This window comes from Corvus hawaiiensis, chromosome 35, assembly GCF_020740725.1.
Source record: "Corvus hawaiiensis isolate bCorHaw1 chromosome 35, bCorHaw1.pri.cur, whole genome shotgun sequence".
Taxonomy (NCBI): domain Eukaryota; kingdom Metazoa; phylum Chordata; class Aves; order Passeriformes; family Corvidae; genus Corvus; species Corvus hawaiiensis.
In genome coordinates this window covers 1-236722 of record NC_063247.1, presented here as the reverse complement: position 1 = coordinate 236722, position 236722 = coordinate 1, and the positions used below count along the sequence as shown (strand labels likewise).

Below are 236722 nucleotides of genomic sequence, written 5' to 3'. Positions count from 1 at the left end.
ATTTCCGGCTCTGGGGCAGGTGGCTGCGGGGCCCGAGCGGGGCCCAGTGGGCCAGGCCCAGGCCCTGCTTGGGCCAGGCCAGGCCGGGCCACGGCTCCAGGATGACCCCCCCCAGCAGGGCTGTGGGCAGCCAGAGTGGCTTGGAACCACCCCCCTCCACTGTGGCCAAGATTTCAGCAGAGCGGCACCACTGTCCGGCAGAGGTCAGGTGACCAACAGCAATAAGCCACATTCCAGCTGCAAGGCCAAGGTGAGAGTAACACTTTTATTGCTGTGAAGAGCTGAAAACCTGAGGGAAGAGAGAGAGGAGATGTTTAAAGCTGAAATTCTGTTGTGAAGCTCTGATATATCAGAGTATCCCATCGTAATTTCAGAAAGATATGGGGGGTGGAGTGCTGAACTTGTAAGCGAAAGCACCTGCGCTGAGATAGGCAGATGCTGATGCAGCTGTAATTTCATGAGAAGTTTGGACAGGGAGAGATGGACTTTTGCTCCAAATGGGAAAGGAGAAAACCTCAGTCCCTAGAGATGCTCCCAGAGATAGTCTTAACGATGAAGATGAGGAAGACCCTTTGCTCCCAGGGAGGGAGAAGGGCCTCTGTTTTTTGTTTCTGAACGGCTCAACCTTAAAATTGTACCCCAAAAAACTTCAAGAGTGGACCCTTGAAAGCAGTTGTGGGAAAAGCTGCAAGTCGGGGGAAGGGGCTCACATGCAGGCAGAGAGACTCCTCTTCCTAAATGGACTGAACAATATTTGCAAGTGGGCGGCTGTCTCGTTGTGATACTGTTTTCATGGCACGAGCAAGAAGAGACTTTCTAAATGGCCTGACCAAGGTTATTATGGAAGTGGTAAACAGACTGAACATCTTAAGGGTTGTCTTTTTACATTGTCAGTGGGAGAAGGGAGGAAGGTGGGCAGAGGAGGAGAGTTCTAAAGGTATGGTATAATTTTTTTTTTTTTCGCCTCTTTTAGGTCTGTTCATAAACTTCTTTATATTCTTTCAAGTTTGGTGCCTGCTTTGCATTTCTCCTAATTCTTATCTCTCAGCAGATAAACAGTAATGAGTATTTTGGACCAAACCACTACATTATGGCAATGGGCAAAAAGCCCTTCCTGACAACGTTTCAGCCGTGAACCACAACATTTCAGTCTCTCAGCAGCCCCCAGAGCATCCCCCGTGTTGCCAGATGGAAAATCCTCTGTGCCGGGTGGGCTGCCACAAGGCTCATTCCTCAAACCTGTCTTGGGGCTGAGTATCCCATGATGGTTTGTGCTTAGCGGGTGGGAAACTACTGTTCCTGTGGTGGGGTTTGTTCTGTTCTGCTCTCTCTATATTTTATAGTAAAGAGCTGTTCGTCCTTTTCCTGCATTTTTGCTTAGGAGCCCTGTAATTTTAGAATTGGATCCATGGGGATCATCGGGGCACTGCTGGGCCCCATGGAAGCAAGGGGCCGGTGTGCTTCTGAGTGGCCCCATGGATCCAAGGAGACCATGGTGCTCCTGCAGGTCCTCATGGAGTCGCAGAGTCCATTGTGACACTGCTGGGCCCCGTGGAGCCAAGGACACCTTTGTGACACTGAGGGGCTCCATGGAGCCAAGGACACCTTTGTGACACTGAGGGGCCCCGTGGAGCCAAGGACACCTTTGTGACACTGAGGGGCCCCGTGGAGCCAAGGGAACATGGAACAGCTCTGGCTGGCTTGGCCTCCTGGGGGCCACGGGACAGCTCCAGCTGATCTTGGAATGTTGAGAGTCACTTCTCATCTGCCCCTGGAGCTCTGGGGCTCCGTGCTTTCCTTCCTATGGAACAGATCCGTCCTTCTCCTCCAGGGGCCATGGCCAAAACTGAGATTCCTCTTCCAAATTTCTGTGTATCCAAGGACTGTTCCCAGATGAAACGTGCCAGGACAATCAGATCTGCCTGCCTTGGCCTCCCAGGGACCCCCTCTCCTCTGCCTTCATGACATTGAAGTCTGTTTGGTGTCAGGCTGTTCCGCACGCAATCCCGCTTCCTTCGGGGCTGCTGTTGCCCCTGTGCCCCCTGTCCCCCAAAAGAACAGGCTGCCCTGCGGGGGAACATGCAGCATCTCCTGGGGAAAGCCTCAGCGAGGGCTCAGTTTGCCGTTGGTCATTGCGGTGACTGCAGGAAAGGGACACCCCACCATGGGGCATTTCTTGGTCAGCTCCAGACATAAAGAGTGGGAAACTGTCTGAGACTCGGGTTGTGGCCTCGAAGCCGCCACTGTGGTTTGCAGGGAGCTGCAGGGCGGCATGGCCCTGGCTGTGCCCGGGAGCGCTCACTTTGGAGGTGGTGTCGGATCTGATGGGGACAAGGGGTACCCTGTGGGGCTGGGGGTGGCCTTGAGAGTCTCCATGGCACTGAGGGGGAGCTCCATTGATGGGGGTTGGTGTCCTGGGCTGAGGGGCTGTAGCGGGTTAGGTTTGCTCCCGGGCGGAAACACCAATTTACTGTAGTGGTTTGGTCCAAAATACTCATTACTGTTTACCCTCTGTGAGATAAGAATTAGGAGAAATGCAAAGTAGGCACCAAACTTGAAAGAATATAAACAAGTTTATGAACAGACCTAAAAGAAGAAAAAAGTCATACCACACCTTCAGAATACTTCTCCTCCCCCCCCCACCACCTTTCTCCCTTCTCCCACTGACAATGTAAAAAGACAACCCTTGAGATGTTCAGTCTGTTTACCACTTCCATAATAACCTTGTTCAGTCCATTTAGGAAGTGGAGTCTCTCTTGCCCATGCTATGAAAACATTATCACAACGAGACAGCCGCCCGGGTTGGTTCTCTGCTCGCATCATGTGAGAGTCCCCTCCCACGACCTGCAGCTTTTCCCACAACTGCTTTCGAGGGTCCAATCTTGAGCTACTGGGGTGCAATTTTAAGGTTGAGCCGTCCAGAAACAGAAGTTCTCTTCACCCATCTCTGGGAGCATTTCATCTCTAAGAACAGAGGACCTTCTCCTTCCCTGGGAGCAAAGGGTCTTCCTCATCTTCATCTCTAGGACTATCTCTGGGAGCATCTCTAGGAACTGAGGTCTTCTCCTTTTCCATTTGGAGCAAAAGTCCTCATCGCTTCCATCTCTCCCTATTCAAACTTCTCATGAAATTACAGCTGCTTCAGCATCTGCCTATCTCAGCGCAGGTGCTTTTGCTCTCAAGCACAAGTTGAATGCTCCACCCCCCATGCCTTCATGAAATTACAACGGGTACTCTGATACATCATAGCTTTCCAACAGAATTTCAGCTTTAAGCATCTCCTCTTTCTCTTCCCTCAGGTTTTCAGCTCTTCACAGCACTAAAAGGGTTAATGTCACCCAGGCCTTGCGGCAGGAATGTTGCTTATCGCTGTTGCTCACATGATCTTTTGCTGGGCAGCAGGGCAGCTTCAGCTGAATCTTGGCCACACTGGAGAGGGGGAGCGCGTCTGCACATAGCAGGGCCCTGGGGGGGTTCCGCGGGTGGACCAGGGCCCATCGGCTCCAGGATGGCCGTGGCCCAGCCTGGCCTGGCCCAGCAGGGGCCCGCAGCATCCTGCGGTCCCAGCTCCGGAAAGGAGAGAGGGCTCTTCCCGGGCTTTGTCTATTCTTACTTGTGGATCTCAGAGGCGGTCACAGAGCTAAATGTGGGACTGGAGTGTGGACTGGGGCTGGTGTTGAGGCTGGAGTTAGGGCTAAATTTGGCACTGGGGTTGGGGTTTGGGTTAGATTTGGAATTGGGGCTGGGTTTGGAGTAAGGGCTGAACGTGGGATTTGAGATAACGCTGGAGGCTGGGGCAGGGGCTGGAATTGCAGCCGGGATTGCAGCTCGGGCTAAACGTGGGATTTGGTTTGGGGCTGAGGGTTTAGGAAGGGGCTGGGATTGGGGCTGGGGTTGGAGTTAGGGCTGAGATTTGGATTACAGCTGGGATTGGGGTTAAGGCTAAATGTAGGATTGGCTTTAGGGCTGGGGTTGGGATTGGGTCTGGGGCTAGACGAGTCTGGGACTGGGATGAGATTAAACACAGGACGGTGAGTTTGTCTAAACGTGGTGTGAGATTGAGATCAGGATCAGGGTGAGGTTTGGGACTGAGCACACGCAGCGCGGGACAGCTGAGATGTCACTGCAGGATGTCCCTGGCACCGTCCCAGCCCTCCTCAGGCACCTCCAAACATGGGGGGCAGCTGGGTGGTCCAAGATCCAGGTGCTGCCACGCTGCCCCTCCATTCCACGTGAGCATTGTGGGAAGGCAGCCCTGAATGTGACCCTTGGGGGTCTGGGATCAGCCTTCACATCCCTGTGGGAGCAGCGACAGAGAGGACGAGAGACTTTCCCCCTCTTATTCCTGTGGAAGGGTGAAGCCCAGCTGCCCTTTTCTTCTGGCGCCTCCTCATCTGCTCAGGTGAGGATGTCAAACTCCCCAGGAGCAGGAAGAAGCCCATTCCGGGTTTCCTTGTGTCTGCAGCCTGGAACATCCACTCAGAGCAGAGCACTTTATGAAAGCCCTGCAGAATGACAGCAGGAGGAGGTTTGTGAGAAAGGCAGGAAATGGTATTTTGATAGGAAATCAAAATTCCAAATTATTTCTTTCTGTAACATTCATTTTCAGTCAGTTCTGGTCTGGTTTCCAGAGTGCCACCTTCTCAGCTGACTGTATTTGTGTCCTCCTTCCTCTTCTGCCTTTCTTTGCCTGCTCTGTTTGTCTCTCAGTGTCTCTCTGGACCCAGGGCAGCTCCCACCAAAGGCCCTCCTCTGATTTTGTTCCCAATCCACCAGCTAAAACAACCATGGGTGAGGTGATGAAGGCTGGCAGTGAAATGTCATTGTAAGATCTTGCAGTACTTGGCTTTTGAATCCTTCCTGAGAGCTTTGCCTTCAAGGGCAGGAACATCTTCTCCTTGCTGGGAACTGGAATTCCAGATCCCTGGAGGGTGTGCCGTGGATCCCAGAGGGGCATTGCCGAGGCTCGCAGGGTGCTGGTCCTGCCGTGCCTCCCACGGGAGCTGTGCAGGGCCAGGGGACAAGGTCCAGCAGCTGGGTGGGCTCCCAGAGCAGACAGCAAAGGCTGCTTTGCTGGACATTTCCCAGCACATTCCCAGCTGGAAGCAGAGGGAGGAAGGAAAGGGAAGCGAGTCCCTGCCAGAAGCCCCGGCAGGACTGGGGTGGGAAGGGACCCTGCCCGTGGGTTACTGGGCTGAAAGCCAAGTGGAGCAAGACCTTACAATGCCATCTGCCTGCCAGCCTGTGCTGCTGACAGGAGCAGGGGGCCACTTTAGCCCTCTGTGGGTGGGACCAAACTGTGCATTCCACTCCCCTTATCTCATTTCTGATGAGCTGTTCATGATGGGTCGTTTGCAGGAGCTGCCCAGTGCACCCCCGACCCCTCAGGCTATGAGGAGCTGGCTGTTAAATGAGATAAGGAAGGAGAGGCAAACCCTGGGAGGCAGGGCAGTGTTTCTTTTTCTGCACACCAATGACTCAGCTGTGATAACTCCCTCCGGGGTAGCAGCAGCACAGTCCCACCCAGCCTGAGGGCTCACCTCTGCTGATGGGCCATCATGGACTGAATGGCCCCAGCACAATGGGCAGCTGCAAGGACTGAGACCATCAAGGCTCCCAAAATATCCCATGACTCCCAGGATGACATCATTCCATTGTGAAACTGCCCGCCCTGGGGGAGGGGCTGAGCATTCCCACCGGAACCTGAGCATATAAAATCTGGGTTTGGGGCCTTCTGGCAACACTTAACAGATCCAGGGCAGGAGCAGAACTCCAAGAGGACTGTGACCACTGCTGTTGACAAGACTGCTCCCATCACTTGGACAGGACTGTGTCCACCACTCTGACCAACAGGTTTTGTTTTCTTTCCTTTTGCTTTGCATGCAGCGGGACCAGGTGGTGCTCAGCACAGGAACTAACCAGCACCGTTCTGCTCTTGTCCCAGGGTGCCTGGTTATACTCAGCCTTTGTGGGTTACAGCTGTATCATGGTATTTCTTGTTATCTCTTTGGTGAATTGTAACTCCCACCTTAATCTCTCTTGGGGCAGATCAGTGGGGTTCATTCCTCATGCCAGGTAAAACCAGCACGGTGTTTGAGAGGATTTTACAGTCATGATACAGCCGGTGACTTCTAGAGAAGGACTTGGGCAGGAGGAACCCCTAAACCTTCACACTCACGCCTTGTTTTTCCCTCCACACCAGGATTTCCTACTCCCAAACCTCGGCCAGATGGAGGAGGAGGCTGTGAGGAAGAGGAAGATGCCCCGGAACACCCAGGCAGGTGAGGAGGAAGTCCCTGCCCGTTTCCCCCTCTCTCCTGCTCCATCTCCCAGCCCAGCATCGCCCCCGGCTGCAGGACAACCCCGCTGCCGATGCCGTCCTGCCGGGGACGGACTGGGGGGATCTCCTTCCCCTTCCCTGTGGCACGGAGGCAAATGCCATCCTCTCCTTGTCCTTCCTCCCCCAGACAAAGAGCTGAGGACAGAGCCCAGGGAGGACAAATCCCCGTGGCAGAACCTGGTGGAAGAGGCCGTTTTGAGCAGCTCCATGGCGCAGGAATCCAGCGGGGAGGAAAACCACCGGAGATCCCACAGGAGGAGGGGCTGCAAACGCAGCCCAGGGAGCTGTGAGGAGGAAAGACCCACCCTGTGCCGGGATGGCGGCCGGAGATCCAGCCAGAGCTCAAACCTGGTGGTCCACGAGCAGTGTCATGCTAGGGAGAAACGCTTCAAGTGCTTGGAATGTGGGAAGAGCTTCAGTAACTGCTCCCACCTGATTCCCCACCAGATGATCCACACAGATGAGAGGCCCTTCGGCTGCCTCGACTGTGGGAAGGGCTTCAGGTACAACTCCGACCTCACCAGGCACAAATGCATCCACACCGGGGAGAGGCCCTACGAGTGTCCCGAGTGCGAGAAGAGCTTCTCCAGGAGCTCTCACTTGACCACACACCAACAGTGCCACCAGTAAGGGAAGCCCTGCGAGTGCCCTGAGTGCAGGAAGAGCTCCAACTTCATCTCGCAGCAGAGGATTCATGTGGGGTGATGCACAGTGACCCCCACTGGGCAGAGACCTGGTGACCCCTGTTCCAGATGATCCCCATGGTTGGGGGGAATGTTTGAGAGATTTATTTCACTTCTCATTCTCGTGCTCTGATTTCATTGCTAATAAATGCAAAACCTGTCCCCAGACTGGGTCTGTGTTTCCATGCTGGTGATCGGGGCAGGAGCTCTCCTGGTCCTTAGCTCAGCTCCTGGGCCTTTCCTCAGCCAATCAAAGAAGTCACTAAACAATTTTTAGCCACTCTGAGCTTTTCTCGCTGATGACTGCCCAGGTGCCAGGTGGATCTGCCAATTCAGAGCTCCCCACCTGGGCCCCTCCTCACCCCCAGTGCCCCCCGGGAGCAGAATTAAGGGAGAGGGGAGGTTTCAGCACCTGCCCAGTGCTGGGGATGGGGCAGCTGGGGCCATACTGGTGGCACTGGTGGTGCTGGGAGCCCCCCTGGCCACAGGCATGGAGCTCTCAGGTGAGCCGAGGGGGTGGAAGAGGACTCGGGTATGGTGGGGAAGGTGGGGAGAGGAGGGAAAATGGGTGGGTGGGACCCATAAAATGAGTTGGAGGGGGAGTGGGACCCCCGAAAGCAAGAATGGGAAGGGGGCTGAGGACTGGGGGATGATGGGAGAGGTGTGGGAAAGCTTAGAAATTAGGGAATGGGAAGGGTGGGATCCCAAAACTGAGCAGGAGGGGGCTGGGGATTGGGAGGATTGTGTGAAAAGGTTTGGGAAAGGGTCAAAAGTGGGGACTGGGACCCCCAAACTGATGGGGGCAGGGGCTGGCAGCTGGGGATTGATGGGAAAGGAGGGGAGTAAATGGAAAAAGGGTGGAAATGAGGGTGGGACTGTGGGAAGGAAGGTCCCATGGCGGCCGTGGAGCAAGGGCTTATGGAGTGGGGATCCAGGGTGGCTCCCTGAGCTCTTGGCTTGCTGTAGCGTGCTGGGGGCTGCTGGGGGAGCACCCCCTGACCTGTGTCCTGCTTACACAGGGCTCTTCCAGCACACGGTAAAGTCCGAGTGTCGCTTCATTAATGGTACCAAACAGGCGAGGTTGGTGGTGAGGTTCAGCTACAGCCTGGAGCAGCTCCTGCACTTGGACAGCAAGGTGGGGCACTGCGTGGGGGACACACGGTATGGGGAGAAACAGGCCCGCTACTGGAACACTGTCCTGGGGTGATGTTATGAGGCTGCTTTATTCCTTAACCCTCCGCTCAATGCCCAAGGACGCTGTGTCTTTAGGATGGACCCAGGGCTGGGGCTGGATCCACGGGGCCCGGGTGCCGGTCGGTTCAACAGCTAGAGCCCAACGGCTCGGGGGCTCCGGGGTCTCGGCAGGGCCTGGGAGGGAGTGCGCCGGGAGCGCTGTGTGGCTCCTTGGGTTTTTGGTGTTCTGGCTAGCTGGAAAATGGTTCTGTTGGTTTTTCTTGTTCTTTTTCTCTTCCCTCCCCTTGCCTCACTGCCTCCCTTCCCTTCCCTACGATCCAGGGAGCCTGCGAGTTGGCACTGGTGGGCCCGCGGGGTGGCCCTGGCTGGTCCGAGCCCATGTGTCTTTTGCTTCTCCAGGAATTTGTTGTACTTCGGGGGTTTTTTTTTCCCCCTGTTCTACCCTGCTTTGTTTGGTGTTAATAAACAGTTTGGGGTTTATTTCCCACTTCCAGTTCTTGTGACCCACTTGTCTTACTGGTGGAGGAAAAGGGGAGGCCCTTTTCCCTTTGGAGGAGACACTCATTCCAGAGTGTTTCCTCCTGAGGTCTTGTCTCCAAAACCAAGACATAAATTTGGCACCCAACTTAAGGGGCACGTGGAAGCGGAAAAAAAATTAAAATCATTTTGGTTTGAATCACTTTTGTATTGAGGTACAGCAGTAAGACTGTCCAGAGACTGAGAGCTTCAGGGCCCCTTGTCATCCCTTGGTCAATACTTAGATCACATGACAGGGACCCCAAATGCCTCGCTTCAGTGCCATCCAGAATTGTACCATCGCCTTCAGCGTTCCAGATTCGGACCATCCAACTTCATATAGTTTCATCAGGCCGCTGGGTGTAATCCTTCCTCAGGGTACGAGGGCCCTCTATGGACAGGACTCGGTAATGATTTCAGGTTCCACTTCCTCTGCTGGCTGTGAAGGTCCTGGCTGCTCATCATCATCCACCGGGCAAATGGATTTGGCTTTGTGTTTCTTTCTCTGGACAGGGGCAATTGTTGTTGGTTTAGGCTCCCCATCTGCTTTAGCTGCAGCTGGAGTGATTGGGGCGTCTGCTGGCTTATTCTCCTGCCCCTCTGGCTGTATCTTCTGCCCTACAGAATCCAGCAGTGTGCGGTAAGCGTTAGCCAGGACCCAGCACATGACAATGAGCTTTTCCTTTTCATCAGTGTTGTTATTGCAGTTTTCCTTCAGCTACTTCCCCACCTCAGCTGGATTCTGAATTCGTTCAGGGGGGAAGTTCCAGGCTACTGGCTCAGAACAGTGCTTCAGGGTCAGGCCTATGTCCTCCCATATCCCACAGCACTTTGGATTTTCTGCAACTGGGGCAGGTGTCTGGGCAACTCCTCTGGAGATCTCAGCCCTTTTTTTAGACAAGCTGGAGACCACATAGAGAAACCCTGCTAGATAACATAACAAGAAGGTGGCATCTTTGACGTCCAGGGGAAACTGGACACTTTCAAAAGGTGACGTGCCAGATCTGAAGGGGAAGAAGGAGATGAAGGGCTGGGAGTTATCATCCCCTGCTTTTCCCCTAACAAACTGGGTGTGTAATTGCTAATACATTCCAAAAGGAAACTACCAAGGCCAGAATGGGAAAACAACATGACATACACCTTCTCCATGGCTTCCATTACTTCAGCCAAACTTCGATGAATCACTACCACCAGGCATATTAAAATGGCAGTGCTGATTCTTCATCCTGACTTATAAAAGTGTAAGCCAGGGACCCGACTGCCCATAGCTGTGGACGTGTACTTATGGCTAGCTTCCACAGAAAAATTATTAAATCAAGCAGCATGGTCTTACTGCTGTACCTCAATACAAAAGTGATTCAAACCAAAATGGTTTTGATTATTTTTTCCACTTCCACGTGCCCCTTAAGTTGGGCGCCAAATTTATGTCTTGGTTTTGGAGACGAGACTTCAGCAGGAAACACTCTGGAATGAGTGTCTCCTCCAAAGGGAAAAGGCCCTCCCCTTTCCTCCACCAGTAAGACAAGTGGGTCACAAGAACTGGAAGTGGGAAATAAACCTCAAACTGTTTATTAGAAAAAAACAAAGCAGGGTAGAACAGGGGAAAAAAAACCCCGAAATACAACAAATTCCCAGAGAAGGAACAGACACATGGGCTCAGACCAGCCAGGGCCACCCCGCGGGCCCACCAGGGCCAACTCACAGGCTCCCTGGACCGTAGGGAAGGGAAGGGAGGCAGTGAGGCAAGGGGAGGGAAGAGAAAAAGAACAAGAAAAACCAACAGAACCATTTTCCAGCTAGCCAGAACACCAAAAACCCAAGGAGCCACACAGCGCTCCCGGCGCACTCCCTCCCAGGCCCTGCCGAGACCCCGGAGCCCCCGAGCCATTGGGCTCTAGCTGTTGAACCGACCCGCACCCGGGCCCCGTGGATCCAGCCCCAGCCCTGGGTCCATCCTAAAGACACAGCGTCCTTGGGCATTGAGCGGAGGGTTAAGGAATAAAGCAGCCTCATAACATCACCCCAGGACAGTGTTCCAGTAGCGGGCCTGTTTCTCCCCATACCGTGTGTCCCCCACACAGTGCCCCACCTTGCTGTCCAAGTGCAGGAGCTGCTCCAGGCTGTAGCTGAACCTCACCACCAACCTCGCCTGTTTGGTACCATTAATGAAGCGACACTCGGACTTTACCATGTGCTGGAAGAGCCCTGTCTATGCAGGACACAGGTCAGGGGGTGCTCCCCCAGCAGCCCCCAGCACCCCATAGCAAGCCAAGAGCTCAGGGGGCCACCCTGGATCCCCACTCCACAGCCCCTTGCTCCACAGCCACCATGGGACCTTCCTTCCCACAGTCCCACCCTCATTTCCACCCTTTTTCCATTTTCTCCCCTCCTTTCCCATCAATCCCCATTTGCCAGACCCTGCCCCCACCAGTTTAGGGGTCCCAGTCCCCCCTTTTTCCCCTTTCCCAACCCTTTTCACACAATCCTCCCAATCCCCAGCCCCCTCCCGCTCAGTTTTGGGATCCCACCCTTCCCATTCCTCTCCCATCATCCCCCAGTCCTCAGCCCCTTTCCCATTCTTGCTTTAGGGGGTCCCACTCCCCCTCCAACTCATTTTATGGGTCCCACCAACCCATTTTCCCTCCTCTCCCCACCTTTCCCACCATGCCCGGACTCCTCTTCCCACCCCCTCGGCTCACCTGAGAACTCCATGCCTGTGGCCAGGGGGGCTCCCAGCACCACCAGTGCCACCAGTATGGCCCCAGCTGCCCCATCCCCAGCTCTGGGCAGATGCTGAAACCTCCCCTCTCCCTTAATTCTGCTCCCAGGGGGCACTGGGGGTGAGGAGGGGCCCAGGTGGGGAGCTCTGAATTGGCAGATCCACCTGGCACCTGGGCAGTCATCAGCGAGAAAAGCTCAGAGTGGCTAAAAATTGTTTAGTGACTTCTTTGATTGGCTGAGGAAAGGCCCAGGAGCTGAGCTAAGGACCAGGAGAGCTCCTGCCCCGATCACCAGCATGGAAACACAGACCCAGTCTGGGGACAGGTTTTGCATTTATTAGCAATGAAATCAGAGCACGAGAATGAGAAGTGAAATAAATCTCTCAAACATTCCCCGCAACCATGGGGATCATCTGGAACAGGGGTCACCAGGTCTCTGCCCAACGGGGGTCACTGTGCATCACCCCACATGGATCCTCTGCTGCGAGATGAAGTTGGAGCTCTTCCTGCACTCAGGGCACTCGCAGGGCCTCTCCCCGGTGTGGATGCGTTTGTGCCTGGTGAGGTCAAAGTTGTACCTGAAGCCCTTCCCGCAGTCGGGGCAGCGGAAGGGCCTCTAATCTGTGTGAATCCGTTGGTGCAGGAGGAGACTGAAGCTGGTCTGAAACCTCTTCCCACACTCCCCACACTCCTAGGGCCGTTTCCTAGTGTGGATCATCTGGTGGCGAATCAGGTAGGCGCTCGTACTGAAGCTCTTCCCACATTCCCCACACACATAGAGCCTCTCCCCTGTGTGGACCTGGCGGTGGCGGATCAGGTTGGAGCTTGTGCTGAAGCTCTTCCCACATTCCCCACACACATAGGGCCGTTCCCCGGTGTGGATCATCCGGTGGTAGATCAGGTTGGTGCTCTGGCTGAAGCTCTTCCCACATTCCAAGCACTTGAAGCGTTTCTCCCTAGCATGACACTGCTCGTGGACCACCAGGTTTGAGCTCTGGCTGGATCTCCGGCCGCCATCCCAGCACAGGGCGGGTCTTTCCTCCTCACAGCTCCCTGGGCTGCGTTTGCAGCCCCTCCTCCTGTGGGATCTCCGGTGGTATTCCTCCCAGCTGGATTCCTGCGATGTGGAGCTACTCAAAACGGCCTCTTCCACCAGGTTCTGCCGCGGGGATTTGTCCTCCCTGGGCTCTGTCCTCAGCTCCTTGTCTGGGGGAGGAAGGACAAGGAGAGGATGGCATTTGCCTCCGTGCCACAGGGAAGGGGAAGGAGATCCCCCCAGTCCGTCCCCGGCAGGACGGTGTCGGCAGCGGGGTTGTCCTGCAGCCGGGGGCGATGCTGGGCTGGGAGATGGAGCAGGAGAGAGGGGGAAACGGGCAGGGACTTCCTCCTCACCTGCCTGGGTGTCCTGGGGCATCTTCCTCTTCCTCACAGCCTCCTCCTCCATCTGGCCAAGTTTTGGGAGTGGGAAATCCTGGTGTGGAGGGAAAAACAAGGTGTGAGTGTGATGGTTTAGGGGTTCCTCCTGCCCAAGTCCTTCTCTAGAAGTCACCGCCCGTATCATGACTGTAAAATCCTCTCAAACACCGTGCTGGTTTTACCTGGCATGAGAAATGAACCCCACTGATCTGCCCCAAGAGAGATTAAGGTGGGAGTTACAATTCACCAAAGAGATAACAAGAAATACCATGACACAGCTGTAACCCACAAAGGCTGAGTATAACCAGGCACCCTGGGACAAGAGCAGAACGGTGGTGGTTAGTTCCTGTGCTGAGCACCACCTGGTGCCGCTGCATGCAAAGCAAAAGGAAAGAAAACAAAACCTGTTGGGCAGAGTGGTGGACACAGTCCTGTCCAAGTGATGGCAGCAGTCTTGTCAACAGCGGTGGTCACAGTCCTCTTGGAGTTCTGCTCCTGCCCTGGATCTGTTAAGTGTAGCCAGAAGGCCCCAAACCCAGATTTTATATGCTCAGGTTCAGGTGGGAATGCTCAGCCCCTCCCCCAGGGCGGGCAGTTTCACAATGGAATGATGTCATCCTGGGAGTCATGGGGTATTTTGGGAGCCTTGATGGTCTCAGTCCTTGCAGCTGCCCATTGTGCTGGGGCCATTCAGTCCATGATGGCCCATCAGCAGAGGTGAGCCCTCAGGCTGGGTGGGACTGTGCTGCTGCTACCCTGGAGGGAGTTATCACAGCTGAGTCATTGGTGTGCAGAAAAAGAAACACTGCCCTGCCTCCCAGGGTTTGCCTCTCCTTCCTTATCTCATTTAACAGCCAGCTCCTCATAGCCTGAGGGGTCGGGGGTGCACTGGGCAGCTCCTGCAAACGACCCATCATGAACAGCTCATCAGAAATGAGATAAGGGGAGTGGAATGCACAGTTTGGTCCCACCCACAGAGGGCTAAAGTGGCCCCCTGCTCCTGTCAGCAGCACAGGCTGGCAGGCAGATGGCATTGTAAGGTCTTGCTCCACTTGGCTTTCAGCCCAGTAACCCACGGGCAGGGTCCCTTCCCACCCCAATCCTTCTGGGCTTCTGGCAGGGACTCGCTTCCCTTTCCTTCCTCCCTCTGCTTCCAGCTGGGAATGTGCTGGGAAATGGCCAGCAAAGCAGCCTTTGCTGTCTGCTCTGGGAGCCCACCCAGCTGCTGGACCTTGTCCCCTGGCCCTGCACAGCTCCCGTGGGAGGCACGGCAGGACCAGCACCCTGCGAGCCTCGGCAATGCCCCTCTGGGATCCACGGCACACCCTCCAGGGATCTGGAATTCCAGTTCCCAGCAAGGAGAAGATGTTCCAGCCCTTGAAGGCAAAGCTCTCAGGAAGGAGCCAGAAGCCAAGTGCAGCAAGATCTTACAGTGACATTTCACTGCCAGCCTTCATCACCTCACCCATGGTTGTTTTAGCTGGTGGATTGGGAACAAAATCAGAGGAGGGCCTTTGGTGGGAGCTGCCCTGGGTCCAGAGAGACACTGAGAGACAAACAGAGCAGGCAAAGAAAGGCAGAAGAGGAAGGAGGACACAAATACAGTCAGCTGAGAAGGTGGCACTCTGGAAACCAGACCAGAACTGACTGAAAATGAATGTTACAGAAAGAAATAATTTGGAATTTTGATTTCCTATCAAAATACCATTTCCTGCCTTTCTCACAAACCTCCTCCTGCTGTCATTCAGCAGTGCTTTCATAAAGTGCTCTGCTCTGAGTGGATGTTCCAGGCTGCAGACACAAGGAAACCCGGAATGGGCTTCTTCCTGCTCCTGGGGAGTTTGACATCCTCACCTGAGGAGATGAGGAGGCGCCAGAAGAAAAGGGCAGCTGGGGTTCACCCTTCCACAGGAATAAGAGGGGGAAAGTCTCTCGTCCTCTCTGTCGCTGCTCCCACAGGGATGTGAAGGCTGATCCCAGACCCCCAAGGGTCACATTCAGGGCTGCCTTCCCACAATGCTCACGTGGAATGGAGGGGCAGCGTGGCAGCACCTGGATCTTGGACCACCCAGCTGCCCCCCATGTTTGGAGGTGCCTAAGGAGGGCTGGGACGGTGACAGGGACATCCTGCAGTGACACCTCAGCTGTCCCGCTCTGCGTGTGCTCAGTCCCATACCTCACCCTGATCCTGATCTCAGTCTCACTCCACGTTTAGACAAACTCACCGTCCCGTGTTTAATCTCATCCCATTCCCAGAATCATCTAGTCCCAGACCCAATCCCAACCCCAGCCCTAAAGCCAATCCTACATTTAGCCTTAACCCCAATCCCAGCTCTAATCCAAATCTCAATCCTAACTCCAACCCCAGCCCCAATCCCAGCCCCTTCCTAAACCCTCAGCCCCAAACCAAATCCCACGTTTAGCCCGAGCTGCAATCCTGGCTGCAATTCCAGCCCCTGCCCCAGCCTCCAGCCTTATCCCAAGTCCCACGTTCAGCTCTAACTCCAAACCCAGCCCCAATTCCAACTCTAACCCCAACCCCAGGGCCAAATTTAGCCCTAACTCCAGCCTCAACACCAGCCCCGGCCCACACTCCAGTCCCACATTTAGCTCTAAATCCAAACCCAGCCCCAGCGGCAGCCCACATCCCATACCATTATTAGAGCTAATCCCAATCCCAGTCCCAGTTCCAGCCCCAATCCCAGCCCCAGCCCTCACCCCAATCCCACCTGTCGTGGGTGTCTCGGTTTTGAAAGACAGGTGTCTGCTAAGGAAGGCAGAAGCCCCCCCTTGAAGTGGCAGATATAACCCCTTTTCCCTCTAAGTTATTATATTTTGAAATCAAGGGCCTTTAGGCGAAGATGTGGGAAATAGGAATAACAGTTCTTTACTATATATATATATATATATATACATATATATATATATATGTATATAACCAGTCAAACAAAACAACAACTCTGGCAGTAACAGCAATCACAAACCCAGTGCCAGCCTTCTCGGCTGTCGGGCCCTTTCCCCTCGGGTGCAGTTCCGCTCGCAGCCGGCAGGGGCGCTGGCGGCTCCCGGTGAGCAGGGCAGGTGCGATGGTTCCCCCGCGGCTGCAGGGGGTGCTCCGGAGCGAGCTCGGGAAACCCGCGGCACCGGTGCCCTGGGATCCCGGGAAGGGATGGAACAAAGGCTTCACAAACCCCTGGGCAGCCGATCCCGGACTCTCAGGAACAGCAGGCTGGAAAGGCAGGCTGGAACGGCAGGCTAGAACGGCAGGCTGGAGCGGCGGGGACGAACGCAAATCCCGGGTGGCAGGCGAGATGTATCCAGATGGGAGAACCCCACGGAAGCCCAGGCAGGCAGGGCGAGCAGGGCTACAGCGTAGCGAAAGCTCGAAGCAGCAGCGGGGCAGGGCAGCCACAGCCCGGTCTCCAGCAGGGCAGGGAAAGCAGCTTTTGGGGTCCCGGCATTGTTTCCAGCAGGAAGAAAGAACGGCCAAAAAGAAAGAAACAGCAGCTCTTTTCTCTGCAGCTTCTCTCTCCGGACGCTCAGAGCGAACTGCCCCCACACCCAGGTGTAGACAAAGGAGTAGCCAGGCCCGCCCCACCCCCCTTTTTGTCTTTCTAAAGTACAGCTATTTGTCCCCTAGCAACATGCATATGGGAAAAAATTCCTTTAACAGGAAAAAAACTAAGACTAAACTGAAACCCCAACATTATCCACCCCGAATTTTTTCCCATACTAACATGTTACATGAAACGTAACTTTTTTTAACCATGTAAATCTATGCATCACCCAGATTATATACAAATATACATGCTGATACTGATACAAGTACAGAGCCATGGGTAGTTCACCCTAAAACAAGGTCCCCTTGAGGTAAGCATCGGGTCTCTCCATCCTTTTGCATCACCCACCAGGTGCAACCTGGTCCCTGAGCAAAAACGACCCCACGGATGGGTTTGTCTTTGCTCAAGGCAGACTTTACCCAAACAGTTTTTCCAAGCATACCTCTCATGTGCACCACTGGAACCTTATCCCCGTCTGTTGTTTGTAGGGGTTCGGATTGGGCAGGGCCTGCTCGGCTGGTGGAGCCTCGGGTGTTAACTAACCAGGTGGCTCTTGCTAAATGCACCTCCCAGTTTTTGAAAGTCCCCCCACCCAGTGCCTTCAAGGTGGTTTTAAGCAGTCCATTACACCGCTCAACCTTCCCAGCTGCTGGTGTGTTGCTGCCTGTTCTGATCTTCCCTTCCCCCCTCCCAAAGACATGTACTCTGAGCTCCTTTGTTCCAAGCGCGGGCAAAGCCAAATGTAACTCAGACTCTTCAGCAGTGTCTGATTGGCCGCTCGCCCCGGGTCCGCCCCCAGTCCTCCCCTTTTCCCTTCTCCGAATAAAAGATGGTCGAGGGGAGGCAAACGCCCTCTCTCAGCTCAGCTACTTTCCTGTAAACATCTCTGGTCGTCCGTCTCATTTTGAAAGCTTCTAACTGCAGGGAATTGAGCGAGCAGGGAGCTATATTTCTCCCTCTTTTGCTTCTGCTGATGGTATTTGCTCTGCAGCTGATTCAGGTACCGATTCTAGAGCTACTAAAGTGCTAGATCGCCCCTGCTACCTCTCAAGGCTGCTCGAGGCTTTCTAAGGCATTGAAATACAAGCGCTAGCCGGTATAAAGCTGAAAAGATACCTTCCACATTTGGCGCCCAACGTGCTATCTCTGAACTCCGGTTCTGAGAGACACTCAGGGTGTCCCGGCAGCTGCGTGTCTGCTGGAGTTAGCTCTGCACGTCCTGCTGTGCCAGCTCTGTGTGGCGAGGTGTTACTTTTTGTGTAACATCGAGCCCAGAGCCTCAGCCTGTACCCTCCCCCACGCCACGTGGCGAGGGAACGGCTGGAAAGCAGAAGACCCTTCTCGCGTTTTTTTTTTTCTCCGGACCTGCTTTCCTGTGATAAATCCAGAATTCTGGTGAGTATTTCCCTGCTGGTTTAGGGGCTCCTGTCTTAAGCTGGTGCCAGTGTAAACTTTCTCTTTTTTTTTTTTCCTCCTTTTTGGCGAGTAAGGGGTTGAGGTTTGCTGTGCATTCATAATGGCATCTGAAGTTTCTGCACACCATAGAGAAATATACCACCAAGTTCAAAGTTACCTTTCTTTAACTGGGCATAAATACCCTAAAAATCTACTTCAATCTTTTGTACAATGGCTTTTTCAGTACTTTCCTAATCTGACCTCCGAAGACATAAGATCTGCTGAATTTTGGGATAAGGTGGGGAGAAAACTCTCCTCTTTGAGGCGTGCAGGAGATGAAACAGTTTCAAAATTCTTTCCTCTCCTGTTACTAAGTTATACTTTGCCAGAGAAAAAGGCAGTACATGAAAAGCCACTGCAAAACCCCCCTGTTAATTCCCTTATACCCTCTTCCAACCCCTGTGTCCCGGACCCCTCTTCCCCTACGCTGGAAAACACAGCTAGAGCAGACTGCTTCTCAGCACAGGAGAGCTATCGTCCTCCTGGCTCACCCGTGTTTCCTCAGCACCCTGCCTTGGATGGGAATCCGGAGCCCATCCCAGGACCTTCCCAACCCCTCTTCTCCACTGCCTTTTCCCCAGTTTCTAGCCCTCATGTTTCAAGCGCGCGTAAAAACCCCTTCTCCCCTGATCTCTTTGTTCCCAGGGACAGCCATTGCCATGTGCTGGCAGCCCGGGAAAAATCCCCTCCCCCCAACCCCTTTTCTCCGAGTTTGTTTGTCTCCAGTAATGGCGGACGCAATGTTCCTTCCTCTCCAAACTACACCTCCCACAATCCCTTTCTCCCCCATCCCACAAATCCCTTCTTGTCCCCATCCCCTCCTACTCCTGTGTCACAACCTGACCCCGCCCCCACAGTGTTGTGTTTCACCCCTCCCTCTGTTCCCGCCCACGGCTCAAGTGCCGCCCCTGCCTCCCACAACCCCGCCCCCGACCCCTCCCCTCCTCCAGCCGTGTCCCCGCCTCCACTCCCCGCCCCTGCCCCTCCACTCCCCGCCCCTGCTTCCCATTGTCCCGCCCCAGGTTCCCACAGTCCTGTGACTGCCCCTCTGAATCCGGGAACCCATGGCTACCAGGAAGTAACTCCAACTGCTTCTACTACACTCTCTTGTACTAGCAATGGAGCTTACCCTGACTGGAAACCCCTTACTTATTCTGATATTAAGGATTTGTGCAAGGCAATTAAGGAGTTTGGAATGCATAGTAATTATTTTAAGAGCCTTTTGAGTGCTACTTTTGCAACTCACTTACTTGTACCTCATGATTTACTTACATTAATGCAAACTCTTCTCACACCTGGTGATTTTATGGTGTGGAAAAAGCAATGGAAAATAATTTTATCTGATTTATTAAAAATTTTATGGCAAACTCCAGATAATTACCTGGATTTTGAAAACAATTATATCACATTAGACCTTTTATCTGGTGACAATAATATGGCAAATCCTCAAAAACAAGCAATGCTTATCCCTCATCCAGTTCTTACTGAAATCACACGTGCTGCTGAAAAGGCCTTAACATTATTACCATCTCAAACTCCTAATTCTCATTATACCACCATCAAGCAATTGCCAAATGAAAATATTATTCACTTTTATAACCGTTTGTACGAAGCTGTCTCTTCCCAGGTCCCTAATCCTGACCTCCAACAAGCGCTCCTACTCGAACTTCTCCAAGTTAATACGAATGATGCTTGCAAACAAGTCATTCTCACTCTCCTGCTGTATCCTCCTCCTACTGTTGAATCCATCCTCGAAGTCTGTACGAAGAAGGTGCAGCTGAACACAGCTGCTCCCTTTTTGAAAAAAGTGGGGATGCTTGGGGAGGTTGTGGAGAATGTTACAGGTACAGGAGAAACTCAATCGCGCGGTAACTTTGTATGCTATCGTTGTCAGAAAAAGGGACATGTAGCTCGCAATTGCAGAGCAATTATAACTGCTGATAAAAACTCTCCAAAGACTGTTTCCCCAGGTCAACAGCAGGGAAACTAGCGACTCAACGCGTCCTAACAGCTCCGCGTTCAGACATAAATAGGGCTGCAGATAAAGCAACTTGGACTTCTGGACTCAGGTTTAAGGTAACCTGTGATAAAGCACACCATTTCAACAACAACAAACAGACTGTAATACCCATTTCATTCCAGAATGTGGACCACATGCCAGAATTTACATACCTTTTTGTTATTGGGGACACTCGGGAAACACCTGCTGGGATAGAGGTTACACCCACACTCATGAAAGTGGATCAGAACGGGTGTTCTAACCTAATGGTACAATGTATATATCCACCGTACTTTATGCCTAAAGGTCAAGTCATTGCACAGGCCTTTCCACTGCCCTATAAATACCTGCCCACAGATGGTCATATCCCAGCCATCTGTTGGACTGAGGTTTTGGGAAACGACAAACCTGTAATAGAATGTAAGCTCCGTTACAAATCACATAAAATCAGTATAATGGGAATGATAGACACAGGTGCTGATGTGTCTGTCATTCCATTTGATAAGTGGCCTACGCAATGGGAATTGCAATCTCAGGGCATCATACAAGGGATTGGAGGCACCCAAATTGCAAAGCAGTCCAAACACACCATCCAAATTGAAGGTCCTGAAGGACAAATAGCGACACTTCGTCCGTATGTCCTAGACACCAAATTCACCCTGTGGGGAAGGGATGCCATGTCTCAGTGGGGAACAAAAATTGATATCACGCCTAGACATCAAAATTTTCCCTTGCAGGCCACTGAAGCAGAGTGCCATCCACAGAAATTAACTTGGAAAACAGATGAACCCGTGTGGGTTAACCAGTGGTCGTTAAAAAAAGAAAACTTAGAGGCACTCAAAACATTAGTAGCTGAACAATTGGCTAAAGGAAATATAGTTCCAACTAACAGCCCATGGAACACACCCGTGTTTGTAATCCAAAAACCGGGAAAGAACAAATATAGGCTACTCCAAGATCTTAGAGAAGTTAATAAGGTTATTGAAGACATGGGACCCCTTCAACCAGGTATGCCATCACCTTCAATGCTCCCACAACATTGGCATTTAGCTGTTCTTGACATTAAAGATTGCTTCTTTCATATTCCACTCCACCCTGCAGATGCCCCCCGATTTGCATTTTCTGTACCATCTCTTCATCGTGAAACTCCCATGGAACGTTATCATTGGCTTGTGCTTCCCCAAGGTATGAAAAATTCCCCAACTCTCTGCCAAGAGTATATTGCTAAAATTCTATCTCCCATCCGTGCCAAAGCAGAGAAAGCCATCATCCTGCATTACATGGATGATGTGCTGGTGTGTGCTCCCAATAATCAGTATCTCGAGCAGACACTTAACATGGTGGTTGAGGCCCTAGAGGCCAAGGGCTTTGAATTACAACCTGAAAAAATGCAGAGAACAAGCCCTTGGAAATACCTCGGACTCAAAATCACAGAAACCTCTATCACCCCAACACCTGTCACCATTAATAATAACCCAAAAACACTAGAGGAAGTGCAACAGATCTGTGGGACACTGAAGTATTTAAGGTCCTGGTTAGGACTCACCACAGAGGATGTAGCTCCTCTTGCAAACCTAGTAAAAGGGGAAGGCGGTCCAGCATCCCCTAGATCCCTGACAGAAGAGGCAAGGCAGTCTCTCAAAAAGATACAAGAGCTCATTTCCACCAGACAAGCGCACAGGTATCAGCCCTCCCTACCCTTTAAGCTTGTCATTCTAGGGAAGGTACCACGCTTTCATGGCCCCATATTTCAGTGGGACAAAGAGCAGAAGGAACCCCTCATCATAATTGAATGGGTATTCCTTCCACTCCAACCTCCTAAAACCATCACACAGCCACAAGAACTAATGGCAAAAATTATCATGAAGGGTAGAGCAAGGCTCCGCACCCTGGCAGGATGTGACTTTGCATGCATCTATTTACCTGTAACAACTGACACATTAGATCACCTACTCCAAAATAATATAAATTTACAATTTGCATTAGATAGTTACTCAGGCCAAATCTCAAATCATTACCCAAAACATGACATGTTTAATCTGCCATTCTCTTTCATCCCTCGAGAGATTCAAAGTAGAAAACCCCTCGATGCGATTACCGTTTTTACTGATGCCTCAGGAAAACGTAAAAAGTCCGTGGTCACATGGAAAAATCCAAAGACACAAAAGTGGGAATCTGACATCGAGGTAATCCAGGGATCACCACAAGTAGCTGAATTAGAAGCTGTTGTTAGAGCATTTGAGAGGTTCAAAGAACCCTTTAATTTGGTCACAGACTCAGCATATGTAGCTGGAGTAACTGTTAGAGCTGAGCATGCTCTCCTAAAAGAAATCTCAAACAAGAAAATTTATGATTTACTCTCAAAATTAATTTATCTGGTTTCCCACAGAGAGCATCCCTATTTTGTCATGCATGTGAAATCACATACAAACCTGCCAGGATTTATTGCAGAGGGTAATCGTAGATCTGATGCTCTGGCTATGCCAGCAGACATAGTTCTATCAGCCGACTTACCAAAGCTCCCCCAAGTTTTTGAACAAGCAAAATTGAGCCATGCCATGTACCATCAAAATATTCCTGCTCTTATCCGCATGTTCCATCTGTCGCGGACACAGGCAAAAGCAATAGTGGCAACGTGTCCCAACTGCCAGAAGCTACAGCTTCCATCACTGGGCATGGGGGTCAATCCCAGAGGCATTAATAGCGGTGAAGTGTGGCAAATGGACGTCACACATTTCCCCGAATTTGGGAGATTAAAATACGTTCATGTTTCTATTGATACCTTCTCTGGTGCTATGTATGCCTCTGCACATGCAGGTGAAAAGGCTAAGGATGTTGAAAAACATCTTGTCCAAGCTTTTGCTGTGCTCGGTATACCTGAGGAGATAAAAACTGATAATGGACCTGCCTACACCTCCCAGGAGTTTAAAAACTTTCGTCAGCAGTGGGGATTTTGACATGTTACAGGTATTCCTCACTCCCCAACTGGACAAGGCATTGTTGAACGTGCCCATCAAACCCTCAAGCGAATGCTGCTACAACAATCAGGGACCACCAAACTCAACTCACCTGTCCTCAGACTCAGCAAAGCACTGTTTACCATAAACTTCCTGAATGGCACCTTTGAGGATCCAAACCCTCCCATCTATCGTCATTTCCAGAACACCAGGAGGCAGAAACTGAAGGAAAATCCAGAAGTCCTGATCCGGGACCCAGAGACTCAAAAAATCCAAGGACCGTACAAACTTGTAACTTGGGGACGTGGGTATGCCAGTGTATCTACCCCTCAAGGACTGAGATGGATCCCAGGGAAGTGGGTAAAACCTTATGTCACTTCCTCAAAAGTTAAGGAGGTTAAAACTGCCTCCTGGAAGAGACGCCGTAAAAAGAATCCTAATTTTGCACCTTCATGTAAACCCCCTACTGCAGATCTTCATGTTAATCCCTTAAGTTAAGTTGCACTGTTTTGCACTCAGGTTTTTGCACTGTATTTTGTAAATCTTCATCCTGATACTCCATACCATAGATGTCCTGACTAAACCCCTGAGTTTTGACTGGGGAACTAGTTTAAAGGCATCCTAGGTACTGTCGAGTTGTAGGGACGATAGATTACAATTATATTTTGCACTGTTGTTTTGTTACTGTTCTATGCACTTTTAAGTTACTAAGAGTTACAACCCAGCTTTAAAGAAAAAAAAATAGGGAATTGTTGCTGCCTGTTCTGAGCTTCCCCTCCCCCCTCCCAAAGACATGTGCTCTGAGCTCCTTTGTTCCAAGCGCGGGCAAAGCCAAATGTAACTCAGACTCTTCAGCAGTGTCTGATTGGCCGCTCGCCCCGGGTCCGCCCCCAGTCCTCCCCTTTCCCCTTCTCCTAATAAAAGATGGTCGAGGGGAGGCAAACGCTCTCTCTCAGCTCAGCTACTTTCCTGTAAACATCTCTGGTTGTCTGTCTCATTTGAAAGCTTCTAACTGCAGGGAATTGAGCGAGCAGGGAGCTATATTTCTCCCTCTTTGCTTCTGCTGATGGTATTTGCTCTGCAGCTGATTCAGGTACCGATTTTAGAGCTACTAAAGTGCTAGATCGCCCTTGCTACCTCTCAAGGCTGCTCGAGGCTTTCTAAGGCATTGAAATACAAGCGCTAGCCGGTATAAAAGCTGAAAAGATACCTTCCACATCTCTGGACCCAGGGCAGCTCCCACCAAAGGCCCTCCTCTGATTTTGTTCCCAATCCACCAGCTAAAACAACCATGGGTGAGGTGATGAAGGCTGGCAGTGAAATGTCACTGTAAGATCTTGCTGCACTTGGCTTCTGGCTCCTTCCTGAGAGCTTTGCCATCAAGGGCAGAACATCTTCTCCTTGCTGGGAACTGGAATTCCAGATCCCTGGAGGGTGTGCCGTGGATCCCAGAGGGCCATTGCCGAGGCTCACAGGGTTCTGGTCCTACCGTGCCTCCCACGGGAGCTGTGCAGGGCCAGGGGACAAGGTCCAGCAGCTGGGTGGGCTCCCAGAGCAGACAGCAAAGGCTGCTTTGCTGGCCATTTCCCAGCACATTCCCAGCTGGAAGCAGAGGGAGGAAGGAAAGGGAAGCGAGTCCCTGCCAGAAGCCCGGAAGGACTGGGGTGGGAAGGGACCCTGCCCGTGGGTTACTGGGCTGAAAGCCAAGTGGAGCAAGACCTTACAATGCCATCTCCCTGCCAGCCTGTGCTGCTGACAGGAGCAGGGGGCCACTTTAGCCCTCTGTGGGTGGGACCAAACTGTGCATTCCACTCCCCTTATCTCATTTCTGAAGAGCTGTTCATGATGGGTCGTTTGCAGGAGCTGCCCAGTGCACCCCCGACCCCTCAGGCTATGAGGAGCTGGCTGTTAAATGAGATAAGGAAGGAGAGGCAAACCCTGGGAGGCAGGGCAGTGTTTCTTTTTCTGCACACCAATGACTCTACTGTGATAACTCCCTCCGGGGTAGCAGCAGCACAGTCCCACCCAGCCTGAGGGCTCACCTCTGCTGATGGGCCATCATGGACTGAATGGCCCCAGCACAATGGGCAGCTGCAAGGACTGAGACCATCAAGGCTCCCAAAATATCCCATGACTCCCAGGATGACATCATTCCATTGTGAAACTGCCTGCCCTGGGGGAGGGGCTGAGCATTCCCACCTGAACCTGAGCATATAAAATCTGGGTTTGGGGCCTTCTGGCAACACTTAACAGATCCAGGGCAGGAGCAGAACTCCAAGAGGACTGTGACCACCGCTGTTGACAAGACTGCTCCCATCACTTGGACAGGACTGTGTCCACCACTCTGACCAACAGGTTTTGTTTTCTTTCCTTTTGCTTTGCATGCAGCGGGACCAGGTGGTGCTCGGCACAGGAACTAACCACCACTGTTCTGCTCTTGTCCCAGGGTGCCTGGTTATACTCAGCCTTTGTGGGTTACAGCTGTATCATGGTATTTCTTGTCATCTCTTTGGTGAATTGTAACTCCCACCTTAATCTCTCTTGGGGCAGATCAGTGGGGTTCATTTCTCATGCCAGTTAAAACCAGCACGGTGTTTGAGAGGATTTTACAGTCATGATACAGCCGGTGACTTCTAGAGAAGGACTTGGGCAGGAGGAACCCCTAAACCATCACACTCACACCTTGTTTTTCCCTCCAAACCAGGATTTCCTACTTCCAAACCTTGGCCAGATGGAGGAGGAGGCTGTGAGGAAGAGGAAGATGCCCCGGAACACCCAGGCAGGTGAGGTGGAAGTCCCTGCCCCTTTCCCCCTCTCTCCTGCTCCATCTCCCAGCCCAGCATCGCCCCCGGCTGCAGGACAACCCCGCTGCCGATGCCGTCCTGCCAGGGACGGACTGGGGGGATCTCCTTCCCCTTCCCTGTGGCACGCAGGCAAATGCCATCCTCTCCTTGTCCTTCCTCCCCCAGACAAGGAGCTGAGGACAGAGCCCTGGGAGGACAAATCCCCGCGGCAGAACCTGGTGGAAGAGGCCGTTTTGAGCAGCTCCACATCGCAGGAATCCAGCGGGGAGGAAAACCACCGGAGATCCCACAGGAGGAGGGGCTGCAAACGCAGCCCAGGGAGCTGCGAGGAGGAAAGACCCACCCTGTGCCGGGATGGCGGCCGGAGATCCAGCCAGAGCTCAAACCTGGTGGTCCACGAGCAGTGTCATGCTAGGGAGAAACGCTTCAAGTGCTTGGAATGTGGGAAGAGCTTCAGTAACCGCTCCCACCTGATTCCCCACCAGATGATCCACACAGATGAGAGGCCCTTCGGCTGCCTCGACTGTGGGAAGGGCTTCAGGTACAACTCCGACCTCACCAGGCACAAACGCATCCACACCGGGGAGAGGCCCTACGAGTGTCCCGAGTGCGGGAAGAGCTTCTCCAGGAGCTCTCACTTGACCACACACCAACAGTGCCACCAGTAAGGGAAGCCCTGCGAGTGCCCTGAGTGCAGGAAGAGCTCCAACTTCATCTCGCAGCAGAGGATCCATGTGGGGTGATGCACAGTGACCCCCGTTGGGCAGAGACCTGGTGACCCCTGTTCCAGATGATCCCCATGGTTGCGGGGAATGTTTGAGAGATTTATTTCACTTCTCATTCTCGTGCTCTGATTTCATTGCTAATAAATGCAATCCCTGTCCCCAGACTGGGTCTGTGTTTCCATGCTGGTGATCGGGGCAGGAGCTCTCCTGGTCCTTATCTCAGCTCCTGGGCCTTTCCTCAGCCAATCAAAGAAGTCACTGAACAATTTTTAGCCACTCTGAGCTTTTCTCGCTGATGACTGCCCAGGTGCCAGGTGGATCTGCCGCACCCAGAGCTCCCCACCTGGGCCCCCCTCACCCCCAGTGCCCCCCGGGAGCAGAATTAAGGGAGAGGGGAGGTTTCAGCACCTGCCAAGTGCTGGGGATGGGGCAGCTGGGGCCATAGTGGTGGCACTGGTGGTGCTGGGAGCCCCCCTGGCCACAGGCATGGAGCTCTCAGGTGAGCCGAGGGGGTGGAAGAGGACGCGGGTATGGTGGGGAAGGTGGGGAGAGGAGGGAAAATGGGTGTGTGGGACCCATAAAATGAGTTGGAGGGGGAGTGGGACCCCCGAAAGCAAGAATGGGAAGGGGGCTGAGGACTGGGGGATGATGGGAGAGGTGTGGGAAAGCTTAGAAATTAGGGAATGGGAAGGGTGGGATCCCAAAACTGAGCAGGAGGGGGCTGGGGATTGGGAGGATTGTGTGAAAAGGTTTGGGAAAGGGTCAAAAGTGGGGACTGGGACCCCCAAACTGATGGGGGCAGGGGCTGGCAGCTGGGGATTGATGGGAAAGGAGGGGAGTAAATGGAAAAAGGGTGGAAATGAGGGTGGGACTGCGGGAAGGAAGGTCCCATGGCGGCCGTGGAGCAAGGGCTTATGGAGTGGGGATCCAGGGTGGCTCCCTGAGCTCTTGGCTTGCTGTAGCGTGCTGGGGGCTGCTGGGGGAGCACCCCCTGACCTGTGTCTTGCTTACACAGGGCTCTTCCCCACATGGTAAAGTCCGAGTGTCGCTTCATTAATGGTACCAAACAGGCGAGGTTGGTGGTGAGGTTCAGCTACAGCCTGGAGCAGCTCCTGCACTTGGACAGCAAGGTGGGGCACTGCGTGGGGGACACACTGTATGGGGAGAAACAGGCCCGCTACTGGAACACTGTCCTGGGGTGATGTTATGAGGCTGCTTTATTCCTTAACCCTCCGCTCAATGCCCAAGGACGCTGTGTCTTTAGGATGGACCCAGGGCTGGGGCTGGATCCACGGGGCCCGGGTGCGGGTCGGTTCAACAGCTAGAGCCCAACGGCTCGGGGGCTCCGGGGTCTCGGCAGGGCCTGGGACGGAGTGCGCCGGGAGCGTTGTGTGGCTCCTTGGGTTTTTGGTGTTCTGGCTAGCTGGAAAAAGGTTCTGTTGGTTTTTCTTGTTCTTTTTCTCTTCCCTCCCCTTGCCTCACTGCCTCCCTTCCCTACGATCCAGGGAGCCTGCGAGTTGGCACTGGTGGGCCCGCGGGGTGGCCCTGGCTGGTCCGAGCCCATGTGTCTTTTGCTTCTCCAGGAATTTGTTGTACTTCGGGGGTTTTTTTTTCCCCCTGTTCTACCCTGCTTTGTTTGGTGTTAATAAACAGTTTGGGGTTTATTTCCCACTTCCAGTTCTTGTGACCCACTTGTCTTACTGGTGGAGGAAAAGGGGAGGCCCTTTTCCCTTTGGAGGAGACACTGATTCCAGAGTGTTTCCTCCTGAGGTCTTGTCTCCAAAACCAAGACATAAATTTGGCGCCCAACTTAAGGGGCACGTGGAAGCGGAAAAAAAATTAAAATCATTTTGGTTTGAATCACTTTTGTATTGAGGTACAGCAGTAAGACTGTCCAGAGACTGAGAGCTTCAGGGCCCCTTGTCATCCCTTGGTCGATACTTAGATCACATGACAGGGACCCCAAATGCCTCGCTTCAGTGCCATCCAGAATTGTACCATCGCCTTCAGCGTTCCAGATTCGGACCATCCAACTTCATATAGTTTCATCAGGCCGCTGGGTGTAATCCTTCCTCAGGGTACGATGGCCCTCTGTGGACAGGACTCGGTAATGATTTCAGGTTCCACTTCCTCTTCTGGCTGTGAAGGTCCTGGCTGCTCATCATCATCCACCGGGCAAATGGATTTGGCTTTGTGTTTCTTTCTCTGGACAGGGGCAATTGTTGTTGGTTTAGGCTCCCCATCTGCTTTAGCTGCAGCTGGAGTGATTGGGGCGTCTGCTGGCTTATTCTCCTGCCCCTCTGGCTGTATCTTCTGCCCTACAGAATCCAGCAGTGTGCGGTAAGCGTTAGCCAGGACCCAGCACATGACAATGAGCTTTTCCTTTTCATCAGTGTTGTTATTGCAGTTTTCCTTCAGCTACTTCCCCACCTCAGCTGGATTCTGAATTCGTTCAGGAGGGAAGTTCCAGGCTACTGGCTCAGAACAGTGCTTCAGGGTCAGGCCTATGTCCTCCCATACCCCACAGCACTTTGGATTTTCTGCAACTGGGGCAGGTGTCTGGGCAACTCCTCTGGAGATCTCAGCCCTTTTTTTAGACAAGCTGGAGACCACATAGAGAAACCCTGCTAGATAACATAACAAGGAGGTGGCATCTTTGACATCCAGGGGAAACTGGACACTTTCAAAAGGTGACGTGCCAGATCTGAAGGGGAAGAAGGAGATGAAGGGCTGGGAGTTATCATCCCCTGCTTTTCCCCTAACAAACTGGGTGTGTAATTGCTAATACATTCCAAAAGGAAACTACCAAGGCCAGAATGGGAAAACAACATGACATACACCTTCTCCATGGCTTCCATTACTTCAGCCAAACTTCGATGAATCACTACCACCAGGCATATTAAAATGGCAGTGCTGATTCTTCATCCTGACTTATAAAAGTGTAAGCCAGGGACCCGACTGCCCATAGCTGTGGACGTGTACTTATGGCTAGCTTCCACAGAAAAATTATTAAATCAAGCAGCATGGTCTTACTGCTGTACCTCAATACAAAAGTGATTCAAACCAAAATGGTTTTGATTATTTTTTCCACTTCCACGTGCCCCTTAAGTTGGGCGCCAAATTTATGTCTTGGTTTTGGAGACGAGACTTCAGCAGGAAACACTCTGGAATGAGTGTCTCCTCCAAAGGGAAAAGGCCCTCCCCTTTCCTCCACCAGTAAGACAAGTGGGTCACAAGAACTGGAAGTGGGAAATAAACCTCAAACTGTTTATTAGAAAAAAACAAATCAGGGTAGAACAGGGGGAAAAAAACCCCGAAATACAACAAATTCCCAGAGAGGGAACAGACACATGGGCTCAGACCAGCCGGGGCCACCCCGCGGGCCCACCAGGGCCAACTCGCAGGCTCCCTGGACCGTAGGGAAGGGAAGGGGGGCAGTGAGGCAAGGGGAGGGAAGAGAAAAAGAACAGGAAAAACCAACAGAACCATTTTCCAGCTAGCCAGAACACCAAAAACCCAAGGAGCCACACAGCGCTCCCGGCGCACTCCCTCCCAGGCCCTGCCGAGACCCCGGAGCCCCCGAGCCGTTGGGCTCTAGCTGTTGAACCGACCCGCACCCGGGCCCCGTGGATCCAGCCCCAGCCCTGGGTCCATCCTAAAGACACAGCGTCCTTGGGCATTGAGCGGAGGGTTAAGGAATAAAGCAGCCTCATAACATCACCCCAGGACAGTGTTCCAGTAGCGGGCCTGTTTCTCCCCATACCGTGTGTCCCCCACGCAGTGCCCCACCTTGCTGTCCAAGTGCAGGAGCTGCTCCAGGCTTTAGCTGAACCTCACCACCAACCTCGCCTGTTTGGTACCATTAATGAAGCGACACTCGGACTTTACCATGTGGGGAAGAGCCCTGTCTATGCAGGACACAGGTCAGGGGGTGCTCCCCCAGCAGCCCCCAGCACGCTACAGCAAGCCAAGAGCTCAGGGAGCCACCCTGGATCCCCACTCCACAGCCCCTTGCTCCACAGCCACCATGGGACCTTCCTTCCCACAGTCCCACCCTCATTTCCACCCTTTTTCCATTTACTCCCCTCCTTTCCCATCAATCCCCATTTGCCAGACCCTGCCGCCATCAGTTTGGGGGTCCCAGTCCCCCCTTTTGACCCTTTCCAAACCCTTTTCACACAATCCTCCCAATCCCCAGCCCCCTCCTGCTCAGTTTTCAGATCCCACCCTTCCCATTCCTCTCCCATCATCCCCCAGTCCTCAGCCCCTTTCCCATTCTTGCTTTAGGGGGTCCCACTCCCCCTCCAACTCATTTTATAGGTCCCACACACCCATTTTCCCTCCTCTCCCCACCTTTCCCACCATGCCCGGACTCCTCTTCCCACCCCCTCGGCTCACCTGAGAACTCCATGCCTGTGGCCAGGGGGGCTCCCTGCACCACCAGTGCCACCAGTATGGCCCCAGCTGCCCCATCCCCAGCTCTGGGCAGATGCTGAAACCTCCCCTCTCCCTTAATTCTGCTCCCGGGGGGCACTGGGGGTGAGGAGGGGCCCAGGTGGGGAGCTCTGGGTGGGGCAGATCCACCTGGCACCTGGGCAGTCATCAGCGAGAAAAGCTCAGAGTGGCTAAAAATTGTTTAGTGACTTCTTTGATTGGCTGAGGAAAGGCCCAGGAGCTGAGATAAGGACCAGGAGAGCTCCTGCCCCGATCAGCAGCACGGAAACACAGACCCAGTCTGGGGACAGGGATTGCATTTATTAGCAATGAAATCAGAGTACGAGAATGAGAAGTGAAATAAATCTCTCAAACATTCCCCGCAACCATGGGGATCATCTGGAACAGGGGTCACCAGGTCTCTGCCCAACGGGGGTCACTGTGCATCGCCCCACATGGATCCTCTGCTGCGAGATGAAGTTGGAGCTCTTCCTGCACTCAGGGCACTCGCAGGGCCTCTCCCCAGTGTGGATGCGTTTGTGCCTGGTGAGGTCGGAGCTGTACCTGAAGCCCTTCCCGCAGTCGGGGCAGCGGAAGGGCCTCTCATCTGTGTGAATCCGCTGGTGCAGGAGGAGACTGAAGCTGGTCTGAAACCTCTTCCCACACTCCCCACACTCGTAGGGCCGTTTCCTAGTGTGGATCATCTGGTGGCGAATCAGGTAGGCGCTCGTACTGAAGCTCTTCCCACATTCCCCACACATATAGAGCCTCTCCCCTGTGTGGACCTGGCGGTGGCGGATCAGGTGGGAGCTTGTGCTGAAGCTCTTCCCACATTCCCCACACACATAGAGCCTCTCCCCTGTGTGGACCTGGCGGTGGCGGATCAGGTGGGAGCTTGTGCTGAAGCTCTTCCCACATTCCCCACACACATAGGGCCGTTCCCCAGTGTGGATCAACCGGTGGTGGATCAGGTCGGTGCTCTGGCTGAAGCTCTTCCCACATTCCAAGCACTTGAAGCGTTTCTCCCTAGCATGACACTGCTCGTGGACCACCAGGTTTGAGCTCTGGCTGGATCTCCGGCCGCCATCCCGGCACAGGGTGGGTCTTTCCTCCTCACAGCTGCCTGGGCTGCGTTTGCAGCCCCTCCTCCTGTGGGATCTCCGGTGGTATTCCTCCCCATTGGATTCCTGCGATGTGGAGCTGCTCAAAATGGCCTCTTCCACCAGGTGCTGCCGCGGGGATTTGTCCTCCCTGGGCTCTGTCCTCAGCTCCTTGTCTGGGGGAGGAAGGACAAGGAGAGGATGGCATTTGCCTCCGTGCCACAGGGAAGGGGAAGGAGATCCCCCCAGTCCGTCCCAAGCAGGACGGCGTCGGCAGCGGGGTTGTCCTGCAGCCGGGGGCGATGCTGGGCTGGGAGATGGAGCAGGAGAGAGGGGGAAACGGGCAGGGACTTCCTCCTCACCTGCCTGGGTGTCCTGGGGCATCTTCCTCTTCCTCACAGCCTCCTCCTCCATCTGGCCAAGTTTTGGGAGTGGGAAATCCTGGTGTGGAGGGAAAAACAAGGCGTGAGTGTGATGGTTTAGGGGTTACTCCTGCCCAAGTTCTTCTCTAGAAGTCACCGGCTGTATCATGACTGTAAAATCCTCTCAAACACCGTGCTAGTTTTACCTGGCATGAGAAATGAACCCCACTGATCTGCCCCAAGAGAGATTAAGGTGGGAGTTACAATTCACCAAAGAGATGACAAGAAATACCATGACACAGCTGTAACCCACAAAGGCTGAGTATAACCAGGCACCCTGGGACAAGAGCAGAACGGTGCTGGTTAGTTCCTGTGCCGAGCACCACCTGGTCCCGCTGCATGCAAAGCAAAAGGAAAGAAAACAAAACCTGTTGGTCAGAGTGGTGGACACAGTCCTGTCCAAGTGATGGGAGCAGTCTTGTCAACAGCGGTGGTCACAGTCCTCTTGGAGTCCTGCTCCTGCCCTGGATCTGTTGAGTGTAGCCAGAAGGCCCCAAACCCAGATTTTATATGCTCAGGTTCAGGTGGGAATGCTCAGCCCCTCCCCCAGGGCGGGCAGTTTCACAATGGAATGATGTCATCCTGGGAGTCATGGGATATTTTGGGAGCCTTGATGGTCTCAGTCCTTGCAGCTGCCCATTGTGCTGGGGCCATTCAGTCCATGATGGCCCATCAGCAGAGGTGAGCCCTCAGGCTGGGTGGGACTGTGCTGCTGCTACCCCGGAGGGAGTTATCACAGCTGAGTCATTGGTGTGCAGAAAAAGAAACACTGCCCTGCCTCCCAGGGTTTGCCTCTCCTTCCTTATCTCATTTAACAGCCAGCTCCTCATAGCCTGAGGGGTCGGGGGTGCACTGGGCAGCTCCTGCAAATGACCCATCATGAACAGCTCATCAGAAATGAGATAAGGGGAGTGGAAAGCACAGTTTGGTCCCACCCACAGAGGGCTAAAGTGGCCCCCTGCTCCTGTCAGCAGCACAGGCTGGCAGGCAGATGGCATTGTAAGGTCTTGCTCCACTTGGCTTTCAGCCCAGTAACCCACGGGCAGGGTCCCTTCCCACCCCAGTCCTGCCGGGCTTCTGGCAGGGACTCGCTTCCCTTTCCTTCCTCCCTCTGCTTCCAGCTGGGAATGTGCTGGGAAATGGCCAGCAAAGCAGCCTTTGCTGTCTGCTCTGGGAGCCCACCCAGCTGCTGGACCTTGTCCCCTGGCCCTGCACAGCTCCCGTGGGAGGCACGGCAGGACCAGCACCCTGCGAGCCTCGGCAATGCCCCTCTGGGATCCACGGCACACCCTCCAGGGATCTGGAATTCCAGTTCCCAGCAAGGAGAAGATGTTCCTGCCCTTGAAGGCAAAGCTCTCAGGAAGGAGCCAGAAGCCAAGTACTGCAAGATCTTACAGTGACATTTCACTGCCAGCCTTCATCACCTCACCCATGGTTGTTTTAGCTGGTGGATTGGGAACAAAATCAGAGGAGGGCCTTTGGTGGGAGCTGCCCTGGGTCCAGAGAGACACTGAGAGACAAACAGAGCAGGCAAAGAAAGGCAGAAGAGGAAGGAGGACACAAATACAGCCAGCTGAGAAGGTGGCACTCTGGAAACCAGACCAGAACTGACTGAAAATGAATGTGACAGAAAGAAATAATTTGGAATTTTGATTTCCTATCAAAATACCATTTCCTGCCTTTCTCACAAACCTCCTCCTGCTGTCATTCTGCAGGGCTTTCACAAAGTGCTCTGCTCTGAGTGGATGTTCCAGGCTGCAGACACAAGGAAACCCGGAATGGGCTTCTTCCTGCTCCTGGGGAGTTTGACATCCTCACCTGAGCAGATGAGGAGGCGCCAGAAGAAAAGGGCAGCTGGGCTTCACCCTTCCACAGGAATAAGAGGGGGAAAGTCTCTCGTCCTCTCTGTCGCTGCTCCCACAGGGATGTGAAGGCTGATCCCAGACCCCCAAGGGTCACATTCAGGGCTGCCTTCCCACAATGCTCCCGTGGAATGGAGGGGCAGTGTGGCAGCACCTGGATCTTGGACCACCCAGCTGCCCCCCATGTTTGGAGGTGCCTGAGGAGGGCTGGGACGGTGCCAGGGACATCCTGCAGTGACACCTCAGCTGTCCCGCTCTGCGTGTGCTCAGTCCCAAACCTCACCCTGATCCTGATCTCAGTCTCACTCCACGTTTAGACAAACTCACCGTCCCGTGTTTAATCTCATCCCATTCCCAGAATCATCTAGTCCCAGACCCAATCCCAACCCCAGCCCTAAAGCCAATCCTACATTTAGCCTTAACCCCAATCCCAGCTCTAATCCAAATCTCAACCCTAACTCCAACCCCAGCCCCAATCCCAGCCCCTTCCTAAACCCTCAGCCCCAAACCAAATCCCACGTTTAGCCCGAGCTGCAATCCTGGCTGCAATTCCAGCCCCTGCCCCAGCCTCCAGCCTTATCCCAAGTCCCACGTTCAGCTCTAACTCCAAACCCAGCCCCAATTCCAACTCTAACCCCAACCCCAGGGCCAAATTTAGCCCTAACTCCAGCCTCAACACCAGCCCCGGCCCACACTCCAGTCCCACATTTAGCTCTAAATCCAAACCCAGCCCCAGCGGCAGCCCACATCCCATACCATTATTAGAGCTAATCCCAATCCCAGTCCCAGTTCCAGCCCCAATCCCAGCCCCAGCCCTCACCCCAATCCCACCTGTCGTGGGTGTCTCGGTTTTGAAAGACAGGTGTCTGCTAAGGAAGGCAGAAGCCCCCCCTTGAAGTGGCAGATATAACCCCTTTTCCCTCTAAGTTATTATATTTTGAAATCAAGGGCCTTTAGGCGAAGATGTGGGAAATAGGAATAACAGTTCTTTACTATATATATATATATAACCAGTCAAACAAAACAACAACAACTCTGGCAGTAACAGCAATCACAAACCCAGTGCCAGCCTTCTCGGCTGTCGGGCCCTTTCCCCTCGGGTGCAGTTCCGCTCGCAGCCGGCAGGGGCGCTGGCGGCTCCCGGTGAGCAGGGCAGGTGCGATGGTTCCCCCGCGGCTGCAGGGGGCGCTCCGGAGCGAGCTCGGGGAGCACGCGGCACCGGTGCCCTGGGATCCCGGGAAGGGATGGAACAAAGGCTTCACAAACCCCTGGGCAGCCGATCCCGGACTCTCAGGAACAGCAGGCTGGAACGGCAGGCTGGAACGGCAGGCTAGAACGGCAGGCTGGAGCGGCGGGGACGAACGCAAATCCCGGGTGGCAGGCGAGATGTATCCAGATGGGAGAACCCCACGGAGGCCCAGGCAGGCAGGGCGAGCAGGGCCCGAAAGCTCGAAGCAGCAGCGGGGCAGGGCAGCCACAGCCCGGTCTCCAGCAGGGCAGGGAAAGCGGCTTTTGGGGTCCCGGCGTTGTTTCCAGCAGGAAGAAAGAACGGCCAAAAAGAAAGAAACAGCAGCTCCTTTCTCTGCAGCTTCTCTCTCCGGACGCTCAGAGCGAACTGCCCCCACACCCAGGTGTAGACAAAGGAGTAGCCAGGCCCGCCCCACCCCCCTTTTTGTCTTTCTAAAGTACAGCTATTTGTCCCCTAGCATCATGCATATGGGAAAAAATTCCTTTAACAGGAAAAAAACTAAGACTAAACTGAAACCCCAACATTATCCACCCCGAATTTTTTCCCATACTAACATGTTACATGAAACTTAACTTTTTTTAACCATGTAAATCTATGCATCACCCAGATTATATACAAATATACATGCTGATACTGATACAAGTACAGAGCCATGGGTAGTTCACTCTAAAACAAGGTCCCCTTGAGGTAAGCATCGGGTCTCTCCATCCTTTTGCATCACCCACCAGGTGCAACCTGGTCCCTGAGCAAAAACGACCCCACGGATGGGTTTGTCTTTGCTCAAGGCAGACTTTACCCAAACAGTTTTTCCAAGCATACCTCTCATGTGCACCACTGGAACCTTATCCCCGTCTGTTGTTTGTAGGGGTTCGGATTGGGCAGGGCCTGCTCGGCTGGTGGAGCCTCGGGTGTTAACTAACCAGGTGGCTCTTGCTAAATGCGCCTCCCAGTTTTTGAAAGTCCCCCCACCCAGTGCCTTCAAGGTGGTTTTAAGCAGTCCATTACACCGCTCAACCTTCCCAGCTGCTGGTGTGTTGCTGCCTGTTCTGAGCTTCCCCTCCCCCCTCCCAAAGACATGTGCTCTGAGCTCCTTTGTTCCAAGCGCGGGCAAAGCCAAATGTAACTCAGACTCTTCAGCAGTGTCTGATTGGCCGCTCACCCCGGGTCCGCCCCCAGTCCTCCCCTTTCCCCTTCTCCGAATAAAAGATGGTCGAGGGGAGGCAAACGCCCTCTCTCAGCTCAGCTACTTTCCTGCAAACATCTCTGGTCGTCTGTCTCATTTTGAAAGCTTCTAACTGCAGGGAATTGAGCGAGCAGGGAGCTGTATTTCTCCCTCTTTTGCTTCTGCTGATGGTATTTGCTCTGCAGCTGATTCAGGTACCGATTCTAGAGCTACTAAAGTGCTAGATCGCCCTTGCTACCTCTCAAGGCTGCTCGAGGCTTTCTAAGGCATTGAAATACAAGCGCTAGCCGGTATAAAAGCTGAAAAGATACCTTCCACATTTGGCGCCCAACGTGCTATCTCTGAACTCCGGTTCTGAGAGACTTTCAGGGTGTCCCGGCAGCTGCGTGTCTGCTGGAGTTAGCTCTGCACGTCCTGCTGTGCCAGCTCTGTGTGGCGAGGTGTTACTTTTTGTGTAACATCGAGCCCAGAGCCTCAGCCTGTACCCTCCCCCACGCCACGTGGCGAGGGAACGGCTGGAAAGCAGAAGACCCTTCTCGCGTTTTTTTTTTTCTCCGGACCTGCTTTCCTGTGATAAATCCAGAATTCTGGTGAGTATTTCCCTGCTGGTTTAGGGGCTCCTGTCTTAAGCTGGTGCCAGTGTAAACTTTCTCTTTTTTTTTTTCCTCCTTTTTGGTGAGTAAGGGGTTGAGGTTTGCTGTGCATTCATAATGGCATCTGAAGTTTCTGCACACCATAGAGAAATATACCACCAAGTTCAAAGTTACCTTTCTTTAACTGGGCATAAATACCCTAAAAATCTACTTCAATCTTTTGTACAATGGCTTTTTCAGTACTTTCCTAATCTGACCTCCGAAGACATAAGATCTGCTGAATTTTGGGATAAGGTGGGGAGAAAACTCTCCTCTTTGAGGCGTGCAGGAGATGAAACAGTTTCAAAATTCTTTCCTCTCCTGTTACTAAGTTATACTTTGCCAGAGAAAAAGGCAGTACATGAAAAGCCACTGCAAAACCCCCGTTAATTCCCTTATACCCTCTTCCAACCCCTGTGTCCCGGACCCCTCTTCCCCTACGCTGGAAAACACAGCTAGAGCAGACTGCTTCTCAGCACAGGAGAGCTATCGTCCTCCTGGCTCACCCGTGTTTCCTCAGCACCCTGCCTTGGATGGGAATCCGGAGCCCATCCCAGGACCTTCCCAACCCCTCTTCTCCACTGCCTTTTCCCCAGTTTCTAGCCCTCATGTTTCAAGCGTGCGTAAAAACCCCTTCTCCCCTGATCTCTTTGTTCCCAGGGACAGCCATTGCCATGTGCTGGCAGCCCGGGAAAAATCCCCTCCCCCCAACCCCTTTTCTCCGAGTTTGTTTGTCTCCAGTAATGGCAGACGCAATGTTCCTTCCTCTCCAAACTACACCTCCCACAATCCCTTTCTCCCCCATCCCACAAATCCCTTCTTGTCCCCATCCCCTCCTACTCCTGTGTCACAACCTGACCCCGCCCCCGACCCCGCCCCCACAGCGTCGTGTTTCACCCCTCCCTCTGTTCCCGCCCACGGCTCAAGTGCCGCCCCTGCCTCCCACAACCCCGCCCCCGACCCCTCCCCTCCTCCAGCCGTGTCCCCGCCTCCACTCCCCGCCCCTGCCCCTCCACTCCCCGCCCCTGCTTCCCATTGTCCCGCCCCAGGTTCCCACAGTCCTGTGACCGCCCCTCTGAATCCGGGAACCCATGGCTACCAGGAAGTAACTCCAACTGCTTCTACTACACTCTCTTGTACTAGCAATGGAGCTTACCCTGACTGGAAACCCCTTACTTATTCTGATATTAAGGATTTGTGCAAGGCAATTAAGGAGTTTGGAATGCATAGTAATTATTTTAAGAGCCTTTTGAGTGCTACTTTTGCAACTCACTTACTTGTACCTCATGATTTACTTACATTAATGCAAACTCTTCTCACACCTGGTGATTTTATGGTGTGGAAAAAGCAATGGAAAATAATTTTATCTGATTTATTAAAAATTTTATGGCAAACTCCAGATAATTACCTGGATTTTGAAAACAATTATATCACATTAGACCTTTTATCTGGTGACAATAATATGGCAAATCCTCAAAAACAAGCAATGCTTATCCCTCATCCAGTTCTTACTGAAATCACACGTGCTGCTGAAAAGGCCTTAACATTATTACCATCTCAAACTCCTAATTCTCATTATACCACCATCAAGCAATCGCCAAATGAAAATATTATTCACTTTTATAACCGTTTGTACGAAGCTGTCTCTTCCCAGGTCCCTAATCCTGACCTCCAACAAGCGCTCCTACTCGAACTTCTCCAAGTTAATACGAATGATGCTTGCAAACAAGTCATTCTCACTCTCCCGCTGTATCCTCCTCCTACTGTTGAATCCATCCTCGAAGTCTGTACGAAGAAGGTGCAGCTGAACACAGCTGCTCCCCTTTTGAAAAAAGTGGGGATGGTTGGGGAGGTTGTGGAGAATGTTACAGGTACAGGAGAAACTCAATCGCACGGTAACTTTGTATGCTATCGTTGTCAGAAAAAGGGACATGTAGCTCGCAATTGCAGAGCAATTATAACTGCTGATAAAAACTCTCCAAAGACTGTTTCCCCAGGTCAACAGCAGGGAAACTCGCGACTCAACGCGTCCTAACAGCTCCGCGTTCAGACATAAATAGGGCTGCAGACAAAGCAACTTGGACTTCTGGACTCAGGTTTAAGGTAACCTGTGATAAAGCACACCATTTCAACAACAACAAACAGACTGTAATACCCATTTCATTCCAGAATGTGGACCACATGCCAGAATTTACATACCTTTTTGTTATTGGGGACACTCGGGAAACACCTGCTGGGATAGAGGTTACACCCACACTCATGAAAGTGGATCAGAACGGGTGTTCTAACCTAATGGTACAATGTATATATCCACCGTACTTTATGCCTAAAGGTCAAGTCATTGCACAGGCCTTTCCACTGCCCTATAAATACCTGCCCACAGATGGTCATATCCCAGCCATCTGTTGGACTGAGGTTTTGGGAAACAACAAACCTGTAATAGAATGTAAGCTCCGTTACAAATCACATAAAATCAGTACAATGGGAATGATAGACACAGGTGCTGATGTGTCTGTCATTCCATTTGATAAGTGGCCTACGCAATGGGAATTGCAATCTCAGGGCATCATACAAGGGATTGGAGGCACCCAAATTGCAAAGCAGTCCAAACACACCATCCAAATTGAAGGTCCTGAAGGACAAATAGCGACACTTCGTCCGTATGTCCTAGACACCAAATTCACCCTGTGGGGAAGGGATGCCATGTCTCAGTGGGGAACAAAAATTGATATCACGCCTAGACATCAAAATTTTCCCTTGCAGGCCACTGAAGCAGAGTGCCATCCACAGAAATTAACTTGGAAAACAGATGAACCCGTGTGGGTTAACCAGTGGTCGTTAAAAAAAGAAAACTTAGAGGCACTCAAAACATTAGTAGCTGAACAATTGGCTAAAGGAAATATAGTTCCAACTAACAGCCCATGGAACACACCTGTGTTTGTAATCCAAAAACCGGGAAAGAACAAATATAGGCTACTCCAAGATCTTAGAGAAGTTAATAAGGTTATTGAAGACATGGGACCCCTTCAACCAGGTATGCCATCACCTTCAATGCTCCCACAACATTGGCATTTAGCTGTTCTTGACATTAAAGATTGCTTCTTTCATATTCCACTCCACCCTGCAGATGCCCCCCGATTTGCATTTTCTGTACCATCTCTTCATCGTGAAACTCCCATGGAACGTTATCATTGGCTTGTGCTTCCCCAAGGTATGAAAAATTCCCCAACTCTCTGCCAAGAGTATATTGCTAAAATTCTATCTCCCATCCGTGCCAAAGCAGAGAAAGCCATCATCCTGCATTACATGGATGATGTGCTGGTGTGTGCTCCCAATAATCAGTATCTCGAGCAGACACTTAACATGGTGGTTGAGGCCCTAGAGGCCAAGGGCTTTGAATTACAACCTGAAAAAATGCAGAGAACAAGCCCTTGGAAATACCTCGGACTCAAAATCACAGAAACCTCTATCACCCCAACACCTGTCACCATTAATAATAACCCAAAAACACTAGAGGAAGTGCAACAGATCTGTGGGACACTGAAGTATTTAAGGTCCTGGTTAGGACTCACCACAGAGGATGTAGCTCCTCTTGCAAACCTAGTAAAAGGGGAAGGCGGTCCAGCATCCCCTAGATCCCTGACAGAAGAGGCAAGGCAGTCTCTCAAAAAGATACAAGAGCTCATTTCCACCAGACAAGCGCACAGGTATCAGCCCTCCCTACCCTTTAAGCTTGTCATTCTAGGGAAGGTACCACGCTTTCATGGCCCCATATTTCAGTGGGACAAAGAGCAGAAGGAACCCCTCATCATAATTGAATGGGTATTCCTTCCACTCCAACCTCCTAAAACCATCACACAGCCACAAGAACTAATGGCAAAAATTATCATGAAGGGTAGAGCAAGGCTCCGCACCCTGGCAGGATGTGACTTTGCATGCATCTATTTACCTGTAACAACTGACACATTAGATCACCTACTCCAAAATAATATAAATTTACAATTTGCATTAGATAGTTACTCAGGCCAAATCTCAAATCATTACCCAAAACATGACATGTTTAATCTGCCATTCTCTTTCATCCCTCGAGAGATTCAAAGTAGAAAACCCCTCGATGCGATTACCGTTTTTACTGATGCCTCAGGAAAACGTAAAAAGTCCGTGGTCACATGGAAAAATCCAAAGACACAAAAGTGGGAATCTGACATCGAGGTAATCCAGGGATCACCACAAGTAGCTGAATTAGCAGCTGTTGTTAGAGCATTTGAGAGGTTCAAAGAACCCTTTAATTTGGTCACAGACTCAGCATATGTAGCTGGAGTAACTGTTAGAGCTGAGCATGCTCTCCTAAAAGAAATCTCAAACAAGAAAATTTATGATTTACTCTCAAAATTAATTTATCTGGTTTCCCACAGAGAGCATCCCTATTTTGTCATGCATGTGAAATCACATACAAACCTGCCAGGATTCATTGCAGAGGGTAATCGTAGAGCTGATGCTCTGGCTATGCCAGCAGACATAGTTCTATCAGCCGACTTACCAAAGCTCCCCCAAGTTTTTGAACAAGCAAAATTGAGCCATGCCATGTACCATCAAAATATTCCTGCTCTTATCCGCATGTTCCATCTGTCGCGGACACAGGCAAAAGCAATAGTGGCAACGTGTCCCAACTGCCAGAAGCTACAGCTTCCATCACTGGGCATGGGGGTCAATCCCAGAGGCATTAATAGCGGTGAAGTGTGGCAAATGGACGTCACACATTTCCCCGAATTTAGGAGATTAAAATACGTTCATGTTTCTATTGATACCTTCTCTGGTGCTATGTATGCCTCTGCACATGCAGGTGAAAAGGCTAAGGATGTTGAAAAACATCTCGTCCAAGCTTTTGCTGTGCTCGGTATACCTGAGGAGATAAAAACTGATAATGGACCTGCCTACACCTCCCAGGAGTTTAAAAACTTTCGTCAGCAGTGGGGATTTTGACATGTTACAGGTATTCCTCACTCCCCAACTGGACAAGGCATTGTTGAACGTGCCCATCAAACCCTCAAGCGAATGCTGCTACAACAATCAGGGACCACCAAACTCAACTCACCTGTCCTCAGACTCAGCAAAGCACTGTTTACCATAAACTTCCTGAATGGCACCTTTGAGGATCCAAACCCTCCCATCTATCGTCATTTCCAGAACACCAGGAGACAGAAACTGAAGGAAAATCCAGAAGTCCTGATCCGGGACCCAGAGACTCAAAAAATCCAAGGACCGTACAAACTTGTAACTTGGGGATGTGGGTATGCCAGTGTATCTACCCCTCAAGGACTGAGATGGATCCCAGGGAAGTGGGGAAAACCTTATGTCACTTCCTCAAAAGTTAAGGAGGTTAAAACTGCCTCCTGGAAGAGACGCCGTAAAAAGAATCCTAATTTTGCACCTTCATGTAAACCCCCTACTGCAGATCTTTATGTTAATCCCTTAAGTTAAGTTGCACTGTTTTGCACTCAGGTTTTTGCACTGTATTTTGTAAATCTTCATCCTGATACTCCATACCATAGATGTCCTGACTAAACCCCTGAGTTTTGACTGGGGAACTAGTTTAAAGGCATCCTAGGTACTGTCGAGTTGTAGGGACGATAGATTACAATTATATTTTGCACTGTTGTTTTGTTACTGTTCTATGCACTTTTAAGTTACTAAGAGTTACAACCCAGCTTTAAAGAAAAAAAAATAGGGAATTGTTGCTGCCTGTTCTGAGCTTCCCCTCCCCCCTCCCAAAGACATGTGCTCTGAGCTCCTTTGTTCCAAGCGCGGGCAAAGCCAAATGTAACTCAGACTCTTCAGCAGTGTCTGATTGGCCGCTCGCCCCGGGTCCGCCCCCAGTCCTCCCCTTTCCCCTTCTCCTAATAAAAGATGGTCGAGGGGAGGCAAACGCTCTCTCTCAGCTCAGCTACTTTCCTGTAAACATCTCTGGTTGTCTGTCTCATTTGAAAGCTTCTAACTGCAGGGAATTGAGCGAGCAGGGAGCTATATTTCTCCCTCTTTGCTTCTGCTGATGGTATTTGCTCTGCAGCTGATTCAGGTACCGATTCTAGAGCTACTAAAGTGCTAGATCGCCCTTGCTACCTCTCAAGGCTGCTCGAGGCTTTCTAAGGCATTGAAATACAAGCGCTAGCCGGTATAAAAGCTGAAAAGATACCTTCCACATCTCTGGACCCAGGGCAGCTCCCACCAAAGGCCCTCCTCTGATTTTGTTCCCAATCCACCAGCTAAAACAACCATGGGTGAGGTGATGAAGGCTGGCAGTGAAATGTCACTGTAAGATCTTGCTGCACTTGGCTTCTGGCTCCTTCCTGAGAGCTTTGCCATCAAGGGCAGAACATCTTCTCCTTGCTGGGAACTGGAATTCCAGATCCCTGGAGGGTGTGCCGTGGATCCCAGAGGGGCATTCCCGAGGCTCACAGGGTTCTGGTCCTACCGTGCCTCCCACGGGAGCTGTGCAGGGCCAGGGGACAAGGTCCAGCAGCTGGGTGGGCTCCCAGAGCAGACAGCAAAGGCTGCTTTGCTGGACATTTCCCAGCACATTCCCAGCTGGAAGCAGAGGGAGGAAGGAAAGGGAAGCGAGTCCCTGCCAGAAGCCCGGAAGGACTGGGGTGGGAAGGGACCCTGCCCGTGGGTTACTGGGCTGAAAGCCAAGTGGAGCAAGACCTTACAATGCCATCTGCCTGCCAGCCTGTGCTGCTGACAGGAGCAGGGTGCCACTTTAGCCCTCTGTGGGTGGGACCAAACTGTGCATTCCACTCCCCTTATCTCATTTCTGATGAGCTGTTCATGATGGGTCGTTTGCAGGAGCTGCCCAGTGCACCCCCGACCCCTCAGGCTATGAGGAGCTGGCTGTTAAATGAGATAAGGAAGGAGAGGCAAACCCTGGGAGGCAGGGCAGTGTTTCTTTTTCTGCACACCAATGACTCAGCTGTGATAACTCCCTCCGGGGTAGCAGCAGCACAGTCCCACCCAGCCTGAGGGCTCACCTCTGCTGATGGGCCATCATGGACTGAATGGCCCCAGCACAATGGGCAGCTGCAAGGACTGAGACCATCAAGGCTCCCAAAATATCCCATGACTCCCAGGATGACATCATTCCATTGTGAAACTGCCCGCCCTGGGGGAGGGGCTGAGCATTCCCACCTGAACCTGAGCATATAAAATCTGGGTTTGGGGCCTTCTGGCAACACTTAACAGATCCAGGGCAGGAGCAGAACTCCAACAGGACTGTGACCACCGCTGTTGACAAGACTGCTCCCATCACTTGGACAGGACTGTGTCCACCACTCTGACCAACAGGTTTTGTTTTCTTTCCTTTTGCTTTGCATGCAGCGGGACCAGGTGGTGCTCGGCACAGGAACTAACCACCACTGTTCTGCTCTTGTCCCAGGGTGCCTGGTTATACTCAGCCTTTGTGGGTTACAGCTGTATCATGGTATTTCTTGTCATCTCTTTGGTGAATTGTAACTCCCACCTTAATCTCTCTTGGGGCAGATCAGTGGGGTTCATTTCTCATGCCAGTTAAAACCAGCATGGTGTTTGAGAGGATTTTACAGTCATGATACAGCCGGTGACTTCTAGAGAAGGACTTGGGCAGGAGGAACCCCTAAACCATCACACTCACACCTTGTTTTTCCCTCCACACCAGGATTTCCTACTTCCAAACCTTGGCCAGATGGAGGAGGAGGCTGTGAGGAAGAGGAAGATGCCCCGGAACACCCAGGCAGGTGAGGTGGAAGTCCCTGCCCGTTTCCCCCTCTCTCCTGCTCCATCTCCCAGCCCAGCATCGCCCCCGGCTGCAGGACAACCCCGCTGCCGATGCCGTCCTGCCGGGGACGGACTGGGGGGATCTCCTTCCCCTTCCCTGTGGCACGCAGGCAAATGCCATCCTCTCCTTGTCCTTCCTCCCCCAGACAAGGAGCTGAGGACAGAGCCCTGGGAGGACAAATCCCCGCGGCAGAACCTGGTGGAAGAGGCCGTTTTGAGCAGCTCCACATCGCAGGAATCCAGCGGGGAGGAAAACCACCGGAGATCCCACAGGAGGAGGGGCTGCAAACGCAGCCCAGGGAGCTGCGAGGAGGAAAGACCCACCCTGTGCCGGGATGGCGGCCGGAGATCCAGCCAGAGCTCAAACCTGGTGGTCCACGAGCAGTGTCATGCTAGGGAGAAACGCTTCAAGTGCTTGGAATGTGGGAAGAGCTTCAGTAACCGCTCCCACCTGATTCCCCACCAGATGATCCACACAGATGAGAGGCCCTTCCGCTGCCTCGACTGTGGGAAGGGCTTCAGGTACAACTCCGACCTCACCAGGCACAAACGCATCCACACCGGGGAGAGGCCCTACGAGTGTCCCGAGTGCGGGAAGAGCTTCTCCAGGAGCTCTCACTTGACCACACACCAACAGTGCCACCAGTAAGGGAAGCCCTGCGAGTGCCCTGAGTGCAGGAAGAGCTCCAACTTCATCTCGCAGCAGAGGATCCATGTGGGGTGATGCACAGTGACCCCCGTTGGGCAGAGACCTGGTGACCCCTGTTCCAGATGATCCCCATGGTTGCGGGGAATGTTTGAGAGATTTATTTCACTTCTCATTCTCGTGCTCTGATTTCATTGCTAATAAATGCAAAACCTGTCCCCAGACTGGGTCTGTGTTTCCATGCTGGTGATCGGGGCAGGAGCTCTCCTGGTCCTTATCTCAGCTTCTGGGCCTTTCCTCAGCCAATCAAAGAAGTCACTGAACAATTTTTAGCCACTCTGAGCTTTTCTCGCTGATGACTGCCCAGGTGCCAGGCAGATCTGCCGCACCCAGAGCTCCCCACCTGGGCCCCCCTCACCCCCAGTGCCCCCCGGGAGCAGAATTAAGGGAGAGGGGAGGTTTCAGCACCTGCCAAGTGCTGGGGATGGGGCAGCTGGGGCCATAGTGGTGGCACTGGTGGTGCTGGGAGCCCCCCTGGCCACAGGCATGGAGCTCTCAGGTGAGCCGAGGGGGTGGAAGAGGACGCGGGTATGGTGGGGAAGGTGGGGAGAGGAGGGAAAATGGGTGTGTGGGACCCATAAAATGAGTTGGAGGGGGAGTGGGACCCCCGAAAGCAAGATAGGGAAGGCGGCTGAGGACTGGGGGATGATGGGAGAGGTGTGGGAAAGCTTAGAAATTAGGGAATGGGAAGGGTGGGATCCCAAAACTGAGCAGGAGGGGGCTGGGGATTGGGAGGATTGTGTGAAAAGGTTTGGGAAAGGGTCAAAAGTGGGGACTGGGACCCCCAAACTGATGGGGGCAGGGGCTGGCAGCTGGGGATTGATGGGAAAGGAGGGGAGTAAATGGAAAAAGGGTGGAAATGAGGGTGGGACTGTGGGAAGGAAGGTCCCATGGCGGCCGTGGAGCAAGGGCTTATGGAGTGGGGATCCAGGGTGGCTCCCTGAGCTCTTGGCTTGCTGTAGCGTGCTGGGGGCTGCTGGGGGAGCACCCCCTGACCTGTGTCCTGCTTACACAGGGCTCTTCCAGCACACGGTAAAGTCCGAGTGTCGCTTCATTAATGGTACCAAACAGGCAAGGTTGGTGGTGAGGTTCAGCTACAGCCTGGAGCAGCTCCTGCACTTGGACAGCAAGGTGGGGCACTGCGTGGGGGACACACGGTATGGGGAGAAACAGGCCCGCTACTGGAACACTGTCCTGGGGTGATGTTATGAGGCTGCTTTATTCCTTAACCCTCCGCTCAATGCCCAAGGACGCTGTGTCTTTAGGATGGACCCAGGGGTGGGGCTGGATCCACGGGGCCCGGGTGCCGGTCGGTTCAACAGCTAGAGCCCAACGGCTCGGGGGCTCCGGGGTCTCGGCAGGGCCTGGGAGGGAGTGCGCCGGGAGCGCTGTGTGGCTCCTTGGGTTTTTGGTGTTCTGGCTAGCTGGAAAATGGTTCTGTTGGTTTTTCTTGTTCTTTTTCTCTTCCCTCCCCTTGCCTCACTGCCTCCCTTCCCTTCCCTACGATCCAGGGAGCCTGCGAGTTGGCACTGGTGGGCCCGCGGGGTGGCCCTGGCTGGTCCGAGCCCATGTGTCTTTTGCTTCTTCAGGAATTTGTTGTAATTCGGGGTTTTTTTTCCCCTGTTCTACCCTGCTTTGTTTGGTGTTAATAAACAGTTTGGGGTTTATTTCCCACTTCCAGTTCTTGTGACCCACTTGTCTTACTGGTGGAGGAAAAGGGGAGGCCCTTTTCCCTTTGGAGGAGACACTGATTCCAGAGTGTTTCCTCCTGAGGTCTTGTCTCCAAAACCAAGACATAAATTTGGCGCCCAACTTAAGGGGCACCTGGAAGCGGAAAAAAAATTAAAATCATTTTGGTTTGAATCACTTTTGTATTGAGGTACAGCAGTAAGACTGTCCAGAGACTGAGAGCTTCAGGGCCCCTTGTCATCCCTTGGTCGATACTTAGATCACATGACAGGGACCCCAAATGCCTCGCTTCAGTGCCATCCAGAATTGTACCATCGCCTTCAGCGTTCCAGATTCGGACCATCCAACTTCATATAGTTTCATCAGGCCGCTGGGTGTAATCCTTCCTCAGGGTACGAGGGCCCTCTATGGACAGGACTCGGTAATGATTTCAGGTTCCACTTCCTCTGCTGGCTGTGAAGGTCCTGGCTGCTCATCATCATCCACCGGGCAAATGGATTTGGCTTTGTGTTTCTTTCTCTGGACAGGGGCAATTGTTGTTGGTTTAGGCTCCCCATCTGCTTTAGCTGCAGCTGGAGTGATTGGGGCGTCTGCTGGCTTATTCTCCTGCCCCTCTGGCTGTATCTTCTGCCCTACAGAATCCAGCAGTGTGCGGTAAGCGTTAGCCAGGACCCAGCACATGACAATGAGCTTTTCCTTTTCATCAGTGTTGTTATTGCAGTTTTCCTTCAGCTCCTTCCCCACCTCAGCTGGATTCTGAATTCGTTCAGGGGGGAAGTTCCAGGCTACTGGCTCAGAACAGTGCTTCAGGGTCAGGCCTATGTCCTCCCATATCCCACAGCACTTTGGATTTTCTGCAACTGGGGCAGGTGTCTGGGCAACTCCTCTGGAGATCTCAGCCCTTTTTTTAGACAAGCTGGAGACCACATAGAGAAACCCTGCTAGATAACATAACAAGGAGGTGGCATCTTTGACATCCAGGGGAAACTGGACACTTTCAAAAGGTGACGTGCCAGATCTGAAGGGGAAGAAGGAGATGAAGGGCTGGGAGTTATCATCCCCTGCTTTTCCCCTAACAAACTGGGTGTGTAATTGCTAATACATTCCAAAAGGAAACTACCAAGGCCAGAATGGGAAAACAACATGACATACACCTTCTCCATGGCTTCCATTACTTCAGCCAAACTTCGATGAATCACTACCACCAGGCATATTAAAATGGCAGTGCTGATTCTTCATCCTGACTTACAAAAGTGTAAGCCCGGGACCCGACTGCCCATAGCTGTGGACGTGTACTTATGGCTAGCTTCCACAGAAAAATTATTAAATCAAGCAGCATGGTCTTACTGCTGTACCTCAATACAAAAGTGATTCAAACCAAAATGGTTTTGATTATTTTTTCCACTTCCACGTGCCCCTTAAGTTGGGCGCCAAATTTATGTCTTGGTTTTGGAGACGAGACTTCAGCAGGAAACACTCTGGAATGAGTGTCTCCTCCAAAGGGAAAAGGCCCTCCCCTTTCCTCCACCAGTAAGACAAGTGGGTCACAAGAACTGGAAGTGAGAAATAAACCTCAAACTGTTTATTAGAAAAAAACAAAGCAGGGTAGAACAGGGGAAAAAAAACCCCGAAATACAACAAATTCCCAGAGAGGGAACAGACACATGGGCTCAGACCAGCCAGGGCCACCCCGCGGGCCCACCAGGGCCAACTCACAGGCTCCCTGGACCGTAGGGAAGGGAAGGGAGGCAGTGAGGCAAGGGGAGGGAAGAGAAAAAGAACAAGAAAAACCAACAGAACCATTTTCCAGCTAGCCAGAACACCAAAAACCCAAGGAGCCACACAGCGCTCTCGGCGCACTCCCTCCCAGGCCCTGCCGAGACCCCGGAGCCCCCGAGCCGTTGGGCTCTAGCTGTTGAACCGACCCGCACCCGGGCCCCGTGGATCCAGCCCCACCCCTGGGTCCATCCTAAAGACACAGCGTCCTTGGGCATTGAGCGGAGAGTTAAGGAATAAAGCAGCCTCATAACATCACCCCAGGACAGTGTTCCAGTAGCGGGCCTGTTTCTCCCCATACCGTGTGTCCCCCACGCAGTGCCCCACCTTGCTGTCCAAGTGCAGGAGCTGCTCCAGGCTGTAGCTGAACCTCACCACCAACCTTGCCTGTTTGGTACCATTAATGAAGTGACACTCGGACTTTACCATGTGCTGGAAGAGCCCTGTGTAAGCAGGACACAGGTCAGGGGGTGCTCCCCCAGCAGCCCCCAGCACGCTACAGCAAGCCAAGAGCTCAGGGAGCCACCCTGGATCCCCACTCCATAAGCCCTTGCTCCATGGCGGCCATGGGACCTTCCTTCCCGCAGTCCCACCCTCATTTCCACCCTTTTGCCATTTACTCCCCTCCTTTCCCATCAATCCCCAGCTGCCAGCCCCTGCCCCCATCAGTTTGGGGATCCCAGTCCCCACTTTTGACCCTTTCCCAAACCTTTTCACACAATCCTCCCAATCCCCAGCCCCCCCCGCTCAGTTTTGGGATCCCACCCTTCCCATTCCTCTCCCATCATCCCCCAGTCCTCAGCCCCTTTCCCATTCTTGCTTTAGGGGGTCCCACTCCCCCTCCAACTCATTTTATGGGTCCCACACACCCATTTTCCCTCCTCTCCCCACCTTCCCCACCATACCCGAGTCCTCTTCCACCCCCTCGGCTCACCTGAGAGCTCCATGCCTGTGGCCAGGGGGGCTCCCAGCACCACCAGTGCCACCAGTATGGCCCTAGCTGCCCCATCCCCAGCTCTGGGCAGGTGCTGAAACCTCCCCTCTCCCTTAATTCTGCTCCCGGGGGGCACTGGGGGTGAGGGGGCCCCAGGTGGGGAGCTCTGAATTGGCAGATCCACCTGGCACCTGGGCAGTCATCAGCGAGAAAAGCTCAGAGTGGCTAAAAATTGTTTAGTGACTTCTTTGATTGGCTGAGGAAAGGCCCAGGAGCTGAGATAAGGACCAGGAGAGCTCCTGCCCCGATCACCAGCATGGAAAAACAGACCCAGTCTGGGGGCAGGGATTGCATTTATTAGCAATGAAATCAGAGCACGAGAATGAGAAGTGAAATAAATCTCTCAAAAATTCCCCGCAACCATGGGGATCATCTGGAACAGGGGTCACCAGGTCTCTGCCCAACGGGGGTCACTGTGCATCACCCCACATGGATCCTCTGCTGCGAGATGAAGTTGGAGCTCTTCCTGCACTCAGGGCACTCGCAGGGCCTCTCCCCGGTGTGGATGCGTTTGTGCCTGGTGAGGTCAAAGTTGTACCTGAAGCCCTTCCCGCAGTCGGGGCAGCGGAAGGGCCTCTAATCTGTGTGAATCCGCTGGTGCAGGAGGAGACTGAAGCTGGTCTGAAACCTCTTCCCACACTCCCCACACTCGTAGGGCCGTTTCCTAGTGTGGATCATCTGGTGGCGAATAAGGTAGGCGCTCGTAGTGAAGCTCTTCCCACATTCCCCACACACATAGAGCCTCTCCCCTGTGTGGACCTGGCGGTGGCGGATCAGGTTGGAGCTTGTGCTGAAGCTCTTCCCACATTCCCCACACACATAGGGCCGTTCCCCGGTGTGGATCATCCGGTGGTAGATCAGGTTGGTGCTCTGGCTGAAGCTCTTCCCACATTCCAAGCACTTGAAGCGTTTCTCCCTAGCATGACACTGCTCGTGGACCACCAGGTTTGAGCTCTGGCTGGATCTCCGGCCGCCATCCCAGCACAGGGTGGGTCTTTCCTCCTCGCAGCTGCCTGGGCTGCGTTTGCAGCCCCTCCTCCTGTGGGATCTCCGGTGGTATTCCTCCCAGCTAGATTCCTGCGATGTGGAGCTACTCAAAACGGCCTCTTCCACCAGGTTCTGCCGCGGGGATTTGTCCTCCCTGGGCTCTGTCCTCAGCTCCTTGTCTGGGGGAGGAAGGACAAGGAGAGGATGGCATTTGCCTCCGTGCCACAGGGAAGGGGAAGGAGATCCCCCCAGTCCGTCCCCGGCAGGACGGTGTCGGCAGCGGGGTTGTCCTGCAGCCGGGGGCGATGCTGGGCTGGGAGATGGAGCAGGAGAGAGGGGGAAACGGGCAGGGACTTCCTCCTCACCTGCCTGGGTGTCCTGGGGCATCTTCCTCTTCCTCACAGCGTCCTCCTCCATCTGGACAAAGGTTTGGGAGTGGGAAATCCTGGTTTGGAGGGAAAAACAAGGCGTGAGCGTGATGGTTTAGGGGTTCCTCCTGCCCAAGTCCTTCTCTAGAAGTCACCGCCCGTATCATGACTGTAAAATCCTCTCAAACACCATGCTAGTTTTACCTGGCATGAGAAATGAACCCCACTGATCTGCCCCAAGAGAGATTAAGGTGGGAGTTACAATTCACCAAAGAGATGACAAGAAATACCATGATACAACTGAAACCCACAAAGGCTGAGTATAACCAGGCACCCTGGGACAAGAGCAGAACGGTGCTGGTTAGTTCCTGTGCTGAGCACCACCTGGTCCCGCTGCATGCAAAGCAAAAGGAAAGAAAACAAAACCTGTTGGTCAGAGTGGTGGACACAGTCCTGTCCAAGTGATGGCAGCAGTCTTGTCAACAGCGGTGGTCACAGTCCTCTTGGAGTTCTGCTCCTGCCCTGGATCTGTTAAGTGTAGCCAGAAGGCCCCAAACCCAGATTTTATATGCTCAGGCTCAGGTGGGAATGCTCAGCCCCTCCCCCAGGGCGGGCAGTTTCACAATGGAATGATGTCATCCTGGGAGTCATGGGGTATTTTGGGAGCCTTGATGGTCTCAGTCCTTGCAGCTGCCCATTGTGCTGGGGCCATTCAGTCCATGATGGCCCATCAGCAGAGGTGAGCCCTCAGGCTGGGTGGGACTGTGCTGCTGCTACCCCGGAGGGAGTTATCACAGCTGAGTCATTGGTGTGCAGAAAAAGAAACACTGCCCTGCCTCCCAGGGTTTGCCTCTCCTTCCTTATCTCATTTAACAGCCAGCTCCTCATAGCCTGAGGGGTCGGGGGTGCACTGGGCAGCTCCTGCAAACGACCCATCATGAACAGCTCATCAGAAATGAGATAAGGGGAGTGGAATGCACAGTTTGGTCCCACCCACAGAGGGCTAAAGTGGCCCCCTGCTCCTGTCAGCAGCACAGGCTGGCAGGCAGATGGCATTGTAAGGTCTTGCTCCACTTGGCTTTCAGCCCAGTAACCCACGGGCAGGGTCCCTTCCCACCCCAGTCCTGCTGGGCTTCTGGCAGGGACTCGCTTCCCTTTCCTTCCTCCCTCTGCTTCCAGCTGGGAATGTGCTGGGAAATGTCCAGCAAAGCAGCCTTTGCTGTCTGCTCTGGGAGCCCACCCAGCTGCTGGACCTTGTCCCCTGGCCCTGCACAGCTCCCGTGGGAGGCACGGCAGGACCAGAACCCTGTGAGCCTCGGCAATGCCCCTCTGGGATCCACGGCACACCCTCCAGGGATCTGGAATTCCAGTTCCCAGCAAGGGGAAGATGTTCCTGCCCTTGAAGGCAAAGCTCTCAGGAAGGATTCAAAAGCCAAGTGCAGCAAGATCTTACAGTGACATTTCACTGCCAGCCTTCATCACCTCACCCATGGTTGTTTTAGCTGGTGGATTGGGAACAAAATCAGAGGAGGGCCTTTGGTGGGAGCTGCCCTGGGTCCAGAGAGACACTGAGAGACAAACAGAGCAGGCAAAGAAAGGCAGAAGAGGAAGGAGGACACAAATACAGTCAGCTGAGAAGGTGGCACTCTGGAAACCAGACCGGAACTGACTGAAAATGAATGTTACAGAAAGAAATAATTTGGAATTTTGATTTCCTATCAAAATACCATTTCCTGCCTTTCTCACAAACCTCCTGCTGCTGTCATTCAGCAGTGCTTTCATAAAGTGCTCTGCTCTGAGTGGATGTTCCAGGCTGCAGACACAAGGAAACCCGGAATGGGCTTCTTCCTGCTCCTGGGGAGTTTGACATCCTCACCTGAGGAGATGAGGAGGCAGCAGAAGAAAAGGGCAGCTGGGCTTCACCCTTCCACAGGAATAAGAGGGGGAAAGTCTCTCGTCCTCTCTGTCGCTGCTCCCACAGGGATGTGAAGGCTGATCCCAGACCCCCAAGGGTCACATTCAGGGCTGCCTTCCCGCAATGCTCGCGTGGAATGGAGGGGCAGCGTGGCAGCACCTGGATCTTGGACCACCCAGCTGCCCCCCATGTTTGGAGGTGCCTGAGGAGGGCTGGGACGGTGCCAGGGACATCCTGCAGTGACACCTCAGCTGTCCCGCTCTGCGTGTGCTCAGTCCCAAACCTCACCCTGATCCTGATCTCAGTCTCACTCCACGTTTAGACTAACTCACCGTCCCGTGTTTAATCTCATCCCATTCCCAGAATCATCTAGTCCCAGACCCAATCCCAACCCCAGCCCTAAAGCCAATCCTACATTTAGCCTTGACTCCAATCCCAGCTCTAATCCAAATCTCAGCCCTAACTCCAACCCCAGCCCCAATCCCAGCCCCTTCCTAAACCCTCAGCCCCAAACCAAATCCCACGTTTAGCCCGAGCTGCAATCCTGGCTGCAATTCCAGCCCCTGCCCCAGCCTCCAGCCTTATCCCAAGTCCCACGTTCAGCTCTAACTCCAAACCCAGCCCCAATTCCAACTCTAACCCCAACCCCAGGGCCAAATTTAGCCCTAACTCCAGCCTCAACACCAGCCCCGGCCCACACTCCAGTCCCACATTTAGCTCTAAATCCAAACCCAGCCCCAGCGGCAGCCCACATCCCATACCATTATTAGAGCTAATCCCAATCCCAGTCCCAGTTCCAGCCCCAATCCCAGCCCCAGCCCTCACCCCAATCCCACCTGTCGTGGGTGTCTCGGTTTTGAAAGACAGGTGTCTGCTAAGGAAGGCAGAAGCCCCCCCTTGAAGTGGCAGATATAACCCCTTTTCCCTCTAAGTTATTATATTTTGAAATCAAGGGCCTTTAGGCGAAGATGTGGGAAATAGGAATAACAGTTCTTTACTATATATATATATATATATATGTATATATATATATATATATATATATATGTATATAACCAGTCAAACAAAACAACAACAACTCTGGCAGTAACAGCAATCACAAACCCAGTGCCAGCCTTCTCGGCTGTCGGGCCCTTTCCCCTCGGGTGCAGTTCCGCTCGCAGCCGGCAGGGGCGCTGGCGGCTCCCGGTGAGCAGGGCAGGTGCGATGGTTCCCCCGCGGCTGCAGGGGGCGCTCCGGAGCGAGCTCGGGAAACACGCGGCACCGGTGCCCTGGGATCCCGGGAAGGGATGGAACAAAGGCTTCACAAACCCCTGGGCAGCCGATCCCGGACTCTCAGGAACAGCAGGCTGGAACGGCAGGCTGGAACGGCAGGCTAGAACGGCAGGCTGGAGCGGCGGGGACGAACGCAAATCCCGGGTGGCAGGCGAGATGTATCCAGATGGGAGAACCCCACGGAAGCCCAGGCAGGCAGGGCGAGCAGGGCTACAGCGTAGCGAAAGCTCGAAGCAGCAGCGGGGCAGGGCAGCCACAGCCCGGTCTCCAGCAGGGCAGGGAAAGCGGCTTTTGGGGTCCCGGCGTTGTTTCCAGCAGGAAGAAAGAACGGCCAAAAAGAAAGAAACAGCAGCTCCTTTCTCTGCAGCTTCTCTCTCCGGACGCTCAGAGCGAACTGCCCCCACACCCAGGTGTAGACAAAGGAGTAGCCAGGCCCGCCCCACCCCCCTTTTTGTCTTTCTAAACTACAGCTATTTGTCCCCTAGCATCATGCATATGGGAAAAAATTCCTTTAACAGGAAAAAAACTAAGACTAAACTGAAACCCCAACATTATCCACCCCGAATTTTTTCCCATACTAACATGTTACATGAAACGTAACTTTTTTTAACCATGTAAATCTATGCATCACCCAGATTATATACAAATATACATGCTGATACTGATACAAGTACAGAGCCGTGGGTAGTTCACCCTAAAACAAGGTCCCCTTGAGGTAAGCATCGGGTCTCTCCATCCTTTTGCATCACCCACCAGGTGCAACCTGGTCCCTGAGCAAAAACGACCCCACGGATGGGTTTGTCTTTGCTCAAGGCAGACTTTACCCAAACAGTTTTTCCAAGCATACCTCTCATGTGCACCACTGGAACCTTATCCCCGTCTGTTGTTTGTAGGGGTTCGGATTGGGCAGGGCCTGCTCGGCTGGTGGAGCCTCGGGTGTTAACTAACCAGGTGGCTCTTGCTAAATGCACCTCCCAGTTTTTGAAAGTCCCCCCACCCAGTGCCTTCAAGGTGGTTTTAAGCAGTCCATTACACCGCTCAACCTTCCCAGCTGCTGGTGTGTTGCTGCCTGTTCTGATCTTCCCTTCCCCCCTCCCAAAGACATGTGCTCTGAGCTCCTTTGTTCCAAGCGCGGGCAAAGCCAAATGTAACTCAGACTCTTCAGCAGTGTCTGATTGGCCGCTCGCCCCGGGTCCGCCCCCAGTCCTCCCCTTTTCCCTTCTCCGAATAAAAGATGGTCGAGGGGAGGCAAACGCCCTCTCTCAGCTCAGCTACTTTCCTGTAAACATCTCTGGTCGTCCGTCTCATTTTGAAAGCTTCTAACTGCAGGGAGTTGAGCGAGCAGGGAGCTGTATTTCTCCCTCTTTTGCTTCTGCTGATGGTATTTGCTCTGCAGCTGATTCAGGTACCGATTCTAGAGCTACTAAAGTGCTAGATCGCCCCTGCTACCTCTCAAGGCTGCTCGAGGCTTTCTAAGGCATTGAAATACAAGCGCTAGCCGGTATAAAGCTGAAAAGATACCTTCCACATTTGGCGCCCAACGTGCTATCTCTGAACTCCGGTTCTGAGAGACACTCAGGGTGTCCCGGCAGCTGCGTGTCTGCTGGAGTTAGCTCTGCACGTCCTGCTGTGCCAGCTCTGTGTGGCGAGGTGTTACTTTTTGTGTAACATCGAGCCCAGAGCCTCAGCCTGTACCCTCCCCCACGCCACGTGGCGAGGGAACGGCTGGAAAGCAGAAGACCCTTCTCGCGTTTTTTTTTTTCTCCGGACCTGCTTTCCTGTGATAAATCCAGAATTCTGGTGAGTATTTCCCTGCTGGTTTAGGGGCTCCTGTCTTAAGCTGGTGCCAGTGTAAACTTTCTCTTTTTTTTTTTCCTCCTTTTTGGCGAGTAAGGGGTTGAGGTTTGCTGTGCATTCATAATGGCATCTGAAGTTTCTGCACACCATAGAGAAATATACCACCAAGTTCAAAGTTACCTTTCTTTAACTGGGCATAAATACCCTAAAAATCTACTTCAATCTTTTGTACAATGGCTTTTTCAGTACTTTCCTAATCTGACCTCCGAAGACATAAGATCTGCTGAATTTTGGGATAAGGTGGGGAGAAAACTCTCCTCTTTGAGGCGTGCAGGAGATGAAACAGTTTCAAAATTCTTTCCTCTCCTGTTACTAAGTTATACTTTGCCAGAGAAAAAGGCAGTACATGAAAAGCCACTGCAAAACCCCCCTGTTAATTCCCTTATACCCTCTTCCAACCCCTGTGTCCCGGACCCCTCTTCCCCTACGCTGGAAAACACAGCTAGAGCAGACTGCTTCTCAGCACAGGAGAGCTATCGTCCTCCTGGCTCACCCGTGTTTCCTCAGCACCCTGCCTTGGATGGGAATCCGGAGCCCATCCCAGGACCTTCCCAACCCCTCTTCTCCACTGCCTTTTCCCCAGTTTCTAGCCCTCATGTTTCAAGCACGCGTAAAAACCCCTTCTCCCCTGATCTCTTTGTTCCCAGGGACAGCCATTGCCATGTGCTGGCAGCCCGGGAAAAATCCCCTCCCCCCAACCCCTTTTCTCCGAGTTTGTTTGTCTCCAGTAATGGCGGACGCAATGTTCCTTCCTCTCCAAACTACACCTCCCACAATCCCTTTCTCCCCCATCCCACAAATCCCTTCTTGTCCCCATCCCCTCCCACTCCTGTGTCACAACCTGACCCCGCCCCCACAGTGTCGTGTTTCACCCCTCCCTCTGTTCCCGCCCACGGCTCAAGTGCCGCCCCTGCCTCCCACAACCCCACCCCTGACCCCTCCTCTCCTCCAGCCGTGTCCCCGCCTCCACTCCCCGCCCCTGCCCCTCCACTCCCCGCCCCTGCTTCCCATTGTCCCGCCCCAGGTTCCCACAGTCCTGTGACCGCCCCTCTGAATCCGGGAACCCATGGCTACCAGGAAGTAACTCCAACTGCTTCTACTACACTCTCTTGTACTAGCAATGGAGCTTACCCTGACTGGAAACCCCTTACTTATTCTGATATTAAGGATTTGTGCAAGGCAATTAAGGAGTTTGGAATGCATAGTAATTATTTTAAGAGCCTTTTGAGTGCTACTTTTGCAACTCACTTACTTGTACCTCATGATTTACTTACATTAATGCAAACTCTTCTCACACCTGGTGATTTTATGGTGTGGAAAAAGCAATGGAAAATAATTTTATCTGATTTATTAAAAATTTTATGGCAAACTCCAGATAATTACCTGGATTTTGAAAACAATTATATCACATTAGACCTTTTATCTGGTGACAATAATATGGCAAATCCTCAAAAACAAGCAATGCTTATCCCTCATCCAGTTCTTACTGAAATCACACGTGCTGCTGAAAAGGCCTTAACATTATTACCATCTCAAACTCCTAATTCTCATTATACCACCATCAAGCAATCGCCAAATGAAAATATTATTCACTTTTATAACCGTTTGTACGAAGCTGTCTCTTCCCAGGTCCCTAATCCTGACCTCCAACAAGCGCTCCTACTCGAACTTCTCCAAGTTAATACGAATGATGCTTGCAAACAAGTCATTCTCACTCTCCCGCTGTATCCTCCTCCTACTGTTGAATCCATCCTCGAAGTCTGTACGAAGAAGGTGCAGCTGAACACAGCTGCTCCCCTTTTGAAAAAAGTGGGGATGGTTGGGGAGGTTGTGGAGAATGTTACAGGTACAGGAGAAACTCAATCGCGCGGTAACTTTGTATGCTATCGTTGTCAGAAAAAGGGACATGTAGCTCGCAATTGCAGAGCAATTATAACTGCTGATAAAAACTCTCCAAAGACTGTTTCCCCAGGTCAACAGCAGGGAAACTCGCGACTCAACGCGTCCTAACAGCTCCGCGTTCAGACATAAATAGGGCTGCAGACAAAGCAACTTGGACTTCTGGACTCAGGTTTAAGGTAACCTGTGATAAAGCACACCATTTCAACAACAACAAACAGACTGTAATACCCATTTCATTCCAGAATGTGGACCACATGCCAGAATTTACATACCTTTTTGTTATTGGGGACACTCGGGAAACACCTGCTGGGATAGAGGTTACACCCACACTCATGAAAGTGGATCAGAACGGGTGTTCTAACCTAATGGTACAATGTATATATCCACCGTACTTTATGCCTAAAGGTCAAGTCATTGCACAGGCCTTTCCACTGCCCTATAAATACCTGCCCACAGATGGTCATATCCCAGCCATCTGTTGGACTGAGGTTTTGGGAAACAACAAACCTGTAATAGAATGTAAGCTCCGTTACAAATCACATAAAATCAGTACAATGGGAATGATAGACACAGGTGCTGATGTGTCTGTCATTCCATTTGATAAGTGGCCTACGCAATGGGAATTGCAATCTCAGGGCATCATACAAGGGATTGGAGGCACCCAAATTGCAAAGCAGTCCAAACACACCATCCAAATTGAAGGTCCTGAAGGACAAATAGCGACACTTCGTCCGTATGTCCTAGACACCAAATTCACCCTGTGGGGAAGGGATGCCATGTCTCAGTGGGGAACAAAAATTGATATCACGCCTAGACATCAAAATTTTCCCTTGCAGGCCACTGAAGCAGAGTGCCATCCACAGAAATTAACTTGGAAAACAGATGAACCCGTGTGGGTTAACCAGTGGTCGTTAAAAAAAGAAAACTTAGAGGCACTCAAAACATTAGTAGCTGAACAATTGGCTAAAGGAAATATAGTTCCAACTAACAGCCCATGGAACACACCCGTGTTTGTAATCCAAAAACCGGGAAAGAACAAATATAGGCTACTCCAAGATCTTAGAGAAGTTAATAAGGTTATTGAAGACATGGGACCCCTTCAACCAGGTATGCCATCACCTTCAATGCTCCCACAACATTGGCATTTAGCTGTTCTTGACATTAAAGATTGCTTCTTTCATATTCCACTCCACCCTGCAGATGCCCCCCGATTTGCATTTTCTGTACCATCTCTTCATCGTGAAACTCCCATGGAACGTTATCATTGGCTTGTGCTTCCCCAAGGTATGAAAAATTCCCCAACTCTCTGCCAAGAGTATATTGCTAAAATTCTATCTCCCATCCGTGCCAAAGCAGAGAAAGCCATCATCCTGCATTACATGGATGATGTGCTGGTGTGTGCTCCCAATAATCAGTATCTCGAGCAGACACTTAACATGGTGGTTGAGGCCCTAGAGGCCAAGGGCTTTGAATTACAACCTGAAAAAATGCAGAGAACAAGCCCTTGGAAATACCTCGGACTCAAAATCACAGAAACCTCTATCACCCCAACACCTGTCACCATTAATAATAACCCAAAACACTAGAGGAAGTGCAACAGATCTGTGGGACACTGAAGTATTTAAGGTCCTGGTTAGGACTCACCACAGAGGATGTAGCTCCTCTTGCAAACCTAGTAAAAGGGGAAGGCGGTCCAGCATCCCCTAGATCCCTGACAGAAGAGGCAAGGCAGTCTCTCAAAAAGATACAAGAGCTCATTTCCACCAGACAAGCGCACAGGTATCAGCCCTCCCTACCCTTTAAGCTTGTCATTCTAGGGAAGGTACCACGCTTTCATGGCCCCATATTTCAGTGGGACAAAGAGCAGAAGGAACCCCTCATCATAATTGAATGGGTATTCCTTCCACTCCAACCTCCTAAAACCATCACACAGCCACAAGAACTAATGGCAAAAATTATCATGAAGGGTAGAGCAAGGCTCCGCACCCTGGCAGGATGTGACTTTGCATGCATCTATTTACCTGTAACAACTGACACATTAGATCACCTACTCCAAAATAATATAAATTTACAATTTGCATTAGATAGTTACTCAGGCCAAATCTCAAATCATTACCCAAAACATGACATGTTTAATCTGCCATTCTCTTTCATCCCTCGAGAGATTCAAAGTAGAAAACCCCTCGATGCGATTACCGTTTTTACTGATGCCTCAGGAAAACGTAAAAAGTCCGTGGTCACATGGAAAAATCCAAAGACACAAAAGTGGGAATCTGACATCGAGGTAATCCAGGGATCACCACAAGTAGCTGAATTAGCAGCTGTTGTTAGAGCATTTGAGAGGTTCAAAGAACCCTTTAATTTGGTCACAGACTCAGCATATGTAGCTGGAGTAACTGTTAGAGCTGAGCATGCTCTCCTAAAAGAAATCTCAAACAAGAAAATTTATGATTTACTCTCAAAATTAATTTATCTGGTTTCCCACAGAGAGCATCCCTATTTTGTCATGCATGTGAAATCACATACAAACCTGCCAGGATTTATTGCAGAGGGTAATCGTAGAGCTGATGCTCTGGCTATGCCAGCAGACATAGTTCTATCAGCCGACTTACCAAAGCTCCCCCAAGTTTTTGAACAAGCAAAATTGAGCCATGCCATGTACCATCAAAATATTCCTGCTCTTATCCGCATGTTCCATCTGTCGCGGACACAGGCAAAAGCAATAGTGGCAACGTGTCCCAACTGCCAGAAGCTACAGCTTCCATCACTGGGCATGGGGGTCAATCCCAGAGGCATTAATAGCGGTGAAGTGTGGCAAATGGACGTCACACATTTCCCCGAATTTAGGAGATTAAAATACGTTCATGTTTCTATTGATACCTTCTCTGGTGCTATGTATGCCTCTGCACATGCAGGTGAAAAGGCTAAGGATGTTGAAAAACATCTTGTCCAAGCTTTTGCTGTGCTCGGTATACCTGAGGAGATAAAAACTGATAATGGACCTGCCTACACCTCCCAGGAGTTTAAAAACTTTCGTCAGCAGTGGGGATTTTGACATGTTACAGGTATTCCTCACTCCCCAACTGGACAAGGCATTGTTGAACGTGCCCATCAAACCCTCAAGCGAATGCTGCTACAACAATCAGGGACCACCAAACTCAACTCACCTGTCCTCAGACTCAGCAAAGCACTGTTTACCATAAACTTCCTGAATGGCACCTTTGAGGATCCAAACCCTCCCATCTATCGTCATTTCCAGAACACCAGGAGGCAGAAACTGAAGGAAAATCCAGAAGTCCTGATCCGGGACCCAGAGACTCAAAAAATCCAAGGACCGTACAAACTTGTAACTTGGGGACGTGGGTATGCCAGTGTATCTACCCCTCAAGGACTGAGATGGATCCCAGGGAAGTGGGTAAAACCTTATGTCACTTCCTCAAAAGTTAAGGAGGTTAAAACTGCCTCCTGGAAGAGACGCCGTAAAAAGAATCCTAATTTTGCACCTTCATGTAAACCCCCTACTGCAGATCTTCATGTTAATCCCTTAAGTTAAGTTGCACTGTTTTGCACTCAGGTTTTTGCACTGTATTTTGTAAATCTTCATCCTGATACTCCATACCATAGATGTCCTGACTAAACCCCTGAGTTTTGACTGGGGAACTAGTTTAAAGGCATCCTAGGTACTGTCGAGTTGTAGGGACGATAGATTACAATTATATTTTGCACTGTTGTTTTGTTACTGTTCTATGCACTTTTAAGTTACTAAGAGTTACAACCCAGCTTTAAAGAAAAAAAAATAGGGAATTGTTGCTGCCTGTTCTGAGCTTCCCCTCCCCCCTCCCAAAGACATGTGCTCTGAGCTCCTTTGTTCCAAGCGCGGGCAAAGCCAAATGTAACTCAGACTCTTCAGCAGTGTCTGATTGGCCGCTCGCCCCGGGTCCGCCCCCAGTCCTCCCCTTTCCCCTTCTCCGAATAAAAGATGGTCGAGGGGAGGCAAACGCTCTCTCTCAGCTCAGCTACTTTCCTGTAAACATCTCTGGTTGTCTGTCTCATTTGAAAGCTTCTAACTGCAGGGAATTGAGCGAGCAGGGAGCTATATTTCTCCCTCTTTGCTTCTGCTGATGGTATTTGCTCTGCAGCTGATTCAGGTACCGATTCTAGAGCTACTAAAGTGCTAGATCGCCCTTGCTACCTCTCAAGGCTGCTCGAGGCTTTCTAAGGCATTGAAATACAAGCGCTAGCCGGTATAAAAGCTGAAAAGATACCTTCCACATCTCTGGACCCAGGGCAGCTCCCACCAAAGGCCCTCCTCTGATTTTGTTCCCAATCCACCAGCTAAAACAACCATGGGTGAGGTGATGAAGGCTGGCAGTGAAATGTCACTGTAAGATCTTGCTGCACTTGGCTTCTGGCTCCTTCCTGAGAGCTTTGCCTTCAAGGGCAGAACATCTTCTCCTTGCTGGGAACTGGAATTCCAGATCCCTGGAGGGTGTGCCGTGGATCCCAGAGGGGCATTGCCGAGGCTCGCAGGGTGCTGGTCCTGCCGTGCCTCCCACGGGAGCTGTGCAGGGCCAGGGGACAAGGTCCAGCAGCTGGGTGGGCTCCCAGAGCAGACAGCAAAGGCTGCTTTGCTGGCCATTTCCCAGCACATTCCCAGCTGGAAGCAGAGGGAGGAAGGAAAGGGAAGCGAGTCCCTGCCAGAAGCCCCAGAAGGACTGGGGTGGGAAGGGACCCTGCCCGTGGGTTACTGGGCTGAAAGCCAAGTGGAGCAAGACCTTACAATGCCATCTGCCTGCCAGCCTGTGCTGCTGACAGGAGCAGGGGGCCACTTTAGCCCTCTGTGGGTGGGACCAAACTGTGCATTCCACTCCCCTTATCTCATGTTTGATGAGCTGTTCATGATGGGTCGTTTGCAGGAGCTGCCCAGTGCACCCCCGACCCCTCAGGCTATGAGGAGCTGGCTGTTACATGAGATAAGGAAGGAGAGGCAAACCCTGGGAGGCAGGGCAGTGTTTCTTTTTCTGCACACCAATGACTCAGCTGTGATAACTCCCTCCGGGGTAGCAGCAGCACAGTCCCACCCAGCCTGAGGGCTCACCTCTGCTGATGGGCCATCATGGACTGAATGGCCCCAGCACAATGGGCAGCTGCAAGGACTGAGACCATCAAGGCTCCCAAAATATCCCATGACTCCCAGGATGACATGGTTCCATTGTGAAACTGCCCGCCCTGGGGGAGGGGCTGAGCATTCCCACCTGAACCTGAGCATATAAAATCTGGGTTTGGGGCCTTCTGGCAACACTTAACAGATCCAGGGCAGGAGCAGAACTCCAAGAGGACTGTGACCACCGCTGTTGACGAGACTGCTCCCATCACTTGGACAGGACTGTGTCCACCACTCTGACCAACAGGTTTTGTTTTCTTTCCTTTTGCTTTGCATGCAGCGGGACCAGGTGGTGCTCGGCACAGGAACTAACCAGCACCGTTCTGCTCTTGTCCCAGGGTGCCTGGTTATACTCAGCCTTTGTGGGTTACAGCTGTATCATGGTATTTCTTGTCATCTCTTTGGTGAATTGTAACTCCCACCTTAATCTCTCTTGAGGCAGATCAGTGGGGTTCATTTCTCATGCCAGGTAAAACCAGCACGGTGTTTGAGAGGATTTTACAGTCATGATACAGCCGGTGACTTCTAGAGAAGAACTTGGGCAGGAGGAACCCATAAGCCAACACACTCACACCTTGTTTTTCCCTCCACACCAGGATTTCCTACTCCCAAACCTTGGCCAGATGGAGGAGGAGGCTGTGAGGAAGAGGAAGATGCCCCGGAACACCCAGGCAGGTGAGGTGGAAGTCCCTGCCCGTTTCCCCCTCTCTCCTGCTCCATCTCCCAGCCCAGCATCGCCCCCGGCTGCAGGACAACCCCGCTGCCGACGCCGTCCTGCCGGGGACGGACTGGGGGGATCTCCTTCCCCTTCCCTGTGGCACGGAGGCAAATGCCATCCTCTCCTTGTCCTTCCTCCCCCAGACAAGGAGCTGAGGACAGAGCCCAGGGAGGACAAATCCCCGCGGCAGAACCTGGTGGAAGAGGCCGTTTTGAGCAGCTCCACATCACAGGAATCCAGCTGGGAGGAAAACCACCGGAGATCCCACAGGAGGAGGGGCTGCAAACGCAGCCCAGGGAGCTGTGAGGACGAAAGACCCACCCTGTGCTGGGATGGCGGCCGGAGATCCAGCCAGAGCTCAAACCTGGTGGTCCACGAGCAGTGTCATGCTAGGGAGAAACGCTTCAAGTGCTTGGAATGTGGGAAGAGCTTCAGCCAGAGCACCAACCTGATCTACCACCGGTTGATCCACACCAGGGAACGGCCCTATGTGTGTGGGGAATGTGGGAAGAGCTTCAGCACAAGCTCCCACCTGATCCGCCACCGCCAGGTCCACACAGGGGAGAGGCTCTATGTGTGTGGGGAATGTGGGAAGAGCTTCAGCACAAGGTCCAACCTGATCCGCCACCGCCAGGTCCACACAGGGGAACGGCCCTATGTGTGTGGGGAATGTGGGAAGAGCTTCAGCCACCGCTCCCACCTGATTCGCCACCAGATGATCCACACAGGGGAACGGCCCTACGAGTGTGGGGAGTGTGGGAAGAGGTTTCAGACCAGCTCCAGTCTCCTCCAGCACCAGCGGATTCACACAGATGAGAGGCCCTTCCGCTGCCCCGACTGCGGGGAGGGCTTCAGGTACAACTTTGACCTCACCAGGCACAAACGCATCCACACCGGGGAGAGGCCCTACGAGTGTCCCGAGTGTGGGAAGAGCTTCTCCAGGAGCTCTCACTTGACCACACACCAACAGTGCCACCAGTAAGGGAAGCCCTGCGAGTGCCCTGAGTGCAGGAAGAGCTCCAACTTCATCTCGCAGCAGAGGATCCATGTGGGGTGATGCACAGTGACCCCCACTGGGCAGAGACCTGGTGACCCCTGTTCCAGATGATCCCCATGGTTGCGGGGAATGTTTGAGAGATTTATTTCACTTCTCATTCTCGTGCTCTGATTTCATTGCTAATAAATGCAATCCCTGTCCCCAGACTGGGTCTGTGTTTCCGTGCTGCTGATCGGGGCAGGAGCTCTCCTGGTCCTTATCTCAGCTCCTGGGCCTTTCCTCAGCCAATCAAAGAAGTCACTAAACAATTTTTAGCCACTCTGAGCTTTTCTCGCTGATGATTGCCCAGGTGCCAGGCAGATCTGCCGCACCCAGAGCTCCCCACCTGGGGCCCCCTCACCCCCAGTGCCTCCTGGGAGCAGAATTAAGGGAGAGGGGAGGTTTCAGCACCTGCCCAGTGCTGGCGATGGGGCAGCTGGGGCCATACTGGTGGCACTGGTGGTGCTGGGAGCCCCCCTGGCCACAGGCATGGAGCTCTCAGGTGAGCCGAGGGGGTGGAAGAGGACGCGGGTATGGTGGGGAAGGTGGGGAGAGGAGGGAAAATGGGTGTGTGGGAGCCATAAAATGAGTTGGAGGGGGAGTGGGACCCCCTAAAGCAAGAATGGGAAGGGGGCTGAGGACTGGGGGATGATGGGAGAGGTGTGGGAAAGCTTAGAAATTAGGGAATGGGAAGGGTGGGATCCCAAAACTGAGCAGGAGGGGGCTGGGGATTGGGAGGATTGTGTGAAAAGGGTTGGGAAAGGGTCAAAAGTGGGGACTGGGACCCCCAAACTGATGGGGGCAGGGGCTGGCAGCTGGGGATTGATGGGAAAGGAGGGGAGTAAATGGAAAAAGGGTGGAAATGAGGGTGGGACTGTGGGAAGGAAGGTCCCATGGCGGCCGTGGAGCAAGGACTTATGGAGTGGGGATCCAGGGTGGCTCCCTGAGCTCTTGGCTTGCTGTAGCGTGCTGGGGGCTGCTGGGGGAGCACCCCCTGACCTGTGTCCTGCTTACACAGGGCTCTTCCAGCACATGGTAAAGTCCGAGTGTCGCTTCATTAATGGTACCAAACAGGCAAGGTTGGTGGTGAGGTTCAGCTACAGCCTGGAGCAGCTCCTGCACTTGGACAGCAAGGTGGGGCACTGCGTGGGGGACACACGGTATGGGGAGAAACAGGCCCGCTACTGGAACACTGTCCTGGGGTGATGTTATGAGGCTGCTTTATTCCTTAACCCTCCGCTCAATGCCCAAGGACGCTGTGTCTTTAGGATGGACCCAGGGCTGGGGCTGGATCCACGGGGCCCGGGTGCGGGTCAGTTCAACAGCTAGAGCCCAACGGCTCGGGGGCTCCGGGGTCTCGGCAGGGCCTGGGAGGGAGTGCGCCGGGAGCGCTGTGTGGCTCCTTGGGTTTTTGGTGTTCTGGCTAGCTGGAAAATGGTTCTGTTGGTTTTTCTTGTTCTTTTTCTCTTCCCTCCCCTTGCCTCACTGCCTCCCTTCCCTACGATCCAGGGAGCCTGCGAGTTGGCACTGGTGGGCCCGCGGGGTGGCCCTGGCTGGTCTGAGCCCATGTGTCTTTTGCTTCTCCAGGAATTTGTTGTACTTCGGGGGTTTTTTTTTCCCCCTGTTCTACCCTGCTTTGTTTGGTGTTAATAAACAGTTTGGGGTTTATTTCCCACTTCCAGTTCTTGTGACCCACTTGTCTTACTGGTGGAGGAAAAGGGGAGGCCCTTTTCCCTTTGGAGGAGACACTGATTCCAGAGTGTTTCCTCCTGAGGTCTTGTCTCCAAAACCAAGACATAAATTTGGCGCCCAACTTAAGGGGCACGTGGAAGCGGAAAAAAAATTAAAATCATTTTGGTTTGAATCACTTTTGTATTGAGGTACAGCAGTAAGACTGTCCAGAGACTGAGAGCTTCAGGGCCCCTTGTCATCCCTTGGTCGATACTTAGATCACATGACAGGGACCCCAAATGCCTCGCTTCAGTGCCATCCAGAATTGTACCATCGCCTTCAGCGTTCCAGATTCGGACCATCCAACTTCATATAGTTTCATCAGGCCGCTGGGTGTAATCCTTCCTCAGGGTACGAGGGCCCTCTATGGACAGGACTCGGTAATGATTTCAGGTTCCACTTCCTCTGCTGGCTGTGAAGGTCCTGGCTGCTCATCATCATCCACCGGGCAAATGGATTTGGCTTTGTGTTTCTTTCTCTGGACAGGGGCAATTGTTGTTGGTTTAGGCTCCCCATCTGCTTTAGCTGCAGCTGGAGTGATTGGGGCGTCTGCTGGCTTATTCTCCTGCCCCTCTGGCTGTATCTTCTGCCCTACAGAATCCAGCAGTGTGCGGTAAGCGTTAGCCAGGACCCAGCACATGACAATGAGCTTTTCCTTTTCATCAGTGTTGTTATTGCAGTTTTCCTTCAGCTACTTCCCCACCTCAGCTGGATTCTGAATTCGTTCAGGGGGGAAGTTCCAGGCTACTGGCTCAGAACAGTGCTTCAGGGTCAGGCCTATGTCCTCCCATATCCCACAGCACTTTGGATTTTCTGCAACTGGGGCAGGTGTCTGGGCAACTCCTCTGGAGATCTCAGCCCTTTTTTTAGACAAGCTGGAGACCACATAGAGAAACCCTGCTAGATAACATAACAAGGAGGTGGCATCTTTGACATCCAGGGGAAACTGGACACTTTCAAAAGGTGACGTGCCAGATCTGAAGGGGAAGAAGGAGATGAAGGGCTGGGAGTTATCATCCCCTGCTTTTCCCCTAACAAACTGGGTGTGTAATTGCTAATACATTCCAAAAGGAAACTACCAAGGCCAGAATGGGAAAACAACATGACATACACCTTCTCCATGGCTTCCATTACTTCAGCCAAACTTCGATGAATCACTACCACCAGGCATATTAAAATGGCAGTGCTGATTCTTCATCCTGACTTACAAAAGTGTAAGCCCGGGACCCGACTGCCCATAGCTGTGGACGTGTACTTATGGCTAGCTTCCACAGAAAAATTATTAAATCAAGCAGCATGGTCTTACTGCTGTACCTCAATACAAAAGTGATTCAAACCAAAATGGTTTTGATTATTTTTTCCACTTCCACGTGCCCCTTAAGTTGGGCGCCAAATTTATGTCTTGGTTTTGGAGACGAGACTTCAGCAGGAAACACTCTGGAATGAGTGTCTCCTCCAAAGGGAAAAGGCCCTCCCCTTTCCTCCACCAGTAAGACAAGTGGGTCACAAGAACTGGAAGTGGGAAATAAACCTCAAACTGTTTATTAGAAAAAAACAAAGCAGGGTAGAACAGGGGAAAAAAACCCCCGAAATACAACAAATTCCCAGAGAGGGAACAGACACATGGGCTCAGACCAGCCAGGGCCACCCCGCGGGCCCACCAGGGCCAACTCACAGGCTCCCTGGACCGTAGGGAAGGGAAGGGAGGCAGTGAGGCAAGGGGAGGGAAGAGAAAAAGAACAAGAAAAACCAACAGAACCATTTTCCAGCTAGCCAGAACACCAAAAACCCAAGGAGCCACACAGCGCTCTCGGCGCACTCCCTCCCAGGCCCTGCCGAGACCCCGGAGCCCCCGAGCCGTTGGGCTCTAGCTGTTGAACCGACCCGCACCCGGGCCCCGTGGATCCAGCCCCAGCCCTGGGTCCATCCTAAAGACACAGCGTCCTTGGGCATTGAGCGGAGGGTTAAGGAATAAAGCAGCCTCATAACATCACCCCAGGACAGTGTTCCAGTAGCGGGCCTGTTTCTCCCCATACCGTGTGTCCCCCACGCAGTGCCCCACCTTGCTGTCCAAGTGCAGGAGCTGCTCCAGGCTGTAGCTGAACCTCACCACCAACCTCGCCTGTTTGGTACCATTAATGAAGTGACACTCGGACTTTACCATGTGCTGGAAGAGCCCTGTGTAAGCAGGACACAGGTCAGGGGGTGCTCCCCCAGCAGCCCCCAGCACGCTACAGCAAGCCAAGAGCTCAGGGAGCCACCCTGGATCCCCACTCCATAAGCCCTTGCTCCACGGCGGCCATGGGACCTTCCTTCCCGCAGTCCCACCCTCATTTCCACCCTTTTGCCATTTACTCCCCTCCTTTCCCATCAATCCCCAGCTGCCAGCCCCTGCCCCCATCAGTTTGGGGGTCCCAGTCCCCACTTTTGACCCTTTCCCAAACCTTTTCACACAATCCTCCCAATCCCCAGCCCCCCCCGCTCAGTTTTGGGATCCCACCCTTCCCATTCCTCTCCCATCATCCCCCAGTCCTCAGCCCCTTTCCCATTCTTGCTTTAGGGGGTCCCACTCCCCCTCCAACTCATTTTATGGGTCCCACACACCCATTTTCCCTCCTCTCCCCACCTTCCCCACCATACCCGAGTCCTCTTCCACCCCCTCGGCTCACCTGAGAGCTCCATGCCTGTGGCCAGGGGGGCTCCCAGCACCACCAGTGCCACCAGTATGGCCCTAGCTGCCCCATCCCCAGCTCTGGGCAGGTGCTGAAACCTCCCCTCTCTTTTAATTCTGCTCCCGGGGGGCACTGGGGGTGAGGGGGCCCAAGGTGGGGAGCTCTGAATTGGCAGATCCACCTGGCACCTGGGCAGTCATCAGCGAGAAAAGCTCAGAGTGGCTAAAAATTGTTTAGTGACTTCTTTGATTGGCTGAGGAAAGGCCCAGGAGCTGAGATAAGGACCAGGAGAGCTCCTGCCCCGATCACCAGCATGGAAAAACAGACCCAGTCTGGGGACAGGGATTGCATTTATTAGCAATGAAATCAGAGCACGAGAATGAGAAGTGAAATAAATCTCTCAAAAATTCCCCGCAACCATGGGGATCATCTGGAACAGGGGTCACCAGGTCTCTGCCCAACGGGGGTCACTGTGCATCACCCCACATGGATCCTCTGCTGCGAGATGAAGTTGGAGCTCTTCCTGCACTCAGGGCACTCGCAGGGCCTCTCCCCGGTGTGGATGCGTTTGTGCCTGGTGAGGTCAAAGTTGTACCTGAAGCCCTTCCCGCAGTCGGGGCAGCGGAAGGGCCTCTAATCTGTGTGAATCTGCTGGTGCAGGAGGAGACTGAAGCTGGTCTGAAACCTCTTCCCACACTCCCCACACTCGTAGGGCCGTTTCCTAGTGTGGATCATCTGGTGGCGAATCAGGTAGGCGCTCGTACTGAAGCTCTTCCCACATTCCCCACACACATAGAGCCTCTCCCCTGTGTGGACCTGGCGGTGGCGGATCAGGTTGGAGCTTGTGCTGAAGCTCTTCCCACATTCCCCACACACATAGGGCCGTTCCCCGGTGTGGATCATCCGGTGGTAGATCAGGTTGGTGCTCTGGCTGAAGCTCTTCCCACATTCCAAGCACTTGAAGCGTTTCTCCCTAGCATGACACTGCTCGTGGACCACCAGGTTTGAGCTCTGGCTGGATCTCCGGCCGCCATCCCAGCACAGGGTGGGTCTTTCCTCCTCACAGCTGCCTGGGCTGCGTTTGCAGCCCCTCCTCCTGTGGGATCTCCGGTGGTATTCCTCCCAGCTGGATTCCTGCGATGTGGAGCTACTCAAAACGGCCTCTTCCACCAGGTTCTGCCGCGGGGATTTGTCCTCCCTGGGCTCTGTCCTCAGCTCCTTGTCTGGGGGAGGAAGGACAAGGAGAGGATGGCATTTGCCTCCGTGCCACAGGGAAGGGGAAGGAGATCCCCCCAGTCCGTCCCCGGCAGGACGGTGTCGGCAACGGGGTTGTCCTGCAGCCGGGGGCGATGCTGGGCTGGGAGATGGAGCAGGAGAGAGGGGGAAACGGGCAGGGACTTCCTCCTCACCTGCCTGGGTGTCCTGGGGCATCTTCCTCTTCCTCACAGCGTCCTCCTCCATCTGGACAAAGGTTTGGGAGTGGGAAATCCTGGTTTGGAGGGAAAAACAAGGCGTGAGCGTGATGGTTTAGGGGTTCCTCCTGCCCAAGTCCTTCACTAGAAGTCACCGCCCGTATCATGACTGTAAAATCCTCTCAAACACCATGCTAGTTTTACCTGGCATGAGAAATGAACCCCACTGATCTGCCCCAAGAGAGATTAAGGTGGGAGTTACAATTCACCAAAGAGATAACAAGAAATACCATGACACAGCTGTAACCCACAAAGGCTGAGTATAACCAGGCACCCTGGGACAAGAGCAGAATGGTGGTGGTTAGTTCCTGTGCTGAGCACCACCTGGTCCCGCTGCATGCAAAGCAAAAGGAAAGAAAACAAAACCTGTTGGTCAGAGTGGTGGACACAGTCCTGTCCAAGTGATGGGAGCAGTCTTGTCAACAGCGGTGGTCACAGTCCTCTTGGAGTTCTGCTCCTGCCCTGGATCTGTTAAGTGTAGCCAGAAGGCCCCAAACCCAGATTTTATATGCTCAGGTTCAGGTGGGAATGCTCAGCCCCTCCCCCAGGGCGGGCAGTTTCACAATGGAATGATGTCATCCTGGGAGTCATGGGGTATTTTGGGAGCCTTGATGGTCTCAGTCCTTGCAGCTGCCCATTGTGCTGGGGCCATTCAGTCCATGATGGCCCATCAGCAGAGGTGAGCCCTCAGGCTGGGTGGGACTGTGCTGCTGCTACCCCGGAGGGAGTTATCACAGCTGAGTCATTGGTGTGCAGAAAAAGAAACACTGCCCTGCCTCCCAGGGTTTGCCTCTCCTTCCTTATCTCATTTAACAGCCAGCTCCTCATAGCCTGAGGGGTCGGGGGTGCACTGGGCAGCTCCTGCAAACGACCCATCATGAACAGCTCATCAGAAATGAGATAAGGGGAGTGGAATGCACAGTTTGGTCCCACCCACAGAGGGCTAAAGTGGCCCCCTGCTCCTGTCAGCAGCACAGGCTGGCAGGCAGATGGCATTGTAAGGTCTTGCTCCACTTGGCTTTCAGCCCAGTAACCCACGGGCAGGGTCCCTTCCCACCCCAATCCTTCCGGGCTTCTGGCAGGGACTCGCTTCCCTTTCCTTCCTCCCTCTGCTTCCAGCTGGGAATGTGCTGGGAAATGTCCAGCAAAGCAGCCTTTGCTGTCTGCTCTGGGAGCCCACCCAGCTGCTGGACCTTGTCCCCTGGCCCTGCACAGCTCCCGTGGGAGGCACGGCAGGACCAGCACCCTGAGAGCCTTGGGAATGCCCCTCTGGGATCCACGGCACACCCTCCAGGGATCTGGAATTCCAGTTCCCAGCAAGGAGAAGATGTTCCTGCCCTTGAAGGCAAAGCTCTCAGGAAGGATTCAAAAGCCAAGTGCTGCAAGATCTTACAGTGACATTTCACTGCCAGCCTTCATCACCTCACCCATGGTTGTTTTAGCTGGTGGATTGGGAACAAAATCAGAGGAGGGCCTTTGGTGGGAGCTGCCCTGGGTCCAGAGAGACACTGAGAGACAAACAGAGCAGGCAAAGAAAGGCAGAAGAGGAAGGAGGACACAAATACAGTCAGCTGAGAAGGTGGCACTCTGGAAACCAGACCAGAACTGACTGAAAATGAATGTTACAGAAAGAAATAATTTGGAATTTTGATTTCCTATCAAAATACCATTTCCTGCCTTTCTCACAAACCTCCTCCTGCTGTCATTCAGCAGGGCTTTCATAAAGTGCTCTGCTCTGAGTGGATGTTCCAGGCTGCAGACACAAGGAAACCCGGAATGGGCTTCTTCCTGCTCCTGGGGAGTTTGACATCCTCACCTGAGGAGATGAGGAGGCGCCAGAAGAAAAGGGCAGCTGGGCTTCACCCTTCCACAGGAATAAGAGGGGGAAAGTCTCTCGTCCTCTCTGTCGCTGCTCCCACAGGGATGTGAAGGCTGATCCCAGACCCCCAAGGGTCACATTCAGGGCTGCCTTCCCACAATGCTCCCGTGGAATGGAGGGGCAGCGTGGCAGCACCTGGATCTTGGACCACCCAGCTGCCCCCCATGTTTGGAGGTGCCTGAGGAGGGCTGGGACGGTGCCAGGGACATCCTGCAGTGACACCTCAGCTGTCCCGCTCTGCGTGTGCTCAGTCCCAAACCTCATCCTGATCCTGATCTCAATCTCACTCCACGTTTAGACAAACTCACCGTCCCGTGTTTAATCTCATCCCATTCCCAGAATCATCTAGTCCCAGACCCAATCCCAACCCCAGCCCTAAAGCCAATCCTACATTTAGCCTTGACTCCAATCCCAGCTGTAATCCAAATCTCAACCCTAACTCCAACCCCAGCCCCAATCCCAGCCCCTTCCTAAACCCTCAGCCCCAAACCAAATCCCACGTTTAGCCCGAGCTGCAATCCTGGCTGCAATTCCAGCCCCTGCCCCAGCCTCCAGCCTTATCCCAAGTCCCACGTTCAGCTCTAACTCCAAACCCAGCCCCAATTCCAACTCTAACCCCAACCCCAGGGCCAAATTTAGCCCTAACTCCAGCCTCAACACCAGCCCCGGCCCACACTCCAGTCCCACATTTAGCTCTAAATCCAAACCCAGCCCCAGCGGCAGCCCACATCCCATACCATTATTAGAGCTAATCCCAATCCCAGTCCCAGTTCCAGCCCCAATCCCAGCCCCAGCCCTCACCCCAATCCCACCTGTCGTGGGTGTCTCGGTTTTGAAAGACAGGTGTCTGCTAAGGAAGGCAGAAGCCCCCCCTTGAAGTGGCAGATATAACCCCTTTTCCCTCTAAGTTATTATATTTTGAAATCAAGGGCCTTTAGGCGAAGATGTGGGAAATAGGAATAACAGTTCTTTACTATATATATATATATATATATGTATATATATATATATATATATATATATGTATATAACCAGTCAAACAAAACAACAACAACTCTGGCAGTAACAGCAATCACAAACCCAGTGCCAGCCTTCTCGGCTGTCGGGCCCTTTCCCCTCGGGTGCAGTTCCGCTCGCAGCCGGCAGGGGCGCTGGCGGCTCCCGGTGAGCAGGGCAGGTGCGATGGTTCCCCCGCGGCTGCAGGGGGCGCTCCGGAGCGAGCTCGGGAAACACGCGGCACCGGTGCCCTGGGATCCCGGGAAGGGATGGAACAAAGGCTTCACAAACCCCTGGGCAGCCGATCCCGGACTCTCAGGAACAGCAGGCTGGAACGGCAGGCTGGAACGGCAGGCTAGAACGGCAGGCTGGAGCGGCGGGGACGAACGCAAATCCCGGGTGGCAGGCGAGATGTATCCAGATGGGAGAACCCCACGGAAGCCCAGGCAGGCAGGGCGAGCAGGGCTACAGCGTAGCGAAAGCTCGAAGCAGCAGCGGGGCAGGGCAGCCACAGCCCGGTCTCCAGCAGGGCAGGGAAAGCAGCTTTTGGGGTCCCGGCATTGTTTCCAGCAGGAAGAAAGAACGGCCAAAAAGAAAGAAACAGCAGCTCTTTTCTCTGCAGCTTCTCTCTCCGGACGCTCAGAGCGAACTGCCCCCACACCCAGGTGTAGACAAAGGAGTAGCCAGGCCCGCCCCACCCCCCTTTTTGTCTTTCTAAACTACAGCTATTTGTCCCCTAGCATCATGCATATGGGAAAAAATTCCTTTAACAGGAAAAAAACTAAGACTAAACTGAAACCCCAACATTATCCACCCCGAATTTTTTCCCATACTAACATGTTACATGAAACGTAACTTTTTTTAACCATGTAAATCTATGCATCACCCAGATTATATACAAATATACATGCTGATACTGATACAAGTACAGAGCCATGGGTAGTTCACCCTAAAACAAGGTCCCCTTGAGGTAAGCATCGGGTCTCTCCATCCTTTTGCATCACCCACCAGGTGCAACCTGGTCCCTGAGCAAAAACGACCCCACGGATGGGTTTGTCTTTGCTCAAGGCAGACTTTACCCAAACAGTTTTTCCAAGCATACCTCTCATGTGCACCACTGGAACCTTATCCCCGTCTGTTGTTTGTAGGGGTTCGGATTGGGCAGGGCCTGCTCGGCTGGTGGAGCCTCGGGTGTTAACTAACCAGGTGGCTCTTGCTAAATGCACCTCCCAGTTTTTGAAAGTCCCCCCACCCAGTGCCTTCAAGGTGGTTTTAAGCAGTCCATTACACCGCTCAACCTTCCCAGCTGCTGGTGTGTTGCTGCCTGTTCTGATCTTCCCTTCCCCCCTCCCAAAGACATGTGCTCTGAGCTCCTTTGTTCCAAGCGCGGGCAAAGCCAAATGTAACTCAGACTCTTCAGCAGTGTCTGATTGGCCGCTCGCCCCGGGTCCGCCCCCAGTCCTCCCCTTTTCCCTTCTCCGAATAAAAGATGGTCGAGGGGAGGCAAACGCCCTCTCTCAGCTCAGCTACTTTCCTGTAAACATCTCTGGTCGTCCGTCTCATTTTGAAAGCTTCTAACTGCAGGGAGTTGAGCGAGCAGGGAGCTGTATTTCTCCCTCTTTTGCTTCTGCTGATGGTATTTGCTCTGCAGCTGATTCAGGTACCGATTCTAGAGCTACTAAAGTGCTAGATCGCCCCTGCTACCTCTCAAGGCTGCTCGAGGCTTTCTAAGGCATTGAAATACAAGCGCTAGCCGGTATAAAGCTGAAAAGATACCTTCCACATTTGGCGCCCAACGTGCTATCTCTGAACTCCGGTTCTGAGAGACACTCAGGGTGTCCCGGCAGCTGCGTGTCTGCTGGAGTTAGCTCTGCACGTCCTGCTGTGCCAGCTCTGTGTGGCGAGGTGTTACTTTTTGTGTAACATCGAGCCCAGAGCCTCAGCCTGTACCCTCCCCCACGCCACGTGGCGAGGGAACGGCTGGAAAGCAGAAGACCCTTCTCGCGTTTTTTTTTTTCTCCGGACCTGCTTTCCTGTGATAAATCCAGAATTCTGGTGAGTATTTCCCTGCTGGTTTAGGGGCTCCTGTCTTAAGCTGGTGCCAGTGTAAACTTTCTCTTTTTTTTTTTCCTCCTTTTTGGCGAGTAAGGGGTTGAGGTTTGCTGTGCATTCATAATGGCATCTGAAGTTTCTGCACACCATAGAGAAATATACCACCAAGTTCAAAGTTACCTTTCTTTAACTGGGCATAAATACCCTAAAAATCTACTTCAATCTTTTGTACAATGGCTTTTTCAGTACTTTCCTAATCTGACCTCCGAAGACATAAGATCTGCTGAATTTTGGGATAAGGTGGGGAGAAAACTCTCCTCTTTGAGGCGTGCAGGAGATGAAACAGTTTCAAAATTCTTTCCTCTCCTGTTACTAAGTTATACTTTGCCAGAGAAAAAGGCAGTACATGAAAAGCCACTGCAAAACCCCCCTGTTAATTCCCTTATACCCTCTTCCAACCCCTGTGTCCCGGACCCCTCTTCCCCTACGCTGGAAAACACAGCTAGAGCAGACTGCTTCTCAGCACAGGAGAGCTATCGTCCTCCTGGCTCACCCGTGTTTCCTCAGCACCCTGCCTTGGATGGGAATCCGGAGCCCATCCCAGGACCTTCCCAACCCCTCTTCTCCACTGCCTTTTCCCCAGTTTCTAGCCCTCATGTTTCAAGCGTGCGTAAAAACCCCTTCTCCCCTGATCTCTTTGTTCCCAGGGACAGCCATTGCCATGTGCTGGCAGCCCGGGAAAAATCCCCTCCCCCCAACCCCTTTTCTCCGAGTTTGTTTGTCTCCAGTAATGGCGGACGCAATGTTCCTTCCTCTCCAAACTACACCTCCCACAATCCCTTTCTCCCCCATCCCACAAATCCCTTCTTGTCCCCATCCCCTCCCACTCCTGTGTCACAACCTGACCCCGCCCCCACAGTGTCGTGTTTCACCCCTCCCTCTGTTCCCGCCCACGGCTCAAGTGCCGCCCCTGCCTCCCACAACCCCACCCCCGACCCCTCCTCTCCTCCAGCCGTGTCCCCGCCTCCACTCCCCGCCCCTGCCCCTCCACTCCCCGCCCCTGCTTCCCATTGTCCCGCCCCAGGTTCCCACAGTCCTGTGACTGCCCCTCTGAATCCGGGAACCCATGGCTACCAGGAAGTAACTCCAACTGCTTCTACTACACTCTCTTGTACTAGCAATGGAGCTTACCCTGACTGGAAACCCCTTACTTATTCTGATATTAAGGATTTGTGCAAGGCAATTAAGGAGTTTGGAATGCATAGTAATTATTTTAAGAGCCTTTTGAGTGCTACTTTTGCAACTCACTTACTTGTACCTCATGATTTACTTACATTAATGCAAACTCTTCTCACACCTGGTGATTTTATGGTGTGGAAAAAGCAATGGAAAATAATTTTATCTGATTTATTAAAAATTTTATGGCAAACTCCAGATAATTACCTGGATTTTGAAAACAATTATATCACATTAGACCTTTTATCTGGTGACAATAATATGGCAAATCCTCAAAAACAAGCAATGCTTATCCCTCATCCAGTTCTTACTGAAATCACACGTGCTGCTGAAAAGGCCTTAACATTATTACCATCTCAAACTCCTAATTCTCATTATACCACCATCAAGCAATCGCCAAATGAAAATATTATTCACTTTTATAACCGTTTGTACGAAGCTGTCTCTTCCCAGGTCCCTAATCCTGACCTCCAACAAGCGCTCCTACTCGAACTTCTCCAAGTTAATACGAATGATGCTTGCAAACAAGTCATTCTCACTCTCCCGCTGTATCCTCCTCCTACTGTTGAATCCATCCTCGAAGTCTGTACGAAGAAGGTGCAGCTGAACACAGCTGCTCCCCTTTTGAAAAAAGTGGGGATGGTTGGGGAGGTTGTGGAGAATGTTACAGGTACAGGAGAAACTCAATCGCGCGGTAACTTTGTATGCTATCGTTGTCAGAAAAAGGGACATGTAGCTCGCAATTGCAGAGCAATTATAACTGCTGATAAAAACTCTCCAAAGACTGTTTCCCCAGGTCAACAGCAGGGAAACTCGCGACTCAACGCGTCCTAACAGCTCCGCGTTCAGACATAAATAGGGCTGCAGACAAAGCAACTTGGACTTCTGGACTCAGGTTTAAGGTAACCTGTGATAAAGCACACCATTTCAACAACAACAAACAGACTGTAATACCCATTTCATTCCAGAATGTGGACCACATGCCAGAATTTACATACCTTTTTGTTATTGGGGACACTCGGGAAACACCTGCTGGGATAGAGGTTACACCCACACTCATGAAAGTGGATCAGAACGGGTGTTCTAACCTAATGGTACAATGTATATATCCACCGTACTTTATGCCTAAAGGTCAAGTCATTGCACAGGCCTTTCCACTGCCCTATAAATACCTGCCCACAGATGGTCATATCCCAGCCATCTGTTGGACTGAGGTTTTGGGAAACAACAAACCTGTAATAGAATGTAAGCTCCGTTACAAATCACATAAAATCAGTACAATGGGAATGATAGACACAGGTGCTGATGTGTCTGTCATTCCATTTGATAAGTGGCCTACGCAATGGGAATTGCAATCTCAGGGCATCATACAAGGGATTGGAGGCACCCAAATTGCAAAGCAGTCCAAACACACCATCCAAATTGAAGGTCCTGAAGGACAAATAGCGACACTTCGTCCGTATGTCCTAGACACCAAATTCACCCTGTGGGGAAGGGATGCCATGTCTCAGTGGGGAACAAAAATTGATATCACGCCTAGACATCAAAATTTTCCCTTGCAGGCCACTGAAGCAGAGTGCCATCCACAGAAATTAACTTGGAAAACAGATGAACCCGTGTGGGTTAACCAGTGGTCGTTAAAAAAAGAAAACTTAGAGGCACTCAAAACATTAGTAGCTGAACAATTGGCTAAAGGAAATATAGTTCCAACTAACAGCCCATGGAACACACCCGTGTTTGTAATCCAAAAACCGGGAAAGAACAAATATAGGCTACTCCAAGATCTTAGAGAAGTTAATAAGGTTATTGAAGACATGGGACCCCTTCAACCAGGTATGCCATCACCTTCAATGCTCCCACAACATTGGCATTTAGCTGTTCTTGACATTAAAGATTGCTTCTTTCATATTCCACTCCACCCTGCAGATGCCCCCCGATTTGCATTTTCTGTACCATCTCTTCATCGTGAAACTCCCATGGAACGTTATCATTGGCTTGTGCTTCCCCAAGGTATGAAAAATTCCCCAACTCTCTGCCAAGAGTATATTGCTAAAATTCTATCTCCCATCCGTGCCAAAGCAGAGAAAGCCATCATCCTGCATTACATGGATGATGTGCTGGTGTGTGCTCCCAATAATCAGTATCTCGAGCAGACACTTAACATGGTGGTTGAGGCCCTAGAGGCCAAGGGCTTTGAATTACAACCTGAAAAAATGCAGAGAACAAGCCCTTGGAAATACCTCGGACTCAAAATCACAGAAACCTCTATCACCCCAACACCTGTCACCATTAATAATAACCCAAAAACACTAGAGGAAGTGCAACAGATCTGTGGGACACTGAAGTATTTAAGGTCCTGGTTAGGACTCACCACAGAGGATGTAGCTCCTCTTGCAAACCTAGTAAAAGGGGAAGGCGGTCCAGCATCCCCTAGATCCCTGACAGAAGAGGCAAGGCAGTCTCTCAAAAAGATACAAGAGCTCATTTCCACCAGACAAGCGCACAGGTATCAGCCCTCCCTACCCTTTAAGCTTGTCATTCTAGGGAAGGTACCACGCTTTCATGGCCCCATATTTCAGTGGGACAAAGAGCAGAAGGAACCCCTCATCATAATTGAATGGGTATTCCTTCCACTCCAACCTCCTAAAACCATCACACAGCCACAAGAACTAATGGCAAAAATTATCATGAAGGGTAGAGCAAGGCTCCGCACCCTGGCAGGATGTGACTTTGCATGCATCTATTTACCTGTAACAACTGACACATTAGATCACCTACTCCAAAATAATATAAATTTACAATTTGCATTAGATAGTTACTCAGGCCAAATCTCAAATCATTACCCAAAACATGACATGTTTAATCTGCCATTCTCTTTCATCCCTCGAGAGATTCAAAGTAGAAAACCCCTCGATGCGATTACCGTTTTTACTGATGCCTCAGGAAAACGTAAAAAGTCCGTGGTCACATGGAAAAATCCAAAGACACAAAAGTGGGAATCTGACATCGAGGTAATCCAGGGATCACCACAAGTAGCTGAATTAGCAGCTGTTGTTAGAGCATTTGAGAGGTTCAAAGAACCCTTTAATTTGGTCACAGACTCAGCATATGTAGCTGGAGTAACTGTTAGAGCTGAGCATGCTCTCCTAAAAGAAATCTCAAACAAGAAAATTTATGATTTACTCTCAAAATTAATTTATCTGGTTTCCCACAGAGAGCATCCCTATTTTGTCATGCATGTGAAATCACATACAAACCTGCCAGGATTCATTGCAGAGGGTAATCGTAGAGCTGATGCTCTGGCTATGCCAGCAGACATAGTTCTATCAGCCGACTTACCAAAGCTCCCCCAAGTTTTTGAACAAGCAAAATTGAGCCATGCCATGTACCATCAAAATATTCCTGCTCTTATCCGCATGTTCCATCTGTCGCGGACACAGGCAAAAGCAATAGTGGCAACGTGTCCCAACTGCCAGAAGCTACAGCTTCCATCACTGGGCATGGGGGTCAATCCCAGAGGCATTAATAGCGGTGAAGTGTGGCAAATGGACGTCACACATTTCCCCGAATTTAGGAGATTAAAATACGTTCATGTTTCTATTGATACCTTCTCTGGTGCTATGTATGCCTCTGCACATGCAGGTGAAAAGGCTAAGGATGTTGAAAAACATCTTGTCCAAGCTTTTGCTGTGCTCGGTATACCTGAGGAGATAAAAACTGATAATGGACCTGCCTACACCTCCCAGGAGTTTAAAAACTTTCGTCAGCAGTGGGGATTTTGACATGTTACAGGTATTCCTCACTCCCCAACTGGACAAGGCATTGTTGAACGTGCCCATCAAACCCTCAAGCGAATGCTGCTACAACAGTCAGGGACCACCAAACTCAACTCACCTGTCCTCAGACTCAGCAAAGCACTGTTTACCATAAACTTCCTGAATGGCACCTTTGAGGATCCAAACCCTCCCATCTATCGTCATTTCCAGAACACCAGGAGACAGAAACTGAAGGAAAATCCAGAAGTCCTGATCCGGGACCCAGAGACTCAAAAAATCCAAGGACCGTACAAACTTGTAACTTGGGGATGTGGGTATGCCAGTGTATCTACCCCTCAAGGACTGAGATGGATCCCAGGGAAGTGGGTAAAACCTTATGTCACTTCCTCAAAAGTTAAGGAGGTTAAAACTGCCTCCTGGAAGAGACGCCGTAAAAAGAATCCTAATTTTGCACCTTCATGTAAACCCCCTACTGCAGATCTTCATGTTAATCCCTTAAGTTAAGTTGCACTGTTTTGCACTCAGGTTTTTGCACTGTATTTTGTAAATCTTCATCCTGATACTCCATACCATAGATGTCCTGACTAAACCCCTGAGTTTTGACTGGGGAACTAGTTTAAAGGCATCCTAGGTACTGTCGAGTTGTAGGGACGATAGATTACAATTATATTTTGCACTGTTGTTTTGTTACTGTTCTATGCACTTTTAAGTTACTAAGAGTTACAACCCAGCTTTAAAGAAAAAAAAATAGGGAATTGTTGCTGCCTGTTCTGAGCTTCCCCTCCCCCCTCCCAAAGACATGTGCTCTGAGCTCCTTTGTTCCAAGCGCGGGCAAAGCCAAATGTAACTCAGACTCTTCAGCAGTGTCTGATTGGCCACTCGCCCCGGGTCCGCCCCCAGTCCTCCCCTTTCCCCTTCTCCTAATAAAAGATGGTCGAGGGGAGGCAAACGCTCTCTCTCAGCTCAGCTACTTTCCTGTAAACATCTCTGGTTGTCTGTCTCATTTGAAAGCTTCTAACTGCAGGGAATTGAGCGAGCAGGGAGCTATATTTCTCCCTCTTTGCTTCTGCTGATGGTATTTGCTCTGCAGCTGATTCAGGTACCGATTCTAGAGCTACTAAAGTGCTAGATCGCCCTTGCTACCTCTCAAGGCTGCTCGAGGCTTTCTAAGGCATTGAAATACAAGCGCTAGCCGGTATAAAAGCTGAAAAGATACCTTCCACATCTCTGGACCCAGGGCAGCTCCCACCAAAGGCCCTCCTCTGATTTTGTTCCCAATCCACCAGCTAAAACAACCATGGGTGAGGTGATGAAGGCTGGCAGTGAAATGTCACTGTAAGATCTTGCTGCACTTGGCTTCTGGCTCCTTCCTGAGAGCTTTGCCATCAAGGGCAGAACATCTTCTCCTTGCTGGGAACTGGAATTCCAGATCCCTGGAGGGTGTGCCGTGGATCCCAGAGGGGCATTCCCGAGGCTCACAGGGTTCTGGTCCTACCGTGCCTCCCACGGGAGCTGTGCAGGGCCAGGGGACAAGGTCCAGCAGCTGGGTGGGCTCCCAGAGCAGACAGCAAAGGCTGCTTTGCTGGCCATTTCCCAGCACATTCCCAGCTGGAAGCAGAGGGAGGAAGGAAAGGGAAGCGAGTCCCTGCCAGAAGCCCGGAAGGACTGGGGTGGGAAGGGACCCTGCCCGTGGGTTACTGGGCTGAAAGCCAAGTGGAGCAAGACCTTACAATGCCATCTGCCTGCCAGCCTGTGCTGCTGACAGGAGCAGGGGGCCACTTTAGCCCTCTGTGGGTGGGACCAAACTGTGCATTCCACTCCCCTTATCTCATTTCTGATGAGCTGTTCATGATGGGTCGTTTGCAGGAGCTGCCCAGTGCACCCCCGACCCCTCAGGCTATGAGGAGCTGGCTGTTAAATGAGATAAGGAAGGAGAGGCAAACCCTGGGAGGCAGGGCAGTGTTTCTTTTTCTGCACACCAATGACTCAGCTGTGATAACTCCCTCCGGGGTAGCAGCAGCACAGTCCCACCCAGCCTGAGGGCTCACCTCTGCTGATGGGCCATCATGGACTGAATGGCCCCAGCACAATGGGCAGCTGCAAGGACTGAGACCATCAAGGCTCCCAAAATATCCCATGACTCCCAGGATGACATCATTCCATTGTGAAACTGCCCGCCCTGGGGGAGGGGCTGAGCATTCCCACCTGAACCTGAGCATATAAAATCTGGGTTTGGGGCCTTCTGGCAACACTTAACAGATCCAGGGCAGGAGCAGAACTCCAACAGGACTGTGACCACCGCTGTTGACAAGACTGCTCCCATCACTTGGACAGGACTGTGTCCACCACTCTGACCAACAGGTTTTGTTTTCTTTCCTTTTGCTTTGCATGCAGCGGGACCAGGTGGTGCTCGGCACAGGAACTAACCACCACTGTTCTGCTCTTGTCCCAGGGTGCCTGGTTATACTCAGCCTTTGTGGGTTACAGCTGTATCATGGTATTTCTTGTCATCTCTTTGGTGAATTGTAACTCCCACCTTAATCTCTCTTGGGGCAGATCAGTGGGGTTCATTTCTCATGCCAGTTAAAACCAGCATGGTGTTTGAGAGGATTTTACAGTCATGATACAGCCGGTGACTTCTAGAGAAGGACTTGGGCAGGAGGAACCCCTAAACCATCACACTCACACCTTGTTTTTCCCTCCACACCAGGATTTCCTACTTCCAAACCTTGGCCAGATGGAGGAGGAGGCTGTGAGGAAGAGGAAGATGCCCCAGGACACCCAGGCAGGTGAGGTGGAAGTCCCTGCCCGTTTCCCCCTCTCTCCTGCTCCATCTCCCAGCCCAGCATCGCCCCCGGCTGCAGGACAACCCCGCTGCCGATGCCGTCCTGCCGGGGACGGACTGGGGGGATCTCCTTCCCCTTCCCTGTGGCACGCAGGCAAATGCCATCCTCTCCTTGTCCTTCCTCCCCCAGACAAGGAGCTGAGGACAGAGCCCAGGGAGGACAAATCCCCGCGGCAGAACCTGGTGGAAGAGGCCGTTTTGAGCAGCTCCACATCGCAGGAATCCAGCGGGGAGGAAAACCACCGGAGATCCCACAGGAGGAGGGGCTGCAAACGCAGCCCAGGGAGCTGCGAGGAGGAAAGACCCACCCTGTGCCGGGATGGCGGCCGGAGATCCAGCCAGAGCTCAAACCTGGTGGTCCACGAGCAGTGTCATGCTAGGGAGAAACGCTTCAAGTGCTTGGAATGTGGGAAGAGCTTCAGTAACCGCTCCCACCTGATTCCCCACCAGATGATCCACACAGATGAGAGGCCCTTCCGCTGCCTCGACTGTGGGAAGGGCTTCAGGTACAACTCCGACCTCACCAGGCACAAACGCATCCACACCGGGGAGAGGCCCTACGAGTGTCCCGAGTGCGGGAAGAGCTTCTCCAGGAGCTCTCACTTGACCACACACCAACAGTGCCACCAGTAAGGGAAGCCCTGCGAGTGCCCTGAGTGCAGGAAGAGCTCCAACTTCATCTCGCAGCAGAGGATCCATGTGGGGTGATGCACAGTGACCCCCGTTGGGCAGAGACCTGGTGACCCCTGTTCCAGATGATCCCCATGGTTGCGGGGAATGTTTGAGAGATTTATTTCACTTCTCATTCTCGTGCTCTGATTTCATTGCTAATAAATGCAATCCCTGTCCCCAGACTGGGTCTGTTTTTCCATGCTGGTGATCGGGGCAGGAGCTCTCCTGGTCCTTATCTCAGCTCCTGGGCCTTTCCTCAGCCAATCAAAGAAGTCACTAAACAATTTTTAGCCACTCTGAGCTTTTCTCGCTGATGACTGCCCAGGTGCCAGGTGGATCTGCCCCACCCAGAGCTCCCCACCTGGGCCCCTCCTCACCCCCAGTGCCCCCCGGGAGCAGAATTAAGGGAGAGGGGAGGTTTCAGCATCTGCCCAGAGCTGGGGATGGGGCAGCTGGGGCCATACTGGTGGCACTGGTGGTGCTGGGAGCCCCCCTGGCCACAGGCATGGAGCTCTCAGGTGAGCCGAGGGGGTGGAAGAGGACGCGGGTATGGTGGGAAAGGTGGGGAGAGGAGGGAAAATGAGTGTGTGGGACCCATAAAATGAGTTGGAGGGGGAGTGGGACCCCCGAAAGCAAGAATGGGAAGGGGGCTGAGGACTGGGGGATGATGGGAGAGGTGTGGGAAAGCTTAGAAATTAGGGAATGGGAAGGGTGGGATCCCAAAACTGAGCAGGAGGGGGCTGGGGATTGGGAGGATTGTGTGAAAAGGTTTGGGAAAGGGGCAAAAGGGGGGACTGGGACCCCCAAACTGATGGGGGCAGGGGCTGGCAGCTGGGGATTGATGGGAAAGGAGGGGAGTAAATGGAAAAAGGGTGGAAATGAGGGTGGGACTGCGGGAAGGAAGGTCCCATGGCGGCCGTGGAGCAAGGGCTTATGGAGTGGGGATCCAGGGTGGCTCCCTGAGCTCTTGGCTTGCTGTAGCGTGCTGGGGGCTGCTGGGGGAGCACCCCCTGACCTGTGTCCTGCTTACACAGGGCTCTTCCAGCACATGGTAAAGTCCGAGTGTCGCTTCATTAATGGTACCAAACAGGTGAGGTTGGTGGTGAGGTTCAGCTACAGCCTGGAGCAGCTCCTGCACTTGGACAGCAAGGTGGGGCACTGCGTGGGGGACACACGGTATGGGGAGAAACAGGCCCGCTACTGGAACACTGTCCTGGGGTGATGTTATGAGGCTGCTTTATTCCTTAACCCTCCGCTCAATGCCCAAGGACGCTGTGTCTTTAGGATGGACCCAGGGCTGGGGCCGGATCCACAGGGCCCGGGTGCGGGTTGGTTCAACAGCTAGAGCCCAACGGCTCGGGGGCTCCGGGGTCTCGGCAGGGCCTGGGACGGAGTGCGCCGGGAGCGCTGTGTGGCTCCTTGGGTTTTTGGTGTTCTGGCTAGCTGGAAAATGGTTCTGTTGGTTTTTCTTGTTCTTTTTCTCTTCCCTCCCCTTGCCTCACTGCCTCCCTTCCCTTCCCTACGATCCAGGGAGCCTGTGAGTTGGCCCTGGTGGGCCCGCGGGGTGGCCCTGGCTGGTCCGAGCCCATGTGTCTGTTCCCTCTCTGGGAATTTGTTGTACTTCGGGGTTTTTTTTCCCCCTGTTCTACCCTGCTTTGTTTGGTGTTAATAAACAGTTTGGGGTTTATTTCCCACTTCCAGTTCTTGTGACCCACTTGTCTTACTGGTGGAGGAAAAGGGGAGGCCCTTTTCCGTTTGGAGGAGACACTCATTCCAGAGTGTTTCCTCCTGAGGTCTTGTCTCCAAAACCAAGACATAAATTTGGCGCCCAACTTAAGGGGCACGTGGAAGCGGAAAAAAAAATTAAAATCATTTTGGTTCTTCTCTAGAAGTCACCGGCTGTATCATGACTGTAAAATCCTCTCAAACACCGTGCTGGTTTTACCTGGCATGAGAAATGAACCCCACTGATCTGCCCCAAGAGAGATTAAGGTGGGAGTTACAATTCACCAAAGAGATGACAAGAAATACCATGATACAGCTGTAACCCACAAAGGCTGAGTATAACCAGGCACCCTGGGACAAGAGCAGAACGGTGCTGGTTAGTTCCTGTGCCGAGCACCACCTGGTCCCGCTGCATGCAAAGCAAAAGGAAAGAAAACAAAACCTGTTGGTCAGAGTGGTGGACACAGTCCTGTCCAAGTGATGGGAGCAGTCTTGTCAACAGCGGTGGTCACAGTCCTCTTGGAGTCCTGCTCCTGCCCTGGATCTGTTAAGTGTTGCCAGAAGGCCCCAAACCCAGATTTTATATGCTCAGGTTCAGGTGGGAATGCTCAGCCCCTCCCCCAGGGCGGGCAGTTTCACAATGGAACCATGTCATCCTGGGAGTCATGGGATATTTTGGGAGCCTTGATGGTCTCAGTCCTTGCAGCTGCCCATTGTGCTGGGGCCATTCAGTCCATGATGGCCCATCAGCAGAGGTGAGCCCTCAGGCTGGGTGGGACTGTGCTGCTGCTACCCCAGAGGGAGTTATCACAGCTGAGTCATTGGTGTGCAGAAAAAGAAACACTGCCCTGCCTCCCAGGGTTTGCCTCTCCTTCCTTATCTCATTTAACAGCCAGCTCCTCATAGCCTGAGGGGTCGGGGGTGCACTGGGCAGCTCCTGCAAATGACCCATCATGAACAGCTCATCAGAAATGAGATAAGGGGAGTGGAATGCACCGTTTGGTCCCACCCACAGAGGGCTAAAGTGGCCCCCTGCTCCTGTCAGCAGCACAGGCTGGCAGGCAGATGGCATTGTAAGGTCTTGCTCCACTTGGCTTTCAGCCCAGTAACCCACGGGCAGGGTCCCTTCCCACCCCAGTCCTTCCGGGCTTCTGGCAGGGACTCGCTTCCCTTTCCTTCCTCCCTCTGCTTCCAGCTGGGAATGTGCTGGGAAATGGCCAGCAAAGCAGCCTTTGCTGTCTGCTCTGGGAGCCCACCCAGCTGCTGGACCTTGTCCCCTGGCCCTGCACAGCTCCCGTGGGAGGCACGGCAGGACCAGAACCCTGCGAGCCTCGGGAATGCCCCTCTGGGATCCACGGCACACCCTCCAGGGATCTGGAATTCCAGTTCCCAGCAAGGAGAAGATGTTCTGCCCTTGAAGGCAAAGCTCTCAGGAAGGATTCAAAAGCAAAGTACTGCAAGATCTTATAGTGACATTTCACTGCCAGCCTTCATCACCTCACCCATGGTTGTTTTAGCTGGTGGATTGGGAACAAAATCGGAGGAGGGCCTTTGGTGGGAGCTGCCCTGGGTCCAGAGAGACACTGAGAGACAAACAGAGCAGGCAAAGAAAGGCAGAAGAGGAAGGAGGACACAAATACAGTCAGCTGAGAAGGTGGCACTCTGGAAACCAGACCAGAACTGACTGAAAATAAACGTGACAGAAAGAAATAATTTGGAATTTTGATTTCCTATCAAAATACCATTTCCTGCCTTTCTCACAAACCTCCTCCTGCTGTCATTCAGCAGGGCTTTCACAAAGTGCTCTGCTCTGAGTGGATGTTCCAGGCTGCAGACACAAGGAAACCCGGAATGGGCTTCTTCCTGCTCCTGGGGAGTTTGACATCCTCACCTGAGGAGATGAGGAGGCAGCAGAAGAAAAGGGCAGCTGGGCTTCACCCTTCCACAGGAATAAGAGGGGGAAAGTCTCTCGTCCTCTCTGTCGCTGCTCCCACAGGGATGTGAAGGCTGATCCCAGACCCCCAAGGGTCACATTCAGGGCTGCCTTCCCGCAATGCTCGCGTGGAATGGAGGGGCAGCGTGGCAGCACCTGGATCTTGGACCACCCAGCTGCCCCCCATGTTTGGAGGTGCCTGAGGAGGGCTGGGACGGTGCCAGGGACATCCTGCAGTGACGCCTCAGCTGTCCCGCTCTGCGTGTGCTCTGTCCCAAACCTCACCCTGATCCTGATCTCAGTCTCACATCACGTTTAGACAAACTCACCGTCCCGTGTTTAATCTCATCCCAGTCCCAGACTCGTCTAGCCCCAGACCCAATCCCAACCCCAGATCTAAAGCCAATCCTACATTTAGCCTTAACCCCAATCCCAGCTGTAATCCAAATCTCAGCCCTAACTCCAACCCCAGCCCCAATCCCAGCCCCTTCCTAAACCCTCAGCCCCAAACCAAATCCCACGTTTAGCCCGAGCTGCAATCCCGGCTGCAATTCCAGCCCCTGCCCCAGCCTCCAGCGTTATCCCAAATCCCATGTTCAGCTCTAATTCCAAACCCAGCCCCAATTCCAACTCTAACCCCAACCCCAGGGCCAAATTTAGCCCTAACTCCAGCCTCAACACCAGCCCCGGCCCACACTCCAGTCCCACATTTAGCTCTAAATCCAAACCTAGCCCCAGTGGCAACCCATATCCCGTACCATTATTAGAGCTAATCCCAATCCCAGTCCCAGTTCCAGCCCCAATCCCAGCCCCAGCCCTCACACCAATCCCACCTGTCGTGGGTTAGCAAAGCATAGTCTCGGAAGTGATGTTCTTGCAAAGGGGTGCTTACAGCTCCTCTGTGACCTGACAGAACCTATCAGCTGGCCAGTTTGAGTATGGACAATTCTTTAAACCACTTAAAATTGTGACCGCCTCTGTGATCCACACATAAAAACAGACAAAGCCCGGGCAGAGCTCTCTCTCGTTTCTGGCACTGGGACAGGTGGCTGCAGGCCCCATGCAGGGCCCGGCAGGCCAGGCTGGGCCACGGCCATCCTGGAGCCGATGGGCCCTGGTCCACCCGCGGAACCCCCCCAGGGCCCTGCTATGTGCAGACGCACTCCTCCTCTCCAGTGTGGCCAAGATTCAGCTGAAGCTGCCCTGCTGCCTGGCAAAAGATCATGTGAGCAACAGCGATAAGTGACATTCCAGCTGCAAGGCCTGGGTGACATTAACCCTTTTAGTGCTGTGAAGAGCTGAAAACCTGAGGGAAGAGAAAGAGGAGATGCTTAAAGCTGAAATTCTGTTGGAAAGCTATGATGTATCAGAGCACCCGTTGTAATTTCATGAAGGCTTGGGGGGTGGAGCGTTCAACTTGTGCTTGAGAGCAAAAGCACCTGCGCTGAGATAGGCAGATGCTGAAGCAGCTGTAATTTCATGAGAAGTTTGAATAGGGAGAGATGGAAGCGATGAGGACTTTTGCTCCAAATGGAAAAGGAGAAGACCTCAGTTCCTAGAGATGCTCCCAGAGATAGTCCTAGAGATGAAGATGAGGAAGACCCTTTGCTCCCAGGGAAGGAGAAGGGCCTCTGTTCTTAGAGATGAAATGCTCCCAGAGATGGGTGAAGAGAACTTCTGTTTCTGGACGGCTCAACCTTAAAATTGCACCTCAGTAGCTCAAGATTGTACCCTCTAAAGCGGTTCTGGGAAAAGCTGCAGGTCGTGGGAGGGGACTCTCACATGATGCGAGCAGAGAACCAACCCGGGCGTCTGTCTCGTTGTGATAATGTTTTCATAGCATGGGCAAGAGAGACTCCACTTCCTAAATGGACTGAACAAGGTTATTATGGAAGTGGTAAACAGACTGAACATCTCAAGGGTTGTCTTTTTACATTGCCAGTGGGAGAAGGGAGAAAGGTGTTGGGGGGGTGGGAGGAGAAGTATTCTGAAGGTGTGGTATGACTTTTTTCTTCTTTTAGGTCTGTTCATAAACTTGTTTATATTCTTTCAAGTTTGGTGCCTGCTTTGCATTTCTCCTAATTCTTATCTCACAGAAGGTAAACAGTAATGAGTATTTTGGACCAAACCACTACACACCTTTAGCCCTGACCCCAGTCCCAGCTCTAACCCCACTCCCAGCCCCACCCCCAGCCCCCTCTCAACCCTAATCCCAGCCTAATCCAGCCCAAATCCCGGTTTCACAGCAACCCCTTCCCCACCCCATTCCTGGCCCCGCCCCTGCCTGAAGCCACGCCCACCCCATCCCTCATGGAACCTGCACCTTCTCGGCCAACCACGTTTCTTTCTCATCTTCTTTGCTCCGCCCCTCATTATTTGTTCCTCGGCATCCATTGGCTGCTGCCACGGGGGGCGGGGCTCCCATGCCCCTATAAAGGGGCGATCATGGCCATTGTTTAGTGCGGGATCCGGTGCTGCTGCGGCGCAGAGGAGTGGGGAGAGAGGAGCAGAGCGGGGTGAGTGGTGTGGAGTGGACAGAGTGCAGGGATGAGAGCCGAGTGGAGCAGACAGAGTCGAGCGGAGCGGGGAAAGCTGACCGGAGCAGGGAGAGAGGAGAGGAGCGGAGTGAGCTGAGCAGAGGGGCGAGAGCCAAGCCGAGTGGGCAGAGTGCAGTGGAGTGGGCAGAGTGCAGGAGTGAGAGCCGAGTGGAGAAGACAGAGCCGAGTGGGGCTCCGCGCCCTTGGCCCCGAAACGCGGGAACCCCGCGACCAGCTCAGGCTGGAGGGTGTGTGGGTGGTTGGGGGGAGGTGGGAGCGGCGCCCGCCCCCGTGGGCCCGATCGCAGCACAATGTGGAGGGGGAGCCCCAGCCCAGCTCCCTCGTGCCCCAAGCCGCCGCTGCGCCCCGTGTCGCCGTCACCGGTAACGGGTGCGTGGGCCGGACACCAGCGGCCGCAGCAAGCAGAGCGAGAGGGACGGAGAGCTCCCTCCCCGAGGGTGCAGACACGGAGAGCCCCACGCACCTCCACATACGGGTGGAGGACAAAGGACACCCCCAGCTCTCCCCAAAGGGGAGAAGGACAGAGACCCCCTGGCCCACCCATAGTGGAAGTGGATGGACACCACTGCAGTTCCCCTCATGGTTCCCCCAAGGGTGAGGAAGATGTAGACCCCCTTGGGCCCCCTAAAGGGGAAGATGACAGAGACCTGCCCGTGGCCTTTCCCCTGGGCAAGAAGGATGGAGACCACCCCTGGCCCCCCCAAAGGTAAAGAGGATGGAGACCACCCCCAGACTCCTCCCTAAAGAGGAAGAGGAGGGAGGCCTCCCTGGGGCAAGAAGAACAGGGACCACTAGGGTTGCCCCAAAGGTAAGGAGGAGGCAGAATCCCCCAGGGCGACGAGGACAGAGAGCACCCCTGTCCCCTGCAAAGGTGAGGAGAATGGAGTCCAGCCACTGTCCCCCCAAATGAAAGGAGGATGGGGATACCTTGGCCCCCCCAAGTGGGAGGAGGACAGAGATAACCCTGGCCCCACATTTGGGATAGGAGCACAGCAATCCCCCCAATCCATCCCGTGGGAGAGGAGGACACACAGCCTGGGATTGTCTCTGTCCCTCTCCTACCTGGGGAGTCCTGGGGGGGTCTCCAAGCCGTTCTTGTCTGGGAACGATCAGGGGGTGGGGATGGTCTCTGTCCCTCTCACCCCACTCGGTGCCCAGTGAGGGTCTCTGTCCATCTCCCCTTGGGATTCTCGGGAGGTGCTTGTGGGGCTTTGGGGGTGTCTCTGTCGTTCTCACCCCAATGGTGCTTGGGCAGGGTCACCCCAGGGGTGAGAGGGACAGAGACCCCCCCGGCCTCCCCAGGTATGAGAAGGTTGGAGAGCCCCTGAGCACACTCAGCAGTGAGAGGGACACAGAGCTCCTGCTCCCCAGCCCCGCACAAGCATTCCCTGGGACGAGAGGGATGGAGATGCCCGAGCATCCCCAAGGGTGAAAGGGACAGGGACACCCCTCGGGAATGCCCTGGGATGAGAGGGACAGGGACACACCCTTGGGAATGCCCTGGCGTTAGAGGGACAGGGACAACCCCTTGGGAATCTGCAAGGGTGACAGGGACAGGGACACCCCCTCAGGAGTGCCCTGGGGTGAGAGGGACTGGGACAACCCCACCGAGCCCCTCCCCTGCATCCCCCAGCACGAGAGGCACACAGAGACCCCTTGAGCATCCCCTGGGCACTGGACAAAATAAACTTGGCAAAAATCAAACTTAACTCTACCTAAAATGCTTGGAGGAATGTTTGCTCTTCCCACAAGTCACTTGTGATGAAAACACAAACAAACCCCAAGCATGAATGAACCGACAGCACAAGCAGTTATGGTGGCAATTCAAAGGTCCAGCGGTTCCCACACAGCTCCAGCTCAGCTGCTGGCAGGTTCCTGTAAAAGAAAAGTGAAAAGTTCAGCCCGGTACAGATGATTTAAAGGAAGGATAAACTCTGTGTAGCTGTCACAGAGGTGGCAGGGATAAAGAGAAAAATGATTCTCACATTTGGCAAAGGCCCCCAGGCTGTGAAAGAGAAAAGGGGGGAGAGCAAGGGAGTGACCGGGACAGAGACCTCCCCTGGGGAGGGGCGAGTGTGACACTGTCCCCTGTGTGTGTGGCCTTCCTGGGGTGGGGGTTTCACACCGGAGCCAGTCTGGGTAAGGGGGGTGGTGTTCACTCCCCCTGGGCAGGGGTTACCCCACACCCCCAAACTCCCCTCCTACCCCCTTGGTTGGGGGATGGAGGTGCAAACCTGGCCTCAGCAAATGGGTCTGGGGGCTGGGGCCTCCCCCAGCCCGACCCCAGCCAGGGCTGATTTTCAGGACAGCCCTGGCCTTGGCTTTCTGGTGGATTCATTCTCCTCCCTCAGCCTTGTTTCCTTCTCCCTAGACCTGAGATCCCTGGGTAAGAGTCCCCTTTCCCTGATCTCAAGGTCCCTTAGCTCAAGGTGCAGCCCAAAGTTCCCCTCAGGAGGCACATTCAGGGACGGAGGGGCTTGGGTGGTGGCAGCTCCTTTATACAGTTCTGCCATAATGGGCAAAAAGCCCTTCCTGACAAAGTTTCAGCCGTGAACCACAACATTTCAGTCTCTCGGCAGCCCCAGAGCATCCCCCGTGTTGCCAGATGGAAAATCCTCTGTGCCGGGTGGGCTGCCACAAGGCTCATTCCTCAAACCTGTCTTGGGGCTGAGTCAGGGATGCAGTATCCCATGATGGTTTGTGCTTAGCGGGTGGGAAACTTCTGTTCCCGTGGTGGTGTTTGTTCTGTTCTGCTCTCTCTGTATTTTATAGTAAAGAGCTGTTTGTCCTTTTCCTGCATTTTTGCTAGGGCGCCCTGTAATTTTAGAATTGGATCCAAGGGGATCATCGGGGCACTGCTGGGCCCCATGGAACCAAGGGGCCGGTGTGCTTCTGAGTGGCCCCATGGATCCAAGGAGACCATTGTGCTCCTGCAGGTCCTCATGGAGTCGCAGAGTCCATTGTGACACTGCTGGGCCCCGTGGAACCAAGGACACCTTTGTGACACTGAGGGGCCCCGTGGAACCAAGGACACCTTTGTGACACTGAGGGGCCCCGTGGAACCAAGGGAACATGGAATAGCTCTGGCTGGCTTGGCCTCCTGGTGGCCTCCTGACAGCTCCAGCTGATCTTGGAATGTTGAGAGTCACTTCTCATCTGCCCCTGGAGCTCTGGGGCTCCGTGCTTTCCTTCCTATGGAACAGATCCGTCCTTCTCCTCCAGGGGCCATGGCCAAAACTGAGATTCCTCTTCCAAATTTCTGTGTATCCAAGGACTGTTCCCAGATGAAACGTGCCAGGACAATCAGATCTGCCTGCCTTGGCCTCCCAGGGACCCCCTCTCCTCTGCCTTTGTGACACTGAAGTCTGTTTGGTGTCAGGCTGTTCCGCACGCAATCCCGCTTCCTTCGGGGCTGCTGTTGCCCCTGTGCCCACTGCCCCCCAAAAGAACAGGCTGCCCTGTGGGGGAACAAACGCGGCATCTCCTGGGGAAAGCCTCAGCGAGGGCTCAGTTTGCCGTTGGTCATTGCGGTGACTGCAGGAAAGGGGCACCCCACCATGGGGCATTTCTTGGTCAGCTCCAGACATAAAGAGTGGGAAACTGTCTGAGACTCGGGTTGTGACCTCGAAGCCGCCACTGTGGTTTGCAGGGATCTGCAGGGTGGCACGGCCCTGGCTGTGCCCGGGAGCACTCACTTTGGAGGTGGTGTCGGATCTGATGGGGACAAGGGGTACCCTGTGGGGCTGGGGGTGGCCTTGAGAGTCTCCATGGCACTGAGTGGGAGCTCCATTGATGGGGGTTGGTGTCTGGGGCTGAGGGATTATAGGGGGTTGGGAGAGCGGTACCTGGCTAGGGGAATGCGTGGGGGGGTCAGCAGTGACCTCTCGGCCCAGTGTGTCCTCCAGAGCCACCGTTTCCACCCTGTCTCTTTCCCCATCCAAACTGTTCCTGTGCTTGCCTACATTTTTGGGAGTCTGTCTCCACGGCCATCGTTTATCACCTGGGGACAGCTCCTCCTTTGGGACAGGAGGTGGGTGTCCCCCGGTGTCATCCCTCCCCCCTTCCCCAGCCATCACCCCAAAGGTGCTCAGGGCCTCTGGGGAATGGGCAAAGATTCATTGGGGACAGGGGCAGGAAGACCATGGGGGTGTCCCCAAACTGGGCACTGTGTGGGTCCCAGACGGGGACAGGACTCAGTGGGTGGGAGGAGCGGGGCTGGGCTGGGCTGTGCCCAGGCTGGGGGGATGTGTCCGAGGTTCCCTGAGCCCTGTGGTGTGGGGGTGCATTGGGGGCCCCTCCGTGGCCTGTGGGGGTGCAGGAACCCCCCACCCATGGCTGCTGTTGCTGCAGGTTCTGGGTGTCTCTGCTGTGCCGTGTGTCACAACAACTCCTCCAGCTGTCATTTCGTGTCACCGAGGGGCTGGATGCCACTTGCACGGCCCTGGGGACAAGAGGAGAAGACTGGGGACTGTCACTTCCGATGGAAGGAGAGAGAGTTCCACATTTTGACTGAGCCCCACGAGGGCCAGTACAAGGTGAGACCCCAAGCAGTGGAAGCTCAGCTCCCCATGGCAGGCACAGCCGTGCTCCCAGGGGCATCAGTCACCCCATTGTCCCCGATGTCCCTGCTGTCCCCTCTGTCCCTGCCATCCCCATGTCCCTGCAGATCACCGTGAACCAACAGAAAGCGCCGTGCACAGTGGACGTTGGAAACATCCTATCCTTGGGCAGGGCTCTCAGGGTGTCAGGAGATGTCACCCTGGAGCTCGTGGAATGGAACCCACACGACTGGTGCTGGTATGGGTGGGGACCTGCAGGGGCTGGGGACCTCCAGCGGGACAGGGACTTCTAGGGATGGTTGTGGACCCCAGGAGGTTGAGGAGGTCCATGGACTGGAGATCCCCAGGGGCTCAGAGGACACACAGAGGTGGGGAACGGGGTGAGCGATGTCCCTGTGCCACGGCGGCCCTGTCCCCAGCTCCATGTGCCTCTGCTCCCCCTCACACATGGCTGCAGGTGTCAGGGACCCCTGGACAGGGTGGGAGGTGTGTCAGAGTGGGGGGTACCTTGGAATAGCCCACGTGGGTTGTGGGGTGGGGGGCACAGGAGGGTCTGTGGGCAGGCGGGTACCTGGGTGCACGGGCCCCTGGGATCACTCTGGCCGTCCCACAATGCCCGTGGTGCCCTGCCCCCACCTGAGCCTGTGGGGGCACCTGTGGGGGACAGGGGTGACTCAGAATGTCTCACAGCGGGGCCTGCTGGAACACAGGAGACCATAGTGAGGTCAGGTAGCCCCATTGATCCAAGGGGCCAGTGTGACACAGAGGAGCCTCATGGAACCCAAGGGACCAGAGAAAGGTTATGGAACCTCATGGAACCATGGCTCCACTATGACACGAGAGGGCCTAATGGAGCTCAGGAGACCACAGTGAGGTTATGGAACCTCATGGAAAAAGGCCTTAAAATGACACAGCGTGGCCTCACAGAACCCAGGATACCATAACCACTGTATAGAACCTCACGGAACCAAGGCTGCGGTAGGACACAGCGGCTCCTCGTGGAACCCAATAGTCTACAGTGAGGTTTTAGAAACCCATGGAACCAAGGCTCTTTAGGGACAAACCAGGGCCTCACAGAACGCACGAGACCATTCTGAGGCTGTGGAATCCCATGGAACCAAGCCTCCAATATGTTTCAGCAGGGCATAACACAGCTCAGGAGACCACAGTGAGGTATTGGAACCTCATGGAACCAAGGCTCGGATTTGACACAGCGAGGCCTCATGGAATAAAAGAGACCACAGTGGAGTTCTGGAACCCAGTGGAAGCAGGGCTCTACTGTGACTCAACAGAGCTTCATGGAACCAAAGAGACCACAGCTGTGGAATATGGGATTACATTTGTTGAAGTGGTTGAGGCTTATGCTCAGCAGAAGGCCCTGTGGGAAAGGACCCTCTGCGGGCTGGGCGGTTGGAAGTTGGGTGAGGGGTGAGAGGCAGCTGCGAGTGAGGAGAGAGTCGGTTGAGTGACAGTTGGCAGAGGGACTGTGATTGGCTGGAGGAAGGTGTGCACAGCATATGAGCGGGAAGCTGATTGGCTGATAGGACGCGTGGCCCGCAGCACGGCAGCTGTGCCAGCCAATGGGTGCCCTTCTGCTGTTAAGTTCTGTTATGGTTCTTCAGTTTGGTTTCAGTTGAGATGAAGGGTATAAAGAGGGGGTGATTTTTGGAAATAAAGGGATCTTCTTGGGACATACAAGGGGGTCTGTTGTCTTTGTTCCCCATTGCTGCAAATGGCTGGCCCGAATCGGGACCAATAGAAGCGGTGAAGGGTGTGCATCGCTCCGGTAGCAATTTCCACTGTGTTAGGAATTGGTTGACCGGGAAGAGTTCGGGGAAGGAACTCCAGGAATCCAAGTGCGCGCACCTCACCTACCAGGTGAGTAACCAGTGGAAGCAATATGGGAGGTGGAATATCCCTGGAACAAAGAAGGAGATTGGACCTGTATGGCGGCTCCTACATCGGCAAACTACTGATATTGCTGATGTGAAATTAAGCACCCTGCTGGACTGGGTGTCCAATCACGTTAGAGTTTTCCCTTCAGTGGGCCCCTTCAATCAGAGGCCTGGCAAGCGGGAGGGCAGAGACTTTTTGAGATCGCCAGGGACAGCGATGCTGAAGCTTGCAGGCACCTCGCTTCTTGGGAAACGACCATGGCGGACTTTAAGTGAAGTTGCGCCGATGTTGGCCATTACGCGGCCTCAGAAGCTGATTCCCCTGAGCCCTCAGCGCCACTAGGACTTGTATCCGATGAATCTGGCTACCCCGAGATTAACCCATCCCCTAGGGAATTGCTTTACTCAATAAAAAAATCCCTACACAGTTGGCCTCCTCAGCGCAGAACTCCCAGACCGTGAGCAAGCGTCGGACTCCCTTCCTGCCCAGAATGATGACGTTGTAACCCAGCAGTGGTGGAAGTGTGGGGAAGCCGTAATGGAGGAGGGTGACCTGGCAGTCGTTACTGCCTGTCCGGTTATATATGCGCCAAAGCAACGCCCGGCCTACAGGGAACGAGACTATAAAGTAATCAAAGAACTGAGGACGCTAGTAAAGGAAAGCGGCGTATCCTCCTGTCACGTCCTTACTTACCTAGAGTCCATAAGTGCCACGTACGTCCTCGTACCTAATGATTGCAAAAGCATAATGAGAATGATCTTGACAGTGACGCAGTTTGCAGGCTGGCTCACTGACTACCGTGAGCTGTGTACTACCCAGGCGGAAGTGCTGCGAGACAGAAATCCACCCATCGTTGCCGCACAGCTGACCAGAGAGGGTCCGTACGCAGTCCCTACAGCGCAGACAGGCTATCCGTGTGACGTATATGATATCATCACCCGCCTAGCCCGGCAAGCCCTGCGGCGACTCTTGGGGATGGGTATGGATGCTAACGTGTCTTTTGCTAAGATCTTACAGGGCCCGGCGGAGTTATTTGTACAGTTCCTGGACAGAATGCAAGCCACGCTCTCCCGGAGAGCCGGTAACGATGAGGCCAGAGCTATTCTGTTGCAGCAGCTTGCTTTGTAAATGCAAATGAAGACTGCAGAAAAGCATTGCTCGCTGTTCATAACCCGCACACTTGCGACGTAGCAGATATGCTTAGAGCATGCCAAAAGATGGGTTCTTCCACTCATGGAACCAAGGCTCTGATGTGACACCGCGGGGCCTATGTGAACACAGGAGTCCATTGTGACTCTATGGAATCTCATGGACCAAGGCGCCAACGTGCCACAGCGGAGCCTCATGGAACCAGGAGACTACAGCCACCAAATGGAACCGCATGCAATTAAGCATCCAGTGTGACAGAGCGGGGCCTAATGCAGCTCAAGACTGAGTCCATAGTGAGGTTATGGAACCTCATGGAACCAAGGCATAAAGTTGTCAGGGACTGAAATGGTTCATGCCTCAAACATTGTTATGAAGGAGTTTTGCCCATTCTAGCAAAAACTGTATCAAGAAGCTACAGCCACAGAAGCCCACCTCTCCTTGAAGATGCCTGACTGGCACTTTGGACTGGGAGTTCAGTCACAGAGCTTAGATAAAGGGGACACTATTGTGCAATCATCTCAGGTTCTAGGCAGAAGTAATCAAGGCTGAGGGAAAAGAACGCATCCACAAGAAAACCAAACAGCACCAAATTATGCCTGGCTGGGTTTGGGGGGGAGGAGACCACAGTCCACAGAGGCCAGGTTTACACAGACTCCCCTGCCACTGAGGGGGGACGAGGAGGTTTCAGGTCTGTGGTGCTACCTCTGGTCACTGGCACTGAACACCCATCCTCCCTTGCACAAACTGGCCCAGCTGTGAAACCTCCAACACTGGAAAGGCCATATCCACGGGACATTCACATGAGAGGCAGCTGAGGGGCTGTCATAATCCATCAAAGACCTCCCAAAGTGCTCCCAAAATTATTCCTGAGGCCTTGCTCCACAGGACTGCACGTGATGCCAAGTGATGCCCCAGACCCAGAGTCTGCTGCAAGAGACAGTGTCCAAGTGCCCTCCCCCAGGCGCCTTCTTTCTACTAGGCCTGGCAATGTTTTTGTGGCCCTGGTGTTCCATGAGGCCCCTCTCTAGAACAATTGGCCCTTGGATCCATGAGATTCCATTGCGTCATAAAGATGTTCTGGGTTCCATGAGGCCCTGCTGTGTCACAATGGACACTGGGTTCCATGGGCTGGGAAGAGCAGAGGTGGGAAGAGGCAGGGCCATTGTCCCTGGCTGTGCTGCTGTGCTGGGAGTCTCTTCCCTCCAGCTGTGCCCACAGGCACTGCCCCTGCAGAGCCAGAGAAGGGCTGAGGAACAAACCTTGGACACACAAGTCAGGGCAGACCCTCATTTTTATTCAAATGCACAGGGAAGAAGCCTCCTGAAAGTCTTTGTGTTTCCAAAGAAAGGCAGATGTTCATGTAGAAATGCTAAGAGCAGTACTACAGGATTTTATAAAAAACAGTATAACACTAGAAAAAGAAGAAAAGAAGGCACCAATGATAAAATGGACAAATAGGAAAAAAAAAAAGCTGAGATTGTAAAGAGTTACATTCTGAAGGTTCTGGAGCAGAAAAGAGAGAGTTTATTCCTTCTGAAAAGATACAGTCATCATTTTCCTCAGGGCATCCTTGAGCTCCTGGTTCCTCAGGCTGTAGATGAGGGGCTTCAGGGCTGGAGGCACCACCGAGAACAGAACTGACACCACCACATCCAGGGATGGGGACGAGGTGGAGGGGGGCTTTAGGTGAGCAAATGTGCCCGTGCTGATAAACAGAGAGAGCACGGCCAGGTGAGGGAGGCACGTGGAAAAGGCTTTGTGCCGGCCCTGCTCAGAGGGGATCCTCAGCACGGCCCTGGAGATCTGCACATAGGAGAAAAGCATGAACACAAAACAACCCAAAAAAGGAAAAGTACTAAAAGCAAGAAGCCCAAATTCCCTCAGGTATGTGTCTGAGCAGGAGAGCCTGAGGATGTGTGGGATTTCACAGAAGAACTGGCCCAGGGCATTGCCCTGGCACAGGGGCAGGGAAAATGTATTGGCCGTGTGCAGCAGAGCAGTGAGAAAGGCACTGGCCCAGGCAGCTGCTGCCATGTGGGCACAAGCTCTGCTGCCCAGGAGGGTCCCGTAGTGCAGGGCTTTGCAGATGGACACGTAGCGCTCGTAGCACATGATGGTGAGGAGGAAATCCTCTGTTCCAAGAAAGAAGACAATCAGAAACACCTGAGCAGCACATGCTGTGTAGGAGATGTGCCTGGTGCCCCAGAGGGAATTGTGCATGGCCTTGGGGACAGTGGTGCAGCTGGAGCCCAGGTCGGTGAGGGCCAGGCTGAGCAGGAAGAAGAACATGGGGCTGTGCAGGTGCTGGCCGCAGGCTCCGGCGCTGATGATGAGGCCGTTGCCCAGGAGGGCAGCCAGGGAGATGCCCAGGAAGAGGCAGAAGTGCAGGAGCTGCAGCTGCCGCGTGTCTGCCAATGGCAGCAGGAGGAAGGGGCTGATGGAGCTGCTGTTGGACATTGCTGTGTCTGGCCATGGGCACCTGTTCATGGAGAAAGGACAGTGACAAGTCAGGACAGGCTGCTTGGAGCCAAACCTGTGCCATTCCCTGCACACTGTCCTGCTGGGACTGCCCCACCCTTGTTCCTGCTCTGGGAAAACCTTCACCCAGTTCCCTGCCTGAGCTCCCCTTGTGCTGTCTGAGTGTGCCAGGAGCAGCCAGGCCTGAGCGTGGGGGCTCTCGAGGAGCCATCCCTGCCCCGCTGCCCTGGGTTTGTGGCCGTGTGGCAGAGGGACAAGGCTGGAGAGTCAGGATTTGTCAGTGCAATCCCTCCTAGAAAGGCTTGGTAGCAGTTTTACTCTCCGTTCCACAGGACAGGGATGCAGGAGCGAGTTTTAGGAAATGTTTTCCTACCCACACATCATTCCTGGTTCTCTGGGGTCAGAAATCCCCAGCATTTCTGCTGCACTCCACGTTTGCCACTGAGAGAGGTGAGAGGCAAAGGATTCCCTGTGGCTCAGGGCAAGCTGAGGGGCTGCATGGGCTTGTCCCCAACTGCCCTGGGCTTGCCCCTTTGGCTGCAGGCAGAGCACATTCACACTCCCGGCTCACCCTGGGATAAACCAGAGCTTGCCCAGAGCAGAGGCATCCCTGAATGTCTCACCCTCTCTAAAGGTCTCTGAGCAAGGGCTCAGCACCCCCTTCTGCCAGGGACACTCACACTGCCCTTGGAAACCCAGCAGCATTTCCTCAGCTGTGGCATCTCTGCACTTCCCCGGGGGACATTCAGGGGACTCGGAGAGGCTCTGGCACAGATTTGCACCCAGGAGGGCAGCTCAGAGCTTGGAAGGACACCGTGAGGGGAGCTCTGGGTGTACCCACGATGGTATCTCAGGGAGGGAGGCTCAGCTCATTCCCCTTTCCCATGGACTGCTTTGCCCACAGCCCCACAGCAGCACAGACACAGCACAAGGACTGGAATGATCCTCTCGGGGCTTGGTGCTGAGGCCCTGAACATCAGTCCCTGACAGGGACTGGCAGAAACCTCTCAAGAATTCTGAGTCAGATTCAAACTCCAAAGTTCCTGATACCGTTAATGGGTCCCAGTGAGGGACACGACTGAGAATGTGTCCCCAGGCTGCAGTCAGAGCAGAGAACTGGAGGCAGGGATGACAGGGAGGGACAAAGAGAAGCCAGGTGTTGGTGCCCTGGGGCACAGCAGCATTTGGGCCACCAAGGGCTGGGAGGAGACACCTTGTCCTGAGGCACCGCACCGGGGCTTCCTGGCACAGCCCCAGCACGGCTGGGCACTGTCAGCTCCTTGTCCTGCCCTCAGCATCCCCCCCACATCCCAGTGGCCTCAGGGATCTGCTGGAAGGAGTCCCTGGGGAGCCTTGGTCAGGAACGGCCCTGGGGGCTCCTGAATGCTCCCAGGGATTGCAGGTTTTCCAAAGGACTTTGGCTTTGGCTTTTGCCTGGGAGTGTCTGAGAGCCTTGTGCAATCCTGGCCTCCAATTATCTGCTTTAATTAGTCCCTGGAGAGCCTTTGTCAGTAACAACACTCAGTGGGGCTCATTACAGCTTCAAGGTACTTCTGTTTTTTAAGTACTTGGTGTTCCCCTTTTGATACCAACACTATGAGAGGTTTGTGCAATCAAGGCCTCCAATTATCTGCTTTAACGAGTCCCTTGAGAGCTTTTTATTGACACTCAGTGGGGCTCATTAATACTCTGAGATACTGAAGGATTTTAAGGTGCTTTGGATTTTCCTTCCCACACTGACTCTCTGAGAGGTTTTTGTGCAATCCTGGCCTCCAATTCTCTCCTCCAAGGTGTCCATGAAGAGCCTGTATTGGTCATGGACCTCAGTGGGACCCATTAATGCCTCAAGACACTTTGGGTGTTTCCTCTGCCTTTGACTCCTGGGAAGGTTTGTGCAATCTCCTTTAAGGCCCTCAGTTCCAGGGCTCAGCATCAAATGCACCACGGGGCTCATTAGGATCAAGCAAGTCCTGACAAACCACGGCTCAGCCTTGATTTCCCTCTGCTCGAGTGCAGTTCATTAGGAAAGTTTCCTACTGCAGTTGTGGAGAAATATTTCAAAGAGTTTCAAATAAAGACGTATTCTTATTTTAAGGGGTGTATTTCATTGCTGTTCTCTTTAGAGAAGAGGCGATTGCAGCATTCTGTGACTGATACTGATGCAGGGTCTCTCCTCAGGAGGTCTGGCCTGGTCACAGAAGCTGTGCCTTGAGGTCTGGCCCAGTGTGGACAACGCTGCTCCACATCCCCAGCCCCATCCTGTCTCTCCTCACTCACCTGGCACCTGCTTTGCTTGGAGAACTGGCTGCACTCAGCCAAGCAGGGGTTTCTTTCATTTTTTTTAAAGAATCTAAAATTCCTAAGTTTCCCCACTGAAAACAGGCGCCCTCCTCAAAGTGTGCCAAGCCCAAGGTGCCACCAAGACCACTCCAGGCGTGCCCTGGGCCAGCTGTGCGGGTGGATTATCATCCCAAGCTGCACTGGGCCATTGCAAGGGACTGTGGTCATGGACACTGACCGATGCTGTGGCCATGGACACTGACACCCACCGCAGGGGTTGGATGCCATGGCAACCCTCAGCAGTTCCAGCTCCCTTGGAAACCCCCCCAGGACCCATTGCTGCAGTCAGGCTCCGTGGCCACTTGCACACAGACCTGTGGCTGCCCTCGGCTGCCATGGCAGCCCTCAGGACAGAGCGGTGCCGGGCTGGTGCCAGCTACAATTGCAGTGACACTCGCTGATGCCCTCAGGTGCCACAGCAGCGGCCACAGGGACCCGTTCCTCACTTTGGTGCCACGGACACCAACGCTTGGCCCCGCTGCCATGGGCATTGGCACGCTCACCTGCACTCAGGGCCCGTGGCCGGGCACTGCTGCCATGGACATGGGCACGGAGCCCTAGGCCACAGTCGGCTGCCATGGCCACCAGCTCAAGGTCCTGTGGCCAGGGCCGGGGGCATGGAAAGGAGCCCATGGAGCCGTGGTGATGGTGGGTGGCTGTAGCAGGGGGGTGTCCCGGGAGCAGGGGAATCCCACCAGAGTCATGACACGAACACTGGTACGATTTGAGCATCATGCTCCAGTTTATTGTTTACTTACACCAAGTTATACTTTGCAAAGATTCACGCCCTATTCCCACAAGACAGCCTCTAAGCAGCGGGGAGCTGACCAGTGTATACCCCTTCCCAAGGCTGTTCAAGGCTGCCAGCGAGCAGGTGCCTTGCAAGCCTGTTTTCAGCCGGAGGCCCCATCAGGGGTACTTCTGCAACAGCCCTGGGGTGCCCAAGCCCTCCTGGGGTATCCTATATTCCACAAGGAATCCCTCTACACAACCCCCGTTTTCTTTTTGGGCTACCCAGGTCTGGTCGATGATTTTTTGAAGCCCTGCTTTAAGGCAAAAAATATACACCCAAGTGTTATTAAACCTAAAGTAACTACAAATAGCAATTGTCAGCCTTCTACTACCAAGGTACGCAGCTATCCGGTGATACCCAGACCCTTAAGCCAATCTCCAATAGGGTCGTCTGTCTCCTGAAGGATGTGTAGGCCCCTCTGGAGGTCAGAGGGGTGCTTGTGAATTGGGACAGAATGGTCAGAAAGATTCATACAGCACATACCCTGGAACTCTTCACAGCCGTGGCCGTGAGCTAGTAGTAGAAAATCAATTACAAAAAATCGATTTTGTAATACTGTATGTCTAACACTAGGAACATCTACGCTTAACTCATCAAGCATCTGCGAAGTTATGTTTAACTTATCCCTCTCCCAGCAAGCAAGTTGATGCAAAATAGCATGAGCCTTGGCTGCTGAAGCACCAGGTAAAAACATAGATGCTAGCCAAATGAACTGCCTTCACTCGATCTAAATGGGTGGACAGCTGATTGAAAATGTCCGCCAATGCTCTTGTCTCAAGACAGTCAAAAAACAATTTCTCACTCTACCTCTGTGTTTGGTGCTATACCCAAAAATATATGCAACTCTCCTTCTTAGTTTGGCCTTTGGAGAGGGTTCTCCGACACCCACCACAAGTCACTAGCAACCACCCAGGGCAGCTGTTCCATTCGCCCAGGGTCTCGCTACTTCTCCTGCTACGGAGAGTGGTGGATCTGGCAAGTCCTCAGCTCCCTCACTCTGCCACGTCTGCAGCCTCTCCCAAGGCTTTTTGGGACAGAGGTCCCAGAGTTCCAGCTGTTGAAGTAGTGGCATCACTTTCCTCAGGAGCTGATGCTGACTGCACCTTCTCGCTTCGGGGTCCTGTAGCACGGCACCACTTGCTGGGCACCCCTCTGGTCAGTGCTGCGGCGATGACTTGTCCCTGTTGTCGCAGGACATTCTGCAGTGTTGCAGTAAAGGCAGTTGTTTGAGATGACTGTTCTGAGTGGGCAGCACGTACGAGCATCTCGTCTACACCTGCTCCTTGGGACAGCGTGGCAAGAATTGTCTTAGTTTGTCTATTAGCATTTTCAAAGGCAAGTGTTTGGAACATTTGCTCTTGGAGCTCTTCAGAGAGCTCAGTTGCATCCTTTAAGGCTGCTGACAAATGGTCAATGAACTGACCATATGGCTCTGACAGCCCCTGTCGGACTCCTGCATACGGGGGAGACTTCTTCTTTTCAGGTACTGACAACAAGGCTTTGTGGGCAAGAGTCTGTGACAACTGATGAATGACTACGGGCATGGTCAGCTGTGTCACCGTGGCTCCATAAGCCCCGCTCCCAGTTAGCATGTCAGCTTGGAGTGCATACAGTGGGTCTTGTGTGTCACTTTGATGTTTGCTAGCTTCTTCTTGTGCTAGCTGTTTCCACGTTCGCTCGCAGAGCAGGAACTGAGAAGGGGTTAATAACAACTGTGCGATGCTGATGCAATCATTAGGACACAGGACATCTGCTGTAAAGATAAACTGCAGAATGCTTCGTGCAGCTTCAGACCGCGAGCCATGCGTGGTGACCGTTTGCTTGGCTTGCTGCAAGATCTTCCAGTCATGGGGTTCCCACTTTGCAGTGTCCCCTTGTATGTGTACAGGGCAAGCGAGGGCATTCACTGCTTGCCAATCACCCTCAATGATTGCATCACGGATAACTCCATTCCATCTCCGTCGCAATGGGTCAGTCCTCCCTGTTGGGGCTGATGGAAACGACGGCTGCACCTCCTCTGGCGGGAAGGGAGAGGCTGTAGGCACTGTGCCTGATTCTCCCGACGGGAACATAGGAGCTCTGGGTGCTAACTTGACCGGTGAGGCCACGGGACGCCATGGTGCTGATGGTGTAACATCACAAGCTTTGGACTCTAGCGCATCTTGCCGTGTAGATAAGTCAGCAAGCTTTTTGATTACTTCTTGCATCATTTCTTGGTGCTTCTCCCCCTCTTGGGGCTGGCCCCCGGCAGCCCTGGCTGGCTCTGGCTCTGCAGGCGACGAAACCGCAGAAGCTGCTTCACTGCCGGATGTTGCTCCGCTGTCTCGCAGAGGGGGGTTGCGCTCTGCCGCTTTTGGCCAGGAGTTAGAACCGCACGACTGCTCTGCCGCTTTCGGCCGGACACCAGGACCGCCTGTTCCTCTTTGGCCCGCCTGTGCCCCGCCCCCTGAGTCGGGCGGCTCTGTTTCCGCGTTCGCAGCCATTTCTCTCTCAGCCGTCGGAGGGATACCATCCTGCCCTGCTGAGTCCAGCAACTCCCGCAGTGAGTGGACGGGTGCTGCTGTGCCTTTAATCGGTCTTCTCACGGCCAGCCTGAAGAACTGTGCTACCCTGGACTCTGCTCTGGTCTCTGGCCGCTGCTCCATAAGACCCCCGTCTGTTTCTTTCCCGGAGCTGCTACTCTCTAAAGCCGCTGTGCCAGCCGCAGCCACTGTCCTCTCTGTTTTCATCTCTGCGAGAGTGCCAGTTACTGCCCTCCAGGTTAAGCCGAGAGCTTTAGCTTCTTTAGCTTCCTTTCCTCCCTCAATCATGGACAGCCACAATTTATATCCAACTTCCCCCCACGCTTCGGTTGAGAACAAAAGCAAAATGTAACTCAATAATCCATGTTCCCGGGCCCACGTAATGAGGGCATTCAGATCTTGGTCTTTTACGATTTCGCCTCTCATAGAGAGAATATTAGCTAGGAGTCGAGGTCCTGCTTCGTAGTCCATAGCTTCTGTGCTGCGGGTATTCGCTCGGCCGCGCAAAAATATGGTCTCCGGCCACTCGGCTTTGAGGTTTAGCCCCCGGCTTTACTCAGCTTTGGGACTTATCCTCCGGCTTTCTATTCTGCTTTGAGACCGGGCCCCCGGCTTTACTCGGCTTTGGGGCCACCCGCTCTGGTTCCCCTGGCTCCGCCGCACCGATACGATGAAATTCAGAGTCTTACCGCATTGAAGCAAACCTGCCTGAAGCAAAACTCACTCGGGTCCCTGCCGTTCGGGCGCCATGTGTAGCGGGGGGGGTCCCGGGAGCAGGGGAATCCAGAAAGAGTCATGACACGAACACTGATACGATTTGAGCATTGTGCTCCTCTTTTATTGTCCGGTTACACCAAGTTATACTTTCTCCAAAGTTCACGCCCCTTTCCCATGAGAAAGCCTCGAAGCAGCGGGGGAGCTGACCACTGTATACCCCTTCCCAAGGCTGTTCAAGGCTGCCAGTGAGCAGGTGCCTTGCAAGCCTGTTTTCAGCTGGAGGCCCCGTCAGGGGTACTTCTGCAACCGCCCTGGGGTGCCCAAGCCCTGCTGGGGTATCCTATATTCCACAAGGAATTCCTTTACATTCTCCCTTCCTTTCCCATCAATCCCCAGCTGCCAGCCCCTGCCCCCATCAGCTTGGGGGTCCCAGTCCCCCCTTTTGCCCCTTTCCCAACCCTTTTCACACAATCCTCCCAATCCCCGGCCCCCTCCTACTAAGTTTTGAGATCCCACCTTTCCCAATCCCCAATTTCTAAGCTTTCCCACACCTCTCCCATCACCCCCAGTTCTCAGCCCCCTTCCCATTCTTGCTTTAGGGGGTCCCACTCCCCCTCCAACTCATTTTATGGGTCCCACACACCCATTTTCCCTCCTCTCCCCACCTTTCCCACCATACCCGGACTCCTCTTCCCACCCCATCAGCTCACCTGAGAGCTCCATGCCTGTGGCCAGGGGGGCTCCCAGCACCACCAGTGCCACCAGTATGGCCCCAGCTGCCCCATCCCCAGCACTGGGCAGGTGCTGAAACCTCCCCTCTCCCTTAATTCTACTCCTGGGGGGCACTGGGGGTGAGGGGGGCCCAGGTGGGGAGCTCTGGGTGCAGCAGATCCACCTGGCACCTGGGCAGTCATCAGCGAGAAAAGCTCAGAGTGGCTGAAAATTGTTTAGTGACTTCTTTGATTGGCTGAGGAAAGGCCCAGGAGCTGAGCTAAGGACCAGGAGAGCTCCCGCCCCGATCACCAGCATGGAAAAACAGACCCAGTCTGGGGACAGGGATTGCATTTATTAGCAATGAAATCAGAGCACGAGAATGAGAAGTGAAATAAATCTCTCAAACATTCCCCCCAACCATGGGGATCATCTGGAACAGGGGTCACCAGGTCTCTGCCCAACGGGGGTCACTGTGCATCACCCCACATGGATCCTCTGCTGCGAGATGAAGTTGGAGCTCTTCCTGCACTCAGGGCACTCGCAGGGCTTCCCTTACTGGTGGCACTGTTGGTGTCTGGTCAAGTGAGAGCTCCTGGAGAAGCTCTTCCCACACTCAGGACACTCGTAGGGCCTCTCCCCGGTGTGGATGCGTTTGTGCCTGCTGAGGTCAGAGTTGTACCTGAAGCCCTTCCCGCAGTCAGGGCAGCGGAAGGGCCTCTCATCTGTGTGAATCCGCTGGTGCAGGAGGAGACTGAAGCTGGTCTGAAAGCTCTTCCCACACTCCTCACACTCGTAGGGCCGTTTCCTAGTGTGGATCATCTGGTGGCGAATCAGGTAGGCGCTCGTACTGAAGCTCTTCCCACATTCCCCACACACATAGAGCCTCTCCCCTGTGTGGACCTGGCGGTGGCGGATCAGGTTGGAGCTTGTGCTGAAGCTCTTCCCACATTCCCCACACACATAGGGCCGTTCCCCGGTGTGGATCATCCGGTGGTAGATCAGGTTGGTGCTCTGGCTGAAGCTCTTCCCACATTCCAAGCACTTGAAGCGTTTCTCCCTAGCATGACACTGCTCATGGACCACCAGGTTTGAGCTCTGGCTGGATCTCCGGCCGCCATCCCAGCACAGGGTGGGTCTTTCCTCCTCACAGCTCCCTGGGCTGCGTTTGCAGCCCCTCCTCCTGTGGGATCTCCGGTGGTATTCCTCCCAGCTGGATTCCTGCGCCATGGAGCTGCTCAAAACGGCCTCTTCCACCAGGTTCTGCCACAGGGATTTGTCCTCCCTGGGTTCTGTCCTCAGCTCCTTGTCTGGGGGAGGAAGGACAAGGAGAGGATGGCATTTGCCTCCGTGCCACAGGGAAGGGGAAGGAGATCCCCCCAGTCTGTCCCCAGCAGGACAGCGCCGGCATCGGGGTTGTCCTGCAGCCGGGGGCGATGCTGGGCTGGGAGATGGAGCAGGACAGAGGGGGAAACGGGCAGGGACTTCCTCCTCACCTGCCTGGGTGTCCTGGGGCATCTTCCTGTTCCTCACAGCCTCCTCCTCCATCTGGACAAAGGTTTGGGAGTGGGAAATCCTGGTGTGGAGAGAAAAACAAGGCGTGAGTGTGATGGTTTAGGAGTTCCTCCTGCCCAAGTCCTTCTCTAGAAGTCACCGGGCGTATCATGACTGTAAAATCCTCTCAAACACCGTGCTGGTTTTAACTGGCATGAGAAATGAACCCCACTGATCTGCCCCAAGAGAGATTAAGGTGGGAGTTACAATTCACCAAAGAGATGACAAGAAATACCATGATACAGCTGTAACCCACAAAGGCTGAGTATAACCAGGCACCCTGGGACAAGAGCAGAACGGTGCTGGTTAGTTCCTGTGCCGAGCACCACCTGGTCCCGCTGCATGCAAAGCAAAAGGAAAGAAAACAAAACCTGTTGGTCAGAGTGGTGGACACAGTCCTGTCCAAGTGATGGGAGCAGTCTTGTCAACAGCGGTGGTCACAGTCCTCTTGGAGTCCTGCTCCTGCCCTGGATCTGTTAAGTGTTGCCAGAAGGCCCCAAACTCAGATTTTATATGCTCAGGTTCAGGTGGGAATGCTCAGCCCCTCCCCCAGGGCGGGCAGTTTCACAATGGAACGATGTCATCCTGGGAGTCATGGGATATTTTGGGAGCCTTGATGGTCTCAGTCCTTGCAGCTGCCCATTGTGCTGGGGCCATTCAGTCCATGATGGCCCATCAGCAGAGGTGAGCCCTCAGGCTGGGTGGGACTGTGCTGCTGCTACCCCGGAGGGAGTTATCACAGCTGAGTCATTGGTGTGCAGAAAAAGAAACACTGCCCTGCCTCCCAGGGTTTGCCTCTCCTTCCTTATCTCATTTAACAGCCAGCTCCTCATAGCCTGAGGGGTCGGGGGTGCACTGGGCAGCTCCTGCAAACGACCCATCATGAACAGCTCATCAGAAATGAGATAAGGGGAGTGGAATGCACAGTTTGGTCCCACCCACAGAGGGCTAAAGTGGCCCCCTGCTCCTGTCAGCAGCACAGGCTGGCAGGCAGATGGCATTGTAAGGTCTTGCTCCACTTGGCTTTCAGCCCAGTAACCCACGGGCAGGGTCCCTTCCCACCCCAGTCCTTCCGGGCTTCTGGCAGGGACTCGCTTCCCTTTCCTTCCTCCCTCTGCTTCCAGCTGGGAATGTGCTGGGAAATGGCCAGCAAAGCAGCCTTTGCTGTCTGCTCTGGGAGCCCACCCAGCTGCTGGACCTTGTCCCCTGGCCCTGCACAGCTCCCGTGGGAGGCACGGCAGGACCAGCACCCTGCGAGCCTCGGCAATGCCCCTCTGGGATCCACGGCACACCCTCCAGGGATCTGGAATTCCAGTTCCCAGCAAGGAGAAGATATTCTGCCCTTGAAGGCAAAGCTCTCAGGAAGGAGCCAGAAGCCAAGTACTGCAAGATCTTACAGTGACATTTCACTGCCAGCCTTCATCACCTCACCCATGGTTGTTTTAGCTGGTGGATTGGGAACAAAATCAGAGGAGGGCCTTTGGTGGGAGCTGCCCTGGGTCCAGAGAGACACTGAGAGACAAACAGAGCAGGCAAAGAAAGGCAGAAGAGGAAGGAGGACACAAATACAGTCAGCTGAGAAGGTGGCACTCTGGAAACCCGACCAGAACTGACTGAAAATAAACGTGACAGAAATAATTTGGAATTTTGATTTCCTATCAAAATACCATTTCCTGCCTTTCTCACAAACCTCCTCCTGCTGTCATTCAGCAGGGCTTTCATAAAGTGCTCTGCTCTGAGTGGATGTTCCAGGCTGCAGACACAAGGAAACCCGGAATGGGCTTCTTCCTGCTCCTGGGGAGTTTGACATCCTCACCTGAGGAGATGAGGAGGCGCCAGAAGAAAAGGGCAGCTGGGCTTCACCCTTCCACAGGAATAAGAGGGGGAAAGTCTCTCGTCCTCTCTGTCGCTGCTCCCACAGGGATGTGAAGGCTGATCCCAGACCCCCAAGGGTCACATTCAGGGCTGCCTTCCCGCAATGCTCCCGTGGAATGGAGGGGCAGCGTGGCAGCACCTGGATCTTGGACCACCCAGCTGCCCCCCATGTTTGGAGGTGCCTGAGGAGGGCTGGGATGGTGCCAGGGACATCCTGCAGTGACACCTCAGCTGTCCCGCTCTGCATGTGCTCAGTCCCAAACCTCACCCTGATCCTGATCTCAATCTCACTCCACGTTTAGACAAACTCACCCTCCCATGTTTAATCTCATCCCAGTCCCACACTCATCTAGTCCCAGACCCAATCCCAACCCCAGCCCTAAAGCCAATCCTGCATTTACCCTTGACTCCAATCCCAGCTGTAATCCAAATCTCAGCCCTAACTCCAACCCCAGCCCCAATCCCAGCCCCTTCCTAAACCCTCAGCCCCAAACCAAATCCCACGTTTAGCCCGAGCTGCAATCCCGGCTGCAATTCCAGCCCCTGCCCCAGCCTCCAGCGTTATCCCATGTTCAGCTCTAACTCCAAACCCAGCCCCAATTCCAAATCTAACCCAAACGCCAACCTCAGTGCCAAATTTAGCCCTAACTCCAGCCTCAACACCAGCCCCAGTCCACACTCCAGTCCCACATTTAGCTCTGTGACCGCCTCTGAGATCCACACGTAAGAATAGACAAAGCCCGGGAAGAGCCCTCTCTCCTTTCCGGAGCTGGGACCGCAGGATGCTGCGGGCCCCTGCTGGGCCAGGCCAGGCTGGGCCACGGCCATGCTGGAGCCGATGGGCCCTGGTCCACCCGCGGAACCCCCCAGGGCCCTGCTATGTGCAGACACGCTCCCCCTCTCCAGTGTGGCCAAGATTCAGCTGAAGCTGCCCTGCTGCCCGGCAAAAGATCATGTGAGCAACAGCGATAAGCGACATTCCCGCTGCAAGGCCTGGGTGACATTAACCCTTTTAGTGCTGTGAAGAGCTGAAAACCTGAGGGAAGAGAAAGAGGAGAGGCTTAAAGCTGAAATTCTGTTGGAAAGCTATGATGTATCAGAGCACCCGTTGTAATTTCATGAAGGCATGGGGGGTGGAGCGTTCAACTTGTGCTTGAGAGCAAAAGCACCTGCGCTGAGATAGGCAGATGCTGAAGCAGCTGTAATTTCATGAGAAGTTTGAATAGGGAGAGATGGAAGCGATGAGGACTTTTGCTCCAAATGGAAAAGGAGAAGACCTCAGTTTCTGGAGATGCTCCCAGAGATAGTCCTAGAGATGAAGATGAGGAAGACCCTTTGCTCCCAGGGAAGGAGAAGGGCCTGTGTTCTTAGAGATGAAATGCTCCCAGAGATGGGTGAAGAGAACTTCTGTTTCTGGATGGCTCAACCTTAAAATTGCACCCCAGTAGCTCAAGATTGGACCCTCTAAAGCAGTTGTGGGAAAAGCTGCAGGTCGTGGGAGGGGACTCTCACATGATGAGAGCAGAGAACCAACCCGGGCGGCTGTCTCGTTGTGATAATGTTTTCATAGCATGGGCAAGAGAGACTCCTCTTCCTAAATGGACTGAACAAGGTTATTATGGAAGTGGTAAACAGACTGAACATCTCAAGGGTTGTCTTTTTACATTGTCAGTGGGAGAAGGGAGAAAGGTGGGGGGGGGAGGAGAAGTGTTCTGAAGGTGTGGTATGACTTTTTTCTTCTTTTAGGTCTGTTCATAAACTTGTCTATATTCTTTCAAGTTTGGTGCCTGCTTTGCATTTCTCCTAATTCTTATCTCACAGAAGGTAAATAGTAATGAGTATTTTGGACGAAACCACTACACACCTTTAGCCCTGACCCCAGTCCCAGCTCTAAGCTCACCCTCAGCCCCACCCCCAGCCCCCTCTCAACCCTAATCCCAGCCTAATCCAGCCCAAATCCCGGTTTCACAGCAACCCCTCCCCCACCCCATTCCTGGCCCCGCCCCTACCTGAAGCCACGCCCACCCCATCCCTCATGGAACCTGCACCTTCTCGGCCAACCACGTTTCTTTCTCATCTTCTTTGCTCCGCCCCTCATTATTTGTTCCTCGGCATCCCTTGGCTGCTGCCACGGGGGGCGGGGCTCCCATGCCCATATAAAGGGGCGATCATGGCCATTGTTTAGTGCAGGATTCAGTGCTGCTGCGGCGCAGAGGAGTGGGGAGAGAGGAGTCGAGCAGTGGGAGAGGAGCGGGGTGAGCGGAGTGGAGTGGGCAGAGTGCAGGAGTGAGAGCTGAGTGGAGAAGACAGAGCCGAGTGGAGCTCCGCGCCCTTGGCCCCGAAACGCGGGAACCCCGCGACCAGCTCAGGCTGGAGGGTGTGTGGGTGGTTGGGGGGAGGTGGGAGCGGCGCCCGCCCCCGTGGGCCCGATCGCAGCACAATGTGGAGGGGGAGCCCCAGCCCAGCTCCCTCGTGCCCCAAGCCGCCGCTGCGTCCCGTGTCGCCGTCACCGGTAACGGGTGCGTGGGCCGGACACCAGCGGCCGCAGCAAGCAGAGCGAGAGGGACGGAGAGCTCCCTCCCCGAGGGCACGGAGACAGAGCGCCACACGCCCCCTCACATACGGGTGGAGGACAAAGGACACCCCCAGCTCTCCCCAAAGGGGAGAAGGACAGAGACCCCCTGGCCCAGGTGGAGTGGAAGTGGATGGACACCACTGCGGTTCCCCTCATGGTTCCCCCAAGGGTGAGGAAGATGTAGACCCCCTTGGGCCCCCTAAAGGGGAAGATGACAGAGACCTGTCTGTGGCCTTTCCCCTGGGCAAGGATGGAGACCACCCCTGGCCCCCCCTAAGGTGAAGAGGATGGAGACCCCCGCCCCAGGGTCCCCCCTAAAGAGGAAGAGGAGGGAGGCCTCCCTGGGGCAAGAAGAACAGGGACCACTAGGGTTGCCCCAAAGGTAAGGAGGAGGCAGAATCCCCCAGGGTGACGAGAGCACACCTTTCCCCTGCAAAGGTAAGGAGAATGGAGTCCAGCCACTGTCCCCCCAAAGGAAAGGAGGATGAAGATGCTTTCGCCCTCCCAAGTGGGAGGCGGACAGAGATAACCCTGGCCCCACATTTGGGATAGGAGCACAGCAATCCCCCCCAATCCATCCCGTGGGAGAGGAGGATGCGTGGCCCGGGGTTGTCTCTGTCCCTCTCCTACCTGGGGAGCCCTGGGGGGGTCTTCAAGCCGTTCTTGTCTGGGAACGATCAGGGGGTGGGGATGGTCTCTGTCCCTCTCACCCCACTCGGTGCCCGGTGAGGGTCTCTGTCCATCTCCCCTTGGGATTCTCGGGAGGTGCTTGTGGGGCTTTGGGGGTGTCTCTGTCGCTCTCACCCCAATGGTGCTTGGGCAGGGTCACCCCAGGGGTGAGAGGGACAGAGACCCCCCCGGCCTCCCCAGGTATGAGAAGGTTGGAGAGCCCCTGAGCACACTCAGCAGTGAGAGGGACACAGAGCTCCTGGTCTCCAGCCCCGCACAAGCATTCCCTGGGGCGAGAGGGATGGAGATGCCCGAGCATCCCCAAGGGTGAAAGGGACAGGGACACCCCTCAGGAATGCCCTGGGATGAGAGAGACAGGGACACACCCTTGGGAATGCCCTGGGGTGAGAGAGACAGAGACCCCTGGAGTATCCCCTGAGCACCGGAAAAAATAAACTTGGCAAAAATCAAACTTAACTCTACACAAAATGCTTTGAGCAATGTTTGCTCTTCCCACAAGTCACTTGTGATGAAAACGCAAACAAACCCCAAGCATGAATGAACCGACAGCACAAGCAGTTATGGTGGCAATTCAAAGGTCCAGCGGTTCCCACACAGCTCCAGCTCAGCTGCTGGCAGGTTCCTGTAAAAGAAAAGTGAAAAGTTCAGCCCGGTACAGATGATTTAAAGGAAGGATAAACTCTGTGTAGCTGTCACAGAGGTGACAGGGATAAAGAGAAAAATGATTCTCACATTTGGCAAAGGCCCCCAGGCTGTGAAAGAGAAAAGGGGGGAGAGCAAGGGAGGGACAGAGACCTCCCCTGGGGAGGGGCGAGTGTGACACTGTCCCCTGTGTGTGTGGCCTTCCTGGGGTGGGGGTTTCACACCGGAGCCAGTCTGGGTAAGGGGGGTGGTGTTCACTCCCCCTGGGCAGGGGTTACCCCACACCCCCAAACTCTCCTCCAGCCCCCTTGGTTGGGGGATGGAGGTGCAAACCTGGCCTCAGCAAATGGGTCTGGGGGCTGGGGCCTCCCCCAGCCAGGGCTGATTTTCAGGACAGCCCTGGCCTTGGCTTTCTGGTGGATTCATTCTCCTCCCTCAGCCTTGTTTCCTTCTCCCTAGACCTGAGATCCCTGGGTAAGAGTCCCCTTTCCCTGATCTCAAGGTCCCTTAGCTCAAGGTGCAGCCCAAAGTTCCCCTCAGGAGGCACATTCAGGGACGGAGGGGCTTGGGTGGTGGCAGCTCCTTTATACAGTTCTGCCATAATGGGCAAAAAGCCCTTCCTGACAAAGTTTCAGCCGTGAACCACAACATTTCAGTCTCTCAGCAGCCCCCAGAGCATCCCCCGTGTTGCCAGATGGAAAATCCTCTGTGCCGGGTGGGCTGCCACAAGGCTCATTCCTCAAACCTGTCTTGGGGCTGAGTCAGGGATTGTCATAGGTTAGCAAGCATAGTTGCAGAAGGGATGTCCTTGCTAAGGGGTGCTTACAGTTTCCTCTGAGACCTGATAGAACCTATCAGCTGGCCAGTTTGAATATGGACAATTCTTTAAGCCACTTAAAGTTGTGACCGCCTCTGTGATCCACACTTAAGAACAGACAAACTCCCCCCTAAGCTCTCTCTCATTTCTGGCTCTGGGGCAGGTGGCTGCGGGGCCCGAGCGGGGCCCAGTGGGCCAGGCCCAGGCCCTGCTTAGGCCAGGCCAGGCCGGGCCACGGCTCCAGGATGACCCCCCCCAGCAGGGCTGTGGGCAGCCAGAGCGGCTTGGAACCACCCCCCTCCACTGTGGCCAAGATTTCAGCAGAGCGGCACCACTGTCCGGCAGAGGTCAGGTGACCAACAGCAATAAGCCACATTCCAGCTGCAAGGCCGAGGTGAGAGTAACACTTTTATTGCTGTGAAGAGCTGAAAACCTGAGGGAAGAGAGAGAGGAGATGTTTAAAGCTGAAATTCTGTTGTGAAGCTCTGATATATCAGAGTATCCCGTCGTAATTTCAGAAAGATATGGGGGGTGGAGTGCTGAACTTGTAAGCGAAAGCACCTGCGCTGAGATAGGCAGATGCTGATGCAGCTGTAATTTCATGAGAAGTTTGGACAGGGAGAGATGGACTTTTGCTCCAAATGGGAAAGGAGAAAACCTCAGTCCCTAGAGATGCTCCCAGAGATAGTCTTAACGATGAAGATGAGGAAGACCCTTTGCTCCCAGGGAGGGAGAAGGGCCTCTGTTTTTTGTTTCTGAACGGCTCAACCTTAAAATTGTACCCCAAAAAACTTCAAGAGTGGACCCTTGAAAGCAGTTGTGGGAAAAGCTGCAAGTCGGGGGAAGGGGCTCACATGCAGGCAGAGAGACTCCTCTTCCTAAATGGACTGAACAGCATTTGCAAGTGGGCGGCTGTCTCGTTGTGATACTGTTTTCATGGCACGAGCAAGAAGAGACTTTCTAAATGGCCTGACCAAGGTTATTATGGAAGTGGTAAACAGACTGAACATCTTAAGGGTTGTCTTTTTACATTGTCAGTGGGAGAAGGGAGGAAGGTGGGCAGAGGAGGAGAGTTCTAAAGGTATGGTATAATTTATTTTTTTTTCGCCTCTTTTAGGTCTGTTCATAAACTTCTTTATATTCTTTCAAGTTTGGTGCCTGCTTTGCATTTCTCCTAATTCTTATCTCTCAGCAGATAAACAGTAATGAGTATTTTGGACCAAACCACTACATTATGGCAATGGGCAAAAAGCCCTTCCTGACAACGTTTCAGCCGTGAACCACAACATTTCAGTCTCTCAGCAGCCCCCAGAGCATCCCCCGTGTTGCCAGATGGAAAATCCTCTGTGCCGGGTGGGCTGCCACAAGGCTCATTCCTCAAACCTGTCTTGGGGCTGAGTATCCCATGATGGTTTGTGCTTAGCGGGTGGGAAACTACTGTTCCTGTGGTGGGGTTTGTTCTGTTCTGCTCTCTCTGTATTTTATAGTAAGGAGCTGTTTGTCCTTTTCCTGCATTTTTGCTTGGGTGCCCTGTAATTTTAGAATTGGATCCATGGGGATCATCGGGGCACTGCTGGGCCCCATGGAACCAAGGGGCCGGTGTGCTTCTGAGTGGCCCCGTGGATCCAAGGAGACCATGGTGCTCCTGCAGGTCCTCATGGAGTCGCAGAGTCCATTGTGACACTGATGGGCCCCGTGGAGCCAAGGACACCTTTGTGACACTGAGGGGCTCTGTGGAACCAAGGGAACATGGAACAGCTCTGGCTGGCTTGGCCTCCTGGGGGCCACGGGACAGCTCCAGCTGATCTTGGAATGTTGAGAGTCACTTCTCATCTGCCCCTGGAGCTCTGGGGCTCTGTGCTTTCCTTCCTATGGAACAGATCCGTCCTTCTCCTCCAGGGGCCATGGCCAAAACTGAGATTCCTCTTCCAAATTTCTGTGTATCCAAGGACTGTTCCCAGATGAAACGTGCCAGGACAATCAGATCTGCCTGCCTTGGCCTCCCAGGGACCCCCTCTCCTCTGCCTTCATGACACTGAAATCTGTTTCGTGTCAGGCTGTACCGCACGCAATCCCACTTCCTTCGGGGCTGCTGTTGCCCCTGTGCCCACTGCCCCGCAAAAGAACAGGCTGCCCTGCGGGGGAGCAAATGCAGCATCTCCTGGGGAAAGCCTCAGCAAGGGCTCAGTTTGCCGTTGGTCATTGCGGTGACTGCAGGAAAGGGGCACCCCACCATGGGGCATTTCTTGGTCAGCTCCAGACATAAAGAGTGGGAAACTGTCTGAGACTCGGGTTGTGACCTCGAAGCCGCCACTGTGGTTTGCAGGGAGCTGCAGGGCGGCACGGCCCTGGCTGTGCCCGGGAGCGCTCACTTTGGAGGTGGTGTCAGATCTGATGGGGACAAGGGGTACCCTGTGGGGCTGGGGGTGGCCTTGAGAGTCTCCATGGCACTGAGTGGGATCTCCATTGATGGGGGTTGGTGTCCTGGGCTGAGGGGCTGTAGCGGGTTAGGTTTGCTCCCGGGCGGAAACACCAATTTACTATAGTGGTTTCGTCCAAAATCCTCATTACTGTTTATCTACTGAGAGATAAGAATTAGGAGAAATGCAAAGTAGGCACCAAACTTGAAAGAATATAAACAAGTTTATGAACATACCTAAAAGAAGAAAAAAGTCATACCACACCTTCAGAATACTTCTCCTCCCTCCCCCCAACACCTTTCTCCCTTCTCCCACTGACAATGTAAAAAGACAACCCTTGAGATGTTCAGTCTGTTTACCACTTCCATAATAACCTTGTTCAGTCCATTTAGGAAGAGGAGTCTCTCTTGCCCATGCTATGAAAACATTATCACAACGAGACAGACGCCCGGGTTGGTTCTCTGCTCTCATCATGTGAGAGTCCCCTCCCACGACCTGCAGCTTTTCCCAGAACCGCTTTAGAGGGTACAATCTTGAGCTACTGAGGTGCAATTTTAAGGTTGAGCCGTCCAGAAACAGAAGTTCTCTTCACCCATCTCTGGGAGCATTTCATCTCTAAGAACAGAGGCCCTTCTCCTTCCCTGGGAGCAAAGGGTCTTCCTCATCTTCATCTCTAGGACTATCTCTGGGAGCATCTCTAGGAACTGAGGTCTTCTCCTTTTCCATTTGGAGCAAAAGTCCTCATCGCTTCCATCTCTCCCTATTCAAACTTCTCATGAAATTACAGCTGCTTCAGCATCTGCCTATCTCAGCGCAGGTGCTTTTGCTCTCAAGCACAAGTTGAACGCTCCACCCCCCAAGCCTTCATGAAATTACAACGGGTGCTCTGATACATCATAGCTTTCCAACAGAATTTCAGCTTTAAGCCTCTCCTCTTTCTCTTCCCTCAGGTTTTCAGCTCTTCACAGCACTAAAAGGGTTAATGTCACCCAGGCCTTGCAGCAGGAATGTCGCTTATCGCTGTTGCTCACATGATCTTTTGCCAGGCAGCAGGGCAGCTTCAGCTGAATCTTGGCCACACTGGAGAGGGGGAGTGCGTCTGCACATAGCAGGGCCCTGGGGGGGTTCCGCGGGTGGACCAGGGCCCATCGGCTCCAGGATGGCCGTGGCCCAGCCTGGCCTGGCCCAGCAGGGGCCCGCAGCATCCTGCGGTCCCAGCTCCGGAAAGGAGAGAGGGCTCTTCCCGGGCTTTGTCTATTCTTATGTGTGGATCTCAGAGGCGGTCACAGAGCTAAATGTGGGACTGGAGTGTGGACTGGGGCTGGTGTTGAGGCTGGAGTTAGGGCTAAATTTGGCCCTGGGGTTGGAGTTAGAGTTGGAATTGGAATTGGGGCTGGGTTTGGAATTAGAGCTGAACATGGGATTTGGGATAACGCTGGAGGCTGGGGCAGGGGCTGGAATTGCAGCTGGGATTGCAGCTCGGGCTAAATGTGGGATTTGGTTTGGGGCTGAGGGTTTAGGAAGGGGCTGGGATTGGGGCTGGGGTTGGAGTTAGGGCTGAGATTTGGATTACAGCTGGGATTGGGGTTAAGGCTAAATGTAGGATTGGCTTTAGGGCTGGGGTTGGGATTGGGTCTGGGGCTAGACGATTCTGGGACTGGGATGAGATTAAACACAGGACGGTGAGTTTGTCTAAACGTGGAGTGAGATTGAGATCAGGATCAGGGTGAGGTTTGGGACTGAGCACACGCAGAGCGGGACAGCTGAGGTGTCACTGCAGGATGTCCCTGGCACCGTCCCAGCCCTCCTCAGGCACCTCCAAACATGGGGGGCAGCTGGGTGGTCCAAGATCCAGGTGCTGCCACGCTGCCCCTCCATTCCACGCGAGCATTGCGGGAAGGCAGCCCTGAATGTGACCCTTGGGGGTCTGGGATCAGCCTTCACATCCCTGTGGGAACAGCGACAGAGAGGATGAGAGACTTTCCCCCTCTTATTCCTGTGGAAGGGTGAACCCCAGCTGCCCTTTTCTTCTGCTGCCTCCTCATCTCCTCAGGTGAGGATGTCAAACTCCCCAGGAGCAGGAAGAAGCCCATTCCGGGTTTCCTTGTGTCTGCAGCCTGGAACATCCACTCAGAGCAGAGCACTTTGTGAAAGCCCTGCAGAATGACAGCAGGAGGAGGTTTGTGAGAAAGGCAGGAAATGGTATTTTGATAGGAAATCAAAATTCCAAATTATTTCTTTCTGTAACATTCATTTTCAGTCAGTTCCGGTCTGGTTTCCAGAGTGCCACCTTCTCAGCTGACTGTATTTGTGTCCTCCTTCCTCTTCTGCCTTTCTTTGCCTGCTCTGTTTGTCTCTCAGTGTCTCTCTGGACCCAGGGCAGCTCCCACCAAAGGCCCTCCTCTGATTTTGTTCCCAATCCACCAGCTAAAACAATCATGGGTGAGGTGATGAAGGCTGGCAGTGAAATGTCACTGTAAGATCTTGCTGCACTTGGCTTCTGGCTCCTTCCTGAGAGCTTTGCCTTCAAGGGCAGGAACATCTTCTCCTTGCTGGGAACTGGAATTCCAGATCCCTGGAGGGTGTGCCGTGGATCCCAGAGGGGCATTGCCGAGGCTCGCAGGGTGCTGGTCCTGCCGTGCCTCCCACGGGAGCTGTGCAGGGCCAGGGGACAAGGTCCAGCAGCTGGGTGGGCTCCCAGAGCAGACAGCAAAGGCTGCTTTGCTGGACATTTCCCAGCACATTCCCAGCTGGAAGCAGAGGGAGGAAGGAAAGGGAAGCGAGTCCCTGCCAGAAGCCCGGAAGGACTGGGGTGGGAAGGGACCCTGCCCGTGGGTTACTGGGCTGAAAGCCAAGTGGAGCAAGACCTTACAATGCCATCTGCCTGCCAGCCTGTGCTGCTGACAGGAGCAGGGGGCCACTTTAGCCCTCTGTGGGTGGGACCAAACTGTGCATTCCACTCCCCTTATCTCATTTCTGATGAGCTGTTCATGATGGGTCGTTTGCAGGAGCTGCCCAGTGCACCCCCGACCCCTCAGGCTATGAGGAGCCGGCTGTTAAATGAGATAAGGAAGGAGAGGCAAACCCTGGGAGGCAGGGCAATGTTTCTTTTTCTGCACACCAATGACTCAGCTGTGATAACTCCCTCCGGGGTAGCAGCAGCACAGTCCCACCCAGCCTGAGGGCTCACCTCTGCTGATGGGCCATCATGGACTGAATGGCCCCAGCACAATGGGCAGCTGCAAGGACTGAGACCATCAAGGCTCCCAAAATACTCCATGACTCCCAGGATGACATCATTCCATTGTGAAACTGCCCGCCCTGGGGGAGGGGCTGAGCATTCCCACCTGAACCTGAGCATATAAAATCTGGGTTTGGGGCCTTCTGGCAACACTTAACAGATCCAGGGCAGGAGCAGGACTCCAAGAGGACTGTGACCACCGCTGTTGACAAGACTGCTCCCATCACTTGGACAGGACTGTGTCCACCACTCTGACCAACAGGTTTTGTTTTCTTTCCTTTTGCTTTGCATGCAGCGGGACCAGGTGGTGCTCAGCACAGGAACTAACCAGCACCGTTCTGCTCTTGTCCCAGGGTGCCTGGTTATACTCAGCCTTTGTGGGTTACAGCTGTGTCATGGTATTTCTTGTCATCTCTTTGGTGAATTGTAACTCCCACCTTAATCTCTCTTGGGGCAGATCAGTGGGGTTCATTTCTCATGCCAGGTAAAACCAGCACGGTGTTTGAGAGGATTTTACAGGGATGATATGCCCAGTGACTTCTAGAGAAGAACTTGGGCAGGAGGAACCCCTAAACCATCACACTCACACCTTGTTTTTCCCTCCACACCAGGATTTCCTACTCCCAAACCTCGGCCAGATGGAGGAGGAGGCTGTGAGGAAGAGGAAGATGCCCCGGAACACCCAGGCAGGTGAGGAGGAAGTCCCTGCCCGTTTCCCCCTCTCTCCTGCTCCATCTCCCAGCCCAGCATCGCCCCCGGCTGCAGGACAACCCCGCTGCTGACGCCGTCCTGCCGGGGACGGACTGGAGGGATCTCCTTCCCCTTCCCTGTGGCACGCAGGCAAATGCCATCCTCTCCTTGTCCTTCCTCCCCCAGACAAGGAGCTGAGGACAGAGCCCAGGGAGGACAAATCCCCGCGGCAGAACCTGGTGGAAGAGGCCGTTTTGAGTAGCTCCACATCGCAGGAATCCAGCGGGGAGGAAAACCACCGGAGATCCCACAGGAGGAGGGGCTGCAAACGCAGCCCAGGGAGCTGTGAGGAGGAAAGACCCACCCTGTGCCGGGATGGCGGCCGGAGATCCAGCCAGAGCTCAAACCTGGTGGTCCACGAGCAGCATCACACTAGGGAGAAACGCTTCAAGTGCTTGGAATGTGGGAAGAGCTTCAGCCAGAGCACCACCCTGATCCACCACCGGTTGATCCACACAGGGGAACGGCCCTATGTGTGTGGGGAATGTGGGAAGAGCTTCAGCCGCCGCTCCCACCTGATTCGTCACCAGATGATCCACACAGGGGAACGGCCCTACGAGTGTGGGGAGTGTGGGAAGAGGTTTCAGACCAGCTCCAGTCTCCTCCTGCACCAGCGGATTCACACAGATGAGAGGCCCTTCCACTGCCCCGACTGCGGGGAGGGCTTCAGGTACAACTCCGACCTCACCAGGCACAAACGCATCCACACCAGGGAGAGGCCCTACGAGTGTCCCGAGTGCGGGAAGAGCTTTCAGACCAGCTCCAATCTCCTCCTGCACCAGCGGATTCACACCGATGAGAGGCCCTTCCGCTGCCCCGACTGTGGGAAGGGCTTCAGGTACAACTCCGACCTCACCAGGCACAAACGCATCCACACCGGGGAGAGGCCCTACGAGTGTCCTGAGTGTGGGAAGAGCTTCAGCCGGAGCAATCACCTTATCTGCCACAAGATGATCCACACTGGGGAGAGGCCCTATGAGTGTCCCGAGTGCGGGAAGAGCTTCTCCAGGAGCTCTCACTTGACCAGACACCAACAGTGCCACCAGTAAGGGAAGCCCTGCGAGTGCCCCAAGTGCAGGAAGAGCTCCAACTTCATCTCGCAGCAGAGGATCCATGTGGGGTGATGCACAGTGACCCCCGTTGGGCAGAGACCTGGTGACCCCTGTTCCAGATGATCCCCATGGTTGCAGGGAATGTTTGAGAGATTTATTTCACTTCTCATTCTCGTACTCTGATTTCATTGCTAATAAATGCAATCCCTGTCCCCAGACTGGGTCTGTGTTTCCATGCTGGTGATCGGGGCAGGAGCTCTCCTGGTCCTTATCTCAGCTCCTGGGCCTTTCCTCAGCCAATCAAAGAAGTCACTAAACAATTTTCAGCCACTCTGAGCTTTTCTCACTGATGACTGCCCAGGTGCCAGGTGGATCTGCCGCACCCAGAGCTCCCCACCTGGGCCCCCCTCACCCCCAGTGCCCCCTGGGAGCAGAATTAAGGGAGAGGGGAGGTTTCAGCACCTGCCAAGTGCTGGGGATGGGGCAGCTGGGGCCATACTGGTGGCACTGGTGGTGCTGGGAGCCCCCCTGGCCACAGGCATGGAGTTCTCAGGTGAGCCGAGGGGGTGGAAGAGGACTCGGGTATGGTGGGGAAGGTGGGGAGAGGAGAGAAAATGGGTGGGTGGGACCCATAAAATGAGTTGGAGGGGGAGTGGGACCCCCTAAAGCAAGAATGGGAAGGGGGCTGAGGACTGGGGGATGATGGGAGAGGTGTGGGAAAGCTTAGAAATTAGGGAATGGGAAGGGTGGGATCTCAAAACTGAGCAGGAGGGGGCTGGGGATTGGGAGGATTGTGTGAAAAGGGTTGGGAAAGGGGCAAAAGGGGGGACTGGGACCCCCAAACTGATGGGGGCAGGGGCTGGCAGCTGGGGATTGATGGGAAAGGAGGGGAGTAAATGGAAAAAGGGTGGAAATGAGGGTGGGACTGCGGGAAGGAAGGTCCCATGGCGGCCGTGGAGCAAGGGCTTATGGAGTGGCGATCCAGGGTGGCTCCCTGAGCTCTTGGCTTGCTGTAGCGTGCTGGGGGCTGCTGGGGGAGCACCCCCTGACCTGTGTCCTGCTTACACAGGGCTCTTCCAGCACATGGTAAAGTCCGAGTGTCGCTTCATTAATGGTACCAAACAGGCGAGGTTGGTGGTGAGGTTCAGCTACAGCCTGGAGCAGCTCCTGCACTTGGACAGCAAGGTGGGGCACTGCGTGGGGGACACACGGTATGGGGAGAAACAGGCCCGCTACTGGAACACTGTCCTGGGGTGATGTTATGAGGCTGCTTTATTCCTTAACCCTCCGCTCAATGCCCAAGGACGCTGTGTCTTTAGGATGGACCCAGGGCTGGGGCTGGATCCACGGGGCCCGTGTGCGGGTCGGTTCAACAGCTAAAGCCCAACGGCTCGGGGGCTCCGGGGTCTCGGCAGGGCCTGAGAGGGAGTGCGCCGGGAGCGCTGTGTGGCTCCTTGGGTTTTTGGTGTTCTGGCTAGCTGGAAAATGGTTCTGTTGGTTTTTCTTGTTCTTTTTCTCTTCCCTCCCCTTGCCTCACTGCCTCCCTTCCCTTCCCTACGATCCAGGGAGCCTGCGAGTTGGCACTGGTGGGCCCGCGGGGTGGCCCTGGCTGGTCCGAGCCCATGTGTCTTTTGCTTCTCCAGGAATTTGTTGTACTTCGGGGGTTTTTTTTTCCCCCTGTTCTACCCTGCTTTGTTTGGTGTTAATAAACAGTTTGGGGTTTATTTCCCACTTCCAGTTCTTGTGACCCACTTGTCTTACTGGTGGAGGAAAAGGGGAGGCCCTTTTCCCTTTGGAGGAGACACTCTTTCCAGAGTGTTTCCTCCTGAGGTCTTGTCTCCAAAACCAAGACATAAATTTGGCACCCAACTTAAGGGGCACGTGGAAGCGGAAAAAAAATTAAAATCATTTTGGTTTGAATCACTTTTGTATTGAGGTACAGCAGTAAGACTGTCCAGAGACTGAGAGCTTCAGGGCCCCTTGTCATCCCTTGGTCGATACTTAGATCACATGACAGGGACCCCAAATGCCTCGCTTCAGTGCCATCCAGAATTGTACCATCGCCTTCAGCGTTCCAGATTCGGACCATCCAACTTCATATAGTTTCATCAGGCCGCTGGGTGTAATCCTTCCTCAGGGTACGAGGGCCCTCTATGGACAGGACTCGGTAATGATTTCAGGTTCCACTTCCTCTGCTGGCTGTGAAGGTCCTGGCTGCTCATCATCATCCACCGGGCAAATGGATTTGGCTTTGTGTTTCTTTCTCTGGACAGGGGCAATTGTTGTTGGTTTAGGCTCCCCATCTGCTTTAGCTGCAGCTGGAGTGATTGGGGCGTCTGCTGGCTTATTCTCCTGCCCCTCTGGCTGTATCTTCTGCCCTACAGAATCCAGCAGTGTGCGGTAAGCGTTAGCCAGGACCCAGCACATGACAATGAGCTTTTCCTTTTCATCAGTGTTGTTATTGCAGTTTTCCTTCAGCTACTTCCCCACCTCAGCTGGATTCTGAATTCGTTCAGGGGGGAAGTTCCAGGCTACTGGCTCAGAACAGTGCTTCAGGGTCAGGCCTATGTCCTCCCATATCCCACAGCACTTTGGATTTTCTGCAACTGGGGCAGGTGTCTGGGCAACTCCTCTGGAGATCTCAGCCCTTTTTTTAGACAAGCTGGAGACCACATAGAGAAACCCTGCTAGATAACATAACAAGGAGGTGGCATCTTTGACATCCAGGGGAAACTGGACACTTTCAAAAGGTGACGTGCCAGATCTGAAGGGGAAGAAGGAGATGAAGGGCTGGGAGTTATCATCCCCTGCTTTTCCCCTAACAAACTGGGTGTGTAATTGCTAATACATTCCAAAAGGAAACTACCAAGGCCAGAATGGGAAAACAACATGACATACACCTTCTCCATGGCTTCCATTACTTCAGCCAAACTTCGATGAATCACTACCACCAGGCATATTAAAATGGCAGTGCTGATTCTTCATCCTGACTTATAAAAGTGTAAGCCAGGGACCCGACTGCCCATAGCTGTGGACGTGTACTTATGGCTAGCTTCCACAGAAAAATTATTAAATCAAGCAGCATGGTCTTACTGCTGTACCTCAATACAAAAGTGATTCAAACCAAAATGGTTTTGATTATTTTTTCCACTTCCACGTGCCCCTTAAGTTGGGCGCCAAATTTATGTCTTGGTTTTGGAGACGAGACTTCAGCAGGAAACACTCTGGAATGAGTGTCTCCTCCAAAGGGAAAAGGCCCTCCCCTTTCCTCCACCAGTAAGACAAGTGGGTCACAAGAACTGGAAGTGGGAAATAAACCTCAAACTGTTTATTAGAAAAAAACAAAGCAGGGTAGAACAGGGGAAAAAAAACCCCGAAATACAACAAATTCCCAGAGAAGGAACAGACACATGGGCTCAGACCAGCCAGGGCCACCCCGCGGGCCCACCAGGGCCAACTCACAGGCTCCCTGGACCGTAGGGAAGGGAAGGGAGGCAGTGAGGCAAGGGGAGGGAAGAGAAAAAGAACAAGAAAAACCAACAGAACCATTTTCCAGCTAGCCAGAACACCAAAAACCCAAGGAGCCACACAGCGCTCCCGGCGCACTCCCTCCCAGGCCCTGCCGAGACCCCGGAGCCCCCGAGCCGTTGGGCTTTAGCTGTTGAACCGACCCGCACCCGGGCCCCGTGGATCCAGCCCCAGCCCTGGGTCCATCCTAAAGACACAGCGTCCTTGGGCATTGAGCGGAGGGTTAAGGAATAAAGCAGCCTCATAACATCACCCCAGGACAGTGTTCCAGTAGCGGGCCTGTTTCTCCCCATACCGTGTGTCCCCCACACAGTGCCCCACCTTGCTGTCCAAGTGCAGGAGCTGCTCCAGGCTGTAGCTGAACCTCACCACCAACCTCGCCTGTTTGGTACCATTAATGAAGCGACACTCGGACTTTACCATGTGCTGGAAGAGCCCTGTCTATGCAGGACACAGGTCAGGGGGTGCTCCCCCAGCAGCCCCCAGCACCCCATAGCAAGCCAAGAGCTCAGGGGGCCACCCTGGATCCCCACTCCACAGCCCCTTGCTCCACAGCCACCATGGGACCTTCCTTCCCACAGTCCCACCCTCATTTCCACCCTTTTTCCATTTTCTCCCCTCCTTTCCCATCAATCCCCATTTGCCAGACCCTGCCCCCACCAGTTTAGGGGTCCCAGTCCCCCCTTTTTCCCCTTTCCCAACCCTTTTCACACAATCCTCCCAATCCCCAGCCCCCTCCCGCTCAGTTTTGGGATCCCACCCTTCCCATTCCTCTCCCATCATCCCCCAGTCCTCAGCCCCTTTCCCATTCTTGCTTTAGGGGGTCCCACTCCCCCTCCAACTCATTTTATGGGTCCCACCAACCCATTTTCCCTCCTCTCCCCACCTTTCCCACCATGCCCGGACTCCTCTTCCCACCCCCTCGGCTCACCTGAGAACTCCATGCCTGTGGCCAGGGGGGCTCCCAGCACCACCAGTGCCACCAGTATGGCCCCAGCTGCCCCATCCCCAGCTCTGGGCAGATGCTGAAACCTCCCCTCTCCCTTAATTCTGCTCCCGGGGGGCACTGGGGGTGAGGAGGGGCCCAGGTGGGGAGCTCTGAATTGGCAGATCCACCTGGCACCTGGGCAGTCATCAGCGAGAAAAGCTCAGAGTGGCTAAAAATTGTTTAGTGACTTCTTTGATTGGCTGAGGAAAGGCCCAGGAGCTGAGCTAAGGACCAGGAGAGCTCCTGCCCCGATCACCAGCATGGAAACACAGACCCAGTCTGGGGACAGGTTTTGCATTTATTAGCAATGAAATCAGAGCACGAGAATGAGAAGTGAAATAAATCTCTCAAACATTCCCCGCAACCATGGGGATCATCTGGAACAGGGGTCACCAGGTCTCTGCCCAACGGGGGTCACTGTGCATCACCCCACATGGATCCTCTGCTGCGAGATGAAGTTGGAGCTCTTCCTGCACTCAGGGCACTCGCAGGGCCTCTCCCCGGTGTGGATGCGTTTGTGCCTGGTGAGGTCAAAGTTGTACCTGAAGCCCTTCCCGCAGTCGGGGCAGCGGAAGGGCCTCTAATCTGTGTGAATCCGCTGGTGCAGGAGGAGACTGAAGCTGGTCTGAAACCTCTTCCCACACTCCCCACACTCGTAGGGCCGTTTCCTAGTGTGGATCATCTGGTGGCGAATCAGGTAGGCGCTCGTACTGAAGCTCTTCCCACATTCCCCACACACATAGAGCCTCTCCCCTGTGTGGACCTGGCGGTGGCGGATCAGGTTGGAGCTTGTGCTGAAGCTCTTCCCACATTCCCCACACACATAGGGCCGTTCCCCGGTGTGGATCATCCGGTGGTAGATCAGGTTGGTGCTCTGGCTGAAGCTCTTCCCACATTCCAAGCACTTGAAGCGTTTCTCCCTAGCATGACACTGCTCGTGGACCACCAGGTTTGAGCTCTGGCTGGATCTCCGGCCGCCATCCCAGCACAGGGCGGGTCTTTCCTCCTCACAGCTCCCTGGGCTGCGTTTGCAGCCCCTCCTCCTGTGGGATCTCCGGTGGTATTCCTCCCAGCTGGATTCCTGCGATGTGGAGCTACTCAAAATGGCCTCTTCCACCAGGTTCTGCCGCGGGGATTTGTCCTCCCTGGGCTCTGTCCTCAGCTCCTTGTCTGGGGGAGGAAGGACAAGGAGAGGATGGCATTTGCCTGCGTGCCACAGGGAAGGGGAAGGAGATCCCCCCAGTCCGTCCCCGGCAGGACGGCGTCGGCAGCGGGGTTGTCCTGCAGCCGGGGGCGATGCTGGGCTGGGAGATGGAGCAGGAGAGAGGGGGAAACGGGCAGGGACTTCCTCCTCACCTGCCTGGGTGTCCTGGGGCATCTTCCTCTTCCTCACAGCCTCCTCCTCCATCTGGCCAAGTTTTGGGAGTGGGAAATCCTGGTGTGGAGGGAAAAACAAGGTGTGAGTGTGATGGTTTAGGGGTTACTCCTGCCCAAGTCCTTCTCTAGAAGTCACCGGCTGTATCATGACTGTAAAATCCTCTCAAACACCGTGCTGGTTTTACCTGGCATGAGAAATGAACCCCACTGATCTGCCCCAAGAGAGATTAAGGTGGGAGTTACAATTCACCAAAGAGATAACAAGAAATACCATGACACAGCTGTAACCCACAAAGGCTGAGTATAACCAGGCACCCTGGGACAAGAGCAGAACGGTGCTGGTTAGTTCCTGTGCTGAGCACCACCTGGTCCCGCTTCATGCAAAGCAAAAGGAAAGAAAACAAAACCTGTTGGTCAGAGTGGTGGACACAGTCCTGTCCAAGTGATGGGAGCAGTCTTGTCAACAGCGGTGGTCACAGTCCTCTTGGAGTTCTGCTCCTGCCCTGGATCTGTTAAGTGTAGCCAGAAGGCCCCAAACCCAGATTTTATATGCTCAGGTTCAGGTGGGAATGCTCAGCCCCTCCCCCAGGGCGGGCAGTTTCACAATGGAATGATGTCATCCTGGGAGTCATGGGGTATTTTGGGAGCCTTGATGGTCTCAGTCCTTGCAGCTGCCCATTGTGCTGGGGCCATTCAGTCCATGATGGCCCATCAGCAGAGGTGAGCCCTCAGGCTGGGTGGGACTGTGCTGCTGCTACCCCGGAGGGAGTTATCACAGCTGAGTCATTGGTGTGCAGAAAAAGAAACACTGCCCTGCCTCCCAGGGTTTGCCTCTCCTTCCTTATCTCATTTAACAGCCAGCTCCTCATAGCCTGAGGGGTCGGGGGTGCACTGGGCAGCTCCTGCAAACGACCCATCATGAACAGCTCTTCAGAAACGAGATAAGGGGAGTGGAATGCACAGTTTGGTCCCACCCACAGAGGGCTAAAGTGGCCCCCTGCTCCTGTCAGCAGCACAGGCTGGCAGGGAGATGGCATTGTAAGGTCTTGCTCCACTTGGCTTTCAGCCCAGTAACCCACGGGCAGGGTCCCTTCCCACCCCAGTCCTGCCGGGCTTCTGGCAGGGACTCGCTTCCCTTTCCTTCCTCCCTCTGCTTCCAGCTGGGAATGTGCTGGGAAATGGCCAGCAAAGCAGCCTTTGCTGTCTGCTCTGGGAGCCCACCCAGCTGCTGGACCTTGTCCCCTGGCCCTGCACAGCTCCCGTGGGAGGCACGGCAGGACCAGCACCCTGCGAGCCTCGGCAATGCCCCTCTGGGATCCACGGCACACCCTCCAGGGATCTGGAATTCCAGTTCCCAGCAAGGAGAAGATGTTCCAGCCCTTGAAGGCAAAGCTCTCAGGAAGGAGCCAGAAGCCAAGTGCAGCAAGATCTTACAGTGACATTTCACTGCCAGCCTTCATCACCTCACCCATGGTTGTTTTAGCTGGTGGATTGGGAACAAAATCAGAGGAGGGCCTTTGGTGGGAGCTGCCCTGGGTCCAGAGAGACACTGAGAGACAAACAGAGCAGGCAAAGAAAGGCAGAAGAGGAAGGAGGACACAAATACAGTCAGCTGAGAAGGTGGCACTCTGGAAACCAGACCAGAACTGACTGAAAATGAATGTTACAGAAAGAAATAATTTGGAATTTTGATTTCCTATCAAAATACCATTTCCTGCCTTTCTCACAAACCTCCTCCTGCTGTCATTCAGCAGTGCTTTCATAAAGTGCTCTGCTCTGAGTGGATGTTCCAGGCTGCAGACACAAGGAAACCCGGAATGGGCTTCTTCCTGCTCCTGGGGAGTTTGACATCCTCACCTGAGGAGATGAGGAGGCGCCAGAAGAAAAGGGCAGCTGGGCTTCACCCTTCCACAGGAATAAGAGGGGGAAAGTCTCTCGTCCTCTCTGTCGCTGCTCCCACAGGGATGTGAAGGCTGATCCCAGACCCCCAAGGGTCACATTCAGGGCTGCCTTCCCACAATGCTCACGTGGAATGGAGGGGCAGCGTGGCAGCACCTGGATCTTGGACCACCCAGCTGCCCCCCATGTTTGGAGGTGCCTAAGGAGGGCTGGGACGGTGACAGGGACATCCTGCAGTGACACCTCAGCTGTCCCGCTCTGCGTGTGCTCAGTCCCATACCTCACCCTGATCCTGATCTCAGTCTCACTCCACGTTTAGACAAACTCACCGTCCCGTGTTTAATCTCATCCCATTCCCAGAATCATCTAGTCCCAGACCCAATCCCAACCCCAGCCCTAAAGCCAATCCTACATTTAGCCTTAACCCCAATCCCAGCTCTAATCCAAATCTCAATCCTAACTCCAACCCCAGCCCCAATCCCAGCCCCTTCCTAAACCCTCAGCCCCAAACCAAATCCCACGTTTAGCCCGAGCTGCAATCCTGGCTGCAATTCCAGCCCCTGCCCCAGCCTCCAGCCTTATCCCAAGTCCCACGTTCAGCTCTAACTCCAAACCCAGCCCCAATTCCAACTCTAACCCCAACCCCAGGGCCAAATTTAGCCCTAACTCCAGCCTCAACACCAGCCCCGGCCCACACTCCAGTCCCACATTTAGCTCTAAATCCAAACCCAGCCCCAGCGGCAGCCCACATCCCATACCATTATTAGAGCTAATCCCAATCCCAGTCCCAGTTCCAGCCCCAATCCCAGCCCCAGCCCTCACCCCAATCCCACCTGTCGTGGGTGTCTCGGTTTTGAAAGACAGGTGTCTGCTAAGGAAGGCAGAAGCCCCCCCTTGAAGTGGCAGATATAACCCCTTTTCCCTCTAAGTTATTATATTTTGAAATCAAGGGCCTTTAGGCGAAGATGTGGGAAATAGGAATAACAGTTCTTTACTATATATATATATATATATATGTATATATATATATATATATATATATATGTATATAACCAGTCAAACAAAACAACAACAACTCTGGCAGTAACAGCAATCACAAACCCAGTCCCAGCCTTCTCGGCTGTCGGGCCCTTTCCCCTCGGGTGCAGTTCCGCTCGCAGCCGGCAGGGGCGCTGGCGGCTCCCGGTGAGCAGGGCAGGTGCGATGGTTCCCCCGCGGCTGCAGGGGGTGCTCCGGAGCGAGCTCGGGAAACCCGCGGCACCGGTGCCCTGGGATCCCGGGAAGGGATGGAACAAAGGCTTCACAAACCCCTGGGCAGCCGATCCCGGACTCTCAGGAACAGCAGGCTGGAACGGCAGGCTGGAACGGCAGGCTAGAACGGCAGGCTGGAGCGGCGGGGACGAACGCAAATCCCGGGTGGCAGGCGAGATGTATCCAGATGGGAGAACCCCACGGAAGCCCAGGCAGGCAGGGCGAGCAGGGCTACAGCGTAGCGAAAGCTCGAAGCAGCAGCGGGGCAGGGCAGCCACAGCCCGGTCTCCAGCAGGGCAGGGAAAGCAGCTTTTGGGGGTCCCGGCATTGTTTCCAGCAGGAAGAAAGAACGGCCAAAAAGAAAGAAACAGCAGCTCTTTTCTCTGCAGCTTCTCTCTCCGGACGCTCAGAGTGAACTGCCCCCACACCCAGGTGTAGACAAAGGAGTAGCCAGGCCCGCCCCACCCCCCTTTTTGTCTTTCTAAACTACAGCTATTTGTCCCCTAGCAACATGCATATGGGAAAAAATTCCTTTAACAGGAAAAAAACTAAGACTAAACTGGAACCCCAACATTATCCACCCCGAATTTTTTCCCATACTAACATGTTACATGAAACGTAACTTTTTTTAACCATGTAAATCTATGCATCACCCAGATTATATACAAATATACATGCTGATACTGATACAAGTACAGAGCCATGGGTAGTTCACCCTAAAACAAGGTCCCCTTGAGGTAAGCATCGGGTCTCTCCATCCTTTTGCATCACCCACCAGGTGCAACCTGGTCCCTGAGCAAAAACGACCCCACGGATGGGTTTGTCTTTGCTCAAGGCAGACTTTACCCAAACAGTTTTTCCAAGCATACCTCTCATGTGCACCACTGGAACCTTATCCCCGTCTGTTGTTTGTAGGGGTTCGGATTGGGCAGGGCCTGCTCGGCTGGTGGAGCCTCGGGTGTTAACTAACCAGGTGGCTCTTGCTAAATGCACCTCCCAGTTTTTGAAAGTCCCCCCACCCAGTGCCTTCAAGGTGGTTTTAAGCAGTCCATTACACCGCTCAACCTTCCCAGCTGCTGGTGTGTTGCTGCCTGTTCTGATCTTCCCTTCCCCCCTCCCAAAGACATGTGCTCTGAGCTCCTTTGTTCCAAGCGCGGGCAAAGCCAAATGTAACTCAGACTCTTCAGCAGTGTCTGATTGGCCGCTCGCCCCGGGTCCGCCCCCAGTCCTCCCCTTTCCCCTTCTCCGAATAAAAGATGGTCGAGGGGAGGCAAACGCCCTCTCTCAGCTCAGCTACTTTCCTGTAAACATCTCTGGTCGTCCGTCTCATTTTGAAAGCTTCTAACTGCAGGGAATTGAGCGAGCAGGGAGCTATATTTCTCCCTCTTTTGCTTCTGCTGATGGTATTTGCTCTGCAGCTGATTCAGGTACCAATTCTAGAGCTACTAAAGTGCTAGATCGCCCCTGCTACCTCTCAAGGCTGCTCGAGGCTTTCTAAGGCATTGAAATACAAGCGCTAGCCGGTATAAAGCTGAAAAGATACCTTCCACATTTGGCGCCCAACGTGCTATCTCTGAACTCCGGTTCTGAGAGACACTCAGGGTGTCCCGGCAGCTGCGTGTCTGCTGGAGTTAGCTCTGCACGTCCTGCTGTGCCAGCTCTGTGTGGCGAGGTGTTACTTTTTGTGTAACATCGAGCCCAGAGCCTCAGCCTGTACCCTCCCCCACGCCACGTGGCGAGGGAACGGCTGGAAAGCAGAAGACCCTTCTCGCGTTTTTTTTTTTCTCCGGACCTGCTTTCCTGTGATAAATCCAGAATTCTGGTGAGTATTTCCCTGCTGGTTTAGGGGCTCCTGTCTTAAGCTGGTGCCAGTGTAAACTTTCTCTTTTTTTTTTTCCTCCTTTTTGGCGAGTAAGGGGTTGAGGTTTGCTGTGCATTCATAATGGCATCTGAAGTTTCTGCACACCATAGAGAAATATACCACCAAGTTCAAAGTTACCTTTCTTTAACTGGGCATAAATACCCTAAAAATCTACTTCAATCTTTTGTACAATGGCTTTTTCAGTACTTTCCTAATCTGACCTCCGAAGACATAAGATCTGCTGAATTTTGGGATAAGGTGGGGAGAAAACTCTCCTCTTTGAGGCGTGCAGGAGATGAAACAGTTTCAAAATTCTTTCCTCTCCTGTTACTAAGTTATACTTTGCCAGAGAAAAAGGCAGTACATGAAAAGCCACTGCAAAACCCCCGTTAATTCCCTTATACCCTCTTCCAACCCCTGTGTCCCGGACCCCTCTTCCCCTACGCTGGAAAACACAGCTAGAGCAGACTGCTTCTCAGCACAGGAGAGCTATCGTCCTCCTGGCTCACCCGTGTTTCCTCAGCACCCTGCCTTGGATGGGAATCCGGAGCCCATCCCAGGACCTTCCCAACCCCTCTTCTCCACTGCCTTTTCCCCAGTTTCTAGCCCTCATGTTTCAAGCGCGCGTAAAAACCCCTTCTCCCCTGATCTCTTTGTTCCCAGGGACAGCCATTGCCATGTGCTGGCAGCCCGGGAAAAATCCCCTCCCCCCAACCCCTTTTCTCCGAGTTTGTTTGTCTCCAGTAATGGCGGACGCAATGTTCCTTCCTCTCCAAACTACACCTCCCACAATCCCTTTCTCCCCCATCCCACAAATCCCTTCTTGTCCCCATCCCCTCCTACTCCTGTGTCACAACCTGACCCCGCCCCCACAGTGTCGTGTTTCACCCCTCCCTCTGTTCCCGCCCACGGCTCAAGTGCCGCCCCTGCCTCCCACAACCCCGCCCCCAACCCCTCCCCTCTGCCGGCCGTGTCCCCGCCTCCACTCCCCGCCCCTGCCCCTCCACTCCCCGCCCCTGCCCCTCCACTCCCCACCCCTGCTTCCCATTGTCCCGCCCCAGGTTCCCACAGTCCTGTGACCGCCCCTCTGAATCCGGGAACCCATGGCTACCAGGAAGTAACTCCAACTGCTTCTACTACACTCTCTTGTACTAGCAATGGAGCTTACCCTGACTGGAAACCCCTTACTTATTCTGATATTAAGGATTTGTGCAAGGCAATTAAGGAGTTTGGAATGCATAGTAATTATTTTAAGAGCCTTTTGAGTGCTACTTTTGCAACTCACTTACTTGTACCTCATGATTTACTTACATTAATGCAAACTCTTCTCACACCTGGTGATTTTATGGTGTGGAAAAAGCAATGGAAAATAATTTTATCTGATTTATTAAAAATTTTATGGCAAACTCCAGATAATTACCTGGATTTTGAAAACAATTATATCACATTAGACCTTTTATCTGGTGACAATAATATGGCAAATCCTCAAAAACAAGCAATGCTTATCCCTCATCCAGTTCTTACTGAAATCACACGTGCTGCTGAAAAGGCCTTAACATTATTACCATCTCAAACTCCTAATTCTCATTATACCACCATCAAGCAATCGCCAAATGAAAATATTATTCACTTTTATAACCGTTTGTACGAAGCTGTCTCTTCCCAGGTCCCTAATCCTGACCTCCAACAAGCGCTCCTACTCGAACTTCTCCAAGTTAATATGAATGATGCTTGCAAACAAGTCATTCTCACTCTCCCGCTGTATCCTCCTCCTACTGTTGAATCCATCCTCGAAGTCTGTACGAAGAAGGTGCAGCTGAACACAGCTGCTCCCTTTTTGAAAAAAGTGGGGATGCTTGGGGAGGTTGTGGAGAATGTTACAGGTACAGGAGAAACTCAATCGCGCGGTAACTTTGTATGCTATCGTTGTCAGAAAAAGGGACACGTAGCTCGCAATTGCAGAGCAATTATAACTGCTGATAAAAACTCTCCAAAGACTGTTTCCCCAGGTCAACAGCAGGGAAACTCGCGACTCAACGCGTCCTAACAGCTCCGCGTTCAGACATAAATAGGGCTGCAGACAAAGCAACTTGGACTTCTGGACTCAGGTTTAAGGTAACCTGTGATAAAGCACACCATTTCAACAACAACAAACAGACTGTAATACCCATTTCATTCCAGAATGTGGACCACATGCCAGAATTTACATACCTTTTTGTTATTGGGGACACTCGGGAAACACCTGCTGGGATAGAGGTTACACCCACACTCATGAAAGTGGATCAGAACGGGTGTTCTAACCTAATGGTACAATGTATATATCCACCGTACTTTATGCCTAAAGGTCAAGTCATTGCACAGGCCTTTCCACTGCCCTATAAATACCTGCCCACAGATGGTCATATCCCAGCCATCTGTTGGACTGAGGTTTTGGGAAACAACAAACCTGTAATAGAATGTAAGCTCCGTTACAAATCACATAAAATCAGTATAATGGGAATGATAGACACAGGTGCTGATGTGTCTGTCATTCCATTTGATAAGTGGCCTACGCAATGGGAATTGCAATCTCAGGGCATCATACAAGGGATTGGAGGCACCCAAATTGCAAAGCAGTCCAAACACACCATCCAAATTGAAGGTCCTGAAGGACAAATAGCGACACTTCGTCCGTATGTCCTAGACACCAAATTCACCCTGTGGGGAAGGGATGCCATGTCTCAGTGGGGAACAAAAATTGATATCACGCCTAGACATCAAAATTTTCCCTTGCAGGCCACTGAAGCAGAGTGCCATCCACAGAAATTAACTTGGAAAACAGATGAACCCGTGTGGGTTAACCAGTGGTCGTTAAAAAAAGAAAACTTAGAGGCACTCAAAACATTAGTAGCTGAACAATTGGCTAAAGGAAATATAGTTCCAACTAACAGCCCATGGAACACACCCGTGTTTGTAATCCAAAAACCGGGAAAGAACAAATATAGGCTACTCCAAGATCTTAGAGAAGTTAATAAGGTTATTGAAGACATGGGACCCCTTCAACCAGGTATGCCATCACCTTCAATGCTCCCACAACATTGGCATTTAGCTGTTCTTGACATTAAAGATTGCTTCTTTCATATTCCACTCCACCCTGCAGATGCCCCCCGATTTGCATTTTCTGTACCATCTCTTCATCGTGAAACTCCCATGGAACGTTATCATTGGCTTGTGCTTCCCCAAGGTATGAAAAATTCCCCAACTCTCTGCCAAGAGTATATTGCTAAAATTCTATCTCCCATCCGTGCCAAAGCAGAGAAAGCCATCATCCTGCATTACATGGATGATGTGCTGGTGTGTGCTCCCAATAATCAGTATCTCGAGCAGACACTTAACATGGTGGTTGAGGCCCTAGAGGCCAAGGGCTTTGAATTACAACCTGAAAAAATGCAGAGAACAAGCCCTTGGAAATACCTCGGACTCAAAATCACAGAAACCTCTATCACCCCAACACCTGTCACCATTAATAATAACCCAAAAACACTAGAGGAAGTGCAACAGATCTGTGGGACACTGAAGTATTTAAGGTCCTGGTTAGGACTCACCACAGAGGATGTAGCTCCTCTTGCAAACCTAGTAAAAGGGGAAGGCGGTCCAGCATCCCCTAGATCCCTGACAGAAGAGGCAAGGCAGTCTCTCAAAAAGATACAAGAGCTCATTTCCACCAGACAAGCGCACAGGTATCAGCCCTCCCTACCCTTTAAGCTTGTCATTCTAGGGAAGGTACCACGCTTTCATGGCCTCATATTTCAGTGGGACAAAGAGCAGAAGGAACCCCTCATCATAATTGAATGGGTATTCCTTCCACTCCAACCTCCTAAAACCATCACACAGCCACAAGAACTAATGGCAAAAATTATCATGAAGGGTAGAGCAAGGCTCCGCACCCTGGCAGGATGTGACTTTGCATGCATCTATTTACCTGTAACAACTGACGCATTAGATCACCTACTCCAAAATAATATAAATTTACAATTTGCATTAGATAGTTACTCAGGCCAAATCTCAAATCATTACCCAAAACATGACATGTTTAATCTGCCATTCTCTTTCATCCCTCGAGAGATTCAAAGTAGAAAACCCCTCGATGCGATTACCGTTTTTACTGATGCCTCAGGAAAACGTAAAAAGTCCGTGGTCACATGGAAAAATCCAAAGACACAAAAGTGGGAATCTGACATCGAGGTAATCCAGGGATCACCACAAGTAGCTGAATTAGCAGCTGTTGTTAGAGCATTTGAGAGGTTCAAAGAACCCTTTAATTTGGTCACAGACTCAGCATATGTAGCTGGAGTAACTGTTAGAGCTGAGCATGCTCTCCTAAAAGAAATCTCAAACAAGAAAATTTATGATTTACTCTCAAAATTAATTTATCTGGTTTCCCACAGAGAGCATCCCTATTTTGTCATGCATGTGAGATCACATACAAACCTGCCAGGATTTATTGCAGAGGGTAATCGTAGAGCTGATGCTCTGGCTATGCCAGCAGACATAGTTCTATCAGCCGACTTACCAAAGCTCCCCCAAGTTTTTGAACAAGCAAAATTGAGCCATGCCATGTACCATCAAAATATTCCTGCTCTTATCCGCATGTTCCATCTGTCGCGGACACAGGCAAAAGCAATAGTGGCAACGTGTCCCAACTGCCAGAAGCTACAGCTTCCATCACTGGGCATGGGGGTCAATCCCAGAGGCATTAATAGCGGTGAAGTGTGGCAAATGGACGTCACACATTTCCCCGAATTTGGGAGATTAAAATACGTTCATGTTTCTATTGATACCTTCTCTGGTGCTATGTATGCCTCTGCACATGCAGGTGAAAAGGCTAAGGATGTTGAAAAACATCTCGTCCAAGCTTTTGCTGTGCTCGGTATACCTGAGGAGATAAAAACTGATAATGGACCTGCCTACACCTCCCAGGAGTTTAAAAACTTTCGTCAGCAGTGGGGATTTCGACATGTTACAGGTATTCCTCACTCCCCAACTGGACAAGGCATTGTTGAACGTGCCCATCAAACCCTCAAGCGAATGCTGCTACAACAGTCAGGGACCACCAAACTCAACTCACCTGTCCTCAGACTCAGCAAAGCACTGTTTACCATAAACTTCCTGAATGGCACCTTTGAGGATCCAAACCCTCCCATCTATCGTCATTTCCAGAACACCAGGAGACAGAAACTGAAGGAAAATCCAGAAGTCCTGATCCGGGACCCAGAGACTCAAAAAATCCAAGGACCGTACAAACTTGTAACTTGGGGACGTGGGTATGCCAGTGTATCTACCCCTCAAGGACTGAGATGGATCCCAGGGAAGTGGGGAAAACCTTATGTCACTTCCTCAAAAGTTAAGGAGGTTAAAACTGCCTCCTGGAAGAGACGCCGTAAAAAGAATCCTAATTTTGCACCTTCATGTAAACCCCCTACTGCAGATCTTTATGTTAATCCCTTAAGTTAAGTTGCACTGTTTTGCACTCAGGTTTTTGCACTGTATTTTGTAAATCTTCATCCTGATACTCCATACCATAGATGTCCTGACTAAACCCCTGAGTTTTGACTGGGGAACTAGTTTAAAGGCATCCTAGGTACTGTCGAGTTGTAGGGACGATAGATTACAATTATATTTTGCACTGTTGTTTTGTTACTGTTCTATGCACTTTTAAGTTACTAAGAGTTAGTTACAACCCAGCTTTAAAGAAAAAAAAATAGGGAATTGTTGCTGCCTGTTCTGAGCTTCCCCTCCCCCCTCCCAAAGACATGTGCTCTGAGCTCCTTTGTTCCAAGCGCGGGCAAAGCCAAATGTAACTCAGACTCTTCAGCAGTGTCTGATTGGCCGCTCGCCCCGGGTCCGCCCCCAGTCCTCCCCTTTCCCCTTCTCCGAATAAAAGATGGTCGAGGGGAGGCAAACGCTCTCTCTCAGCTCAGCTACTTTCCTGTAAACATCTCTGGTTGTCTGTCTCATTTGAAAGCTTCTAACTGCAGGGAATTGAGCGAGCAGGGAGCTATATTTCTCCCTCTTTGCTTCTGCTGATGGTATTTGCTCTGCAGCTGATTCAGGTACCGATTCTAGAGCTACTAAAGTGCTAGATCGCCCTTGCTACCTCTCAAGGCTGCTCGAGGCTTTCTAAGGCATTGAAATACAAGCGCTAGCCGGTATAAAAGCTGAAAAGATACCTTCCACATCTCTGGACCCAGGGCAGCTCCCACCAAAGGCCCTCCTCTGATTTTGTTCCCAATCCACCAGCTAAAACAACCATGGGTGAGGTGATGAAGGCTGGCAGTGAAATGTCACTGTAAGATCTTGCTGCACTTGGCTTCTGGCTCCTTCCTGAGAGCTTTGCCATCAAGGGCAGAACATTCCAGTTCCTTGCTGGGAACTGGAATTCCAGATCCCTGGAGGGTGTGCCATGGATCCCAGAGGGGCATTCCCGAGGCTCACAGGGTTCTGGTCCTGCCGTGCCTCCCACGGGAGCTGTGCAGGGCCAGGGGACAAGGTCCAGCAGCTGGGTGGGCTCCCAGAGCAGACAGCAAAGGCTGCTTTGCTGGACATTTCCCAGCACATTCCCAGCTGGAAGCAGAGGGAGGAAGGAAAGGGAAGCGAGTCCCTGCCAGAAGCCCAGAAGGACTGGGGTGGGAAGGGACCCTGCCCGTGGGTTACTGGGCTGAAAGCCAAGTGGAGCAAGACCTTACAATGCCATCTCCCTGCCAGCCTGTGCTGCTGACAGGAGCAGGGTGCCACTTTAGCCCTCTGTGAGTGGGACCAAACGGTGCATTCCACTCCCCTTATCTCATTTCTGATGAGCTGTTCATGATGGGTCGTTTGCAGGAGCTGCCCAGTGCACCCCCAACCCCTCAGGCTATGAGGAGCCGGCTGTTAAATGAGATAAGGAAGGAGAGGCAAACCCTGGGAGGCAGGGCAATGTTTCTTTTTCTGCACACCAATGACTCAGCTGTGATAACTCCCTCCGGGGTAGCAGCAGCACAGTCCCACCCAGCCTGAGGGCTCACCTCTGCTGATGGGCCATCATGGACTGAATGGCCCCAGCACAATGGGCAGCTGCAAGGACTGAGACCATCAAGGCTCCCAAAATATCCCATGACTCCCAGGATGACATCATTCCATTGTGAAACTGCCCGCCCTGGGGGAGGGGCTGAGCATTCCCACCTGAACCTGAGCATATAAAATCTGGGTTTGGGGCCTTCTGGCAACACTTAACAGATCCAGGGCAGGAGCAGGACTCCAAGAGGACTGTGACCACCGCTGTTGACAAGACTGCTCCCATCACTTGGACAGAACTGTGTCCACCACTCTGACCAACAGGTTTTGTTTTCTTTCCTTTTGCTTTGCATGCAGCGGCACCAGGTGGTGCTCAGCACAGGAACTAACTAGCACCGTTCTGCTCTTGTCCCAGGGTGCCTGCTTATACTCAGCCTTTGTGGGTTACAGCTGTATCATGGTATTTCTTGTCATCTCTTTGGTGAATTGTAACTCCCACCTTAATCTCTCTTGGGGCAGATCAGTGGGGTTCATTTCTCATGCCAGTTAAAACCAGCACGGTGTTTGAGAGGATTTTACAGTCATGATACAGCCGGTGACTTCTAGAGAAGGACTTGGGCAGGAGGAACCCCTAAACCATCACGCTCACGCCTTGTTTTTCCCTCCACACCAGGATTTCCTACTCCCAAACCTTGGCCAGATGGAGGAGGAGGCTGTGAGGAAGAGGAAGATGCCCCGGAACACCCAGGCAGGTGAGGTGGAAGTCCCTGCCCGTTTCCCCCTCTCTCCTGCTCCATCTCCCAGCCCAGCATCGCCCCCGGCTGCAGGACAACCCCGGTGCCGACGCCGTCCTGCCAGGGACGGACTGGGGGGATCTCCTTCCCCTTCCCTGTGGCACGGAGGCAAATGCCATCCTCTCCTTGTCCTTCCTCCCCCAGACAAGGAGCTGAGGACAGAGCCCAGGGAGGACAAATCCCCGCGGCAGAACCTGGTGGAAGAGGCCGTTTTGAGCAGCTCCATGGCGCAGGAATCCAACGGGGAGGAATACCACCGGAGATCCCACAGGAGGAGGGGCTGCAAACGCAGCCCAGGGAGCTGCGAGGAGGAAAGACCCACCCTGTGCCGGGATGGCGGCCGGAGATCCAGCCAGAGCTCAAACCTGGTGGTCCACGAGCAGTGTCATGCTAGGGAGAAACGCTTCAAGTGCTTGGAATGTGGGAAGAGCTTCAGCCAGAGCACCAACCTGATCTACCACCGGTTGATCCACACCGGGGAACAGCCCTATGTGTGTGGGGAATGTGGGAAGAGCTTCAGCACAAGCTCCAACCTGATCCGCCACCGCCAGGTCCACACAGGGGAGAGGCTCTATGTGTGTGGGGAATGTGGGAAGAGCTTCAGCCAGAGCACCACCCTGATCCGCCACCGCCAGGTCCACACCGGGGAACGGCCCTATGTGTGTGGGGAATGTGGGAAGAGCTTCAGCCGCCGCTCCCACCTGATTTGCCACCAGATGATCCACACAGGGGAACGGCCCTACGAGTGTGGGGAGTGTGGGAAGAAGTTTCAGACCAGCTCCAGTCTCCTCCTGCACCAGCGGATTCACACAGATGAGAGGCCCTTCCGCTGCCCCGACTGCGGGACGGGCTTCAGGTACAACTCCGGCCTCACCAACCACAAACGAATCCACACCGGGGAGAGGCCCTACGAGTGTTCCAAGTGTGGGAAGAGCTTCTCCAAGAGCTCTCACTTGACCAGACACCAACAGTGCCACCAGTAAGGGAAGCCCTGCGAGTGCCCCAAGTGCAGGAAGAGCTCCAACTTCATCTCGCAGCAGAGGATCCATGTGAGGTGATGCACAGTGACCCCCGTTGGGCAGAGACCTGGTGACCCCTGTTCCAGATGATCCCCATGGTTGGGGGAATGTTTGAGAGATTTATTTCACTTCTCATTCTCGTGCTCTGATTTCATTGCTAATAAATGCAATCCCTGTCCCCAGACTGGGTCTGTTTTTCCATGCTGGTGATCGGGGCAGGAGCTCTCCTGGTCCTTATCTCAGCTCCTGGGCCTTTCCTCAGCCAATCAAAGAAGTCACTAAACAATTTTTAGCCACTCTGAGCTTTTCTCGCTGATGACTGCCCAGGTGCCAGGTGGATCTGCCGCACCCAGAGCTCCCCACCTGGGCCCCTCCTCACCCCCAGTGCCCCCCGGGAGCAGAATTAAGGGAGAGGGGAGGTTTCAGCACCTGCCAAGTGCTGGGGATGGGGCAGCTGGGGCCATACTGGTGGCACTGGTGGTGCTGGGAGCCCCCCTGGCCACAGGCATGGAGCTCTCAGGTGAGCCGAGGGGGTGGAAGAGGACGCGGGTATGGTGGGAAAGGTGGGGAGAGGAGGGAAAATGGGTGGGTGGGACCCATAAAATGAGTTGGAGGGGGAGTGGGACCCCCTAAAGCAAGAATGGGAAAGGGGCTGAGGACTGGGGGATGATGGGAGAGGAATGGGAAGGGTGGGATCCCAAAACTGAGCAGGAGGGGGCTGGGGATTGGGAGGATTGTGTGAAAAGGGTTGGGAAAGGGTCAAAAGTGGGGACTGGGACCCCCAAACTGATGGGGGCAGGGGCTGGCAGCTGGGGATTGATGGGAAAGGAGGGGAGTAAATGGAAAAAGGGTGGAAATGAGGGTGGGACTGTGGGAAGGAAGGTCCCATGGCGGCCGTGGAGCAAGGGCTTATGGAGTGGGGATCCAGGGTGGCCCCCTGAGCTCTTGGCTTGCTGTAGGGTGCTGGGGGCTGCTGGGGGAGCACCCCCTGACCTGTGTCCTGCTTACACAGGGCTCTTCCAGCACATGGTAAAGTCCGAGTGTCGCTTCATTAATGGTACCAAACAGGCGAGGTTGGTGGTGAGGTTCAGCTACAGCCTGGAGCAGCTCCTGCACTTGGACAGCAAGGTGGGGCACTGCGTGGGGGACACACGGTATGGGGAGAAACAGGCCCGCTACTGGAACACTGTCCTGGGGTGATGTTATGAGGCTGCTTTATTCCTTAACCCTCCGCTCAATGCCCAAGGACGCTGTGTCTTTAGGATGGACCCAGGGGTGGGGCTGGATCCACGGGGCCCGGGTGCGGGTCGGTTCAACAGCTAGAGCCCAACGGCTCGGGGGCTCCGGGGTCTCGGCAGGGCCTGGGACGGAGTGCGCCGGGAGCGCTGTGTGGCTCCTTGGGTTTTTGGTGTTCTGGCTAGCTGGAAAATGGTTCTGTTGGTTTTTCTTGTTCTTTTTCTCTTCCCTCCCCTTGCCTCACTGCCTCCCTTCCCTTCCCTACGATCCAGGGAGCCTGTGAGTTGGCCCTGGTGGGCCCGCGGGGTGGCCCTGGCTGGTCCGAGCCCATGTGTCTGTTCCCTCTCTGGGAATTTGTTGTACTTCGGGGTTTTTTTTCCCCCTGTTCTACCCTGCTTTGTTTGGTGTTAATAAACAGTTTGGGGTTTATTTCCCACTTCCAGTTCTTGTGACCCACTTGTCTTACTGGTGGAGGAAAAGGGGAGGCCCTTTTCCGTTTGGAGGAGACACTCATTCCAGAGTGTTTCCTCCTGAGGTCTTGTCTCCAAAACCAAGACATAAATTTGGCGCCCAACTTAAGGGGCACGTGGAAGCGGAAAAAAAAATTAAAATCATTTTGGTTCTTCTCTAGAAGTCACCGGCTGTATCATGACTGTAAAATCCTCTCAAACACCGTGCTGGTTTTACCTGGCATGAGAAATGAACCCCACTGATCTGCCCCAAGAGAGATTAAGGTGGGAGTTACAATTCACCAAAGAGATGACAAGAAATACCATGATACAGCTGTAACCCACAAAGGCTGAGTATAACCAGGCACCCTGGGACAAGAGCAGAACGGTGCTGGTTAGTTCCTGTGCCGAGCACCACCTGGTCCCGCTGCATGCAAAGCAAAAGGAAAGAAAACAAAACCTGTTGGTCAGAGTGGTGGACACAGTCCTGTCCAAGTGATGGGAGCAGTCTTGTCAACAGCGGTGGTCACAGTCCTCTTGGAGTCCTGCTCCTGCCCTGGATCTGTTAAGTGTTGCCAGAAGGCCCCAAACCCAGATTTTATATGCTCAGGTTCAGGTGGGAATGCTCAGCCCCTCCCCCAGGGCGGGCAGTTTCACAATGGAACCATGTCATCCTGGGAGTCATGGGATATTTTGGGAGCCTTGATGGTCTCAGTCCTTGCAGCTGCCCATTGTGCTGGGGCCATTCAGTCCATGATGGCCCATCAGCAGAGGTGAGCCCTCAGGCTGGGTGGGACTGTGCTGCTGCTACCCCAGAGGGAGTTATCACAGCTGAGTCATTGGTGTGCAGAAAAAGAAACACTGCCCTGCCTCCCAGGGTTTGCCTCTCCTTCCTTATCTCATTTAACAGCCAGCTCCTCATAGCCTGAGGGGTCGGGGGTGAACTGGGCAGCTCCTGCAAATGACCCATCATGAACAGCTCATCAGAAATGAGATAAGGGGAGTGGAATGCACCGTTTGGTCCCACCCACAGAGGGCTAAAGTGGCCCCCTGCTCCTGTCAGCAGCACAGGCTGGCAGGCAGATGGCATTGTAAGGTCTTGCTCCACTTGGCTTTCAGCCCAGTAACCCACGGGCAGGGTCCCTTCCCACCCCAGTCCTTCCGGGCTTCTGGCAGGGACTCGCTTCCCTTTCCTTCCTCCCTCTGCTTCCAGCTGGGAATGTGCTGGGAAATGGCCAGCAAAGCAGCCTTTGCTGTCTGCTCTGGGAGCCCACCCAGCTGCTGGACCTTGTCCCCTGGCCCTGCACAGCTCCCGTGGGAGGCACGGCAGGACCAGAACCCTGCGAGCCTCGGGAATGCCCCTCTGGGATCCACGGCACACCCTCCAGGGATCTGGAATTCCAGTTCCCAGCAAGGAGAAGATGTTCTGCCCTTGAAGGCAAAGCTCTCAGGAAGGATTCAAAAGCAAAGTACTGCAAGATCTTACAGTGACATTTCACTGCCAGCCTTCATCACCTCACCCATGGTTGTTTTAGCTGGTGGATTGGGAACAAAATCAGAGGAGGGCCTTTGGTGGGAGCTGCCCTGGGTCCAGAGAGACACTGAGAGACAAACAGAGCAGGCAAAGAAAGGCAGAAGAGGAAGGAGGACACAAATACAGTCAGCTGAGAAGGTGGCACTCTGGAAACCAGACCAGAACTGACTGAAAATGAACGTGACAGAAAGAAATAATTTGGAATTTTGATTTCCTATCAAAATACCATTTCCTGCCTTTCTCACAAACCTCCTCCTGCTGTCATTCAGCAGGGCTTTCACAAAGTGCTCTGCTCTGAGTGGATGTTCCAGGCTGCAGACACAAGGAAACCCGGAATGGGCTTCTTCCTGCTCCTGGGGAGTTTGACATCCTCACCTGAGGAGATGAGGAGGCAGCAGAAGAAAAGGGCAGCTGGGCTTCACCCTTCCACAGGAATAAGAGGGGGAAAGTCTCTCGTCCTCTCTGTCGCTGCTCCCACAGGGATGTGAAGGCTGATCCCAGACCCCCAAGGGTCACATTCAGGGCTGCCTTCCCGCAATGCTCGCGTGGAATGGAGGGGCAGCGTGGCAGCACCTGGATCTTGGACCACCCAGCTGCCCCCCATGTTTGGAGGTGCCTGAGGAGGGCTGGGACGGTGCCAGGGACATCCTGCAGTGACGCCTCAGCTGTCCCGCTCTGCGTGTGCTCTGTCCCAAACCTCACCCTGATCCTGATCTCAGTCTCACATCACGTTTAGACAAACTCACCGTCCCGTGTTTAATCTCATCCCAGTCCCAGACTCGTCTAGCCCCAGACCCAATCCCAACCCCAGATCTAAAGCCAATCCTACATTTAGCCTTAACCCCAATCCCAGCTGTAATCCAAATCTCAGCCCTAACTCCAACCCCAGCCCCAATCCCAGCCCCTTCCTAAACCCTCAGCCCCAAACCAAATCCCACGTTTAGCCCGAGCTGCAATCCCGGCTGCAATTCCAGCCCCTGCCCCAGCCTCCAGCGTTATCCCAAATCCCATGTTCAGCTCTAATTCCAAACCCAGCCCCAATTCCAACTCTAACCCCAACCCCAGGGCCAAATTTAGCCCTAACTCCAGCCTCAACACCAGCCCCGGCCCACACTCCAGTCCCACATTTAGCTCTAAATCCAAACCTAGCCCCAGTGGCAACCCATATCCCGTACCATTATTAGAGCTAATCCCAATCCCAGTCCCAGTTCCAGCCCCAATCCCAGCCCCAGCCCTCACACCAATCCCACCTGTCGTGGGTTAGCAAAGCATAGTCTCGGAAGTGATGTTCTTGCAAAGGGGTGCTTACAGCTCCTCTGTGACCTGACAGAACCTATCAGCTGGCCAGTTTGAGTATGGACAATTCTTTAAACCACTTAAAATTGTGACCGCCTCTGTGATCCACACATAAAAACAGACAAAGCCCGGGCAGAGCTCTCTCTCGTTTCTGGCACTGGGACAGGTGGCTGCAGGCCCCATGCAGGGCCCGGCAGGCCAGGCTGGGCCACGGCCATCCTGGAGCCGATGGGCCCTGGTCCACCCGCGGAACCCCCCCAGGGCCCTGCTATGTGCAGACGCACTCCTCCTCTCCAGTGTGGCCAAGATTCAGCTGAAGCTGCCCTGCTGCCTGGCAAAAGATCATGTGAGCAACAGCGATAAGTGACATTCCAGCTGCAAGGCCTGGGTGACATTAACCCTTTTAGTGCTGTGAAGAGCTGAAAACCTGAGGGAAGAGAAAGAGGAGATGCTTAAAGCTGAAATTCTGTTGGAAAGCTATGATGTATCAGAGCACCCGTTGTAATTTCATGAAGGCTTGGGGGGTGGAGCGTTCAACTTGTGCTTGAGAGCAAAAGCACCTGCGCTGAGATAGGCAGATGCTGAAGCAGCTGTAATTTCATGAGAAGTTTGAATAGGGAGAGATGGAAGCGATGAGGACTTTTGCTCCAAATGGAAAAGGAGAAGACCTCAGTTCCTAGAGATGCTCCCAGAGATAGTCCTAGAGATGAAGATGAGGAAGACCCTTTGCTCCCAGGGAAGGAGAAGGGCCTCTGTTCTTAGAGATGAAATGCTCCCAGAGATGGGTGAAGAGAACTTCTGTTTCTGGACGGCTCAACCTTAAAATTGCACCTCAGTAGCTCAAGATTGTACCCTCTAAAGCGGTTCTGGGAAAAGCTGCAGGTCGTGGGAGGGGACTCTCACATGATGCGAGCAGAGAACCAACCCGGGCGTCTGTCTCGTTGTGATAATGTTTTCATAGCATGGGCAAGAGAGACTCCACTTCCTAAATGGACTGAACAAGGTTATTATGGAAGTGGTAAACAGACTGAACATCTCAAGGGTTGTCTTTTTACATTGCCAGTGGGAGAAGGGAGAAAGGTGTTGGGGGGGTGGGAGGAGAAGTATTCTGAAGGTGTGGTATGACTTTTTTCTTCTTTTAGGTCTGTTCATAAACTTGTTTATATTCTTTCAAGTTTGGTGCCTGCTTTGCATTTCTCCTAATTCTTATCTCACAGAAGGTAAACAGTAATGAGTATTTTGGACCAAACCACTACACACCTTTAGCCCTGACCCCAGTCCCAGCTCTAACCCCACTCCCAGCCCCACCCCCAGCCCCCTCTCAACCCTAATCCCAGCCTAATCCAGCCCAAATCCCGGTTTCACAGCAACCCCTTCCCCACCCCATTCCTGGCCCCGCCCCTGCCTGAAGCCACGCCCACCCCATCCCTCATGGAACCTGCACCTTCTCGGCCAACCACGTTTCTTTCTCATCTTCTTTGCTCCGCCCCTCATTATTTGTTCCTCGGCATCCATTGGCTGCTGCCACGGGGGGCGGGGCTCCCATGCCCCTATAAAGGGGCGATCATGGCCATTGTTTAGTGCGGGATCCGGTGCTGCTGCGGCGCAGAGGAGTGGGGAGAGAGGAGCAGAGCGGGGTGAGTGGTGTGGAGTGGACAGAGTGCAGGGATGAGAGCCGAGTGGAGCAGACAGAGTCGAGCGGAGCGGGGAAAGCTGACCGGAGCAGGGAGAGAGGAGAGGAGCGGAGTGAGCTGAGCAGAGGGGCGCGAGCCAAGCCGAGTGGGCAGAGTGCAGTGGAGTGGGCAGAGTGCAGGAGTGAGAGCCGAGTGGAGAAGACAGAGCCGAGTGGGGCTCCGCGCCCTTGGCCCCGAAACGCGGGAACCCCGCGACCAGCTCAGGCTGGAGGGTGTGTGGGTGGTTGGGGGGAGGTGGGAGCGGCGCCCGCCCCCGTGGGCCCGATCGCAGCACAATGTGGAGGGGGAGCCCCAGCCCAGCTCCCTCGTGCCCCAAGCCGCCGCTGCGCCCCGTGTCGCCGTCACCGGTAACGGGTGCGTGGGCCGGACATCAGCGGCCGCAGCAAGCAGAGCGAGAGGGACGGAGAGCTCCCTCCCCGAGGGTGCAGACACGGAGAGCCCCACGCACCTCCACATACGGGTGGAGGACAAAGGACACCCCCAGCTCTCCCCAAAGGGGAGAAGGACAGAGACCCCCTGGCCCACCCATAGTGGAAGTGGATGGACACCACTGCAGTTCCCCTCATGGTTCCCCCAAGGGTGAGGAAGATGTAGACCCCCTTGGGCCCCCTAAAGGGGAAGATGACAGAGACCTGCCCGTGGCCTTTCCCCTGGGCAAGAAGGATGGAGACCACCCCTGCCCCCCCCAAAGGTAAAGAGGATGGAGACCACCCCCAGACTCCTCCCTAAAGAGGAAGAGGAGGGAGGCCTCCCTGGGGCAAGAAGAACAGGGACCACTAGGGTTGCCCCAAAGGTAAGGAGGAGGCAGAATCCCCCAGGGCGACGAGGACAGAGAGCACCCCTGTCCCCTGCAAAGGTGAGGAGAATGGAGTCCAGCCACTGTCCCCCCAAATGAAAGGAGGATGGGGATACCTTGGCCCCTCCAAATGGGAGGAGGACAGAGATAACCCTGGCCCCACATTTGGGATAGGAGCACAGCAATCCCCCCGATCCACCCCGTGGGAGAGGAGGATGCACAGCCCGGGGTTGTCTCTGTCCCTCTCCTACCTGGGGAGTCCTGGGGGGGTCTCCAAGCCGTTCTTGCCTGGGAACGATCAGGGGGTGGGGATGGTCTCTGTCCCTCTCACCCCACTCGGTGCCCAGTGAGGGTCTCTGTCCATCTCCCCTTGGGATTCTTGGGAGGTGCTTGTGGGGCTTTGGGGGTGTCTCTGTCGCTCTCACCCCAATGGTGCTTGGGCAGGGTCACCCCAGGGGTGAGAGGGACAGAGACCCCCCCGGCCTCCCCAGGTATGAGAAGGTTGGAGAGCCCCTGAGCACACTCAGCAGTGAGAGGGACACAGAGCTCCTGCTCCCCAGCCCCGCACAAGCATTCCCTGGGGCGAGAGGGATGGAGATGCCCGAGCATCCCCAAGGGTGAAAGGGACAGGGACACCCCTCGGGAATGCCCTGGGATGAGAGGGACAGGGACACACCCTTGGGAATGCCCTGGCGTTAGAGGGACAGGGACAACCCCTTGGGAATCCGCAAGGGTGACAGGGACAGGGACACCCCCTCAGGAGTGCCCTGGGGTGAAAGGGACTGGGACAACCCCACCGAGCCCCTCCCCTGCATCCCCCAGCACGAGAGGCACACAGAGACCCCTTGAGCATCCCCTGGGCACCGGACAAAATAAACTTGGCAGAAATCAAACTTAACTCTACACAAAATGCTTTGAGCAATGTTTGCTCTTCCCACAAGTCACTTGTGATGAAAACACAAACAAACCCCAAGCATGAATGAACCGACAGCACAAGCAGTTATGGTGGCAATTCAAAGGTCCAGCGGTTCCCACACAGCTCCAGCTCAGCTGCTGGCAGGTTCCTGTAAAAGAAAAGTGAAACTTCAGCCCAATACAGATGATTTAAAGGAAGGATAAACTCTGTGTAGCTGTCACGGAGGTGGCAGGGATAAAGAGAAAAATGATTCTCACATTTGGCAAAGGCCCCCAGGCTGTGAAAGAGAAAAGGGGGGAGAGCAAGGGAGTGACCGGGACAGAGACCTCCCCTGGGGAGGGGCGAGTGTGACACTGTCCCCTGTGTGTGTGGCCTTCCTGGGGTGGGGGTTTCACACTGGAGCCAGTCTGGGTAAGGGGGGTGGTGTTCACTCCCCCTGGGCAGGGGTTACCCCCCACCCCCAAACTCCCCTCCTACCCCCTTGGTTGGGGGATGGAGGTGCAAACCTGGCCTCAGCAAATGGGTCTGGGGGCTGGGGCCTCCCCCAGCCCGACCCCAGCCAGGGCTGATTTTCAGGACAGCCCTGGCCTTGGCTTTCTGGTGGATTCATTCTCCTCCCTCAGCCTTGTTTCCTTCTCCCTAGACCTGAGATCCCTGGGTAAGAGTCCCCTTTCCCTGATCTCAAGGTCCCTTAGCTCAAGGTGCAGCCCAAAGTTCCCCTCAGGAGGCACATTCAGGGACGGAGGGGCTTGGGTGGTCACAGCTCCTTTATACAGTTCTGCCATAATGGGCAAAAAGCCCTTCCTAACAATGTTTCGGCCGTGAACCACAACATTTCAGTCTCTCCGCAGCCCCCAGAGCATCCCCCGTGTTGCCAGATGGAAAATCCTCTGTGCCGAGTGGGCTGCCACAAGGCTCATTCCTCAAACCTGTCTTGGGGCTGAGTCAGGGATTGTCATAGGTTAGCAAGCATAGTCGCAGAAGGGATGTCCTTGCTAAGGGGTGCTTACAGTTTCCTCTGAGACCTGATAGAACCTATCAGCTGGCCAGTTTGAATATGGACAATTCTTTAAGCCACTTAAAGTTGTGACCGCCTCTGTGATCCACACTTAAGAACAGACAAACTCCCCCCTAAGCTCTCTCTCATTTCCGGCTCTGGGGCAGGTGGCTGCGGGGCCCGAGCGGGGCCCAGTGGGCCAGGCCCAGGCCCTGCTTGGGCCAGGCCAGGCCGGGCCACGGCTCCAGGATGACCCCCGCCAGCAGGGCTGTGGGCAGCCAGAGCGGCTTGGAACCACCCCCCTCCACTGCGGCCAAGATTTCAGCAGAGCGGCACCACTGTCCGGCAGAGGTCAGGTGACCAACAGCAATAAGCCACATTCCAGCTGCAAGGCCGAGGTGAGAGTAACACTTTTATTGCTGTGAAGAGCTGAAAACCTGAGGGAAGAGAGAGAGGAGATGTTTAAAGCTGAAATTCTGTTGTGAAGCTCTGATATATCAGAGTATCCCGTCGTAATTTCAGAAAGATATGGGGGGTGGAGTGCTGAACTTGTAAGCGAAAGCACCTGCGCTGAGATAGGCAGATGCTGATGCAGCTGTAATTTCATGAGAAGTTTGGACAGGGAGAGATGGACTTTTGCTCCAAATGGGAAAGGAGAAAACCTCAGTCCCTAGAGATGCTCCCAGAGATAGTCTTAACGATGAAGATGAGGAAGACCCTTTGCTCCCAGGGAGGGAGAAGGGCCTCTGTTTTTTGTTTCTGAACGGCTCAACCTTAAAATTGTACCCCAAAAAACTTCAAGAGTGGACCCTTGAAAGCAGTTGTGGGAAAAGCTGCAAGTCGGGGGAAGGGGCTCACATGCAGGCAGAGAGACTCCTCTTCCTAAATGGACTGAACAATATTTCGAAGTAGGCGGCTGTCTCGTTGTGATACTGTTTTCATGGCACGAGCAAGAAGAGACTTTCTAAATGGCCTGACCAAGGTTATTATGGAAGTGGTAAACAGACTGAACATCTTAAGGGTTGTCTTTTTACATTGTCAGTGGGAGAAGGGAGGAAGGTGGGCAGAGGAGGAGAGTTCTAAAGGTATGGTATAATTTATTTTTTTTTTGCCTCTTTTAGGTCTGTTCATAAACTTCTTTATATTCTTTCAAGTTTGGTGCCTGCTTTGCATTTCTCCTAATTCTTATCTCTCAGCAGATAAACAGTAATGAGTATTTTGGACCAAACCACTACATTATGGCAATGGGCAAAAAGCCCTTCCTGACAGTTTCAGCCGTGAACCACAACATTTCAGTCTCTCAGCAGCCCCCAGAGCATCCCCCGTGTTGCCAGATGGAAAATCCTCTGTGCCGGGTGGGCTGCCACAAGGCTCATTCCTCAAACCTGTCTTGGGGCTGAGTCAAGGATGCAGTATCCCATGATGGTTTGTGCTTAGCGGGTGGGAAACTTCTGTTCCCGTGGTGGTGTTTGTTCTGTTCTGCTCTCTCTGTATTTTATAGTAAGGAGCTGTTTGTCCTTTTCCTGCATTTTTGCTTGGGTGCCCTGTAATTTTAGAATTGGATCCACGGGGATCATCGGGGCACTGCTGGGCCCCATGGAACCAAGGGGCCGGTGTGCTTCTGAGTGGCCCCATGGATCCAAGGAGACCATGGTGCTCCTGCAGGTCCTCATGGAGTCGCAGAGTCCATTGTGACACTGCTGGGCCCCGTGGAGCCAAGGACACCTTTGTGACGCTGCTGGGCCCCGTGGAGCCAAGGACACCTTTGTGACACTGAGGGGCTCTGTGGAACCAAGGGAACATGGAACAGCTCTGGCTGGCTTGGCCTCCTGGGGGCCACGGGACAGCTCCAGCTGATCTTGGAATGTTGAGAGTCACTTCTCATCTGCCCCTGGAGCTCTGGGGCTCCGTGCTTTCCTTCCTATGGAACAGATCCGTCCTTCTCCTCCAGGGGCCATGGCCAAAACTGAGATTCCTCTTCCAAATTTCTGTGTATCCAAGGACTGTTCCCAGATGAAACGTGCCAGGACAATCAGATCTGCCTGCCTTGGCCTCCCAGGGACCCCCTCTCCTCTGCCTTCATGACACTGAAATCTGTTTGGTGTCAGGCTGTACCGCACGCAATCCCACTTCCTTCGGGGCTGCTGTTGCCCCTGTGCCCACTGCCCCGCAAAAGAACAGGCTGCCCTGCGGGGGAACAAATGCAGCATCTCCTGGGGAAAGCCTCAGCGAGGGCTCAGTTTGCCGTTGGTCATTGCGGTGACTGCAGGAAAGGGGCACCCCACCATGGGGCATTTCTTGGTCAGCTCCAGACATAAAGAGTGGGAAACTGTCTGAGACTCGGGTTGTGACCTCGAAGCCGCCACTGTGGTTTGCAGGGAGCTGCAGGGTGGCACGGCCCTGGCTGTGCCCGGGAGCGCTCACTTTGGAGGTGGTGTCGGATCTGATGGGGACAAGGGGTACCCTGTGGGGCTGGGGGTGGCCTTGAGAGTCTCCATGGCACTGAGTGGGAGCTCCATTGATGGGGGTTGGTGTCCTGGGCTGAGGGGCTGTAGCGGGTTAGGTTTGCTCCCGGGCGGAAACACCAATTTACTATAGTGGTTTCGTCCAAAATCCTCATTACTGTTTATCTACTGAGAGATAAGAATTAGGAGAAATGCAAAGTAGGCACCAAACTTGAAAGAATATAAACAAGTTTATGAACAGACCTAAAAGAAGAAAAAAGTCATACCACACCTTCAGAATACTTCTCCTCCCTCCCCCCAACACCTTTCTCCCTTCTCCCACTGACAATGTAAAAAGACAACCCTTGAGATGTTCAGTCTGTTTACCACTTCCATAATAACCTTGTTCAGTCCATTTAGGAAGAGGAGTCTCTCTTGCCCATGCTATGAAAACATTATCACAACGAGACAGCCGCCCGGGTTGGTTCTCTGCTCTCATCATGTGAGAGTCCCCTCCCACGACCTGCAGCTTTTCCCAGAACCGCTTTTGAGGGTACAATCTTGAGCTACTGAGGTGCAATTTTAAGGTTGAGCCGTCCAGAAACAGAAGTTCTCTTCACCCATCTCTGGGAGCATTTCATCTCTAAGAACACAGGCCCTTCTCCTTCCCTGGGAGCAAAGGGTCTTCCTCATCTTCATCTCTAGGACTATCTCTGGGAGCATCTCTAGGAACTGAGGTCTTTTCCTTTTCCATTTGGAGCAAAAGTCCTCATCGCTTCCATCTCTCCCTATTCAAACTTCTCATGAAATTACAGCTGCTTCAGCATCTGCCTATCTCAGCGCAGGTGCTTTTGCTCTCAAGCACAAGTTGAACGCTCCACCCCCCATGCCTTCATGAAATTACAACGGGTGCTCTGATACATCATAGCTTTCCAACAGAATTTCAGCTTTAAGCATCTCCTCTTTCTCTTCCCTCAGGTTTTCAGCTCTTCACAGCACTAAAAGGGTTAATGTCACCCAGGCCTTGCAGCAGGAATGTCGCTTATCGCTGTTGCTCACATGATCTTTTGCCAGGCAGCAGGGCAGCTTCAGCTGAATCTTGGCCACACTGGAGAGGGGGAGCGCGTCTGCACATAGCAGGGCCCTGGGGGGGTTCCGCGGGTGGACCAGGGCCCATCGGCTCCAGGATGGCCGTGGCCCAGCCTGGCCTGGCCCAGCAGGGGCCCGCAGCATCCTGCGGTCCCAGCTCCGGAAAGAAGAGAGGGCTCTTCCTGGGCTTTGTCTATTCTTACGTGTGGATCTCAGAGGCGGTCACAGAGCTAAATGTGGGACTGGAGTGTGGACTGGGGCTGGTGTTGAGGCTGGAGTTAGGGCTAAATTTGGCCCTGGGGTTGGAGTTAGAGTTGGAATTGGAATTGGGGCTGGGTTTGGAATTAGAGCTGAACATGGGATTTGGGATAACACTGGAGGCTGGGGCAGGGGCTGGAATTGCAGCTGGGATTGCAGCTCGGGCTAAATGTGGGATTTGGTTTGGGGCTCAGGGTTTAGGAAGGGGCTGGGATTGGGGCTGGGGTTGGAGTTAGGGCTGAGATTTGGATTACAGCTGGGATTGGGGTTAAGGCTAAATGTAGGATTGGCTTTAGGGCTGGGGTTGGGATTGGGTCTGGGGCTAGATGATTCTGGGAATGGGATGAGATTAAACACAGGACGGTGAGTTTGTCTAAACGTGGAGGGAGATTGAGATCAGGATCAGGGTGAGGTTTGGGACTGAGCACACGCAGAGCGGGACAGCTGAGGTGTCACTGCAGGATGTCCCTGGCACCATCCCAGCCCTCCTCAGGCACCTCCAAACATGGGGGGCAGCTGGGTGGTCCAAGATCCAGGTGCTGCCACGCTGCCCCTCCATTCCACGCGAGCATTGCGGGAAGGCAGCCCTGAATGTGACCCTTGGGGGTCTGGGATCAGCCTTCACATCCCTGTGGGAGCAGCGACAGAGAGGACGAGAGACTTTCCCCCTCTTATTCCTGTGGAAGGGTGAAGCCCAGCTGCCCTTTTCTTCTGGCGCCTCCTCATCTCCTCAGGTGAGGATGTCAAACTCCCCAGGAGCAGGAAGAAGCCCATTCCGGGTTTCCTTGTGTCTGCAGCCTGGAACATCCACTCAGAGCAGAGCACTTTGTGAAAGCCCTGCAGAATGACAGCAGGAGGAGGTTTGTGAGAAAGGCAGGAAATGGTATTTTGATAGGAAATCAAAATTCCAAATTATTTCTTTCTGTAACATTCATTTTCAGTCAGTTCCGGTCTGGTTTCCAGAGTGCCACCTTCTCAGCTGGCTGTATTTGTGTCCTCCTTCCTCTTCTGCCTTTCTTTGCCTGCTCTGTTTGTCTCTCAGTGTCTCTCTGGACCCAGGGCAGCTCCCACCAAAGGCCCTCCTCTGATTTTGTTCCCAATCCACCAGCTAAAACAACCATGGGTGAGGTGATGAAGGCTGGCAGTGAAATGTCACTGTAAGATCTTGCTGCACTTGGCTTCTGGCTCCTTCCTGAGAGCTTTGCCTTCAAGGGCAGGAACATCTTCTCCTTGCTGGGAACTGGAATTCCAGATCCCTGGAGGGTGTGCCGTGGATCCCAGAGGGGCATTGCCGAGGCTCGCAGGGTGCTGGTCCTGCCGTGCCTCCCACGGGAGCTGTGCAGGGCCAGGGGACAAGGTCCAGCAGCTGGGTGGGCTCCCAGAGCAGACAGCAAAGGCTGCTTTGCTGGCCATTTCCCAGCACATTCCCAGCTGGAAGCAGAGGGAGGAAGGAAAGGGAAGTGAGTCCCTGCCAGAAGCCCCAGAAGGACTGGGGTGGGAAGGGACCCTGCCCGTGGGTTACTGGGCTGAAAGCCAAGTGGAGCAAGACCTTACAATGCCATCTGCCTGCCAGCCTGTGCTGCTGACAGGAGCAGGGTGCCACTTTAGCCCTCTGTGGGTGGGACCAAACTGTGCATTCCACTCCCCTTATCTCATTTCTGATGAGCTGTTCATGATGGGTCGTTTGCAGGAGCTGCCCAGTGCACCCCCGACCCCTCAGGCTATGAGGAGCTGGCTGTTAAATGAGATAAGGAAGGAGAGGCAAACCCTGGGAGGCAGGGCAGTGTTTCTTTTTCTGCACACCAATGACTCAGCTGTGATAACTCCCTCCGGGGTAGCAGCAGCACAGTCCCACCCAGCCTGAGGGCTCACCTCTGCTGATGGGCCATCATGGACTGAATGGCCCCAGCACAATGGGCAGCTGCAAGGACTGAGACCATCAAGGCTCCCAAAATACCCCATGACTCCCAGGATGACATCATTCCATTGTGAAACTGCCCGCCCTGGGGGAGGGGCTGAGCATTCCCACCTGAACCTGAGCATATAAAATCTGGGTTTGGGGCCTTCTGGCAACACTTAACAGATCCAGGGCAGGAGCAGGACTCCAAGAGGACTGTGACCACCGCTGTTGACAAGACTGCTCCCATCACTTGGACAGGGCTGTGTCCACCACTCTGACCAACAGGTTTTGTTTTCTTTCCTTTTGCTTTGCATGCAGCGGGACCAGGTGGTGCTCAGCACAGGAACTAACCACCACCGTTCTGCTCTTGTCCCAGGGTGCCTGGTTATACTCAGCCTTTGTGGGTTACAGCTGTATCATGGTATTTCTTGTTATCTCTTTGGTGAATTGTAACTCCCACCTTAATCTCTCTTGGGGCAGATCAGTGGGGTTCATTTCTCATGCCAGTTAAAACCAGCACGGTGTTTGAGAGGATTTTACAGGGATGATATGCCCAGTGACTTCTAGAGAAGAACTTGGGCAGGAGGAACCCCTAAACCATCACACTCACACCTTGTTTTTCCCTCCACACCAGGATTTCCCACTCCCAAACCTCGGCCAGATGGAGGAGGAGGCTGTGAGGAAGAGGAAGATGCCCCGGAACACCCAGGCAGGTGAGGAGGAAGTCCCTGCCCGTTTCCCCCTCTCTCCTGCTCCATCTCCCAGCCCAGCATCGCCCCCGGCTGCAGGACAACCCCGCTGCTGACGCCGTCCTGCCGGGGACGGACTGGGGGGATCTCCTTCCCCTTCCCTGTGGCACGCAGGCAAATGCCATCCTCTCCTTGTCCTTCCTCCCCCAGACAAGGAGCTGAGGACAGAGCCCAGGGAGGACAAATCCCCGCGGCAGAACCTGGTGGAAGAGGCCGTTTTGAGTAGCTCCACATCGCAGGAATCCAGCGGGGAGGAAAACCACCGGAGATCCCACAGGAGGAGGGGCTGCAAACGCAGCCCAGGGAGCTGTGAGGAGGAAAGACCCACCCTGTGCCGGGATGGCGGCCGGAGATCCAGCCAGAGCTCAAACCTGGTGGTCCACGAGCAGCATCACACTAGGGAGAAACGCTTCAAGTGCTTGGAATGTGGGAAGAGCTTCAGCCAGAGCACCACCCTGATCCACCACCGGTTGATCCACACAGGGGAACGGCCCTATGTGTGTGGGGAATGTGGGAAGAGCTTCAGCACAAGCTCCAACCTGATTCGTCACCAGATGATCCACACAGGGGAACGGCCCTACGAGTGTGGGGAGTGTGGGAAGAGGTTTCAGACCAGCTCCAGTCTCCTCCTGCACCAGCGGATTCACACAGATGAGAGGCCCTTCCGCTGCCCCGACTGCGGGGAGGGCTTCAGGTACAACTCCGACCTCACCAGGCACAAACGCATCCACACCAGGGAGAGGCCCTACGAGTGTCCCGAGTGCGGGAAGAGCTTTCAGACCAGCTCCAATCTCCTCCTGCACCAGCGGATTCACACCGATGAGAGGCCCTTCCGCTGCCCCGACTGTGGGAAGGGCTTCAGGTACAACTCCGACCTCACCAGGCACAAACGCATCCACACCGGGGAGAGGCCCTACGAGTGTCCTGAGTGTGGGAAGAGCTTCAGCCGGAGCAATCACCTTATCTGCCACCAGATGATCCACACTGGGGAGAGGCCCTATGAGTGTCCCGAGTGCGGGAAGAGCTTCTCCAGGAGCTCTCACTTGACCAGACACCAACAGTGCCACCAGTAAGGGAAGCCCTGCGAGTGCCCCAAGTGCAGGAAGAGCTCCAACTTCATCTCGCAGCAGAGGATCCATGTGGGGTGATGCACAGTGACCCCCGTTGGGCAGAGACCTGGTGACCCCTGTTCCAGATGATCCCCATGGTTGCGGGGAATGTTTGAGAGATTTATTTCACTTCTCATTCTCGTGCTCTGATTTCATTGCTAATAAATGCAATCCCTGTCCCCAGACTGGGTCTGTGTTTCCATGCGGCTGATCGGGGCAGGAGCTCTCCTGGTCCTTATCTCAGCTCCTGGGCCTTTCCTCAGCCAATCAAAGAAGTCACTAAACAATTTTCAGCCACTCTGAGCTTTTCTCGCTGATGACTGCCCAGGTGCCAGGTGGATCTGCCGCACCCAGAGCTCCCCACCTGGGCCCCCCTCACCCCCAGTGCCCCCTGGGAGCAGAATTAAGGGAGAGGGGAGGTTTCAGCACCTGCCAAGTGCTGGGGATGGGGCAGCTGGGGCCATACTGGTGGCACTGGTGGTGCTGGGAGCCCCCCTGGCCACAGGCATGGAGTTCTCAGGTGAGCCGAGGGGGTGGAAGAGGACTCGGGTATGGTGGGGAAGGTGGGGAGAGGAGAGAAAATGGGTGTGTGGGACCCATAAAATGAGTTGGAGGGGGAGTGGGACCCCCTAAAGCAAGAATGGGAAGGGGGCTGAGGACTGGGGGATGATGGGAGAGGTGTGGGAAAGCTTAGAAATTAGGGAATGGGAAGGGTGGGATCTCAAAACTGAGCAGGAGGGGGCTGGGGATTGGGAGGATTGTGTGAAAAGGGTTGGGAAAGGGGCAAAAGGGGGGACTGGGACCCCCAAACTGATGGGGGCAGGGGCTGGCAGCTGGGGATTGATGGGAAAGGAGGAGAGTAAATGGAAAAAGGGTGGAAATGAGGGTGGGACTGTGGGAAGGAAGGTCCCATGGCGGCCGTGGAGCAAGGGCTTATGGAGTGGAGATCCAGGGTGGCTCCCTGAGCTCTTGGCTTGCTGTAGCGTGCTGGGGGCTGCTGGGGGAGCACCCCCTGACCTGTGTCCTGCTTACACAGGGCTCTTCCAGCACATGGTAAAGTCCGAGTGTCGCTTCATTAATGGTACCAAACAGGCGAGGTTGGTGGTGAGGTTCAGCTACAGCCTGGAGCAGCTCCTGCACTTGGACAGCAAGGTGGGGCACTGCGTGGGGGACACACGGTATGGGGAGAAACAGGCCCGCTACTGGAACACTGTCCTGGGGTGATGTTATGAGGCTGCTTTATTCCTTAACCCTCCGCTCAATGCCCAAGGACGCTGTGTCTTTAGGATGGACCCAGGGCTGGGGCTGGATCCACAGGGCCCGGGTGCGGGTCGGTTCAACAGCTAGAGCCCAACGGCTCGGGGGCTCCGGGGTCTCGGCAGGGCCTGGGACGGAGTGCGCCGGGAGCGCTGTGTGGCTCCTTGGGTTTTTGGTGTTCTGGCTAGCTGGAAAATGGTTCTGTTGATTTTTCTTGTTCTTTTTCTCTTCCCTCCCCTTGCCTCACTGCCTCCCTTCCCTTCCCTACGATCCAGGGAGCCTGCGAGTTGGCACTGGTGGGCCCGCGGGGTGGCCCTGGCTGGTCCGAGCCCATGTGTCTGTTCCCTCTCTGGGAATTTGTTGTATTTCGGGGTTTTTTTTCCCCTGTTCTACCCTGCTTTGTTTTTTTCTAATAAACAGTTTGGGGTTTATTTCCCACTTCCAGTTCTTGTGACCCACTTGTCTTACTGGTGGAGGAAAAGGGGAGGCCCTTTTCCCTTTGGAGGAGACACTCATTCCAGAGTGTTTCCTCCTGAGGTCTTGTCTCCAAAACCAAGACATAAATTTGGCGCCCAACTTAAGGGGCACGTGGAAGCGGAAAAAAAAATTAAAATCATTTTGGTTTGAATCACTTTTGTATTGAGGTACAGCAGTAAGACTGTCCAGAGACTGAGAGCTTCAGGGCCCCTTGTCATCCCTTGGTCGATACTTAGATCACATGACAGGGACCCCAAATGCCTCGCTTCAGTGCCATCCAGAATTGTACCATCGCCTTCAGCGTTCCAGATTCGGACCATCCAACTTCATATAGTTTCATCAGGCCGCTGGGTGTAATCCTTCCTCAGGGTACGAGGGCCCTCTATGGACAGGACTCGGTAATGATTTCAGGTTCCACTTCCTCTGCTGGCTGTGAAGGTCCTGGCTGCTCATCATCATCCACCGGGCAAATGGATTTGGCTTTGTGTTTCTTTCTCTGGACAGGGGCAATTGTTGTTGGTTTAGGCTCCCCATCTGCTTTAGCTGCAGCTGGAGTGATTGGGGCGTCTGCTGGCTTATTCTCCTGCCCCTCTGGCTGTATCTTCTGCCCTACAGAATCCAGCAGTGTGCGGTAAGCGTTAGCCAGGACCCAGCACATGACAATGAGCTTTTCCTTTTCATCAGTGTTGTTATTGCAGTTTTCCTTCAGCTACTTCCCCACCTCAGCTGGATTCTGAATTCGTTCAGGGGGGAAGTTCCAGGCTACTGGCTCAGAACAGTGCTTCAGGGTCAGGCCTATGTCCTCCCATACCCCACAGCACTTTGGATTTTCTGCAACTGGGGCAGGTGTCTGGGCAACTCCTCTGGAGATCTCAGCCCTTTTTTTAGACAAGCTGGAGACCACATAGAGAAACCCTGCTAGATAACATAACAAGGAGGTGGCATCTTTGACGTCCAGGGGAAACTGGACACTTTCAAAAGGTGACGTGCCAGATCTGAAGGGGAAGAAGGAGATGAAGGGCTGGGAGTTATCATCCCCTGCTTTTCCCCTAACAAACTGGGTGTGTAATTGCTAATACATTCCAAAAGGAAACTACCAAGGCCAGAATGGGAAAACAACATGACATACACCTTCTCCATGGCTTCCATTACTTCAGCCAAACTTCGATGAATCACTACCACCAGGCATATTAAAATGGCAGTGCTGATTCTTCATCCTGACTTACAAAAGTGTAAGCCAGGGACCCGACTGCCCATAGCTGTGGACGTGTACTTATGGCTAGCTTCCACAGAAAAATTATTAAATCAAGCAGCATGGTCTTACTGCTGTACCTCAATACAAAAGTGATTCAAACCAAAATGGTTTTGATTATTTTTTCCACTTCCACGTGCCCATTAAGTTGGGCGCCAAATTTATGTCTTGGTTTTGGAGACAAGACCTCAGGAGGAAACACTCTGGAATGAGTGTCTCCTCCAAAGGGAAAAGGGCCTCCCCTTTCCTCCACCAGTAAGACAAGTGGGTCACAAGAACTGGAAGTGGGAAATAAACCCCAAACTGTTTATTAGAAAAAAACAAAGCAGGGTAGAACAGGGGAAAAAAACCCCGAAATACAACAAATTCCCAGAGAGGGAACAGACACATGGGCTCAGACCAGCCGGGGCCACCCTGTGGGCCCACCAGGGCCAACTCACAGGCTCCCTGGATCGTAGGGAAGGGAGGCAGTGAGGCAAGGGGAGGGAAGAGAAAAAGAACAAGAAAAACCAACAGAACCATTTTCCAGCTAGCCAGAACACCAAAAACCCAAGGAGCCACACAGCGCTCCCGGCGCACTCCGTCCCAGGCCCTGCTGAGACCCCGGAGCCCCCGAGCCGTTGGGCTCTAGCTGTTGAACCGACCCGCACCCGGGCCCCGTGGATCCGGCCCCACCCCTGGGTCCATCCTAAAGACACAGCGTCCTTGGGCATTGAGCGGAGGGTTAAGGAATAAAGCAGCCTCATAACATCACCCCAGGACAGTGTTCCAGTAGCGGGCCTGTTTCTCCCCATACCGTGTGTCCCCCACGCAGTGCCCCACCTTGCTGTCCAAGTGCAGGAGCTGCTCCAGGCTGTAGCTGAACCTCACCACCAACCTCGCCTGTTTGGTACCATTAATGAAGCGACACTCGGACTTTACCATGTGCTGGAAGAGCCCTGTGTAAGCAGGACACAGGTCAGGGGGTGCTCCCCCAGCAGCCCCCAGCACGCTACAGCAAGCCAAGAGCTCAGGGAGCCACCCTGGATCCCCACTCCATAAGCCCTTGCTCCACAGCCACCATGGGACCTTCCTTCCCGCAGTCCCACCCTCATTTCCACCCTTTTTCCATTTACTCCCCTCCTTTCCCATCAATCCCCATTTGCCAGCCCCTGCCCCCATCAGCTTGGGGGTCCCAGTCCCCCCTTTTGCCCCTTTCCCAACCCTTTTCACACAATCCTCCCAATCCCCAGCCCCCTCCCGCTCAGTTTTGGGATTCCACCCTTCCCATTCCTCTCCCATCATCCCCCAGTCCTCAGCCCCTTTCCCATTCTTGCTTTAGGGGGTCCCACTCCCCCTCCAACTCATTTTATGGGTCCCACCCACCCATTTTCCCTCCTCTCCCCACCTTTCCCACCATGCCCGGACTCCTCTTCCCACCCCCTCGGCTCACCTGAGAGCTCCATGCCTGTGGCCAGGGGGGCTCCCAGCACCACCAGTGCCACCAGTATGGCCCCAGCTGCCCCATCGCCAGCACTGGGCAGATGCTGAAACCTCCCCTCTCCCTTAATTCTGCTCCCGGGGGGCACTGGGGGTGAGGAGGGGCCCAGGTGGGGAGCTCTGAATTGGCAGATCCACCTGGCACCTGGGCAGTCATCAGCGAGAAAAGCTCAGAGTGGCTAAAAATTGTTTAGTGACTTCTTTGATTGGCTGAGGAAAGGCCCAGGAGCTGAGATAAGGACCAGGAGAGCTCCTGCCCCGATCACCAGCATGGAAACACAGACCCAGTCTGGGGACAGGGATTGCATTTATTAGCAATGAAATCAGAGTACGAGAATGAGAAGTGAAATAAATCTCTCAAACATTCCCCGCAACCATGGGGATCATCTGGAACAGGGGTCACCAGGTCTCTGCCCAACGGGGGTCACTGTGCATCACCCCACATGGATCCTCTGCTGCGAGATGAAGTTGGAGCTCTTCCTGCACTCAGGGCACTCGCAGGGCCTCTCCCCATTGTGGATGCTTTTGTGCCTGGTGAGGTCGGAGTTGTACCTGAAGCCCTCCCCGCAGTCGGGGCAGCGGAAGGGCCTCTAATCTGTGTGAATCCGCTGGTGCAGGAGGAGACTGAAGCTGGTCTGAAAGCTCTTCCCACACTCCTCACACTCGTAGGGCCGTTTCCTAGTGTGGATCATCTGGTGGCGAATCAGGTAGGCGCTCGTACTGAAGCTCTTCCCACATTCCCCACACACATAGGGCCGTTCCCTGGTGTGGATCATCCGGTGGTAGATCAGGTTGGTGCTCTGGCTGAAGCTCTTCCCACATTCCAAGCACTTGAAGCGTTTCTCCCTAGCATGACACTGCTCGTGGACCACCAGCTTTGAGCTCTGGCTGGATCTCCGGCCGCCATCCCGGCACAGGGTGGGTCTTTCCTCCTCGCAGCTGCCTGGGCTGCATTTGCAGCCCCTCCTCCTGTGGGATCTCCGGTGGTTTTCCTCCCAGCTGGATTCCTGCGCCATGGAGCTGCTCAAAACGGCCTCTTCCACCAGGTTCTGCCGCGGGGATTTGTCCTCCCAGGGCTCTGTCCTCAGCTCCTTGTCTGGGGGAGGAAGGACAAGGAGAGGATGGCATTTGCCTCCGTGCCACAGGGAAGGGGAAGGAGATCCCCCCAGTCCGTCCCCGGCAGGACAGCGTCGGCAGCGGGGTTGTCCTGCAGCCGGGGGCGATGCTGGGCTGGGAGATGGAGCGGAAGAGAGGGGGAAACGGGCAGGGACTTCCTCCTCACCTGCCTGGGTGTCCTGGGGCATCTTCCTCTTCCTCACAGCGTCCTCCTCCATCTGGCCAAGGTTTGGGAGTGGGAAATCCTGGTGTGGAGGGAAAAACAAGGTGTGAGTGTGATGGTTTAGGGGTTCCTCCTGCCCAAGTTCTTCTCTAGAAGTCACCAGGCGTATCATGACCGTAAAATCCTCTCAAACACCGTGCTGGTTTTAACTGGCATGAGAAATGAACCCCACTGATCTGCCCCAAGAGAGATTAAGGTGGGAGTTACAATTCACCAAAGAGATAACAAGAAATACCATGATACAACTGTAACCCACAAAGGCTGAGTATAACCAGGCACCCTGGGACAAGAGCAGAACGGTGGTGGTTAGTTCCTGTGCTGAGCACCACCTGGTCCCGCTGCATGCAAAGCAAAAGGAAAGAAAACAAAACCTGTTGGTCAGAGTGGTGGACACAGTCCTGTCCAAGTGGTGGGAGCAGTCTTGTCAACAGCGGTGGTCACAGTCCTCTTGGAGTCCTACTCCTGCCCTGGATCTGTTAAGTGTTGCCAGAAGGCCCCAAACCCAGATTTTATATGCTCAGGTTCAGGTGGGAGTGCTCAGCCCCTCCCCCAGGGCGGGCAGTTTCACAATGGAATGATGTCATCCTGGGAGTCATGGGGTATTTTGGGAGCCTTGATGGTCTCAGTCCTTGCAGCTGCCCATTGTGCTGGGGCCATTCAGTCCATGATGGCCCATCAGCAGAGGTGAGCCCTCAGGCTGGGTGGGACTGTGCTGCTGCTACCCCGGAGGGAGTTATCACAGCTGAGTCATTGGTGTGCAGAAAAAGAAACACTGCCCTGCCTCCCAGGGTTTGCCTCTCCTTCCTTATCTCATTTAACAGCCAGCTCCTCATAGCCTGAGGGGTCGGGGGTGCACTGGGCAGCTCCTGCAAACGACCCATCATGAACAGCTCATCAGAAATGAGATAAGGGGAGTGGAATGCACAGTTTGGTCCCACCCACAGAGGGCTAAAGTGGCCCCCTGCTCCTGTCAGCAGCACAGGCTGGCAGGCAGATGGCATTGTAAGGTCTTGCTCCACTTGGCTTTCAGCCCAGTAACCCACGGGCAGGGTCCCTTCCCACCCCAATCCTTCTGGGCTTCTGGCAGGGACTCGCTTCCCTTTCCTTCCTCCCTCTGCTTCCAGCTGGGAATGTGCTGGGAAATGGCCAGCAAAGCAGCCTTTGCTGTCTGCTCTGGGAGCCCACCCAGCTGCTGGACCTTGTCCCCTGGCCCTGCACGGCTCCCGTGGGAGGCACGGCAGGACCAGAACCCTGCGAGCCTCGGCAATGCCCCTCTGGGATCCACGGCACACCCTCCAGGGATCTGGAATTCCAGTTCCCAGCAAGGAGAAGATGTTCCTGCCCTTGAAGGCAAAGCTCTCAGGAAGGAGCCAGAAGCCAAGTGCAGCAAGATCTTACAGTGACATTTCACTGCCAGCCTTCATCACCTCACCCATGGTTGTTTTAGCTGGTGGATTGGGAACAAAATCAGAGGAGGGGCTTTGGTGGGAGCTGCCCTGGGTCCAGAGAGACACTGAGAGACAAACAGAGCAGGCAAAGAAAGGCAGAAGAGGAAGGAGGACACAAATACAGTCAGCTGAGAAGGTGGCACTCTGGAAACCAGACCGGAACTGACTGAAAATGAATGTTACAGAAAGAAATAATTTGGAATTTTGATTTCCTATCAAAATACCATTTCCTGCCTTTCTCACAAACCTCCTCCTGCTGTCATTCTGCAGGGCTTTCACAAAGTGCTCTGCTCTGAGTGGATGTTCCAGGCTGCAGACACAAGGAAACCCGGAATGGGCTTCTTCCTGCTCCTGGGGAGTTTGACATCCTCACCTGAGGAGATGAGGAGGCAGCAGAAGAAAAGGGCAGCTGGGCTTCACCCTTCCACAGGAATAAGAGGGGGAAAGTCTCTCGTCCTCTCTGTCGCTGCTCCCACAGGGATGTGAAGGCTGATCCCAGACCCCCAAGGGTCACATTCAGGGCTGCCTTCCCGCAATGCTCGCATGGAATGGAGGGGCAGCGTGGCAGCACCTGGATCTTGGACCACCCAACTGCCCCCCATGTTTGGAGGTGCCTGAGGAGGGCTGGGACGGTGCCAGGGACATCCTGCAGTGACACCTCAGCTGTCCCGCTCTGCGTGTGCTCAGTCCCAAACCTCATCCTGATCCTGATCTCAGTCTCACTCCACGTTTAGACAAACTCACCGTCCCGTGTTTAATCTCATCCCATTCCCAGAATCATCTAGTCCCAGACCCAATCCCAACCCCAGCCCTAAAGCCAATCCTACATTTAGCCTTAACCCCAATCCCAGCTCTAATCCAAATCTCAACCGTAACTCCAACCCCAGCCCCAATCCCAGCCCCTTCCTAAACCCTCAGCCCCAAACCAAATCCCACGTTTAGCCCGAGCTGCAATCCCGGCTGCAATTCCAGCCCCTGCCCCAGCCTCCAGCCTTCTCCCAAGTCCCACGTTCAGCTCTAACTCCAAACCCAGCCCCAATTCCAACTCTAACCCCAACCCCAGGGCCAAATTTAGCCCTAACTCCAGCCTCAACACCAGCCCCGGCCCACACTCCAGTCCCACATTTAGCTCTAAATCCAAACCCAGCCCCAGCGGCAGCCCACATCCCATACCATTATTAGAGCTAATCCCAATCCCAGTCCCAGTTCCAGCCCCAATCCCAGCCCCAGCCCTCACCCCAATCCCACCTGTCGTGGGTGTCTCGGTTTTGAAAGACAGGTGTCTGCTAAGGAAGGCAGAAGCCCCCCCTTGAAGTGGCAGATATAACCCCTTTTCCCTCTAAGTTATTATATTTTGAAATCAAGGGCCTTTAGGCGAAGATGTGGGAAATAGGAATAACAGTTCTTTACTATATATATATATATATATATATATATATATATATATATATATGTATATAACCAGTCAAACAAAACAACAACAACTCTGGCAGTAACAGCAATCACAAACCCAGTGCCAGCCTTCTCGGCTGTCAGGCCCTTTCCCCTCGGGTGCAGTTCCGCTCGCAGCCGGCAGGGGCGCTGGCGGCTCCCGGTGAGCAGGGCAGGTGCGATGGTTCCCCCGCGGCTGCAGGGGGCGCTCCGGAGCGAGCTCGGGAAACACGCGGCACCGGTGCCCTGGGATCCCGGGAAGGGATGGAACAAAGGCTTCACAAACCCCTGGGCAGCCGATCCCGGACTCTCAGGAACAGCAGGCTGGAACGGCAGGCTGGAACGGCAGGCTGGAACGGCAGGCTAGAACGGCAGGCTGGAGCGGCGGGGACGAACGCAAATCCCGGGTGGCAGGCGAGATGTATCCAGATGGGAGAACCCCACGGAAGCCCAGGCAGGCAGGGCGAGCAGGGCTACAGTGTAGCGAAAGCTCGAAGCAGCAGCGGGGCAGGGCAGCCACAGCCCGGTCTCCAGCAGGGCAGGGAAAGCAGCTTTTGGGGGTCCCGGCATTGTTTCCAGCAGGAAGAAAGAACGGCCAAAAAGAAAGAAACAGCAGCTCCTTTCTCTGCAGCTTCTCTCTCCGGACGCTCAGAGCGAACTGCCCCCACACCCAGGTGTAGACAAAGGAGTAGCCAGGCCCGCCCCACCCCCCTTTTTGTCTTTCTAAACTACAGCTATTTGTCCCCTAGCAACATGCATATGGGAAAAAATTCCTTTAACAGGAAAAAAACTGGACTAAACTGAAACCCCAACATTATCCACCCCGAATTTTTTCCCATACTAACATGTTACATGAAACTTAACTTTTTTTAACCATGTAAATCTATGCATCACCCAGATTATATACAAATATACATGCTGATACTGATACAAGTACAGAGCCATGGGTAGTTCACCCTAAAACAAGGTCCCCTTGAGGTAAGCATCGGGTCTCTCCATCCTTTTGCATCACCCACCAGGTGCAACCTGGTCCCTGAGCAAAAACGACCCCACGGATGGGTTTGTCTTTGCTCAAGGCAGACTTTACCCAAACAGTTTTTCCAAGCATACCTCTCATGTGCACCACTGGAACCTTATCCCCGTCTGTTGTTTGTAGGAGTTCGGATTGGGCAGGGCCTGCTCGGCTGGTGGAGCCTCGGGTGTTAACTAACCAGGTGGCTCTTGCTAAATGCACCTCCCAGTTTTTGAAAGTCCCCCCACCCAGTGCCTTCAAGGTGGTTTTAAGCAGTCCATTACACCGCTCAACCTTCCCAGCTGCTGGTGTGTTGCTGCCTGTTCTGAGCTTCCCCTCCCCCCTCCCAAAGACATGTGCTCTGAGCTCCTTTGTTCCAAGCGCGGGCAAAGCCAAATGTAACTCAGACTCTTCAGCAGTGTCTGATTGGCCGCTCGCCCCGGGTCCGCCCCCAGTCCTCCCCTTTTCCCTTCTCCGAATAAAAGATGGTCGAGGGGAGGCAAACGCCCTCTCTCAGCTCAGCTACTTTCCTGTAAACATCTCTGGTCGTCCGTCTCATTTTGAAAGCTTCTAACTGCAGGGAATTGAGCGAGCAGGGAGCTGTATTTCTCCCTCTTTTGCTTCTGCTGATGGTATTTGCTCTGCAGCTGATTCAGGTACCGATTCTAGAGCTACTAAAGTGCTAGATCGCCCCTGCTACCTCTCAAGGCTGCTCGAGGCTTTCTAAGGCATTGAAATACAAGCGCTAGCCGGTATAAAGCTGAAAAGATACCTTCCACATTTGGCGCCCAACGTGCTATCTCTGAACTCCGGTTCTGAGAGACACTCAGGGTGTCCCGGCAGCTGCGTGTCTGCTGGAGTTAGCTCTGCACGTCCTGCTGTGCCAGCTCTGTGTGGCGAGGTGTTACTTTTTGTGTAACATCGAGCCCAGAGCCTCAGCCTGTACCCTCCCCCACGCCACGTGGCGAGGGAACGGCTGGAAAGCAGAAGACCCTTCTCGCGTTTTTTTTTTTCTCCGGACCTGCTTTCCTGTGATAAATCCAGAATTCTGGTGAGTATTTCCCTGCTGGTTTAGGGGCTCCTGTCTTAAGCTGGTGCCAGTGTAAACTTTCTCTTTTTTTTTTTCCTCCTTTTTGGCGAGTAAGGGGTTGAGGTTTGCTGTGCATTCATAATGGCATCTGAAGTTTCTGCACACCATAGAGAAATATACCACCAAGTTCAAAGTTACCTTTCTTTAACTGGGCATAAATACCCTAAAAATCTACTTCAATCTTTTGTACAATGGCTTTTTCAGTACTTTCCTAATCTGACCTCCGAAGACATAAGATCTGCTGAATTTTGGGATAAGGTGGAGAGAAAACTCTTCTCTTTGAGGCGTGCAGGAGATGAAACAGTTTCAAAATTCTTTCCTCTCCTGTTACTAAGTTATACTTTGCCAGAGAAAAAGGCAGTACATGAAAAGCCACTGCAAAACCCCCCTGTTAATTCCCTTATACCCTCTTCCAACCCTTGTGTCCCGGACCCCTCTTCCCCTACGCTGGAAAACACAGCTAGAGCAGACTGCTTCTCAGCACAGGAGAGCTATCGTCCTCCTGGCTCACCCGTGTTTCCTCAGCACCCTGCCTTGGATGGGAATCCGGAGCCCATCCCAGGACCTTCCCAACCCCTCTTCTCCACTGCCTTTTCCCCAGTTTCTAGCCCTCATGTTTCAAGCGCGCGTAAAAACCCCTTCTCCCCTGATCTCTTTGTTCCCAGGGACAGCCATTGCCATGTGCTGGCAGCCCGGGAAAAATCCCCTCCCCCCAACCCCGTTTCTCCGAGTTTGTTTGTCTCCAGTAATGGCGGACGCAATGTTCCTTCCTCTCCAAACTACACCTCCCACAATCCCTTTCTCCCCATCCCACAAATCCCTTCTTGTCCCCATCCCCTTCCCACTCCTGTGTCACAACCTGACCCCGCCCCCACAGTGTCGTGTTTCACCCCTCCCTCTGTTCCCGCCCATGGCTCAAGTGCCGCCCCTGCCTCCCACAACCCCGCCCCCAACCCCTCCCCTCCGCCGGCCGTGTCCCCGCCTCCACTCCCCGCCCCTGCCCCTCCACTCCCCGCCCCTGCCCCTCCACTCCCCGCCCCTGCTTCCCATTGTCCCGCCCCAGGTTCCCACAGTCCTGTGACCGCCCCTCTGAATCCGGGAACCCATGGCTACCAGGAAGTAACTCCAACTGCTTCTACTACACTCTCTTGTACTAGCAATGGAGCAAACCCTGACTGGAAACCCCTTACTTATTCTGATATTAAGGATTTGTGCAAGGCAATTAAGGAGTTTGGAATGCATAGTAATTATTTTAAGAGCCTTTTGAGTGCTACTTTTGCAACTCACTTACTTGTACCTCATGATTTACTTACATTAATGCAAACTCTTCTCACACCTGGTGATTTTATGGTGTGGAAAAAGCAATGGAAAATAATTTTATCTGATTTATTAAAAATTTTATGGCAAACTCCAGATAATTACCTGGATTTTGAAAACAATTATATCACATTAGACCTTTTATCTGGTGACAATAATATGGCAAATCCTCAAAAACAAGCAATGCTTATCCCTCGTCCAGTTCTTACTGAAATCACACGTGCTGCTGAAAAGGCCTTAACATTATTACCATCTCAAACTCCTAATTCTCATTATACCACCATCAAGCAATCGCCAAATGAAAATATTATTCACTTTTATAACCGTTTGTACGAAGCTGTCTCTTCCCAGGTCCCTAATCCTGACCTCCAACAAGCGCTCCTACTCGAACTTCTCCAAGTTAATACGAATGATGCTTGCAAACAAGTCATTCTCACTCTCCCGCTGTATCCTCCTCCTACTGTTGAATCCATCCTCGAAGTCTGTACGAAGAAGGTGCAGCTGAACACAGCTGCTCCCCTTTTGAAAAAAGTGGGGATGGTTGGGGAGGTTGTGGAGAATGTTACAGGTACAGGAGAAACTCAATCGCGCGGTAACTTTGTATGCTATCGTTGTCAGAAAAAGGGACATGTAGCTCGCAATTGCAGAGCAATTATAACTGCTGATAAAAACTCTCCAAAGACTGTTTCCCCAGGTCAACAGCAGGGAAACTCGCGACTCAACGCGTCCTAACAGCTCCGCGTTCAGACATAAATAGGGCTGCAGACAAAGCAACTTGGACTTCTGGACTCAGGTTTAAGGTAACCTGTGATAAAGCACACCATTTCAACAACAACAAACAGACTGTAATACCCATTTCATTCCAGAATGTGGACCACATGCCAGAATTTACATACCTTTTTGTTATTGGGGACACTCGGGAAACACCTGCTGGGATAGAGGTTACACCCACACTCATGAAAGTGGATCAGAACGGGTGTTCTAACCTAATGGTACAATGTATATATCCACCGTACTTTATGCCTAAAGGTCAAGTCATTGCACAGGCCTTTCCACTGCCCTATAAATACCTGCCCACAGATGGTCATATCCCAGCCATCTGTTGGACTGAGGTTTTGGGAAACAACAAACCTGTAATAGAATGTAAGCTCCGTTACAAATCACATAAAATCAGTACAATGGGAATGATAGACACAGGTGCTGATGTGTCTGTCATTCCATTTGATAAGTGGCCTACGCAATGGGAATTGCAATCTCAGGGCATCATACAAGGGATTGGAGGCACCCAAATTGCAAAGCAGTCCAAACACACCATCCAAATTGAAGGTCCTGAAGGACAAATAGCGACACTTCGTCCGTATGTCCTAGACACCAAATTCACCCTGTGGGGAAGGGATGCCATGTCTCAGTGGGGAACAAAAATTGATATCACGCCTAGACATCAAAATTTTCCCTTGCAGGCCACTGAAGCAGAGTGCCATCCACAGAAATTAACTTGGAAAACAGATGAACCCGTGTGGGTTAACCAGTGGTCGTTAAAAAAAGAAAACTTAGAGGCACTCAAAACATTAGTAGCTGAACAATTGGCTAAAGGAAATATAGTTCCAACTAACAGCCCATGGAACACACCCGTGTTTGTAATCCAAAAACCGGGAAAGAACAAATATAGGCTACTCCAAGATCTTAGAGAAGTTAATAAGGTTATTGAAGACATGGGACCCCTTCAACCAGGTATGCCATCACCTTCAATGCTCCCACAACATTGGCATTTAGCTGTTCTTGACATTAAAGATTGCTTCTTTCATATTCCACTCCACCCTGCAGATGCCCCCCGATTTGCATTTTCTGTACCATCTCTTCATCGTGAAACTCCCATGGAACGTTATCATTGGCTTGTGCTTCCCCAAGGTATGAAAAATTCCCCAACTCTCTGCCAAGAGTATATTGCTAAAATTCTATCTCCCATCCGTGCCAAAGCAGAGAAAGCCATCATCCTGCATTACATGGATGATGTGCTGGTGTGTGCTCCCAATAATCAGTATCTCGAGCAGACACTTAACATGGTGGTTGAGGCCCTAGAGGCCAAGGGCTTTGAATTACAACCTGAAAAAATGCAGAGAACAAGCCCTTGGAAATACCTCGGACTCAAAATCACAGAAACCTCTATCACCCCAACACCTGTCACCATTAATAATAACCCAAAAACACTAGAGGAAGTGCAACAGATCTGTGGGACACTGAAGTATTTAAGGTCCTGGTTAGGACTCACCACAGAGGATGTAGCTCCTCTTGCAAACCTAGTAAAAGGGGAAGGCGGTCCAGCATCCCCTAGATCCCTGACAGAAGAGGCAAGGCAGTCTCTCAAAAAGATACAAGAGCTCATTTCCACCAGACAAGCGCACAGGTATCAGCCCTCCCTACCCTTTAAGCTTGTCATTCTAGGGAAGGTACCACGCTTTCATGGCCTCATATTTCAGTGGGACAAAGAGCAGAAGGAACCCCTCATCATAATTGAATGGGTATTCCTTCCACTCCAACCTCCTAAAACCATCACACAGCCACAAGAACTAATGGCAAAAATTATCATGAAGGGTAGAGCAAGGCTCCGCACCCTGGCAGGATGTGACTTTGCATGCATCTATTTACCTGTAACAACTGACGCATTAGATCACCTACTCCAAAATAATATAAATTTACAATTTGCATTAGATAGTTACTCAGGCCAAATCTCAAATCATTACCCAAAACATGACATGTTTAATCTGCCATTCTCTTTCATCCCTCGAGAGATTCAAAGTAGAAAACCCCTCGATGCGATTACCGTTTTTACTGATGCCTCAGGAAAACGTAAAAAGTCCGTGGTCACATGGAAAAATCCAAAGACACAAAAGTGGGAATCTGACATCGAGGTAATCCAGGGATCACCACAAGTAGCTGAATTAGCAGCTGTTGTTAGAGCATTTGAGAGGTTCAAAGAACCCTTTAATTTGGTCACAGACTCAGCATATGTAGCTGGAGTAACTGTTAGAGCTGAGCATGCTCTCCTAAAAGAAATCTCAAACAAGAAAATTTATGATTTACTCTCAAAATTAATTTATCTGGTTTCCCACAGAGAGCATCCCTATTTTGTCATGCATGTGAGATCACATACAAACCTGCCAGGATTTATTGCAGAGGGTAATCGTAGAGCTGATGCTCTGGCTATGCCAGCAGACATAGTTCTATCAGCCGACTTACCAAAGCTCCCCCAAGTTTTTGAACAAGCAAAATTGAGCCATGCCATGTACCATCAAAATATTCCTGCTCTTATCCGCATGTTCCATCTGTCGCGGACACAGGCAAAAGCAATAGTGGCAACGTGTCCCAACTGCCAGAAGCTACAGCTTCCATCACTGGGCATGGGGGTCAATCCCAGAGGCATTAATAGCGGTGAAGTGTGGCAAATGGACGTCACACATTTCCCCGAATTTGGGAGATTAAAATACGTTCATGTTTCTATTGATACCTTCTCTGGTGCTATGTATGCCTCTGCACATGCAGGTGAAAAGGCTAAGGATGTTGAAAAACATCTCGTCCAAGCTTTTGCTGTGCTCGGTATACCTGAGGAGATAAAAACTGATAATGGACCTGCCTACACCTCCCAGGAGTTTAAAAACTTTCGTCAGCAGTGGGGATTTCGACATGTTACAGGTATTCCTCACTCCCCAACTGGACAAGGCATTGTTGAACGTGCCCATCAAACCCTCAAGCGAATGCTGCTACAACAGTCAGGGACCACCAAACTCAACTCACCTGTCCTCAGACTCAGCAAAGCACTGTTTACCATAAACTTCCTGAATGGCACCTTTGAGGATCCAAACCCTCCCATCTATCGTCATTTCCAGAACACCAGGAGACAGAAACTGAAGGAAAATCCAGAAGTCCTGATCCGGGACCCAGAGACTCAAAAAATCCAAGGACCGTACAAACTTGTAACTTGGGGACGTGGGTATGCCAGTGTATCTACCCCTCAAGGACTGAGATGGATCCCAGGGAAGTGGGGAAAACCTTATGTCACTTCCTCAAAAGTTAAGGAGGTTAAAACTGCCTCCTGGAAGAGATGCCGTAAAAAGAATCCTAATTTTGCACCTTCATGTAAACCCCCTACTGCAGATCTTTATGTTAATCCCTTAAGTTAAGTTGCACTGTTTTGCACTCAGGTTTTTGCACTGTATTTTGTAAATCTTCATCCTGATACTCCATACCATAGATGTCCTGACTAAACCCCTGAGTTTTGACTGGGGAACTAGTTTAAAGGCATCCTAGGTACTGTCGAGTTGTAGGGACGATAGATTACAATTATATTTTGCACTGTTGTTTTGTTACTGTTCTATGCACTTTTAAGTTACTAAGAGTTAGTTACAACCCAGCTTTAAAGAAAAAAAAATAGGGAATTGTTGCTGCCTGTTCTGAGCTTCCCCTCCCCCCTCCCAAAGACATGTGCTCTGAGCTCCTTTGTTCCAAGCGCGGGCAAAGCCAAATGTAACTCAGACTCTTCAGCAGTGTCTGATTGGCCGCTCGCCCCGGGTCCGCCCCCAGTCCTCCCCTTTCCCCTTCTCCTAATAAAAGATGGTCGAGGGGAGGCAAACGCTCTCTCTCAGCTCAGCTACTTTCCTGTAAACATCTCTGGTTGTCTGTCTCATTTGAAAGCTTCTAACTGCAGGGAATTGAGCGAGCAGGGAGCTATATTTCTCCCTCTTTGCTTCTGCTGATGGTATTTGCTCTGCAGCTGATTCAGGTACCGATTTTAGAGCTACTAAAGTGCTAGATCGCCCCTGCTACCTCTCAAGGCTGCTCGAGGCTTTCTAAGGCATTGAAATACAAGCGCTAGCCGGTATAAAGCTGAAAAGATACCTTCCACGTCTCTGGACCCAGGGCAGCTCCCACCAAAGCCCCTCCTCTGATTTTGTTCCCAATCCACCAGCTAAAACAACCATGGGTGAGGTGATGAAGGCTGGCAGTGAAATGTCACTGTAAGATCTTGCTGCACTTGGCTTCTGGCTCCTTCCTGAGAGCTTTGCCTTCAAGGGCAGAACATTCCAGTTCCTTGCTGGGAACTGGAATTCCAGATCCCTGGAGGGTGTGCCGTGGATCCCAGAGGGGCATTCCCGAGGCTCACAGGGTTCTGGTCCTGCCGTGCCTCCCACGGGAGCTGTGCAGGGCCAGGGGACAAGGTCCAGCAGCTGGGTGGGCTCCCAGAGCAGACAGCAAAGGCTGCTTTGCTGGACATTTCCCAGCACATTCCCAGCTGGAAGCAGAGGGAGGAAGGAAAGGGAAGCGAGTCCCTGCCAGAAGCCCGGCAGGATTGGGGTGGGAAGGGACCCTGCCCGTGGGTTACTGGGCTGAAAGCCAAGTGGAGCAAGACCTTACAATGCCATCTCCCTGCCAGCCTGTGCTGCTGACAGGAGCAGGGGGCCACTTTAGCCCTCTGTGGGTGGGACCAAACTGTGCATTCCACTCCCCTTATCTCATTTCTGATGAGCTGTTCATGATGGGTCGTTTGCAGGAGCTGCCCAGTGCACCCCCGACCCCTCAGGCTATGAGGAGCTGGCTGTTAAATGAGATAAGGAAGGAGAGGCAAACCCTGGGAGGCAGGGCAGTGTTTCTTTTTCTGCACACCAATGACTCAGCTGTGATAACTCCCTCCGGGGTAGCAGCAGCACAGTCCCACCCAGCCTGAGGGCTCACCTCTGCTGATGGGCCATCATGGACTGAATGGCCCCAGCACAATGGGCAGCTGCAAGGACTGAGACCATCAAGGCTCCCAAAATATCCCATGACTCCCAGGATGACATCATTCCATTGTGAAACTGCCCGCCCTGGGGGAGGGGCTGAGCATTCCCACCTGAACCTGAGCATATAAAATCTGGGTTTGGGGCCTTCTGGCAACACTTAACAGATCCAGGGCAGGAGCAGGACTCCAAGAGGACTGTGACCACCGCTGTTGACAAGACTGCTCCCATCACTTGGACAGAACTGTGTCCACCACTCTGACCAACAGGTTTTGTTTTCTTTCCTTTTGCTTTGCATGCAGCGGGACCAGGTGGTGCTCAGCACAGGAACTAACCACCACCGTTCTGCTCTTGTCCCAGGGTGCCTGGTTATACTCAGCCTTTGTGGGTTACAGCTGTATCATGGTATTTCTTGTCATCTCTTTGGTTGATTGTAACTCCCACCTTAATCTCTCTTGGGGCAGATCAGTGGGGTTCATTTCTCATGCCAGTTAAAACCAGCACGGTGTTTGAGAGGATTTTACAGTCATGATACAGCCGGTGACTTCTAGAGAAGGACTTGGGCAGGAGGAACCCCTAAACCATCACGCTCACGCCTTGTTTTTCCCTCCACACCAGGATTTCCTACTTCCAAACCTTGGCCAGATGGTGGAGGAGGCTGTGAGGAAGAGGAAGATGCCCCGGAACACCCAGGCAGGTGAGGTGGAAGTCCCTGCCCCTTTCCCCCTCTGTCCTGCTCCATCTCCCAGCCCAGCATCGCCCCCGGCTGCAGGACAACCCCGGTGCCGACGCCGTCCTGCCAGGGACGGACTGGGGGGATCTCCTTCCCCTTCCCTGTGGCACGGAGGCAAATGCCATCCTCTCCTTGTCCTTCCTCCCCCAGACAAGGAGCTGAGGACAGAGCCCAGGGAGGACAAATCCCCGCGGCAGAACCTGGTGGAAGAGGCCGTTTTGAGTAGCTCCATGGCGCAGGAATCCAATGGGGAGGAATACCACCGGAGATCCCACAGGAGGAGGGGCTGCAAACGCAGCCCAGGGAGCTGCGAGGAGGAAAGACCCACCCTGTGCCGGGATGGCGGCCGGAGATCCAGCCAGAGCTCAAACCTGGTGGTCCACGAGCAGTGTCATGCTAGGGAGAAACGCTTCAAGTGCTTGGAATGTGGGAAGAGCTTCAGCCGGAGCACCAACCTGATCTACCACCGGTTGATCCACACTGGGGAACGGCCCTATGTGTGTGGGGAATGTGGGAAGAGCTTCAGCACAAGCTCCAACCTGATCCGCCACCGCCAGGTCCACACAGGGGAGAGGCTCTATGTGTGTGGGGAATGTGGGAAGAGCTTCAGCGAGAGCACCACCCTGATCCGCCACCGCCAGGTCCACACCGGGGAACGGCCCTATGTGTGTGGGGAATGTGGGAAGAGCTTCAGCCGCCGCTCCCACCTGATTTGCCACCAGATGATCCACACAGGGGAACGGCCCTACGAGTGTGGGGAGTGTGGGAAGAAGTTTCAGACCAGCTCCAGTCTCCTCCTGCACCAGCGGATTCACACAGATGAGAGGCCCTTCCGCTGCCCCGACTGCGGGAAGTGCTTCAGGTACAACTCCGGCCTCACCAACCACAAACGAATCCACACCGGGGAGAGGCCCTACGAGTGTTCCAAGTGTGGGAAGAGCTTCTCCAAGAGCTCTCACTTGACCAGACACCAACAGTGCCACCAGTAAGGGAAGCCCTGCGAGTGCCCTGAGTGCAGGAAAAGCTCCAACTTCATCTCGCAGCAGAGGATCCATGTGGGGTGATGCACAGTGACCCCCGTTGGGCAGAGACCTGGTGACCCCTGTTCCAGATGATCCCCATGGTTGCGGGGAATGTTTGAGAGATTTATTTCACTTCTCATTCTCGTGCTCTGATTTCATTGCTAATAAATGCAATCCCTGTCCCCAGACTGGGTCTGTTTTTCCATGCTGGTGATCGGGGCAGGAGCTCTCCTGGTCCTTATCTCAGCTCCTGGGCCTTTCCTCAGCCAATCAAAGAAGTCACTAAACAATTTTTAGCCACTCTGAGCTTTTCTCGCTGATGACTGCCCAGGTGCCAGGCGGATCTGCCGCACCCAGAGCTCCCCACCTGGGCCCCCCTCACCCCCAGTGCCCCCCGGGAGCAGAATTAAGGGAGAGGGGAGGTTTCAGCACCTGCCAAGTGCTGGGGATGGGGCAGCTGGGGCCATACTGGTGGCACTGGTGGTGCTGGGAGCCCCCCTGGCCACAGGCATGGAGCTCTCAGGTGAGCCGAGGGGGTGGAAGAGGACGCGGGTATGGTGGGAAAGGTGGGGAGAGGAGGGAAAATGGGTGTGTGGGACCCATAAAATGAGTTGGAGGGGGAGTGGGACCCCCTAAAGCAAGAATGGGAAAGGGGCTGAGGACTGGGGGTGATGGGAGAGGAATGGGAAGGGTGGGATCCCAAAACTGAGCAGGAGGGGGCTGGGGATTGGGAGGATTGTGTGAAAAGGGTTGGGAAAGGGTCAAAAGGGGGGACTGGGACCCCCAAGCTGATGGGGGCAGGGTCTGGCAAATGGGGATTGATGGGAAAGGAGGGGAGTAAATGGAAAAAGGGTGGAAATGAGGGTGGGACTGCGGGAAGGAAGGTCCCATGGCGGCCGTGGAGCAAGGGCTTATGGAGTGGCGATCCAGGGTGGCTCCCTGAGCTCTTGGCTTGCTGTAGGGTGCTGGGGGCTGCTTGGGGAGCACCCCCTGACCTGTGTCCTGCTTACACAGGGCTCTTCCAGCACATGGTAAAGTCCGAGTGTCGCTTCATTAATGGTACCAAACAGGCGAGGTTGGTGGTGAGGTTCAGCTACAGCCTGGAGCAGCTCCTGCACTTGGACAGCAAGGTGGGGCACTGCGTGGGGGACACACGGTATGGGGAGAAACAGGCCCGCTACTGGAACACTGTCCTGGGGTGATGTTATGAGGCTGCTTTATTCCTTAACCCTCCGCTCAATGCCCAAGGACGCTGTGTCTTTAGGATGGACCCAGGGGTGGGGCCGGATCCACGGGGCCCGGGTGCGGGTCGGTTCAACAGCTAGAGCCCAATGGCTCGGGGGCTCCGGGGTCTCGGCAGGGCCTGGGACGGAGTGCGCCGGGAGCGCTGTGTGGCTCCTTGGGTTTTTGGTGTTCTGGCTAGCTGGAAAATGGTTCTGTTGGTTTTTCTTGTTCTTTTTCTCTTCCCTCCCCTTGCCTCACTGCCTCCCTTCCCTTCCCTACGATCCAGGGAGCCTGCGAGTTGGCACTGGTGGGCCCGCGGGGTGGCCCTGGCTGGTCCGAGCCCATGTGTCTTTTGCTTCTCCAGGAATTTGTTGTAATTCGGGGTTTTTTTTCCCCCTGTTCTACCCTGCTTTGTTTGGTGTTAATAAACAGTTTGGGGTTTATTTCCCACTTCCAGTTCTTGTGACCCACTTGTCTTACTGGTGGAGGAAAAGGGGAGGTCCTTTTCCCTTTGGAGGAGACATTCATTCCAGAGTGTTTCCTCCTGAGGTCTTGTCTCCAAAACCAAGACATAAATTTGGCGCCCAACTTAAGGGGCACGTGGAAGCGGAAAAAAAAATTAAAATCATTTTGGTTCTTCTCTAGAAGTCACCGGCTGTATCATGACTGTAAAATCCTCTCAAACACCGTGCTGGTTTTACCTGGCATGAGAAATGAACCCCACTGATCTGCCCCAAGAGAGATTAAGGTGGGAGTTACAATTCACCAAAGAGATAACAAGAAATACCATGATACAGCTGTAACCCACCAAGGCTGAGTATAACCAGGCACCCTGGGACAAGAGCAGAACGGTGGTGGTTAGTTCCTGTGCTGAGCACCACCTGGTCCCGCTTCATGCAAAGCAAAAGGAAAGAAAACAAAACCTGTTGGTCAGAGTAGTGGACACAGCCCTGTCCAAGTGATGGGAGCAGTCTTGTCAACAGCGGTGGTCACAGTCCTCTTGGAGTCCTGCTCCTGCCCTGGATCTGTTAAGTGTAGCCAGAAGGCCCCAAACCCAGATTTTATATGCTCAGGTTCAGGTGGGAACGCTCAGCCCCTCCCCCAGGGCGGGCAGTTTCACAATGGAATGATGTCATCCTGGGAGTCATGGGGTATTTTGGGAGCCTTGATGGTCTCAGTCCTTGCAGCTGCCCATTGTGCTGGGGCCATTCAGTCCATGATGGCCCATCAGCAGAGGTGAGCCCTCAGGCTGGGTGGGACTGTGCTGCTGCTACCCCGGAGGGAGTTATCACAGCTGAGTCATTGGTGTGCAGAAAAAGAAACACTGCCCTGCCTCCCAGGGTTTGCCTCTCCTTCCTTATCTCATTTAACAGCCAGCTCCTCATAGCCTGAGGGGTCGGGGGTGCACTGGGCAGCTCCTGCAAATGACCCATCATGAACAGCTCATCAGAAATGAGATAAGGGGAGTGGAATGCACAGTTTGGTCCCACCTACAGAGGGCTAAAGTGGCCCCCTGCTCCTGTCAGCAGCACAGGCTGGCAGGCAGATGGCATTGTAAGGTCTTGCTCCACTTGGCTTTCAGCCCAGTAACCCACGGGCAGGGTCCCTTCCCACCCCAGTCCTGCCGGGCTTCTGGCAGGGACTCGCTTCCCTTTCCTTCCTCTCTCTGCTTCCAGCTGGGAATGTGCTGGGAAATGTCCAGCAAAGCAGCCTTTGCTGTCTGCTCTGGGGGCCCACCCAGCTGCTGGACCTTGTCCCCTGGCCCTGCACGGCTCCCGTGGGAGGCACGGCAGGACCAGCACCCTGCGAGCCTCGGCAATGCCCCTCTGGGATCCACGGCACACCCTCCAGGGATCTGGAATTCCAGTTCCCAGCAAGGAACTGGAATGTTCTGCCCTTGAAGGCAAAGCTCTCAGGAAGGATTCAAAAGCAAAGTACTGCAAGATCTTACAGTGACATTTCACTGCCAGCCTTCATCACCTCACCCATGGTTGTTTTAGCTGGTGGATTGGGAACAAAATCAGAGGAGGGCCTTTGGTGGGAGCTGCCCTGGGTCCAGAGAGACACTGAGAGACAAACAGAGCAGGCAAAGAAAGGCAGAAGAGGAAGGAGGACACAAATACAGTCAGCTGAGAAGGTGGCACTCTGGAAACCAGACCAGAACTGACTGAAAATGAATGTTACAGAAAGAAATAATTTGGAATTTTGATTTCCTATCAAAATACCATTTCCTGCCTTTCTCACAAACCTCCTCCTGCTGTCATTCTGCAGGGCTTTCACAAAGTGCTCTGCTCTGAGTGGATGTTCCAGGCTGCAGACACAAGGAAACCCGGAATGGGCTTCTTCCTGCTCCTGGGGAGTTTGACATCCTCACCTGAGGAGATGAGGAGGCGCCAGAAGAAAAGGGCAGCTGGGCTTCACCCTTCCACAGGAATAAGAGGGGGAAAGTCTCTCGTCCTCTCTGTCGCTGCTCCCACAGGGATGTGAAGGCTGATCCCAGACCCCCAAGGGTCACATTCAGGGCTGCCTTCCCACAATGCTCACGTGGAATGGAGGGGCAGCGTGGCAGCACCTGGATCTTGGACCACCCAGCTGCCCCCCATGTTTGGAGGTGCCTGAGGAGGGCTGGGACGGTGCCAGGGACATCCTGCAGTGACACCTCAGCTGTCCCGCTCTGCGTGTGCTCAGTCCCAAACCTCACCCTGATCCTGATCTCAGTCTCACATCACGTTTAGACAAACTCACCGTCCCGTGTTTAATCTCATCCCAGTCCCAGACTCGTCTAGCCCCAGACCCAATCCCAACCCCAGATCTAAAGCCAATCCTACATTTAGCCTTAACCCCAATCCCAGCTGTAATCCAAATCTCAGCCCTAACTCCAACCCCAGCCCCAATCCCAGCCCCTTCCTAAACCCTCAGCCCCAAACCAAATCCCACGTTTAGCCCGAGCTGCAATCCCGGCTGCAATTCCAGCCCCTGCCCCAGCCTCCAGCGTTATCCCAAATCCCATGTTCAGCTCTAATTCCAAACCCAGCCCCAATTCCAACTCTAACTCCAACCCCAGGGCCAAATTTAGCCCTAACTCCAGCCTCAACACCAGCCCCGGCCCACACTCCAGTCCCACATTTAGCTCTAAATCCAAACCTAGCCCCAGTGGCAACCCATATCCCGTACCATTATTAGAGCTAATCCCAATCCCAGTCCCAGTTCCAGCCCCAATCCCAGCCCCAGCCCTCACACCAATCCCACCTGTCGTGGGTTAGCAAAGCATAGTCTCGGAAGTGATGTTCTTGCAAAGGGGTGCTTACAGCTCCTCTGTGACCTGACAGAACCTATCAGCTGGCCAGTTTGAGTATGGACAATTCTTTAAACCACTTAAAATTGTGACCGCCTCTGTGATCCACACATAAAAACAGACAAAGCCCGGGCAGAGCTCTCTCTCGTTTCTGGCACTGGGACAGGTGGCTGCAGGCCCCATGCAGGGCCCGGCAGGCCAGGCTGGGCCACGGCCATCCTGGAGCCGATGGGCCCTGGTCCACCCGCGGAACCCCCCCAGGGCCCTGCTATGTGCAGACACGCTCCCCCTCTCCAGTGTGGCCAAGATTCAGCTGAAGCTGCCCTGCTGCCTGGCAAAAGATCATGTGAGCAACAGCGATAAGTGTCATTCCAGCTGCAAGGCCTGGGTGACATTAACCCTTTTAGTGCTGTGAAGAGCTGAAAACCTGAGGGAAGAGAAAGACGAGATGCTTAAAGCTGAAATTCTGTTGGAAAGCTATGATGTATCAGAGCACCCGTTGTAATTTCATGAAGGCATGGGGGGTGGAGCGTTCAACTTGTGCTTGAGAGCAAAAGCACCTGCGCTGAGATAGGCAGATGCTGAAGCAGCTGTAATTTCATGAGAAGTTTGAATAGGGAGAGATGGAAGCGATGAGGACTTTTGCTCCAAATGGAAAAGGAGAAGACCTCAGTTCCTAGAGATGCTCCCAGAGATAGTCCTAGAGATGAAGATGAGGAAGACCCTTTGCTCCCAGGGAAGGAGAAGGGCCTGTGTTCTTAGAGATGAAATGCTCCCAGAGATGGGTGAAGAGAACTTCTGTTTCTGGACGGCTCAACCTTAAAATTGCACCTCAGTAGCTCAAGATTGTACCCTCTAAAGCGGTTCTGGGAAAAGCTGCAGGTCGTGGGAGGGGACTCTCACATGATGAGAGCAGAGAACCAACCCGGGCAGCTGTCTCGTTGTGATAATGTTTTCATAGCATGGGCAAGAGAGACTCCACTTCCTAAATGGACTGAACAAGGTTATTATGGAAGTGGTAAACAGACTGAACATCTCAAGGGTTGTCTTTTTACATTGTCAGTGGGAGAAGGGAGAAAGGTGTTGGGGGGGTGGGAGGAGAAGTATTCTGAAGGTGTGGTATGACTTTTTTCTTCTTTTAGGTCTGTTCATAAACTTGTTTATATTCTTTCAAGTTTGGTGCCTGCTTTGCATTTCTCCTAATTCTTATCTCACAGAAGGTAAACAGTAATGAGTATTTTGGACCAAACCACTACACACCTTTAGCCCTGACCCCAGTCCCAGCTCTAACCCCACTCCCAGCCCCACCCCCAGCCCCCTCTCAACCCTAATCCCAGCCTAATCCAGCCCAAATCCCGGTTTCACAGGAACCCCTTCCCCACCCCATTCCTGGCCCCGCCCCTACCTGAAGCCACGCCCACCCCATCCCTCATGGAACCTGCACCTTCTCGGCCAACCACGTTTCTTTCTCATCTTCTTTGCTCCGCCCCTCATTATTTGTTCCTCGGCATCCATTGGCTGCTGCCACGGGGGGCGGGGCTCCCATGCCCATATAAAGGGGCGATCATGGCCATTGTTTAGTGCGGGATCCGGTGCTGCTGCGGCGCAGAGGAGTGGGGAGAGAGGAGCAGAGCGGGGTGAGTGGTGTGGAGTGGACAGAGTGCAGGGATGAGAGCCGAGTGGAGCAGACAGAGTCGAGCGGAGCGGGGAAAGCTGACCGGAGCAGGGAGAGAGGAGAGGAGCGGAGTGAGCTGAGCAGAGGGGCGAGAGCCAAGCTGAGTGGGCAGAGTGCAGTGGAGTGGGCAGAGTGCAGGAGTGAGAGCCGAGTGGAGAAGACAGAGCCGAGTGGGGCTCCGCGCCCTTGGCCCCGAAACGCGGGAACCCCGCGACCAGCTCAGGCTGGAGGGTGTGTGGGTGGTTGGGGGGAGGTGGGAGCGGCGCCCGCCCCCGTGGGCCCGATTGCATCACAATGTGGAGGGGGAGCCCCAGCCCAGCTCCCTCGTGCCCCAAGCCGCCGCTGCGCCCCGTGTCGCCGTCACCGGTAACGGGTGCGTGGGCCGGACACCAGCGGCCGCAGCGAGCAGAGCGAGAGGGACGGAGAGCTCCCTCCCCGAGGGTGCAGACACGGAGAGCCCCACGCACCTCCACATACGGGTGGAGGACAAAGGACACCCCCAGTTCTCCCCAAAGTGGAGAAGGACAGAGACCCCCTGGCCCACCCATAGTGGAAGTGGATGGACACCACTGCAGTTCCCCTCATGGTTCCCCCAAGGGTGAGGAAGATGTAGACCCCCTTGGGCCCCCTAAAGGGGAAGATGACAGAGACCTGCCCGTGGCCTTTCCCCTGGGCAAGAAGGATGGAGACCACCCCTGCCCCCCCAAAGGTAAAGAGGATGGAGACCACCCCCAGACTCCTCCCTAAAGAGGAAGAGGAGGGAGGCCTCCCTGGGGCAAGAAGAACAGGGACCACTAGGGTTGCCCCAAAGGTAAGGAGGAGGCAGAATCCCCCAGGGCGACGAGGACAGAGAGCACCCCTGTCCCCTGCAAAGGTGAGGAGAATGGAGTCCAGCCACTGTCCTCCCAAATGAAAGGAGGATGGGGATACCTTGGCCCCCCCAAGTGGGAGGAGGACAGAGATAACCCTGGCCCCACATTTGGGATAGGAGCACAGCAATCCCCCCAATCCATCCCGTGGGAGAGGAGGACACACAGCCTGGGATTGTCTCTGTCCCTCTCCTACCTGGGGAGTCCTGGGGGGGTCTCCAAGCCTCTCTTGTCTGGGAACGATTGGGGGGTGGGGATGGTCTCTGTCCCTCTCACCCCACTCGGTGCCCGGTGAGGGTCTCTGTCCATCTCCCCTTGGGATTCTCGGGAGGTGCTTGTGGGGCTTTGGGGGTGTCTCTGTCGTTCTCACCCCAATGGTGCTTGGGCAGGGTCACCCCAGGGGTGAGAGGGACAGAGACCCCCCCGGCCTCCCCAGGTATGAGAAGGTTGGAGAGCCCCTGAGCACACTCAGCAGTGAGAGGGACACAGAGCTCCTGGTCCCCAGCCCCGCACAAGCATTCCCTGGGACGAGAGGGATGGAGATGCCCGAGCATCCCCAAGGGTGAAAGGGACAGGGACACTGCCTCGGGAATGCCCTGGGATGAGAGGGACAGGGACACACCCTTGGGAATGCCCTGGCGTTAGAGGGACAGGGACAACCCCTTGGGAATCTGCAAGGGTGACAGGGACAGGGACACCCCCTCAGGAGTGCCCTGGGGTGAGAGGGACTGGGACAACCCCACCGAGCCCCTCCCCTGCATCCCCCAGCACGAGAGGCACACAGAGACCCCTTGAGCATCCCCTGGGCACTGGACAAAATAAACTTGGCAAAAATCAAACTTAACTCTACCTAAAATGCTTGGAGGAATGTTTGCTCTTCCCACAAGTCACTTGTGATGAAAACACAAACAAACCCCAAGCATGAATGAACCAACAGCACAAGCAGTTATGGTGGCAATTCAAAGGTCCAGCGGTTCCCACACAGCTCCAGCTCAGCTGCTGGCAGGTTCCTGTAAAAGAAAAGTGAAAAGTTCAGCCCGGTACAGATGATTTAAAGGAAGGATAAACTCTGTGTAGCTGTCACGGAGGTGACAGGGATAAAGAGAAAAATGATTCTCACATTTGGCAAAGGCCCCCAGGCTGTGAAAGAGAAAAGGGGGGAGAGCAAGGGAGTGACAGGGACAGAGACCTCCCCTGGGGAGGGGCGAGTGTGACACTGTCCCCTGTGTGTGTGGCCTTCCTGGGGTGGGGGTTTCACACCGGAGCCAGTCTGGGTAAGGGGGGTGGTGTTCACTCCCCCTGGGCAGGGGTTACCCCCCACCCCCAAACTCCCCTCCTACCCCCTTGGTTGGGGGATGGAGGTGCAAACCTGGCCTCAGCAAATGGGTCTGGGGGCTGGGGCCTCCCCCAGCCCGACCCCAGCCAGGGCTGATTTTCAGGACAGCCCTGGCCTTGGCTTTCTGGTGGATTCATTCTCCTCCCTCAGCCTTGTTTCCTTCTCCCTAGACCTGAGATCCCTGGGTAAGAGTCCCCTTTCCCTGATCTCAAGGTCCCTTAGCTCAAGGTGCAGCCCAAAGTTCCCCTCAGGAGGCACATTCAGGGACGGGGGGGCTTGGGTGGTCACAGCTCCTTTATACAGTTCTGCCATAATGGGCAAAAAGCCCTTCCTGACAAAGTTTCAGCCGTGAACCACAACATTTCAGTCTCTCAGCAGCCCCCAGAGCATCCCCCGTGTTGCCAGATGGAAAATCCTCTGTGCCGAGTGGGCTGCCACAAGGCTCATTCCTCAAACCTGTCTTGGGGCTGAGTCAGGGATGCAGTATCCCATGATGGTTTGTGCTTAGCGGGTGGGAAACTTCTGTTCCCGTGGTGGTGTTTGTTCTGTTCTGCTCTCTCTGTATTTTATAGTAAAGAGCTGTTTGTCCTTTTCCTGCATTTTTGCTTGGGCGCCCTGTAATTTTAGAATTGGATCCAAGGGGATCATCGGGGCACTGCTGGGCCCCATGGAACCAAGGGGCCGGTGTGCTTCTGAGTGGCCCCATGGATCCAAGGAGACCATGGTGCTCCTGCAGGTCCTCATGGAGTCGCAGAGTCCATTGTGACACTGCTGGGCCCCGTGGAACCAAGGACACCTTTGTGACACTGAGGGGCCCCGTGGAACCAAGGACACCTTTGTGACACTGAGGGGTCCCATGGAGCCAAGGACACCTTTGTGACACTGATGGGCCCCGTGGAACCAAGGACACCTTTGTGACACTGAGGGGCCCCGTGGAGCCAAGGACACCTTTGTGACACTGAGGGGCCCCATGGAGCCAAGGACACCTTTGTGACACTGAGGGGCCCCGTGGAACCAAGGGAACATGGAACAGCTCTGGCTGGCTTGGCCTCCTGGTGGCCTCCTGACAGCTCCAGCTGATCTTGGAATGTTGAGAGTCACTTCTCATCTGCCCCTGGAGCTCTGGGGCTCCGTGCTTTCCTTCCTATGGAACAGATCCGTCCTTCTCCTCCAGGGGCCATGGCCAAAACTGAGATTCCTCTTCCAAATTTCTGTGTATCCAAGGACTGTTCCCAGATGAAACGTGCCAGGACAATCAGATCTGCCTGCCTTGGCCTCCCAGGGACCCCCTCTCCTCTGCCTTTGTGACACTGAAGTCTGTTTGGCGTCAGGCTGTACCACACGCAATCCCGCTTCCTTCGGGGCTGCTGTTGCCCCTGTGCCCCCTGCCCCCCAAAAGAACAGGCTGCCCTGTGGGGGAACAAACGCGGCATCTCCTGGGGAAAGCCTCAGCGAGGGCTCAGTTTGCCGTTGGTCATTGCGGTGACTGCAGGAAAGGGGCACCCCACCATGGGGCATTTCTTGGTCAGCTCCAGACATAAAGAGTGGGAAACTGTCTGAGACTCGGGTTGTGGCCTCGAAGCCGCCACTGTGGCTTGCAGGGATCTGCAGGGCGGCACGGCCCTGGCTGTGCCCGGGAGCGCTCACTTTGGAGGTGGTGTCGGATCTGATGGGGACAAGGGGTACCCTGTGGGGCTGGGGGTGGCCTTGAGAGTCTCCATGGCACTGAGGGGGAGCTCCACTGATGGGGGTTGGTGTCTGGGGCTGAGGGATTATAGGGGGTTGGGAGAGCGGTACCTGGCTAGGGGAATGCGTGGGGAGGTCAGCAGTGACCTCTCGGCCCAGTGTGTCCTCCAGAGCCACCGTTTCCACCCTGTCTCTTTCCCCATCCAAACTGTTCCTGTGCTTGCCTACATTTTTGGGAGTCTGTCTCCACGGCCATCATTTATCACCTGGGGACAGCTCCTCCTTTGGGACAGGAGGTGGGTGCCCCCCGGTGTCATCCCTCCCCCCTTCCCCAGCCATCACCCCAAAGGTGCTCAGGGCCTCTGGGGAATGGGCAAAGATTCATTGGGGACAGGGGCAGGAAGACCATGGGGGTGTCCCCAAACTGGGCACTGTGCGGGTCCCAGACGGGGAGAGGACTCAGTGGGTGGGAGGAGCGGGGCTGGGCTGGGCTGTGCCCAGGCTGGGGGGATGTGTCCGAGGTTCCCCGAGCCCTGTGGTGTGGGGGTGCATTGGGGGCCCCTCCGTGGCCTGTGGGGGTGCAGGAACCCCCCACCCATGGCTGCTGTTGCTGCCGGTTCTGGGTGTCTCTGCTGTGCCGTGTGTCACAACAACTCCTCCAGCTGTCATTTCGTGTCACCGAGGGGCTGGATGCCACTTGCACGGCCCTGGGGACAAGAGGAGAAGACTGGGGACTGTCACTTCCGATGGAAGGAGAGAGAGTTCCACATTTTGACTGAGCCCCACGAGGGCCAGTACAAGGTGAGACCCCAAGCAGTGGAAGCTCAGCTCCCCATGGCAGGCACAGCCGTGCTCCCAGGGGCATCAGTCACCCCACTGTCCCCGATGTCCCTGCTGTCCCCTCTGTCCCTGCCATCCCCATGTCCCTGCAGATCACCGTGAACCAACAGAAAGCGCCGTGCACAGTGGACAGTGGAAACATCCTATCCTTGGGCAGGGCTCTCAGGGTGTCAGGAGATGTCACCCTGGAGCTCGTGGAATGGAACCCACACGACTGGTGCTGGTATGGGTGGGGACCTGCAGGGGCTGGGGACCTCCAGCGGGACAGGGACTTCTAGGGATGGTTGTGGACCCCAGGAGGTTGAGGAGGTCCATGGACTGGAGATCCCCAGGGGCTCAGAGGACACACAGAGGTGGGGAACGGGGTGAGCGATGTCCCTGTGCCACGGCGGCCCTGTCCCCAGCTCCATGTGCCTCTGCTCCCCCTCACACATGGCTGCAGGTGTCAGGGACCCCTGGACAGGGTGGGAGGTGTGTCAGAGTGGGGGGTACCTTGGAATAGCCCACGTGGGTTGTGGGGTGGGGGGCACAGGAGGGTCTGTGGGCAGGCGGGTACCTGGGTGCACGGGCCCCTGGGATCACTCTGGCCGTCCCACAATGCCCGTGGTGCCCTGCCCCCACCTGAGCCTGTGGGGGCACCTGTGGGGGACAGGGGTGACTCAGAATGTCTCACAGCGGGGCCTGCTGGAACACAGGAGACCATAGTGAGGTCAGGTAGCCCCATTGATCCAAGGGGCCAGTGTGACACAGAGGAGCCTCATGGAACCCAAGGGACCAGAGAAAGGCTATGGAGCTTCATGGAACCATGGCTCCACTATGACACGAGAGGGCCTAATGGAGCTCAGGAGACCACAGTGAGGTTATGGAACCTCATGGAAAAAGGCCTTAAAATGACACAGCGTGGCCTCACAGAACCCAGGATACCATAACCACTGTATAGAACCTCACGGAACCAAGGCTGCGGTAGGACACAGCGGCTCCTCGTGGAACCCAATAGTCTACAGTGAGGTTTTAGAAACCCATGGAACCAAGGCTCTTTAGGGACAAACCAGGGCCTCACAGAACGCACGAGACCATTCTGAGGCTGTGGAATCCCATGGAACCAAGCCTCCAATATGTTTCAGCAGGGCATAACACAGCTCAGGAGACCACAGTGAGGTATTGGAACCTCATGGAACCAAGGCTCGGATTTGACACAGCGAGGCCTCATGGAATAAAAGAGACCACAGTGGAGTTCTGGAACCCAGTGGAAGCAGGGCTCTACTGTGACTCAACAGAGCTTCATGGAACCAAAGAGACCACAGCTGTGGAATATGGGATTACATTTGTTGAAGTGGTTGAGGCTTATGCTCAGCAGAAGGCCCTGTGGGAAAGGACCCTCTGCGGGCTGGGCGGTTGGAAGTTGGGTGAGGGGTGAGAGGCAGCTGCGAGTGAGGAGAGAGTCGGTTGAGTGACAGTTGGCAGAGGGACTGTGATTGGCTGGAGGAAGGTGTGCACAGCATATGAGCGGGAAGCTGATTGGCTGATAGGACGCGTGGCCCGCAGCACGGCAGCTGTGCCAGCCAATGGGTGCCCTTCTGCTGTTAAGTTCTGTTATGGTTCTTCAGTTTGGTTTCAGTTGAGATGAAGGGTATAAAGAGGGGGTGATTTTTGGAAATAAAGGGATCTTCTTGGGACATACAAGGGGGTCTGTTGTCTTTGTTCCCCATTGCTGCAAATGGCTGGCCCGAATCGGGACCAATAGAAGCGGTGAAGGGTGTGCATCGCTCCGGTAGCAATTTCCACTGTGTTAGGAATTGGTTGACCGGGAAGAGTTCGGGGAAGGAACTCCAGGAATCCAAGTGCGCGCACCTCACCTACCAGGTGAGTAACCAGTGGAAGCAATATGGGAGGTGGAATATCCCTGGAACAAAGAAGGAGATTGGACCTGTATGGCGGCTCCTACATCGGCAAACTACTGATATTGCTGATGTGAAATTAAGCACCCTGCTGGACTGGGTGTCCAATCACGTTAGAGATTTTCCCTTCAGTGGGCCCCTTCAATCAGAGGCCTGGCAAGCGGGAGGGCAGAGACTTTTTGAGATCGCCAGGGACAGCGATGCTGAAGCTTGCAGGCACCTCGCTTCTTGGGAAACGACCATGGCGGACTTTAAGTGAAGTTCCGCCGATGTTGGCCATTACGCGGCCTCAGAAGCTGATTCCCCTGAGCCCTCAGCGCCACTAGGACTTGTATCCGATGAATCTGGCTACCCCGAGATTAACCCATCCCCTAGGGAATTGCTTTACTCAATAAAAAAATCCCTACACAGTTGGCCTCCTCAGCGCAGAACTCCCAGACCGTGAGCAAGCGTCGGACTCCCTTCCTGCCCAGAATGATGACGTTGTAACCCAGCAGTGGTGGAAGTGTGGGGAAGCCGTAATGGAGGAGGGTGACCTGGCAGTCATTACTGCCTGTCCGGTTATATATGCGCCAAAGCAACGCCCGGCCTACAGGGAACGAGACTATAAAGTAATCAAAGAACTGAGGACGCTAGTAAAGGAAAGCGGCGTATCCTCCTGTCACGTCCTAACTTACCTAGAGTCCATAAGTGCCACGTACATCTTTGTACCTAATGATTGCAAAAGCATAATGAGAATGATCTTGACAGTGACGCAGTTTGCAGGCTGGCTCACTGACTACCGTGAGCTGTGTACTACCCAGGCGGAAGTGCTGCGAGACAGAAATCCACCCATCGTTGCCGCACAGCTGACCGGAGAGGGTCCGTACGCAGTCCCTACAGCGCAGACAGGCTATCCGTGTGACGTATATGATATCATCACCCGCCTAGCCCGGCAAGCCCTGCGGCGACTCTTGGGGATGGGTATGGATGCTAACGTGTCTTTTGCTAAGATCTTACAGGGCCCGGCGGAGTTATTTGTACAGTTCCTGGACAGAATGCAAGCCACGCTCTCCCGGAGAGCCGGTAACGATGAGGCCAGAGCTATTCTGTTGCAGCAGCTTGCTTTGTAAATGCAAATGAAGACTGCAGAAAAGCATTGCTCGCTGTTCATAACCCGCACACTTGCGACGTAGCAGATATGCTTAGAGCATGCCAAAAGATGGGTTCTTCCACTCATGGAACCAAGGCTCTGATGTGACACCGCGGGGCCTATGTGAACACAGGAGTCCATTGTGACTCTATGGAATCTCATGGACCAAGGCGCCAACGTGCCACAGCGGAGCCTCATGGAACCAGGAGACCACAGCCACCAAATGGAACCGCATGCAATTAAGCATCCAGTGTGACAGAGCGGGGCCTAATGCAGCTCAAGACTGAGTCCATAGTGAGGTTATGGAACCTCATGGAACCAAGGCATAAAGTTGTCAGGGGACTGAAATGGTTCATGCCTCAAACATTGTTATGAAGGAGTTTTGCCCATTCTAGCAAAAACTGTATCAAGAAGCTACAGCCACAGAAGCCCACCTCTCCTTGAAGATGCCTGACTGGCACTTTGGACTGGGAGTTCAGTCACAGAGCTTAGATAAAGGGGACACTATTGTGCAATCATCTCAGGTTCTAGGCAGAAGTAATCAAGGCTGAGGGAAAAGAACGCATCCACAAGAAAACCAAACAGCACCAAATTATGCCTGGCTGGGTTTGGGGGGGAGGAGACCACAGTCCACAGAGGCCAGGTTTACACAGACTCCCCTGCCACTGAGGGGGGACGAGGAGGTTTCAGGTCTGTGGTGCTACCTCTGGTCACTGGCACTGAACACCCATCCTCCCTTACACAAACTGGCCCAGCTGTGAAACCTCCAACACTGGAAAGGCCATATCCACGGGACATTCACATGAGAGGCAGCTGAGGGGCTGTCATAATCCATCAAAGACCTCCCAAAGTGCTCCCAAAATTATTCCTGAGGCCTTGCTCCACAGGACTGCACGTGATGCCAAGTGATGCCCCAGACCCAGAGTCTGCTGCAAGAGACAGTGTCCAAGTGCCCTCCCCCAGGCGCCTTCTTTCTACTAGGCCCGGCAATGTTTTTGTGGCCCTGGTGTTCCATGAGGCCCCTCTCTAGAACAATTGGCCCTTGGATCCATGAGATTCCATTGCGTCATAAAGATGTTCTGGGTTCCATGAGGCCCTGCTGTGTCACAATGGACACTGGGTTCCATGGGCTGGGAAGAGCAGAGGTGGGAAGAGGCAGGGCCATTGTCCCTGGCTGTGCTGCTGTGCTGGGAGTCTCTTCCCTCCAGCTGTGCCCACAGGCACTGCCCCTGCAGAGCCAGAGAAGGGCTGAGGAACAAACCTTGGACACACAAGTCAGGGCAGACCCTCATTTTTATTCAAATGCACAGGGAAGAAGCCTCCTGAAAGTCTTTGTGTTTCCAAAGAAAGGCAGATGTTCATGTAGAAATGCTAAGAGCAGTACTACAGGATTTTATAAAAAACAGTATAACACTAGAAAAAGAAGAAAAGAAGGCACCAATGATAAAATGGACAAATAGGAAAAAAAAAAAGCTGAGATTGTAAAGAGTTACATTCTGAAGGTTCTGGAGCAGAAAAGAGAGAGTTTATTCCTTCTGAAAAGATACAGTCATCATTTTCCTCAGGGCATCCTTGAGCTCCTGGTTCCTCAGGCTGTAGATGAGGGGCTTCAGGGCTGGAGGCACCACCGAGAACAGAACTGACACCACCACATCCAGGGATGGGGACGAGGTGGAGGGGGGCTTTAGGTGAGCAAATGTGCCCGTGCTGATAAACAGAGAGAGCACGGCCAGGTGAGGGAGGCACGTGGAAAAGGCTTTGTGCCGGCCCTGCTCAGAGGGGATCCTCAGCACGGCCCTGGAGATCTGCACATAGGAGAAAAGCATGAACACAAAACAACCCAAAAAAGGAAAAGTACTAAAAGCAAGAAGCCCAAATTCCCTCAGGTATGTGTCTGAGCAGGAGAGCCTGAGGATGTGTGGGATTTCACAGAAGAACTGGCCCAGGGCATTGCCCTGGCACAGGGGCAGGGAAAATGTATTGGCCGTGTGCAGCAGAGCAGTGAGAAAGGCACTGGCCCAGGCAGCTGCTGCCATGTGGGCACAAGCTCTGCTGCCCAGGAGGGTCCCGTAGTGCAGGGCTTTGCAGATGGACACGTAGCGCTCGTAGCACATGATGGTGAGGAGGAAATCCTCTGTTCCAAGGAAGAAGACAATCAGAAACACCTGAGCAGCACATGCTGTGTAGGAGATGTGCCTGGTGCCCCAGAGGGAATTGTGCATGGCCTTGGGGACAGTGGTGCAGCTGGAGCCCAGGTCGGTGAGGGCCAGGCTGAGCAGGAAGAAGAACATGGGGCTGTGCAGGTGCTGGCCGCAGGCTCCGGCGCTGATGATGAGGCCGTTGCCCAGGAGGGCAGCCAGGGAGATGCCCAGGAAGAGGCAGAAGTGCAGGAGCTGCAGCTGCCGCGTGTCTGCCAATGGCAGCAGGAGGAAGGGGCTGATGGAGCTGCTGTTGGACATTGCTGTGTCTGGCCATGGGCACCTGTTCATGGAGAAAGGACAGTGACAAGTCAGGACAGGCTGCTTGGAGCCAAACCTGTGCCATTCCCTGCACACTGTCCCGCTGGGACTGCCCCACCCTTGTTCCTGCTCTGGGAAAACCTTCACCCAGTTCCCTGCCTGAGCTCCCCTTGTGCTGTCTGAGTGTGCCAGGAGCAGCCAGGCCTGAGCGTGGGGGCTCTCGAGGAGCCATCCCTGCCCCGCTGCCCTGGGTTTGTGGCCGTGTGGCAGAGGGACAAGGCTGGAGAGTCAGGATTTGTCAGTGCAATCCCTCCTAGAAAGGCTTGGTAGCAGTTTTACTCTCCGTTCCACAGGACAGGGATGCAGGAGCGAGTTTTAGGAAATGTTTTCCTACCCACACATCATTCCTGGTTCTCTGGGGTCAGAAATCCCCAGCATTTCTGCTGCACTCCACGTTTGCCACTGAGAGAGGTGAGAGGCAAAGGATTCCCTGTGGCTCAGGGCAAGCTGAGGGGCTGCATGGGCTTGTCCCCAACTGCCCTGGGCTTGCCCCTTTGGCTGCAGGCAGAGCACATTCACACTCCCGGCTCACCCTGGGATAAACCAGAGCTTGCCCAGAGCAGAGGCATCCCTGAATGTCTCACCCTCTCTAAAGGTCTCTGAGCAAGGGCTCAGCACCCCCTTCTGCCAGGGACACTCACGCTGCCCTTGGCAAACCCAGCAGCATTTCCTCAGCTGTGGCATCTCTGCACTTCCCCGGGGGACATTCAGGGGACTCGGAGAGGCTCTGGCACAGATTTGCACCCAGGAGGGCAGCTCAGAGCTTGGAAGGACACCGTGAGGGGAGCTCTGGGTGTACCCACGATGGTATCTCAGGGAGGGAGGCTCAGCTCATTCCCCTTTCCCATGGACTGCTTTGCCCACAGCCCCACAGGGCACAGACACAGCACAAGGACTGGAATGATCCTCTCGGGGCTTGGTGCTGAGGCCCTGAACATCAGTCCCTGACAGGGACTGGCAGAAACCTCTCAAGAATTCTGAGTCAGATTCAAACTCCAAAGTTCCTGATACCGTTAATGGGTCCCAGTGAGGGACACGACTGAGAAAGTGTCCCCAGGCTGCAGTCAGAGCAGAGAACTGGAGGCAGGGATGACAGGGAGGGACAAAGAGAAGCCAGGTGTTGGTGCCCTGGGGCACAGCAGCGTCTGGGCCACCAAGGGCTGGGAGGAGACACCTTGTCCTGAGGCACCGCACCGGGGCTTCCTGGCACAGCCCCAGCACGGCTGGGCACTGTCAGCCCCTTGTCCTGCCCTCAGCATCCCCCCCACATCCCAGTGGCCTCAGGGATCTGCTGGAAGGAGTCCCTGGGGAGCCTTGGTCAGGAATGGCCCTGGGGGCTCCTGAATGCTCCCAGGGATTGCAGGTTTTCCAAAGGACTTTGGCTTTGGCTTTTGCCTGGGAGTGTCTGAGAGCCTTGTGCAATCCTGGCCTCCAATTATCTGCTTTAATTAGTCCCTGGAGAGCCTTTGTCAGTAACAACACTCAGTGGGGCTCATTACAGCTTCAAGGTACTTCTGTTTTTTAAGTACTTGGTGTTCCCCTTTTGATACCAACACTATGAGAGGTTTGTGCAATCAAGGCCTCCAATTATCTGCTTTAACGAGTCCCTTGAGAGCTTTTTATTGACACTCAGTGGGGCTCATTAATACTCTGAGATACTCAAGGATTTTAAGGTGCTTTGGATTTTCCTTCCCACACTGACTCTCTGAGAGGTTTTTGTGCAATCCTGGCCTCCAATTCTCTCCTCCAAGGTGTCCATGAGGAGCCTGTGTTGGGGATGGACCTCAGCGGGACCCATTAATGCCTCAAGACACTTTGGGTGTTTCCTCTGCCTTTGACTCCTGGGAAGGTTTGTGCAATCTCCTTTAAGGCCCTGAGGTTCCAGGGCTCAGCATCAAATGCACCACGGGGCTCATTAGGATCAAGCAAGTCCTGACAAACCACGGCTCAGCCTTGATTTCCCTCTGCTCGAGTGCAGTTCATTAGGAAAGTTTCCTACTGCAGTTGTGGAGAAATATTTCAAAGAGTTTCAAATAAAGACGTATTCTTATTTTAAGGGGTGTATTTCATTGCTGTTCTCTTTAGAGAAGAGGCGATTGCAGCATTCTGTGACTGATACTGATGCAGGGTCTCTCCTCAGGAGGTCTGGCCTGGTCACAGAAGCTGTGCCTTGAGGTCTGGCCCAGTGTGGACAACGCTGCTCCACATCCCCAGCCCCATCCTGTCTCTCCTCACTCACCTGGCACCTGCTTTGCTTGGAGAACTGGCTGCACTCAGCCAAGCAGGGGTTTCTTTCATTTTTTTTAAAGAATCTAAAATTCCTAAGTTTCCCCACTGAAAACAGGCGCCCTCCTCAAAGTGTGCCAAGCCCAAGGTGCCACCAAGACCACTCCAGGCGTGCCCTGGGCCAGCTGTGCGGGTGGATTATCATCCCAACCTGCACTGGGCCATTGCAAGGGACTGTGGTCATGGACACTGACCGATGCTGTGGCCATGGACACTGACACCCACCGCAGGGGTTGGATGCCATGGCAACCCTCAGCAGTTCCAGCTCCCTTGGAAACCCCCCCAGGACCCATTGCTGCAGTCAGGCTCCGTGGCCACTTGCACACAGACCTGTGGCTGCCCTCGGCTGCCATGGCAGCCCTCAGGACAGAGCGGTGCCGGGCTGGTGCCAGCTACAATTGCAGTGACACTCGCTGATGCCCTCAGGTGCCACAGCAGCGGCCACAGGGACCCGTTCCTCACTTTGGTGCCACGGACACCAACGCTTGGCCCCGCTGCCATGGGCATTGGCACGCTCACCTGCACTCAGGGCCCGTGGCCGGGCACTGCTGCCATGGACATGGGCACGGAGCCCTGGGCCACAGTCGGCTGCCATGGCCACCAGCTCAAGGTCCTGTGGCCAGGGCCAGGGGCATGGAAAGGAGCCCATGGAGCCGTGGTGATGGTGGGTGGCTGTAGCAGGGGGGTGTCCCGGGAGCAGGGGAATCCCACCAGAGTCATGACACGAACACTGGTACGATTTGAGCATCATGCTCCAGTTTATTGTTTACTTACACCAAGTTATACTTTGCAAAGATTCACGCCCTATTCCCACAAGACAGCCTCTAAGCAGCGGGGAGCTGACCACTGTATACCCCTTCCCAAGGCTGTTCAAGGCTGCCAGCGAGCAGGTGCCTTGCAAGCCTGTTTTCAGCCGGAGGCCCCGTCAGGGGTACTTGTGCAACAGCCCTGGGATGCCCAAGCCCTCCTGGGGTATCCTATATTCCACAAGGAATTCCTCTACACAACCCCCGTTTTCTTTTTGGGCAACCCAGGTCTGGTCGATGATTTTTTGAAGCCCCGCTTTAAGGCAAAAAATATACACCCAAGTATTATTAAACCTAAAATAACTACAAATAGCAATCGTCAGCCTTCTACTACCAAGGTACGCAGCTATCCGGTGATACCCAGACCCTTAAGCCAATCTCCAATAGGGTCGTCTGTCTCCTGAAGGATGTGTAGGCCCCTCTGGAGGTCAGAGGGGTGCTTGTGAATTGGGACAGAATGGTCAGAAAGATTCATACAGCACATACCCTGGAACTCTTCACAGCCGTGGCCGTGAGCTAGTAGTAGAAAATCAATTACAAAAAATCGATTTTGTAATACTGTATGTCTAACACTAGGAACATCTACGCTTAACTCATCAAGCATCTGCGAAGTTATGTTTAACTTATCCCTCTCCCAGCAAGCAAGTTGATGCAAAATAGCATGAGCCTTGGCTGCTGAAGCACCAGGTAAAAACATAGATGCTAGCCAAATGAACTGCCTTCACTCGATCTAAATGGGTGGACAGCTGATTGAAAATGTCCGCCAATGCTCTTGTCTCAAGACAGTCAAAAAACAATTTCTCACTCTACCTCTGTGTTTGGTGCTATACCCAAAAATATATGCAACTCTCCTTCTTAGTTTGGCCTTTGGAGAGGGTTCTCCGACACCCACCACAAGTCACTAGCAACCACCCAGGGCAGCTGTTCCATTCGCCCAGGGTCTCGCTACTTCTCCTGCTACGGAGAGTGGTGGATCTGGCAAGTCCTCAGCTCCCTCACTCTGCCACGTCTGCAGCCTCTCCCAAGGCTTTTTGGGACAGAGGTCCCAGAGTTCCAGCTGTTGAAGTAGTGGCATCACTTTCCTCAGGAGCTGATGCTGACTGCGCCTTCTCGCTTCGGGGTCCTGTAGCACGGCACCACTTGCTGGGCACCCCTCTGGTCAGTGCTGCGGCGATGACTTGTCCCTGTTGTCGCAGGACATTCTGCAGTGTTGCAGTAAAGGCAGTTGTTTGAGATGACTGTTCTGAACGGGCAGCACGTACGAGCATCTCGTCTACACCTGCTCCTTGGGACAGCGTGGCAAGAATTGTCTTAGTTTGTCTATTAGCATTTTCAAAGGCAAGTGTTTGGAACATTTGCTCTTGGAGCTCTTCAGAGAGCTCAGTTGCATCCTTTAAGGCTGCTGACAAATGGTCAATGAACTGACCATATGGCTCTGAGAGCCCCTGTCGGACTCCTGCATACGGGGGAGACTTCTTCTTTTCAGGTACTGACAACAAGGCTTTGTGGGCAAGAGTCTGTGACAACTGATGAATGACTACGGGCATGGTCAGCTGTGTCACCGTGGCTCCATAAGCCCCGCTCCCAGTTAGCATGTCAGCTTAGAGTGCATACAGTGGGTCTTGTGTGTCACTTTGATGTTTGCTAGCTTCTTCTTGTGCTAGCTGTTTCCACGTTCGCTCGCAGAGCAGGAACTGAGAAGGGGTTAATAACAACTGTGCGATGCTGATGCAATCATTAGGACACAGGACATCTGCTGTAAAGATAAACTGCAGAATGCTTCGTGTAGCTTCAGACCGCGAGCCATGCGTGGTGACCGTTTGCTTGGCTTGCTGCAAGATCTTCCAGTCATGGGGTTCCCACTTTGCAGTGTCCCCTTGTATGTGTACAGGGCAAGCGAGGGCATTCACTGCTTGCCAATCACCCTCAATGATTGCATCACGGATAACTCCATTCCATCTCTGTCGCAATGGGTCAGTCCTCCCTGTTGGGGCTGATGGAAACGACGGCTGCACCTCCTCTGGCGGGAAGGGAGGGGCTGTAGGCACTGTGCCTGATTCTCCCGACGGGAACATAGGAGCTCTGGGTGCTAACTTGACCGGTGAGGCCACGGGACACCATGGTGCTGATGGTGTAACATCACAAGCTTTGGACTCTAGCGCATCTTGCCGTGTAGATAAGTCAGCAAGCTTTTTGATTACTTCTTGCATCATTTCTTGGTGCTTCTCCCCCTCTTGGGGCTGACCCCCGGCAGCCCTGGCTGGCTCTGGCTCTGCAGGCGACGAAACTGCAGAAGCCGCTTCACTGCCGGATGTTGCTCCACTGTCTCGCAGAGGGGGGTTGCGCTCTGCCGCTTTTGGCCAGGAGTTAGGACCACACGACTGCTCTGCCGCTTTCGGCCGGACACCAGGACCGCCTGTTCCTCTTTGGCCCGCCTGTGCCCCGCCCCCTGAGTCGGGCGGCTCTGTTTCCGCGTTCGCAGCCATTTCTCTCTCAGCCGTCGGAGGGATACCATCCTGCCCTGCTGAGTCCAGCAACTCCCGCAGTGAGTGGACGGGTGCTGCTGTGCCTTTAATCGGTCTTCTCACGGCCAGCCTGAAGAACTGTGCTACCCTGGACTCTGCTCTGGTCTCTGGCCGCTGCTCCATAAGACCCCCGTCTGTTTCTTTCCCGGAGCTGCTACTCTCTAAAGCCGCTATGGCAGCCGCAGCCACTGTCCTCTCTGTTTTCATCTCTGCGAGAGTGCCAGTTACTGCCCTCCAGGTTAAGCCGAGAGCTTTAGCTTCTTTAGCTTCCTTTCCTCCCTCAATCATGGACAGCCACAATTTATATCCAACTTCCCCCCACGCTTCGGTTGAGAACAAAAGCAAAATGTAACTCAATAATCCATGTTCCCGGGCCCACGTAATGAGGGCATTCAGATCTTGGTCTTTTACGATTTCGCCTCTCATAGAGAGAATATTAGCTAGGAGTCGAGGTCCTGCTTCGTAGTCCATAGCTTCTGTGCTGCGGGTATTCCCTCGGCCACGCGAAAATACGATCTCCAGCCACTCGGCTTTGAGGTTTAGCCCCCGGCTTTACTCAGCTTTGGGACTTATCCACCGGCTTTCTATTCTGCTTTGAGACCGGGCCCCCGGCTTTACTCGGCTTTGGGGCCACCCGCTCTGGTTCCCCTGGCTCCGCCGCACCGATACGATGAAATTCGGAGTCTTACCGCATTGAAGCAAACCTGCCTGAAGCAAAACTCACTCGGGTCCCTGCCGTTCGGGTGCCATGTGTAGCGGGGGGGGTCCCGGGAGCAGGGGAATCCAGCAAGAGTCATGACACGAACACCGATATGATTTGAGCATTGTTCTCCTCTTTTATTGTCCGGTTACACCAAGTTATACTTTTTCCAAAGTTCACACCCCTTTCCCATGAGAAAGCCTTGAAGCAGCGGGGGAGCTGACCAGTGCATACTTTTTCCCAAGGCTGTTCAAGGCTGCCAGCGAGCAGGTGCCTTGCAAGCCTGTTTTCAGCCGGAGGCCCCGTCAGGGGTACTTCTGCAACCGCCCTGGGGTGCCCAAGCCCTCCTGGGGTATCCTATATTCCACAAGGAATCCCTCTACATTCTCCCTTCCTTTCCCATCAATCCCCAGCTGCCAGCCCCTGCCCCCATCAGCTTGGGGGTCCCAGTCCCCCCTTTTGCCCCTTTCCCAACCCTTTTCACACAATCCTCCCAATCCCCAGCCCCCTCCTACTCAGTTTTCAGATCCCACCCTTCCCATTCCCTAATTTCTAAGCTTTCCCATTCCTCTCCCATCATCCCCCAGTCCTCAGCCCCCTTCCCATTCTTGCTTTAGGGGGTCCCACTCCCCCTCCAACTCATTTTATGGGTCCCACAAACCCATTTTCCCTCCTCTCCCCACCTTCCCCACCATACCCGAGTCCTCTTCCCACCCCTCGGCTCACCTGAGAGCTCCATGCCTGTGGCCAGGGGGGCTCCCAGCCCCACCAGTATGGCCCCAGCTGCCCCATCCCCAGTTCTGGGCAGGTGCTGAAACCTCCCCTCTCCCTTAATTCTGCTCCCAGGGGGCACTGGGGTTGAGGAGGGGCCCAGGTGGGGAGCTCTGGGTGCGGTAGATCCGCCTGGCACCTGGGCAGTCATCAGCGAGAAAAGCTCAGAGTGGCTAAAAATTGTTTAGTGACTTCTTTGATTGGCTGAGGAAAGGCCCAGGAGCTGAGATAAGGACCAGGAGAGCTCCTGCCCCAATCATCAGCATGGAAACACAGACCCAGTCTGGGGACAGGGATTGCATTTATTAGCAATGAAATCAGAGTACGAGAATGAGAAGTGAAATAAATCTCTCAAACATTCCCCGCAACCATGGGGATCATCTGGAACAGGGGTCACCAGGTCTCTGCCCAACGGGGGTCACTGTGCATCACCCCACATGGATCCTCTGCTGCGAGATGAAGTTGGAGCTCTTCCTGCACTCAGGGCACTCGCAGGGCTTCCCTTACTGGTGGCACTGTTGGTGTCTGGTCAAGTGAGAGCTCCTGGAGAAGCTCTTCCCACATTTGGAACACTCGTAGGGCCTCTCCCCAGTGTGGATTCGTTTGTGGTTGGTGAGGTCAGAGTTGTACCTGAAGCCCGTCCCGCAGTCGGGGCAGTGGAAGGGCCTCTCATCTGTGTGAATCCGCTGGTGCAGGAGGAGACTGGAGCTGGTCTGAAAGCTCTTCCCGCACTCGGGACACTCATAGGGCCTCTCCCCTGTGTGGATCATCTGGTGGTGAATCAGGTGGGAGCTCTGGCTGAAGCTCTTCCCACATTCCCCACACTCGTAGGGCCGTTCCCCGGTGTGGATCAACCAGCGGTGGATCAGGTTGGTGCTCTGGCTGAAGCTCTTCCCACATTCCAAGCACTTGAAGCGTTTCTCCCTAGCATGATGCTGCTCATGGACCACCAGGTTTGAGCTCTGGCTGGATCTCCGGCCGCCTTCCTGGCACAGGGTGGGTCTTTCCTCCTCACAGCTCCCTGGGCTGCGTTTGCAGCCCCTCCTCCTGCGGGATCTCCGGGGCTTTTCCTCCCCGTTGGATTCCTGCACCATGGAGCTGCTCAAAACGGCCTCTTCCACCAGGTTCTGCCGCGGGGATTTGTCCTCCCTGGGCTCTGTCCTCAGCTCCTTGTCTGGGGGAGGAAGGACAAGGAGAGGATGGCATTTGCCTCCGTGCCACGGGGAAGGGGAAGGAGATCCCCCCAGTCCGTCCCCGGCAGGACGGCGTCGGCAGCGGGGTTGTCCTGCAGCCGGGGGCGATGCTGGGCTGGGAGATTGTTGCAGTGGGGATACTGCAACACGCATATATCAAACCAGGAGTCCCGTGGAAAGGAAATATATATGGACAGACAGATTCTTGCTAGGTGTTTCAGAGATGTTTATTTCTCCAGTTGCATGGCCGGCATCTGCCGAGGAACTGTTCCAGTCACGGGACCAAGGGTCCTTCTGCCCGCGCAGGGAACACAAACCAACCAATGGGAACGAGGCTGAGCAGGGGCAGGGAAACCCCGTGTCTGTGCCCTCAGGGCCCCTCTCCCAGGGCTACATGGCAGGGGAGGGACCCCAACACCTCACCCGTTTTATTTTAATAAAAGGAGAATGAAAACAACTGGATAAACATAACAAGAACAGTTTCAAGACAAAACAAACCACCCTCCTGAGTCTTTAAATGTCCAGTCAGATTCTCTGGAACATCTTAGGGCTGACAGAAGGGAGACAGAACTCTGAGCATGCTTTGTGGGGAAACTGAGGCAGGAGAGGGTTTAACTTCTTCCCTTCCCCTTTTCATCCCCCACTCGGCATTGGAAAGGGATTTTTGGGGAAACAGTTGGCAAAAGCATGGTTTTGTGAGGGAAACCATGGATGAAAAAACAGATTGGGAATACACTGGGGGTAATAGGACATAGGGTAAAAGGGAAAGGTGGGATTAGGAAAGGGAGACTGTAGGGGGGGTTTACAAGGGAGATATTGTCTAACATGACTACGATTTTTTGCATATATACTGCCTTTCACAGAAACACCATCAGGCCAAGTGACCTGCGATGCTTGTAACCCTTTTCTACCTCGTATAATTTTGAATTCCACTACCTCTCCATCTCCCAAGCTTGGGATGCATTTTTCAGGGTTATTCTTTTTAATAGCAGTTCTATGCACGAATATGTCTTGCTGGTTGTCACACCTTGTTATAAAACCATAATTTTGCTTAACATTATACCATTTTACTATCCCTAAGGTTTTAGTTACTATGATCTTTTCCTTTTTCCGAGTGGCTGCTGTTTTGTGTCTCGCTGCGTCTTTGCTCTCTCCTTCGGTCGCTCCCGTGTTGGAATTGTCGGGGCTGCTCGTGCCTGCGCGCTCTTCCCGGGGTCGCGTTCGGGGCTGCGCGGGCCGGGCCGGGCCGCGCCGCTCAGTTCTCCGTGCGTCGCCTCCTCTGGTCGCAGCTTCGCTGCCGATGCCAGGCGCTGCACCCACGTCTCGGCCGGGCCCCCGAGCGACGACCCCCCCGCGCCCGGCTCCAGCACGCGATTCGGCTGGGCGCGGCTCCGTTCCACCAGCCGCCGCCCGCGCGCCGCCCCTCTCGGTCGGGCGTTCACGGGGCTCGCTCCACCACGCGCTGCGCGCGGCCGGGCGGGCACCGCCGGGTCCCGCCGCTCCTCGCTCTGCCGCCGACACTGCGGCTCGCGTGGCTCCGCCCGCAGACGGGAACTGCCTCGCTGCTGCTCGCAGAGCACTCGGTGCACGTGGCCTGGGCCGCACGGTCCCTGCGCCAGGCTTCCCTTCGCCAGGACACAGCTGACATTGCTCAACAGTCTCGGTAATTAAGTAATATTCACGAAAATATTCTTCCATCGGCATATATTTTGACTCCAGTATTAACTGTGTCCAAACGGTTTTCCAAAAGCCCTCGGTAATAATTAAATCCCAAGAAACATAGAAAAAGTTCTTAAACAACCATGCCAGGAAGTGTTTCAGTTCTTTTTGAGCTTGAATCAAGCTAAAATTCACAAATCATTGTTCAAGAATCATTTTAAGTTTAAGATAAATGTCCATATGCGGCTCTGAGAGCCAAGAGTCTTCCCACGGTTCCTCCATAGTTTAGATATGGAATAGCAAAGCAAAACCAAGAAGAGGAATCCAAAGTTTCCAGGGTTTACTCACACAAATCAGTCGCTTAGGGATCGGGGATCGTTCTGCTCACAATTCTCCACCATTATGTTGCAGTGGGGATACTGCAACACGCATATATCAAACCAGGAGCCCCGTGGAAAGGAAATATACATGGACAGACAGATTCTTCCTAGCTGTTTCAGAGATGTTTATTTCTCCAGCCGCATGGCCGGGATCTGCCGAGGAACTGTTCCAGTCACGGGACCAAGGGTCCTTCTGCCCGCGCAGGGAACACAAACCAACCAATGGGAACGAGGCTGAGCAGGGGCAGGGAAACCCCGTGTCTGTGCCCTCAGGGCCCCTCTCCCAGGGCTACATGGCAGGGGAGGGACCCCAACAGGAGATGGAGCAGGAGAGAGGGGGAAACGGGCAGGGACTTCCTCCTCACCTGCCTGGGTGTCCTGGGGCATCTTCCTCTTCCTCACAGCGTCCTCCTCCATCTGGCCAAGGTTTGGGAGTGGGAAATCCTGGTGTGGAGGGAAAAACAAGGCGTGAGTGCGATGGTTTAGGGGTTCCTCCTGCCCAAGTCCTTCTCTAGAAGTCACCGGCTGTATCATGACTGTAAAATCCTCTCAAACACCATGCTGGTTTTACCTGGCATGAGAAATGAACCCCACTGATCTGCCCCAAGAGAGATTAAGGTGGGAGTTACAATTCACCAAAGAGATGACAAGAAATATCATGATACAGCTGTAACCCACAAAGGCTGAGTATAACCAGGCACCCTGGGACAAGAGCAGAACGGTGGTGGTTAGTTCCTGTGCTGAGCACCACCTGGTCCCGCTGCATGCAAAGCAAAAGGAAAGAAAACAAAACCTGTTGGTCAGAGTGGTGGACACAGTCCTGTCCAAGTGATGGGAGCAGTCTTGTCAACAGCGGTGGTCACAGTCCTGTTGGAGTCCTGCTCCTGCCCTGGATCTGTTAAGTGTTGCCAGAAGGCCCCAAACCCAGATTTTATATGCTCAGGTTCAGGTGGGAATGCTCAGCCCCTCCCCCAGGGCGGGCAGTTTCACAATGGAATGATGTCATCCTGGGAGTCATGGGGTATTTTGGGAGCCTTGATGGTCTCAGTCCTTGCAGCTGCCCATTGTGCTGGGGCCATTCAGTCCATGATGGCCCATCAGCAGAGGTGAGCCCTCAGGCTGGGTGGGACTGTGCTGCTGCTACCCCGGAGGGAGTTATCACAGCTGAGTCATTGGTGTGCAGAAAAAGAAACACTGCCCTGCCTCCCAGGGTTTGCCTCTCCTTCCTTATCTCATTTAACAGCCGGCTCCTCATAGCCTGAGGGGTTGGGGGTGCACTGGGCAGCTCCTGCAAAGGACCCATCATGAACAGCTCATCAGAAATGAGATAAGGGGAGTGGAATGCACAGTTTGGTCCCACCCACAGAGGGCTAAAGTGGCCCCCTGCTCCTGTCAGCAGCACAGGCTGGCAGGCAGATGGCATTGTAAGGTCTTGCTCCACTTGGCTTTCAGCCCAGTAACCCACGGGCAGGGTCCCTTCCCACCCCAGTCCTGCCGGGCTTCTGGCAGGGACTCGCTTCCCTTTCCTTCCTCCCTCTGCTTCCAGCTGGGAATGTGCTGGGAAATGTCCAGCAAAGCAGCCTTTGCTGTCTGCTCTGGGAGCCCACCCATCTGCTGGACCTTGTCCCCTGGCCCTGCACAGCTCCCGTGGGAGGCACGGCAGGACCAGCACCCTGAGAGCCTTGGGAATGCCCCTCTGGGATCCACGGCACACCCTCCAGGGATCTGGATTTCCAGTTCCCAGCAAGGGGAAGATGTTCCTGCCCTTGAAGGCAAAGCTCTCAGGAAGGAGCCAGAAGCCAAGTGCTGCAAGATCTTACAGTGACATTTCACTGCCAGCCTTCATCACCTCACCCATGGTTGTTTTAGCTGGTGGATTGGGAACAAAATCAGAGGAGGGCCTTTGGTGGGAGCTGTCCTGGGTCCAGAGAGACACTGAGAGACAAACAGAGCAGGCAAAGAAAGGCAGAAGAGGAAGGAGGACACAAATACAGCCAGCTGAGAAGGTGGCACTCTGGAAACCAGACCGGAACTGACTGAAAATGAATGTTACAGAAAGAAATAATTTGGAATTTTGATTTCCTATCAAAATACCATTTCCTGCCTTTCTCACAAACCTCCTCCTGCTGTCATTCAGCAGGGCTTTCACAAAGTGCTCTGCTCTGAGTGGATGTTCCAGGCTGCAGACACAAGGAAACCCGGAATGGGCTTCTTCCTGCTCCTGGGGAGTTTGACATCCTCACCTGAGGAGATGAGGAGGCAGCAGAAGAAAAGGGCAGCTGGGGTTCACCCTTCCACAGGAATAAGAGGGGGAAAGTCTCTCGTCCTCTCTGTCGCTGCTCCCACAGGGATGTGAAGGCTGATCCCAGACCCCCAAGGGTCACATTCAGGGCTGCCTTCCCGCAATGCTCGCGTGGAATGGAGGGGCAGCGTGGCAGCACCTGGATCTTGGACCACCCAGCTGCCCCCCATGTTTGGAGGTGCCTGAGGAGGGCTGGGACGGTGCCAGGGACATCCTGCAGTGACACCTCAGCTGTCCCGCTCTGCGTGTGCTCAGTCCCAAACCTCACCCTGATCCTGATCTCAGTCTCACTCCACGTTTAGACAAACTCACCGTCCCGTGTTTAATCGCATCCCATTCCCAGAATCATCTAGTCCCAGACTCAATCCCAACCCCAGCCCTAAAGCCAATCCTACATTTAGCCTTAACCCCAATCCCAGCTGTAATCCAAATCTCAGCCCTAACTCCAACCCCAGCCGCAATCCCAGCCCCTTCCTAAACCCTCAGCCCCAAACCAAATCCCACGTTTAGCCCGAGCTGCAATCCCGGCTGCAATTCCAGCCCCTGCCCCAGCCTCCAGCGTTATCCCAAATCCCACGTGCAGCTCTAATTCCAAACCCAGCCCCAGTTCCAACTCTACCCCCAACCCCAGTGCCAAATTTAGCCCTAACTCCAGCCTCAACACCAGCCCCGGCCCACACTCCAGTCCCACATTTAGCTCTAAATCCAAACCCAGCCCCAGCAGCAGCCCACATCCCATACCATTATTAGAGCTAATCCCAATCCCAGTCCCAGTTCCAGCCCCAATCCCAGCCCCAGCCCTCACCCCAATCCCACCTGTCGTGGGTTAGCAAAGCATAGTCTCGGAAGTGATGTTCTTGCAAAGGGGTGCTTACAGCTCCTCTGTGACCTGACAGAACCTATCTGCTGGCCAGTTTGAGTATGGACAATTCTTTAAACCACTTAAAATTGTGACCGCCTCTGTGATCCACACATAAGAATAGACAAAGCCCGGTCAGAGCTCTCTCTCGTTTCTGGCACTGGGACAGGTGGCTGCAGGCCCCATGCAGGGCCCGGCAGGCCAGGCTGGGCCACGGCCATCCTGGAGCCGATGGGCCCTGGTCCACCCGCGGAACCCCCCCAGGGCCCTGCTATGTGCAGACGCACTCCCCCTCTCCAGTGTGGCCAAGATTCAGCTGAAGCTGCCCTGCTGCCCGGCAAAAGATCATGTGAGCAACAGCGATAAGCGACATTCCAGCTGCAAGGCCGCCTGGGTGACATTAACCCTTTTAGTGCTGTGAAGAGCTGAAAACCTGAGGGAAGAGAAAGAGGAGATGCTTAAAGCTGAAATTCTGTTGGAAAGCTATGATGTATCAGAGCACCCGTTGTAATTTCATGAAGGCATGGGGGGTGGAGCATTCAACTTGTGCTTGAGAGCAAAAGCACCTGCGCTGAGATAGGCAGATGCTGAAGCAGCTGTAATTTCATGAGAAGTTTGAATAGGGAGAGATGGAAGCGATGAGGACTTTTGCTCCAAATGGAAAAGGAGAAGACCTCAGTTCCTAGAGATGCTCCCAGAGATAGTCCTAGAGATGAAGATGAGGAAGACCCTTTGCTCCCAGGGAAGGAGAAGGGCCTGTGTTCTTAGAGATGAAATGCTCCCAGAGATGGGTGAAGAGAACTTCTGTTTCTGGATGGCTCAACCTTAAAATTGCACCTCAGTAGCTCAAGATTGTACCCTCTAAAGCGGTTCTGGGAAAAGCTGCAGGTTGTGGGAGGGGACTCTCAATGATGAGAGCAGAGAACCAACCCGGGCGGCTGTCTCGTTGTGATAATGTTTTCATAGCATGGGCAAGAGAGACTCCTCTTCCTAAATGGACTGAACAAGGTTATTATGGAAGTGGTAAACAGACTGAACATCTCAAGGGTTGTCTTTTTACATTGTCAGTGGGAGAAGGGAGAAAGGTGGTGGGGGGGGGAGGAGAAGTATTCTGAAGGTGTGGTATGACTTTTTTCTTCTTTTAGGTCTGTTCATAAACTTGCTTATATTCTTTCAAGTTTGGTGCCTGCTTTGCATTTCTCCTAATTCTTATCTCACAGAAGGTAAACAGTAATGAGTATTTTGGACCAAACCACTACACACCTTTAGCCCTGACCCCAGTCCCAGCTCTAAGCTCACCCTCAGCCCCACCCCCAGCCCCCTCTCAACCCTAATCCCAGCCTAATCCAGCCCAAATCCCGGTTTCACAGCAACCCCTCCCCCACCCCATTCCTGGCCCCGCCCCTACCTGAAGCCACGCCCACCCCATCCCTCATGGAACCTGCACCTTCTCGGCCAACCACGTTTCTTTCTCATCTTCTTTGCTCCGCCCCTCATTATTTGTTCCTCGGCATCCATTGGCTGCTGCCACGGGGGTGGGGGGCTCCCATGCCCATATAAAGGGGCGATCGGGGGCCGTTGTTTAGTGCGGGATCCGGTGCTGCTGCGGCGCAGAGGAGTGGGGAGAGAGGAGTCGAGCAGTGGGAGAGGAGCGGGGTGAGCGGAGTGGAGTGGGAAGAGCGCAGGGGTGAGAGCTGAGTGGAGAAGACAGAGCCGAGTGGAGCTCCGCGCCCTTGGCCCCGAAACGCGGGAACCCCGCGACCAGCTCAGGCTGGAGGGTGTGTGGGTGGTTGGGGGCAGGTGGGAGCGGCGCCCGCCCCCGTGGGCCCGATTGCAGCACAGTGTGGAGGGGAATCCCCAGCCCGGCTCCCTCGTGCCCCAAGCCGCCGCTGCGCCCCGTGTCGCCGTCACCGGTAACGGGTGCGTGGGCCGGACATCAGCGGCCGCAGCGAGCAGAGCGAGAGGGACACAGAGCTCCCTCCCCGAGGGTGCAGACACGGAGAGCCCCACGCCCCCTCACATACGGGTGGAGGACAAAGGACACCCCCAGCTCTCCCCAAAGGGGAGAAGGACAGAGACCCCCTGGCCCACCCATAGTGGAAGTGGATGGACACCACTGTGGTTCCCCTCATGGTTCCCCCAAGGGTGAGGAAGATGTAGACCCCCTTGGGCCCCCTGAAGGGGAAGATGACAGAGACCTGCCCGTGGCCTTTCCCCTGGGCAAGAAGGATGGAGACCACCCCTGCCCCCCCAAAGGTAAAGAGGATGAAGACCACCCCCAGACTCCTCCCTAAAGAGGAAGAGGAGGGAGGCCTCCCTGGGGCAAGAAGAACAGGGACCACTAGGGTTGCCCCAAAGGTAAGGAGGAGGCAGAATCCCCCAGGGCGACGAGGACAGAGAGCACCCCTGTCCCCTGCAAAGGTGAGGAGAATGGAGTCCAGCCACTGTCCCCCCAAATGAAAGGAGGATGGGGATACCTTGGCCCCTCCAAATGGGAGGAGGACAGAGATAACCCTGGCCCCACATTTGGGATAGGAGCACAGCAATCCCCCCGATCCACCCCGTGGGAGAGGAGGATGCACAGCCCGGGGTTGTCTCTGTCCCTCTCCTACCTGGGGAGTCCTGGGGGGGTCTCCAAGCCGTTCTTGCCTGGGAACGATCAGGGGGTGGGGATGGTCTCTGTCCCTCTCACCCACTCGGTGCCCAGTGAGGGTCTCTGTCCATCTCCCCTTGGGATTCTTGGGAGGTGCTTGTGGGGCTTTGGGGGTGTCTCTGTCGCTCTCACCCCAATGGTGCTTGGGCAGGGTCACCCCAGGGGTGAGAGGGACAGAGACCCCCCCGGCCTCCCCAGGTATGAGAAGGTTGGAGAGCCCCTGAGCACACTCAGCAGTGAGAGGGACACAGAGCTCCTGCTCCCCAGCCCCGCACAAGCATTCCCTGGGGCGAGAGGGATGGAGATGCCCGAGCATCCCCAAGGGTGAAAGGGACAGGGACACCCCTCGGGAATGCCCTGGGATGAGAGGGACAGGGACAACCCCTTGGGAATCCGCAAGGGTGACAGGGACAGGGACACCCCCTCAGGAGTGCCCTGGGGTGAAAGGGACTGGGACAACCCCACCGAGCCCCTCCCCTGCACCCCCCAGCACGAGAGGCACACAGAGACCCCTTGAGCATCCCCTGGGCACCGGACAAAATAAACTTGGCAGAAATCAAACTTAACTCTACACAAAATGCTTTGAGCAATGTTTGCTCTTCCCACAAGTCACTTGTGATGAAAACACAAACAAACCCCAAGCATGAATGAACCGACAGCACAAGCAGTTATGGTGGCAATTCAAAGGTCCAGCGGTTCCCACACAGCTCCAGCTCAGCTGCTGGCAGGTTCCTGTAAAAGAAAAGTGAAAAGTTCAGCCCGGTACAGATGATTTAAAGGAAGGATAAACTCTGTGTAGCTGTCACAGAGGTGGCAGGGATAAAGAGAAAAATGATTCTCACATTTGGCAAAGGCCCCCAGGCTGTGAAAGAGAAAAGGGGGGAGAGCAAGGGAGGGACAGAGACCTCCCCTGGGGAGGGGCGAGTGTGACACTGTCCCCTGTGTGTGTGGCCTTCCTGGGGTGGGGGTTTCACACCGGAGCCAGTCTGGGTAAGGGGGGTGGTGTTCACTCCCCCTGGGCAGGGGTTACCCCCCACCCCCAAACTCCCCTCCTACCCCCTTGGTTGGGGGATGGAGGTGCAAACCTGGCCTCAGCAAATGGGTCAGGGCTGATTTTCAGGACAGCCATGGCCTTGGCTTTCTGGTGGATTCATTTGTTGGGGAAGATGAAACAGGAAAGCCTTATAAATATGATTGCCTGACAAAAGATTTTGGGAATATGAAAACTACAGGCGACATCGAAATGAAAGCCACCTTTGAAATACCAAGTCTTAGTTACTGAACAACTGGAAAAGAATGGTATGGCCGACTGAAGGTAATCCCCTCTTGACTGAACAATACTCTCTGCTTGCAGGCAGGTCCAAGGGTCAGAGCAGACCCTACTAGCTCAGCAGAAGGGGTCCAAAGAGTAGTTTTTAGAAGTTAAGATGTAACACTCTATGGTAATATAAGAACTCTTATACGCTGTATGTAAATGCTATAGGATTTGTATCTTGTATTAGATTGGTTAGTGACAATTAGAATATTCAGTACAGAAGATGATTTATTGTATTGTAACCAGGACTTCACCATTCCATTCCATTCCATTCCATTCCATTCCATTCCACTCTTACACACTCTTATTACTTCTTCTTCACTCTCATTCCTCTCGCTCTCTCTCTCTCCCTTACCCGCTTACTCTCTTGCTCTCTTGGGCCTGCTCAGAGCTGCCAGCTGTGAGCTCTAAGCAGTGCCCCTATACCCACGCCCTTTGCAATAAACCGCATGTCCCAAGATCTGCTTATAGAGATCTCCCGTACATAACCTACATTCATTCTCCTCCCTCAGCCTTGTTTCCTTCTCCCTAGACCTGAGATCCCTGGGTAAGAGTCCCCCTTTCCCTGATCTCAAGGTCCCTTAGCTCAACTTGCAGCCCAAAGTTCCCCTCAGAAGGCACATTCAGGGACAGGGGGGCTTGGGTGGTCACAGCTCCTTTATACAGTTCTGCCATAATGGGCAAAAAGCCCTTCCTGACAAAGTTTCAGCCGTGAACCACAACATTTCAGTCTCTCGGCAGCCCCCAGAGCATCCCCCGTGTTGCCAGATGGAAAATCCTCTGTGCCGGGTGGGCTGCCACAAGGCTCATTCCTCAAACCTGTCTTGGGGCTGAGTCAGGGATGCAGTATCCCATGATGGTTTGTGCTTAGCGGGTGGGAAACTACTGTTCCCGTGGTGGTGTTTGTTCTGTTCTGCTCTCTCTGTATTTTATAGTAAAGAGCTGTTTGTCCTTTTCCTGCATTTTTGCTTGGGTGCCCTGTAATTTTAGAATTGGATCCACGGGGATCATCAGGGCACTGCTGGGCCCCATGGAACCAAGGGGCCGGTGTGCTTCTGAGTGGCCCCATGGATCCAAGGAGACCATTGTGCTCCTGCAGGTCCTCATGGAGTCGCAGAGTCCATTGTGACACTGCTGGGCCCCGTGGAGCCAAGGACACCTTTGTGACACTGAGGGGCCCCGTGGAGCCAAGGACACCTTTGTGACACTGAGGGGCTCTGTGGAACCAAGGGAACATGGAACAGCTCTGGCTGGCTTGGCCTCCTGGGGGCCACGGGACAGCTCCAGCTGATCTTGGAATGTTGAGAGTCACTTCTCATCTGCCCCTGGAGCTCTGGGGCTCCGTGCTTTCCTTCCTATGGAACAGATCCGTCCTTCTCCTCCAGGGGCCATGGCCAAAACTGAGATTCCTCTTCCAAATTTCTGTGTATCCAAGGACTGTTCCCAGATGAAACGTGCCAGGACAATCAGATCTGCCTGCCTTGACCTCCCAGGGACCCCCTCTCCTCTGCCTTCGTGACACTGAAGTCTGTTTGGCGTCAGGCTGTACCGCACGCAATCCCGCTTCCTTCGGGGCTGCTGTTGCCCCTGTGCCCACTGCCCCGCAAAAGAACAGGCTGCCCTGTGGGGGAACAAATGCAGCATCTCCTGGGGAAAGCCTCAGCGAGGGCTCAGTTTGCCGTTGGTCATTGCGGTGACTGCAGGAAACGGACACCCCACCATGGGGCATTTCTTGGTCAGCTCCAGACATAAAGAGTGGGAAACTGTCTGAGACTCGGGTTGTGGCCTCGAAGCCGCCACTGTGGTTTGCAGGGATCTGCAGGGTGGCACGGCCCTGGCTGTGCCCGGGAGCGCTCACTTTGGAGGTGGTGTCAGATCTGATGGGGACAAGGGGTACCCTGTGGGGCTGGGGGTGGCCTTGAGAGTCTCCATGGCACTGAGGGGGAGCTCCATTGATGGGGGTTGGTGTCCTGGGCTGAGGGATTATAGGGGGTTGGGAGAGCGGTACCTGGCTAGGGGAATGCGTGGCAGGGAACAGCAGTGACCTCTCGGCCCAGTGTGTCCTCCAGAGCCACCGTTTCCACCCTGTCTCTTTCCCCATCCAAACTGTTCCTGTGCTTGCCTACATTTTTGGGAGTCTGTCTCCATGGCCATCATTTATCACCTGGGGACAGCTCCTCCTTTGGGACAGGAGGTGGGTGCCCCCCGGTGTCATCCCTCCCCCCTTCCCCAGCCATCACCCCAAAGGTGCTCAGGGCCTCTGGGGAATGGGCAAAGATTCACTGGGGACAGGGGCAGGAAGACCATGGGGGGTGTCCCCAAACTGGGCACTGTGCGGGTCCCAGACGGGGACAGGACTCAGTGGGTGGGAGGAGCGGGGCTGGGCTGGGCTGTGCCCAGGCTGGGGGGATGTGTCCGAGGTTCCCCGAGCCCTGTGGTGTGGGGGTGCATTGGGGGCCCCTCCGTGGCCTGTGGGGGTGCAGGAACCCCCCACCCATTGGTGCTGTTGCTGCCGGTTCTGGGTGTCTCTGCTGTGCCGTGTGTCACAACAACTCCTCCAGCTGTCATTTCGTGTCACCGAGGGGCTGGATGCCACTTGCATGGCCCTGGGGACAAGAGGAGAAGACTGGGGACTGTCACTTCCGATGGAAGGAGAGAGAGTTCCACATTTTGACTGAGCCCCACGAGGGCCAGTACAAGGTGAGACCCCAAGCAGTGGAAGCTCAGCTCCCCATGGCAGGCACAGCCGTGGACTGGAGATCCCCACAGGCTCCGAGGACACACAGAGGTGGGGAACTGTAGCAGGGGGGGGTCCCGGGAGCAGGGGAATCCAGCCAGAGTCACGATACGAACACCGATACGATTTGAGCATTGTGCTCCTCTTTTATTGTCCGGTTACACCAAGTTATACTTTCTCCAAAGTTCACGCCCCTTTCCCATGAGAAAGCCTCGAAGCAGCGAGGGAGCTGACCAGTGCATACTTTTTCCCAAGGCTGTTCAAGGCTGCCAGCGAGCAGGTGCCTTGAAAGCCTGTTTTCAGCCGGAGGCACCATCAGGGGTACTTGTGCAACAGCCCTGGGATGCCCAAGCTCTCCTGGGGTATCCTGTATTCCACAAGGAATTCCTCTACACAACCCCCGTTTTCTTTTTGGGCAACCCAGGTCTGGTCGATGATTTTTTGAAGCCCCCCTTTAAGGCAAAAAAAAAAAAAAAAATACACCCAAGTGTTATTAAACCTAAAGTAACTACAAATAGCAATTGTCAGCCTTCTACTACCAAGGTACGCAGCTATCCGGTGATACCCAGACCCTTAAGCCAATCTCCAATAGGGTCGTCTGTCTCCTGAAGGATGTGTAGGCCCCTCTGGAGGTCAGAGGGGTGCTTGTGAATTGGGACAGAATGGTCAGAAAGATTCATACAGCACATACCCTGGAACTCTTCACAGCCGTGGCCGTGAGCTAGTAGTAGAAAATCAATTACAAAAAATCGATTTTGTAATACTGTATGTCTAACACTAGGAACATCTACGCTTAACTCATCAAGCATCTGCGAAGTTATGTTTAACTTATCCCTCTCCCAGCAAGCAAGTTGATGCAAAATAGCATGAGCCTTGGCTGCTGAAGCACCAGGTAAAAACATAGATGCTAGCCAAATGAACTGCCTTCACTCGATCTAAATGGGTGGACAGCTGATTGAAAATGTCCGCCAATGCTCTTGTCTCAAGACAGTCAAAAAACAATTTCTCACTCTACCTCTGTGTTTGGTGCTATACCCAAAAATATATGCAACTCTCCTTCTTAGTTTGGCCTTTGGAGAGGGTTCTCCGACACCCACCACAAGTCACTAGCAACCACCCAGGGCAGCTGTTCCATTCGCCCAGGGTCTCGCTACTTCTCCTGCTACGGAGAGTGGTGGATCTGGCAAGTCCTCAGCTCCCTCACTCTGCCACGTCTGCAGCCTCTCCCAAGGCTTTTTGGGACAGAGGTCCCAGAGTTCCAGCTGTTGAAGTAGTGGCATCACTTTCCTCAGGAGCTGATGCTGACTGCGCCTTCTCGCTTCGGGGTCCTGTAGCACGGCACCACTTGCTGGGCACCCCTCTGGTCAGTGCTGCGGCGATGACTTGTCCCTGTTGTCGCAGGACATTCTGCAGTGTTGCAGTAAAGGCAGTTGTTTGAGATGACTGTTCTGAGTGGGCAGCACGTACGAGCATCTCGTCTACACCTGCTCCTTGGGACAGCGTGGCAAGAATTGTCTTAGTTTGTCTATTAGCATTTTCAAAGGCAAGTGTTTGGAACATTTGCTCTTGGAGCTCTTCAGAGAGCTCAGTTGCATCCTTTAAGGCTGCTTACAAATGGTCAATGAACTGACCATATGGCTCTGAGAGCCCCTGTCGGACTCCTGCATACGGGGGAGACTTCTTCTTTTCAGGTACTGACAACAAGGCTTTGTGGGCAAGAGTCTGTGACAACTGATGAATGACTACGGGCATGGTCAGCTGTGTCACCGTGGCTCCATAAGCCCCGCTCCCAGTTAGCATGTCAGCTTAGAGTGCATACAGTGGGTCTTGTGTGTCACTTTGATGTTTGCTAGCTTCTTCTTGTGCTAGCTGTTTCCACGTTCGCTCGCAGAGCAGGAACTGAGAAGGGGTTAATAACAACTGTGCGATGCTGATGCAATCATTAGGACACAGGACATCTGCTGTAAAGATAAACTGCAGAATGCTTCGTGTAGCTTCAGACCGCGAGCCATGCGTGGTGACCGTTTGCTTGGCTTGCTGCAAGATCTTCCAGTCATGGGGTTCCCACTTTGCAGTGTCCCCTTGTATGTGTACAGGGCAAGCGAGGGCATTCACTGCTTGCCAATCACCCTCAATGATTGCATCACGGATAACTCCATTCCATCTCTGTCGCAATGGGTCAGTCCTCCCTGTTGGGGCTGATGGAAACGACGGCTGCACCTCCTCTGGCGGGAAGGGAGGGGCTGTAGGCACTGTGCCTGATTCTCCCGACGGGAACATAGGAGCTCTGGGTGCTAACTTGACCGGTGAGGCCACGGGACGCCATGGTGCTGATGGTGTAACATCACAAGCTTTGGACTCTAGCGCATCTTGCCGTGTAGATAAGTCAGCAAGCTTTTTGATTACTTCTTGCATCATTTCTTGGTGCTTCTCCCCCTCTTGGGGCTGGCCCCCGGCAGCCCTGGCTGGCTCTGGCTCTGCAGGCGACGAAACCGCAGAAGCCGCTTCACTGCCGGATGTTGCTCCACTGTCTCGCAGAGGGGGGTTGCGCTCTGCCGCTTTTGGCCAGGAGTTAGGACCACACGACTGCTCTGCCGCTTTCGGCCGGACACCAGGACCGCCTGTTCCTCTTTGGCCCGCCTGTGCCCCGCCCCCTGAGTCGGGCGGCTCTGTTTCCGCGTTCGCAGCCATTTCTCTCTCAGCCGTCGGAGGGATACCATCCTGCCCTGCTGAGTCCAGCAACTCCCGCAGTGAGTGGACGGGTGCTGCTGTGCCTTTAATCGGTCTTCTCACGGCCAGCCTGAAGAACTGTGCTACCCTGGACTCTGCTCTGGTCTCTGGCCGCTGCTCCATAAGACCCCCGTCTGTTTCTTTCCCGGAGCTGCTACTCTCTAAAGCCGCTGTGCCAGCCGCAGCCACTGTCCTCTCTGTTTTCATCTCTGCGAGAGTGCCAGTTACTGCCCTCCAGGTTAAGCCGAGAGCTTTAGCTTCTTTAGCTTCCTTTCCTCCCTCAATCATGGACAGCCACAATTTATATCCAACTTCCCCCCACGCTTCGGTTGAGAACAAAAGCAAAATGTAACTCAATAATCCATGTTCCCGGGCCCACGTAATGAGGGCATTCAGATCTTGGTCTTTTACGATTTCGCCTCTCATAGAGAGAATATTAGCTAGGAGTCGAGGTCCTGCTTCGTAGTCCATAGCTTCTGTGCTGCGGGTATTCCCTCGGCCACGCGAAAATACGATCTCCGGCCACTCGGCTTTGAGGTTTAGCCCCCGGCTTTACTCAGCTTTGGGACTTATCCCCCGGCTTTCTATTCTGCTTTGAGACCGGGCCCCCGGCTTTACTCGGCTTTGGGGCCACCCGCTCTGGTTCCCCTGGCTCCGCCGCACCGATACGATGAAATTCAGAGTCTTACCGCATTGAAGCAAACCTGCCTGAAGCAAAACTCACTCGGGTCCCTGCCGTTCGGGCGCCATGTGTAGCGGGGGGGGTCCCGGGAGCAGGGGAATCCAGCAAGAGTCATGACACGAACACCGATCCGATTTGAGCATTGTGCTCCTCTTTTATTGTCCGGTTACACCAAGTTATACTTTCTCCAAAGTTCACGCCCCTTTCCCATGAGAAAGCCTCGAAGCAGCGGGGGAGCTGACCACTGTATACCCCTTCCCAAGGCTGTTCAAGGCTGCCAGCGAGCAGGTGCCTTGCAAGCCTGTTTTCAGCCGGAGGCCCCGTCAGGGGTACTTCTGCAACCGCCCTGGGATGCCCAAGCCCTCCTGGGGTATCCTATGCCCCTGTTCCACAAGGAATCCCTCTACACAGTATTACAAAATCGAGCAGCCATTGATTTTCTACTACTAGCTCACGGCCACGGCTGCGAAGAGTTCCAGGGTATGTGCTGTATGAATCTTTCTGACCATTCTGTCCCAATTCACAAGCACCCCTCTGACCTCCAGAGGGGCCTACACATCCTTCAGGAGACAGACGACCCTATTGGAGATTGGCTTAAGGGTCTGGGTATCACCGGATAGCTGCGTACCTTGGTAGTAGAAGGCTGACGATTGCTATTTGTAGTTATTTTAGGTTTAATAATACTTGGGTGTATATTTTTTGCCTTAAAGCGGGGCTTCAAAAAATCATCGACCAGACCTGGGTAGCCCAAAAAGAAAACGGGGGTTGTGTAAAGGAATTCCTTGTGGAATACAGGATACCCCAGGAGGGCTTGGGCACCCCAGGGCTGTTGCAGAAGTACCCCTGACGGGGCCTCCGGCTGAAAACAGGCTTGCAAGGCACCTGCTCGCTGGCAGCCTTGAACAGCCTTGGGAAGGGGTATACAGTGGTCAGCTCCCCGCTGCTTCGAGGCTTTCTCATGGGAAAGGGGCGTGAACTTTGGAGAAAGTATAACTTGGTGTAAGTAAACAATAAACTGGAGCACGATGCTCAAATCATACCAGTGTTCGTGTCGTGACTCCGGCTGGTTCCCCTGCACCCGGGACCTCCCCCCCGCTAAAAGGATCCACCCCCAAATTTCCGGATATCCAAGGATTGCCCCCAGACCAAAGCTGCCATGAGGGACAGGTCTGGCTGCCCTCGCCCGTAGCGGCCACCTCTTATCTTCTTCCCAAACACCTGGAATTTGTGTTTTTCTTGCACACGGAAAAATCCCGTCCTTCTCTCCAAGGCGCCTGTGGTCAAAATTGGGATTCTGCCTCCCAAATTCCTGATATCCAGGGGTTGCTCCCAGACAAAAGCTGCCAGCGGATCTCAGGTCCAGTGGATCCCAGAGCCACTGTTCTCGACTCCGGTAGATCCCAAGCCCAGCGGATCCCAACCCCGGCAGATCCTGGATCTGATCCCCGACCCAGCAGATCCCAACCCCAGCAGATCCCAACCCTGGCAGATCCTGGATCTGATCCCAACCCAGCAGATCCCAACCCAGCAGATCCCAACCCCTGCAGATCCCGGATCTGATCCTGACCCAGCAGATCTCAGGTACAGCAGATCCCAAGTTCAGCAGATCCCAGATCCAGGAGATCCCAGATCCAGAAGATTTCAGTTCTGGATCACGCCAGACCCAGCAGATCCCAGTTCCAGCAGATCCCAAGCCCAGCAGATCCCAGTCCCCATCCATCCCAGTTCCAGCAGATCCCAGATCCCGGAGATTCTGGGTCTGAATCATCCCAGACTCCATCCATCCCAGACCCGGCAGATCCCAGATGTGCGAGATTCCAGTTCCGGATCATCCCGGTGCCTATCCATCCCAGATCCCGGAGATTCTGGGTCTGGATCATCCCAGACTCCATCCATCCCAGACCCGGCAGATCCCAGATGTGCGAGATTCCAGTTCCGGATCATCCCGGTGCCTATCCATCCCGGATCCCAGAGATTCCAGTTCCGGATCATCCCGGTGCCCATCCATCCTGGATCCCAGAGATTCCAGTTCCGGATCATCCCGGTGCCCATCCATCCCGGATCCCAGAGATTCCAGTTCCGGATCATCCCGGTGCCCATCCATCCTGGATCCCAGAGATTCCAGTTCCGGATCATCCCGGTGCCCACCCATCCCAGACCCATCAGCTCCCAGATGCCAGAGATTCCAGTTCCGGATCATCCCGGTGCCTGTCCATCCCAGATCCCGGAGATTCCAGTTCCGGATCATCCCGGCCCCGTCCATCCCAGACCCGGCCGATCCCAGATCCTGGAGGTTCCAGTTCTGGATCATCCCGGTCCCTGTCCATCCCAGACCCAGCAGATTCCGGATCCCAGAGATTCCAGTTCTGGATCATCCTGGCCCCCGTCCATCCCAGACCCGGCCGATCCTGGATCCCTGAGATTCCAGTTCTGGATCACCCCGGCCCCGTCCATCCCAGACCCGGCCGATCCCGGATCCTGGAGGTTCCAGTTCCGGATCATCCTGGTGCCTGTCCATCCCAGATCCCGGAGATTCCAGTTCCGGATCATCCCGGTCCCCGTCCATCCCAGACCCAGCAGATTCCAGATCCCAGAGATTCCAGTTCCGGATCATCCCGGCCCCCGTCCATCTCGGATCCCGGAGATTCCAGTTCCGGATCATCCCGGTGCCTGTCCATCCCGGATCCCAGAGATTCCAGTTCCGGATCATCCCGGCGCCCACCCATCCCAGATCCCAGAGATTCCAGTTCCGGATCATCCCGGTGCCTGTCCATCCCGGATCCCAGAGATTCCAGTTCCGGATCATCCCGGCCCCCGTCCATCCCAGACCCAGCCGATCCCGGATCCTCCCTCCCCTCCTCGGCCCCTCCCCCAAACTTGACCCCGTCCTGACCACGCCCCTCATTAGCATCTCATTTGTACAAGAAATCCTTAATTTCCCCCAAAACACCCCCCAAATCCCCCAGGACTCCTGCAGAGACTGCAGCCCCTCATTAGCATGTCATTTGCATAAGAACTCCTTAATTTCCCATAAATCTCCCCAAAACACCCCCAGAGACCCTCCCTGTGCCCTTAATTTGCATCTAATTTGCATAAATGTGCCTTGATAGCCCCCAAATCCACCCAGGCCCCTCAAGAAACCATCCCATGCCCCTCATTAGCATCTCATTTGCATAGATACTGCCCAATCCCCCCAGGACCCCTGCATAGTTTGTTTGCAGACCCTCATTAGCATCTCGTTTGCATAACTCCTCTTAATAGCCCTAAAACTCATCCAGAGACTCTCTCACACCCCTCATTAGCATCTCATTTGCATAATCCACGCACAGCCCAGAATTGGCCAATCAGTACACGGCGCCGCCAGGATCCACCAATCCTCATTGGCTGCCTTGGCCCGGCACCGCCCACCGCAGCCATCTTGTGGGCGGGGGCCTCAGCAATGTCAGCCATATTTGGGACGTGCCCTTTATTCTGGTGGCCATCTTGGGGCGTGGTCTCGGCGCCATTTTGTGGGCGTGTCTTTTGCGCTGCTGGCCATCTTGGGGGCGTGGTTTGAGCCATCTTGGGGGCGTGGTTTGAGCCATCTTGGGGGCGTGGTTTGAGCCATCTGGGGGGCGTGGTTTGGGCCATCTTGGGGGCGTGGTCTCGGCGGCAGAGGCGGCCATCTTGGTGGGCGTGGCCAGCCTCAGTTGGCCACTTCGACGTCCCCCATGGGGAAGGCCCCGGTGTCGTCCCCGGGGCGCAGCCCCCGCCAGCGGGAACCACCTGGATGGGGCCGAAAACGGAAGATTTTGGTGCGAAAAGATCCATTTTGGAGAAAAAAACAGGAAGTTTTGGGGCAAAGAAACAAATTTGGAGCAAACTGAGGACTTTTGGGGTGAAAAAAGGAGATTTTGGGGTTAAATTGGGCGATTTCGGCGTCGAGCTGAGGTGGTTTGGAGACAAAATGAGACAAGTTTGGGGGGAAATGGGAAATTTTGGGGCAGAATGGGTGATTTTGGGGTAAAATGGGAGATTTTGGGGTAAAAAGGAAATTTTAGGCTCAAAATAGAGAATTTGGGGTAAAAGTGGGCAATTTGAGAGCAAAAAAGGGCAATTTGGGGGTGATTTGGGGCTGAAAATTGGGAGTTTAGGGGGGGAAGGTTTTGGGTGGGGAGGAAAGTGAGAAAAATTGGGGTGAAAATGGGAATTTTGGGGGGGAAAGTGGTGATTTGGGGGGAAATGGGGAATTTTGGGATCAAAATGGGAGATTTGGGGATGAAAATGGGAGATTTGGGATTGAAATGGGCGATTTGAGGACAAAGGAGCAACATTTGGGGCTAAATGGGTGATTTTAGCCAAAAAATGAGAAATTTTGGGTGAGAAGAGCTGTATTTCGGGGTTAAAAGGGGCATTTTTAGGGCAAGGGAGACTTTTTTTGGTGAGAAATTTGGGAATTTGAGGGTCAAAATGGCAATTTGGGGACAGGAGAGGACAATTTGGGGGCAAAATGGCCAATTTTGGGGTAAAATGGACATACTGGAGTTTAAATTTGGGGCAAAATGGTCAATTTTTGGACCAAAGAGTTCGATTGGAGGGTCATAATGGGCGCTTTCAGGGCAAAAGGGTCAATTCTGGGGTTAAATGGACAAATTTGGTTTAAAATGGGTGATTTGGGGATAAAAGAGTCAATTTTTGGGCTGAAATGGGGAATTTCGGGCCAAAATGGGGAATTTGGGGGCATTTTTGGGGTCAAAATGGGCGATCTGGGGGTCAAAATGACCAACTCCAGGGTTAAAACAGGAGACTGGGGGGAAATTTGGGCTGAAAATGGGAAAATTGGTGTCCAAGTGGGCGATTTGGGGGCAAGAGAGTCAATTTTTGGACTGAAATGGAGAAATTTGGGTTAAAATTGGCACTTTGAGGGGCAATTTGGGGCTCAAAATGGGCAATTTTGGGGACAAAAGGGTCAATGTTGGAGTAAAAGAGAATTTTGGGGTAAAAATGGACAATTTAGGGGCGATTTTGGGGGAAATTCTGGCATAAAATGGACAAATTTGGGTCAAAATGGATGATTTGGGGGTCAAAATTAGCACTTTGGGGGCAAAATGGGCAATTTTGGAGTAAAATGGACAATTTTGATGTAAAAATGGGCAATTTGGGGGCAAAAGAATGCATTTTTGGACTTAAGAGGACAATTTTGGGGTCACAATGGGCAATTCGGGGAAAATTTGGGATAAAAATGGGCAATTTGGGGGCAAAAGGATCAATTTTGGGACTAAAATGGAGACCTTTGGGACAAAATGGACAATTTGGGGATGAAAGCGTCAAAGTTCGGACTAAAATGGAAAAATCTGGAGGTAAAAATGGGCAATTTGGAAGCAATATTGGGTCAAAATGGGCAATTTGGGGACAAAAGGGTCAATTCTGGAGTAAAATGGGGAATTTGGGGTCAAAATGGGAAATTTGGGGACAAAAGGGTCAATTCTGGAGTAAAATGGGGAATTTGGGGTCAAAATGGGAAATTTGGGGACAATTTTGGGGTCAAAATGGACGATTTGGGGGACAAAAGGGTCAAATTTTGGACCACAATGGAGAAACTGGGGTCAAAATGGGCATTTTGGGGTCAAAATGGGCGATTTTGGGGCAAAGAGCCAATTTTGGGGTAAAATGGACAATTTTGGGGTTCAAATGGGAAATTCTGGGGCAAAAGGGTCAATATCGGATTTTGAAATGGGAAATTTGGGGACGATTTGGGGTCAAAATCCTCCCCTCCCCCCACTGACCCCTCCTCCTCCGGCACAGCCAAGCAGCCAATAGGAGCCCCAGCAGCAGCACGGCCACGCCTACGACGACGCCGATGACCAATGGGAGGAGCCCAAACTGAGCTGGGGCTGAGAAACCCCCCCCCAAAAAAATTGGGTGAGCAAATATCCCAAAGACCCCAAGAAACCACTCCAAAAAAAACCCTGGGTCAGAAAATACCCCAAAACCGCCCCAAAAAAACCCTGGATGAGCAAATAACCCCCCAAAACCAAAAACTCCCCCAAAATCCCCCCTGGATAAACCAACACCCCCCCCAAAACCCCCAAAACCTCCCAGGTCAATCAAGACCCCCAAAACGCCTCTGGGTCAACCCTGAAAACCCCAAAACGCCCAAAAAAAATCCCCCCCTCAGACCCTCCTGCATCAACCGAGAACCCCCCGAAACCCCCCAAAAACCTCCCCAAAAAACCCCCAAAATCCCCCAGGTCAACCAACACCGCCCAAAAACCTCCCCCCAAAAACCCCTGCTCATCAAACACTCCCAAAAATTCCCCAAAAATTCCCCAGTCAACCAAATCCACCCCACTAAAAAAAAAAACCAAAACCCCAAAGCCCCTCAAAAAACCAACAAAACCCAGTTCAGGAAATGCCCCCCAAAAAACCCAAAATCCCCCAAAAACCCCAACCCTCCCCCGTAAAAAACAAAAAAACTTCCCCAGGTCAACCAATACCCCCCCAAAAGACCCTAAAAAACTCCTCAACCTCCCCCATGTCAACCAACAGCCCCCCAAAACCCCCAAGATCAACCAAAAACCGCACCAAAACCCTCAAACCCCCAAAGTTCCCCCACAAAACCACTGGGGCAGCCAACAGCCCCCAAAAACCACAACTTCCCCCCCAAAACCCCGTGAGTCAACCAATACTTTCCCCCAAAAAAACCCCAAACCCCAGGTAAACCAAAACCCCTGAAAATCAAAAAAAATTCCCCCCACATTGACCAAAATCCCCCCAAAAGATCCCAAAACCTCCCAGGTCAACCAACACACCCCAAAAACCCCCAAGATCAACCACCCCCCCCCCCCCCCCAAAAAAAACCCCAAACCCCCAAGGTGAACTGAGAAACCCTAAAGTCCCCCCCCACAAAACCACCACATTAACCAAAACCCCAGAAAATCCCCCCAAAAGCCCTCCAAAAGATCCCAAACCCCCCCAGGTGAACCAAAACCCCCCCAAAACTCCCCCTGGGTCAAGCAATACCCCAAAAACCTCCCTAAAATCCCCCCAAACGCCTCGTGGTGACCCCAAATTCTGGACACCCCAATCCTGACCCCAATTCTGGCCTCATTACCCCACCCCCCACCCCAAAATTCTCCATTTTCCCCCATTTTCGACCTCCTCAAGGTCCCCCACCCCAATTTTGGGCCTCACCAGGGGCGGGGAGGGTGACGGTGGCGCTGGGTGGGGACAGCACCCAGCGGCCGTCCAGCTCCTCCTCGTACTGGCAGCTGAAGTGTCCGGCTCCGGCCGCGGCCGCAGAGGGGACGGGGATGGAGATTTCGGCCAGGGGGCTCATGGTGGTCTCGGAGCCATCGCGGTAGAAGCGGAAGCGGCGCTGGGCGTCGCCGGAGGGGGAGGGGACGAGGCAGGTGAGGGAAATTTGGGATTCGGAGCCGTCCGGAGCGTCCGAGGGAGGGGACAGGAGGAGGATGGGCTGGGAGGGAGGGCCTGGGGGACACAGGAAGAGTGTGGTCAGTGGGAGTGGTCAGTGGGGTGTGGTCAACGGGAGTGGTCAGTGGGGTGTGGTAAATCAGTGGGGTGTGGTCAGTGGGGTGTGGTCAACGGGGGTGGTCAGTGGGGTGTGGTAAATCAGTGGGGTGTGGTCAGTGGGGTGGGTGAGGTCAATATGGGATGTGGTCAGTGGGGTGTTGTCAATGGGAGGGGTGTGGTCAGTTGGATGGGGTGTGGCCATTGGGGTGGGTGTGGTCAGTGGGGGTGTGGTCATTGAGAGCAGGTGTGGTGGTCATTGGGGTCACTGTGACCAATGGGAGGGGAGTGGCCAATGGGAGGGTTGTGGCCAGGGGGTGTGGTCAGTTGGGGGTGTGGTCATTGGGCTGTGGTCAGTTGGGGTATGGCTATTGGGGTGGGTGTGGTCAGTGAGGGTGTGGTCATTGAGAGCGGGTGTGGTGGTCATTGGGGTCACTGTGGCCAATGGGAGGGTTGTGGCCAGGGGGGTGTGGTCAATGGGGGTGTGGTCATTGGGCTGTGGTCAGTTGGGGGTGTGGTCAAGGGGAGGGGTGTGGCCATTGGGGTGGGTGTGGTCATTATGGACAGTGTGGTCAGCGAGGGTGTGGTAATAATGGGGTGTGGTCACAAGGCTGTGGTCATTTGGGTGGCTGTGGTCAGTGGGGGTGTGGTCATTGAGATAGGTGTCATTTCAATGGGTGTGGTCATTGGGTTGGGTGTGGGCAATGTGGTGGGGCGTGGTCATTTTGTGGGCATGGGCAATGGAGTGGGGCGTGGTCATTGCAGGGTGGTCAGTGGGGGTAGTCAGTAGGGTGTGGTCAATCTGGGTGGTTAGTGGCAGTGGTCAGTGGAGTATGGGCTTGGGGTGTGGTCAACGGAGGTGGTCAGTGGGGTGTGGTGAATGGGAGGGGTGTGGTCATGGGGGTGTGGTCATTGAGGGAGTGGTCAGTGGGAGCGGTCATTGGGATGTGGTCAATGGGTGTGGTTAATGGTGGTGGTCCATGATGGCGGTCAATGATGGTCATTGAGGATGTGGTCATTGTGTGGGTGGGGACATTGAGGGTGTGGCCATAGGAGGTGGGTGTGGTTAATGGGGGGGTGGTCATTGGGGTGGGGATGGTCAGTGTAAGGGGTTGGTCAATGGGATGAGTGTGGCCATAGGAGGTGTGTGGTCAATGGGAGGGGTGTGGTCACTCAGGTCTGGATGGGGTAAAAGTGGGAGAGGTGCTGAGTGTGGCCGGAGGGGGAGGGGACGAGGCAGGTGAGGGAAATTTGGGATTCAGAGCTGTCCAGAGCGTCCGAGGGAGGGGCCAGGAGGAGGACGGGCTGGGAGGGAGGGCCTGGGAGACACGGGAAGGGTGTGGTCAGTGGGGGTGGTCAGTGGGGTGAGGTCAACAGGGGTGGTCAGTGGGGTGTGGTAAATCAGCGGGGTGTGGTCAGTGGGGTGGGTGTGGTCATTGGGGTGTGGCCAATGGGGTGTGGCCAATGGATTGTGGTCAATGGAAGGTGTGTGGTCATTGGGGTGGGTGTGGCCAGTGGGGGTGTGGTCATTGGGGGTGTGGCCAGTGGGGTGTGGCCAATGGGGTGGGTGTGGTCATTACAGTGTGGTCAATGGGAGTGCGGTCATTGAGAGTGGTCAATGGGGGTGTGGTCATTGGGGCTGCATGTGGTCAGTATGGAGGTGTGGTCAATGGATGTGGTCATTGGGGTGGTCCAAGGGGATGTGGTAAATGGGGGTGGTCATAGGGGGCGTGGTCAGTGGGTGTGGTCAGCGGGTGTGGTCAGTGGGGGTAGTCAATATGGGTGGTCAGTGGGAGAAAGGGCATGGAGGGTGTGGTCAGTGAGAGTGTGGTAATAAGGGGGTGTGGTCATTAGGGACGATGTGGTCAGTGGGGTGTAGTTAATGGGTGTGGTCAGTGGGTGTGTGGGCATTGGGGTGTGGTCATTGAGTGTGGTCAATGGGGTGGTCAGTAGGAGGTGGTCAGTGAGGTGTGGTCAATGAGGGTGGTCAGTGGGGTCAGTGTGGTCAATGGGGGTGTGGGCATTGGAGTGTGGTCAATAGGATGGGTTTGGTCATATGGGGGTGTGGTCATTGGGGTGGGTGTGGTCAATATGGGAGTGTGGTCAGTGGGGTCTGGTCAGTGGGGTGTGGTTAATGGGGCTGGTCAGTGGGTGAGCGGGCATTGGGCTGTGGTCAGTGGGGTGGGTGTGGTCAATGGGAGTGTGGTCATTGAGTGTGGTCAATGGGGGTGGTCAGTAGGAGGTGGTCAGTGAGGTGTGGTCAATGGGGGTGGTCAGTGGGGTCAGTGTGGTCAATTGGGGGGTGGTCATTGGGGTGTGGTCAGGAGGGTGGGTGTGGTCATTGGGATGGGTGTGGTCAATGGGAGAGGCGTGGTCAATGTTGGGGTGTGGTCAATTGAGGTGGGAGTGGTCAGTTGGGAGGCCGTGGCCAATGGTGTGGTCGTGGCCACGCCGATGAATCCCAGTGGCCAAACCTCCCCTCCCAAATCCACCACTTTTCTCCCCAAAGTCCCCACCTACCCCTGACCACCACGACCACGCCCCGGCTGGGCGGGGCCTCCACCCAGGCCCCGCCCACCTCCTCCTCCACCCGGCAGCTGAAATTCCCGGCGAGTTCCTGGGAAATCTGTGGGAAGAGCAGCTCGGCGCCGTCCCTGGTGTCCCTGGTGTCGCCGGTGCCCGATGTCACCTCGGCCCCATCCCAGAAGAAGCGGAAGCGCCGCCGGAAGTCGTCCCGGGGTGCGGCGCAGGTCAGGCGGAGCCGGTGACCCACGGCCACCACGCCCGAGGGCGGCTCCACGGACAGATGCGGGGGAGGACACGGATCTGGAGGGCGGAGAAATTGGGGAAAAAACCCTTGGAATCGTCAATTTCCTTTCTGTTTGGGTTGGGTCTAAAAAGACCTAAAAAGGGCTGGAAAATTTAATGTTTTGGAGGGGGAAATGGAGAAGATGGAGAGGAACCACCCAAATTTTCCTCAAAATCCCAATTTTTGTCATCTGGCAAAGGTTGGGGACCAGCTGAATGGTCCCGGAGGTTCCACAATGACCTTGCTTGGATTGGGCTTGGTTTGGGTCAAAATGGCCTAAAAATGGCCCCAAAATTCAATGGTTTGGAGGTGGAAATGGAGAAGATGGAGAAGAACCACCTAATTTTTACCAAAATCCCAAATTTTGGGTGGCGCAAGGAGTGTTGGAACCACCCAGAGGGTCCTGGAGGTGCCACCATGACCCTGCTTGGGTTGGGCTTGGATTGGGTCCAAAAAGGCCTAAAAATGGCCCCTAAAAACTTCAGTATTTTGGAAAAATTGGGAAAACCCCTTGAAATCCTCAATTTTGGACATTCAGGAGTTTTGGGGTCATGACCTAACCATGGCCCAACCATGGCCCAACCATTGTCCAACCATGGCCCAACCATGACCCAACCAAACACAACCACAGCCCAACCATGGCCCAACCATGGCCCAACCAAACCCAACCACGGCCCAACCATTGTCCAACCATGACCCAACTGTGGTCCAACCATGGCCCAACCATGACCCAACCACGGCCCAACCAAACCCAACCATGGCCCAACCATTGTCCAACCATGACCCAACTGTGGTCCAACCATGACCCCAACCATGGCCCAACCATGGCCCAACCATGACCCAACTGTGGTCCAACCATGACCCCAACCATGGCCCAACCATGACCCAACCATGACCAAACCATGGTCCAACCATGACCCAACATTGACCCAACGAAACCCAGCCATGACCCCACCATTGTCTAACCATGGCCCAACCATGACCCAACCAAACCCAACCAAGCCCAACCACGACCCAACCATTGACCCAGCCATGGCCCAACTATTGACCCAACCATGAACCCCCATTGTCTAACCATGGCCCAACCATGACCCAACCAAACCCAACCACGACCCAACCATTGTCCAACCATGGCCCAACCATTGACCCCACCATGACCCAACCATGGTCCAACCATGACCCCAACCATGGCCCAACCATGACCCAACTGTGGTCCAACCATAACCCAACCATGACCCAACCACGGCCCAACCAAACCCAACCATGGCCCAACCATTGTCCAACCATGACCCAACTGTGGTCCAACCATGACCCCAGCCATGGCCCAACCATGGCCCAACCATTGTCCAACCATGGCCCAACCATGACCCAACTGTGGTCCAACCATGACCCCAACCATGGCCCAACCATGACCCAACCATGACCAAACCATGGTCCAACCATGACCCAACATTGACCCAACTAAACCCAGCCATGACCCCACCATTGTCTAACCATGACCCAACCATGACCCAACCAAACCCAACCATGACCCAACTTTGGCATCTCCTCAACCTCCTCCAAACCCAGCCCTGAGGTTGCTCCATGCCCATCCCTGAGCCTGGAAAACACGGATTTATCCCCAAAATCACCTTTGACGATGACCTGGATGGCGTCACTGGCGTAGGACTCGATCCAACGGCCCTCAGTCATCTCCTCGTAGCGGCAGCTGAAATTCCCGGTCTGGTTCAGGCCACTCTTCTCCACCTGCAGCCGGGTGCCGGCGCCTCCGGAATCTTCCTGGATCCCGTCCGTGACCTTGAGTTCCCCCTGGAAGAACCCAAATCTCCTCTCGGCGTCACCCGGTGGGGCCGCGCAGAAGAAGACAAGGGGCTGCCCTTCAATGGTGACACTGGAAGGTGTCACCGTCAAGTTGGGTTTGGCTGGACGATCTGGTGGGAGAAGAAGACCCAAAGTCGACATTGGACCTCAGTTGGGATGAATTTGGGATAAAAACGCCCCACTGGGGGGAAAAGTCAACGTTGGACATCAACGGGGATGAATTTTGGGATAAAAATGCCCAATTAGGTGGAAAAGTCAATGTTGGAGCTCAAGGGAGATGAATTTGGGATAAAAATGCTCCGTTGGGGGGAAAGGTCAACGTTGCATGGGAAAGCCGAGTTTGGACCTCAATAGAGACAAATTTTGGGATAAAAACGCCCCCATTGGGTGGAAAAGTCAATGTTGGGCCACAACAGGGGTGAATTTGGGATAAAAACACCCCCGTCGGACCAAAACCCAACATTTTGGTCAACAGGGATGAATTTTGGAATAAAAATGCCCAGTTGGGTGGAACAGTCAATGTTGGGCCTCAATGGGGACAAATTCTGGGATAAAAACACCCCCATTGGACCAAAGCCAACATTTTGGTCAACAGGGACGATTTTGGAGACAAAACCCTCAAAACCCCAACACGGGGAGGTGACACCCGAGGTGTCCCCAAACCTTGGACGTTGATGACCACAGCCTGGCTCTTCAGGGACTGGGTGGAGCTGTGGGATCCCCGGAAGACAGTGTAGGAGCAGGTGTAGGAGCCCCCGTCCTGCGGGCCGGTGATGTTGAAGGTGTGGACAAAGGTCCTCTTGGACGACCGGAAGTCCGTGACCAAACCGGGCATCCTGGAAAAGCGGAACCCTTGGATCCTGTCCTTGCTCGCCGGCGCGGTGCAGATGATGGACATGGTGTCACCGATGAGGAACCGTGGCTTCACCGGCATCACCGAGATGTTGGGGGCGGGGGGATGGAGGTCTGGGGAGGAAAAAGGGATCAAAAAAGCCTAAAAATGGCCCAAAAATCCGTATTTTGGAGATGAAAGTGGACGAGGAACCACCCAGTTTTTCCCAAAATCCCGATTTTTGGTGTCTGGAGGAGGTTTGGAACCACCCAGAGGGTCCTGGAGGTGCCACCATGACTCTGCTTGGGTTGGACTGGGATTGAGTTTAAAAAAGCCTAAAAATGGCCCAAAAATTCCACATTTTGGGGGTCGGAGGAGGTGGGAATGGAGAAGATGGAGAAGATGGAGAGGAACCACCCAATTTTTCCAAAATCCCGATTTTTGGTGTCTGGAGGAGGTTTGGAACCACCTGGATGGTCCTGGAGGTGCCACCATGACCCTGCTTGGGTTGGGCTTGGATTGCGCCAAAAAAAGCCGAAAAATGGCCCAAAATTCCACATTTTGGAGGTGGAAATGGAGAAGATGGAGAGGAATCACCCAATTTTTCCCCAAATCCCAATTTTTGGTGTCTGGTGGAGGTTTGGAACCACCCAGAGGGTCCTGGAGGTGCCACCAAGCCTGGGGAGATTTTGGGGTTTGGATTGGGTGTAGAAAGGCCTAAAAATGGCCCAAAATTCAATATTTTGGAGGTGGAAATGGAGAAGATGGAGAGGAACCACCCCATTTTTCCCCAAATCCCCATTTTTGGCAATTGGAGAGGTTCCACCATGACCCTGCTTGGGCTGGGCTTGGATTGGGTCAAAAAAATCCTTAAAATGGCCCAAAATTCCAGATTTTGGAGGTGGGAATGGAGAAGATGGAGAGGAACCACCCAGTTTTTTCCCCAAATCCCCATTTTTGTGGGAAATTTGTGTTACCTGAAGGTGTCACCCATGGGAAAAGGATCGGAAGAGAGGCTGGAAAAGAGGAGAAATGGGAAAAGTGAAAAAAAAATGGGGAAAAGGAGAAAAAATGGGAGAAAGGAAGGGAAAGAAAGGGAGGAAAAGGGAAAAATGTGAAGGGAAAAGTGAAATAAAAGAGAGGAAATGATAGGAAAAAAGGGGAAATGGGAGGGAAAAATGGAAAAGGAAAAATTGGGAATAAAAGGGAAATCAAGCAAATTATTAATTAATTAATAAATTAATTAAAATGGGAAAATGGAAGGAAAAAGGGAAATTGCAAGGAAATGAAAAGTAAAAGAAAATTAAATGAAAAAGGAGGAAATTGGGGAAAAAATGAAAGAAAAAGAGAAGGAGGAAATTTGGGGGGAAAAAATGAGGAATTCAAAGAAAAAATTACCTGGAAAAGAAGAAATGGAAAATGAGAGGAAAAAGGGAAAAAAAGGAAAATTTAAAGGGTAAAAAAAAGAAGAACGGGGATGGAAAAGAAAGGGGAAAAGGAAAAGGTGGGAAAAGGGGAATTAAACAGGGAAATGAAATTAAAAATCAAGTTAAAAAATTTAAATTGAAAATAAAGAGAAATTTAAAAGAATTAAAAATAAATTAAACATTAAAAATTAGAAATAAAATTTACAATGGAAATTTGAAAAATTTAAAAAGGAAATGAAAAAGAAATTTGAAGAAAAGGAAATAAAACTGAAAGAAAATGAAGAAATAAAAGAAATTTGAAAAGAAAAGAAATTGAAAAATGACAAGAAATTAAAAATTAAAAAGAAATTAAAATAAAAGGAAATAAAAAATAAAGAGAAATTTTAAAAGTCAAAGAAATTGAAAATGACAAGAAATTAAAAATTTAAAGAAATTAAAAGTAAAAGAAATTAAAAATAAAAAGAAATTAAAAATAAAAGAAATTTTTAAATTAAAAAAAATTTAAAGAAATTTAAAAATAAAAGAAATTTAAAAATTAAAAAAATTTAAAGGCATTTAAAAATAAAAGAAATTTAAAACTAAGAGGAATTAAAAATGACAAGAAATTAAAAATTAAAAATTAAAGGAAATTAAAAAATAAAAGAAATTTTAAAATAAAAATTAAAAAGAAATTCAAAATTAAAGGAAATTTAAAATAAAAAGAAATTTTAAAAGTATAAGACTTTCAAATTACAAGAAATTAAAAATTAGAAAGACATTTAAAATTAAAAAGACGTTTCGAAATTAAATTAAGAAATGAAAGAAATTGAAAATTAAAAAGAAATTAAAATTAAAAGGAAATTAAAAAATAAAAAGACATTTAAACATTAAAAGAAATTTAAAATTATGAGAAATCAAAAATTAAAAACAAATTTAAAAATAAAAGAAATGAAAAATTTAAAGAATTAAAAAGAAATTAAAAATTAAAAAGAAATTTTAAAATAAAATAATTTTAAAATAAAAAAATTAAAATTAGAAGAAGTTGAAAATTTTAAAATTAAAGGAATTAAATAATAAAATAAATTTTAAAAGAAAAGAAATTTTAAAATAAAAATTAAAAAGAAATTAAAAATTAAAAGGAAATTTCAAAATTAAATTTTAAAATGAAAGAAATTAAAATTAAAAATGAATTGAAAATATAAGGAAATTAAAAATAAAAAAAATTTAAACATTAAAAGAAATTTAAAATGATGAGAAATTAAAAATAAAGGAAATTAAAAATAAAAAGAAATTTAAAAATATAAGAAGTTTAAAATGACAATTTATTAAAAATAAAAGGAAATTAAAAATAAAAGAAATTTAAAAAGAAATTTTTAAAAAAGAAATTTTAAATTCTGAGAAATTAAAAATTAAAATGAAATTTAAAAAGTAAAAAAAATAAAAATTTAAAAGAAATTAAAAATAAAAGGAAACTAAAAATAGTAGAAATTAAAAAGAAATTAAAAAGAAAAAGGAAAATTAAAGGAAATTAAAAAGTAAAAATAAATTTAAAAGAAATTTAAACATCAAAAGAAATTAAAAATAAAAGAAATTCAAAGGAAATCCAAAATAAGAAGAATTAAAAAATGGAAATAAAGTAAAATAAATTTTAAAACAAAACTAAAAACGGGAAAAAATTTGAAAGTTAAAAAGAAATTTTAAAATAAAATAAAATAAAAAAGAAAAAGAAATTCAATGAAATTTTCAAATAAAAGAAGGAAAAAGTCCAAGAAAAAACCCCGAAATGGGTCCGAGGGGATTTTAAAAAGGGGGAAATGGGGAAAAAAGGAAAAAAGGTGGAAGAAAGGGAAAAAAATGGGGGAAAACCAAAATATGGGGGAAAGTGAAAGGAACGGGGGGGAAACGAGGGGAAAATGGGGGAAAAGGCAAAAAAATGGCAAGAAAAGCATTAAAAAATGAGATTTTAGGGGAAAATAAAAGAGAATTGGGGAAAAAAATGGAGGAAAATGGAGCAGGAGGAAGAGGAGAGGTTGGGATGAAGGGAACGGAAATGGGGGAAAAAGGGAAAATCGGGAAAAATTGGGAAAAAAGGGATGGAGGAGGAAGAGTTGGGGTAATGGGCACAGAAATGGGGGAAAAAGGGGAAAATTGGGAAAAATTGGGAACAAAGGGATGGAGGAGGGAGAGGAGGAGTTGGAATGAAGGGCACGGAAATGGAGGAAAAAGGGGGAAAAAAGGGGAAAAAGGGATGGAGGAGGAAGAGGAGGAAGGGGAGGAAGAGGAGTTGGGGTAATGGGCACAGAAATGGGGGAAAAAGGGGAAAAATGGGAAAAAAGGGATGGAGGGATGGAAGAGGAGGAGTTGGGATGAAGGGGACGGAAATGGGGAGAAAAAAGGGGAAATTGGGTAAAGGTGGATGGAGGAGGAAGAGGAGGAAGAGGAGGAGGAGGACAATGGGAGGGGTTGGGGTGAAGGTCACGGAAATGGGGAAAAAAAGGGGAAATCGGGGGCCAAAAATGGGGATAGAGGAGGAAGAGAAGGAAGAGGATGAGGAGGAAGAGGAGGGGGACGGGAGGAGTTGGGATGAAGGGCACGGAAATGGGGGGAAAAAAGGGAAAATTGGAGGACAAAAATGGGGATGGAGGAGGAAGAGGAGG

General features: G+C 53.4%; 7 protein-coding genes, 3 long non-coding RNA genes and 2 pseudogenes across 10 annotated transcripts; 5 read left to right on the top strand and 7 right to left on the bottom strand.

Moving 5' to 3' along the window:
* Positions 1-11792: 11792 nt before the first annotated feature.
* On the bottom strand, positions 11793-32301 carry LOC125319002 (annotated as a pseudogene).
* A 12700-nt stretch (positions 32302-45001) lies between these two features.
* Positions 45002-123985, top strand: LOC125319048 (zinc finger protein 883-like; the record flags this gene model as incomplete). Its single annotated transcript, XM_048289994.1, is given in 7 exon segments — positions 45002-45017; positions 45204-45693; positions 45766-45777; positions 64886-65461; positions 84484-84723; positions 90988-90991; positions 123086-123985. Coding segments are annotated over 7 exon segments (2022 nt in total), but the record flags the coding sequence as incomplete, so codon positions are not given.
* Positions 63562-64680, top strand: LOC125319040. The gene is made up of 3 exons (XR_007200579.1): positions 63562-63937; positions 64287-64365; positions 64552-64680. It is a non-coding gene; the product is annotated as an uncharacterized LOC125319040 (long non-coding RNA).
* LOC125319045 lies at positions 70901-72345 on the bottom strand. Its single transcript, XR_007200583.1, has 3 exons — positions 71686-72345; positions 71257-71336; positions 70901-71070 (listed from the first exon to the last, which is right to left on the bottom strand). It is a non-coding gene; the product is annotated as an uncharacterized LOC125319045 (long non-coding RNA).
* On the top strand, positions 93723-108995 carry LOC125319046. Its single transcript, XR_007200584.1, has 4 exons — positions 93723-93733; positions 97909-97913; positions 101894-101904; positions 108917-108995. It is a non-coding gene; the product is annotated as an uncharacterized LOC125319046 (long non-coding RNA).
* LOC125319010 (olfactory receptor 14J1-like) lies at positions 100120-101052 on the bottom strand. The gene has a single exon (XM_048289975.1). The coding sequence runs from the start codon at positions 101050-101052 to the stop codon at positions 100120-100122; it is 933 nt and encodes a 310-aa protein (XP_048145932.1).
* Positions 123986-128591: 4606 nt separating the features above from the next.
* Positions 128592-165336, bottom strand: LOC125319020 (annotated as a pseudogene).
* On the top strand, positions 141657-160173 carry LOC125319025 (zinc finger protein 184-like). The gene is given in 5 exon segments (XM_048289990.1): positions 141657-142032; positions 142382-142460; positions 142647-143481; positions 144353-144356; positions 159197-160173. Coding segments are annotated over 4 exon segments (1722 nt in total). The 5' UTR covers positions 141657-142032; positions 142382-142408; the 3' UTR covers positions 160028-160173.
* A 13411-nt stretch (positions 165337-178747) lies between the features above and the next one.
* LOC125319019 (zinc finger protein 239-like) lies at positions 178748-179583 on the top strand. The gene has a single exon (XM_048289985.1). It carries the CDS (start codon positions 178825-178827, stop codon positions 179581-179583), a length of 759 nt encoding a protein of 252 aa, XP_048145942.1. The 5' UTR covers positions 178748-178824.
* A 15514-nt stretch (positions 179584-195097) lies between these two features.
* On the bottom strand, positions 195098-196030 carry LOC125319009 (olfactory receptor 14J1-like). The gene has a single exon (XM_048289973.1). The coding sequence runs from the start codon at positions 196028-196030 to the stop codon at positions 195098-195100; it is 933 nt and encodes a 310-aa protein (XP_048145930.1).
* A 7481-nt stretch (positions 196031-203511) lies between these two features.
* LOC125319021 (gastrula zinc finger protein XlCGF49.1-like) lies at positions 203512-207579 on the bottom strand. The gene is made up of 3 exons (XM_048289986.1): positions 207204-207579; positions 206776-206854; positions 203512-204352 (listed from the first exon to the last, which is right to left on the bottom strand). The coding sequence occupies exons 2-3, from the start codon at positions 206825-206827 to the stop codon at positions 203682-203684; spliced, it is 723 nt and encodes a 240-aa protein (XP_048145943.1). The 5' UTR covers positions 206828-206854; positions 207204-207579; the 3' UTR covers positions 203512-203681.
* Positions 207580-222974: 15395 nt separating this feature from the next.
* LOC125319089 (alpha-1B-glycoprotein-like) lies at positions 222975-233681 on the bottom strand. The gene is made up of 7 exons (XM_048290035.1): positions 233637-233681; positions 232491-232793; positions 231638-231937; positions 229718-230023; positions 226862-227158; positions 225454-225561; positions 222975-223453 (listed from the first exon to the last, which is right to left on the bottom strand). Exons 2-7 carry the CDS (start codon positions 232759-232761, stop codon positions 223374-223376), a joined length of 1362 nt encoding a protein of 453 aa, XP_048145992.1. The 5' UTR covers positions 232762-232793; positions 233637-233681; the 3' UTR covers positions 222975-223373.
* Positions 233682-236722: the final 3041 nt, after the last annotated feature.

Coding starts and splice junctions, on each gene's coding strand:
- LOC125319010 (XM_048289975.1), bottom strand. CDS start 101,052: ATGTCCAACAGCAGCTCCATCAGCCCCTTCCTCCTGCTGCCATTGGCA.
- LOC125319019 (XM_048289985.1), top strand. CDS start 178,825: ATGGCGCAGGAATCCAATGGGGAGGAATACCACCGGAGATCCCACAGG.
- LOC125319009 (XM_048289973.1), bottom strand. CDS start 196,030: ATGTCCAACAGCAGCTCCATCAGCCCCTTCCTCCTGCTGCCATTGGCA.
- LOC125319021 (XM_048289986.1), bottom strand. CDS start 206,827: ATGGAGGAGGACGCTGTGAGGAAGAGGAAGATGCCCCAGGACACCCAG. Junction 204,353..206,775: donor GCCCCAGGACACCCAGGCAG/GTGAGGAGGAAG, acceptor TTCCTCCCCCAG/ACAAGGAGCTGAGGACAGAG.
- LOC125319089 (XM_048290035.1), bottom strand. CDS start 232,761: ATGCCGGTGAAGCCACGGTTCCTCATCGGTGACACCATGTCCATCATC. Junction 225,562..226,861: donor CGTCACCCTCCCCGCCCCTG/GTGAGGCCCAAA, acceptor GGGGTTTCTCAG/CCCCAGCTCAGTTTGGGCTC. Junction 223,454..225,453: donor GCTGTGCCGGAGGAGGAGGG/GTCAGTGGGGGG, acceptor GGCCCCATCCAG/GTGGTTCCCGCTGGCGGGGG.